The sequence below is a fragment of the Purpureocillium lilacinum genome (genome assembly GCF_023168085.1).
Source record: "Purpureocillium lilacinum CBS 284.36 DNA, scaffold_1, whole genome shotgun sequence".
NCBI lineage: Eukaryota > Fungi > Ascomycota > Sordariomycetes > Hypocreales > Ophiocordycipitaceae > Purpureocillium > Purpureocillium lilacinum.
The window spans coordinates 1,723,603-1,933,319 of record NW_027072111.1 but is presented as its reverse complement, the minus strand read 5'-3'; the positions used below and the strand labels follow the sequence as shown (position 1 = coordinate 1,933,319).

The 209,717-nt window shown below is 57.9% G+C and overlaps 66 protein-coding genes and 1 non-coding gene across 67 annotated transcripts; 34 read left to right on the top strand and 33 right to left on the bottom strand.

Moving 5' to 3' along the window:
* Positions 1-4,835: 4,835 nt before the first annotated feature.
* On the bottom strand, positions 4,836-5,879 carry PLICBS_000303 (uncharacterized protein; the record flags this gene model as incomplete). Its single annotated transcript, XM_018318712.2, has 1 exon — positions 4,836-5,879. One exon carries the CDS (start codon positions 5,877-5,879, stop codon positions 4,836-4,838), a length of 1,044 nt encoding a protein of 347 aa, XP_018184237.2.
* A 3,247-nt stretch (positions 5,880-9,126) lies between these two features.
* On the top strand, positions 9,127-10,233 carry PLICBS_000302 (uncharacterized protein; the record flags this gene model as incomplete). Its single annotated transcript, XM_018318714.2, has 1 exon — positions 9,127-10,233. The coding sequence occupies one exon, from the start codon at positions 9,127-9,129 to the stop codon at positions 10,231-10,233; it is 1,107 nt and encodes a 368-aa protein (XP_018184239.2).
* A 15,877-nt stretch (positions 10,234-26,110) lies between these two features.
* PLICBS_000301 (uncharacterized protein) lies at positions 26,111-29,264 on the bottom strand (the record flags this gene model as incomplete). Its single annotated transcript, XM_065599575.1, has 4 exons — positions 26,111-26,820; positions 28,248-28,523; positions 28,595-29,044; positions 29,111-29,264. 4 exons carry the CDS (start codon positions 29,262-29,264, stop codon positions 26,111-26,113), a joined length of 1,590 nt encoding a protein of 529 aa, XP_065455647.1.
* A 2,688-nt stretch (positions 29,265-31,952) lies between these two features.
* On the top strand, positions 31,953-33,512 carry PLICBS_000300 (uncharacterized protein; the record flags this gene model as incomplete). The annotated part of the gene is made up of 4 exons (XM_018318716.2): positions 31,953-32,054; positions 32,105-32,466; positions 32,520-32,870; positions 32,921-33,512. 4 exons carry the CDS (start codon positions 31,953-31,955, stop codon positions 33,510-33,512), a joined length of 1,407 nt encoding a protein of 468 aa, XP_018184241.2.
* Positions 33,513-34,517: 1,005 nt separating this feature from the next.
* On the top strand, positions 34,518-35,979 carry PLICBS_000299 (uncharacterized protein; the record flags this gene model as incomplete). Its single annotated transcript, XM_018318717.2, has 3 exons — positions 34,518-35,039; positions 35,095-35,387; positions 35,448-35,979. The coding sequence occupies 3 exons, from the start codon at positions 34,518-34,520 to the stop codon at positions 35,977-35,979; spliced, it is 1,347 nt and encodes a 448-aa protein (XP_018184242.2).
* A 482-nt stretch (positions 35,980-36,461) lies between these two features.
* On the top strand, positions 36,462-37,562 carry PLICBS_000298 (uncharacterized protein; the record flags this gene model as incomplete). The annotated part of the gene is made up of 1 exon (XM_018318718.2): positions 36,462-37,562. The coding sequence occupies one exon, from the start codon at positions 36,462-36,464 to the stop codon at positions 37,560-37,562; it is 1,101 nt and encodes a 366-aa protein (XP_018184243.2).
* Positions 37,563-38,044: 482 nt separating this feature from the next.
* PLICBS_000297 (uncharacterized protein) lies at positions 38,045-40,043 on the top strand (the record flags this gene model as incomplete). Its single annotated transcript, XM_018318719.2, has 8 exons — positions 38,045-38,211; positions 38,272-38,307; positions 38,401-38,454; positions 38,505-38,575; positions 38,639-38,850; positions 38,909-39,015; positions 39,081-39,345; positions 39,435-40,043. The coding sequence occupies 8 exons, from the start codon at positions 38,045-38,047 to the stop codon at positions 40,041-40,043; spliced, it is 1,521 nt and encodes a 506-aa protein (XP_018184244.2).
* A 160-nt stretch (positions 40,044-40,203) lies between these two features.
* PLICBS_000296 (uncharacterized protein) lies at positions 40,204-41,241 on the bottom strand (the record flags this gene model as incomplete). The annotated part of the gene is made up of 1 exon (XM_018318720.2): positions 40,204-41,241. The coding sequence occupies one exon, from the start codon at positions 41,239-41,241 to the stop codon at positions 40,204-40,206; it is 1,038 nt and encodes a 345-aa protein (XP_018184245.2).
* A 733-nt stretch (positions 41,242-41,974) lies between these two features.
* On the bottom strand, positions 41,975-43,762 carry PLICBS_000295 (uncharacterized protein; the record flags this gene model as incomplete). Its single annotated transcript, XM_018318721.2, has 3 exons — positions 41,975-42,560; positions 42,618-42,873; positions 42,934-43,762. The coding sequence occupies 3 exons, from the start codon at positions 43,760-43,762 to the stop codon at positions 41,975-41,977; spliced, it is 1,671 nt and encodes a 556-aa protein (XP_018184246.2).
* Positions 43,763-46,479: 2,717 nt separating this feature from the next.
* Positions 46,480-47,979, top strand: PLICBS_000294 (uncharacterized protein; the record flags this gene model as incomplete). The annotated part of the gene is made up of 1 exon (XM_018318722.2): positions 46,480-47,979. The coding sequence occupies one exon, from the start codon at positions 46,480-46,482 to the stop codon at positions 47,977-47,979; it is 1,500 nt and encodes a 499-aa protein (XP_018184247.2).
* Positions 47,980-48,203: 224 nt separating this feature from the next.
* Positions 48,204-49,533, bottom strand: PLICBS_000293 (glycerol-3-phosphate dehydrogenase; the record flags this gene model as incomplete). Its single annotated transcript, XM_018318723.2, has 2 exons — positions 48,204-49,401; positions 49,463-49,533. The coding sequence occupies 2 exons, from the start codon at positions 49,531-49,533 to the stop codon at positions 48,204-48,206; spliced, it is 1,269 nt and encodes a 422-aa protein (XP_018184248.1).
* A 1,511-nt stretch (positions 49,534-51,044) lies between these two features.
* PLICBS_000292 (uncharacterized protein) lies at positions 51,045-52,172 on the bottom strand (the record flags this gene model as incomplete). The annotated part of the gene is made up of 1 exon (XM_018318724.2): positions 51,045-52,172. The coding sequence occupies one exon, from the start codon at positions 52,170-52,172 to the stop codon at positions 51,045-51,047; it is 1,128 nt and encodes a 375-aa protein (XP_018184249.2).
* A 1,288-nt stretch (positions 52,173-53,460) lies between these two features.
* On the top strand, positions 53,461-54,054 carry PLICBS_000291 (uncharacterized protein; the record flags this gene model as incomplete). The annotated part of the gene is made up of 1 exon (XM_065599574.1): positions 53,461-54,054. The coding sequence occupies one exon, from the start codon at positions 53,461-53,463 to the stop codon at positions 54,052-54,054; it is 594 nt and encodes a 197-aa protein (XP_065455646.1).
* Positions 54,055-55,710: 1,656 nt separating this feature from the next.
* On the top strand, positions 55,711-56,182 carry PLICBS_000290 (uncharacterized protein; the record flags this gene model as incomplete). Its single annotated transcript, XM_065599573.1, has 2 exons — positions 55,711-55,797; positions 55,850-56,182. The coding sequence occupies 2 exons, from the start codon at positions 55,711-55,713 to the stop codon at positions 56,180-56,182; spliced, it is 420 nt and encodes a 139-aa protein (XP_065455645.1).
* A 186-nt stretch (positions 56,183-56,368) lies between these two features.
* PLICBS_000289 (uncharacterized protein) lies at positions 56,369-56,944 on the bottom strand (the record flags this gene model as incomplete). The annotated part of the gene is made up of 2 exons (XM_018318725.1): positions 56,369-56,468; positions 56,535-56,944. The coding sequence occupies 2 exons, from the start codon at positions 56,942-56,944 to the stop codon at positions 56,369-56,371; spliced, it is 510 nt and encodes a 169-aa protein (XP_018184250.1).
* Positions 56,945-59,998: 3,054 nt separating this feature from the next.
* PLICBS_000288 (sphingosine N-acyltransferase lag1) lies at positions 59,999-61,523 on the top strand (the record flags this gene model as incomplete). Its single annotated transcript, XM_018318727.2, has 4 exons — positions 59,999-60,143; positions 60,198-60,511; positions 60,583-60,870; positions 60,954-61,523. The coding sequence occupies 4 exons, from the start codon at positions 59,999-60,001 to the stop codon at positions 61,521-61,523; spliced, it is 1,317 nt and encodes a 438-aa protein (XP_018184252.2).
* Positions 61,524-64,593: 3,070 nt separating this feature from the next.
* Positions 64,594-65,404, top strand: PLICBS_000287 (uncharacterized protein; the record flags this gene model as incomplete). The annotated part of the gene is made up of 2 exons (XM_065599572.1): positions 64,594-65,291; positions 65,353-65,404. The coding sequence occupies 2 exons, from the start codon at positions 64,594-64,596 to the stop codon at positions 65,402-65,404; spliced, it is 750 nt and encodes a 249-aa protein (XP_065455644.1).
* Positions 65,405-65,482: 78 nt separating this feature from the next.
* PLICBS_000286 (uncharacterized protein) lies at positions 65,483-66,346 on the top strand (the record flags this gene model as incomplete). Its single annotated transcript, XM_018318728.1, has 1 exon — positions 65,483-66,346. One exon carries the CDS (start codon positions 65,483-65,485, stop codon positions 66,344-66,346), a length of 864 nt encoding a protein of 287 aa, XP_018184253.1.
* A 642-nt stretch (positions 66,347-66,988) lies between these two features.
* Positions 66,989-67,815, bottom strand: PLICBS_000285 (uncharacterized protein; the record flags this gene model as incomplete). The annotated part of the gene is made up of 2 exons (XM_018318729.2): positions 66,989-67,741; positions 67,813-67,815. The coding sequence occupies 2 exons, from the start codon at positions 67,813-67,815 to the stop codon at positions 66,989-66,991; spliced, it is 756 nt and encodes a 251-aa protein (XP_018184254.2).
* A 482-nt stretch (positions 67,816-68,297) lies between these two features.
* Positions 68,298-70,073, top strand: PLICBS_000284 (urmylation protein; the record flags this gene model as incomplete). The annotated part of the gene is made up of 3 exons (XM_018318730.2): positions 68,298-68,577; positions 68,691-68,904; positions 69,008-70,073. The coding sequence occupies 3 exons, from the start codon at positions 68,298-68,300 to the stop codon at positions 70,071-70,073; spliced, it is 1,560 nt and encodes a 519-aa protein (XP_018184255.2).
* A 219-nt stretch (positions 70,074-70,292) lies between these two features.
* Positions 70,293-71,175, bottom strand: PLICBS_000283 (TIM23 complex component; the record flags this gene model as incomplete). Its single annotated transcript, XM_018318731.2, has 2 exons — positions 70,293-70,396; positions 70,446-71,175. 2 exons carry the CDS (start codon positions 71,173-71,175, stop codon positions 70,293-70,295), a joined length of 834 nt encoding a protein of 277 aa, XP_018184256.2.
* A 979-nt stretch (positions 71,176-72,154) lies between these two features.
* Positions 72,155-73,801, top strand: PLICBS_000282 (uncharacterized protein; the record flags this gene model as incomplete). Its single annotated transcript, XM_018318732.2, has 1 exon — positions 72,155-73,801. One exon carries the CDS (start codon positions 72,155-72,157, stop codon positions 73,799-73,801), a length of 1,647 nt encoding a protein of 548 aa, XP_018184257.2.
* Positions 73,802-74,250: 449 nt separating this feature from the next.
* PLICBS_000281 (uncharacterized protein) lies at positions 74,251-76,344 on the bottom strand (the record flags this gene model as incomplete). The annotated part of the gene is made up of 3 exons (XM_065599571.1): positions 74,251-75,066; positions 75,094-76,086; positions 76,210-76,344. The coding sequence occupies 3 exons, from the start codon at positions 76,342-76,344 to the stop codon at positions 74,251-74,253; spliced, it is 1,944 nt and encodes a 647-aa protein (XP_065455643.1).
* Positions 76,345-79,442: 3,098 nt separating this feature from the next.
* Positions 79,443-80,633, top strand: PLICBS_000280 (uncharacterized protein; the record flags this gene model as incomplete). Its single annotated transcript, XM_018318734.2, has 2 exons — positions 79,443-79,700; positions 79,911-80,633. 2 exons carry the CDS (start codon positions 79,443-79,445, stop codon positions 80,631-80,633), a joined length of 981 nt encoding a protein of 326 aa, XP_018184259.2.
* A 972-nt stretch (positions 80,634-81,605) lies between these two features.
* On the top strand, positions 81,606-84,158 carry PLICBS_000279 (uncharacterized protein; the record flags this gene model as incomplete). The annotated part of the gene is made up of 1 exon (XM_018318735.2): positions 81,606-84,158. The coding sequence occupies one exon, from the start codon at positions 81,606-81,608 to the stop codon at positions 84,156-84,158; it is 2,553 nt and encodes an 850-aa protein (XP_018184260.2).
* A 3,387-nt stretch (positions 84,159-87,545) lies between these two features.
* Positions 87,546-88,766, bottom strand: PLICBS_000278 (uncharacterized protein; the record flags this gene model as incomplete). Its single annotated transcript, XM_018318736.2, has 1 exon — positions 87,546-88,766. One exon carries the CDS (start codon positions 88,764-88,766, stop codon positions 87,546-87,548), a length of 1,221 nt encoding a protein of 406 aa, XP_018184261.2.
* Positions 88,767-89,548: 782 nt separating this feature from the next.
* On the bottom strand, positions 89,549-90,427 carry PLICBS_000277 (uncharacterized protein; the record flags this gene model as incomplete). Its single annotated transcript, XM_018318737.2, has 1 exon — positions 89,549-90,427. The coding sequence occupies one exon, from the start codon at positions 90,425-90,427 to the stop codon at positions 89,549-89,551; it is 879 nt and encodes a 292-aa protein (XP_018184262.2).
* A 4,809-nt stretch (positions 90,428-95,236) lies between these two features.
* Positions 95,237-97,978, top strand: PLICBS_000276 (uncharacterized protein; the record flags this gene model as incomplete). Its single annotated transcript, XM_018318738.2, has 1 exon — positions 95,237-97,978. The coding sequence occupies one exon, from the start codon at positions 95,237-95,239 to the stop codon at positions 97,976-97,978; it is 2,742 nt and encodes a 913-aa protein (XP_018184263.1).
* Positions 97,979-106,470: 8,492 nt separating this feature from the next.
* On the top strand, positions 106,471-107,603 carry PLICBS_000275 (uncharacterized protein; the record flags this gene model as incomplete). The annotated part of the gene is made up of 3 exons (XM_018318740.2): positions 106,471-106,894; positions 106,991-107,069; positions 107,195-107,603. The coding sequence occupies 3 exons, from the start codon at positions 106,471-106,473 to the stop codon at positions 107,601-107,603; spliced, it is 912 nt and encodes a 303-aa protein (XP_018184265.2).
* A 2,229-nt stretch (positions 107,604-109,832) lies between these two features.
* Positions 109,833-112,472, top strand: PLICBS_000274 (uncharacterized protein; the record flags this gene model as incomplete). The annotated part of the gene is made up of 3 exons (XM_065599570.1): positions 109,833-110,036; positions 110,099-110,155; positions 110,223-112,472. 3 exons carry the CDS (start codon positions 109,833-109,835, stop codon positions 112,470-112,472), a joined length of 2,511 nt encoding a protein of 836 aa, XP_065455642.1.
* A 404-nt stretch (positions 112,473-112,876) lies between these two features.
* Positions 112,877-114,244, top strand: PLICBS_000273 (uncharacterized protein; the record flags this gene model as incomplete). Its single annotated transcript, XM_018318742.2, has 2 exons — positions 112,877-113,288; positions 113,361-114,244. 2 exons carry the CDS (start codon positions 112,877-112,879, stop codon positions 114,242-114,244), a joined length of 1,296 nt encoding a protein of 431 aa, XP_018184267.2.
* Positions 114,245-114,418: 174 nt separating this feature from the next.
* Positions 114,419-115,543, bottom strand: PLICBS_000272 (uncharacterized protein; the record flags this gene model as incomplete). Its single annotated transcript, XM_018318743.2, has 1 exon — positions 114,419-115,543. The coding sequence occupies one exon, from the start codon at positions 115,541-115,543 to the stop codon at positions 114,419-114,421; it is 1,125 nt and encodes a 374-aa protein (XP_018184268.2).
* Positions 115,544-116,353: 810 nt separating this feature from the next.
* PLICBS_000271 (uncharacterized protein) lies at positions 116,354-117,371 on the bottom strand (the record flags this gene model as incomplete). Its single annotated transcript, XM_065599569.1, has 2 exons — positions 116,354-116,805; positions 117,365-117,371. The coding sequence occupies 2 exons, from the start codon at positions 117,369-117,371 to the stop codon at positions 116,354-116,356; spliced, it is 459 nt and encodes a 152-aa protein (XP_065455641.1).
* A 4,666-nt stretch (positions 117,372-122,037) lies between these two features.
* Positions 122,038-122,929, top strand: PLICBS_000270 (uncharacterized protein; the record flags this gene model as incomplete). Its single annotated transcript, XM_018318745.1, has 4 exons — positions 122,038-122,116; positions 122,169-122,215; positions 122,268-122,305; positions 122,368-122,929. The coding sequence occupies 4 exons, from the start codon at positions 122,038-122,040 to the stop codon at positions 122,927-122,929; spliced, it is 726 nt and encodes a 241-aa protein (XP_018184270.1).
* A 214-nt stretch (positions 122,930-123,143) lies between these two features.
* PLICBS_000269 (uncharacterized protein) lies at positions 123,144-123,791 on the bottom strand (the record flags this gene model as incomplete). The annotated part of the gene is made up of 1 exon (XM_018318746.2): positions 123,144-123,791. The coding sequence occupies one exon, from the start codon at positions 123,789-123,791 to the stop codon at positions 123,144-123,146; it is 648 nt and encodes a 215-aa protein (XP_018184271.2).
* A 1,169-nt stretch (positions 123,792-124,960) lies between these two features.
* On the top strand, positions 124,961-126,882 carry PLICBS_000268 (uncharacterized protein; the record flags this gene model as incomplete). Its single annotated transcript, XM_018318747.2, has 5 exons — positions 124,961-125,148; positions 125,202-125,344; positions 125,413-125,507; positions 125,589-125,832; positions 125,894-126,882. The coding sequence occupies 5 exons, from the start codon at positions 124,961-124,963 to the stop codon at positions 126,880-126,882; spliced, it is 1,659 nt and encodes a 552-aa protein (XP_018184272.2).
* Positions 126,883-130,503: 3,621 nt separating this feature from the next.
* PLICBS_000267 (uncharacterized protein) lies at positions 130,504-132,069 on the top strand (the record flags this gene model as incomplete). Its single annotated transcript, XM_018318749.2, has 1 exon — positions 130,504-132,069. The coding sequence occupies one exon, from the start codon at positions 130,504-130,506 to the stop codon at positions 132,067-132,069; it is 1,566 nt and encodes a 521-aa protein (XP_018184274.2).
* Positions 132,070-132,510: 441 nt separating this feature from the next.
* Positions 132,511-134,345, bottom strand: PLICBS_000266 (uncharacterized protein; the record flags this gene model as incomplete). The annotated part of the gene is made up of 3 exons (XM_018318750.2): positions 132,511-132,695; positions 132,755-133,950; positions 134,020-134,345. 3 exons carry the CDS (start codon positions 134,343-134,345, stop codon positions 132,511-132,513), a joined length of 1,707 nt encoding a protein of 568 aa, XP_018184275.2.
* A 1,086-nt stretch (positions 134,346-135,431) lies between these two features.
* PLICBS_000265 (uncharacterized protein) lies at positions 135,432-135,950 on the top strand (the record flags this gene model as incomplete). The annotated part of the gene is made up of 1 exon (XM_065599568.1): positions 135,432-135,950. One exon carries the CDS (start codon positions 135,432-135,434, stop codon positions 135,948-135,950), a length of 519 nt encoding a protein of 172 aa, XP_065455640.1.
* A 2,634-nt stretch (positions 135,951-138,584) lies between these two features.
* Positions 138,585-140,371, top strand: PLICBS_000264 (uncharacterized protein; the record flags this gene model as incomplete). Its single annotated transcript, XM_018318752.2, has 2 exons — positions 138,585-139,768; positions 139,831-140,371. The coding sequence occupies 2 exons, from the start codon at positions 138,585-138,587 to the stop codon at positions 140,369-140,371; spliced, it is 1,725 nt and encodes a 574-aa protein (XP_018184277.2).
* Positions 140,372-140,631: 260 nt separating this feature from the next.
* On the bottom strand, positions 140,632-142,452 carry PLICBS_000263 (hexose transporter hxt1; the record flags this gene model as incomplete). Its single annotated transcript, XM_018318753.2, has 4 exons — positions 140,632-140,963; positions 141,018-142,048; positions 142,121-142,369; positions 142,439-142,452. The coding sequence occupies 4 exons, from the start codon at positions 142,450-142,452 to the stop codon at positions 140,632-140,634; spliced, it is 1,626 nt and encodes a 541-aa protein (XP_018184278.2).
* A 1,948-nt stretch (positions 142,453-144,400) lies between these two features.
* On the bottom strand, positions 144,401-145,291 carry PLICBS_000262 (uncharacterized protein; the record flags this gene model as incomplete). Its single annotated transcript, XM_018318754.2, has 3 exons — positions 144,401-144,691; positions 144,775-144,991; positions 145,056-145,291. The coding sequence occupies 3 exons, from the start codon at positions 145,289-145,291 to the stop codon at positions 144,401-144,403; spliced, it is 744 nt and encodes a 247-aa protein (XP_018184279.1).
* Positions 145,292-145,764: 473 nt separating this feature from the next.
* Positions 145,765-145,862, bottom strand: PLICBS_000261. The gene has a single exon. It is a non-coding gene; the product is annotated as a tRNA-Phe (tRNA).
* A 587-nt stretch (positions 145,863-146,449) lies between these two features.
* Positions 146,450-148,048, bottom strand: PLICBS_000260 (uncharacterized protein; the record flags this gene model as incomplete). The annotated part of the gene is made up of 6 exons (XM_065599567.1): positions 146,450-146,592; positions 146,647-147,321; positions 147,377-147,474; positions 147,530-147,705; positions 147,768-147,814; positions 147,907-148,048. The coding sequence occupies 6 exons, from the start codon at positions 148,046-148,048 to the stop codon at positions 146,450-146,452; spliced, it is 1,281 nt and encodes a 426-aa protein (XP_065455639.1).
* A 450-nt stretch (positions 148,049-148,498) lies between these two features.
* On the top strand, positions 148,499-149,805 carry PLICBS_000259 (uncharacterized protein; the record flags this gene model as incomplete). The annotated part of the gene is made up of 2 exons (XM_018318756.2): positions 148,499-148,530; positions 148,617-149,805. 2 exons carry the CDS (start codon positions 148,499-148,501, stop codon positions 149,803-149,805), a joined length of 1,221 nt encoding a protein of 406 aa, XP_018184281.2.
* A 99-nt stretch (positions 149,806-149,904) lies between these two features.
* On the bottom strand, positions 149,905-150,729 carry PLICBS_000258 (uncharacterized protein; the record flags this gene model as incomplete). Its single annotated transcript, XM_018318757.2, has 1 exon — positions 149,905-150,729. The coding sequence occupies one exon, from the start codon at positions 150,727-150,729 to the stop codon at positions 149,905-149,907; it is 825 nt and encodes a 274-aa protein (XP_018184282.2).
* Positions 150,730-151,797: 1,068 nt separating this feature from the next.
* PLICBS_000257 (uncharacterized protein) lies at positions 151,798-152,608 on the top strand (the record flags this gene model as incomplete). Its single annotated transcript, XM_065599566.1, has 3 exons — positions 151,798-151,841; positions 151,885-151,955; positions 152,034-152,608. The coding sequence occupies 3 exons, from the start codon at positions 151,798-151,800 to the stop codon at positions 152,606-152,608; spliced, it is 690 nt and encodes a 229-aa protein (XP_065455638.1).
* Positions 152,609-153,063: 455 nt separating this feature from the next.
* PLICBS_000256 (uncharacterized protein) lies at positions 153,064-154,182 on the bottom strand (the record flags this gene model as incomplete). Its single annotated transcript, XM_018318759.2, has 1 exon — positions 153,064-154,182. One exon carries the CDS (start codon positions 154,180-154,182, stop codon positions 153,064-153,066), a length of 1,119 nt encoding a protein of 372 aa, XP_018184284.1.
* An 801-nt stretch (positions 154,183-154,983) lies between these two features.
* Positions 154,984-156,784, top strand: PLICBS_000255 (uncharacterized protein; the record flags this gene model as incomplete). The annotated part of the gene is made up of 5 exons (XM_018318761.2): positions 154,984-155,283; positions 155,348-155,625; positions 155,685-156,200; positions 156,260-156,471; positions 156,543-156,784. 5 exons carry the CDS (start codon positions 154,984-154,986, stop codon positions 156,782-156,784), a joined length of 1,548 nt encoding a protein of 515 aa, XP_018184286.2.
* A 1,109-nt stretch (positions 156,785-157,893) lies between these two features.
* PLICBS_000254 (histidine kinase) lies at positions 157,894-161,408 on the top strand (the record flags this gene model as incomplete). Its single annotated transcript, XM_018318762.2, has 2 exons — positions 157,894-159,688; positions 159,748-161,408. 2 exons carry the CDS (start codon positions 157,894-157,896, stop codon positions 161,406-161,408), a joined length of 3,456 nt encoding a protein of 1,151 aa, XP_018184287.1.
* Positions 161,409-162,104: 696 nt separating this feature from the next.
* On the bottom strand, positions 162,105-164,300 carry PLICBS_000253 (uncharacterized protein; the record flags this gene model as incomplete). The annotated part of the gene is made up of 4 exons (XM_018318763.2): positions 162,105-163,012; positions 163,119-163,453; positions 163,519-163,813; positions 163,871-164,300. The coding sequence occupies 4 exons, from the start codon at positions 164,298-164,300 to the stop codon at positions 162,105-162,107; spliced, it is 1,968 nt and encodes a 655-aa protein (XP_018184288.1).
* A 2,440-nt stretch (positions 164,301-166,740) lies between these two features.
* On the bottom strand, positions 166,741-167,250 carry PLICBS_000252 (uncharacterized protein; the record flags this gene model as incomplete). The annotated part of the gene is made up of 1 exon (XM_065599565.1): positions 166,741-167,250. One exon carries the CDS (start codon positions 167,248-167,250, stop codon positions 166,741-166,743), a length of 510 nt encoding a protein of 169 aa, XP_065455637.1.
* Positions 167,251-168,177: 927 nt separating this feature from the next.
* Positions 168,178-169,061, bottom strand: PLICBS_000251 (uncharacterized protein; the record flags this gene model as incomplete). The annotated part of the gene is made up of 3 exons (XM_018318765.2): positions 168,178-168,426; positions 168,489-168,593; positions 168,672-169,061. 3 exons carry the CDS (start codon positions 169,059-169,061, stop codon positions 168,178-168,180), a joined length of 744 nt encoding a protein of 247 aa, XP_018184290.2.
* A 2,066-nt stretch (positions 169,062-171,127) lies between these two features.
* On the bottom strand, positions 171,128-172,313 carry PLICBS_000250 (uncharacterized protein; the record flags this gene model as incomplete). Its single annotated transcript, XM_065599564.1, has 2 exons — positions 171,128-172,248; positions 172,286-172,313. The coding sequence occupies 2 exons, from the start codon at positions 172,311-172,313 to the stop codon at positions 171,128-171,130; spliced, it is 1,149 nt and encodes a 382-aa protein (XP_065455636.1).
* Positions 172,314-173,544: 1,231 nt separating this feature from the next.
* On the top strand, positions 173,545-175,176 carry PLICBS_000249 (uncharacterized protein; the record flags this gene model as incomplete). The annotated part of the gene is made up of 1 exon (XM_018318768.2): positions 173,545-175,176. The coding sequence occupies one exon, from the start codon at positions 173,545-173,547 to the stop codon at positions 175,174-175,176; it is 1,632 nt and encodes a 543-aa protein (XP_018184293.2).
* A 184-nt stretch (positions 175,177-175,360) lies between these two features.
* PLICBS_000248 (uncharacterized protein) lies at positions 175,361-175,990 on the bottom strand (the record flags this gene model as incomplete). Its single annotated transcript, XM_018318769.1, has 3 exons — positions 175,361-175,524; positions 175,627-175,836; positions 175,975-175,990. The coding sequence occupies 3 exons, from the start codon at positions 175,988-175,990 to the stop codon at positions 175,361-175,363; spliced, it is 390 nt and encodes a 129-aa protein (XP_018184294.1).
* A 964-nt stretch (positions 175,991-176,954) lies between these two features.
* Positions 176,955-177,319, top strand: PLICBS_000247 (uncharacterized protein; the record flags this gene model as incomplete). The annotated part of the gene is given in 2 exon segments (XM_065599563.1): positions 176,955-177,221; positions 177,236-177,319. The coding sequence occupies 2 exon segments, from the start codon at positions 176,955-176,957 to the stop codon at positions 177,317-177,319; spliced, it is 351 nt and encodes a 116-aa protein (XP_065455635.1).
* Positions 177,320-178,568: 1,249 nt separating this feature from the next.
* PLICBS_000246 (uncharacterized protein) lies at positions 178,569-180,089 on the bottom strand (the record flags this gene model as incomplete). The annotated part of the gene is made up of 1 exon (XM_018318770.2): positions 178,569-180,089. The coding sequence occupies one exon, from the start codon at positions 180,087-180,089 to the stop codon at positions 178,569-178,571; it is 1,521 nt and encodes a 506-aa protein (XP_018184295.2).
* A 626-nt stretch (positions 180,090-180,715) lies between these two features.
* Positions 180,716-182,322, top strand: PLICBS_000245 (uncharacterized protein; the record flags this gene model as incomplete). The annotated part of the gene is made up of 5 exons (XM_065599562.1): positions 180,716-180,970; positions 181,068-181,381; positions 181,462-181,942; positions 182,028-182,250; positions 182,318-182,322. 5 exons carry the CDS (start codon positions 180,716-180,718, stop codon positions 182,320-182,322), a joined length of 1,278 nt encoding a protein of 425 aa, XP_065455634.1.
* Positions 182,323-182,599: 277 nt separating this feature from the next.
* PLICBS_000244 (uncharacterized protein) lies at positions 182,600-185,366 on the bottom strand (the record flags this gene model as incomplete). The annotated part of the gene is made up of 4 exons (XM_065599561.1): positions 182,600-182,612; positions 182,672-183,696; positions 183,752-184,028; positions 184,078-185,366. 4 exons carry the CDS (start codon positions 185,364-185,366, stop codon positions 182,600-182,602), a joined length of 2,604 nt encoding a protein of 867 aa, XP_065455633.1.
* Positions 185,367-186,242: 876 nt separating this feature from the next.
* PLICBS_000243 (uncharacterized protein) lies at positions 186,243-186,656 on the bottom strand (the record flags this gene model as incomplete). Its single annotated transcript, XM_018318773.2, has 1 exon — positions 186,243-186,656. One exon carries the CDS (start codon positions 186,654-186,656, stop codon positions 186,243-186,245), a length of 414 nt encoding a protein of 137 aa, XP_018184298.2.
* A 1,168-nt stretch (positions 186,657-187,824) lies between these two features.
* Positions 187,825-190,134, top strand: PLICBS_000242 (uncharacterized protein; the record flags this gene model as incomplete). Its single annotated transcript, XM_018318774.2, has 2 exons — positions 187,825-188,330; positions 188,436-190,134. The coding sequence occupies 2 exons, from the start codon at positions 187,825-187,827 to the stop codon at positions 190,132-190,134; spliced, it is 2,205 nt and encodes a 734-aa protein (XP_018184299.2).
* A 383-nt stretch (positions 190,135-190,517) lies between these two features.
* Positions 190,518-191,444, bottom strand: PLICBS_000241 (uncharacterized protein; the record flags this gene model as incomplete). The annotated part of the gene is made up of 2 exons (XM_018318775.2): positions 190,518-191,010; positions 191,164-191,444. 2 exons carry the CDS (start codon positions 191,442-191,444, stop codon positions 190,518-190,520), a joined length of 774 nt encoding a protein of 257 aa, XP_018184300.2.
* A 2,584-nt stretch (positions 191,445-194,028) lies between these two features.
* Positions 194,029-194,949, top strand: PLICBS_000240 (pyridoxal 5'-phosphate synthase subunit snz1; the record flags this gene model as incomplete). Its single annotated transcript, XM_018318776.2, has 1 exon — positions 194,029-194,949. The coding sequence occupies one exon, from the start codon at positions 194,029-194,031 to the stop codon at positions 194,947-194,949; it is 921 nt and encodes a 306-aa protein (XP_018184301.1).
* An 8,919-nt stretch (positions 194,950-203,868) lies between these two features.
* Positions 203,869-205,338, bottom strand: PLICBS_000239 (uncharacterized protein; the record flags this gene model as incomplete). Its single annotated transcript, XM_018318778.2, has 3 exons — positions 203,869-204,155; positions 204,216-204,747; positions 204,970-205,338. 3 exons carry the CDS (start codon positions 205,336-205,338, stop codon positions 203,869-203,871), a joined length of 1,188 nt encoding a protein of 395 aa, XP_018184303.2.
* A 672-nt stretch (positions 205,339-206,010) lies between these two features.
* Positions 206,011-207,202, top strand: PLICBS_000238 (uncharacterized protein; the record flags this gene model as incomplete). The annotated part of the gene is made up of 3 exons (XM_065599560.1): positions 206,011-206,245; positions 206,502-206,875; positions 206,939-207,202. The coding sequence occupies 3 exons, from the start codon at positions 206,011-206,013 to the stop codon at positions 207,200-207,202; spliced, it is 873 nt and encodes a 290-aa protein (XP_065455632.1).
* A 359-nt stretch (positions 207,203-207,561) lies between these two features.
* On the bottom strand, positions 207,562-208,011 carry PLICBS_000237 (uncharacterized protein; the record flags this gene model as incomplete). The annotated part of the gene is made up of 1 exon (XM_018318780.2): positions 207,562-208,011. The coding sequence occupies one exon, from the start codon at positions 208,009-208,011 to the stop codon at positions 207,562-207,564; it is 450 nt and encodes a 149-aa protein (XP_018184305.2).
* Between the last annotated feature and the right edge of the window lie 1,706 nt (positions 208,012-209,717).

Here is a 209,717-nt window from a genome sequence, read left to right as displayed (position 1 = left end):
CCAAGGCACGGCGATGATGATGGATGGCGTGACGGGTCAGGCACGGCGAGGAGAGGGAGCAAGCCAGGAGAGCGGGCACGGCGGCAGCCACGGGAGCTTTTCTTCCACCCCTCGCGGGCGAGCTGAGGCGCTCCTCAGCCTCAACAATAAATACCGTACCTTTCCTGCCACGAAGGTGCTAGCAGACATTTTTCTCGTCTGGCCCATCACGCGGCGGGCGCATTGGGAGCGAATAGGAAGGCGATGGCCAGCCGTGGTGGCCGCATCTCGCTCGCGATCGCGATCGCACTCACCATCGCCCCGTCCCGCTCCTCCTCACCGCTCGCAACGTACGTGAGTAGCTTATTAGCTTACAAGCCGAACGAGCCAGGCGCCGGGTGCCTGGTCCGCGGTCTCTCTCATCAGCCTTTGTAATGGCAGGGCGGGGGCCAGAGCATGTAGCGTTTCGATGTGGCATGACCCGGCACGACCGGAGGGGAAGCTCCTCACCTCCTTCGCTGTTGAGCGCCGGGTGAGACGGACGGCGCCCGGCGATCTGCATGCCCATTTTGCGCCAATTGTTCATTTTTCCATATCTGATCTATTTACCCATTTCTCTCAATTCGCTCCTGAACAATGCCTCGCTGGCCATGACAAACGTTTTTGGGCTCATTACTCCATCACCCCACTATGCCCAGCTTAAAGAGTGAAAACGACTCGTGACGTCACTGACGCTTTTAATCTCGCACACGGCTGGGAACCGGGCAGTAATGACGAACAACTGGTTGATACGGTCGTAGCTTGGCCAAAGGCTACCTGTTTGCTCCCCCCTGTACGAGGTAGTACCGCCTCGTCAATGGATCGTGGACAGCTAAGGTGCGGGTGTCGTCCACCACGGTACCTGCATGGAATACTATTTTTGCCTGGCTGTTGGTGAGGATTCCCAGGTCCCAACCGTCGCTTGCTGGTGTGTTCGCTGCAAGGTACGATGCGGTGTAGCAGGCCACGTGAACCGTGACTGTCCCGGAGCTGGGCGCGTGTGTACCCTGTGACCGTTCAATCCGTCTCACCGATGCAGCGTCGCCATGTCGCGACACTTCGCTTGCGCGGACCGAGTCGCGCGAAGGTGCCTCAGGGCGTGAGTGAGCTCACGATGTTAACATCTTTGCCAAGTCCCTGCTGACCCCTGACCTGCATGCAGACAAGGCTGCGCCCGGTGTCGTGACATGAGGTCCGCTGCTCAGGCTCATAACAGTCCACGAGATGCGAGCCCAAGAGCCATTTCGTTCTCATGGCGACGGCCCACCGCCCCCGAGCGGCTTTGCGCGAAGCCCACTCGTAGCTAACACGGAGACCTTTGCGCTTGACCCCCACGGTAAATATTGTGAGCACCCGCGAGCCCAATGGCCCCAAGGCTGGGATGAGAGCTTATGGAGAATCATTCTTGTTTGTACCAGGGTACATGGGGCCAACATCGTCGTGGGCAATCTATAGGCGCGTTCTGGCGATTGTCGGGAACCAAATGCCTACCCCGAACTCCCGGAGGCGCCTGTCGATCCCCGGGATCTCGAAACAGTAACTCTCACCTGAATCCAATTAGGGTAAACGAGCAGCCGGGCGTCGACGACCTACGCTCATACGCCTACGCCCTGCTTCTGGTCTCCACAGTCCAACACCACCGCGGATCATTGTGCGAAGTCATCGATCCGGCGTCCTTCCTGGAGCATTTAATAAGGTTGTACACAGATCCGCGAACAGTGGCCAACGAGCAGAGACTTTAGTATGCCTAGTTCCTCTCTGTGATTGCATTCGGTGAGGCATTGATATGCACTGGCTCTCCCAAGTCCGTTCCAGGCATCAAGTACGCCTCCCGCGCCATGTCTCTGATTCTCTGTGGTATACGTGTCGACAATAAGCCAATGGTGGCAGTTGAAGCCCTGTGTCTTGCGGCCTTGTACCTCTAGGCCGTGGACTTGCGCCTGATGGCCTTTCAAATGGGTTGCGTTCCGGTCGGGGCGGAGTCCCCAGCAGCTCGACTGCCGACTGTAGGGATGACCTTTTCCCCTGGGGCCTTCTTGGAGCGCACGGAGGATTCGGCATGTCGCCGACTGCGATACTCACCCTTGCTGAAGACCTTGAAGCGGACGACTTCATGGCCAGCAACTGAGCAGTCTGGCCTGGGCCTACAACGGCACTCACGTATGTAAGAGGCGTGTTCGGCGACATTGGAACTAATATGAAGGTGGTCCCCCGCCTCTGAGGGCGTTGGAACTTCAGAAATTCTCGGACTGCAGAACCCTGAAGGGGTCTTACTGTACTTTGTATCGTTCCCTGGGACCGGTCCATCCGCTACGCCTCAGCCAATCCTCGAAAGAACTAGCGGTAAGACCCAGCTCCACGCTGGATTGCTCCTCTCCTGGATTCAAGGCTCCGTAACAGATCTTATCCGACGGGGCGATAGCGGCCCATTGCATCATTTCGATGGCATCTTCCTTGAATGCTGGGCCAACAAGCGAGGAGCTCAGTTGACCAAACTCCTCGAACGAAATTGGAGAATGAACGGCTGGTCTTCCAGTAACGCGCGTAAAGGTTTCCACCATGCTTTCAGAGGTTGTCCTAGAGCTCAAAGCAAGATAAGTTTTGCCCTTAGTCTTCTCAACGCCCAAACCAAATATCTCTTCAAACAATTGGTCAGCCTTCAACGCTTAAACTAGATTTTCTAAATGTGATGAAAGACTCTTACTTGCGGCAAACGCCCCCATATCCTGCACAGGATCAGTCCATTGAACGTGTTGACCGCTAGGTAGGGGCATGCAAAATTGAACCACGCCATCCTCTTGGCGAAAAGGTACATTAGTCTTTGCATGCCATTAGAAGTTTCATGAAGGAGACAAACCTCGAAGCCGGCAATATTGTGGCCAGAACAAGTTGGTGTAGAAAAAGCCTTGACGTGTCAACCGGGTCGTCAAACCAAAAATACTATACAGCAGCCCCGCTCCTGCGTACTCACCCGGAATTAGAGAGGTGAAACCATCAAGCTCCTTTCTTGCTAATTGCTCAATGGTGGCTTTGTTGTTCATGTGGTATATCTTTTTGAACTGGCCGTCGCTTGCTTTGATGATATCGGGGAGGCTGCTGAACACCAAGTGTTTGACGTAGCGCTTCTTGGCGGCCATGATGATGTTGCGCCCTGCATCAAGCTCATGCTCCATTTCTCTCTCTTCAGTGATGACCTTCCCCGGGTGCCGCTCACTGGTCATGGCGAAGACACCGTATGCGCCCGCAAAGGCGTTTCGCAAGCTTTCTGCATCGTAAACTTGACCAGTAACCAAACTCAGACGATTGTCGCTAGTCTGACACTCTGATAAAAGCTTCTGTGCTTTGTCTGAACTGGGATCTTTGGTTAAAGCCCGGACAAGCCAAGGACTGCCGCCGAATTTGTCGCTCAGCAAGGCCCGAATAACACCAGAGCCCTGTGATCCTGTGGCGCCAACCACGACTATAACGTGATGTGGCTGAGTAGGTGGCATCTTCCTGAGACTCGAAAACGACGACACGAGGGGAACAGAACAGATGTGGTGTATTGGGCTGACCAGATTGGATGCAGTAATATATCGAGGAACCTGGGTCAAACTTGGTTTATCTCGCAAAATACAAGTCCCCTTGCAATGTTCAGATTGAAGGCTTTGCCGATTCGAATGCGGGGATTGCCTGCGAACTAAAGGTCTAAGCTGCCGGAGCGGCGAAAAGAAGTTGCCGTGCAGATCACCATGGTGTAGCACCGCATACAGTCAATGAAGAGGCAGCAGGACATGGTGAGCACTAAAACATTTGTGGACCCGAATGAATCGTTCCCTTGATTATGAAGAAAGGCCTGGTTTCTAATATGTCTCGCTCCTGCTTAGAAAGCGGGAAAAGATCGTGCAGCACCATGTTTTCGGGAGTAGCAGGCGTGCGCTGTATGGCGGAACTGAATTGCTTGCATGTTTACAAAGATGCCCCCGCCCCGAGATAGTCAAGGCCAATGCCTCATTCACTCGCCGGCATCGTTTCGTCGGTTATATGCCGTCAAGCTCTGCACAGTTCAATGTTCTTTGCTCGACATGGCCCCTTGTCTACAAGGCTTGCCTGTTCCGGTCCCAAACTTGATGCCTGCTCCATTGAATAGACCTAGCCAAGGCAATCATAGCTCGCATCATTTGATGTCATGGAACTCGTTTGTGTGCGGCCGTGTACGCCCTGGACAATCGGTGACATTGCGTCCCTACCCGTGCCACTCCAACGCATTTGCGTTGGGCCAAGCCCTTTGCACTACAGCAAAGGCAACACCTACCCCAGGCAGACAAATCGAGCCGAGATTGGATCATTTCTGAGCACAGAGCGTCAAATGGGAGCAGCCAGTTCTCGTCCTCACGCCGTCCGTCGCAATCCTCTAATAGTGGCGCTGATGCAGTCACGCCTCGCGCCCTGCTGAAAGGGCTCCAATTCACAGGAAACCACACCGCCATCATCGAATGGTTCCGACTCGGGACGTGATCCCAACAGAAGAGATACATGTAAGCAAACAGGTCGGTAGGTGGGGCCGACTCTTCGGTCTGGTTCGTGATGACGGCATTGCCCGACTCTCAGGCTTTGCTATATGGTGGGCTGCCACCCTAATGGTTTGGGCGGCTTCTTCCTGGGCGTGATGGAGGATGCCAGGCCCGGTGAACATTCGCTGGCCCTGTTCTGGAAGAATGTTGCCAAAGTGCTCAACTTAGCAAGTTGACATACGTCAAGCACTCAATTAACATAAATTGCTAGGCACAAAATAATATCAGAGTCTTGATTACAATACTCTCCTTCCGAAGCTGCCGCTACCGCAGCAGAAAGCCTGGAAAGAGCATCTCGTCAGGGTCGATGAAGAACTTCATCCTTCCGACCAAGTTGGCCTGACCCTTGACACGCGGGACGCATGCAGGAAAGCCCTCAATGGGACTGATGGCCTCGGAGACAATGTCCGCCTCGAATCGCGACCCGATTATAGAACTATGCAAAAGCTTCGAGCATCCTGGCTGTATTCTTCCCTGCGCAAACAACATGGCTACTCTTGCACATGTCCCAGATCCACAAGGAGAACGATCCACCTGTCCATCTGCAAAGATTGTAACGTTCCTCTGAGAGATGCTATTCGGATTGTCTCGACAGTCGCTCTCCTCGTCGAAGAAAATAACACCATAGCAGTCGTAGGCGTCGTAGTGGGCTTTGGTGCCGAGCGAGGCCTTGATTTCTCTGCCGAGCTGGATAAAGCGGCTGGTGTTCTTGCGCTCGACAGTGAGCCCGACTTGAGCTGCGTCCAACACAGCGTAGACTGCGCCGCCGAAAGCCAAATCGAGGGTAATGTTGATTCCGTTTGAAGACAGCGCCACGGGAACCGACTTTGCCAGCTGAAAGCTAGTCACATTGATGAAGTCGGCATCGACTGGCTTTCCATGCGAGACGGCCACACGGGCAAGTACTCGCCCTGATGGGACATCGACGACTACGTCAACCGTTCCTTCACACTCCGGGACCTTGACGATATCGTGAGACACGGCCCAATATCCCAGAGCAATTGTCCCATGCCCGCAGGCTGTGGAGAACCCGTCTTTGTGCCAGAACAGAACTCCAAAGTGGGCACCCGAATCGTCGGGAGGTGTGATGAAACCGCCATACATGTCGGCGTGACCGCGAGGCTCGTGACATAACGACTTGCGCAGTTCGTCTAAGGGGTGGCCCGGCGTTGCTATGACATGGGACCGCCGCTGAGCGACACTGGGCAAGTCGGGGAGATGTCCTGTAGGAAGCTTGTCGACGATGCGGAAAGGTTCGCCAGCAGTATGCCAGTCTTCCGTCTCAATCCAGAACGCGGACTCAGCCATGTTTCCCATCATCGAAACAGGACTTGGTGTCGAGCACCTTAGATACAGCGATTGCTCGTCCGTGCAGCCAACGGATATTGCCGAGACGAGTATTTGTGATCGCGGGGTCCAGATGTCGGGGTTTCGAGACCCCGCATGGAGGGGTTAAGTATGAGTCTTCGAGTGCATGGACAGACTCCGGGCCTAAAGTCCTGCAAGCCGAGCCGATGTCGGGGACATTTTCTCTTGGCTCCCAAGTGTCTCTTCTTTTGTCGGGCCTGCCGACCCCGTTGTTGGTCTGACTTGGACATCTGGCCGTGAGGGACCTCCGACAGGCGACATGGAGTCTCGTTGGTCATGCCGATTCGGCTGTCGGCCCGATATAACCTTTCACAGACTCAAACTGGACATTGCGTGCCTGTTGGATCTCTGTTTCATTTTGAACAACGCTGATGTGATGGTCCACACGATTTCTTTGTGAGGTTGAGCACTAGGTGAGTCTGGGCTAACCTTCAATTAGATATGTTCTATGTGTCGAACTTGCATGCCACGTCATACCTCGCGAAAACTGTCGTGACCGCATCGGTGGGGCCTTTCGTTTGCGTTATTGCCGTCGTTCACAATCCCATCAGTGATGGCTTGGGACCCCGAGAAAGAGAGTGCCGGTTTCGATGTTGTGGGCATCAACACGGCAATCAATGACCAAACTTCACGTCGAAGCGAGCAGAACCCCAACGACAATGAAGGCCTGCACCAAAAGCTCAACACACGTCACTTGACATTCATCAGTCTGGGTTCAGTCATAGGGTCTGGCATCTTCCTAGGCATTGGCTCTGCCCTCACCACCGCCGGGCCCGTGGGCCTTGCTTTGGCTTTTGCCTTCATTTGCTCCGTCGTGTATTGCGTCATGCTATGTACTGGAGAGATGGTCACCTATCTCCCGGTGGTTGCAGCCCATATGAGACTGTCGGGGCGCTTCGTCGACACGTCTCTGGCTGCGGCCATGTCCTGGAATTACTGGTACTGCTGGTCTCTCATATCGGCTGCCGGGCCCTTCCGCCGTCGCGGTGCTCATCACTTACTGGACTGAAGCGATTCCTTCTGGTGTCTGGATAGCGCTGAGCCCGCTTACTGCTCTCGGAGTAAACTCATGTGGCCCTAGGGTCTACGCTGAAGTCGAGTTTTATATGTCAACGATAAAGGTCTTGACGATTATTGGCCTCATCATTCTGTCCATTGTCCTTGACGCAGGCGGTGGCCCAGACCACACGTAAATTGGATTCAAGTACTGGAGGAACCCCGGCCCCTTTGTGCCATACAGTGGCATCGAAGGACTTTTTGGCCAGTTCCTGGCCTCCTTCTCCAGCTGCGTTTTCTTCAATAGGAGCGGAATTGTTGGCTTTGGTTGCTACAGAGACTCGAAACCCTCGAAAGCTTATTCCCACGGCTCTGAAGGCCACCTGGGTTCGTGTCGTTCTCTTCTACTTTTTGGCAGCCTTCTGCGTCAGCATCATCGTTCCGTCGAACGAGTCCTGCCTTGGCTTGTCTTCAACAGCCGCAGCGAGTCCATATGTCATTGCTATAGAAACGGCTGGCATCAAGGTGCTTCCGAGCCTCATCAATGCCTGCATCGTCCCGTCTGCACTATCGGCAGGTGTGTCAGACAGTTTTATGGCGTCGCGGACTCTGCATGCAATGGCGGGTAGCGGTACAGCTCCCAAGATATTGCAGACCACGAACAAATTGGGCTGCCCATGGATTGCCGTTCTGGCCACTTGGAGTTTGAGCCTGCTTGCCTTCCTCGCCATCGGGTGTAGCTCGGGGAAAGTTTTCAATTACCTAGTTAATCTTACCGCCTTAAGAGGCATCATCACATGGGATTGCATCGCCATCACCTATTTCCGGTTTTGGGCGGGGATGAAAGCGCTGGGGATCAGTCACTCATCCTTACCGTGGAGGAGCAGATTCAGTGTGTTTGGAACGTATTGGATCTTGATCGTCATCAGCACCGTACTGCTAGTCAGCGGCTGGCCGGTGTTCGCCAAAAACAATTGGAATACCGCCACATTCTTCAGCAACTATCTTCCCAGTAGTATATTCACCCTTGTTTACGTTGCATTAAAGATTGGTATCAGCAGCATGATTGTGAAGGCTTCGAATATGGACCTGACTACTGCCTTGCGAGAGATCGAGCAACGAGGTGTGAAGGCAAACGAGCAAGACGAGCTAGCTCGAACGCTATACAGTGGAGGCAAGGTAAAAGCATTCCTCAAGCACAGAGGATAGTGACTTAGAATTTCGTGGCATGTGGTTTCCTACAAACCAAAGCTGACGGAATGCATCGTGCCACTATTCAACTAGTAATACACACTCAATCGCACTTGCGCTGGAACGACTACGCTCTCGGTGCCGGTTGACGGCCGTGGCGCTGACCGCTTCGCTATGTCTGAGTGAGACTGAGAGAAGCTCTGTCGGAGCATGTCGCCCGGGGAAGAGCTCAGCGCCACGTGGCGCAAGCTTCAGCAGCTCCCCCAGTGATATTCCTGACGCGACTAGTATTCTTCCGTCTGAAGTCGAGACTTGCTCCCTACATGTACATCAATTCACTGGGCGACTTTGCGCCCAGTGCGTCCATCTCCAGATGGACACTCTACACGTACAACATATGTACTGGACACTTCCGGTACATTAAGAATCCTTGACTCGCATGCCAGAACACCAGCGCGTGTGCTGCGTAGTGTGCAAGCGCTCCGCGCCGTATGTCTTGGCATGACGTGGTGGTCGAAGCCGGTATTCTCACCTCTGGGCCGCGAATATAAAAAAGGCTAAACAGCGTGGTAAATAAGCCTAATCTAGCAACTGTTTTGGGTTTACGCTTGATCTGTCTGGTGTGAGGCTATCGTTGCATGCTCGAGCAGCCACTGGGCGAGAACACCATGGCTCTCGAACCCGCCACCTCCGAACTGCTGAAATTCCCCGTTTCCATTTTCCAAACTGCTACGTCCATTTGTGGTAACTGACCTCGTTGCAACACTGCGGCTGACTGAAAGTCGTCAGCTGAAGGACGCTCTCTCCACTTCATTCCAGCCTTGGCCCCCAACTCCCTCCCGGCCTCGGGTCGTGAGCCACCACAGCGAAATCAAGATCATCTCATAAATGCAGCTCTAAGTGACCAAGTTTGCTTGGTAGATCTTCTGTTATCTCAGAGACAGTCATATTTACTGCCACTACTCAACCATTCGGCATCCAACGGCACTCGCCAGTCACAATGGCAACACCCCTTACGGTTAACGGAAACGTGCTCTTGACGGCTAGCGAGGCGCCGTCACCAGATGCCAGCGGCACAAAGTACATCTACATCTCGAGCACTGAAACCATCAGTAAGAGCCGGAAAGAGGACCTGGCTGCCAAGGGCGTAACAATCACCGAGTATCTTGGAAACAACACATATCTCTGCCGTTATGTACCCTCCGACCTCGAACCCATCAGACAGCTAGGTGTCCAGGCCAGTGTTTATCCACGCCACGTGAAGACCACTACGGCTCTTAAAGAAGCCGTCCAAGCCGGCGAACAGGGTGACTCGACTCCGCGGAAGTACAAAGTCGACGTCGTGCTTCACAAAGGAGAGAACAACGTAAACGACGTCGTCACGCAAATCACAACAAAGACTGGCCTCACCCCAGACGATATCGACGTGAAACACAACATAATCAGGCTCGATGTTGATGCCGACACAATTTCCAAACTGGAAGAAGTTGATGCAGTTAAGACAATCGAGAAGGTGGTCCCCAAAAAGTTTTTCAACAACACCGCCCGCAACGACATGGGATTCGGTGCAGTAGAACCCCCACACACTACCTACACTGGAAAAGACCAAATCGTGGTCATTGCGGACACGGGTTTTGATGAGGGCCGGAAGGAAGACTGCCATCCAGCATTTACAAACCGCGTGGTCGACCTTGTTTCCGTGGGGCGGAAGAGGAGCGGAAAAACGAACGACTATGACGGTCATGGAACACATGTAGCGGGCTCCGTCCTAGGTAGCCACACCTCTGTGAAGATGGGCGGAGCGATCAAGGGGACTGCCCCTGAGGCATTGATGGTCATGCAGTCTCTCCTTGACACGCGCGGCGGCCTGGACGTTGGCGCTAATTTGTGGGACCTCTTCCAGCCGCCTTATGGAAAAGAATATGACGAACCCTTCAACCAGCACAAGGCCCGTATTGCCACCAACTCTTGGGGCCCGGGATGGATCGGACAGCAAATTGGGTATGACTCGGACGCAAATGCGCTGGACGCCTTTGTCTGGAAGAACCAAGATCGTAAGTCGAGGCCGTTTAACTACGAGACTCCGAAATTGAAGGCTGACGAGTAGCAAAGATGTTATCTTGTTTGCCGCCGGCAACGATGGAATGGAACTGTCGGCAACCAATGCCCACATTGGAAGCACCAGCGGCGCCGCAAACTGCATAAGTGTCGGTGCCACGTACTCTAGCAGGACTGCCAAGGGCTTCAAGTACGACCCAGATGGACGCCCTGGAAAGCCGGATAAGGTGGCTGAGTTCAGCTCACGAGGCCCGACAACCGATGGTCTTATCAAACCCGACGTTGTCGCCCCTGGGGTTCCAATACTCAGTGCCTGCTCACGGGACCCGGCCATCACGGAGGCAGCCCGTCAGCGAGGTGGCCCTACAGAGGATGAATTATGGATGTTTCTCGCCGGCACAAGCATGGCCACTCCGCTGGTGGCGGGATGCTGTGCCGTGTTGCGTGAAGCGCTGTGGGCGGTCGGCGTATCGACGTCAAGCGCCGCCTTGATCAAGGCCCTGTTGGTGAACGGGGCGGACGACCTTGGTCTCCCTCGATCCCATCAAGGATTTGGCCGCGTCAACATCAAGAACTCGCTTCTGAGCGTCGAAGGACGACGCAGTGGTAGCGGTGATTTTGTTGACGTTGGTTTTCCCTCGGGTTCTACAATTGAAGAGGGAAGTGACTGGTCGCATACAATTCCAGCAGAGACTCTCTCTCGACCTGGAACTCTAAAAGTCACGCTGGCATATCCTGACCGTCAGGGTGCAAATCTTCAGAACAATCTGACGCTAGAGGTCAAGATCAAGCCACAGTCAGGGGAGGCGACAACAAAACGGGGGGACGAAGGGTTCGAAGCTGAGAACAACGTCGAGAAGGTATCGTGGGGGCTGTCAGGCCAAGAGCAAAGCGCTACTATAACGGTAAAGGCTGAGAGAATCGCAAGACTGGAATCACAGGCTTTTGCAGTTGTCTGGGCGGTCGTTTAGTTGAATGATGCGCTGTCGGTGGTGGTTCATACGGTGACTGCTGAGGGCACTAGATCAAATTGTTAAAAAATGAGCAGCGAAAAGGAGGCGGAACCTAGGCCCTTGGACCCGTACAGAAAATTCGATCGTTCTCTTGTTCTCGTTTGTTGACTTGCCATGAGATTTTGCTCTGAGCATCCACTTCAATTTGAAACGAGATGTGCTATTTGGACACCACCTTTTGAAACGTCTGTTGTGAAGCATATCAAGCCAGGGGGACTTGAGTCACTTGACAGAGGCGCGGGCTCTGCGACCCGTATCCTGTCAGCGTCACTGGCAGCACGCTATGCCCTGGAGCTTTATAGCGCGCTGGCCGCTAAAATGCCCGCTGTATTGCTTGGCCTAGCGATTGGTAGGCAGTAAATCCAGCAGGCAGTCAATCTATCCGACAGTTAATGACCAAGCAGTCAATAAAGTAAGCAGTCAACCCATCAGCCAATATCGGCTAGTCGGGCAGGTTGTCCAGCGGTTGCTTTCAGTGCCTAGCCCGCTGTGAGCGCTTCAGTTTTAGTGGCAGCCAGCCATACTTACATCTAAGGGACGCGGGGACTCGCGCCCGGATTAAGGCACAGGGGCTCGCGCTCCCACCACATCCCGCAAAGCAAGCTGCTCGGAACTTCGGAAGTGAAGGGCGGGGTAGTGGCAGGAGCGGTCGCCCACAGCCGCTCGACTGTTTAGTCGGCTCTCGGCGGCGCTGAGCCTTTGGGGTTTCTAGAGCCGAAAGGAGACGGCCGAGCCCAGAATCCACGAGACCAGCTCAGACGCCACACGGGAGGGTTATTCCTTGACACTGCGAGTGTTCGATGTGCTCAAACGTTAAGCTGCTTCCCGTGGTGTGGCGCTTTAATCTTGTATTGCGGGGTAGAAGTGTGCCGCATACAGAACGAGCGACAATCCCTAACAGGCGTTTTGGGCAGCCAAAACCTTCACACCATTGAGCTAGGACAAATCCCTCCGAGTGGACTTGCCACGGCTGCGATCGCAACTCTACGCATAAGTATCGACCGCCAGCCTGTTGCATTCGTGAGAGCAGCTTCCCCATGAACAGGGATACAGCAGCAGCCGTGTACGTCACTCAAGGTCTATTTGTCCAGTGTGTGCGGCTGATACAACGTGGCCAGCTGAAAGCTCGAGACGATATCACGGTTCAAGAGACGGCCGCCCGTTATGTTGTTGCTGGTGACGCATGGACCGAAACTCCAGGGAGAATGCCATCCACTACCATAAATGTGGGCAAGGGATGATTGTGCTCCAAGCGAGGACGTACTCTGGTGTGCTTTGGTATACAGTGCTTCAGAAGGCTCTTCAGGCCAGCTCGCCTCCACAGTTGCCATGCAACTGACACGCCACAGCGAAAACATGGGGAATGAGTTTCTCCGCAGCCATGAGATTTGAGCAGCATCACGTGTCCACCAACTAGCATCCATTCAAGTCTCGCCAATGCGGCAGAGCGACCCTGCGTGAACTCTATACCTTAGGCATATGGTCTAAGCCAAGGTCTTCCTCTCAGGCTAAACTTATATCCCACACCTACATCTCTCAGCTGCGTTAACTCACATTCCTTCACATTCTTAGAGCGTTCTAGAACAAGGTACCTCAGGCAATTCTCCTCATGCGACGCGGCAGCTCTGCCAGACACCGCGTAGAGATTTATCTGAATGACGACCAGTTTGACGCTATGTATGCCTCTTTAGTGCCGTTGCAGGAAGCAGTGGCGCTTACCATGACGGCACTTGAGTAGATAGAACGCCTGATTCTATCTCTGGGCCGTGTCAAGATCATTCCGTGCATCGAGCGTTTCATCAATATTCCCGATACACAGTGCGTGTAAAAGCCCAACAGACTGCAGGAAGATTATAAGTACAACGTGGCTCAAAATCTTGAACGACGTAATTTGCGCAGAGTTGTACAACAAACACATTCGACCAATTTTTAACTAGAAGAAGCATCACGCACAATGGCTGAGACCTTGTCCAGAGATACCGCTCAGCCGAGCTCCCACGAAGCCTCTCACGGCCCCTGGGTACCAACCTGGCAAACCGACCAACGCTACAGTGTGGGCGATTGCTGCGAGTTTTGGGACTCGATCTATAAATGCATTCAAGCGCACAAGTCTCAGTCTGACTGGGAGCCTCCGCTTGTCCCAGCACTCTGGACAAGAACTGGTCCGACGCGCCCAGGGCTTCCCGAAGCCAAACGCTGGAGGTCTGATCAGGCCTATGGAATGGGCGACCGAGTCTACTACCATTGGAAGCTTTATGAATGCATCCAGCCCCACAAGTCGCAGCCGGACTGGGTGCCCAATCGATATCCAGCGCTTTGGAAGCTCATCCGGTAGATGTTTCCCACGATCTGTCACTTACACACTCACGGAACCGGATTGAGGAAACCACATCCAAGTATAACTAGTGAGGCAGTATCATGGTTGGTCAGTAGGATAATGCAATCAATCCGGGGCATCTGGACTCCAGGTCTTGCTCAAGTCTCACGGGAAATGATCAATGAGCTTGGGGAGTTTTCTCCCGCAGCCTGTAATTACTGCGATATGAGGGAACGCAAGGTGCCGCATCGTGCTTTATGCTGTGGCTTCGACGTCAGAATCTATGTTGAATCAATCACTCTCTTGAACTAATGACGCGAGAAAACCGAAATGCGTAGTTCTAGGGCCTGTGTTAGGACCGACGAGGTCAATAGTACACGGTCGACCCCATGCGCCTGCAAGCGTAGACATCATTGCGTCTGTGACTGTCTCACAATTATCGACTCCCTGCATGTGGGGTCGATGTCTATCACCGTGAAATCCCTCCCAACATGTACTCAAAAGGCGAAACGTTGTTCTCTCCACAGGCATCTAGCCCCAACAAATGCAGGGCAAGCCACTCCTGAGTCCTGAGGCCCGGAGGGTAAGATCCGAAGAGCAGCGCGTGGGTCATGCCGTGGCATCGGAGCATGTACAGCGGTGTCTGACAGGGGTGTGGAAACGCTATTTCAACGACTCGTCTCGACTCTCAGGAGCAAAGGTCGTGTGACACACGGCTTGCGCCACACATTCCAGTCGAAAAGAACGTCCGAGGTCCTTTTGTCTAGATATTAACGCCATCCGAGTAGTGTGGTCTCATGCCATCATCGTGTGGTTTTCATTCGTCGAACCGGGTGCCTTGTATGGCAATGATGCCCAGCTCCGCCAGTTGTGCGGTGTAGTGGTTTATTCTTGCGAACTGGCACATACTAGATGTTGACGCACTGCCGTGTCCTCTACGTCACACTCCGAGGTGACGGTCAAAGAGCACTTGAGATTACCCACTGCAATGGGCACAATGTTCGGCGAGGCATACGCCCAGCCTCACTGTCGAACATGACACGGAACCCCCTGTTTCTTGGTACCAACCCGTCTCGGCTCGAAGGCTGTAACACAAGGATTGTTTTATTCACTGACCGGCAATTGATCCTACTTAGTTTGGCGCACAACGTGTACCCAACCGCCTCTGGGCAGGATAAATCACGAAGAGCCAACTGTGCCTACCCGACATCATACGTAGGTTGCAGTGTGTCGTTGGGCCGCCTGCTTACGTCCATTCAGCCATTACTACTGCAAGTAGGCTAGATCTAGCTTCAAAAAAGTCAGCCCGCCAAATCTGTGGCCGAGAACCATCTTGTCGCCGGATACGCCAACACTTGTGGGCCTGTAATCTGCAGGAAGCAAAAGAAGATTTCTTCCGTTCAGGGTTATCCAGTTATCGTGGAGCGACAGAGCAGAATTAGTATAGTTGATGTCCGGAATTCCCTGGGATGCCTTCTCTTGCTCCCCAGTCGCTATATCCCAGCTTCGGAGTACTTCATTGTATGAAGTTAGCCAAATTGTCTTGCATTCGGATGAGAAAGCAATCGACTTGACTTCGCCGTTTTGCCCCTCGAACGTCTGCTGGGGCATCCCCGTGGCCACATCCCAGAGCCGAATGGTGCAGTCGCCTGACGCTGATGCTAGCAACCTGCCATTGGGAGAGAAAGCGATGGCTTTGACCTCGCCACTATGGCCTTTAAGGACTTGTTGCAACGAACCTATGGCTGGATCCCAGAGGCGGATAGAACAGTCGCCTGATCCGGAGGCTATTGTATTACCGACGGGTGAGAAAGCGACCGCATGAACCAAGCCGTCATGCCCTACCAACGTTCGCTGGTGCTCTCCCGTAGCAGCTTCCCATAGTTGGACGGTGTCTCCTGATGCCGAGGCGACCTGTTTCCCATCAAGCGAAAAAGTGACAGCTCTGACCTGATTGCTTTGAGTTTCATGCGTCCACTGGCTAAATCCTGTGCCACATTGCGAGTCTCGTCTTCCCTGGTTCGTTTCCGTGGTTACATCCCAAAGCCGAATGGTGCAATCACCGGAGGCGGAGGCGACCATCTTCCCATCAGGCGAGAAGGCAACAGCTTTGACCGAATGATAGCCATGGAGTGTTTGGCATAATCTCCCCCGATTTGGGTCCCAGAGGCGAACCGTGCAGTCGTATGAAGCTGAGGCGAGCACTTTGCCATCAGGAGAGAATGCAACACCGTTGACCCAGCTATCGTGCCCGTTGAGTGTCCGTTGACACACCCCTGTTACGACATCCCATATCCAAACGGTATTATCACCAGAAGCTGAAGCGACAATCTGGCCGTCAGGCGAGAATGAAACTGCGTTGACCGATCGGCTATGGCCTTCAAGCGTTAACCGACACAGTCCCGTATTCGCATCCCAAAGCCTAACGAGGCGGTCACTCGAGGCTGAGGCAATTTCTTTCCCATCGGGTGAGAAGGCGACAGCATTAACTGGTCGTTTGTGTGCTTTGAGTATCAGTAAGCATGCCTTCGTATGTGAAGCTGATACATCCCAGAGTCGGACGGTTCGGTCACCAGATGCGGATGCAATCTTTGTGTCGTCGGGAGAGAAGGTAACGCCATTTATCCATCGGTCATGGCCCTTCAATATTTGCCAACAAGCACCTTTCGCTACCTCAAACAGCCTAACAGTGCTGTCCCCAAAGGCTGCTGCAAGAATCTTGCCGCCATGAGAGAAGGCGACGGAATATGCTTGCTCGCCGCGTCCGGCAAGGGTTTGTCGGCATGCCCCCGTGGATGCATCCCAAAGCCGGACGGTGCCATCAGCAGAGGCCGATGCGAGCATCTCGCTGTCGGGTGAAAATGCGACGCCCTTGACCTCTCCTCCATGGCCCTCCAGAGTCTGCCTATATGCATCCCACTGAGTCCTTGTGCCCGATACTTCCTGGATGAACGGTAGCCGGTCCTTCCAGAGTGCTTTCTTCACTGCACTTGTTGTGGGACTGAATATGAGTGCCGAGCCGTACGTTTGTAGCGGAGCTTGTTCAATCATGGATCCATAGCTGCGAACAAATCTCTCGGCATCTTCCAAAAAGACGACCAAATCGCTGGATGCATTGGACTCCTGAACGCCATTAGTGCCTGCTTGCACAAGGAAGTCAGCCATGAGCATACCTTGGCGGCGTGGAGTAACATTCTCAGAATCGAAACCCCTTCCGAAAGCAATCCAATAAGGCAAAGAGTCTCGATCCAGTGGAGAAAATGCTCCTGCAGGAACCCAAGGATTTCCGCAGCACCCAAGAGCTTTTTGTTAGGCCCCGGGTGTTCCATGTTCAAGAGATGGCTAGCCCAAAAGAGGCAGGAATAGCGTATGGGAGCCAGTGGGTCAGGCTGAGGCAGTCGCATCTCCTGCGGCCTCGCACCGTAGTCGAGATTGTAAATGTTGCGTTGTAGAATCGAGGACATGGCTCCAACTGAGCGCCAACCAAGATCTGTATGGCCGCAGGGATGACGGGTATCTGCGATTAGATTGGAGGACTTGAATGCGTTCTGCAAGTATTCCTTGGCAGACTGATGGATAAAACAGACCGTCTTGCCTTTCTTTATCAGGAAGGAGCCACATTCCTCTATCAAGGTCTGGACATCAATCCCTGGTTCCATACCGGCTAAGACCCCCAGCTCGGCGTTGGAGATTGGGCGGTATGCAAGAGAGACGACCTGCAGTACCTGACGGCAACATCGTCCATCCATGGACCTTTCGTCGATATTCCACATCATTTGCTCGTATAGCTTTGGCAGACTCGGGGGCATTTTCCGCAAAATGGTCGCTGCATTCCACCCGTGTTCCGAGTCAAGCATATTGAACACAAGCGACACCCATAGGAAACTAGTTTCCGCCCTTAGATGAAGCTCATCTCGGATATCGGCCATGACACTGTCGGTGTACCCTTTCCTGCCCTTCAAGGTTGAGAGCTTGTTGCTGATGTATGCGCTAACAGGTCCTTCAAGACGTTGAGAATCCAGCTCAATAACGACACCAGCCATATCTGAGACGTTCATCTCAACCGCGGGCCTGCTGGACACTAGCCACTTCACCTTGTTGGAAAGTGCCAGAGAAGTTGAGACGAGGTTGATGAGGCTTGTGGCACCTTCTTCGCACTCGTCGAGTGCGTCGATGGCAAAAATCGTTGGGGACATGTCGGGGTCCTGAACCATACTCCGAAACACTTCCGACAGAGCGTAGAAGGCGTTTTGGTCGCAAAAGAGGCTGGCACCTGACTCATTGTATCTGTGAAGTAGATGGCCCATAAGGTGGGGTTGTTGAAGGGTCAACAGCCAAATTAAAGACCGTAGCGCCGCTGTACTTGTGTTTAATGTTGAGTCTGTACCCTGACAGAAGAAGTAGGAAAGGCTTGTTGCAAGAACGGCAGGCTGGCGAGATAGTTCCCGAATGATTCCAATCATAAGCATAGTCTTTCCTGTACCAGCGGGACCTTGGATCCGTAAGAGTCGGCAAGGCGGTTCAGATCCGCCGTTGTTCCCAGGCTTTCTATCCATACTCCATACTCCATACAGGCCTGTATGGAATATGGAATATGGAATGGACCTCGTATGGAAGCTTATTCCATACGTATGGAATACGCAAAGTGACGTCATCTAATTAATAATCTTAACATGTAATGACCTTAGTCCTAGGAGGAGCAAGGTGTTGACTGTCGCCACTGTTCCATACCACCCGCTTCCTCGTCGTCCCCCTCCTCAGCCAAGTCAACCGGAATCCCCTGCGTGATGCCGCTCTTGATCCAGCTCTTTATACACTCTCCCCTCTCGATTGTACGACTTCCCAGCCGGCATCGGTCCCACGATATCGTGCGCCGTGCGCCGGAAAAGACGCGCTCTGGCTCAGCTGACATGGCGGGTATTGAGAGGATGTCGATGGCCATTCTAGATAGGCGGGGATATCGTTGCTGCTGCTCCTCTCTCAGCCACCAAGCGAGCGGGGAGCAATCGATGGCGACCGGACTTTCTGCAGTGAAAGCTTTGTACTCGTCGAGGTTGCACATGGCTGGGCTAACGACATCCAGCTCTCGAGCAAGCAGGTCATACTCGTCGAGCGCCTGTAGGCTATCTCGTAACTCGGGCGTTGTGGTTGTAATCGGCAGTCCCTGATAATGATCCTCCCAGTACTTCTTCACGCCGTCAAGGACTGGTTTGTGCCACGCTTTCGGCCAGTTCTTCCTGATGTGGGCCATCCGCCTCGACGGGTGGAGTATCATGGCTGCCCCGTAAGCAGGGCTCTCGTCTGTAAGCTGGTAATACTTGTCAAATACAGCCCACGAGGCTGCAATGCAACTTCGGAGACAGTGATTGTCGGACAGTCTTTGGAACGTTTGTGTGTAATGCTTGTGAAGAACGTCCATGGTGAAGAGCGTCCGGTCTAGAGTGGCATAGCGGCCCTCCGTGAGCAGAGTAATCTTCCAGAAGGGCTGAAGAAAGGCGCGTGTTTCCTGAAGGACTCTCCACTCATTCGGGGTGAGATAGTCGTCCTGCACGTCCTCGTAATATTTTCTCAGGTACCACTCCACGTGCTCCTGGAGATCCAGAGTAACGTCGAGAAGAATGAACCATGAATTCCAGCGCGTATCATTGTCAAGCCCCAAGGACCTTCCTGCGCGCTTCCTAAATAGGTTCCATCGATAGTCATTCTCGCGCATATGCACGGCGATGTTGTGGACTTTGCCAAGCGGCCCTAGTCGACGCCAGCCAAGCGCTTTTTGCGCCCTGACCCTCTCCGCAAAGTCACTGCCAAACGCAACTTCGTCGTCGCTCTCGATCTGTTCCAAAGCTGCCTGTGCGGCCTCTTTGGAGTCCATGAACAGGAATGCTTGCACAGCGAGATTGATGACGTGACCATGGCATCGAATCCTCTGCTTCTTTGCCTCCCAATTGATACCTTTCCTCCGCAGATGCTCGCTGAGCAGACGACAGAGCTTGTCGTTGGAACCATGATTATCGCCGGTGTAGAAGCCGATCTTATTCCAGATGTTGTAGTCATCGAGCACATGCTGAATCAACTTCCACTGCTCAGCTGCGCCGTGGCTGCCGGGCCCATCGATGCCCGGTAGCTCTGACAGGGCAAGTAGCGCCTGCAGTGTCTCTCTGGCATCCGTGTCCACAAATTTGACGCAAATACCAAGGAATGCTTTGTGGTTTGGAGCTGACCAGACATCGGCGGAGAGATGGAGCTTCGAGGGCGAGGATTGGAGCTTTCTCCGCAGGATATCCTTGTGCACACAGTAGGAATTGGAGACCAGCTTTTGAATGGAGCCGTGTGAGAGGCTTACAAGATCCTCCGCAGTGTAGTTGACCGCACAAATAAGCGCGTGTAGTTCTGGCCAAGAGCTACAATTGTAGGAGAGATTGCGGACTGTGACGAGCTGCATCAGGGCTTCGAGCGCTGCCTTGCGATTGACTGCAGCTCGAAGAGTCTCCTCTTGTCTCGCTGATTGCTTCGCAGCATTTACTTCGCCTGCCTTGGCGAAAGCATCCTGTATGAGGTTGTCGCGCTGTTTCTTGATCGGATGATCGGGGGCAAGGAGCTCAATTCCGTGGACCTTGAGCAAGTGGCGGCGAAACGTAGTCGAGACGGTCGTGGAATAGGTGGGATCCCGGCAATGCATACAGTAATAGATCTTCTCGTTCTTCCGGGGGCAGCGCGCTGGCTCTGCGTCCTGTGGCTCGCGGGCGTGCGCCCAAGTGTTGGCTGTTGCCTTCCGTTTTCGAGTCTTACGGACGCTGGCGTCAGAGGGGTTCAGTGGAACAGAAGTTGGAGATGAGCGAGGCTCAATAGTGGACGATGGCGACCCCACATGGCTAGTAAAGCCACCCGAAAGGCGGGAGGACTGCTGGGACATGCCGCGCCGACCGCATCACGATGTGTCGTGTTCATGCTGTTCTCGAACTGGAAACATGATGGAAGCTCCCGGTAATTTCAATACCCCTGAACTGGTTCGGTAGGGTTAACATTTTTCCGGTCTTATTCCATACGTATGGAATACGAACAGCCCGTATGGAATATGGAGTATGGAGTATGGAATATTCCATACTCCATCACTTATTCCATCCGCGTATGGATAGAAAGCCTGGTTGTTCCAGAGGGTAAAGGCTGCATACTCCTTCGTTTGTAAGATCCACTTATACGCGTCGACAACGAGCCCTCCCTTGCTTCGTTCGAGCCTTTCCATATCGTGATGTGGATCAATAACCCGAAGATCTCTCTGGCAAGCCGAGTCCACGTCTTCCCGGCGCACGGCTTTCTGCATTGTCAAAAAATCTTGAAGACTCTGGTGGATATCCCCGAGAGATCCCTCCATCCCTTCAGCGGCGTCAACGAGCTTCCCCAAAGTAATTTTCTGGTGAACCGTGTTGTACTGATCCGAGTCCTTCCGAAGAGTTTCTTCTGCATCTTTAACAGCCTTCAGACCCCCGTCCCAGTCGTCCAAGCTCACGAGGCTGCGGAGGAAGTCAAGACCACGGTTCCTGTAGTAGGACAAGACACTTTTTATCTGATATAACAAGAGCGTTTTATATAGCGCGACAGTCTTTTTCTCCAGCTGAAACCGTATTGCGCCATAGTTCACGTCTTTGGTTTCGATGCTGTCCTCTTGCAAGACATGCTCGGCAAGGGCGCAGTACCAGTCCATTCTAGAAATGGTATACGTAATGCCGGCGAGATTGGCACTTGTTGCCTTTGCTGGATTAAGGAGGATCTATTGAGAATTAGTAGTGAACCGAAAAAAAAAGAGACTTACCCACCTGCAATCCAATGCAGACTCCGGCCCACGGAAGAGCGGCCTGAGGAATGTTCTGAATGGCAATATCGATCATTCCCTTGGCGGAGAGGACAAATTGTGCAACATTACTCACGCCCCTTCTTATTTGAGACGCTGTAGTTATGCGTTTCAGACCTCGTTGTACCAAGTCTCTCATGAGGACTTGCCGCCTGCCCGGATCATCGCATTCGGTAGGAGTGGAAGAGTCGCCTCCGAGGGTCTGGGCCAAAGTCTGGGCATAGGAGTCAACTAGCTTCGAGGTGCTTCTCTCATCTCGGAGGCCATCGTATGCGGCATTCCAAAGTCTCTGAGATGTGGACATGACGACGCTGTGATCGCCATGAGGCTCTGTTGGCGGCGCGATGGATAGAGAGGGCCGATTCGACGCCGCAGGCTCTGAATTGGGTGTCCCCAGATTTGCATCATTGCGAGTTGCGACCCCTTTCTCACCGCTGGCAAGGTGGGTAGGTGAATCCTGCTCCGCTGGGGCCTCTGTCCCGCCGTCTTGGGCAAGTTGTAGTTGCAAGTCTGGAAAACGCAATTAATCCGAGTTCTAGCAAAAGTTTCCACGCTGGCCACACTTGCCTGCCTTCTTGACAATACGTTGCACCATCTCTTTATTTGCAGCTGTGAGCTGTGCCTTCACAAAGCTCATCATGGCGATGTTGCATTGAACCTGGATATTGTTGCATAGGTGCAGCGCATCATTCGGAGTGTCGACTGCCTGGACAGGGCTTTCTTGCGTTACAAACTGTTGTGTAGCCTGTCGTGCTTCTGTAATATAGTACTCGTTGCGCAGGTCGATATCCATGGGCGCATAAACATGCGTTTGCAGACCCCACGGCATATTATGAAAGCAACCCCTAAATGTGATCTTTCCGGAGCCTGGCTTGCCTATCGCCGGCACATACTGGATCCGTTGAACTATCTCGTACCAGTCGTTGAAATACTCATCCGTAGTTGCAGTACGTGGAGCTGGAATGTGCTGGTGGCTGAGTACGAGCGGATTAAGGGTAATGACCTCGTCATGAGCGTGAAGAGAATCGATGGCGAGTTGGCGTGGGACAAATCGCGGGATAGGAGTCTCCACGGTGAAAGACTCTTTTCGGCGCAGCATTGTTACTAACTTTTGACTCCTCTTCTCTTTGCTGATGGTCGATGCAGCAGTCGAGTGTTCAGCCCGCGCCTGGCCTTGTTTGACAAGTATGCGATCACCCTTTGACGACGGGCCGGACACATGCAGGTTCTCAGGCTGACGAATATCTAACCTGGTACGTTGGTGAGGGCATCCAACATGAATTTGCCCCGGGTGCTAGTGGATTATGTTTGGGTTGGAATCAGCTCTGGTAGGCAAAGCAAGAGGAGGCAGGATGCGAGTAATCCTTGGTTCTGAGTTCTTTGTTGTTGTACCGACACCATATTGTGCCTCTAGATTCCTTTCTATGCTTCCGCGGAAGTTGCAGTGACAGTTCATTTGAGCCGTCGGTCTCGGTCATAAACTGTAAGGCCACCATCAGTTCGCGATGCGAAAGAATAATTGGCTCGTTGTGTTCAGCCAAGCCATTTAAGTGATGCTAGCTGTATCCGTATTGTGGCTGGATACCAGACCTGGGGGTCGGAAGATGTGGAGATGGGCTGAGCGGCACGCGATGTCGGGTGTGGCGCGACCACGACCCCGACAACATTGAAGGTTGGCCAGATCTCACCCGAAGTTTGTGAGTGCAATAACAGACCCTTTCAAATGCTTGAGCAAGACGCATGCAAGACTGTCTAAGCTCGCAATGACACGGAAGTTCCCGACCCTGCTGATTACATCATGGAGTAACATCGCTGGAGGCTATGCTAGGGTTGGGCTTGTGACACGGACGGATTGCTGGCCGGGATAATCATTCTCAACCCTTCAACCGCGTAGTCCGTTGCTAGATACTTTAAACTACGATATATAGGGTGGCAGTGATTATGCCCCCTCGCGAGTATTCAGGAGACTGTAGGAGACTGACAACACTGTCCATGATGTGCATGCTACAATATCCACGTTACTCACCCCAGAAGCCTTTTCCTCCCGGAAGGGACCTCACGAGCCATATGATGCGGTGGCATCAAAATGAGTGTATACCAGTATATTGAAGAAGTTGAACAAGAGACAAAACTGCGTCGAATGTTGCTCCTATGCATCCGAGCTAGAGCGAGCAAAATTACACCGGACATATCATGGCAACCGCAGGTATTGAGGGGCCAACGGCTTGACAGGCCTTCAAAATTAGCTACTGACCCACGAGCTGGGAAACAGCGGCTGATATGACGTCCAATTTTCCCGTAACTCAAGCGCTGCCAGTTTGTACAGAATTGTCTTTGTCCAACTCGAGCAAGACATTCTTCGGACACATGATTCTAGACAAACTCCCCGTAAGGCGATATTTCGTCGTTCCACTTTCTTCGTACCGCAGACTCATGGTTTTCTCGGGACGCATTATATATTCCGGTACAAATTGTTGATCATTCCTCGCCCATCTCCACCCTGCACCCGCGGTGGGCTTTTGGAGACTGAGTCCCCGTAGAGACGCTGGTTCATAGTTGAGACTATCGTGCCGTATCCTAGTGATAGGATGGAAGTACTCGTTGGTATCACCATTGGAATTGTTCTCTGCCGCAGGCTGGTATTGTCCAGGTGTTCGATTCTTCGTTCCTAGGGCCTTAAAGAAGGCTCCCCTGAGGCCGATGTAGTTGTCTCCCATCGGCCCGCAGCCCCAGTTGTTCGTGGGTCCAATGGCTTCAAGAGCTCGCCTATGCTCTTCGGTGATAGTGTTGATTGCGGACTCCTCAAATGAGATCATCTGCGAGAGATTGTCCACCTAAAGCAGTAAGGCTTCGGTACGGATTCAACAGTCGTGGGAAGTGCTTACCATCCATGCAAAAGTGTTATATCCAAGCTCCGCAAATCCCAGTGATACATGCGCATCCTCTCCCCCTGTGCCGCCAATATCTCTATGTACCCCAGGAAACCAGCATTGTTGAAGTTCCTTTGCAGGGCCCTCCGAATTCTTGTGCCAGATGGTGGGTGGAAAGGTCAAACGCGTCTCATCGATAGCGAGAGCCTGGAAGGCATAATCCATGTCTTATACAGCGATCAGCTGCCTGGACATCTAGTTAAATTCTCGCTCATTCTTGAGGCGGCACTCACTCTTTGAAACGGTGGTGTTGTGGAAGGCGTATTGCTTGTTGACCGGAAGACCAACCTTCGCCGCCCAGCTTGCGACAGGCCACTCCGGGACACCCTGGGTATGATTAGTAGAGTAGTCACTGTTCTCGTGAATTCGGACCATACCAAAGCCCCGACGGTATCCCAGACGCCTACAACCTTGACCCTGACATCCTGCAGTCCTAGCTTTTCTTTGTTTTCAAGATACCATGTCGAATTCCTGAAGCTCTTGCCGGCCGTATTACTCCGATAGGCAGCCCACATGTCCGCAAAATGCGACATGTGTACTGCAGAGAGTATCCCGACCTCACAAACAAGGTTCGCTGCAGAGCGCACAGTGAAAGCGCCACGTGAGAAGCCGAAGAAGAACAACTCGTCGCCGGGCTCATAGTTGTTAGAGACGAAGTCATATGTTTGACACACGTCGTCGTCAAGGCCCCAGCCGACGCCCCCTGCCATGAATCAGAATTGAACACAGACATCCGGCCTAGAATGGAAGGACGTGGTACCGTATAGAGCCTTCTGCAATGGAAGGTCTCCGCTCCCAAGTCCAGCATGATAGGACACGATTTGTTTCACGACATTTCCTGCATCGTCAACACCACTCGGCGCGATTGCGCGAGCTATTCTCGCAACATTTGAAGGAGCTGATTTGTTTCCAACATCGGACGCCAGCCAAGTGCCGTCCACGCAGAGAATGATGCGCTTGTAGCTTGCCTGTTTTTGTGTCGATGCTTCCATTGCGGGCGTCGTGGCCATTCAAGAATGGAGGCTCTGATAACGCAATCGTGAAGTTGTCGTCGCCCGTCTGGTTCGCATTGCCGAAGCACTTCACCCTCGTTTCAAGTACTCACCCGTGAAACAGCGTTGTGGCAGAGATTTGAGCTGAATCTTTGCTCGTTCAGCCGGACCCTTCTGGAACAATTCAGCTCGCGATTCAGTCTGCGCGTCGAATGCGACGTTGTTCACGGGACGAGTTGAGGCGTCTAACCTGCACCACCAGCCTCGGCCGGAAAAGCGCTCCGAGCCACTCGTTCTGGCATAGTCGACGACAAGCTTTACGTGCGCAAGATACATTCCAATGTCTGCGTCCAAACGCCATCGCGACCAGCGCGCTTGTTAACCTTTTCAGGGTGTACCCCGTGTTCGCGGCGAAGCCGCCTCGCATCGTCACGAGGACAATGCTCTCACGTTTCGCCGATTCCTCGATGTCACTAGGTCAGTGGCACGCTTTCCTGCTACACGTACCTCATCTCATCCGAATCCAGCGATTATACCACAGATTGAAACTTGATTCATATGGCCAACGCGATGAGCGTGCCCATGTTTTGTTGCCGGAAGAAGTGGTGCAACACGATCATGTCATCTTGATGACCTACAACTCCCCAGCCACGCCAGACTTTTTTCTCGCCTCATGTTCATCGGCAATGCCATTCAGCCAAGCCGCAATCCGTAATCCAGCCCGCGCAACTTGCTCCACGACAACGGAGCCAACCTTACTAAAGTATGTGTCACTCAACTCCTTCCCAACAATTGCCTGAGGACCCTGGGGCAAGACTGTTTCCTTCAAGTAAGCGTAATCTTCGGTCGTGACGAGTCTGTGACCTTACCATGCGTGCATATGAGGGCGTTGGCTTCCTTTGACCACGCCATGGCGGACGCGTTGGGCTGTTTGATGTCGAACTTCTCTAACCATGCTTCCTTCTCGCCCTTGAACCGGCCTTGAGTAATCTCGACTGCGAGTCGATTTGCCCAGGCCTGTGCCGCAGGATCTGGTTTCCCATGCACTCCTCCGACCAGCTTCTCAGCAATGGCCGAATCCCAAACAGAGTGCAAGTTCGTATCTTCACCATCCCACTTTACCCGAAGTCCATTCCCTCCCCGAGCGACATCCTCATTGTGGAGCGGCTGGTGGAGGTCGCCGAGGAAGTGAATAATGAACTTTGCCGCCTGAGCATGACGCAGTGCCGGTAGTGAAGGGTCTAAAGACTGCTTTGTATAGTTGGTCAGAGCGCTAATGACGCATCCCGTTTCTTTGCAGTCGCGCATAAAATTGACATTACACGACGAGGGCGGGCTGTCGTGAGCATCGATAAAATGAAAGGTTTCGGTGAAATGCCACTCCTTGGTGCGCTTTATGGTGTCAGCCCATAGAGCAGCATTGGCCAGATAGCCATCGTCATTCTCGTGGATATTCAACAGCTCCTTGAGGTATGCCTGGGTCGAGTTGGAAAGGAAGTGATGTGCAAGGTAAGCGGTCGACATGTGGCCCAAGCCTGTACTGCAACGTCAGGACATCACGGTTGCTGCCTTAATGCCACAAAATGCACCGTCACCAACTCTACTTACTTCCCCAGGCAAGCGTGCCAGGCAAAAATAGAAGGCAAATAGCCACAGCATGAAGTTTCGCCATGATGATTTTTTTATTGACTGGAAGAAGTGGCGTCGGTCGGTTTCAGCCTGCAATCACTCGATGGGCTGTTGCCTTCCCTTTATACGAAAACGATGCATTTGATATGGCTGTATGCCGAAAGAGCACAGCCGCGAGGCGACGGCTGGCACAGATCATGTACGAGGGGCTAAGCATTGGTCCTATCCCAGATAATACGAAGTGGCGCGATCCTAGGAGGCGTGAACTCAGCCAGTCCGCTGAAAACCTTAAAGGGTGATGAACACGCCCGTCGAGGCTGGTGTACATTCGGCAGAGGCCGCTGACTATATCTGCTTCATGTTCAATGATCACATGTTACCACATGTGCATCAGCGTAGACGCCATGAAGGCTGCGACTGGGGCTCCATTTTGTTCATCAGTCAACAGTCAACGGCGGTGTGGCTCACTCTCAACGGGTACCCGCCTGTCGCAAAAGCAGTACGTTGTGCATAACAACCTTGACGGACATCCGGCTTGAGAATGAACAGGACCTATCTTCGACCAGCCAGTCGTGCGAATGCCTCACTGTCTAATTTCTCTACCTGAGCACTATATGCGTTATTGGAGTAGCCGGTCACCGCTTCATTCTGGGTGCCTCTGTCTACAGCTTACACAAGGTGGATATATTTCTGTTCTCGGGGCGCCTTGGGGCACCCCTAAGGCTGGCGCGCAGTGCCATGCTGCCAAGAAGCCGGCTGGCCTGGCCACTGAAAGAGGGTACAGCAATAGCGGTCTGGCAGGCAACCTGAGGCCACCGAGCTGACGGGCAGCAGTAGGGTATCGCTACGGGTTCAAGTCCGACCGGGCGCAAATCCGCTGTAACCCGCTATGGATGGGCGTCTGTTAGCGGCACTTGGAGCCCACGGGGGCACACCACTGGAACAGTCCCGCCAAAAAGCGAAGAGGGGTCGGTGGTGAGGTATTTGTGCCCAGGACTTACCGACTTTATAGCGCTCCTGGCGAGTGTTACAGGGCTCGTCGTAGCCGCACCATGCTGTGGCCCTCATAAATTTTGCGGTTCAACATTGTCTCATATCTTGGGACTGTCTTGTGCCTGTGGCACGCCACCGCCGTCTTCCCTCGAGTACCATGGCTCACCAGGCAGCCCGGTGTTATTGTTTATCTAGTATCGCACTCTCGTACAATAATGGTGCTAGCGACGACTTCCACGATTGTTGCCGCGCCCTGCTAGTAGCGAAAATCACAACGAGCAGAAAAAGGATCGTCAATACTTCGAGCGTCGCCGCCAGCGATAGCCAGGCCCAGTGTTACGCATATAGGTCTGCACCGCGAACACCTCGCCGGTCACGGCCGTAGCGTTTGGACCCGAGAGCATCCGATAAGACATGCCTGTTGCAATATTCTCCACCGTCCGCGTCAAGTTCGGACTGTTGTAGAGGGCTGCGGCGAAGCTGTCGCTGCCAGGGCTCCCAGGATTGTAGACTTCGGAAAGGGCCTTGACCATGACCCGCAGATCAAAGAGGTTGATCTCATAGGTTGTGTTTCCCGGAAACCCTCTTTCAAGGGTCGTGAACGGAATCACCGGCCCTACACCGGTTAGGTTAAGCTGCGACTCCTGGATCGTGCCTGGCACTACCGCCCCATTGGCGACTCTCCACCCCAAAAGTAAGCCTTCGCGCATGCGTCGTAGTTGCACTCATACGCTGTCAGCGTGTCCTGCCACTGTGTTTCCGTCGCGCGCGCGTCGTCCGCGAAGCGGATCATAGCCATTGAGACGAGATGTTGTGGTTGGTTCGGATCGGGTACTTTGACGCTTACGTTCAAGAGCGTGTAGCCGAAGCCGTTGTGAGCGTCACTGCCGGCACTAGCCTGCGGGCTGAACCCTCCGGGCGTCGTGAAGTTGCATGCTTGAATTTGCCATCCTCCCTCGACACTATCACAGCTTTTGGTGGTTTTCGCGGTGACATCGCTGCACTTGCTGCATATTCCAAGAGACGTAAAGTCTGGATACGTGCAGTTGGACCCAGGGCACTTGAATGGCGGCTGGGAGACGAGGTCATAAACGCCGGATACTGCCGCGGCTTGGAACAGGCCGTCCCGTGTAGGCTCTGAGAACGAAGTATCAGCATGTATTGAGAGACCTCTCTTCTCCCGACCATGCAGCAATCACTCACGTAGAACTGCACCAGCACCGCTGACCCCTTTGCCGCCGTTGTCATAGACCTGGGATCTAGTTACCGAAGACTGGGGCCCATCGACCACCGTGGCCCTTTGTTCGAAGCTGAGAATTTGCTGGGTAAAAGGATCTATTGCGATCGCGGCGGTCATGACGAGACATCCGAGGTAGGCTGGAAAGGGCGAGCCCCTAGCATGCCAAAAAAGCTTCAGCGAACCCCAAGGCCCGCGGCTAGCATTATCGAACCATTGTAGGTCCTGGAGACTAGTGGGCGGGCCGCGTTTAGCTCATGTCAACAGTCCGTTTGGAGCCTCACCAAGCTTACCCGGACCCTGTCCGCGTCAATTTAAGCCACTTGAGCTGACTGATGCTCTCCGCCACGGGGAAAATCATTGCAGCCTTGGCAGCGGTAGATAAGATCGCGATGACGGCGTTTGGCAAGATGGCTATCGTCCATGACGAGAGTAACCGACCGTCAGTGCGCGAGAGAATGATGATGATGGCGATGATGCACAAAATGCTAAAAACGACACACGCGATTTCCGCAGCCCACCCATATCTTGGATGGTGTCCTCCTGTTGGACACTGAGCGAGCTCCTGCTCCTTGGTGGGCTCAGGAGACGCTTCTGGAGGGTATAGATGGTCGTCGCGTTGGATGGTGGAGGGCTCGATCGTACTTGGAACCGGTTGGTAGGCATGTCCTTCCCGTTCATTTCTCGACACCGGGGACGGGGCAAAAGGTCTCGGGGGATCGTCATACTCAGCCGTTCCGTCATGGCTAGATTCGTTCGTCCAGAGCTGTGTATCCTGCGAATTCGCAGAATGTAAAGAGGCGGTCAACAACTCTTGAGACCCCAACGGCTGTCGCTGAGTAGCCATCGCGTCAAAAAGAGCTGAAAGAGATGACGACGAAGTCTAGGCAGCATGGACGACCAGCATCCTGGGAGCTGGGAATGATCGTTCTTTATCATCGGAAGGCACCCGCAAGATCGTGCCGTCCCGGCCCGCTCAGCCCCATGTCATTACTGCAGCCCAGTGAGCCGCGTTAATGCACATGGTAAGCGCGATACTCGAAGTAGGTTCCCCCTGGAACCTCATGGCCCCCACAGATGAAAACAGGGAGACTGGACCTTTGGCATGTAGAGGGACAATCTTTTGGAACAACAGAGAAATAGCAATCGATCAATTAGGAAAGCATTTGTGTATTTAGCTACTGAGATATTTCTTGGGGCAAATGGGGCGTAGCTGCCATAGTCGTGTGAGACAGAGTGCGACAATTGATCGCGTCATAGAGCACCAACTGGTTGCGACTTGGGATTTCAGTAGGGCTGTGGTAGACCCAGTCGCTCCCAAACACTGGATTGAACATTTGAGCTCCTCGACTTGCGATGGAAAGTTCGAAACACAACCCGTACGCGAAGAAGAGATGCTTAATGTTTGCTTTTTTTTTTTTTTTCAGGAGTCAGCCCACTGAGCCCATGCGGCTAGCAGAGTAACCATTTCCAGATGCGGGCAGCGTCTAGCACGCTCCAAACCCCGCGGACTGACAACGGTTAAATAGCGGGTGCTGCTGAATTGGGGGCCTAGAATCCGGGCTAGTTCATTAGTTCAGGACCCTGCGCAGCAACGAACCCCAAAATGCACGATGCGCCGCGCCAACACTTCCCTTGAACATGAGCAACGGCCCCGTTTACACGTAGCCTTACCGCACACTGGCTATTAAATGGGATCACCATATTGATGGAGAGAACCCGAGCACACATACGAGCACACATACGTCCCCATCACTCTATTCACCACATGCAGACGTAATGGCCGGATAATCTGACCCACGACGTCGTCGGCTTGTCTCAACCTCGGGTAGTCTTGTTGACAGGCTTGTGTCAAGAACTTTTGCACAGAGCGCCCAGGCAGAAACCCTCAGCAGAGCCCCGATGAAGCGGAGAGAGTACCGTTCTCTGCTGCCTGCAGAAGACAATTCGGACCAGCAATTTTTCCAAACATCGCCGCTGTCAAAGAAGCCTAGGAACTTGCGCATAGCTTGCGACGCATGCCGGGTCAAAAAAGTCGCTGTGAGCCCCCGCCAGGGATCCATGCTCTTTCTTTCTGGCCATATGCTGATATGCATAATGCAGTGCACTGGCGAAAAGCCTACATGTGCGCCATGTTTGAAGCGAGGAACAGCATGCGTCTACAGGGAAGACAAACATCATTCGAGTGGCGAAGTCAACGCCTTGCAACAAGAGCGTGACGACCTCAAGACGCAGCTCAGTGATCACGTCAAGCTACTCGATCAGCTGAAGACCTTGCCAGATGACCAAGCATTCGGCCTGTTTCAACGGCTACGAGCCACCTCCAATTCGCCGGGCGTACTCTCAAATATGAACGGCAGCATGCACAATCGCCGGAGGCCATCGGATATTCTTGCAGCTCGGGGGATGGCCCCGTCGACGGGGTCAAGTCTTGAGCACGAGCTAGCCGCTCGACATGTACTGATATATCCCAAGCTTGAGCCCTTGGATGCTGACCCTCTCAAAAACCTGGTCGAGTCAACGTTGTTCAAGGCCCGTTCATGGCGAGTGGGACAGGCCAACTCACCGGTTTCGGTTCTCACAGTCAACTCGGCAGCTCCCTTGCCGGTGGATGAGAAGTTTATAGTCCACGGACAGGACCAGATTTCCGTCACGTCCACGATGAGCATCCTCGGGCCAGCACCGCCACCGAAGTACTGCGACCCACGACTCAGCCGTTTACGGATTGGCTTCTGGACCAGGGTTGCTATTTCCAATGACCTTGCCGCGGCCCTCATATCATTTTACTTGGAAAATGATCACCCCATAATGGGCATGTTTGATGCAGATCTCTTCTTGGATGACCTCGTTGAGCATCGCCTCACTTACTGCTCCGCAATGCTGGTAACTGCGGTGTTGTACCTCTCATGCGTAAGTGCATCCTTGATATCTTCGGGTCTCACTCTTACATATTGGCACAGCAAGCGTACACGCGATCGGACGTTCGTTCCTCATCCTTCGTCCCCGAGTTTCTGGACGAGGCTAGGACTTTGTGGCTCGCCGAGCAGAACCCTGACCTCGCTGGAACACTCGCTGCAGCAGAGCGCATAACCGATCCCATCACGACAATTGCTGCAGCTGAACTGATGGCTCTTGGCTGCCAAGTAAACGGCCAGAACGACCTTGGATATGACTTTTTGAATGCCGGTCGGCAAATGGCAGAGCGGATAGGTCTCATCAACACTCCGCCAACAAGCCCGAAGCTTCGATACATCGCCAGCAAATCACCCGAATGGATCAGCGCAGCGTCCCACGTCGCTTGGGGAACGTACAACTGGCTCAGGTTAGAATATACCGCGCCGTGCTCATCTCTTCATGCGCTGAATAGCTTTCCAGTGTACATGGGCTTTATTTCCGCGATCCGCCGATTGCGCACCCGCCAAATCTACCGGTCCCGGCCGAGCGATCCAGTACCATCGATCGGCAGCTTGACAGCTCAGAGAGTCATGAAGACTTCCGCCCAGCACCCGCATACATGGGGTCCACCTTCTCTACCATGTGCAGGTTTTGGACAATAGTTCAAGAGGTCGCTGTGGTCTATTTCAAGCATGACAAGCGGTCTCTCTCGCAACGTGTGCCTCTTGCGTTTGCTGAGGCAAAATACCAGAGGCTCTTGGCTTGGACAGACACTTTGGCAATGGGCATGGCTCGAGGCGAATATAGTCCTGCACATGTCCTCATCTTCCAGTAAGTGTTGCGAAACTTGTTGCAAAATGCCACTGCTTACACTGTCACAGCATGAACTTCCACAGCGTGGTCATGCAGCTGTTTCACCCCTTCGTGAGAGAACAGTCATCGTTCTCCAAGCACAGACTGCGATCATTCTCATCGGAAGACAGCTGTCTGGCCAATGTATTCAACGCATCGCTCAATCAGCTTGGCCGACTCATGTTCATCTATCAACGTTCGTGTGTCTCCGCGACGTGGAGCATCTTTGTCAATCCACCCCTTGTTCAACTGGCCGACGCAATGTTGGCCGCCCGATTTTCTCGAACCACGCATGGGCGCCTGTTCTTCTTACTCTGCATCAGCGCATGGCTAGATCTCTACGAGAGTTACTACTTCTTCTGGGACATTGTCAAAGGCTTCCTGGCGCGGGCCATGCGGGATGGCACGATGACCAGCAACGAGGCAAAGTCGCTCATGGCCGAGCTGCGACGTCGCGGGGCGCATCACGGCACACCAAAGCTTGCATCCTCCTCAATCATTATAGATTTCGATCGAGCCGCAGCAAATCCGGATGAGGCAAGAACGAGGGCTATTGCCGAGCAGTTTGATGAGTTGGCTTTACAAGAGGAGCTCACAACTGGTGACTATGAGGAGAAATGATGACAATTGGGGCCATTTTCGCTAGACTCCACGTTAATTCCTTATGCACAGGTTCATATCGGCATCCATGCCCGTGTTCCCTTACGAATCATGCGGAAAGCCGTGAATCGCATCAATGAGTAGCCGACTGGGCGCCCTACCCTATACATCTCTCGTAGCAAGTGTAAGAACGTTGCGAATCGACAGATTCGACAAGCAAGAAAGAAAGCTTTATAATTCGCGTTTATTGACAGAACCTGGGACATTGGTCCTTTGGCAATCAATTTGGCTGTTGCGTTACGAAAGGAGGGTTTACAATTTCCCCAGGGTGGCTCGTGTTGGACCCTTAAAGCACACATCAAGCATGTCATTCGAAGCTGCCACAACAAGCTGGCTTAAAACGTCACCAAGCAAGTCGCCGCGATAGACACCTTCACTGCCAGCTCCAATACCGCAAGAAGTAGGGAACGGAACCCTCTGACTCGCAGCATACCTATTGCAAGATTGAAGACGATCTGCGGCGGCCACGGCGTTTCCACCGCCTGGTCAATGGTGCCCAATTTATAGGTGCTGGAAAGGCTTACATAACCGTGTTTTGCGTTGTAACTGTTGCTCCGAGGAACGCCTCGGAGACCGGCGAGTCCGATTGTGCAGCCACTGACTCAACATAAATCGACAATGGCTTCATTGTGAGCGATGGCCAATGCAATGGACCGCCGCTCTGCCACGCGAGCCTCACTGGCATGCCTGCCTTGCAGAACGCAACATCTCAAATGCGACGGCGCACAGCCCGACTGCTCACGATGCAAGACCCTCTCGAAGGGGTGCTTGTACCCGGAATCACGACGGACTGGACGATATAGGGCCAGGGCCCGGAGCAGAACGCGACAAGTCGCTTCGACGATTGCTGCACGAGTACTTACGCCAGCCTACACGAGTAGTTCTCTCTTCACGGGAGAGGGCGACTCACCTGCTTCCGTCTGTCCTCCGACATCACTTGCCTCGGTCACCGAAGCCGACGGTATCATGGGCGATGCCTCGCTGGATCTGTACTACGAATACTTCCACTGCGGTCACCCTTTTATCTTACCGAAGGTTGCCCTGCTAGCGAAGTTGACGACGGGCCCTCCCAGTCTGCAATCGCTAGTCCGAATCATGCGGCACATCGGTTCGTCATACGGGGAGAGTGCGACGCATAAGAATATCGTACCGGAAGTACAAGATCATGCTGTGGTGGACGGCTTTGTTGTCCAGGCGACGCTGCTGTTCGCCCTGGTGAAGAGCATGTGTGCTGAACGTGCCGCGTCTGACGCGTTGCTGGCCACGACAATCTCACAAGCCAAGCATATTGGCATGCATACGAAGGCGTTCGCAGAGGCTGTTGCAGATTCCGATCCCGCGCTTGCTGAAAGCTGGAGGCGGACGTGGTGGATGCTTTATGTGACCGACCTCAATTTCGCCGTCATTCGCTACGACTTTAAGATGTTGATGTTTGACTCGGTATACGATGTCGACCTCCCATGTGACGACAGCGACTACGCTTCAATGGTATGCCCCAGGTGTAGGACAAAGCTCGTCTCCTTACTGACTTGGTTTCCACTAGGACATACCTCGAATGACTGCTTCTTTCGATGACTTCAAGAACCGGGAGTACGCGCTGGAGAGCCCCAAGTTCTCCTCCTTTGCCTACCTTATCGACGCAACTCGCATTTTTGTCGCATCGCTGCGGGCATCAACACAGTATGAGAGCATTTACAAGGCGGAGATCCTATGCGACGACCTGGAGGCTGCCATTGTTGGCTGGTTCGTCTTGCTCCCGACCGAGAAACGGGAGCTTGCTGTACAACCTGCCATGCTGGACCAGCTCATGTTCCAGGCTCACATGATGATGTATACGTAAGGAACAGTTTTGTATCCATAGCCCCTGATCTCTAGTACTAATTATTTGATATGTAGATCTCTGGCCTATATCCACAGGCCACTGTCAGGCCTCGGATACGATCCCGCTGAAGGCCTGTCGAGCTGCGGCTCGCCTCCGCCACCCCTTGCCTCGGCCACTACGACAAGCAGCGCGTTCAACCACAAGGCGCATTCTCACAAGCTCGTTCAGGCTGTCCGAAAGCAGAACCAGTGTTTGATCCTACTACCCATTGGGACTGCGCAGCTGTCACCCTTCCTCATCTGCATGATCGCCTGCTGCACGATTGCACATCTCGTCGCGTGCAAGTCGGCCTTCACTCCAGAGGAAGCCGAGGTGGCGCGGTCTCGCATCCGAGTGTGCTTGGGAACGCTGAAGCACTACGAAGATGTTTGGCCGAGGGCCAAAAAGATTCTGCGAGAGCTACGCACGATTGCTCAAATCATTATGCGAGGGCATCCGACATCGCCTCCCGTGCCCGCTGCTTCGGACCTACTGGTTGAACAAGACATGGTCTTTGCCAACTTCTTTGATCGAGAATGGCTTCAAGCTCTAGAAGGCGCAAGCTGAACGTGGCACTGCATCCGTCGCCTCTTCATTGAAAGCGTCGTGTTCGAGACGAGGGCGCCATTCCCGCAACTGCCATGTTCTGAGAGACGCGTACCATGCCCTGACAGCACAGCGGCCGTAGAGGATTCGCCACCATGCTGGAGGCACTTGGTTCAGCGGCCGGAATGCCGCCCGAGATAACCGGGCGGTTGCTCCACGTTTCTCGACGGTCGCGCTCCACGCACTTCGTCATTCAGCTCCTCTCCTCCACATTTCCAGACCGCCTTTGCCAATTAATACTGTTTGACTGCGTCACGCAATGTCAGTACACCGGGTCGGCACTACAAGCATCACAAACTGCATAGATTCGCCACGTTTGGGTTGCGCGCCCGAGTACGGCAAAATGACCAGACTTTGCGCCACTGGAGGCCCTCAGTCTTCACCTCTCCCTTGCATACGTGTCCAAATCTTCGAAGGAAAAGACATTCTCGCAACTATACAAGATGACTGGCAGACAGTACACAGTTACGGAAATTGGTGTAGAAGAGGATCGGGTCAACGTGAGCATTCGCTTCAACGGATACATTTTCTCAATCGGAATGTCAGCCGATTGTTTTGTCAACTCACCAGTCGCCCTGGAGCGATTTCGCAGATTCCTCAGAGGCTTGACAGCCAGCATCCGTACGGATAGCCAAGCGCAAGAGGAAAACGACTATTGTGACGATGTCGCCAATGTCTTTCGGCCTGACTTTGAGAGACTGGCGCCGCCAAAGGTCCACACTGGGAAGGTGACCCTCGCAGACATCGCCGCGCGCGGTCACTTCAAATGCGACTATCAGGTCATTGACGAAAAGGACGTGCCAGGCGCCGTCACGGCGCGCGAGAACGACTGGCCAGGCGGAAGGGAGGGCTTCGACATACGCGAGTTCCGATCTCTTTTCCCGCTGTTTGACCCTGCAGAAGTCGAAGTCGAGTTGCCAGGCAGTGGAATGGACGACATCCACAACATTATTCCGCAGAAGATATTCGTGGACGGCAAGGCTGGCTTCTACAAAAAATGCGACCGACCATACGCGTGTAGGGAAGAAGTCGAGAAGTACTACGCCATTCAGGCGTCGGGCCTGTCGACTCAGCAGCTCCGCACCTCGCGGCTCTTTGGCATCGTCGCGGATAGGAATGGACGAATGTCGGGGCTGTTGTACGACTTGATCCAGACCAAGGCCGAAGGCGTCCAAGGAACGCTTGATGCTGCTGCAACGCCGGCCACCCCAATGCCCTTGAGGGAGAAGTGGGCGTCGCAGATCCGCAATACGGTCACCGACCTCCACGACCTAGGTGTCGCTTGGGGCGACGTAAAGGCAGATAACGTCCTCATTGATGCTGATGACAACGCCGTTGTCATCGACTTGGAAGGTGGCTCGACGGACAAGTGGGTTGATCGTTCGATGGGAGGTACGGTTGCGGGCGACTTGCAGGGCCTGGAGAAGCTGGTCGACTTCATTTTGAACGACAATTGCCCCCTACGACGCGTTACTGGTCGTGAAGAAGAGGAATATGATGGCCGAGAGCATTTGGTTCTGAGCCAAGGAGTTCCGATCTCATAGGGATCCATGGTCACTTCTTATTCTTTCACCTGGTTTCGTACAGTTCGCCGTCGCGTGCCCGAGTGCTTACATCCGAGTGCTTACAAGGGGACTGGACGTACATGTATGCTGGCGATTGAACGTCTGGCGGAGATGCCTCTCCATCAGGCACAGTAAACGTCTCTTCGCACTGCGATGCCCAATCACTTGTTATCGACATAAAGTGCGTCTTCCGCTCCATCAACTGTCTTCGCGCCTGTACGCACACGCTCCCTGCCCCGAATAGCCTAAGGGTGGGGGCCCGACACTCGCTTCCGACCGTGGTGATGGCTGGTCTATCCCGAATTGCCTGATGCCCCATGACCTCGGCCAAAAAGCTGTCGTCTCGGAGAATGGAACAAATCCGAGTAAGAACTTGTGTATTTATTTCCAGGGTCTGCAGTTTAATGATTTTGAGTGATCTTTTGCCCTGCGCGTTGCGGAACACTGGACGACGTTCCACCATGGCGCATCTTTTCCGGACTACAGCGCTAGGCACGCTGGCCCGTCTCATAACGGGAGGCAGAGCTCTGGCATTTCCCAGTGCAAAGCAAGGCTTCTCTCCGAGCGAGAACGGTACATCCTCCGAAAGCAGAGAGGGAGATGAGCGAGAATGTGTGTCTGTCGAATGGTACGCTTCGGTCGGGTCCGTTTCCTACACTTTGCGCCTCATTGCTGACGGAGCATGTAGGGACTCGGAAGACGACCCGGAGAATCCCCAGAATTGGTCGACAACGAGAAAGGTGGCTGTATCAGCTCTGATATGGCAAGTTGGGCAGGCTTCCACCTCTACATGGAGACGAGACTAATGACGTGGTAGCATCTACACCTTTACCGTATACTGCGGATCGTCGATCTACGTTCCGAGCACAGAGTGTGTCGCCATTCATCCCAAGAAGTAGAAAAGATACTGATTACTTGCAGGCAGGTAATTAAAGAGTTCGGCGTGTCCGAGGCCGTTGCCTCTCTGGGCCTGGCCCTCTATGTCCTTGGATGTACGTGCCGCCGATTTAAACGAAGACACAAACTCGATGCTGACGTGCCGACGCTGTCGCCAGATGGCATCGGACCACTACTGTTCTCTCCATTGAGCGAGATTCCATCGATCGGCCGCAATCCCATATACATCAGCACTTTTGCCGTCTTCATTGTCCTCTCGGTCGGGGCGGCTGTATGTGAGAACTTCGCCGGGTTCCTTGTGCTGCGCTTCCTTCAGGGCTTCTTCGGCAGTCCGTGCTTGGCGACGGGCGCAGCTTCACTGAGCGACATGGTAGACTTGCCCTACATAAAAAGTCCACCAACTTCTGACGCTGACAATTGATGTACAGTTCTCCGTCATATACATACCCTACAACCTTGCAGCATGGTCGGGCGCAATGTACTGCGGCCCCGCGCTCGGCCCGCTCATCTCTGGCTTTGCCGTACCCGTCAAAGGGTGAGTTCTCCGCCTCGTCACGCCAATGTGAAGTACCTGGCCACGCTGACGTTGCTGCTCGAAAGTTGGCGCTGGTCCATGTGGGAGATTGTCTGGCTGGCGGGCCTGATTCTCGTTCTGCTCGTCGTTTTCCTTCCAGAGACGTCCACGCCTACACTCCTCTTCTACAAAGCGAAACGCCTCCGCCAAGAGACGGGCTCCGAGCGCTTCGTGACCGTCCATGCTCTGCGCTCAAAGAGCATCACTCGCGGCGAATTGGTGCGGCTTGCATTGATCAAGCCATTTGAGATCACCATCAAGGATCCTGCTATCGCTTTCACGAACATCTATGTAAGCCCCCCCCCCCCGTCCAGTTGACTGCCGCGTCAAGTCCGAGACGCACACCAGTTGCTTCGCGAACCATGCACTAATCGGACCAGACTTCCCTCACCTACGGCATCTACTACTCTTTCTTTGAAGTTTTCCCGCTCGTGTATCCAAAGATGTACGGCTTCAATGTCGGGCAAACAGGCGCCGTCTTCGTTTGCGTCCTCATCGCGTGCATTATCGGCGCGATGTGGTATTGCACCTGGTACCGGGTTTTCACGCAGCGCCGCTTCCAGCGCCTCGGCACATTCGACGTCCAAGAGACGTTCCTACGACCGGGTCTTGCGGGCGTGCTGGGCGTGCCGGTGGGCATGTTCCTCTTCGGGTGGGCGGCCCGCGAGTCGGTCCCATGGCCTGTGCCTACGCTCGGCGTGGTCGTGTTCTGCGGATGCTCCTTTGTCGTCGGACTGGGCATCTTCATACATCTCCCATTGAGCTATCCCGAGTACGCAGCCAGTTTGTTCGCGGCCAACGATGCACTGCGAAGCTCCTTCGCCGCTGGGGCGATCCTTTTCGGGAGGCCGCTGTACGTCGATCTGGGAGTGGGAAAGGGATGCAGCTTGTTGGGTGGTTTGAGCGTCCCTCTGGTGCTGGGATTCTGGTATCTTTACAGAAACGGGGCGACGCTGCGCAAGAAGAGCAAGTTTACCGTCCAGGAGTAAAGGAAGCTCGCCGCACTTCAGGGCTGTTTTCTCAAGAGGAAGGGGAAACATTTAACACTCCACTCACGATATCGCCGCAGTCAAGTAGAAAGAAATGGCTTACTCGGGTCAAAAGCCTCAATTAATGCTACACTATTGTCGTTAAATCGTCGATGTCCCTCTATTTGTAAATGTTGACGTCAACCGCCTTTCGCTCAAAGCCACCCTTGACAATGGCAACGGCTCGCTTGGTCGCCTCGTCCAGGTCCTCCTTAGGCAAACCCAAGGCATGGTTTGCAAGACCATGCTTGGCTTCAAAGTTGCCGTCGCCATTGGGGTAAAAGGTCCGCGTGTAGAGGCAGATGCCGAAGCCAAGGTGAGAGCCCTTCTTGAACATTTCCATTCCGCGCGCATAGCGAGCGGCGTGCTCCTCGTGCTCAATCTCCCAGTCGGCGTCGGTCGTGCCCATCACGCGGTTCAAGCTGTCCAGCATGTCTCGCTGGGAGACCAGGAAGCTCGAGATGTAGAGCGGCTTGTTGCGCCAGGTCGATAGTGTGGGGGTCTTGTCATTCTCGTCCTCAGGCAGCTCCTTGAGGCTGAGGAGGGCCTTGATGGCGCGGCCGCACTGCTCCCAGGTGCTCGTGTTGATGCGCGTCTTGCCATCGTCCGTAAATGTGACCTTTTTGTTGGCAAAGTCGAAGCCGTACCAGCCAGGGCCCATTGACAGGGAGAACTCGTACCAGAAGGAGCAGCACATGGCGATCCAAGAGCTGACGCCCTCCTTCTCGATGGCCTCGATGCCGCCCAGGACGGCGGGACCGGTGAGGTTCTCCTCCTTCAGCTTCGCGTTGGCGATGTCAGTGCCGTAGCAGTTGGGCATGACCCAGGCGACGCCTGCCTTTGCAGCGGCCTTGATGATCTTGCTTTGCGAGTCCCGAGGCGCAGTAACAGACATGGAGATGATGAGGAACTGCTGTCCGCGGAGAGCGTCCACGAGGGACTGCTCGTTGTCGTAGTCAACCTTGGCGACAGTGACACCCGCGGGCGGAGGCGAGGACTTGCTGTCGGAACGTGTGATGGCCGTGACGGTGTGCTGGCCTGTGGAGAGAAGTGCGGCGGTGAGGTAGCTGCCGACTTGTCCGCTGGCACCGACGATGGCGACGCGGGTGATGCGGTTCGTGAAGCCCGCAGGCTGGTCTTTGGCATACTTTTGGGCCATATTGATGTCAGGCTCCTTGCTCAAGTAAATAAATCTGTATGTTCAAGGAAAGGTACTATATCGCCAGCAGAAAGTTGTATGTGTCGGAGTCGGGGGCTATTTGAGACTGAAAAGAGGCAAGAGATGTCTGTACATGTATGAGTGCGTGAGTCGATGAGGAACATGATTCGAACTGAGCGGACAAAGACGAGACTTATATACTCTAAGTCCACAATCCCACGACCAGGAATACCGTTGAGGTCCGTCCCTGCGGTGGCCCAACGTTCAATCTTGTTGCCGTCAACGCCATCACGACCGCTAAGCCCGGGCGGCGGCCATCGGGGTCCGGAGACAAAACCTTCCCAATCCGGTAATCCAACCTCCGCAGCAGCTCCGGCGCCATCGAGCGGGTCCGTCGCCGCCGAGCCGCCCAACGGGAAGATCGCAGAATACGAAACAGGGCTTAGCGTCGACTTCGGGACCAGAAGGATTTATCTCCGCCGGGCGGTGGTCTCCAGATGCCATCGTCATGGACAATATCCTGGCTCGGACCTCGCACTTCTCGATGCCCGAGCGTGGAGTCGTCGACGACCTGCCGTAGCTGCTGCTATCAGTTGCGGGCTGAGCAAGATATGCATGTAGGAAATACTGGGTGTGAGACCTTGTGCCACAGGTATTTCGCCCAGATAAGCGTGTTCATGGTGTCATTAAATGCATAAAGTCATTCGCCAAGTCTACGTACTCTCCTAACAATCTACACCTTTTCCGCATCTTTTCGTGTCACATTATCGTCATTCCTTTGGTGAGGTTGCACCTGCACCCTGTCCCCGCTCGTCTCGAGCTCGCTCCTGCCTGCCTCTCCACCGTCCGCATCGCTCTGTTCCAGAGTCTCGGCCTGCGGCTCGTCCTTGGGCGCCAGGCCCCTGTCCTTGACGAAGATGGTCCCGAGGAAGCACAGCCCGATCAGCGGCACCATTACGATGAAGACGGCGTGACTCGCTGCCATGTACGCGTCCAGCACCTCGGGTGGCACGCCTCCGTTGAAGTCGGGCAATGCATACGTCGAATCGGCCAGGTACTTGTACTCTGGAGGTAGGGTCGCACGCAATCGGGCCTGCAGAACAGCTGCCGATATGGCCAAACCGCACGCGCCGCCAGCACAACGGTTGAAGTTGCGGTTGGAAATGATGACGGCGCGACGCGACTTGGCCGAGTGGGCCTGCAACGCAACGAGAGTCGGCTGGAAGACACACCCGACACCGATGCCCATGACGATGAGGGGCACGACAATGACGCCGGGGTCGGTCGTCCGCTTGTACAAGAGAGTCAGGCCGGTGCCTCTGCGCGTTGTCAGCAGTTGCAATCGACGGCAGCGGCATAAATAGAGAAGAACTTACAGCGTCCACATGGCGAATCCGACCTGAATGACAATGCCGTATCGCTTGTACCGACTGATCCACAAGCCCGTGAGCGTCGATACAGTCGCCTGGGTGACAAACATGGGGATGAGAAGGGAGGCGGATATGATTATGGAGAATTGGTGTGCGTTTTGCAGGTACAAGGGTAAGTAGTACACCATGCTCTGGTACACCAGCCCCAGAAGGAAGCTCTGCAAAAGGAGCACGACGACGACCGGGTTGCGATATACGGTCACTGGCGCGAGTTTCAGCAAGTGAGTGCGCATCGCGAAAGGGACCGGCGGCAGAAACTAACCTGGCATCATAGGGAGTTTGGCGAGCTTCCACTCGACCAACACGAACAGGATGAGCGATACGCTACCAATTGCGAGCATGGCGATGACCATGGGTGACGCCCAGGGAAAGTACGCGCCACCGCCAGAGATGGGAATGAGCAGAAAAATCGTTCCCACCGAGGACGTGAGGACGCCCATCCAGTCGACCTTGCGGACGCTCTCCCGAAAGGTAGCCTCGGGCTCCTTGGAAGGCAGGTAGCGGTAGGCGAGTAAGCCGTTGATAGCGCCGAGCGGTGCAAGCAACCAGAAGAAGCCGCGCCAGGTGGAGCGGGCGACAAAGGCAGCGGCGAGGAAGGGCCCCGTCACGCTGCCGAGGCCGACCATGCTGCCGATGATGCCCTGGTACTTGCCGCGCTGCTCGAGGGTAACGACGTCCGAGACGATGATCATGGCGAGGTTGGTGATGCCGCCGCCGCCGATGCCCGCCACGCCGCGGAAGACGTAAAACATGGCGGCGTTGGCGCTCAGGCCGCACAGCAGGTCGGCCAGAGCCAGCAGCAGGATGGCGGAGATGAAGACGGCCTTGCGGCCAAAGATGTCGGAGGCGCGGCCGTAGAGCATCTGAAAGGTGGTGTTGGCGAGGAGCGAGGCGGTGCCGGCCCAGGAGATGGTGGCGCGGGCGTCGAGGTCGGCGGCGATGGTGGGCAGCGCCGTGGAGATGCCGTTCTGGTCGATGAAGGAGATGAGCAGCGCGAGGGACATGATGCCCAGGCAGGAGACGAGCTGCCGCCGCGGGAGGAGGTTGGACTGGTCGTGGAGGGCCTTTTCGGCCTTGGTGAGCTCCGTCATGATGGCGGCGGCAGCGGCGTCGATGGGGGATTGGTGCCCGAGGGTTGCATGGCGGTGCCGCGGGGGCACCGGCAGATGAAGGCGATCCCGGCGTGATCAACAGAGCGCGCGAGGATGAAGCTCAATTACACAAAGTCGTAGAGTCTGTTGCGGTCCGCCACTTGCATCGTGGGTTGGGGTTCACAAAGACTGGAGCACGCGAGCACTACTCCCCCATACACCAACGCAACACCATCCGGAAGGAGCGTCATACGCAGTATTAATAAGAGGTTTTCCTTCCGTCCCTGCACCACCGTCGCCGGCACCGCAATCGGCGAGGGCAGTGTGTGCGGGATGGGATGCAGGGTGCACTAGAGAGGGTAAAATTGGGGATTTTTCTTCCTGGCCCGCTGGGTGATGCGATCGGCACTTATTCCCGATTGCCTGGGCTGGCTGGGCTTGGGCCCTGGTTTGCTTGCTTGCTCTGGTGTCCGAGCCAAAGGGCGATTCCACAAATCCGCACCATGACCAAGGACGTCGTAATCGGCGGGCAGGCATTTACCCAGAACCGGCCCGACGACAGTCAGGCAAACAAGGCCCCAGACGGTGCGGCAAAGGGGGTCCGCTGTAATACTAACGTTAGTTAGGACTCGCCTACTGCCTCCCCCATCCATCCATCCATCGGAGACCGATGGGCTGCGCCGAGCATCGTCGCTCTTACGACGGCGGCCTCGCTCGGATCCGGGATCGTTGAAGAGGATTTGATGTCATGAAGTTCGCGAAGTCGGAGAAGACGAGTTAGTATCCGATCCTTCGTGTAACATTGATCAAGCAGGGGGTTGAGGAAATTGTCTCGCTTTGGACCGTGGCTCGCGGGCCGCCCGTGTGGCTCGCCGCCACCTCCAGTCACAACCACCACATCCTCAGCAAACGCTGACAGCTTTCTTCGCCGCCTCCTGCTGGCTGCAGCCGGGAATAAAAATCCTGCATTTGAGAGTCGCCTTTTTCCCCCCTGTCTTTTACCGCCCAACGGCCGCTGATGAATCGCGGGCTGCATGTGGTGGGGGTGCCTTCAATGGAGCCATTGAGCCATTCGGATGCCCGGCCGGCCGTTTTGCAGCACCGGGGCCGATTTTCGGTCGGCCGTTGCCCCCGCCCAAGCCCGGATTTGTATTCCGCATTTCCGGCCACCCTGTAGCGCCCACTGCCCGCTCATACAGACGGGCTCTCACGGTACGCTTAAGACGCGGGAAAGTGAAAGTGTGTATAAAGTGTAACAAATGCAACTTCAAACTATCTTCTTGTCAAACCTTATGCATTGTTTGTTGTGAGACTGTGTCTCTTTTTATTGGTCTGAGGTGTTGCAACTAATTCGTGCGAGGTTGCTTGCTGTCCGCGTCCTGCAACACGTTCTGCCAGAAAATTGCGGAACAATGGGCGTCGGATAGTTTGAGAGAGAACGAATTATTCGAGAGTTGGGAAATGAGAAGTTTTCGAGGGACTTTACTGTAGTGAAAATACATTAAGGTGACGACGACAAGCCACATAAGATGCGAGGCGAGTTGCTTCCTTCACCGCACGACTCGGGAGTCAAGCGGGCAACAACGCCTCTGACCACGGCGCTCATCCCAAGGACGCATCCCGAATCCTCCACGCTCAACCGCGCCCCAAATCTTCTGCATATACAGTACAAGCCATGTGGAGAACTACGACCAAGTGCTGCAATAGTTCCCGCTCGTCACCCTATATGTGCTACAAGTGGCTTGAGCACGTCCCCGGCGGTGATCCGACACAAGGCTGCATACGAGGAATCCCACTCTTGGCCACGTCCCGCGTGATTGAGCACCGGCTTTTCTTTACTTCTGTAGTGCAGTGCCTGATGCGTGGCATGAAGATTCAGCCGCAGGTACGGCGCAAGTGAAAGGGCATTATGGTCTTGCTTCGGGGCATTGCCCAACCGCACGCACGCACTCATCGCGGAACAGGCCGTGATAGCTTGGTCGCATAGATACGCCTGCATGAACGGCACGCTGGCACCTCATCTAATATGCGCACCTTTGCAATACTTGAACGCCATGCCGCTTCGTTCGTCACATAAGTGCAAGGTATAGAACCCAAAAAGAACCGCCACCAACGTGGCCCTCCCCCAGCCCCCCCTCGCGTCAAAGAACAACATCACGGGCGTAGACTCACTCCCCCGGCCTGTCCACCTCGGACACGTCCCTCCTTCCGCCCAGCCGCAGCGGGACCGCAACGCCACGGCTTGTTGCTTCATTTCGCCGTCGATGAGCACGCGCGGCTCGTATCGTGTCCGTTCCTGGGAGAGGGTAGCTATCGTGCTGCCTGCTCAGATGCCCGTCTCCCTGCGGCTCCCAGACTGTTGCCGCGTGAACATCACGCAGCCACATGGGGGCAATCGGCAAGGGTGTCGACAGGGTGCCGGTGGGGGGGAGGGAGAGCACGCGGATGATGGGCCCTGGATCCGTGTGCTGCGATTCTATGTATAAGTTGGGCGTGATTGGTATGAGGTACGAAGAAGCCATTGTTCGTTGCGAACCCGCTGTGGTACGGGACGCTCCAGATCTTGCTTTCATGCAGTGCCACATGTAGGTATCTGCAATGCAACGCTGTCATACATAGGACTCACCAACCTCTCATTGCATCTCACTTCACTACCCCTCTCCTCATCCACACTCTCATCGAAGCGAGCAGCGTCACTTCTCCCTTTGCTCATAGTCATGCGTCCCCTCGCCGCATACGCGGCACCACCGCTCCTCCTCCTCCTCCCGGTCCTCTCCTCCGCGCAGCTCCTCCTCGCTCCCCAAACCAACACCTTCAACTCCTCCTTTGCCCTCACATTCGCGCAAGTCTCCGCCGCGAACATCAGCTTCCCCACGGCCTCCAACGTCGCCGTCGCCGCCTCCTTCGAGCGCTCCAACTGGGCTCCCTCAGGCTCCGTCTTTGACGACCCCTTCTACACCGACCTCCCCGCCAACGCCTCCTCTGCACCGCCCGGCTCGCTTCTCAAGCTCGAGGCCTTCACAAACACGAGCGGCTATACCATCGCTCCGACGCTCGCCCTCTCTCGCCTCGTCTACCAGTCCCGCCGGCTCGATGGCGTGCTTGTGCCCGTCTCGGCGTACGTCCTGTGGCCGTATCATCCGCGGCGCAAACTTGCCGGCAAGCTCGGTGGCAAGATCCCCCTCGTGAGCTGGGGCCATGGCAATAGCGGCGCGTTCGCAGAGTGCGCGCCCTCGCATATCCGCAACTTGTGGTACCAGTTCTCGGCGCCGTATGAGCTCGCGCTGGCTGGCTACGCCGTCGTTGCGACGGACTACGCCGGTCTCGGCGTGCCGTGGTACCCGCGCAATGAGTCTGATGGCATACACGCCGTCAACATAACGCATCAGTTTGCCGCCTCTCCTGCCGCGGGAAACGACCTCCTGTACGCCGCACAGGCAGCCCAAGCTGCCTTCCCGGATGTCCTGACGCGCGAGTTCGTTGTTGTGGGACACTCGCAGGGCGGTGGTGCCGCGTGGGCCGCAGCGCAGCAGCAGTTGCAGGCGCAAGTTCCGGGATACCTCGGCGTCGTCGCGGCGTCGCCTACTACCAGCGCCCTCGAGATCGTCGAGGCCAACCCGGCGCAGGCCCTGGGGTTCCTTCTCAGCGCCCGGTCCATGGTGTCTGCGTTCCCGCCGGGCGAAATTTCGCTCTCAGACGTCCTTACGCCAGAGGGCATCGCGACGCTGACGCTCCTCGAGGAGTTGCAGGGCTGCAACTCGGTGTTCACGACACTTCTGCAGGGCATCTTCGCCGCGGACCCGACGCGGCAGCTGATCAATCCCCAGCTGTTTACCAACCCATACGTGCAGGAGTTCCAGAACATGAGCATCGCCGGTGGCAAGGACTTTGCTGGCCCCATGCTCGTCCTCCAGGGAGACACTGACCCGGCTATCCCTGAGGAGTTGACGACGAAATACGTCAACGTGACTTGTCAAAATTATGGCAATCGCGGCTTGCACTATGTGCGGGCCAAAGGCGTCGGCCATGTGCCGGTGATGTATGCCACGCGGCAGATCTGGCTCGACTGGCTGGACGACCGTTTTTCTGGAGTCACCCAGCCGCCGTTCTGTTCGTCAGAGGACATTGGAGGTAATGCGCCGCGGCCGCTGACAGAGTACCAAGGAGACTTGAACTATTTTCTCGAGTACTCGCTTTCGTCGTACCAGGTGGCCTGATATGGTCGGAAGTTCAAGGTGCCGCTGAACCATGATACCAATGTACATAAATTTCGTGATAGAGAGATTATATATATGCATGTAACGCACCGCTCTGCACTGTCCATTCCTAACCCGCTCTATGGTGCCGGAGTGCCCGCGGCCCAACGCCAGCTCTGACCGTGTATCCCAGGATATCTTTCGATTTGCTCTCATGCTCGCCTCGCTCGCCTCGCGGCAGCGCCCTACTCGTCATCGACAGCAGCCACCAGCTCGGGAATGTCGTCGACCTTTCTGGTGCCCCGAAGAATGTCGTTGACGGCAGTGAAGAGCGGGTAGTCCTTCTCCAGGCCTCGTGCCTTGAGGAAGCTGTTGACCTCGTATGCCGTCGTCGTTCCCTGGAGCTTCTGGCCGTTGAGGTCCTCCTGCTCCACTTGGTCGACCGTGATGCCCTTCTCGACGGCCTTCTTGGCGCAGCGGAAGTTACGGCCGCCAGAGCACGAAGTGATCAGATCAGCCACGCCGGCAGAGGACTCAGTAAAGGTCGCGCTCTGCACAGTCTCGCCGAAAAACTCCTTGCCGAACCGCACCATCTCCATGAGGCCAATGCGCATGATAGCAGCCTTGGCATTGTCACCCCAGCCGCGGCCGTCGACGAAGCCAGCCGCCAGCGCGACAATGTTCTTGAGCGCACCGCCGAGCGACACGCCGGCCACGTCCGAGACCATCTGAACGTGGAAGTAAGGACGGTGGAAGAGGGCACGGAAGCAGTCGTGGTCCAGGGGCGGGTATTCGGGAGGCACACCGGTCAGCTTCGTCTTAGACGTGCGGCCGCGGGCGTCGCGGTGAACCGAGTCGGGCACCTCGGTGACGGTGAAGAGGGGCTGGGGGCTGCCGGAGCGGGGTGAGGGCGCGCGGCTGTCCATGGCCGGGGGATCGTAGGCGATGGTGGTCTCGGACCACTTCTCGGCGGCGATCTCGTTGGCGATGTTGGCGCCGCTCAGGGCACCGACGTAGATGTCGAGCCCGTCACCGATCCACTCGCTGAAGAGGCTGACGCCGTCGTCGGAGACGTTGACGCCCTTGATGCAGCTGATGCCGCGGGCAAAGGGCAGGATCTGGCCGCGGATCTGGTCGCAGACCTTGCCGATGAACTGGTGCGGCAAGTTGAAGACGAGAATGGTGGAGTCGCGGACGGCGTCGACGAGGGAAGGGTTGGCGACGATGTTGGAGGGCAAGGTGATGCCGGGGAGGTACTTGACGTTCTCGTGGCATGAGTTGATGATGGAGGTGAGCTTCTGGGGCGTGTCGTCGCCCTTGAAGTGCTTGGAGCTGGCGGGGATGGCTACGTCCTCCTCGTACACCCACATCTGGACCTGCTCCTCGAAGACATCCTTGTTTAACCGCGTGTTCTCGGCGATGATTTTGGAAATGGTCGATCCCCTGGGAGTGAAGCAGAGTCAGTGGCCATTGCTCATTCCTCGCGTGCCTCAGTCGGACTGACCAGTTACCAGAACCCACGATGGTGACCTTGTGCTTCTTTGCGTGGCCGCCGAGGTGCGCGGGGCCAGTCATCTTGGCGGCGGTTGCTGCTGCCGTTGCTGCTGCTCGGGAAGACGACGAGGACGAGGACGAGGACGAGGACGGTAATGACGTCGAGTACTGGAGAACGAAGGCTCGCAGGGGCTGGGCGCAGCGGAGAGGCGGGCGGCGGGCGCACAGAAGCAATTGAAGCATACGGGACAGAAGGCAAGGGGAGCTGGTGGCGGCGGCGGGGAGGGGAAGCTCGCGGCTCATATACCTCAGTATCTCACGCCGGCAATTGGGTGTTGGTGGCCGCCACCTGGAACTGGAACTGGACCGCGAGGAAAAAGTCCGACCGGCGGCGGCGTCCACGATGGCCGCCGGCTGGGGGAGCTGGAGCTGCCGCCCCATGTGCCCTCCACTGCCCCTCCACCTCACTCCAACGCGGCACGGACACAGCGGGGCCCACCAGCCAGCGGCTGCTTGCCCCGGCAGAATCAGAGCCTCGGGGGAGTGGAAGGCAGCATGGTGGGCGGCTGGGGCGCCGTGGCACACGACCCCTCGCCTGGAATCCCTTCACCGCCTGCCCGTCACGGTTAACGCGCCCAACGGATCGCCTGTGGTTGGGACCTGGGGCTGGGCTCCCTCGGTGGCTGAAGCGCCCCCACCGCGGCCATGACCGAGCGCTGGAGGGTGGAGGCGGCACGCCGAGATGCGAGGTTTCCATGGATGCCATCCCATCCCGTCCCGGTGTCTGCGTCTGTCAGTCAGGCTGTCGCTGAGATTTGTTGGCTGTCACATGCCAGCCAGGCAACCTCCCTTCCTCGAATCCAGGAACCCTTCCACACCTCACCCGGCCTTTCATTGATCATGAAGCGGCGCCCCCCGCCACGCCTCCAGTCATGAAGGTCCATTCAGCACCCGCAGATCTGGCATTGCACCCCTGGGCGAGCACGGCAGCGGCTCTCATCGGGACGATACCCTCCGGGCCTCGCTCCCCTCCCCCTGCATCCCGCGCCGTCCCTGCCCCTGGCAGCCGCCCGCCCATCCATGCGCCGGGTCGCAGCCCGCCCTGTGAGGGTCCCGCCACCATCACATGCCAGCAAAACCCTGCGGCGAGAATCGAGGCTGCGGCGAGCCCGAGTGACGCAACATTTATTCCTCGCATGGAACGGTTCGTTATCTCGTCCCTGCGTCCATCTCACATCTGCGCCACCCGCCGCCGAGCCGCCTCTAAATCTCCGTACCGAGGGACGCCGCCAGATTTTTGCGCGCACGCGCCCGTCAAAAGGCACGGCTTGTGTTGGCTCCGTCACCTGGAAACGCCGAGGCGCGACAACGAGCGCCGACCACTTTGATGCTGCCAATGGCCGCATCGCAATTGCGTGATTCTACGTGCCACTTGCATTCTCCCCTTCCATACGATTGCAGCCTCATCTTTGCTTTATTATCTAGTATCGCTGCTCTCATTGTCGCACCACGCAGATCTTGTTGCTACATACATACCCACGACTATCGCGAAACGACGTGCACCAGCCCGGCTTGTCGAGTGCGGCCTGCCGCTACCGTCCGTGGCCGTTGGCCAGCAGAGACGTCTTCTCTTCGTCCGGCGAACTCGTCGCATCCCGCTCAGCCTCGGTCCTCTCGCCATCGCCAAATATCTTGCTATACACGGAGTCGTAGCTGATCCACATGAGATTGAACATGGCGGTCACGCCGCCAGCGAGCCATCCCGGGAGCTTGCCCGTCTCATCCGCCATCAGGCCCGTCATGGTTAAGAAGATGATGAGCAGCGGCGCCCATGCGCCCAGGAACAGCACCTGTCCAATCTTCTGCCGTCGGTGCGTAAGCATGTACGGCTCCAATGACGCCAAGTACTTCTGGTATACGTCCGGCAGCTCGTGCTCCCTTGCACCGTCCTTGAGCAGCTTCAAGTAGCGGGCGCTGGCTTGGGCGTACCCCGGGTTCGGACGCTGGCGGCCGTGCGTCAAGCGGTACCACCATGTGCACTTCCGGGGGTCATCATGGCCGCCGTCGGGCATGTAGGACGCGTAGAGCGTCCGCGCGAAGAATGGCTTGGGCAGCCTTGGAAACCCCGGCTTCTCGGGCACGGCGACTTTGGGCTTGATGGGGATGCAGGGCACGACGATTTCCTTGTAGCTCGAGCCCGCGCCTTCTGTGCGCATGATTGTGCGCCAGTCCTTCTTGGTGACTTCGTAGACGACCCCCATAAGATGGCCATCCCACTCGTATCCTGGATCTGAGGGATCCAGCGGTGGCAGCTTTGGCTTGGTTGGGTCGGGAATCGTGGGCTTTTCTGGAAGCTCTCTGAAGCCGACGTTGGCAAAGCACGGCTCCCGATACGGCACGCCGGGCAGATCGAGCGTGAGCCGCAAGATGGGCACTGAGACATTGACCTGCGAAAGCGGGCGGATCTTGCGCATGCCCAGGAAAGTTTCGGCCGACAGGTTGGAGCCGTACGCAAGGTACAGGACGGTGTCTGGTGATTCGTCGTCTACCCCCGGTGCCGTATCCTCCGTGGCCTTGACCAGACGTTCGTGCGACGTGATGGGTATTGACGAGATGGAAGGATATGTGCCGTGGCGCGGATGCGAGTTTGTGAGTTCAGCCTTGTCCAGGGCGGCGGAAGCCACCGAGGGGCCGCCATCCAACGAAGTCTTGTGCGGCATGGCTGTGTTACGGTCCCGTCGCCGATCAGCGTAACAACAAAGAAGATGGTAGTCTAATCAGGCTTGCGATTGATGAGAGCCGGGCTGTCGAGAGCAGTGCGTTGGAGGTCGCAGGCCAGGCTATGTCAATCACGACAGACGTGTAGCTGCGAGCGACAGCCCGAAAGAGAGCGCCGCCGACGCTTTTATCTGCGGATCCTCGGCCATCGGACCAGCAGTCATTCCTGGCGGCCTGCGGAGTGTGTGCGGAGCGCGCGCGCGCCTGTGTACGTCAGCTGGAGCTCTAACAGGTAATAGTACTAACTCCGGTAGCAAAACACTAGCGCGGCTGGCTCGTCGTGCTGAGGCGCTGACCAAGGGAAGGCCGTCTCCTTGCCGCGAAATCCGTGCCTCGCCGGGGCCCCGACATCCAATGCCGGTGCGAAGTAAACACGGCGTGCGCCCCATACGCGATGCGGGCCATCCGCCGTTGTCTCCGTCCGTTTTGTGCCGTCTTTGTCCCGGAGCCTGAGCCCGTTAAACCGCCCGGCGAGCCATGTTCGCCGCCATGCCAGCACTTGGCCACGGCCCGCAGCAAGGTGGCCAAACTGGCCGACAATCGACGCGACCGTGCGTTCCGGGCGAGAGATGCCCCGAAATCCTTTTGACAGGGGCTGACGTTGACACGAAACCTGTCCTTCCCAACGTCAGCGATCGAGCAAGGCCGCACATCAAGCCGCATACGACGAGACCGAAGGCAGATGCGGATGTCGCGGCCCCGGTGGGTCAGCGCCGAGCAGCAAGCGCCGCATGCCACCTTCCCGAGTTCCTGGTCCAGGCGCCGGGGCCGATGTTGTGATTAGCCGTCGACGCTTGCAACCCGCAAACGTGGTAGAATGAAGGAGGCAAGGATGCAATAAGCTGATGATACTCGAGGACCTACGGATGGGGCAGATTGATTTGTTGGATAGTGTAAAGTCAAACTGTGCCGCGCTGCTTGGCGGTACTGGTGAGTTGTGCGTCGTGAACTCGTGACTGGCCCATGCGAAGGACGAGCATGATCGCTCCTTCCCCAGCACAGCGCGCCTCGCGCCTGCGTGCCTTCCAAACGTTTCGTGGAAGTCGACGGCAAAGCAGCGAGCCTCAGGCCGCCACAGCCTGGACGAGAAGCGCCAAGTTTCGCTTCGCACCACCGGCGAGGTCCCGTTTCCTGTCGCGGCGTATTAACGGGTTGCCTCACGCTCACCCCCATTCTCTCGCAAATGATATCCGGGACTTGACTACCCTCTACACCTGCTAGCCACGCACCATGCCGCCTAAATCGCGGCCACTCAGCCGAACTTCAAGCCGTGGTCGGCCGAGACAGGCCAGTCAATTCGGCGAGCTGGAGACAACCCCAACCAGTCGCTGCCACGAGTCACCAAGGCCAGTCTCCAGCCATGCTGCCGGCTCGGAGACTCAGCTTATCGAAGACATCGCCGACTTGATGACCGACATTGACCGCCAAGGCCCGCAGCTGGCTGACGCCGGAGACATCTCTGCCACCGCGCCAGCCGACGTTGGCGTCGGCTGCAGTGCCACCTTCGCGTGGTCCGACACGGGGTCTGTTGCCAGAAGAAGCTCTCCGCTCCGCCCTGGCGACACTCCCGGTGCCCTTTGGCGATTCGACGATGAATCACTCCCACCGCTGTCTAGCGCCAAGTCTGCCAGGACCAATCTACCAGAGACTGCTCCGTTGCCTCTCTTCCCGTCGCCAGATAAGCAGCTTGACGGAGCAGCTACCTCGCAGAAGAACGTCGACTTCTCTGAAACCGCAACCACAGCACGCCGAAGCTCGCCTCTCATTGCCCGCGACGCGGTTGAGCAGGTATTTGACTTCTTTGAGAAGGGCAGCAGTCACTAGAAAGGGCCTGTCGCGCAAAGTGTCGCCCCTGTAGCATCAGGTCGTGCCCCGTCTTCCGCCGAGACTCCATCACGTCTGCCAGAAGACAACATATATGATGCAACGCCGCGCGAAGACGTCAGTGCAAAGTGCGACCGTCCAGATGTCGATCAGCCTCAGCTCCCAGGGGAATCAAGCTCGGTAGCCAACGACCCTGCTGGCCAGGATGACAAGCATCTCTCCGATGAGGCGGCGCCCTCGACGGAAAACCATGACAGCGGCCTTATCATCACCCGAAACATCGCGAACAAAGCTGCCAAACGCCTTGAAAAGGGTAAGAAGAGTGTTCCTATAACAGAAGTACCGGGTTCCTCGGCTGTCATCCCTTCATCAGGCTCGGTACAAGGCGCAGCCTCGAAGAGATACAGCAACAAGCGCAAGCAGCGGGCCAAGCCACCGCTAGAATTCGACGCAGCGAGCCACGACTTCAAGGGGCCTCCTCATTCTGCGGCAATGAAATCCAAGGCTCGCATGCCCATTGTCAACGCGCTACGCGAGTCCGTGCAACTGTCAAGCTCTCCAGCCACACAGGCCAGGAAGCGACAAGAGCCGCCTACGAGTAGTTCGCAGCCCAAAAAGCGCGCCAGGGCTACTCGCAAGAAGGTACAAGCGGCTTCCACGGTGGAAGTCTCAACGGGTGCGAGTTCAGCGCCTACAAATCAGGAGATGCCTATAGCATCCCAGTCAAGTGGCCATGGCATATTAAGGAAAGCTGAACCCCACCCGCCAGCTATCGCAAACGATCCTGTGGTTCTATCAAGTGAACCTGACTCCGACGAGTCTTATGCTCCATCCTCGCCGCCTCACAGCCCTCGTGCACATCCAGCGGATGACTTCCGAGAAGAACCGGTCGCTAAGAAACCGTTGGCCAAGTCGATTGCCAGTGCAACGGTTGCGGTCGTGAAGGAATCCCGGGCGCCATCGAATTCGACCAAGCGACCCCGTGTGCAGCAGAGCGGCGGGACAGTGAAAGTCGATCAACCACAGCCGAATCTGACTGGCAGCTCGCAACCCGCCAAACCCCCGGCATTGAACGCTCGAGGTGGCAACACCAACTTTAGCAGCACAAAGCAGGAATCCCAGCAAGAGGCGCAAACCAGCAGAACGGACTCAGGTCATCTCACTCGGGGCAAGGCGAACTCGCAGGTCCACCACAGAAAGCATGAATGCAAAGCCCCAACGCGCACTTTCAGTGTGAGCGTACATGGAAGTCCTATCCCAGCTCCGCTTGAACCGTCACAGGGGTCGATATCAAGCATACACGGCACCCAGACCTCACTGGCCGATGAGGTTCTCCAGCATCGTCGGACTCTACAACGATCAGATCGGTTCGATCTTTCTGTGCCCAGGCTCTCCTTTGCTCGTCGCAGTGCACGCCTGCGCAAAGTCGATTTAGGCCAGGATTTTGACGATGAAAAGCCAAATATTGACACCGAGGAGCTCGCTGAACCCGTTGTGCAACGGGGGGTAGCACCGCAACTACAAACCGCCCCAGATGACACGTCTCGGACACGCATCTCGGAAGAGGTGCAGGCGCAGATTCTTGCCAGCTTGCGGGACCTGAAAACGCCCAGCGAACAAGAGGGCAGCGACACAGGAACAGACGAGAGCGAGGCGATGGATGGGAGTATAGAGCCGGCGCCAAAGCCGGCTCCTGTCACGGCGAAGGATCAGGTCGCTCAGGAGCTGCATTCGGTCGTCGATGTAAGTTCTGCCTTTTCACACCTCTCAATAGTCTCGCTGACTGTCAATATAGATGATGATGGATACCATAAGCTCAAAGGAAGTCGAGGGTTTTGATGTTGCAAAGACATATCAAGAAAAGATCCTGAATTGCGTTGACAGAATTGAGAGCCAGCAATCACGAGAACGCGACGCTGCATTCTCGCGCGCCGAAGAGGACTTTGGCCTGTTTCGCAGCTTGATTGGAGACGCCAAGACCTTGATCAAGGGCAAGAGACAGGCGCGAGAAAGGACAATGCGAGACCTAGAGGAAACGGTTGCCAAGAGGAAGAAGCAAATTGATCATGCGACGTCAAAGCTGGGGAACTTGGGCCAAGATGATTCTGACGCAGCTGTGGCGCCTTGAGTGGGTTTCGCGGTGATGCAGGACTGTTTACAACCTATCTTATACCGACGGTTAACTACTTATCAAGTTATATGAGCTTACATGGATGAAATAGATCTACCCGATAGCCAAGTTTACCTCATCGTGCCACCGAGTCCGTTGGTTGGTGCATATGATCGATACGGGGAGGCGCCGTCTGGGAATCTTCTAGTCGTCTTTTAACAGCCCAGACTTGTGATCTAGACCTGCCCACTTAGGCTTTCCATCAGGAATGTCAACGACACGCTGCGGGTAGAAGATGTGGCACCTGCTATCGAGTCAGCTGCCATTCTTCTGACCTGATGACTTTCCTTGCACAGCGGCGCCGACTCACTGGACGTCGAACTTGCGACGCTGCTCCTCCGTCTCGAAGCGCAGCAGGGTGGGGAAGAGCAACACCATGTTGCGCCCCTCATCCATGATGAGGCTCCCGCAGTGGTCGCATGCGACCTTGCAGGGCAGGACGTGCTGTGCGCATTTGGAGGGTGAGTTGTAGAAGCGCAGGCCGGCGGCGCCCTTGTCAAAGGCGACGTCGGCCTTGTGGAAGATGGCGGCCCACTGGAAGGGCGCGCCGTGGAGGACCTGGCAGTCGTGGCAATGGCAGTACTTTGAGTCGAGGGGTGAGTCGCGGGTGAGGCGGTAGACGACGCGGCCGCAGTGGCAGGCACCGCGGAGTTTGGCTGCGGAGCGTGAAGAGTCGCCGGTTTGGTATGGGGGCTGGAGCTCCCAGCTTGAGCTGCTCATGAGGGGCGGGCGACGCGGCGGAAGATTGGATCGCAGGTCCAGGATGTCGTCACTGCAAAGGAGGTGTTGTGAGGGACGTGTTTAGGACGTTTCTAATGGTGATGGTGGCATCGGAGGGGGAGAAAGGCGGTTGGAATGGCACGCCTGCGTCATGACGTAACGTGGATGGCAGGCGAGTTGATGTAAACCTGATGTCAAGCGATGGCGGCACAAGTGCCTGGAAGCATCATCTTAGGCAAAACATGCTAACATGTACTTGTATTGCATTGTGCGACCTTGCGTTCATGCCTGCCGCTGTAATTGATTCCCTGTGAGGGGATGTGCTGCCTTCTCCCAAGATAGTGTGTCTGTAGAGTTCTGGCGTAGACAGGTGCGGATATCCATTGGCGCCACCCCTGCGTTGGCCAGCTTCCCAATTGTAGTCTCGTCCGTTGAGGATAGGGCACAATGGGTTGGATGTGCTGCTATATGATGACTCGGCTCGTGGTTATGCACTGCATATTGACTGCCCGGGCGATGCTCGATATACCAGCGCGTCTTGTCGAGGCTTTCTTTCGCGTTGATGGAGAACTGGCATCCCACCGCTCGTGAGCTCCTCTGCCGGCGCCGCCGGGGAACAACCTTGCTGCCTTTGCTTGTATGTGCCCCGGGCCTGCCTGCACGGTCACAGGCATATGTGACTGTGCGTTTCCCCGGTGTCTATGTTGTAACTGTTGTGAAGGCATAGCCTCGAGGCGCGGCCCACGCGTTGATTGATGCGCGCAGTTCCTCGCGGGAGTCGAATTGCCCTTCAGGAGGCAGAACAGTCGGCTGGGAACTACCCAGGCTCATGGGCCGGCTTCGGGGCGCAATTGGCCGGCTCCATGCCGCAATTGGCCGGGCTCGGTTGAGGCCGTCACGATGATGTTGAGTTGGTGATCTATCTAGCTAGCCTCACGCGCTGCAAATTCGTCCGCCGCGGGCTCCCACCCGTCGCGGCGGCACTGTTGCTTACGTGGGCGGCGCGGGATCCGCGTCTGCATCTGCTGCCCACTACAGGCCGTCTTTAGTCTCCGTACGGTCCGAGGCCTTCCTTAAGGTACGTGCGAGGTTCGCGGCGAGAGTCGATCTTAGCTGGCCGACCTGGATGCCACACAGAGCTGCCGCCGTCAAATTCGCCTTGTAAGTGCATGGGGGCGTCCTCAACTCCTCTACTGAGCGCATTGTGAGAAATGTTGAGAGTAGGGGAGTGCGCAGTCGCAGATGCAGGGCGGGATGGCAGAACTCAAGGGTCGGGTACGTGCTGGCCGCTGCAAAAGGAACCCACAGCAAACACAATGGCAGTGTCTGCTTGCCGTGTCGCTGCAATGGACTGCAAACTGTTTGAACAGGCTGGTTTGCTGCGACGCGGGGAGAATTGGTTTCGTGTAGCTCTGGGGCGTGACTTTGCGGCCGCGACACCAAGTTGGTGATCGGTTGTCAGTGAGTTGGCCCATCGGCAGTCGCTCACAGCTCAGGGCAAGGTGTAGCTCGTCCACTTGACGAAAGGTTTGGTGCTGCCGGTTTGGACTGGGCGGGAAATTTTTCTCAATAAGAAAGCACATCTCTGTTCAGCCAGCTATGGCGGTAAAGCATGATAGTAGATGCGTAGGTGTAGTGCCGAAGAACGGGGCGGGATGATGGTAGACGCTCATGCAGTGGCAATCCGTGTTAATGGCTCCGGGCAGTGACTGGAGAACGAGCCGCACCACGGCCCCATCAACTGCAAATTGCTAGCCTGGGCGCGTCTGGCGACAACAAAGAAACTGGGGGTGAGGAAGCTGCCGCCTCGCATCGATTCCCCCTCCAGAGGGGACTCTTCAGGCAGGGAGGGAGTCGATGCTCGACATGGAGCAAGCAAGCTGCAGGTCCTGTGCGACTCGGCCCTGGGGCGCCTGCCGTTGCGCCGTGGCATTCTGTGATTTATCCCGGCCGCCGCTGGATGCTCTGCAGTATCGCAGATGCATCTGGCATCTACTTTACTTAAAGAGCGCATCGCCGTACCTTGGCCTCCCCTCATCTGCAACTCATCCAGTCCCTCTTGGAAACCCTGCGAGATGCTACTCCTCCTCAATTCCGCCCGCGCGCAACAGCCCTAAAGAAAACGCACGGCGTTGCGAGACAAGACAAGACAAGACACCTTTACCCGCCATCACCGCCTGTCCTCGTTTCGCTGCAGAAGCCAACCTACGTCTCCCGCTTCGTCCCGTCTGCGCAAGGCTACCTAGCCGGTTGAGGTACGGATACGGATACATGGCCACGGGGCCCTCGTACTCGTACCGTACCTAGTACTGGCAATCGTCGTACGGTAGCCCTCCCGGAGGGGTTCCACCCCGACAGGCAGTCCAAGCCCCCGAAAGTATCACCACCACAACGCACCACCACCACCCAGGGACACACACCGACAGCGGCAGCGACACCGCACGGCACCACACCCACACACACACACACGGTGCCGGGGCAAACGAACTGCACATCAACCCCTGGATTCACTGCCGGCGAGCCGACAAACACCCGTCCGTCCCCATTAGGCGACGCTCCTCCGTGTTGCCCCATCTCTCAATTTCGATTCATGCGACCTGGGCTGGGGGACTCACCGCGTTTCTTGCGTCAGGCGTGCGTGCCCTCTTTTTATTCTGCGCTGCATCGAATCGTGTCCCGTCGTCTCGCGCGCGCCCGAGCTGCATTGCATTGCTTTTTGTTGGCGCTGCTACAGAAGGTACATACAGTACCCGGACGGACGAGCCGCTTGGGCAGCCCAGGTTAGTAGCGGCCGCAGCATCAGCGCACCGCAGCACTGCAGCAGCGCTGCTGCAAGCCTCGCGCACAGCACGCACGCAACAATCCTGCGCACACAACCTGGAACTCGGCGCCGTCGACAAATATCCTTTTGCGAGTGAGCTGCCCGGGCTCGACTCTCTGCTTTCCCTTTTTAACCCGGGACTCTCCATTCCCTCCCCCTTCAATCCGTCGGACATTCGACTCGGACACGGGCCTCGACTCGCAGAGCGACAGACGGCCAGACAGCGCACCACCATGGACGAGTTCACGGGCATCGTCTCGCAGCCCCTGGCCGAGGCGGCCCGCGTCCTGGTCGCAAAGGGCCGTGCGCGCAGATTCAGCAGCGGCGCCGCCATGAAGCCCGAGGGCCTCGCGACCTGGTTTCTGGAGAACCAGACCCGTAAGAAGGACCTTTGGCCGAGTCCCCAACACACCGCTGACTGTCGGCACGCAGGCATCGCCTTCAACTTGTTGTCGCTGCTGTGCTTATCTCACGTCTGCCTGCCCAGATCCAGGCCGTACACGTCCCAGTTCTTCTCGCTGTCTGGACACAACCCGAGCACCGCCAAGTATGCCACGTCCACCGGGGACCTGTGCTTCGTCGCCTTCTGCGTCGTCCTCCTGACGGGGCTCCGCGCCGGCGCCATTGACTACCTGCTCGAGCCGCTGGGCAGGCGATGGGGCATCTCCAAGAGCAAGGTGGTCACCCGCTTCGCGGAGCAGGCCTGGCTCGTCATCTTCTGCGGCGTCTCTGGGCCGGTTGGGTTTGTACGTCTCGCTCTCCTTTGCCCAATTGACGGCCATGTCACCGTATCCTCGCTGACCGGCCACCGCCGCAGTGGCTCTACCGCGCGTCGCCCTACTACATGAGCATGACGGCGCTCTGGACCGACTGGCCGGACCGCGAGCTGGGCGGGCCGATGAAGGCCTACTTCCTCGCGCAGCTGGCGTTTTGGATCCAGCAGATTGTCGTCGTCAACATCGAGAAGCGGCGATCGGACCACTGGCAGATGGTATGGCATCACGTCGTCACCGTCATGCTCGTGGGCGGGTCGTACGCGTACCATCAGACCAAGGTGGGCAACCTCATCATGGTGCTCATGGACACGGTCGAGCTGTTCCTGCCGGTGAGTCGTTTACCTTTTGCCCCCTAACAAGTCGAGTCCAAGAGAGCCCGCTGACGTGATGGGAAACGGCGGCGCGCGGGCAGCTCGCCAAGTGCCTCAAGTACCTGGAGCGCCGCACGGCGTGCGACGTGACGTTTGTCGTCTTCATGCTCTGGTGGTTCGTGGCGCGGCACGTCATCTTCATGCGCATCTGCTGGAGCATCTACGCAGACATGCCGCGCGGCATACCGCCGGCTTGCTACGCGGGCGGCATGGACGGGCTGCGTGGTCCGCTGGCCGTACCGGACGACTGGTCCCACCTGGTGGAGCCCTTCTACCGGGCCGAGGGCATCGTCTGCTGGTACGACGGCGTGCGGTTCGCCTTCCTCTACTGCCTGCTGTTCCTGCAGGTGCTGCTGATGATGTGGTTCGTGCTCATCGTGCGGGTGGCGGTGCGGGCGCTCAAGGGCAGGGCGGTGGAGGACGACCGCAGCGACGACGAAGACGGCGGCACCGGCGAGGGCGAGGGCGAACGGCACGACGGCAAAGGCAACGGCGGCAAGAACGGCGGCAACGCCAACGGCAGCGCCAACGGACGGGGCGAACACGAGGGCGTCGTGCGCAGGCCGGCCGACATGGCGCGCCAGAGGACCGCGGCGGAGAAGGCAAAGTGACGGGATCGAGGCGCAAGAGCGAAGCGTGTACCAACAGTCGTATGATGTACTCACCTACCCTTAATGCTAATGGACGAAGGGGGAGGTTCGGTCAGGCGAGAGCCGAACGTTTTGGGGGGGATGGGGGGCCGGCGGCGGAGTGGGGGTCGGTCCAGTCGCCCAGCGAGGTCGGCGATCGGAGGTGCTGCTGCTTCGGGCAGCGGACGGGCGTGCGAGGCAGCGACTTGACGGTTACCCTTATTACATGACGTACGAAAAGGATGTACAGTACTGTACCTAGGAATGAATAGTACCTAATGCGAGCGAGTCTGTAATTGTGACGTTAGGGACTGGACGTTGCTGCTGGCATCGAGGAGAGGTGGCTCCCGTCCATAACGGTTACTGCGGTCGGTGACGTCCCTCCCGTCTGTGGCTGGGCCCTTGGAAGCCGTAAAACGTACAAGGCGGCGGTTGATCAAACCACCAAGAGCGAGACCCGATCGGAACGGGGCGCTGCCGAATGACTGGCTGACTAGGTATGTAGTGGGCTGGCCGTCGTCGCTGGAACTCGCCCCAGCCATGGGCCGAACGAGTACAGACTGCTGGTTCATCAGTCACTGGTTTCGCGGTGCTTGCGGCCATTGGGCGAGCGAGCGAGCAGCAGCCATCCCAGACTGCCACCCAGACTTGAGGCAGATCGTGATGCTCGCGCCACCCCTCCAGAGCAGTAGCAGGCAGCCAGCCAGCCAATCTTGCCCATTTGCGTGCGCGCATGCAGGGCCAGCACCCATGCTGTCATTGTGATCGGGGCGGGCGATGGAATCTTGATTTTTCTTGTTTGAGGGTAGCACGTAGCAAGCCAGCCAGTTCAATCTGGGAATAAATATCACGGCGGGCGCGCTGCGGCTGCGGTTGGAAGTGACGTTGATGGATGACCTGAATCGAACGAACGACCGATCGAACGTACAGGCAGCCCGTGAACCGCATCGTGAACTGTGCGCAACGACAGACGACAGACGGACGGCACGTACCCAAACAACTATACGTCGACGCTACATTCCATACATTCCGTTCCGGACATCCGCGCGCCTGACGGACCGCAGGTGACCTGTGCAGCAGCAGCAGCATCATTGCCGACGATTCCGTGCCAACGACCACCTCACCACCCTCTCCGCAGAACTTCACCACCATGGGCCGTTTCCTAGGGGTGCCGAGGTACGTGCTACGAGGGGTTGCATACACCGCATGGCCCTCTTCCCTCTTGTCTATGTGTATCAAGAATTAAGTCCTATGGTGCCTTTACCTCATTCTCTTGAATTTTGGCAGTCGAGTGTGCCCTTAACCCCGTCTCCTTGACCAAGTGGTGACGTGGTTTCATGCCCCAGCCGTGGAGCGAGGCTCTCGGGTGCTGCCGCAGGGTCCTGGGATGCCCTGGGGCCTGCCCTGGAGCCTGGGGGCAAGGGCCCCGATTGTCATTGTCAGCAGGCACCGCGCGGGGGGCTGAGCAGCGCGGGCAGCGTCATCGGGGGACGCCACCCACGACAGGCCGGTGGCCAAGGTGCTGCGGGGCGGGGCCCAATCCCTGCCCGCCTCAAACGGGGAGCCGCTGGAGGCCCTGCCTGCTGGGCTGGAATGCTGGCGCTGGCTTGTGACGAGAGTGTGCAGTGCGAGTGCCCAGTGGCATCCAGCTCGAGCCAGCGATGGCCGCTTCAGGCGAGGGAAGGGATCTTTTACCTCGCCTGAGCAGCTTCAACGGGGCAGCTTGAGGCGCCTCAGCAGGCTGTCACTGGAACTCTCCAAACGGCGGGGATGAATTCGTTGGGCCAGGCCATTCTCAGTGAGCCGCTCGCTATTGTCTATTGTGGCGCGCGCCCTCACAGTCGCCCATCGTGTCAACCGTCATTGTGCCCGCCCGCCTGCCCGCCCGCCGCCCTTCAACACCAGCTGCCTCCGCCCTTCCCGCCCGACTCTTCATCTCAGCCCGCACACGTTTTCTTGCACCTTTCATCCCCCGCACACAGGCATCCTTCATCCATCCGCATCCTCGCTCCCCCACGCAACCTCTTTGCATCCTCACGCTCGCAACGGCATCTTTGCCTTTTCATCTGCTCGTACACAACGTTCTTTTTGCGAACATCACTTCCCTACCCTACCTACGACGGTAGCGTTACTTCCGGCAGCAGCGATCGCGGCTAGCAAAGCTCCCAGCGACGCGGCATCGTCAGAAGCATCATCATCGTCAGCACTCGGCTGCGGCTGCTCGGCGCGGGCCCCTCTTCCTCCTCGCGCCTCGCTTCTGTCAAGCCAACAAGCCCCTCCCCACATCCGGCGTCGTCCACGCGCGCGCCCCCAAGTGGAACGGGGACCTCCCAAGCAAAAAGGCCAAGCAAAAGCCAACGCTGCCAAAGCACGCACAGAGTTTACGCACGCCTCAAGACCCAGTTCCAGATTCCCACCCCGCTTTTCTGCACCGCCTGGCCCAGAGAAGGGTCCCTGCCCCCCCGGCACCTCTCAGTTTTGCCCGTCGCTTTTTCTCACGCTCTGCCTCGCAGTACCGACGACGACGGCAGCCACCGCTTTCACGGTCTGTCCTTCATCCGTAAAAGGCGCCGTCCCGAAAGCTCAGGCTCAGGCTCAGGCTCAGGCTCGCCCTCCAGCTCGGGCTCGGACGACTCGCTCATCTTTCCTGCTGCTGGCCCGGCGCCGTCCTCGGCCACCGAAAACCCCACCAGAGCCCAAGCTCACGACTACGAAGCGGCTGGTGCTCTCGATCACCACCACTCCGCCGGCGGCCTCGATTCGGCCACCACGACAACTACCACCGCCACCACTTCCGACGCCGACGCAGCTAGCGAAAGCACCGGGAAAATGCCCTTCAGACAGCGCATGGCGCGCCATTTTGGCGAATCAGTAGGTTGACCCGCCTTGCACCCGTTTTATTTCTTCTATGCCGCGCCGGACCCCATTCCCGGCCCGAGCTTTTGGCCAGGCCTGCCTCGCACGCGCTCGCAAAACCCGCGCGCTTGCGCATATATTCATCCCCCTGGCGCCTGTGGCTGCCCCGTCTCGTCCCAAATCAATGCGTTCTGCCATGGATCGGCTAACATTTGCCATTCTCCGACAGCTGTCCCCGGAGAAGCAGTACCTTAGTTACTACGACGTGTGCCTGACCGTTGAAGATGTTAAGATGCTCAAAAACGACTGGCTCACCGACAACAACATCGCCTTTTGGGAGGAGTACCTCGAGCGCGAGACCCTTTCTCGCTACCCCCAGGCACACATTGTCCTGCTCCGGCCTAGCATGTCCTTTCTCCTTATGAAGGAGCACGATACCAAGTCGGTCAAGGCGGCGCTGCCCGACTTCAACAAGGTCACGCACGTCTTCATGCCCATCAATGACAACACCAACCCTAGCCTTCCAGAGGGCGGCAGCCACTGGTCGCTTCTGCTCATCTCCGTCCTCGACGGCCTCGCCTTCCACTACGACTCGATGGGTGGTGTGAACGTGCAGGAGGCTCATCTCGCCACTCGCAAGTTTGGCGAGATCATGAACCGTCGCTTCCGCTTCATCAACCTCGACGACACCCCCCAGCAGGAGAACGGCAGCGACTGCGGCGTCTTCGTCTGCCTCCTCATGCGCCACCTGCTGGTTAAGCGCCTTCTCAGCGCCAACGCCCGCGAAAAGGTTTCCATGAGCATGTCCGGCAAGATGGTCGATAGCAGCGGCGGTCGCAAGGAGATGCTGCGAATCATTGAAAACCTTCGCAAGGAAGGCGAGCGCCGGCGATCGTAAGCTTCCCCGGCCTGGTCTCCGGCATTCTGGCAGGCTTCTGATTCTAACCACGTCCAGCCGCAGCGCGAGCCCCTTTACCAACAACAAGACGCCACCTCGGATCGAATAGAAAGCGATCGAGTATGGTCCAGTCACCAATTTCGACCAGTTGTTGAAGAACATTAAGAACGAGCGCCGGGAGGAGAAGATGCAGAAGCGCAAGTCCAAGCTCGAGCAGGCCCAACTGAAGAAGCGCATCTCCCCGACCAAGCGCAAGTGGATCAAGTTCGACCTCTTGAACCAGTCGAGGCGCAATCGAATGGGCATGGTGAGGCTCCATAGTGACAACGGTACTGAGGGCTACTGGAGCATCGGCCGCATTGACCGCGCCACCTGGCACAGGGTTCGAGAGGAGGCGCGCGAGGCGCGTCTCATGGCTTGGCTCGCGGGTAGATGCGTCACGACTCGATCATCGACCAGACAGTCGTCTAGGCTGTCCACGCCAGGGGTGTCGCCACGAGCCACCAGGGCCAGAACCGCCAAGAAGGCTCCAGTCGAGAAGGCTGCTCCTAAGAAAACGGTGGCTAAGAAGTCCACGACTACTGCTCAGGATGCTGAGACCAAGCCGACCACGGCCAAGCAGGCTGCTCCCAAGAAGACTGTCGCTAAGAAAGCGACCACCAAGAAACCCACAGCTGCTACCAAGACAACCGAGGCAAGGCCGGCGGCCACCAAGCAGACGGTTGCAAAGAAGACTATCACCAAAAAGGCCGCAGCTTCTGCTCAGACGGCTGAGGCAGAACAGGAAGCAGCCAACGAGACCGCAGCCGATCAGGCCCACGGAAAGGCTCCCGCAAAGGCTACCGCCCAGCGAAAGGGCGCCACCAGGGCCAACGGCAAGGTGACGGCCAAGACTGCTACAACCGCCAAGGCTTCAGGCTCTGCGACTCAGCAGCCGCTTTGCGACCAAGGCCCGGCTTCTTCGCCCGGCAAGCCTTCCGCTAAGCGCTCCGCGGACTCGGATGACCTGGACGGTCAGGTCCAGAAGCGCGCGAGGCGTTCGACTTACTAGGCCGCCAGCTCTGAGCTTTCGTCTAGTACTCGGCTGAGGCCAACATGGCCGATGACATGCGATGAGTTCCGCTACGACGGCTTACCCTACGAACGAGAACTGGGCACGAGCCCGATACGTGGTGGATTCAAGTTCTTTCCTACTCCCTTGCACGGTGCTTTACCGGCTTTTGTCACGTTTTGCGTTTGTCGTTTTGCTTTTGTGCGCTTGCTGGTGCGAGGCGTTCGTCGTACTACATGTGGGCATGAAGCGAAATCAGTGGAGAGGCGTTGGCGGCATCGGTGAGAGTCGGGGTGGGTTGGAGATAGGCTGGGAGAGGTCACGGTGCCTTGAACGGCCTGATGCATTAGTGTTGCGGCGCGCGCGAGAGCACGGCGTTGGGACGATGATGATACGCATGATGAGCCAAGATTCAGCACAGCTTCGTGAAGAACGATAATGCGATCGATTGATCACGATGCACCAGTAGCTATGTGAATGTGAATTACAGAGCAGATCTCTTTTCCGTACCAAACGCCGCCGACTCCTAGTATGTAGATGCAAGCCAGTGAGGCCATGGGAACAGCCTCGTCGTGCCATGGCCCAGTAAATCCACGTAGTGTCCATCCTCTTCCTCGGGTATCAAATCAACATCTAGCATGCCTACTTCTTGAACGCGGGGTTCTGCTCCATGGTGGAGGAGATGTAGCCTCGCAAGGCCGCCCACCTGTTGCCCGTCTCTGTGGGTTGTTGCGGCTGTTCCTTCGCGCCCTCTGTCATGGCGACGTCGCCAGCCTTGGCCCTCGATTTGCCGGCCTCCTTGACGCCAGACAGGCCAGCTGACGGAGTAGCCGCCGACGTCGAAGCGGCAGCGCCGGCGCCCGTCTCTGCAAGCTTGGCCATGCTGACGCCAAAGCGCTGCATCTCGCCGCGCACGATCCTCTCCTTGCGCTTGAGCGCGCCCTTTGTCATCTTCATGCTGCGGTGACGAATGCGCCCCGCCTTGGCGGCCTCGCCCGCGTCCCTACCGCCGTCCGCATCGTCACCTGACGCGCCGCCGCCGTAGCCCTCGCCTTCGAGGTCGTCGAGGGCGCTGGCCAGGGCGGAGAGGTTGCCGAGGCGGTTCTTGGCCTCGCGGCTCTTTTGGCTCTTGCGGCGCGAGATGCGGCCTGAGGAGGTTGTGGTGCCGCCAGAGGAGGCGCGGGCAGAGGAGGAGGAGTCGGCGACGCGGGAGACGAACACGGAGCGGCGGATGGTACGGCGGTCGCGCTTGGTGGAGAGGAAGGAGTCGGAGACGGCGGCGTCGGGGCGGAAGAGCTTGGTGGGGAGGAGGGGGTGGATGGTGCCGTCGACGCGGGCCTGGCGGAGGGCGCGGGCGGAGGGCTTGGGGGCGGAGGAGCTGGGCGGTCGGGGGGCCTGGTGGTGGGAAGACTGGTCAGTTTCCGTGGTGGTCGTGATGGGATGGGACGGGGGAGGCGGAGACGCACCATGATGGCGGGAGGCTGCGCGACGCGATGCGGCGCAATGTGTGCTCAGAGTCGCTAATGGCACAGTACAATGAACTCAATTGCTGGCGATTGAAGGGACTTGTAGGTAGGGAAGCTGCTGGTCGTGGGCCTGGTGATGCGGTTGTTGGTGTACCTTTTGCGGTCGGTTGCGAAAATGGCTTGGCTTGATGGCTGTCGTCGAAAGTTTCACGGTGAGGGAGGGGCTCACCTCGGTGAGCGGCTCCATCGATCCACGGGATGTCAGTGCAGGTAGGTGCCTGGTGGGGCACGGCGCCTACCGACCAGCTGGTTGTGGAGGGGCAAAGGGACAAACCTCAGGTCACATCCATTCGAGCAGCAGCAGCACTACACTCTAACACACTTTTCATCTTCCTCTTCCTCCTCCTCTCTCCCTCTCTCTCACTTTCTGTTTATTTTACTTCTCATCTTTCATATCTTGCAGGTTATCTGTGTCTCCCTCCGGCATGGCTGAACCACCACCGCCTTGCGAAGCCGCCGAGACGGACATGTGCGGCAACATGCACAAGATCGACCACCTGCGCAGGGAGATTGCCAAGCGCGAGACGGAGCTCGCGGAGCTCAAGTCGCGGCTCGCCGTGGCGGAATCCGAGGAGAGGGCCCAGAAGCAGCAGCACGAGCGAGACGACGACGACGGCGGCGAGACGGCCTGGCGATGGCCGCTTGAGGAGCACGAGTATGAGCGGTATGGAAGGCAGATGATTGTGCCGGGCTTTGGCTTGCAAGGTGCGCTCCTCTCAGTTACATTCTCATGGACTCTATCTCGACAACGTTGTTGTTACGGGGACTGCCCATCACGGAGATGAGATGACGCTGACATGTGAGAATGAACAAAACAGCACAGCTTAGACTCAAGAAAAGCAGGGTACTCATCGTGGGCACGGGCGGCTTGGGGTGTCCCGCCGCGGCGTACCTTGCGGGGGCGGGCGTCGGCACGCTGGGCCTTGTTGATGCGGATGTGGTTGAGGTGTCGAACCTGCATCGTCAAGTCGCGCATGCTACGTCGCGTGTTGGCATGAGCAAGGTGCTGAGCGCCATTACCTACCTGCGCGAGTGAGCCTCTCCGTCTCTCTCCTGCTCCTCCCTCCCTATTCCTATGACAAGGCACAGATGAAGGGACACTCTCAGCTAACACAGCGCGCGCGACGCGCAACAGGCTCAACCCAACCATCACATACCGCAGCCACGAGGAGGCCCTCACGCCGCGCAATGCCCGGTCCATCGTCTCGCAGTACGACCTCGTGCTCGACTGCACCGACCACCCGACGTCGCGGTACCTCGTGTCGGACGCGTGCGTGCTGCTCCGCCGCCCGCTCGTCTCCGCGTCGGCCTTCCAGACGTCGGGCCAGCTCGTCGCCCTCAACAGCCCGCCCGGCCGCGGGCCCTGCTACCGCTGCGTGTTCCCGCGCCCGCCCCCGCCCGAGAGCGTCGTGGGCTGCGGCGAGGGCGGCATCGTGGGGCCCGTGGTGGGCGTCATGGGCGTGCTGCAGGCCCTGGAGGCGATTCGGATCATCTCCTCGGGAGGGCTCGAGCAGGAGGACGAGGAGGAGAAGCACTCCGCTGCTGCTGCTGCGGCTGTGGGAGGAGTCAAGGCGGCAGAGGCGAAGCAGCGGCCTGACAAACCTGCGGAGCATAGGCTGCTCATCTTCAGTGCCATGGGCGGCGATGGGCCGTCATTTCGGTCTGTACGCATGAAAGGCAGGCGGGCCGACTGCTTTGCCTGCTCGGACAAGCCCGGGTTGAGCCTTGAGTTCCTCGAAACGTCAGCCGACTACGTGCAGTTCTGCGGCGTGGCGCAGCCCGTGTCGCTGCTCGCGCCTCACGAGCGCGTCTCGGTCGATGAATACCGCCAGATACGCGCCGCGCAACAGCAGCAGCAGCATCAACACCAGGACCAGCACACCCAACAGCGGCAGCATCTCCTCGTCGACGTTCGGCCCGCGGAGCAGTTCAGCCTCGGCAGCATCCCCGGCGCCGTCAACGTGCCCATCAGCCGCTTCAACCGTGGGGAGCCCATGCCGGAGCTTGACGACGTGGCGCGCGAGGGTGTGCCCGTATACTTTGTGTGCCGCGTGGGCAACGACTCGCAGATTGCGGCGCGCAAGTTCAAGGATCAGCACGGTCTGGAAAAGGATAAGGAGGGCGAGACGTTCATCGGGGACATTGCGGGAGGGCTCAGGGCGTGGAAGGATGCCTTTGACAGCACGATGCCGTTCATATAGCAGTTGCCATGAAAGTCGTAAGCATCAAAAGAAATGGAAAAATTTGGAAATGAGGAATGAAATTCGAGTCGTCTCGACAAGGGGAGTTGGCCGTTGTACATGATTCTGGGGATCCTATATGCTACAATGAGAGTGTGGGCGTCGTGCCCATGGGGAGCTTCGCTTTCCACCCTTCGATTCAACTACCAACCATTCCGTACATGGCCTTCCATTGTTTTTCTACACAAAGTTGGCCGTCTTCTTCTTGTTAAACGCCCGCTGGTCCTTCAGCCACTGCCTATATCCGGACACGCTCTGGATTTTCTCGCCGTAGAAGTCGGGCACTGTGAAAGGTCAGCAACAAGCCGTCCATGCTCGAAGGGGGCATAGTACCTGGGTTGCCGGCGCTCGAGTTGGAGGGATCGACCCGGTTCTTCTTGACGCGGGCGAAAAACTCAACCTCCTTCTGGATCATCTGGGCCTTGTAGCGGTGGTTGAGCAGGTAAAACACCTGGTTGCCGATGCTGGGGCCGACGAGCCAGCCCATGCCGGCGCAGGCGAGCGTCATGAGGCCGAGCGTGACGAAGGGGTCGAGGGGGATCTGCATGACGAGCGGCTCGGCCATGCCCGTGGAGAGGAGGATGGCGCCGGCCGCCCCGCCGAGCAGGCCCGTGCCGACGGAGAAGACGAGCTGGATGCGGCGGCGCTTGAGGCGCAGCTTGAAGAAGGAGTTCCAGTCGAGCTTGGACGGTGTCGCGGAGGAGGAAGACGCGGCGGAGGAGGAGGAGGATGCAGAGGCGGCCGCTGCTTGCGCGGGGGAGGAGGACGAGAAGGATCGGGCGGCGGACGAGACGATGCTGGACGGGCGGCGGGCGGGCGTGGCCATCCGGCCGCTGCACGCAATGGGCAAGCCCTGTGCGGAGCGCACCACGACGGCATGTTGCTGGGGCCTCAGCGACGCCTGCGCGAGGCAGACAGGCCGCGCGGCGGTCGAGAAGGAAGCGGTTTTCGTGGTCGTCGCCGTCTTCGTCGTCGAGGCGGGAGCGGCTTTGGGGCAGCAGCGGGCGAAGCCGTGGGCGGAGCTGGGCCAGCGCGAGGCCATGGCCTTGAGCGACACGGACATGGCGGACGAAGCTTCCGTCTTGTCGCTTGTTCGGTGCGACGGGGATCAATTGAATGGGCGCGTGTATGGACCGGCCGCGGGTCGGATTCGCTGCTGCGCTGTTCGTCGAGCGTCGTGCGTCGAGTTCGCGCGGGTTGCGGGTTGCAGGTTCAGGGCCGGTTGTGGATGGAGGTTTTGACGGGGAGGTTTTGCGGGAAGCTTGGGCGTGCAAAAGGATTGTCAAGGCCAAGGTCCGGGTTGGTTGGCTGCGCCGGCTGGGCTTCCCTGCTCTTGTGACCCGCCCGCCCGTCCGCCCGGGGAAGAAGAACGACGCCGCCTGTGGGGGGGACGAGTCCCCGCTAGCGCTGGGCAGCCGCAGCGGCAGGCGCGCCCGGTGAGAGAGCTGCAGCGCGCCAGGCACGAATCCGCTGGAGCCCGGCTGGTGGCTTGCGGCCCCAGGCATCACCGCCAGCTGAAGGACCGGACCGCCCTATTTTTTCACGCAATATTTCGGCCACTCTATTAGGCCTCGAATTTCTACCTCTAATGCTAAATAAATACTAAATAACTTTTATCCTCTTTATATAGCTAGATTTCTTAATTAAATATACAATATTTATTTTATTTAAGTATTATTATAAAAATAATTTAATTAATAATATAGCTCTTTATATAGATAGACGCTTATATTATAGCTACTACTTAGAGCCTTGCCGCCGAGCTAATTTGTTAATAGCTTACCTAATATATCTGGCGCTGAGCTTAAACGTAAAGGACCAGCCCCCCATCGGGCCCCTCGACGACTTCATCCTCTGTGCCCCCGCGACTTTCTGCGACGCGACTTGAGCAACTCGAATGCATGCCCATCGTCGAACGCGGCGCCGTTGTTGATGCCATGAGCTTCTGAGGGCCTTGGCGCGGTGCTGGTCTGGAGACGTCGCGACATCAACGCTAGATCGCGACCCGCGCCTCGTCCCAGCAACGCCTCCATGATCTCGACATGGAGCTCGGACCGCCACCGATACGGACGGAGGCGAGGCTGCGCGACAGGAAACCGAAGCCCAAGAACCGCATAGTAATCCCGCTGGCCTCGAAGCCGCGCGACTATGTCCCCGGCAGCGGCCCCCCGTTGCAGCGCATCTGCCTGCTCCCGCCCGCCGACTCGACCGCCTACATCGTCGAGCGCATCCTGCTGCCCTCTCCCGGGCTGGCGTCCAACGGAAAGCCGCTCCCGAAGCGAATGACGTACATTGTCGGATGGCGGGACCTCCCGGCTGCGACGCTGCTCGTGCCAGCCATGAAGATCCTCGACTACGTGTCCCCCCGCGCGCTTGAGGAATGGGAGTGGAACCTGGAGATGCAGCTGGAGGAGGACCGCAAGAAGCTGGTCGAGGAGAAGCAGAAGGAGCTGGAGCAGCCGGTCGAGGAACGGAAGAAGGCGGGCAAGAAGAGGGGACGGCCGCCGGCACATACCGCCATCGAGGCCGGCGCCGTCGCCGAGCAGCCTGAGACGGACGCCCAGGCGCGACAAAAGGCGGGTGCCATGAGCCTGTCCACGCCCAAGAAGAACAGATGGGAGGACTTCGAAGGCCTGTCGGATGATGAAGACATGAGTCCGTCGCGGCAACTGGCACGAGAGATCGATTGGGAAACTGGCGAAGAGTCTGGAGCAGCATATCAGGACGCCATGGAGCTGGACTACGAGACAGCCGAAAACGCGGGCTGGGAGCGGCCAACAGGTGTCTTCGATGAGACTGACCGCAGCCGGGTCACATCAGGCAAGTCGGCTCCTGGACGGTCAGATCTGCTTTTTGGGACGAGTTCGGGAACGCAATCGCCATATGAGACACCGCCGTTAACCAGTCTACCTGGGACACGGAATCCGAATCCAGCAACTCCCGCGAACGGGGGATTTGTCTCGTTCAACTCCATGAACGGAACATATAGTTCACAAAAAGCCGTCATCCCTGTCGAGGGAGAAGGAACAACAACCACAACCCCCAAGACCAGGCCAGAACCGAACCCCGCAAAGAGACCGAGGCCGCGGCCGAGTACTTCGTCAAGCAGGAAGCCCGCAAAGACGCCGGCGTCGGAATCGAAGCCAGTCGTGGACGAGAGCGGGGAGACGGCCTGGGTCGTGCGGTACATTCAGGGCATGGAGCTCTATGAGGTCGAGGGCCGCGGCCTGGTACGTTACTTCAAGGTGCTGTGGGAGGGCGATTGGCCGCCGGACCAGAACCCGACCTGGGAGCCCGAAGGCAATCTGCCAGCCAGCCTCGTCCGCAACTACCTTAAGCAGGATAAAAGGCGGAGGCAAGCTGCGGCACGCGTCAAGCCTGGCAGCGAGAAGAAACCTGCGCCGTTGCCCAAGACTACCAAGCCGCGGCCGCTCCCGAAGCCGAAGCTGATGACGGGCAAGCAGTACCGGTCTGTCAGCGACGCGTTCACAGGGGGCGATGAGGTGGAGGATTTGGGATGGCCGAGCTCATATGGGGACAGCACACCGAGCGGCAGAGAGCCGTCTCGGATGGAGGGCGGCGATGGCGCCGACGAAGAGCTGCTGGTGGTGGAAGAAGGAGCCGACGACCCGAAACCAGCAGCATCATGGAAAGGAGCAGGGGGTCCATTGGGAGCATTCTTATTTTGAGGGTATTCGGCAGTGCTTTTGGAGACTTGGGCAGTCTCAAGCTGGGCATCACCAGGAGGCAGGATTTACTTGTGAGGATTCTAGAAAGGCGTTACCCAAGTTGCATTGCTACGATGGTGAGAACCTGGGATGGGACTGGACACTGGCGTGCTGGTACACTTGGTCTGATGACTCGAAGCATGCGGATACCCATCATATCACAGGCGATACAAGGTTATAAATAGCAGGCACCTCGTCGCCTGTTGATTTTCTGCAATCTCTCTGGGCATCCCATCGCCATTCTCTATGCCAGCAAAGCAACTTGCCAATCAATCTGTGTCCCCCAAGTTCATCATCCCCTGAAGCCAGTGCGCGTTCACATCGCAGCCATCCACCAAGAAACATTGCAACTTCGCAAGCCCCAAATCGTCCGCATCGCCGCTCTGCCAGCCACATCACACACCCCTTCTCTACTCCTCGTCGTCCGACTCTCCAAACGGAGCCCGCCTGAACGCCCTCGCCTTCTTGAGGTAGTCCGTCACGACCTTGGCCGTCTTCATCGTGCCGCAGGCCCATTCGCACTCGCCGCCCGCGCAGGGCACGACGCGCCACTCCTCGACGCCCATCTGCGCGGCCCTCTCGCGGCGGTGCCTCGCCAGCGCGCCGTAGCGCTCCCACGTGCGCAGGTTGGGCTCGCCGCGGGCCTCGAAGTGGTCGTCCCAGATGTCCGCCCACTCCGGGTCGTGCAGCGTGTGCGCCATGAGGATCTTGTCGTCGTCCTCGGCGGTCAGGCGCCAGCCCCAGGCGCGGCGGATGAGCTTGGCCGTGCTGCCGATGATGCCGTACGTGATGTCGCCCTTCCAGTTAGCGCGCGACTCGAGGAACGGGGAGAGCTCTTCGGGCTCGAGGTCGAGGAAGCCGGCGATGGTGGCCTTGTCCAGGGGCTTGCTTCGACGGGGGGTCGTGGCGGGCGCGGCGCCGGCGTTGTCGGCGGAGGGGTTGAAGTTGAGGACGCGCTGGTTGTAGGGGTGGCAGTTCCACATGCGGGAGATGTGGTCGGGGTAGACGTGCTCCACGGGACCCGAGCTGTTCAGTCCTCGCGCGAGCACCTCTCCCTGACAAGAGTCGGGCACGAAGCAGATGGTCAGCCACGCGCTGGGGTCCTCGTCGCCGATCCACGAGCGTCGGGCCTGCAGCAGAGCTCGCGCGCGCTCGGCCTCGAAGATGGACGCAAACTCGATGGTGACGGCCTTGTCTGCCAGGCAGTACTGTGCTTCGGTGACGACCTACGCCGCCGGCAGCAAGCTAAGCACCAGCCAGACCGTGTCCTCCGCCACGGGCGCAATCTTGACCGCCCGCGTGGCGCCCCGTTCGAGAAGCTGCCGGTCCGCCGGACGGATGGGGTACGAGTGGGACGGGGCGAGCCAGGCGCGGACCGTGTAAGGCTTGCCGTGAGCGTCCTTGAACGTGACGTGATGGCTGTTCTTGTTGAAGACCTCGACAAAGCCTGCCGCAGACGTCGAGTACACAAACTCAATCATGGCCGTCGCCAACTCGGTCAGTCCCGCTACAGGGGAAGAAGTGCTAGTGAGAATGACAGCGCTGATGACGCCGCCGTAGCAGCGGACGCTGCGAAGAACTTGCGCGGCCGTGGCGTCGGGGGGCAAGTTACCGAGAAGGACACGGCGGCTGCCGCGCGTCAAGGCCTGCGAGTCCGTGGTGAGGTCCGAGGACGTGGGCGAGGACTCGACGATGTAGGCGACTCTGGGCCAGGTCAGCTGAGTTATTTCCGGATGATACGACAGGTTCAGGAAGCTCTCAGACGCGTTCTCGATGTGGTGAACCTCAGGGCCGGAGGTCGGCGTCAGGGCCAAGGTGCTCGCCATGCTGTCATCGTCCAAGTAGGCGGGAGGGGATGGGCTGCCACATAGGGTGGGTAGCGCTGGCGAGGTGTTTCCGTCCACGAAGGGGTCGTCGGCTGCGTTGAAGCCGGAGCGAGTAAACTGGGGATCGGGCTTCCAGTGCGGGGGATAAGACGAAGAAGTCGCTCGGCCGGCGGCTTTGCGAGAAGGAGAGCCGCCTTGATGCTGAGTCGAAGCATTTACACGGCGACGTTCCAGTCTGGCAGTGGTGTAGTCGGCCAGTAGGGTCTCGGGCTCAGGCTCCATCCGCTGCTCGAGGAGGTCCAGCGCAGCCGTAGCCGTGAGCTTCATGGCATTGAGCGAGGAAGCGAGATCCTTCCAGGCCTGTTGCTTGTCGCCGCCGTTACCACGACCGATTCGACGGCCGGAGCGGTCGAGCTGCTCCTGTAGTCGACTCTGGTCAAGATTGTGTTCTTGACTGCAAGGCATCCCAGGGGCGTGCCTCGCTGGACTGCGGTGGGAGAGGAGGGAGTTGGGGCCGGGCTTGGTGCTAGGGGAGAGACTTACAGTGAGGGCTCGCACTTGGGATTCATCCTCGTTGAGGCGCTTGACGAGACTTCCAACGTCCATTTCAGCGTCCATGTTGTCGATTCCGAGCTGACGACGTTGAATGTGGGCTCGTAGATGCGGAGGCAACGCCATGATGGACGTTGAAGGGGGGGCGTTGATGGTGAGAGTAGAGGTTGGGCAGTCGTGAGAGGGATTGTTGCTTTCTTTGGTGTTTATGACGGGAGCTGTAGGGCTGTGATTCTCCCGCTGAACTCTTTCCGCTCTGCAAGCGCCCTGATACGCTGTGTACGCGTGCGATTTCTCAGATTGGGGTTTGTTGACCAGGACTACAACCTGACGGTGCGGTCGAGCCAAGTTCCCCAGTCGATGGAGAGCGAAAGGCACCGAGGCCTAGTAGTAGATTGCAAATGAAGCTCAGTGAAGGCAAAAGCTCTTCTGGTTGTGCATCACTGCCCGGGGGCACGTTGAGCAAGCGGAATAAAGCGCGGCGGTGTGCGGGAGGCAGGCAGCGTAGAGGTTTTGTTGACAGGGCGACGCAGAAATACCTCACGAGGGCCAGGCAGCAAGAAAACGAGAGACTTGAGACGAGAGGGCGAGGCCGTGTGAATGCTCGCCGGGTTCTCTCGGTGGGGAGGTTTTGTCGTGGTGATGTGTGCGGGCGACGGGGTGCCGCCGGAGTACGCCAGGAGTGAAGCCAAACGGGGACGGCCACGCGACGGACACGACAACCAGACCGCAACCCGTTGCAGCACACACAGTCGCTCGACTACATCTTTAAGTATTCTCAACATGGTACAGTAGTAGATCTAGGATATCTTCGTACGGACGTGGTGGTTGAAGCGCGGCCTGATTCCGGCATCTGAGCGTCCATGGGAGGCGCGAGGACGGCGATGGTGTATGAGCGTGAAACATGGCCACTGGAGAGCGAAGGGAGGTGGTGAGAATGGACGAAATGTGTTGTATTTACGTGACTGTGCCTGCTGAGCCCGTGGCGCTCCGCAATTGCATCTACGCAATCGTTGCCAGGGCCGGATACTTGGTCACGTAGCAAACGATCTACTTGCACGTATGTACGCACACTGTTTCCTGGCTGCGATTCTCAATGGCAGGAGGCCAGAAACTACGAGAGCCTTGGGCATGGTTGCTCTGCAGTCAGTACCGTCCGGACTGTTACGTGTATGGCCGGTTGGATGACTGGATACGGGGGGGGGGATGAATGCATCCACTACGTTTAAGCGGCCAGGGCGAATATATCCAGATGCAGAAGGAAGCACGGGTGACTACACGCATTGGCCGAGACACACTGGCCATTGGCGCGTTGGTTGGCGACACGGGCGTTTCCGCGGGATGGTAGACGCGGTCGAAGCCGTCGCCGTGTTAGTGCGCGGCGCTTCATGCGCATCGTGCCGAGCGGCGGAAACCCATTTGAGGGCTCATGGTCGCATCGGTCCCTCCATGGCGGTGCCGCAAACCGAGGAGATGGACGTGTCCGGATTATCGAATGGAGAAGCATTCGATGTCGCGCTCGACGGACGGGCAAGCCTGCTGGCCTGCGATGCTGGCTTGTCAATGCTTCGTACTGTATCAGTTGAATCGTTGCGTCCCCAAGCCGCCCAACCGTCCAACGCGGGCCAACCTTCCCCAGATTCAACTGCCAGCAAGCGGCGCGCCCATGCAGCTAAAAGTGAACACAGGGCTAGCGACCAGTGGCAGCGTCCGGTGGCTTGCGTTGCCGAAGACGCCACCGCGATGGGGAGGGGGAGTGATCCCCTCTTTTTGGCGTCGGGCGACTCCGCACGACGGCCGGCCGGCTGGGAGGAAGAAAAACTGAAGTGACGCCAATGCGGTGGTGCCGGTGGTGTGACGATGATGCAAGCGCCCTGGTCGGCTTGCGCCTTTGATGATTGATTGATGAATGAATCCGGTGAATGGAGATGACGATGTCCCAAGCACCACCACAGTAAGCGACCGCAGCCGTGGGGGTGCGGCAAAGGCCAAGGAAGGGCGCGCGTGCAGAGTGCAGATATTGTGACGCGCCCATTCTTCCGTATTGTTGGACGGCAGCAGCAAGCAGCAGCTCGGCGGCGCGGCTCCCGCACAGGGCGCCATTGACTCTGTCCTCCCCGTCGTCCCGCCCTTCGCACGGCGCATCTCAATATTGGTACAGTACTGTGCTGTATGATAAACGGGGACCGACCGTGTGTTCCGAGGCGGCCGTTGGACAGGGGCGACGCAAATAGAGAGAGAGCGCCAGAGCGACAAGACAAGAATTGCAGCCACTCATGCCGATTTCCGAAACATCGCCGGGGGGGACAGTGGAAGTGGAGTGAGGGGCGGCGACGGCGAGGCGGGAGGGCTGAGAGACGGACGAGGGTGCGGGTGCGGCCCACTGTGCGTGAGGTGCGGCAAACCTAGGGAAGGGACTAGAGGGCCTTGAAGGCATTCCCGGGCGGGCTTGGGGCGATGGGCGGCGCCGCGACGGCGGGTCCGGGTGCTGTCAGAGATCCATCTTGACGTGGGATGGGTCCCGCGTGTAGGCGGTAGGGCGCTGGAAGGGGCCCCGCTAGGCGAGTTCCAAGGTTCCATTTTGACTCGCAACCGCGCTGTGGCCGTGCTGTACTATGTCGGTAAGTCGGTTGGGCAGCAGCTGGAGGCTGTTAGTTAGGTTCAATGGGCGCTTTGCCTCAGAGAGGCCCATGTTCCCATGCTTCCCCCGGGCGGCCGGCATCCACCAAATGGCCCCCCCCTTGCCACTTTCGGCGTTTCTCTTACCAATGCGTGCGCGAACCAACCTGCCTGCTGGAACTCTCGCTCCCGGGCGCCGTTGCCGTCGTACAGGCTCGCTTCGGATGAAGCCTTCCTGGGTCCCCTTGGGCTTTTCCGCGGATTTACCCCCGTTGATCCCCCTCCAGACGGGAGTCTTCATTCTCTCCTTCTCCTCTTCGCCTTTGCTCCATCCCGTCCGTCCCTTATATACGACCCGCGCCGTCGTCGATGGGCTTCGTGAACCTCTCGAGAGACGCATGTGAGGTCACTGCGACGGCTGAGTCTTGCTGAGTCGGAAGCAACCGCCGCGCACCACCACCACCGATCGCGCCCGGTCCGTCCGTCTGTCTGTCGACTCTGCGCGCGCGCTCTCTCTCTCTCGCTGGATTTCGACCTTTGCTTTGCTTCGCTTCGCTTCGCTTGTTCCTGTTGGCGACGGGTCCGACACCCCGCGGCGCCGCACCATGGGCTACCGCACGTGGAACTTCGACATTGACCGGTACCTCAACCCGCTGGTGCCGTCGCCGCCATGGCGACACCTACCCTACCCCGTCGCCTACTGGTTCGGCTACCGCAAGGGCAAGCCGCGCGAGATGGGCAACCTGGTGCCCATCTTCTGGGCCTTCATCGGGGTCTTTGGCGCCATCCTCCTCATCGAGGGCGTGTCGCGGCACGTGCCGTCGTTTGAGCACAAAGGCGTGCCCATGATCGTGGGGTCATTTGTACGTTCCGTTCCTGTCCCTTGCAGCCAGATCTACCCTACCTTTCTGTGATTGTTGTGGGAGGAGGGAGGGGGTGCCAGCGTCGCTGTTGGCTGGCCCGCGGCGTCGGGTGGGAGCGCACGCGCACACACCTGCAGCCGCGATGGGGGATGTGGTGATCGCCAGCCCGAGTACGGACCTGACTAACGTCGTGCGACAATGGTGCTGTAGGGTGCCGCTGCAGTGCTCGAGTTCTATTCGATCGAGGCTCCCCTCGCGCAGCCTCGCAACGCCATCGTCGGCCAGCTCATCGCCGCCGTCATCGGCGTCAGCGTCGGCAAGCTGTTCCAGCTCAGCGACCGCTTCGCCGACATCCAGTGGGTGGGCGGCGCGCTGTCGTGCGCCTCGGCCACGGCCCTCATGGCCCTGACCAAGACGGTGCATCCGCCCGCCGGCGCGACGGCGCTGCTGGCCGTGGTCGACGCCAACCTCATCCGCATCGGCTGGTTCCTCATCCCCGTCATGATGCTCGGCTGCGCTCTTATGCTGGGCGTCGCCCTGCTCGTCAACAACGTCGAGCGCCGCTTCCCCATGTACTGGTGGACGCCCGAGGCCCTGCGGCCGTCGAAGCCCGCGTTGGTGCGCCGCAAGTCGGACGAGGAGATGAACGTGGCCGCCGGCGCGGAAAAGGGGGCGGCCGCCGGGGACGCCAGCCACCGCACGGCCGTGAGCGACGGCGAGGGCGAGGGCAGCAGCACCCAGCAGGACCAGGGCGACATGGACGTCGACGACGACGACTCGGAAGGGAACCGCGTCATGTTTAAGAGAGTGAGCCGGTCGCACCAGCACGCGGGAGAGGTGGTGATCAAGCCGGGCCAGGTGATTGTGCCGGAGCACATGTTTTTGACGCAGGAAGAAGAGCAGCTTCTAGAGACGATGAGCTACAGGTTATGATAAGGACGCCGAGGAGATGTCGGCGCGGCGTGCATGGGTCATGATAAGGCGCATCTGAGATAACTGCCGTGCTGGGATTGGCAGTTGGCCATTGGAGACGGATCTCGAGATAAGGGCGCGCGACTCGCATCTAGAGCTACCCTAGACCTGGCGGAGAAGGGGCCGAGAGAGACGGCAGACGAGTCTAACGACGTTACGGAGTACACAGCAAGGCGCATATAGTACAGCATAATACAGCCAAATGGATTCACCATGTTCCAAATCTGCGTACTCTTTTTGTTGTGCGTGGTGTGTTGGCTGATGCTGTAGAGTAGGTAGGTGGCCGATTGGTGGCAGAGGAAGCATGTTGGAAGTCCACTACCAGTACGTACCTCCCACTGACCTTGACCCAACTCGCCGGTGAGTCAGCCGGAACTTCGCTCGTCGCCTTCCTCTCACCTTCATCGGAGTCCCTGCCGTCAAAGCCATCACGATGCCTGGGCGATGGAGTGTTGCGACCGGCCATCAGGCATCAGGGCCCATCTCTCAGCCTCATCGCCAACCTGTGCGCCTGGCCAGTCAGCGCAACCAGCACCCCATGCACCCTGCCCCGCATAGGTGCCACGCAAGGCGTTCTCGGCTTGGTTCCTAGGCAGCGCTGAGCCACCCGCCGCCAAAACAATATTGTGCAGGGTGACCCATTGGGGACGGAACAACACCTGTACGCATCGAGGCACCTCCGAGGCTCTCAACCGCCATCGGCCTGAGTCACCCTTTGCGGCACAGTCCTGGGGGATGCCATCGCAGTTGGCTGGCTGGCAGGCCCGTTATACGGGCGAACAGTCATGGATCAGCCGGAGCTGGACACATAAAATCAGCTCCTTGCCGCGTCCACACGATGCTCTCCATTCTCTTTATTCCCAACTTGCCCGGGCTTGGTCGACATAGTCGTTGACAAAATCTCTGTCAGGCATTGCAGAGAACCTTGTCATCATGGCTACTTCCAACGAAGGCGACCAGCGCGCCTGGTTCTTGAGATCGACGTATCCCGTCGACTTTCCCACACACGAGGCTCTGACCAAGTCTCGGGCCGACTTTGACGGCTTCCTTGCCAATGAACTGCGGCGGCGGGATGATGCGGCAACACAAGAGGCGCAGCCGGTGACAGGCGACGACGATGCCTTTACCCTAGTCAATGCCACCGAGTCAACCACGGCAGACCTCCAAAGAGACATGGACGCCATGGGCGTAAACGACAAAAAGTCCGATACCAAGGACGAGCCGGAAAGTCGCTTCATGGCCGGCCTCACCCGCCATGGCCAGCCCCCGGACATGGAGAACAAGATGTTGACTGAAAATGCCGACGTCGCGTTCCGCTCCACCAACAACGCCCTGGTTGACCTCTTTGCCGAGCTTGAAGAGGTCATCTCCGGCCCCAGGCTGCGCGAGCTGCTCGAGGCTTCGTGGGCAGCCGACCCGCTCTCGACGCTCAAAATCATCTTCAACGCCCGGTCCATTCACCTCGGCAAGAGCTCTCGGCGGACCTTTTACCGCGCTGCCGGCTGGCTGTACCGGAACCACCCGCTGACGCTCCTGGCCAACCTGCGGTGGCTCAGCCGCCCCGTCATCGAGAAGAAGGTCCCAAAAGACGGCGAGGACGATGTCGTCTTGGTGGATGCCCCCGCGGAGGACGATGAGAGGACACAGTTCGACGTCAAGTATGGGGTGTCGCACGGGTACTGGAAGGACCTGCTCAATATTCTGGCGCTGGCCGCGAACGGGAAGCTGAATGTCTTGGCGAACCCGCGCGATGTGCTCAACGTGGAGAACGAGGCCATTGTACGAAGCATGAAGCGGCGGAGACTGGGATACTCCAAACCGTCGAGGGGGCGACGGCAACAGAGAACCAGAGGACGTGGAGGAGCTGCTCGCGGCGGCCGTCAGGACGCGACTGAAACAGTTGCGGCAGAGAACAAGCAGGAGGAGGCGAAGAAGACTCCACAGGAGATTCAACGCGAGCAACGTCAACAGCGCCACGAGGAACGTCGGCAACGGCACGATGCAGTCGTGGAGCGGTTCAGCACCAAGTCCGAATACCGGGCGCTTTATCTCACAGTGGCTCGACTCTTCGCCGAACAGCTCCAGGCAGACCTGGCTGCGCTACGCAGCAACAACTCCAAGGCCAAGAAGTCGATTTCGCTGTGCGGCAAGTGGGCTCCCTCGCAAGACCGCTTTCACGATAGGCACACGTTTATCATCAGCTCTATCGCGGAAATCATGTACCCACGCGAGTCGCTCGACGACGTGCTCGCGGCGACCGATGACCGCGAGATGTACCTCAAGCATGCTCGGGAGCGCTACCGGCGAGACGTGTCTGCCCTCCGCGCGCACCTGGACATTGTCGAGCGCAAAATTACCGACGGAACCTTTGACAAGATCAAGTACGACCGAGTGCCGTCCCTGGCCATGAACGCCTACACGAAGGTCTTCATAGAGAAGGACCTCGAGCACTTTGAAGAGTATCTCGACCGCGTCACGCGAGGGAAGTCGACGATTTCCGGCGCCACGATGCTGCCATCGACTCTTGTCAAGCAGGCGAAATACCGCGTCCTGACAGCGGAGCAGAAGAAGACCATGCTCCCGCGCGCCCTGACTGAGTATAAGCTGGGCGAGATGAAGGCGCAGGTCGCAAGCGGGCAGTGGAACACGCTGGTCCAGCGTATCAAAGACTCGGGCACCCTGTCGTCTAGCATCGCCGTGTGCGACGTGTCTGGCAGCATGGGGAGCCCGACGTTTGCGGATGGCACGACCCCCATGGACTCTGCCATCGGCCTGTCCCTGCTCGTTGCCGAGGTCACGGAGAAGCCTTTTGGAGGGGCGTTTATCACCTTCAGCCATAATCCAGAGGTGCAGCAGATCGACCTGTCCCTGTCCTTGACGGAGAAGGTTGCCCGCCTGGAAAGTTCACAATGGGGCATGAACACCAACTTCGTCAAGGTATTCGAGGGGCTGATCCTCCCGATGGCGCTCGAGAACAAGCTGAAGCCCGAGGAGATGGTGAAGCGGGTGTTTGTCTTTAGCGACATGCAGTTTGACGAGGCCGAGCAGTCGAAGCGCAAGTCCAGATGGAGCACCTCGTATGAGCGCATCAAGGGCATGTTTGCAGAGGCGGGGTACGAGATGCCGGAGCTGGTCTTTTGGAACCTCGCCGGCGGACGGGCGGGCTACGGTCGCGGCGGTCGCGGCGACACGACGGCGCCCAAGCCCGTCACGGTCACGGACAAGGGCACCAGCCTGGTGAGCGGGTACTCGCAGGGCATGCTCAAGGTGTTTATGGAGGGCGGGTCATTTGAGGACCCCGAGGAAGAGGAAGAGGAAGCGGCTGAGGAAGACGAGGAGGCCGACGAGGATGAGGTTGTGGTTGCCATGCCCGGGGACGAGAAGCCTGCTGAGGCGCCGAAGAAGAAGGCCAAGGTGGATCCCCTTGCGACGGTGAGGAAGGCCATCGGACACAAGGCGTACGAGATGCTTCGAGTGTTGGACTAGCATGAGGTTGCGATGATGTTGCACGGGCCATTGCTGCATATCGAGATTTCTCAATAAATACCCATAATATTTGATGATCCCCGAGACCTGCTCTGGCGATATTCCTTGATCCCCCTACTTTAAATGACGGTATTTGAGTGTACGTATTCTCGCTTATGGATACAAGGTCAGGGGCAGTGACATACACTGCCTTGCTGTGCGACGTGGCGAAAGACGGTATCCATGCCAGACCTGTCTCTGGCTCTCTGAGAAAGCGCGCCTGTGCCGCTGCCCGATCCCGTTCTTTGACGAATTGCATCGCTGATTATCGCGGGATCGACCTCCATATCGAGGAATCGGCTTCGCCCCGTCAGGTCGCTACCCGTGATCCTCAAGCATGGCGTCACTGGAACTACTCATGACTGTCACCATCCGCGATCTTCAAGCATGGCGTCACTCGGCCTTACCATGACTTACATCGCTTGGTGTGACAGAGCTGCCGTACGTCTACGACCGCACGTGGCTTCTCCCCCCTTGATGACTCTTTGCCATCACTGCTGCACCACCACATCCTCCTCCGCCACCACCACCACCAGCAGCAGCGTCACCGTCACCACCACCAGAACTCTCTACGAGCACACCACTCGCTCGCCCCTTCACGGCGCGCGCCGGGTATAACACGTTTTCTCATTTACCGCACCGGGCATTATCCCCGTCCGCTCCGTCCGGACCGGGTGCGTCCGCTCAACGGGTAGGACCGACCAGACCAGACGGCCGTGCACCTCCCTCCTCTATGTCCTCAAGCCCTTCACCCAAACCCCTCCGTCAAGCCCGCCCTCACTCAAACCCAAGCTCCCCACCCGCGAGAAAAAAGGTCCCCTGACTCGTCACTTTTCTTGTTTAAACCCGGTGACAAGAAAAAGAAGAGGGATGGGGATGGTGCCATGCTGCCTGTCCCTATTTCGTTGGGATGATGATGGTGGATGCTACGTGCCACCGATGGCTGGCACGCAGAGTGTCTTGGAGTAACTTGGGGTGTTTGGGCGAGTGAAGAGGTGTGCGAGATGAGATGATGTTGAGTGAGTGAGTCTTTGTGGTTCGCACGCTGAGACGGAGGGAAGGGCAAGGTGGGAGGGGGGTTGAAGCAGCGAGGCGCGCGAGGCGGAGCGGAGGTTCGGATTGGACGGCGAGGGGGGGAAATGGGGAAAGGAGACGGATCGGATGGGACATGAAGGAGGGGAGTGCGCGTCGATGGAGGTGCAGTGGAAGAATTGCAGATATGTTCGTGGATAAGGTAGCTTGGGTTGGGTAGGTGGTGTTGGTGGGTGTCAGTGCTGGTAGTGGTCTCGTCCAGCCACAAGGTGGGATTCTGCCAACGGCCGTGTGTGTGCGTTCGCGCGCGCGCGCGTGTAAGTCGACAGGACGCAACGCAACATTCGAGCTCCGCGTCCCCCTTGCACCCACAGCAGCGCAACGCTTTCCCTCTCCTAGGCACAGCCGGGCCCGCCAGGCACCGACGCCGAAGGAAAATGTCAAAACCAACTGCCGAGCCCTCCCTCCGTACGAGTAACTTGCCGCACCTGCGTGCCAAAGCGCACGGCAGCATCCGCGCGCGCCTTCCTTCCTTGAACTCTATCAGTCATGCCGTCTGCCCTCTTTGGCCTAATCGGGAGGGCTTCGTCAACTGCCGGCCTGCCTTATTGAGATGAACACGTAGCTCAAGGGTGGCGTGCCGGGGACTTTTTTTTCTTTTCTCTCTGTCGTCCTCTTCGTTTCTTCATGTCATTTATTGAGACTCGTCTTTTTTTTTTTTTTTTTTTCTCTGCTTGAAGTTTGCATTCCAGGGCGTGGCGCGGGGCGGAAGCTCGGAAAGCTCTCGTAGCTGTTTGTCTTACCCGCACCACCAATGGAAGGTCCCGTGGAGGGCGGGATCTGGAGGGGTGTGGTGGGGGGAGAGCTTTTGTGTCTTGGACTTGGGACTTGGGTTTGAGGGTTGGGGTTTGGGACTTGGAGCTCTGGTGCTGTGGTGCGGGGGGGAGAGAGAGTGGGAGAGAGCTTGGGGGAGCTTGGGGAGAGCTTGTGAGACATTGTCTGGCGCTCTTGGTGAGCACAGATCGGGGTCTCTTCTTCAACGTCTTAGATCGCACTCACGCGCACGCCCCCTCCCCCTCTCCTCTCCTCTGTGCTGCCAGCTATCCCGTCATCAATGATATCAAGCCTGCCCCTTTCCTGCCTGGCTAATCTAGTCCTCTTTTGACAACACTTGTGTAGGAACTAGTACCGGATTCTTTGCAATATACAACCTAACTTAGGACTTGCGGACTCGCCGGTGCCGACTATGCTTGGCAGCTGGCGGTGGGCCCCTCGTTGAGGAGCAGAGCAGCCAGGCGGCCCAAACAGGCAGGCCCTGATTTAAACCTCACTCTTGCTCACGGCATGTTTTGCAAAAGCTCTCATCTGGCTAGGATGGGTCGTGGCCAAGAAGCGGCTGAGCAAACTAAAAAGGCCGCGAGACCCAGCCGTAGGGGCCGGTCGGTCGGTCGATGGGCGGAAAGACTTTGTTTGGCAATGTCTCTCCGATGGACGCAGTACGTAACATGTCCCCTCCGAGGCATGCGCCATCTAGCGCCCTTCGTATCGGTGTTATAGATCCAGGCACACACAAGTCCAGCCAAGCCTTGACATGAAAGAAAGAAAGAAAAGAAGGGAAAATCTCTGCTCGGCCGCGTGACGCGGCATAGGTACGGGTCCGCGACGAACGCCCATCCATCCATCCATCGCGCGATGACAGAGAGAGAGTGTGTGTATGTGTCAGCCAGAGACACTCGCACTCCACTCCATGCACTCCCCCCCTTCACGATCCTCAACGCGATGGGTGCCTTGTGCCTTGCAGCCCTTTTGCCCTGCTCCTGCTCCTGCTCCTGCATACGTAGTAATTAGCACCTACGTACGTACCTATCTGCGCAGGATGCACGGTCCAACAAGACTTGAGACATGCGACGTTCGTAAAGGTGACGTGCGGTGGAGTCGCGCGGCCCATGCTTGCACTTACACGGCGGCAGCGGCAGCGCCGGGGCGGGACCGGATCCGCGCCAGTGCACGCATTGTGATTGATAACGGGCCGGTGAGCTGTGAAAAGCAACTACCCAACTACCGGCATGGACGGCGGGACGAGCTATCTGATCATTAGGATTCACGTAGCTTATCTCGTAGTACAGTAGTAGCACAGAACAGTTGAGCGCGCACGGCAGATGCCCAATCGTGCGTCTGGTATCACAAATGCTGCCCAAGCATGAGCCGACTCCCCGCCCATCGTGCCAGGCGCATAGACATCCCCTGGTTAAATAATGACTCTGCCTCTGCAGCGCGCGCCGACCCTCCCATGCCCCTCTTCCCGCTCTCCACCGGTCATGGCGATGATGAGGGTCCTCCGTTGCCTCCGCCGGCGGATCCGTCGCCCCCCTCGCCCGCTGCCGAAACGAGATTGTCGACCATGGAGAGGAAGCGGGTCCGGTACTCGTCCGGGCGGGCCGTGATGCTCATGGGCCCCTTGTTCGCGACGAGGTTGAAGGCGGAGACGAGGCCCGTCATGGCCTGCGCGTGAAACTTGTGCTTGGCCCAGAAGAAGTCGAGCACGATGGCGCGGTACGCCCAGCGCCCGTCTGACGATGGTACGCCCGCGCGCCAGGCGTCCTCGGAGGCGGAGGGCGATGGTGAGACAGGCGCGGCCGTCGAGGGCCTTGTTGCCGCCGGGCCGGGGCAGCGCACGAGAAAGAGCGAGTAGTCGACGGCGTTAGCGTCGGCCAGCAACCTCGTGTCGGCGTCGAGGGTGTCGAGCAGCTGGCGCTTCATGGCGGCGTCGACGCGCACGCCGCCGCCGGGAAAGTCGTCGACTAGGCGGTCCTTGACGCTCTGCGGGGCCAGCCGGCCGTCGGCAATGTCACGTTCGGGGAAAAAGTAGTCGTCAGGCTTGAGGTCGTACGTCTCCCAGCTGTCCGGGTCGCTCGCCTCCTCCTTGCCGTGCAGCAGGTTCTCCATGACGATGTGGTGCGTGGGCGCCATGCCGAGGATGCCGCCGAGGGTCGCCTGCGGGGTGTAGGGCATATCCGTGATGCGCACGAGCAGACTGCCCGGGTGGCGCTTCATGTGGGTGACGTAGGGCCCGAACAGATCATGGGTGAAGAAGCGGTGCTCGAAGCGCCGCGGCAGCGACTTGACGAGGTAGCGGCCGTCGGGGGTGGTGAAGAAGGTGGAGCCGCTGTACCCGAGGTCGCCCACGGGGACGAGCTCGCCGTCGCCGTTGGAGTCGGAGCGGGAGTCGAGGCCCCTTGCGTCGTCGTCGTGGCTGGTGGTGGTGTCGCGGCGCTGGAATGAGGCTGCGTACTCGTCCTCGTCCACGTGCCAGACCTCATGGCGGAGGGTGAGGAAGTCGGCGGGGCGGTAGCGCGCGAGGGCCAGGTGGTAGAGAGAGAAGAAGGCGATGAAGGGGCGGATCAGGCTGCTGGCACAGGAGGGCGACGGCTTCCTGCCATGGGCGGGGCGACCATCATCATCATCTTCGTCGTAGCCGTAGTCGGCGAGGATGGCATCTGAAATGGAGGCGGAGATCCGCGAGGAGCGAATCTTCATGCTGTTGATTCGCCCCGGCTATGTCCCGCGCGACACTTGAAGAAAAAAACGGCAGATGCTGACTCTCTATCCGTTGTCCTTGATTGACAAGGCTGATGGGGTTGTCATGGTGGTGGTGATGCTGGTGGTGCCTCGGAAGAGACGTGGTTCCAAAGTTGTCTAAACGTGCATCTGGGGGCAGGAGCGCCTGGTCCGGCGCTTGCCAGACTGACGTCACGGGCGAACCCGTCCACCAGCAGCAGCGGCGCCATCCACCATCGCGATCCCGCTGCATCGTCTCATCACGATTCGGCATATGATCGCTCAGCGTCTGGCTTTCTGCGCCGTATGGACGCAAACGCGAGGGAGATTCGCAGCCCTTTAGAGACGGCATCGCGCGACCAAGGTGGCCTTGGCTTATGGAGCAGGAAGCCTTTCTCGTCATTGCGGCCGGCACGACTACTTCGCAATGCCGCCAGCCCCCACGACCCCCAACATGCTGCCGGCAGTCAAGAAATCTGCATCTGGAGTTGCGCCCAGTCACATTGGTCAAGGCAACACGTCTCTGTGGTTCTCCATGCGTGTGCGCGTGCACGCGTGCCGACAGGGATGCCGGAAAGTTGGGAAGCCGTGGAGGCGTCACAGTGTCTCACAACCCCATGCTCTGCATGGCCTGCACGCCGCAATGCCGACCGCGCCGTCGGCGGTGAATGAGGCAGGCGTCATTCTTATTGAGATTCGTGCTAATGAGCGACATCCAATTCTCTTTGCACCCAGTTGCGTGGCCTTCCAGGCCGCTGCCTTCACAGACGGCCCCCCAGACGCGTCTTCCAGGCCAGGAAGCTGCCGTAGCCCAGGCAGCCCACGAGACAGACCCTGCCGAGCGTGTTGACGAGGTTCGTGTTGGCGCGCTGCACGGCCTCGGAGCTCATGCGCTTGGACGAGACGGCAAAGGAGGCGCGGTCGTTGGCGTGCGGGAACGGCGCCTCGACGAGCTGGCCCGTCTTGCCGTCGCGAACCTGCGGCACCGGCACGCCGAGGTGCTCGCACAGCGGCGCCCACCCGTCCTTGACGGAGAACTCGATGCGGCGCTCGGCGGGGATCCCGGCGCGGAACTCGGCGTAGCGGTCGTTGAACCACGCGATGGCCTTGTCGTGCTCGGTGACGTGGTCGTAGGGCATGCCGAGCGACGCCATGACCTTGGTGAAGCGGATCCAGTTGCGCATTCCCGGGTCCAGCAGGAAGATGTAGATGCGCTGCAGCACGTTGAAGAAGCCCGTGGGGCGGACCGCCCCCTGGACCGTCTCGAGCACGCTCTCGTACCACTTCTCCGGCTCGCGGTTGAGAATCACCACCTTTGCGTCCGGGTACAGCTGGGCCAGCTCGCAGCTGAAGAGGGCGACGGGCATGTCGCAGCATGCCTGCGAGTAGCCCAGCAGGCGGTCCCAGTCGCCCTTGTCAAAGGACCCCTTGCCAAGATACTTGGCCTCGTAGGCACGCACCCACTGCTGCGGGTCGTCGTATATGTTCTCGAAGACGGTGGCCATGTGGTAGCAGTCGTGGAAGCCCAGCTGCCGGAGGGCCAGGCGCATGCTCATGGTGCCCGTCCGGTGGAGGCCGCAGACGATGACGCGCATGGGAACCACGCGCCCAGGCGTGTTGGGGCCCTCCAGCTTGACCATGATGGCGGCAGATGCTGTGCGCGCAAGATTATGATGCGGTGCGGTGACGTCGCGACAAAGAGGCGAGACAGTCACTGGCTACGAAAAAGGGGGAGGAGGCCAGAACAATGACCAGCCGGGATCGATCCAGGCACTACTACAGCCTGCTTGACGCGGATGCTCGTACATATACCGACGCCGGGCCATTGTGCGAGCTCCAGCTCGGAGATTTGGTCTAGTCGCGACGCCATCCGGGACTAGACCTGGGGTAGCATGCATGGCGCCGCCCATTACACATATTAAACGGCGCCTGGTCGGCTCGTCGGGGGTCGGGGCAGGCGACAGTCCGAGCACTCGCAACGAGCTGCTTGTCCTTTGATTATTATCATCAGCAGCACTCACGACGCTGTTGCACAACACGGCGTGCCCTTGGGCCTGCTGCAGACCAGTTGAGGAATGGACATCGGGCGCGCCAGACGATGCCGGAGCACGCTGGATCAGGACGAGCGGCAGGCGTTGGGCTGCGTCACTGACAACGCCGCGAGGCGCACGCCGCTCCTTGGTGAGAGGGCGAGTCCTCAGCTGCGACAGGAGAGGCACTAGACACAAGATGCCGGCCCGCAAGCTCGCGTTAGCTGCGACATATGACACCACGCGGGACCAGAGACGGGTTTAGAGGCGTCGATCCGTCGCCTTCCCGCGGGCACTGTACTTGGCAGAAGGATGGATAATGTTGCAGCAGGCCACTTCGCAGTCGCACGTCGGCCTTGACCAGCTCCGAGCTCCGAGCTCCGTGTTGCTGTCGATGCAACGGCAATATGGCCGTGAAGCGAGCATGTCCCGTGTCTTGGCGACCAGGTGGGAGGGGTCCCCAATCGACGGAACAGGCGGGCGGCAAAGGAGCATCGTGGACCAACGCCAAAGCCAAAGGGTCTTCAGATGGCTGAATGGTGGCGCGAAGAGCTGAGCTGGTGGCACCCGCTGGAGATTTCCTCTAGGGACACCGTGACGGTGTCGCGGCGGGGGTTGCGGTGGCTGGCAGTAGCCCGACCGTGTGCGATGTCGTGCAGCGTCGAAAGCCGGAGCGACGGGCCGGAGCTGTGCGACTTTGACGGCATGGCGATTGAGAAAACTCGGACGGCGGAAACCAACAGATTTCGTTGGCTGCACGTTGATGTCCGGCGTCGATGGGAGCTGCCAGCGTTATCATTGGTGATGCCAGCACGGTGTTGGAGGGGCATGGATGAATCAGTGGTAGTGGTGCGAGGGCGACGGGAGAAACTAGCAGCGCCATGGCCACCAGCCACAGCCCACACCACCACTGTCATCACGGGCCACAGGCGGGCCACAGGTGAGCCACAGGGCTGATTACTAACTTTGGTACAGGGCAGAATATCACATCAACCACCGAGGCGGGCCGAGGGCAGGCCAGGGCAGGCGGGCAGGACAGCCGCACGAATTGCATCCTCAACCACGCCCAGGGACAAGGCAGCCGAAAGCAGCAAGCAACGAGCGCAATCAAGCTCCCGCCCGATTCATCTTACGAGCTCTTACTTCGTACGGGCGCTTGCAGAAGACCCTGGTACTCTTTTCGCTTCGTGGACCGCCACCGCCATTAGGCTCTGCCGCAACTTTAAACGCTCCCACAGTCATTGTTCGAGAACAATTCCGTCCAAATTAAATGTTTGCGACAACTCGCCGTACCTGGCACGTACGACGACGGAGCCTCCGCTGCGCCTCCGGTCGCAGTTTGCCGACGCCGTTTCAGGACCGCCTGTGCCGGCTCGAGTCGCACATGTGAGCGCAGTTGTGCCGTCTCGGCCGATGCGCAGCGTCCATCCGCCCATCCATGCGTAGTCCCTAATGCATGCATGTATGCATGTTTGCTTGCCCGGCGCCGCCGTCGGTGCCGCACGCGCGTGGCCCAGCTCCTCCGGCCACGATCCATCTTGAATACGGGCGACAGCTTCGGACGGCGTCGCGCCTACCACTAGGTGCTTGGTAGGCGTACGGCGCCGGCCCTTGCGATCCCCGCACGCACGTCCGTCCAGGCCGGCCCAGAAGACTGACGGCGCTGCTTGGCGCGAGGCAGGCAGATGGGGAGCGATGGGGAGACGGGTCGATGGTCTGATCCCGGATTACCCGATGCGGCCTGCCAGCGATGGAGCAGCGCAAGCGCAAGCAGAGCAATCACCTGCACCGCATGATTTGCACGGGGGTGGGAACACGGCTGGCCGAGCGCGCGCGCACAAGCTCCGCCAGCTTCTCAGCGGTCACCAAAAACGGGGGGGTTCCAAGGTTTGGGACGGACGGACGTATTTTCGTGCGACTGGCTGTGCATGCATAGACACGCCAGGCACGAAGCAGAAGTGCCGGCCGGGCTGACCCTGTCCGCCGTTCACGTGCCACGGGCCCTGATGCGTGGCGTCTTCTGCGGTGCTTCCAGATGCTGCCCAACGCGGCTCATCATGCACGACCCATACTGGGGGGGGACCCATGCAGAACCCAGAAACGTCCGTGGATGGACCCCGCCACCGGGCGTCGTAAGATCGTTGATGCTACGCAGATGGAGCAGATTTCTTTTTGGGAACGACACAGCAGTCAGCCCGTTTTGAGTAGCACCTCGAGAGCCCCAGACCGGAATGGGGCAGGCTGGAGCTCTCGTTCGAGCCGACGCAGGGCCAAGTTCGTGACTTTCAGTGGAGTTCTTGTAGGGCTCTTCAGGGGCTGTCAGTCGGTGCGTGCCCCAACGCCCCAGCGGGGCACCACTAGATACTGCTCGGGCACTCACCAACTCAACCCAACTGAACGGAACCGCGCTTGCTCGCCCAGCGGGCGCCACAGGGGGATGGATGGACCTGGCGGCTGCTCGGCAGCGGCGGGGCCGCGCCGTTATTAGGCGCCGGGCCAGTTGGTAGGTGCCTCCCTAGGGTCAGGGTTTGCACGCCGGGGACAGCTTCCAGCTTCCCGCCCCAGGGTCTTCCATTGCTTTGGGTTACGGGGGCCGCGCCATGTGCCTGAGCTCTCCAGGGCGTGTCGTGCAGATCCTTGGCCCTTAGGTTCACTGGAACCTGGATGGTTGCTGACAGCAGTAACGGCAGCGGCAGCGCTGGAAGATCAAGGCCCGTGCAACTGGCCGGCCAGATTGGAATTGAAACCATGCAGGTTGGGGCCTGCAACCCGAGGCATCAACTTCCAACCTTCGCACCCCAGCCGGGGCCTTGCCAACTTTCAACTGGCTGCGACAAACTTTGCCCCAGCAGCGCTTCGTCGGGAAGCAAGCTTGGTGACTCCGACTCCTGTCTCGACGCCCGCCGCGGTACTCGTACACGTACACACGCAGGGCAGGCATCGCAGCAAGCGCACACTGCCGGAGCCCCGTCCCTCCCGCCCGCGCATTCCGACCGCGCTTCATTCCCTGCCCACGCAGGCACGGCAGTGCATCGCCATCGGTCGCAGGCCCACCTCTGGACCGACGCCCGTCTAACCCAACCCCCATCCGGTACGCACCTCAGTACCCGTTATCGCTCCGGGTCCCTGTCGCGCTGGATTCCTCGCCCATAGGCTCACAAGATACAGCGCGGTACCAAGTACGTGTACGTACGTTCACTTGAAGATTGCAACACGGGCACTCAACCGACCTTGACGCTGCATGACCCACCGGCGACGACGACCCAGGGGACCCAACAGGCCCCGACGACGCCGCCACGGTCAGCCACCAAGCATCAAGCGCCGTGCAGGCACGCCCCTACGACGCGTGCTCGGGAGAGCACCGCGCCGCAGCCTAGCCAGCGTTTGATAAGGGCTATGCATGCTTCGTCGCCAGCGAAGCCCGGATCGGCGGCGGGCGTCAAGGCGGGCTCGGCTCACCCCCGACAGGACAGGATGGCCCTGGTCAGCGGCATTGCGTCCTGCCAGGCACAAGGCACGCCGGGAGCGGCGGCATGAACGGTTACGACGCCGCCATAGCAGACCGACTGACGTCGCGCGTGCAACCACTCCGGCCGCGAGGTGGTGGCCTCGCAAGCCTCCCCCTTGGTTGACGGCGATCGAGGGCGGCGATCACAACGGGCATGGCGGTGGAGCCATGAGCCACCACGGACGCACGTCGGGGGTCGAGCGGACGAGGCGATAAAAAAAGAAGGGTTCAAGCTTGCAAAGCTAGATGGCCTCCACCAGACACGACACGGGAGCAGAGGAGGACCCGAAAAAGCTTGCCGTGGCATGGCTTGCATGGCATTGCGAGATGGCGGCGCCGGCCTGCTTCCCACAAAAAAAATCGACGGCCTCGCGCCCAGCAGCCTATCGACGGGCCACCCGCAGGCATGTCGTCCGCCGCGGCCCACAAAAGCCCGATTTATCTGACATTTCGCCATCGCCGCCTGGGACTCTCCCGGGCCACAGCGGCCCCGACTGACGGACCCTCCTTTGAGTTTGCTTCCTCGACCCAGGCCAGCCCAGTTCTGCTACAGCAGTTGCAACGCAACGCTCCCCACCGATGCTGGCGGCTGCTCTATCTATGCTTTTCTGCGGCCCCGTCGTCCCCGTGGCCATGGCGGACGGCGGAGCTGCGAAAGATGGGCCCTCTTATCCTTGTGCTCCGTCGCCACAGCCAAACTCGAGGAGTCATGCAATTCCTCGCCATATCAGTCGCCTCTGCTCGCCTCCCTTGGCCTTCTTCTCTCCCCAAACTGTCTCGCTGCATGTCCGTCTTCTCCGAAACCTGCACGACTTCCAACTCGTGCCCTGGGGTGTGAACGTCCCTCTGAGACCTGTCTCAGGGCGACAACCACCATCACCACCACAGACTTCTTCACCACCGCTCACGCCATGGCCGCCGAACCAACCAACGACAGCGGCCCGGCGAGCGACGTGCCTACGCCCAACCCCAAGCCCAAGAAGCGAGTAGGGTGGCATTCGAGCAGTGGCAGCGCCGGCGGCCATTCCGCCGACGGCCTCGATCCTCACCCCAACCATGCCGACCCCTTCCGCTCCCCCATGGCCTCTCCCCGGCTCTCCCCCGCCGTCCTCACGCCCCCCGGGGCTCCGGACGCTCGGGAGCTCAGGATGGCCTTGACCAAGGTCCTGTCGGACGAGCAGGAGCAGAGGGAGCATCAGGAGCGGATCCAGCCCGTTCCTGCCATCTTGGAGCCCTCCCCTCCCGCTGCGGCCACCCCCAGGACGCCCAGGCCGGCTCTGAGACGCAACACAAGCTACGACGCTCCGGAGGAACGCGAAAAGGCGGACTGGGCGGAGCAACGGACCAGCAAGAGGCAGCTCCACGCCCTGGACGACGCACGCCAGCGTGCGAACCGCTTGGCCCTGTCGGTGGGGAGTGCCTCTGCCCCGGGATCGAGACGTAACTCGGACGAGCTCGAGGCTTCATTCCAGCAGCCGCTGATCGGCAATGCTGGTGACCACACCAGGTCGCCGGCAGATGACGGCATCGTGGCGTCCCAGGACCAACTGGACTATCTGGACCACCTGCATCGCCGCACCCCCTACAGTCACAGGCGTGGCCGCGTCGTCGACGACCAGACGACCGCAGAGACGCTTGTCCGGTCCCACACGCGCCGGGACAGGAGCAGAGACCTCTTCCATCGTGAACCAGCTTCGTCCGGCACGAGCACCCCGGTTCTCACCCAGGCTTATACACAAGACTACGTCCCTCGCCCCGAAAAGTATCGTGGCGGCATCCTCTCCTCGCTGCTCAGGCTCTACCACGACCATGATCGAGGGGCCGGCAGCAACAACAGCAGCGGATACACAACGCCCGTTCAGTCGTCGACTCCTCTCATGTCGCCTCGCTCGTCACCTCCCTCGTCCAGGTCTCCTTCGAGGCCCCCTTCCACAGCTGGGGGCACCCGCTCACGGACCAGCAGTGGCTTGTTCAGCAACCGCAGGGCACGCCACTCAACGACGTCCCTGACCGAGCTCATCAAGTCGTCTTCCATGTTCGCCGCCCCCGGGGCGAGCGAGATCCATGATCAATGGGCCGACAGGCTGAAGAAGGAGAAGCTTCACAAGCCCAAGAAGGAGCAGATCCGTGTCACCGTCCACATCGCCGGCATCATCTCGCGCCACCGCTATCTCTTGAAGCTATGTCGTGCCCTCATGCTGTACGGTGCCCCGACGCACCGACTCGAGGAGTACATGACCATGTCATCCCGGGTCCTCGAGATAGAAGGGCAGTTCCTCTACATGCCATCGTGCATGATCATCAGCTTCGATGACAGCACCACGCATACCACCGAGGTCAAGGTCATCCGAGAGCCCCAGGGCATCGACCTCGGAAAGCTAAGAGACGTCCATAACATCTACAAGGAAGTTGTTCACGACAAGCTCGGCGTGGAGGAGGCGACGGAGCGGCTTGACGAGGTCATGAAGCGCCGACCCAAGTTTCGTACCTGGTTTCGAGTGCCCATGTATGGCATTGCGTCGGCGTGTGTGGCACCATTCGCCTTTGAGGGCCGATTCATCGACCTCCCCATCGCCTTTCTTCTCGGCTGCATCGTCGGTCTGTTGCAGCTTGTCTTTGCACCGAGCAACGAGCTGTACGCCCACGTCTTCGAAGTGTCGGCCGCCGTCATCACCTCCTTCCTCGCCCGCGGTTTCGGCTCCATCAATAATGGACAGCTGTTCTGTTTCAGCACACTGGCGCAAAGCAGCATTGCTCTGATCTTGCCTGGGTACATGGTGCTGTGCAGCTCGCTTGAGCTCCAGAGCCACAACATCGTCTCTGGCAGCGTCCGCATGGTCTACGCCATGATCTATACGTTATTCCTCGGATATGGCATCACTATCGGGGCCTCCCTCTACGGAATGATGGACAAGAACGCTACCAGCGCCACACACTGCCAGAATCCGCTCAACCGCGGCTGGTATTTCCTGTTTGTGCCCGGCTTCACGCTCTGCCTCTGCATCATCAACCAGGCAAAATGGAAACAGACCCCCATCATGACCTTCATGGCCTTGGCTGGCTTCTGCGTCAACAGCTACTGCAGCACGTACTTTGAGGGGAACAGCCAAATCTCCAACATGCTCGGAGCATTGACGATTGGCATCCTCGCCAACCTCTACTCGCGACTGGGACGACACGCGGAGAACCTCTGGCTGGACTTTGTTGAGTGGTGGGAGTACAAGATGAGGCCGCGATTCACTCGCAGGAAGCGGCCGACTGCCGACACGTGGTCCCTCCCGTCCATGTCCGATGTCGAGTCGCGTCCCGGATCGCCCGAGAAGCCGCACCGCCACCAGCGCAAGGTGGGCTACAGTCTTGCAGCGGCGGCCATGCTGCCGGCCATCTTCGTGCAAGTCCCCTCTGGTCTCGCAGCAGGCGGCTCGCTCCTCGCCGGCATCACATCTGCGGACCAAATCACTCGGAACGGAACACAGGGCGGCAACAGCACCGTGGACACGAGCGCCAAGACCATGGGTAGCCTGGACGGTACGGCCTTCAACGTCCTGTTCAGCGTCATCCAGGTGGCCATTGGAATCAGCGTGGGCCTCTTCATGAGCGCCCTCATCGTCTATCCGCTGGGCAAGCGGAGGAGCGGCCTTTTCAGTTTTTAAAGCGACGCCGACATATCTCGAATCATCCGTTAAAACTACCAGCACTGACGGCCGCGCGATAGCGTCGACCCGACAACACTTTTACCAACAGAGCGAGGAGCTGGCCTCGTCGCAACACAACATGAACACGACTTAATTCATCTTTAGCCTACGACCGGCATCACTAATTGCCGCACATCAGTCGGCGGACGTTTCATCAACGACTCCCATCCTCTTTGCAGCGGATAGCAATATCGTACGTGAGATTGACAGCGACTGGCGCACGGGATCTGGGATTTTTTTTCTTGTATCTTGTCTTTTTGGGAATCAGCGCGGGTGCATGGGGTGCTTCTGGCGGTCCTGTTGAGGGCCATTATAAAAGAGGTGCTTGGATGGAGTTCTTACTACGGAGACTTTAGCATGTGAGCATATCGCTCGCGACATAAACGCCGCATAGGCGACAATTTAGAAGATTTGAAGGATCCTCTACTTGCATGTGATTTGGAACATGTGACGTGTGACGTCTGGCGTGTAAGGAGTCGGCGGGACAAAGCCAAGTCTGATGCCTGGCGTCACCGTGCCGCCCGTGTTACAGCTGGGAATGGCCGGGGCTCCGTCATTTTCGGCTTTTGATGGTTGAACGGTTCGCACCTGGATGCGGAGGCCTGCGATGGGGTTTCAATGTTGGATGTTGGCAACGTGCACTCCTCGCCAGCTCCTTCGCGGCACCAGGCCTCCGCATGTCTGTTAATGGAGATTGGCCACGCGCTCCAGTCAGCGGGGGTACCATGTGATCCCTCGGATGCGAACGTCGAGTTAGGCCAGGTGGCACATTGGAGTCGTGTTAACATCCATCCAACGCGCATTGCCCCGGCAGATCAGGCTCCAACGTAAGTCATCCATGGCGTTTGCCGTCAGTGGCATGAAGACGACGATACTTGATGGAATAGCATCATGTAACCGGTCTGAAACCCAAGGTGGAATTGAGTAATCTCTTAAGTAGTTTGTGCTCAGTCCGAAAGTGATTCCAGTCGCCTTTCACGCCCGTTCGGGCCCTCGAAGACTAACGTCTACATCGCCCCAGTGCCGCCCGTGCCAACTTGCACGTAAGAGCCCCCAGCCAGAAGTCGCTTAGGTTTGATGTCGCAGAATATATTGCTTTGAGAGTTGTCTTGATTCATGCCCGCCTACATTGTACGCCATCTCCGCTTGGCATCACAAACCGCTGAAGAGACTTGGAAACGCCATATGTTACTATGCTAATGCTCGACTTAGCTTGCGGCAAGTCATTTGAATGTCTTTCTGCTCCTGGACACGTATCCGTGTTGCTATCCGGCTGCGGGCCATCGGCTGATACATTGGGCGACGGATCCCCCGGCCACTCGCGGCGTTTCTTCGTCACACACCCTTTAATGCATAGAGGCTCTGTAGTATGATATCATTTGAAAATTTGGGTTTTTGGCAGTTGGCGAGGAAATGGCTAATGGGTGTCTCGATTTGAGGCTGATTGCTCATAAGTACGCGCGGGATGGCAGTAAGGCGCGAGCAAGAAGAAGCATTTCACATTCGTCACGATGCAGACGCGGGCACTTGGAAACAGCCCGGGAGCGGTTTTGCTGTCATTGGCATGGTTCTGCCTACATTTAGGGCATGCAGCCTGGAGCAGCCATGCAACCGAGCCGCCGCCAATTGAGAAGGGGCACACGGGGGAGGCGGGCACCAGGAACGAGAGATGATGTTTCATCACGGCATGAGTGGTCCCGATGTTGCCTACCATATTGCATTGCACGGAGACGCTCGACAAACGCAGACATCAACGCTCATTCCTGCCGTGGCCTACTTGCGGGGCGGAATTGCACATCATGACGCTCGTGGGATGCCCGACTTCCTCAATGCTAGTACAGACCTCGCCGAAATTCATCGTCAGGGCACGGGGCACCAAGGTACATGGATCTACCAAGTGGCCACGGGACCCCATATGGTGAATGTGCCTCCTGGCGCCAACGAGGAAACAAGGCGCTACTGGGCGATTGGAGCCATATTTTGGTCGCAGGTCATGGCTTTCGCTGTAACAACCGGCGCAGATACAGCGGAAGACCTGGTGTGGCAGCCCAATCCCGGCTACGATGCGACTTGGACAGAGTTTGGCGCCAGTCCATGGCAGCCGATGTTCGGGAGATCTTCAACGGAACACGAACGACGAGCACAGGCTGCTGTTTTCTACCGGCTTGCGAGCGACACAGCTAACCCGCACGGCGAGTTTATCAACGAGTTAACGAGCGATTCTAACCCTACTTTGAACCACGCACAACGTCAGACCCTTCGCACTCTGCTCCACTGGTATCCGCCATGGAACCACGACCGCAGCTTTCCCATACTGGCTGCCCAAAGCGGTACGTATATGCAACCCCGTCTTACAAGCTAAGGCGTGGTAATACCTTTTGCTGCCTGGGACGGCACGAGCAGCCGAGGTTGCTAACAAAAGCATGACTATTGAAGACATTTCCACAGTCACAGCGGCAGCGTTAGGAACCGACTGGGCTGCCTTGAATACGCCATTACGGCTTCGGCTGATACTGCAGGGTGGCCTTCCGGACGAAACTCATGTCGGCGAGGCAATGAGACGACTCGTAGGGTCGCAATACTCAGATACCAGACTCGGGGCAAGCCTGGGCGGCGTCAGCGTCCAATGGCAAGGTAAGTCGTCATTGCGACCGTGCGTACATGGAAAGCAGGTACAAGTTGCAGCAGGGTCGCTAATGGGTGGCGACAGTTCCTGGAGGAAGCCCGGGTACCGTGCCGGTTGTCGTCCACGAGACCGGGAAGCCGCCGTCGGAATGCGAAGCCGAGGTGGACCGTCTGGTGCAGGAGTTGATGGACTTGGAGGATGAACTCGAAGCGGGGTCTGGGCAGGCAAGGGGTCACTCGAACGACCGCATGGTTCCCGAAATAGAGGCCCATGCACAGTCTGGCCTCTGCGCGGCGCCATCGGCGGGCGATTCCGGTACGCTGCCTTGTAACCACGCCCTAGGGACTGCCGCCACTTGACCTGCCCTATGACTGACAGCTTACTGACGACAAACCGCCCTTCAGAAGCCTGCATGAGTCTAGTAAGACAGGAACTTGGAGCCTTTCAAGCGGCCCCTCCTACGTCATTACAGCCGGCCCCGGGATCGAGGCACGGGCGGCGGCTACGCTTTCTCCGGGGCAGGGAGCGGAGTCGCAGATGCCGCCAACGTCAGGGCGACGTGGCGCACGGAGACGGTCCGATGGGTTCGATTGCCGCTTTGGAGCAAGAAATCATGTCCAGGACTTACACCAGTGAGCAGCGGCAAAACCAATGGACCGAATTTGTGCAAATATGCTGGACCGAACTCAACGAGCATCAGTTGCTGTTCGAACTGAACGAGGGCATCCTTTACTTCCGCAGCAGGCATCCGTATCTCTACGACTTGATGCTGCGTCGCACTCCCGCAGTGTACAACATGCTGGTCCGTTCGGCCTCTGCCGGCGCGACCGTCCGTGCTTGCCTCAACCGTATGGTGCAAGCACAGAGTCCATTGAAGCGGTCCGAGGAGGCTGGGGCTCTGGAACCGCGGGACGCACGAATGACTGATGGCGACATGTGCAATTCACTGCTCTCCATGGTACAGGAAAACCCTGCAGCCTATTTCTGCAATGATGAGAACTTGGGCGAACCATGTACCAGTGTTCCGACACCACGATACATGTGCGGTACGTACCCGTACTCGACGTCACGTTGTCTCCCGCAGTATATTGCCACGAGTTACGGGTCGATAACAGCGTGGTTATCTAGTCATCATACCCAAGCCATTCTCACGAAACGTATCTTCCTTTGGAGTAAATGCGGCGGCAGGCTCTTGCAAGATCTACGAGTATGGAAACATTAACCCCTGCCACTCTCTGCCCCCTCCGATCCACCTAGTCTCCAGCCGCTACCTGGTCGACGATCTTACGGTGTCACCAGATTCGTAAGTACGGCGTGAAGCTGACTGTTCTCTCTTCAGACGGCGTCGGTGCGCTGGACGGGCACTTGACGCTCTGGGCGGTATGGCCTATTTCAGGCTAGACGGGGCCCTGGGCTGGAACGACCAAGCTAAATCGATCCTCTGCAAAGGGGTCGTTGTGCCCGCTAAAGGTCCAGCAGTCCCTTTGCCCTCCCGTGGGTGTTGGAACATTGAACAATTGACCGTCTCCTTCACCATGGGGGACACTGGAACGGATGATACAGTAGATGCTGTGATCAACGGCGTGGCCTTTGAGCTCGCAAAGGCCCCCACCGCATATCAGGAAATCTTGAAATCGGTGGACATGAAAGCGGCCTTCGGCACTGCGGCATTGCCACTTGAGGTTGTTTCACGCATTGGAATACAGTCTAAAGCTCTAGCAGAGGCTTCGCGCTTTGGAACGAGCGGTAAGTCGCCCCATTCAGAGAGGAAAGTGAAGCCGCAATCTCCTCAACTGACAGGGCACTGCTCTTAGGTATCGCATTGTCTGCAAAATGTGTCAACTCAGGTGACGAGATCGTCTGGGACAAATATGGTAAGTTTCGCTCGTGGTTCTTCCGAGCGACTAGCCATGGCGTCGAAGAGGTCTGGAATACGGTTATCCGCCCCGAGGACTGGCACACACGTGAAAACCGAAGCCACGACGACAACGCAGGCGGTACTACGCACAGGCATGACGAGCTGAGGTTTAGCTAGGCCCGCTTTCTGACCACCGGCATGCATCACTGCAGACAACCAAGGGCTAGATATTTCCGGGGAAGGTACGTTGTATGGCGTGGCAATAGGCCACACTTTGTCTGCGGATCGGCCGACTTGTTCAGGCAGTAGCTCACCGGTGTTGCGAAATACAAAGGCGCACTGTGGGGCCCGGCGGCGTCTGGGGATGCATCGTAGACTAGACAGGATGAAGAACCGGCCCCTGCCTCGTTTCTGTTCTTTGCCTGTGACTCCTCTTAACCTTCTTGCTCCGCCGAGATCTTGCGGGATTCTTGTACAAGGGGGTTTGAAGGCATGACGACTGGCAACCCGTGATGGATAGGTGCACTGGACAGAGCTATCCCGGGGCTGCGAGGTTCATAGTCGACAACTTCCGAGGCTCAAAAGCGAGCACTGAAGGCCGCGACACATACAAGATCACGCAGCGGTGATTACGTAGCCTCTGTTTCTCGCTGTGGAACTTGAATGTTGTAATTGAAGTCCCCAAGTCTTGTGCCAGTGCGGTGCCTAAGATGTCCGGACCAGACGATGGGCCATTCGTTTCCCATGTCTGGCACTCGGCTGTACAATGTAATTTTCATGGTTGAAACGTTTAGTATTACAGTGAGAAGCTGAAAACGAGCAAGGGTCTCGGACTACCGGTAGTGGATCTGTGTCAGATCAACGAACCTGGGCGATGGCCGCCTTGATGGTTGTTGGCAATACGAACGCAACCTTCCCCAATGCATGGGCATCTCTCGTTGACCGTTGTTATTATTGCTATTATAGGCGGTCATTTTTAATTCACGAGCGCCAGCCATCCCGACCCCTAGTAGTGAGTTCAGGCCTGTCAACGTGAAGCGCATGCAGTCCAGCAGCGACCACAGTGGAGCTACATGTAGATCTCGGCAACGTACCCACTCTATCAGGTCCCATTGCGGTCCTAAGCCAATTCGTGCCTGCGGGTGGAGGAGAGTAAGGGGACGGATGAGTTGTCAGAGGAAAGCTCCGTCCGTGGCGAGCGTCTGTTCTGACGCGGATTCTAGGTGGCCGACAATGCATGTGCCTTGATACATGAAGGTTGCCCACTCATGTGTCCCTTGGGCTGTCACGCGTTCAAGGGGGCACCATGTGATCATCCAAGGACATTGGCCAGGTCAGCGCGAGGGGAAGCCGAGTATCTAGGCGGATGCCAATATCGCCTTGATTGAGGTGGCACAGGAACTTGTGCTACACGGGCATAGGAGGCCCACGTCTGGCATCCAACGATCGTTTCGCACGCGGATCACGCTTCGAGTCAGCCGCGGTGTTGCTGCCCATCGCATGAAGCCAGCGATACTTCACGAAATGGTATCATATGTTGAGATCGAAACCTACTTTGAATTGAGTGCTCTCATTGATATCGTCGTCAATGGATGCAGGGTAACGACTCACACTCGTTCAGCCCCGTCCAACACTCAGCTGTAGAGGTTCGTTACCTAGGCTAGCAGCTGAAGTACCTACGGGGATCTAAGGCCAAGAGAGCAACACGCACTTGCGAGCCGCTCAAGCCCATTAGCTTCGCTGGCGCAGCATATATTGCTTCGGGAGTTGCCTTGGATCAATGATGCCCAAATGAATGCTGTCAGCGCATTGCGCTTACAATTGTGTCGACTAATTAAATCTGTATGGTAAACGTCTTTCACGAACAACCGAGGCACCAGAAAAATAATTTGGGCTTGCTAAATGTTCGTGCTGGCTTACGGCGTGTCGATTACATGACTTGTTGTTTCTGGGCACATGTCGCTATGCGCTCAATGTTCGCGACTGACTAACATAGACATATTTGGTGACAGGCTCAGGTCTACCCAAATCGTTTTTTTCTAATGGCTTTAATAATGCATAGCAGCGCTATGGGATGCCATCTTAATGGACTTTGAGTTTGGCAAGCACATAGCATGGAGATTGATGCCTCGACTCCAGACGGAATCTCTATAAGTAGGCCTGCGAGCCGACGAGGAGGACGAGACATCTTTCACGTAACAAAGGCGCACATCAGGCTCGCTCAGAAGTGTCCTCAGTTTCTCACTTATACAAATTTCGTCGACTCTAAAGTATCCGTGGCATAACGTCCTGCTCGTCACGATGCGGATGCGGATGCTCGGTAGCTGCTTAGGCACGGTACTGCTATCGCTAACGGGGCTCTGCCTACAAGTAGGGCTATTCGCGTGCCATATCTATGCAACGACTGAGATACCGCCACTCGAGACGGCCGCGGTATCGAGGGAAGGGATCTTAGACCCGCCCTTCATGTTCTTCCACGGCATGAGCAGTCCTGATTTTGTTTACCATATAGCACTATACGAAGGCGCCCAAGACACGCAGACACCGACGCACATGATGAGTCCCATCCAGGTCTACCGTCGCGGTGGGATAGACCACCTTGATAGTCGCGGGCTGCCTCAGTTCCTCAATGTGAGCAGCAGCCTTGCCGAGGTGCATCGTCGGGGCGCGGGGCATGAAGGTGCCTGGATCTACCAAGTGGCCACGGGACCTCACATGATGCACGGGCCGCCGTTGTTCAACCAGGCGCGGAGGCACTATTGGACGGTCGGCGCTCTCTTTTGGTCCCAGATCGTTGCCTTTGCCGTCACCACCGGCGGAGACAGACCGGAAGATCTGGTCTGGCAGCGAAATACTCAGTACAACAGGACTTGGGAGAGGTTTGGAGCCAGTCCGTGGCAACCGTTATTTGGAAGTTTTGGGCCGGAAAGAGCGGAACAGGAGCGTGTGTTCAGAGAGTTTGCGAGGGATGCCAGCAACCCGTTGGGCGAGTTTCTGAGGGAACTGACGGACGACTCTAACCCAACCTTTAGCGACGCGCAACGCCACGATCTTCGCGAATTGCTTGGCTGGGGTCTAGGCCGGCTACCCGGCCACGGATTCTCCTTGCTTCACGCTCCGCATATGGGTATGTCTGCGCAACCTTCTCTTGCAGTTCAGAGCGGCACCGGCGGCTGAGCTAGGCAATGCTGACAGAAACCTCAAGCCATTTCTAGCATCACGGAAGCGGCGTTGGGAACGGACTGGATTGCCTTGAACGCCCCTTTACGCCTCCGACTGATGATGGAAGGGGGTCTTCCGGGCGAGAGTCAGATTGGCGAGGCAATGAGGCTACTCGTGGGCGACCGATTCTCGGAGGCCAGACTGCAAAGGAGGTTGGACCGCGTGGAAAGAGTAGGCAAGTTCACGTTGCCATCGCACGCACCTAAAGCAACCACAAGCTAGGGGGACTGACAATCTGGCGCAGGTCAAGGCGCAAATCTGGAAATTATGCTTGAGGAAGTCGCGGCCAGGCGGCTGGCGGAATGCCATGATGAAGTTGACCGTCTACTGGACCATTTGCTCGACTTACACGGGGTACCAGGGCCATCTGGCCTGGCCGGAGACCGAACGGTGCCACAGATAGAAGAGCTTGCGCGGACGGGACTCTGCTCAGCGCCATCTGCTGGTGATTCCGGTGCGCCCCCTTTCCCACAAACCTCCCGATCTCCGGGAACCTTACCCATCCTTACCTGAGTTGCCATGATCGACAGCTGATATGTACCCGCTCCTGGTGCTCTAGAAGCCTGCATGGGTCTTGTGAGTCACGCTCTTCGGACTGTTCCGGGTGTCCCTCCGACTCCTGCATCACAACCGGCCAGCGGGAGGTGGGCCCATCCCGCCTGGCTGGCGGAGCTCCAGGAGCAGGAGCGAATGCGCCGATGCAACGATAACGAGGGTGCCACTGGCCTGAGATCTGACGGGAGAATGAACTACACCGACGAGGATCGCCGGATCCAATGGACGGAGTTCGCGCAGATTGCGAGTGTCGAAATCCACGAGACGGAGCTGCTGCTGCAGCTGGAGAAGCTCGGCCTCGATTATATGCGGGAACGGCATCCGCAACTCTTCTCAATAATGCGGCAACGCTTCCCTGCCGTGTATGACACGCTGTCCAATGCGGGTTCCTTGGGCGTCACGCGCCTTTTTTGCATTGCGTTGAACCAGCAGCGAGCGAGCAGCTTCAAGCGATCCGTCGACGATGCCCTCTTGCCGCAGGCCCCATCTGCGAAGCAGAAAGCATGCGCCGCGCTCATATCGATGGTTGAGGCGGACCCCAGGATCTACGTATGCCTTCATGTCGACTTCATCGACCCGTGCCAGAGGCTCGAGGTACCGCAAGAGCAATGTGGTATGTACACGTCAAGAGTCGTTGTTGTGTTAACTCTTCATCATCCGACGTTGCAGCGAAGGCGACAAGGACGCTGACATGACCCTTCTTATTTAGTCGACATCCCCCAGGGATACGCACACGCATCATCTTCCTTCTTAGCTAACCCGGCGGCTGGCTTCTGCCGGATCTTTGAGTAAGCCGTCATTGCCCCATCACGCATCCTCTCTGCCCGAGGCCCAATGACTGGCCTTGCACGCGTCATTCGATTGTCACCAATGCCGCTGTATTGGCCGGAAAAGCTGACCATTTTCACTTTAGCCAACCCAAGTGCAAAGGGGATGCCCTGTACATTGCCAGCGGTACACGGCGCTTTATTCCAAAGTTTGATGTGGACTGGAATGACCGAGCCGCCTCAATCATGTGCACGGACTTCGATCCGAATGCGAATCATCAGCCTACCACACTCGACTGCGACGAAATTGACGAGCTGACCATCATATTCAAGCTAGGTTCCAAGGGAACGTCGGATAAACTGGACTTCGTGGTCGGCACCGCGCAAATTTTCCTTGTGTCTGATCCAAAGCCATATCAACAGATCGTGAAACCAGTGGACGTGAAGAAGACATTCAACGCCCTGACATTGCCATTCAAGACACTTTCCTGGATTGGCATTGCTTCCACGGGTCAAACTTTCCTGCCTCCAAACTTTAAGATGGGCGGTATGTAATAAACCCCGTCCACCCTCAAACCCCCCAGAGAGAGGACGGGAATAAGAAGCGCAAGTCTTTGTGGGCATATTCAAGGTTCTGACAGGGCTCTCGTTGGCATTAGGTATCGCACTGACTGCAAGATGTGCTTCCTCAAAACAGAAGATCGTCTGGGACAAATTTATAAATTATGACCCTGGCTGGCTGAGCCGAAGCGAAGACCTCAGCAGCGAAGTGGTCTGGTATACCAACCCTCGTCCCGCGGACTGGCGCAAGCGTCGAAACTCAGACGCCGAGCTCGAGTCTGGAGGGACAAAAGACGGGACAAAAGGCGGGCATGACGAGCACAGATACGGCTGAGCCAGGGAGCCAGGCACTTGCATGCGACGCTGAAGGCAAGAAGGGGCTATGCGTGGTTGGGGGGTTCATCAGGGATGGCTTGGCAAAGGGTTTCATCTTTGTTGAGAGGGTAGGTGCCTCGATGGAGCGAGCGACGCCTCAAAGCGTTGCGAAGCGGTGCATGAGCGCTTGCACGAGGCTGGTGACGCAAGTGCCAGGGGGTGTATTTCCATATACGTGCTGTGAAGGTGCAAGTGAAATACACAGTATGGGCGATGCGCGGGCAATTCTTCGTATTGATACTGAGTGACCACCTACAACTTGAAGCGACAGCCTACGGAAATCTCTGTCGAAGCACAGGTGTTGTGGCCGTCACCGTTGCGTATGCTCACAGCCTTTGCCTCGATCCCGTTGTTCGTCTTCCCACGCCCTGTGCTGTGCCTCGGACTGCCACGTGTTCTTCCAGGGCGACACATGTAATCTAGTCTGGCCGCGGGTCTGCAACACGAGATGATTCCATTAGGCTTCAGCGCGAGGACTTGAAATCCCGAGGACAACATCGTCGACATGCACTAGACGCAAGCACTGGGCGGCAAGGGCAGTGTTCCACTTCATGAACAGTCCCGAATAGGCATATCTGTGGCACATCGGCTAACCATATCTCGGCAATCAGCTCGGCCTCACATGAAGCATGGGGCGGTTGTACATGCGCAGCTTTGGCCTGTTATTCTGCGCCCCCATTTCACCCTTTATCTAGATCGCAAGAGTCTGACTTGCTGCAAACTCATCGTGTGGCTCCTCTGTTCTCCGACATGATCTCACCGCAGGCCCGTAGTAGAAGGTGAGTTGAACACACTGTGACGCGCGGTTCATGACGCGGTAACGAGGGCAACTACCCTGCGGCCGTGGTGTCCGTATTCGGCAAATCCCGACTGTCAAGAGCCAAGGCAGCGGTACATGTCGGACGGCGCAATTGCGAGGAATTAGCCCTGTCTCTGTGCTCGTTGGGGAGTCTGGATGTTGTCGCGGAGCCTGGTAGCGCCGCTGCGGTGCCAAGATGCCCTGACATACGAAATGTACCAGGTGGTTTCTCACACTGACTGGCACTCTGCTTGCCCATGTACAGTATGAGAGTTGAACCACTGATGACAGTGGGAACTTGGGAAGCCCAACAGCGAACAGGGGTCTCGGTACTAGTGGATCCATGTCGATCAACGGCTCTTGGTGATGTGGGTACCACGAGATGGTGCGTTGGCTACCGGGGCCTACCTCAGCGGCTGTGTGACGCGAATCTTGGCGAAGGTCGAGGCTCTGTGGCTGGTCCGGACTCCGGTGACAATTGATGCTCGAGATCGGAGTGTCCCAGCCAAGGCGTGCTCCTTGATGATGCCGCAGCAAGTAGGGCGCGGAGCCTGCGGAGATTGTACCCGCATCCTTGGCTACATCTGGAGTCATTGACTGCCGGTCCAGGGCGCGTGCAGTTCTGTTGCTCCAACGGAACATGGCCGGCGTGTGGCCTCGTGTTGACGCTGACGGCCCAGTCGCGCCTCGTCACGGGTCCCCGGGCAGCACACTGCCCCGAAGCAGGGGTCAAGACTTTGCATCTCAATCACCAGTGGCACCATGTAATTGCACAGCAGCGCGAAAAAGGGCAGGGCGCAGTCGTTCCACGGCAAAAGCAGTCATCCTCACCACGTCGTTTTCGCTGCAAGTGCCCATCAGCGACGCGGACTAGCCACCCACTGTCATCTTAGGCAGCTGCCGCCTTGGTGCAAGGGTCGGATAGGCAGCAACCCTGTCAGTCGCTGTGCCCGTCTGCCTTGCAGCATAAAAGCACCCAAGGGCCCAAACATCGCGGTTCTGCTCGTCGATGCGCCGCGAAGCCGCCAGTCCCATCTGGCTCGCCCATCATGGACAACAAATCCCCACGCCCTCACAATGCGCTGCTTGAGGTGCTCCAAATTGCCTGCCCCGCTGCCATTGCAATGGTATTCGCGACGCTGCCCACGGTCAGGCTACTGTTCACAACCAAGAGCAAGCGACGGAGCTACAGCACGACCAAGGCAGCGCGCGCCAGGCTTGAATGGGCGTCCCCCGCTGTGTGCATAACCTTTGTGAGTGCCAACAGTCTGTCGCGGCACGGCGAGCCGAGGTCTGTGCTGATGGTTTGAGGTAGATTGCCGAAGCGGTGTTGCACGCGGTCAGGACTCAACTCGGGCCAGAAGAGTCACTGGTCAAAGGCAGTCCGGTACGGCGATATTTCTCACCGATTTCATTGCTGCAGCGAGCTGACCGGACAGATATATGCCCTGACGTCCATCCTTGTCTGGGCAAGCATCAGCGTTCTGCTGCTCGAGAGCACGGCACCATGTTGGCCCGCCCATCTACTTGCCTGGACAGCCGGGATTGCGGTAGACGCTGCATTGTTCGGCCTCACGGCGAGAGCCCTGTCGCTCGATAGCCCCTGGGACATCGCGACTCTGTGTGTTCACGCGACTCGGGTCTTCATCCTGCTTGCTGCCTTCATCTATGGGTGCTGCTGCGTTCGAAGTAGCACAACAGGCGAGTCGGGGACCACGGAGGAGACTCGCGGTTTGTTAAGCGGCAATACCACCGTACATGACTCTGACTCAAGCTCTGCGACGGCATATGGCTCTATTCCGGACGCCGAGAGGGGCGAAAACGAAGACACGAACGAGGACGCATCGGGCGATGAGGACGACGACGGCGAGCAAGAGATGAAAGACATGCAGCAGAAGCGACTCGAGGAAAGCGGTGGCTGGCTCGGTTATTTGCGAAGCTTCCTCATCTTTGTTCCCTACATCATCCCTTACCGCCACCGCCCGACGCAATTATGGCTCGTCGTCTCCGGGTTATGCATGCTGATCGACCGCGCCCTCACCCTCATGATTCCGCGCCAGCTCGGGATCTTGACTGAATCGCTTGGCGAAATGGCTGGCAGTGGTCGTGTCCCGTGGCAAGCGCTTGCTGTCTGGTGTGCCCTGCAATTTCCTGTCTCGAGCACAACTGGGACTCTTCGATCCATGGCCTCGACACGCATCTCGCAATTTTCGTACCGAAGACTCACCGAGAGGGCTTTTGCACATGTTATGAGCCTTTCTATGGATTACCACACAGGCAAGAGCTCGGGTCGCGTCGCCAAGGCTATCGAGCAGGGAAGCAACTTGAGCAGCGTTCTCAACAGTGCCTTTGGCATTGCGCCAATCGTCATTGACTTCTTCGTCGCCATCGTGTACCTCACGTCGGTGTTTGACGCAACCATGGGGTTCATCATAATCGCGACGGCCATGACGCACACTTACTTCGCGTACAAGGGCAATTCGATGGTCATGAAACGCGAGCGAGGGCTCAATGAAGCCTCTCGCGCCGAGAGCGAGACACTTTACGACGCCATCACCAATTGGCAGACGGTGGCGTACCACAACAGGGCCGCGTTCGAGCTGGACCGCTTCTCGCAGGCAATAGCGAACCAGACCACGGCGTTGCGAAAGCTACTCGACGGGTTCGAGTTCGTGGGTCTCGGCGAGGGGTTCATCATGACGCTCGGCGAGCTCGCGGCCGCTTCGGTTGTTGCAATGCGCGTCGCCAAAGGGACGACCAGTCTGGGCAGCTTCGTGTTCCTCATCTCATACTGGGACGCCGTTCGGTCTCCAATGACGTCCTTGTCTTGGTCGGTCAGAGAAGCGGCATCGCACATAATCGACGCGGAGTGGTTGTACCAGCTCCTCCAAACGAAACCTTCGGTGCGGGATCGGCCAGGGGCCCAGCCGCTCCATTGGAAAGGCGGCCGTGTCGAGTTCAGGGACGTCAACTTCTCGTATGGGCCGGATCGACCCATAATCCAGGACATGTCTTTTACCGCGGAGGCGGGTCAGTCCATTGCGCTGGTCGGTGAGACTGGCGGGGGAAAGTCGACGACGCTCAAGCTCCTGTATCGTTTCTACGACGTTACAAGCGGCAGCATCGTCATCGACGGGCAAGACGTGCGCGACGTGACGCTCGACAGCCTCCGCGAGAGCCTGGGCGCCGTGCCGCAAGATCCGTCGGTGTTTGACCAGACCATTATGGAGAACGTCATCTACGCCCGCCCTGGGGCCACCGAGGCCGATGTCGTCGAGGCGTGCAAGGCGGCGCGTATCCACCATCAGATTATGAAGTTCCCTGAGGGGTACAACACGCGACTCGGAGAGCGTGGCGTTCGGTTATCCGGAGGCGAGCTGCAGCGATTGGCCATTGCGCGGGTGATGCTCCGACGGCCGCAGATTGTGGTCCTGGACGAGGCGACGAGCTCGGTGGATTCGGACACCGAGGTGGCGGTACAGGCAGCTATCCGCGAACTGAGCAGAGACCGCACGGTCTTCACAATAGCCCATCGTCTGAGCACGATTGTGAACGCAGATGTGATTCTCGTGGTGGATGGAGGGAGGATCATCGAACGGGGAAGTCACAGGGAGCTGCTGGAGTGGGGTGGAAAGTACTCGCGCCTGTGGGCGATGCAGACGGTCGTGCAGGATGATTCGAGTTCCTGAATCCTGATGGAGAATAGACTGAAACGAACCAGCATGGTGCTGACAGCGACTTCGGTGTTGGTGCGCCGCCGCCAGTCGCATCGGAAAAGCCGTGCAAGTCGGCTAAAGGCGGCGGGAATTACGGCGGCCGGGCTCCACCTTTTGTCCCGGGGAGCCGGACGGCGCCGAGGGACCCTGCCGGGTGGCGCCCCAGGAACGTTACATGGCTCCGGGATTGACGTCGTTTGGACTCCAATCGGACAAGCGGTTTGCGGGGAATATTGGGGATTTCTCCGGACGTAAGCAGGAGCCCCGGAAGCTCTGGGGTCTCCGCGAAAAGGATATACAGCAGCCAGTGTCCCGCTAGAGCTTGACCCGTTGGATCTGCACCTTGAGCTGCAACACCGCAACGAGGAGCAAGCAACATGAAGACTCTCGGGATTTTCGCCCTCGCGGCGGCCGCGGTCACGGCGACCAAGCCTGTCGTCAAGACGGGTCTCGACGTGCTCATCGACTCCAACTACAAGCAGTTGTCCGGACGCAAGGTGCTCATCCTCAGCAACCCCACGGGCGTTACGCCCGAGCTCGACCTCGGCGTGGACGTCATGTTTGAGTCCAAGAAGGTCGACATTGCCGGCGTCATGGGCCCGGAGCACGGCTTCCGAGGCACGTCCCAGAACGGCGGCGGCGAGGCCACGTTCAAGGACCCCAAGACGGGCCTCACCGTGTACGACGCGTACAACGTGAATGTCTCCACGCTCGTGGGATATATCCACGAGTCTGGGGCGGACACGATTGTGTACGACATCCAGGATGTGGGCGCGCGTTTCTACACCTGTATGTTGACAACAACCCAACTCGAGGCAGCGCTGGGTTTATGTTGAGTCGAATGCTGACTGACCGCGACAGACATCTGGGCCATGTACGACACCATGGTTGCCGCGGCGTCGACGAACATCAGTTTCGTTGTCATCGACCGCCCGAACCCCATCACGGGTCTCGATGCTCACGGCCCCGTTCTCAACGACAGCTTCATCACGTCGTACGTAGGACGACGACCCATCGCGCAGGCTCACGGCATGACCGTTGGTGAGCTTGCCCGCATGTTCGTGGGCGAGGGTTGGATCAAGCAGGCGGCCAACGGATCGGACCTCAAGGACCTCTCTGTCGTGAAGATGCGCGGATGGAAGCGCGGCATGACCTTTGCTGAGACGGGCCTCCCGTGGGTGTTCCCGTCACCCAATATGCCGACGCCCGACACGGCGATGCTGTACCCGGGAACATGCATGTTCGAGGGCACGAGCTTGTCCGAGGGCCGCGGCACCACCCGGCCGTTTGAGCTCCTGGGCGCGCCCTGGGCCAACGAGTCGTGGGTCACGGAGATGCGCTCCCTCAAGGTCCCGCACACGGACTACCGCTTCCAGTGCTTCGTCCCGACAACGAGCAAGTACGACACCCAGACGGCGTGCGGGCTGCAAACGTACATGACGGACCTGCGCAACGACCGCGACTACGCCGAGTTCGACGCGCCGTTCATCGGCGTAAACCTGCTGTACGCGGCCAGGAAGCTGTTCACGGTCAGCAACACCACGGGCGATGCGCCGACGACGGGAGCGTTCCACTGGATCTTCAGCGGCAGCTCCAAGACTCTCTACGACATTGACGTCTTGACCGGGTCGCCGCTGGTGAGGGAGGGTCTCGAGAAGGGGTGGACGCCGGATCAGGTCCGCAAGGCTTGGACGCCCAGACTCGAGCAGTTCCGGGAGAAGCGCAAGAAGTACCTGCTGTATTAGTACTGAACTGGCATCATAGAGGAGACTCCGGAGAGGCAACGCCACAAAATAGACAATTGCGTTGTACAGCGCTGCATGAGAGCATATCGTGGACAACATAAGAGGGCATTCGCCGTCAATTCTTACGTTCTATACCAAAGCAGATGATGAATGAACACGCAGAAGCCTTATCGCTTAAGCCATATGCAGGGTCCGGAAGCGGTCAGGCTGCGCAGGATCCCGATCGACAACCTCGATGGGGGGCCAGGCCCACTGCCAGACACTGATGCCGGGAATGCGCGAGAAGCTAATGTGCCCCCGAGATCCGTCAACAGCGATATCTGACCAAGCAGGAGGATTGTCTGTCCGATCCGTGCCGTGGGTACGAAGCAACTCGGCGAGAACAAGAATTGTATCGTAGCCTTCGAAAGCGACAAAAGACGGAGCCTCGGTCAGCTTCTCACGAAGAGCGGCCTCGACGCGTGCTCCGCGATGGCCAAGGCTTTCAGGCATATAGCGAAGGAACGGCGTCGCAGTGCCATCGTGTTTGCCAAAGGCCATCGCCCAATCGGCCAGCTCGGGCTGTCCGGCGGGAGCACCCATGAAGGTGCCGGTGAGGCGCTCATCGCCACTGACAGCCTCAACAATCTCAGACGCAGTGCTTGACTGGCTGACCAGAAGGAGTACAGCGGTCGCCCGATTCTCTCCCCGGGTCAGCTCATCGCACATGGCCTTCGGTGTGAGTTCGCGAACATTCAGCACGATGACCGTGCCGCCGCGAGATGTGAGGCGTTCCCGCAAGATGCGCGTCCCCGATGCCCAATAGACGCTCGTTGGGTCAGCGGCAATGGCGACGGTGCTATGGCCCGCGCTCAGGAGGTAATCGGCGTACACACTCCAACAGTGGCTTTGCGCGGGAGCGAGACGCGCGACCCAGTTTGTCGGCTGCTCAGTGAGTTGATCGAGGACGGCAGACGAGCAGAGATATGGCAGGCCGATGGCATCAGCCCTTGCCGCGACTGCGCGCGCGACGACGCTGTGATACTCGCCGGCGAGGGCGACCACACCTAGACCGGCCAATTCGTCTACGGCCGCAGCAGCCTTCGTCGCGTCGGCGGCCGTATCTCTGACTAGGAGCTCGAGCGGCTTCCCTGAGACACCGCCGGAATTGTTGACCTCTTCCACCGCCAATTCGAGTCCCGCTAGAAGATGCCTGCCGGCGTCGATCCAGCCCGGTCGGCTGAGAGGGGCGAGGGCTCCGATCCGGATGCCCAGCGTTGAGCTTTGCCCCGTTTCGGGCGGCTGACGAAGCGAACTCATGAGATCGGAGGTACTGTAGCCGAGAACCAAGAATATGGAGCTGGTAGCAGGGTGGTGTTGCAGAAACAGTCGCCTTTGGTCCGGTGATAGATCCGGTTGCAACTAAGATCGCAAAGCTTTGATGTGTTTCTGTTTACATCTTGACTCATTGCCAGGACGTATTTCGTTCCCTGGCATCGACAGCGCTCACGCCCTTTGAGCGGGGACAGGCGGGCTCCGACACCTGGATTGGGGCGCCTGTATTTGCTCCGTGTTGCTGCCCACCGAAGCTGCCCCACCTCCCCACTCAAGCAATCAGCTCATAGAGCACTGAGACTATTCCGATGAAGCCTTTATCACGGTTCATTAGTGCTAGCACACCAAGGTGGTTTACTTCAAGACTTCGTATATCTAAGTGGCAATAGCCGTATGTAAACTCTCGTATGTGTCCATCTAATGATGCGAAATAATGCAAGTAGCCACTACTCGTTGCAAGCCAGCTCCGCAAGCGTCACATCTCTGCATAGCCCTGCCGGATTCCCTAGCTGGTAGTCGCACAGGGTATTACAGGGAGTATTCTGCGGGACAAATACCAAGTATCCATACCCAGGATACTCGACCCGATACGAGTTTGAAGGTCCGTCCTTGTAACCTGGCCGGCATGCACAGCGATACTTATCACCCAGGATAATGCACGAAGTGGTGACGTCGCAGTGGTTTTGGCCCTGCTGAGGGTTGCAAGTCGGACAATCCGGCAAAGGACTCGATGTTGAGGTTGACGATGTGACGGAAGTGGTCAAGGTTGTACTCGTCATGGACGTCGTTGTCATGCTAGTCGTTGGCGACGTTGTGGACGACGTTGAGGTCGGTGACGACGAGGTCGTGGAGGAGGTCGAGGAAGTTGTTGATGTCGAGGAGGTTGTTGACGTCGACGACGTTGTTGATGTAGACGACGTTGTAGAGGAGGTTGAGGAGGTTGACGATGATGAGGTTGTGGTAGACGACGGTGTTGGGATTACGGCCTGTGATGACGTTGTCGGCGATGTAGTCGTCGACGATGAGCTTGTCGACGACGAAGTTGTGGATGACGTCGTGGGCGATGTGGTTGTGGATGAGGTTGTGGGAGATGTTGTGGAAGATGAAGTTGTAGACGATGAGGTCGAAGACGATGAGGTCGAAGACGATGAGCTTGTGGATGACGAGCTCGTGGACGACGAAGTCGTGGATGACGATGTTGGAACGATTGCCTCTGAAGTCGTAGGTGACTGGGTCGTCTGCGAGGTCTGCGAAGTCTGAGATGTTTGAGATGTTTGAGATGTCTCAGAGCTCTGCGAAGTCGGCGACGTCTGCGATGTTGACGATGATGTTGACGTCTGCGTGTTGGTGGTTGAGGGCGTCGTTGCGGACGAGGACGATGTTGGAACAATCGCTTCAGAAGTTGTAGGCGAAGTTGTACGTGATTGAGTTGTCTGCGAAGTCGGCGAGGTCTCCGAAGTCTGCGACTTTTGCGAAGTTGGCGCAGTGGGCTCAGTTGGTGATGTGGGCGCCGTAGGCTCAGTTGGCGAAGTCGGCGAAGTCGGCGAAACTGGGGGCACCACACCTGACGATGTGGGCGGGTGCCAGGTTTCCGACGATGGCCAACTCTGGGACGTTGGAGGAACCGGTTCCGATGATGTGGATGAATGGATGGCCTCTGACGTCTGCGAGGTCACCGACTCGTGCCAAGTGTTTGACGTTGGGCATGGCGACTCAGTATCCTCCGCTGTCGACGTCGAGGCCGGGATATCATCCGTGCATGTGGTTGTAGAGATCAAAGTTGTAGCGGTTACAGTTTCGGTAGACCAAGCATGCGAATGGTCATGGTGGTCCCCGTCATCATGGGGGTTATGGCGTACTTGGTTCCCTCGCGGTGACCCTAGGGTGGGGGCGAGAGAAAGAGCCAGGACGAGGAGGCTGAGCTGGAGCGCGAGAGGCGTCATTTCGAAGTCGTCGATGTTACCTGACAAAATTGCACCCCAATGGGAATTGTCAAGCAGAAAACAGTCCACCCACAAAATTATTCTGGGCGTGGGCGACCGTCTTATAACCCGTGCAGCTCAGTGGATTTGGTACACTTAACACTCGCGGCGGACACCGGCCGCTTCGGCCATGGAGAAGTTTGTTTGATAAGATTTGGAACGTTGGTATCCTTTCTACTATCCCGATACAGTAGGTTCCGAATTAACTGTCCAGTCCGCTTGGTCAGTGAATACCATGTTCCAACAGCACCCGTTGTGGTGGACAGCGGGACTGACCCACTTCATGTCATGGCTGAAGCAATCACGTACCTGGAGAACCGGCTGGACGGGTTGACGGGACGGGAAGGGACTTCAACCGAAAACCTTACATGTTTAGGACGACGCTAGAGTCTGGCACGATTTCCATGGCCGGAGTTTTGAGCCGGGCTTTGCTGTCATAGCAGGGCTCTCAAGGCTTGGGATAGCAGGAGGCTTCTGGCTACAGGCGCATTGGGGTTAGCGACTCGACACTTGAAAAGCTGCCAAGAGCGAGTCTGCTACAAGCGCCTCTTTAAGTTTCAAGCAGACGGCACAGAGGCCCAGTTTCGACGAGGTGCGGCGTCTTCATTGACTATCAGGGACGTCAACGAACCAAGCCTCAACGTGCTCGTTTACGTCTATCAGGATCCTTTTTTGTGCAGTTGGTCTACTGGCGCGGCAAGCATAGACGGCCACTGCGCCCGTTTCGTTTTGCAGGAATGCCGGATGAGTTGGGTGCTGTCAGTGGTTCACAGCCGCCGTATTTCACAAGGAGTGCTGCTGTGGTCCTGGTCCCCACTTGCACTCCGCTGTCTCAAAGCCGTCTCAAGGCAGTGTGAGTTTTTTCTGCAATTACTGAACATTCCATCACAGCTATGGACTTCGCCGAGCTTTCCGTTCAGGGTTCAGCATGTTGTGTCGCAACCCGGAGCTCTCCCGAGTGCCGTGAAAGGCATCAATCTTTGTTTCTAGCGCTAGGGTCGAACTAGCCGAACAAGATTTGACCGTTCGTCGCAACAACGTTTAGTTCGGCTCCTACCGAGCTCGGCAGCGCGCCTTCTCGCCCAATTGAGTTCATGCTTAATAAGTTCTGTCCGCTTTCAATGCCCATTCATGACGCCGTGCAAAAGACGGGGCCGCAATATGTCGGGCTTCCAAGACACGGCCGGGTGGCAGGGATCAGATTAAGGTTCCGGATTTGACCCAAGTAGGCATCGAACGCGAAATAGAAGGAACAGGCCTTCACCTCCCTCGAAGAGTTACACGGTCGTGCAAACAATAGCGCTAGAATAGTCAGACTGCGAAGCTGCGTGGTGTGATGCAAAAGATGAGCGACTGTGAAGAGATCATCGTCGTGGTTTGGCAACAGCCCCCGCATCAAGGGTGCAGCTCGATTGCGCGAAACGTTTGACAAGCCACACGAGAGATGAAGGCGGTGGCACGTCAAGTATTCCGCTTACTTTCATCAGTCTGCGACCGTGGCCCTTGGTATATATGATTGGGTCAAAGGCGACTCCCGCCAGGATGTCATGGACCTTGACGGGCTCTATGATGTAAGGTGTGGAAGGGAGCCATGCACATCTAGATAGTCGTTTGAAGACTGGTCGACGGGCGGTCTGACAAATTGTTTGACTTTTGCCCAGGAGACTAGGCGCATGGCGTGTATTTGGTCCGCTTTATCTCCGACGAGCTCTCAGCCTCTGAGCGGTCAATCTGGGTTTCCGTGTCACAACCATGCTAGATGCGTCAGGACAGAGTCCGTTACGTTCCACACAACCGTCATAACATTGAGACTGGAGGTAGCCAGTGCAGTGGCTGTATGACTTGAGCATGTAGTGGACTAAAATCACCCATGTTAAACGGCGCGCAAGCCCCTGGTAGCGATTTACGTCTGTGGAGAGCCGATCGAGGTGAGAAACGGCATCCAAGGGGCATTCATCTAAAACGCGATTATATACACTGCTCACGCTCCCGGTCATCCAACAGATTATTGAGCCGAAAAATATGGCTAGCCCTGAGCCATCATTCCCCACACAAGAAGCCCCATTGCGATCAAGGCCATGCGCAGTGCCGAAACAGCCTCCAGTCTAGATGATCCGCTGTGTACCACCGAAGGACTCGGAGAGCTAGTGGTGTTCGCCGTGCCGCTCGCTGTCGCAACGCTCGACACAGCCGAACTAACTGCACTTGCTGTAGTGGTGTCGACTGCAGACGATGGTCCGGCCGATGTTGCTGTCGCGCGATTGTTGTCGGTCGCAGTGGCTGCCGTCGTTGAAGAAGCTGCGTCGGTAGAGGTTCCTGTGGCGCTACCTGGCATGCTGGTACTGCTCTGGCTCGTGTTGTTGTTTGACGCTGAGTTGTACCTGTCGACAACATATTTAATCACTTTGTCGCCATATAGTTTGATGTAGGACGTATGGACGCTCGGGATGTCGCCGCTGTCGCAGAATGTGTCACCCGTGTCGCAATAGCTGATAAGACGAGAGGAGTACCGCTCGCAAGTTTCGATTGAGGCATTCGACCTCTCAAAGAACTGAGTGAACAATTAGCTGCGCATGCGCGTCTGTCTCCAGCTGAGTGGCAACGGACCCCAGAATTAATGCTGCTTCCCGTGTTGTATGTCACGTTAGGTGTGTGAGTGGGATCTCCAAAGACAACCATAGCAACGACTTTGTTCCAGTTAGACGATGTAACAGAGTGAAGTTGCGATTGAGGCAAACTTACTAGATTTCTTGACAATTTCCTCTGGGATCGGAGGTACCTTGTCGAAGACGCCGCCGCTACCTCCGCAGACCGAGTCCATGGTAACGTGGGCTCCCTGGGAATAACCCAGCAGTGCCATCTTGCCATCCGGACAGTCTTTAGCGTATTGGAGAATACCTTCTTGCATGTTTTTTACGCCGTCGGCGACAGAATCCTGGTACGGAGGAGCGGTAAAGGTAGCTGGGTAGACGACCGGCACCACTTTTGAGCCAGGAATCCGCTTCGCAATGTCCACAGAGATGCCGTGCGTCATGCCTGTGTCTTGGGGCTCACCCGTTCCACGGGCATATAAGATGTAGAGTCCTTTGGCGCATTCTGCCCTGCGATTGAAGGAGAAAAAGGCGTTGGCCGTGGCTAGTTGTGCAATGCACACAACTAGGCCAAGGGTGTGTTTCATGATGGGTGTCTTGAGCGTAACGCCCAACTAGCCAGGGCAAAAGAGGGTTGGTTCTCTGGGCTGCGGTCCTCCTTTAAAATCCGTCCAATTGGGATGAAGCGTATAGTAACGTGAGGACGAAACACTGGAGCGAACTTCCTCCTTGAGTCGAGAGCGGCGGAAGCATTGAGATATCCAAACTCTCAAGGCGTGCTCTCCACCATGTGGACTATATATAGAGGCAGCTTGCCAGGCCTCGGCTCACCGTTCCGCTAGTAAAGATCATGGTTCGCATTGTGTCAACGGGCCGCTTCTGGGGAACATGTCGTTGCGGTTTGTTGATTGGGCAGTAGTGGCTCTAAAGCAAGGGACTAGATGAGGGGTGCATACGATTCAAGGAATAGTGGTGGTTAAAACGGCAGCGTAGTGTCTAGCGAATCTCGCTTAGCACGTTTGTTTGCATACCAAGCCATCGCAAAGGCGCTACGTGTGACCCCCAATTTCGGGCATATACAGGCCCGACCTTGCGTCTCAACTTGCGAACATTTCCACTACTTCGCCGGGAAACATCTTTCCAATCGTTAGCAAACCGACCGTCTGGGCAAATTGACGTGACGAAATGCAACCTCGACATTCTTGCATGTGAACACTCGTCATCCCCACGGTTAGTTGCGCGTGGAGCAGACAGGCGGACCTTCCGTGCTCACTCGCCTTTCTACCTTGCGTGAAGAGGACCTTGAAGAGAGTTCCGAAACGAACTGCGCTGACGAGCTCAGCCCTACGTCGATTTGAACGACATCGGAAACCCGGTCGGAGCTGCATCCACGCCGCACCATGAGTCTATGACTGACTCGGCCTTCACTTCGTGCTGGCGTTGTACCCACATGAATCTGGAATTTGGGATCTTAACCCCGGACCCACGGGGGAACGCAATGCGCGGGGGTACCCTGGAAGTTGGTCGAACGCCGCGGGGGCCAAGAGCGGAAGAGGCCGATGGGTTGCACTAAAACGAATCCTGCGCCCCATTCCGCGGTCAAACACATCCAGAACTGTGCAGCTCCGAACCAGCTTGTGACCGCCAGTCTGGCCCACCAATAAGCCCAATCTCAACCCCACGAGGGCCGATGACGACCTACCATACTGGGACAACTTGAGTGATTTGTCCGTATCTTGCGGCTGACTAATTCGTCGATTTCTTCTTCTCCATCGGGAGGCCGTGAGCGGGATCGTTTTCACTTTCTTTATGCACGTAAGCCCGGTTCCCTTCTCCCCTCACCTTTGCTCCGACGTAATCTCGTTGGGCCTTGTTGACAGAAACCCAAGGTCTGCCACTCGGCAATATGTCGTCGGGTACTTACACGCTATTCGACATCCCTACCAAGGCGCCGCGAAGGTGCTGGTCGATGAACACCTGGAGGAGTAAGTTAACCTTTTGCCGAGTTTTAGTTCCGGGGCACTGAAAATTATACAGCAAGATTGCTCCTCAATTACAAGGGTCTTGACTACAAGACAGAATGGGTAGGCAAATTGGCATATGCTGGGTGTTCAGGTCTAATGGAGACTTGGGCAGGTTGAATACCCAAACATCCGGCCTCGCCTGAACCAGCAGTAAGTGAGCGTTTGAATCCAACACAAGATACAAGACAGGGGTGATTGAACACCAATACCAGTGTCTCCCCAAATGAACAAGGTGTTCAGTTCACGCTTCCGGCTATACAAATGCCGGACGGCTCCTACGTGATGGACTCATACAAGATCGCCGAGATTATTGAGGAAAAGCATCCAGAGCCGAGCTTACCTCTGGACCAGCCGCTGCTGCTCAAATTCCGAAAGATCCTCATAGAATTCATGGGTGCGCTCACGCCAATCTACGTCCCCGGGGTAGCGCAGCGCATCCTCGGCGATGAGAGCATTGACTACTTCCTCAAGACCCGCCAAGAGGATGTAGGGATGCCTCTGTACGAATACGGAAAGCTTCGCGGCCCTGGATCGTTTGACAGAGCTGAGCCGTTTGCGCGCCAGATGACGGAACTTCTGAAGGAGACTCGCTCAGGACCATATTTCTTGGGCGATCGACTCACATACGTTGACTTCATCTGGGCCGGCATTTTGTTGTTCTTCAAGTGCCTGGGTGATGACGAGTACCAGGAAATACTGAAACGAAGCGGGGATGCTGAGGCACACACTAGCTTCTTGGAATCACTCAGCGCGTGGACGGAACGAGATGACTAGGTATCATCGACGGCAGAATCGCGTACAGACTGCGGGTTGAGGCCGCTGGAAGCACATTGTTGCTGTGCCTAGGATGGAGTTGTAGTTCAAAATACGCATTGGTATAACGCGGGCGCGATTCTTATGGCACCACTCTACGTGCTGTAGTACAACCTCCCTTGCATTCTTTTGGCCCGAACAGCCTTCACTGGAAATCATCGCAGCAAGAAGCCTTTCAAACCCTGTCCGCCACGCCATGTTCCAGCCACCTGTCCAGATAATCGTCGTCTTCCATCTTACGCAGCAGCAACGCGTACCTCTCGCCTCTCAGACGTCCTTCCTCGAGGGTATTTGGAATGTCCTCGCACTCCTTGACTTCTTCATAGAATCTGGCACCAAATGACTTAAGCACGTCGCACCTCTCATCGGCCGTGACTGCCATGTTGATCCGTCCGTACCAATCATCCGGCATGTATTCCAGTGAAGGCTTGATGGGCTCCTCGTCATTGAGCATCATCCTGTCTTCTGAGAACTTGAACACCCAGACTCCACTGCCGGAGGATGGGTACCCAACATTGATGCGTGGTGGAAAGTGAAAGTCATACGGTACAAGCTTGTCGGTGAGGCAGTCGTAGTGGCGCTGGTACAGGTCCCAAGTCGGCCACCAATGTGCTCCCTGTCGCATCATGGAAAGGGCAAGGTTGTCCTCCTCGGTATCGTTATGCGAACGCGGCGTCGGCACCATGTTGGAAAGGCCAAGCTCCTTGAGCTGGACAGCAGTGAAGAAGCCAAGGACGACCCCACCCATGGACGGGTAGGCCTTGACCTGGCAATACTGCGGAAAGAACTCGGTGCGCTGCTCAGTATCCCCATTGCTTGGCATCGTGAGGCGACAAATGTCGTCAGGCTGCCGTTCCATGACTATTTGCAAAGCTTGTGATGACGTATGAGGATCAAGTATTGCGATTGAGGGGTTTTGTAGCTTGCCAAGCAGGAATGCGGGCAAAGAAGAAAGTAGAAAGCGCATCCAGGGTACAATTATGAGTGGTCAGGATGTGCCAGGAGCAATGATGGATAAGGTGAACGACAGAGAAAAAGGCTGAACGTCGTTTTGGAATTTGCACAATTAAGCGTGACTGTTCTTCGAAACAGGGCGGCCTTTTCAGTCCTTTCTTGCTCGGTTCTTCGGCAAGCAATGGATGTGGTGCATTGTTGGGGGTGCAGGCTGTGGAGCCTTCTGCCGTCCCGTGTCGGCGGGGGCTGAAGGTGCCTGTTGGGGGCTGTAGGAAGTGAATTTGTGAAACGTTCTCGCCTCCTCTTGGGGGCGTTGGAGAGTAGATATACTTGAGTTTTTCGTCGAATCCAGCCGACCCTTGGTGTACTGAGTGCCCCCCCAATATGCACATGAACCAACCGCTCATATGACCGCACGGGTCTAATAATAGATCAATTGAACCAACTTGCATCTACGGACTTCGGTTCTGTCTGGCGCAACCGTTCCAAGCGGAAGGGGCCGGACAGGGCAGGACACTTCAAGCATGTAGGACCTCTGGGTGTTGACAATGTCGCGGCTAATACGCGACCTTATCATGCAAATGCCGACCGACATCTCTACAGATCATTGTATCATCGCTCCGTAGGCTTTACAACCCATGCACATGTCGTCAACCATTCGGCACGCCGCCCCCAGATGCAACCTGTACCACGAACGATGAGAATACGTGCCATCCAGCTGTTTCAGGTAACGATTGAGAAGTAAAAATGGCATCAAAGGTCAACGAGCACCTTGCGCTGAACCTGTACTTAACAGTGATCCCTCGGAAATCACTCTTTCGGTTCAAGTTACCATGGGGGCCGGCTCAACGTTGCGCACCGGCCATGGGCGACATGATGAGGAGTTGAGCAAAGGCTATTGGAAGGAATTTCTTTATATATTCCCATATGCATTGCTCATACTCATGAAAAGAAGTCCTGATTATCGGATCTTGTTCAAGTTGAGGAGAAATCAGCACAAGCACTGCGTACCTAGCCGTGAGCAGTATTCGCGACAAAATGTCTCTCCTTCTCGTTGCTGTCTTCGGGCTTTTGACATGTCCGCAGCTTTGCGTTCATGCGTCTCCCGTCCCCGATGGTTCTGTTGGTGATACAGGCATCACGGCTGAGCAGATGAAGGATGCGTTTCCGGCGCGAGATCCTTTCAACTCCACGAACTGGTGGGGAACGAGCTTATATGGCTATGAGTACGGGATGCACCATGTTTAGACAGGAGCCGTCATGGCTAACGTTTCTTCAGCAAATGCGGCGACATTAGTAGTCACATCAAGGGCTGGATCAACGAAGCCTATACCGATGCCAACAAACTAGTCAACTTGGAGGGCGTCAAAGAGAACATCGATTGGAATTCTGCCGCGAGCCTTGAATATCTTGGGCCACCCGGTGCGTTAATACTTCTTCCACAAGAGTCCGCAAGTATTCGAAGCTGACTTTGGGCCTTATTAACGTAGCTCTGAACAAGGATCAGCAGAAACAGATCCAGGCCGTCTTCAAGAATGTCGCCACGGTTTCCCCTGGCTATGCACCATTTCCAAACTGGATTCGGGTGAGTTGAATCCAAGATGCCCTTCGATTTCCAGGTGAAATATCATCAGCACACTAGACTAACATAGCTCCTGCCCTTCAGGTCCGCTGCGATGACCCTGCTCAAGTCTGCTCTTATAAATGTCCTACGACCCAAGAAGACGAGAGTGAGGGCCAAGTGATAGCATATGCTCGCAATCCAGACGTGGCTGCAGGCCGAAAGTGGCCAGACATCAGCTTCTGTCCCGTCTGGTATGGGATGAGAAACCTAGACAACGCTATCGCCTGGGGTTCCGGACGGAGCAACCCCAAGAATAGCCAGGACATCTCCAACTACGTAAGCCGAGGTGCGTTCTTCCCAACCCCCTTTCCATCGAACTACTTCTGATGCGTTCTGGCTCGCTTTAGCAAGCGCTTTCCTCCACGAGCTTTTCCACCTTGATGTCGCCGCAAACTCGGTCAACAATAATCCCAATCCTCAGATAAGGGACATAAAAATCCGCTATACCAAGAAGGATGGCAAGGACTCAACCTGGGTGACGGCCTATGGGCCCAAGCACGCCAAAATCCTTGCCCGATTCTTACCTATCTCTCCCTCCTCGAAGCAGACCGGCTACTTCGTCCAGCGCAACGATGACAACTTTGTATACTTCGCCCTGGCCAACTACATTATGAGCAAGACCAAATGGTACCCGTTCCTTCCGGTTGTTGCCGAGCACAGCGTGCAGATTCCGATTGTTCCCCGGCCGCGTTCAGCAGACCCCTTCGTCATATACCAGGACAATGGCGACAAGCCGGCTACTTTGATTGACTTTTCCCCCGAGACTGTGGGCAATACCAGCCAAATCTCCGGCTCGGGCGATTGCCCCACGGCGAATGTTCAGGCGAACGACCCAAACAGTTTCCAGATGGGAAAGGCCATCCCGTCAGATTCATATCCCGAAGCTTACTGGAAGGAACGCGAGGGCTGGATCAAGTCACTCGGAGACGGCGATAACGCGGGCAAATGTAAGATGACGATCAAAGAAATATGGACGTGCGAGAATCCCGACTCGAATCTATATGCATCCATGTCGATCAGCAATCCCAACGGGGTAAATCTCTACACGACACCCGGTTCTGCCCACTCTCCTGGACAGCCCATCAACGACAAGGCGCCGCTGAAGATCACGGTGCCTGGAATGCAGGAGACCCTTACGATCGTTGGCGAGCACACAAATGACTACATCCAGTTTTACTATGGCAGTAAGGCTTGGAGATCGGGAGACACCACTGGAGATGCCAAGTGTAATTTGAAAGGCGACGATTGGGGCAAGGGCCCGACGGGATGTCCGAATGCTATGGCCGCGGTAAGAACCCAAAGTCCCAAGCGTCAACAGGTATTGGAGGCCTGCTAATATCTGGCTTGACAGTCTCGCACTTTCGAGTGCCAATTCCCGTGTTGAAGGGTTTCAAGGGGACTCAAGCGGCGTTCACCACAAACTGGTTTGTCCCAGTCAAATGCATGGACGAGGAAGATGTTGTGCATATAGGAACCTTCCGTCAGCTCGTGTAACATACATTTACTTTGGTGCTGAGCCTCACCTACACTATCAAGGCCACGAAAAGCGGCGGCACTTCACTACTGGTTAGGCAGGCTGGACAGCACTCTCGATCAATGACCTAGATTACCTCGACCCCGTAGCTCACAGGAACATGGACCCATTGCACGAAACGCCTGGCTGTGAATGCCAAGGAACGCCAACGACGGCCGTGTGAAGTCAAAGTGACGATTCAGCGGCGAGCGCCGTCGGCCGTATTGAACACAGTCATGCCCGATAGTTCTATGTTTGATGTAGCTTTCAGGGAATGGGGCCCCGTATGACGAACCATGCTGCTTTGCCGCGATGCGCTAAACATCGATCGACGCCTTAAGAGTCATCGTGAGTGTTCCTGGTCTACCAATTCCACCTTTAAGACGGAGGTTGCCGCACTTGTACAGCTGAATGATCGCAAATGCAGCACAGGGGTACGCGGTGCTTGTAAGTGGATCCGACGCCAGGCTGCAGATCTCAGGGACGGCGCAGTACGTAATGGCGAAGGCGTAGTGCTAGTACAAAGCAGACGTCTTTTCCACGACTTGTTGATCTATCGTGCAATCATTTATCTGTGCTATGTTCCAGGCAATAAGAAATGTCGCTCAGTGGCTTCTTGGGCCTCGCTTGCGCCAGTCACTTGGGGATGGAGGGCCAGAAAAGCGCTCTTGGCCCGGACAAGGATCGCGATGCTCGGTTCATCCGTGTCATTTTCTGCATCCCGCCGTTCACCACCTGGGAATACTGGCCTGGACACATTTGCACGGCGAAGGCTCGAACCTCTGCGTCCGCACCACAGTGCCTTTAGGTGCACGAGACCAAAGGCAGGTTACGAGGGGCGCATAACGAGCACATGGATGCGTTCCTCGCGTGCTATCTGACACTCGAGACGAACGCCAGGCTGCCTTTGAAGTCTTGAAAGTGATTACCAAGCTCGCGGCTCTGACGGGCGATCCTCGTACAATGTCCAGTCGGGAAGCGGGAACTAATGCCCCATATATGCACGCCTTGATGTTTTATCCCCAGCATCACAGGGAACAGCAAGCCCTTGGGGCCAATAATGAGCAGACAAGGCGGCAAGGGCTGACCTGTTGGAGATAAACCCCCTGTTCATCACTTCCCCGTTATTTCCTTGAGTGGGTTTGCGCATGCACTCCGCTGATCCTTCGGGTACGTCGGCCACGGACCTGGATGTGAAATTGTATATGTAATCGCAAACACCAGGAGGCGTCGTCGCGCTGCGCATCTTCTTACGCTTCTCGCATCGGCCGATGCCTTGGGCTGGTGTTGAACGTCCTTGGTCACTCAGCAGGCCATGGAGTTGACGACGTTGCTCACGACACTTTCCCTCGTGTCGGGAGCGGTCGCCCAGACATGCTACTGGCCAAACGGTAGCGAAGCCGACAATCTTCTCCCTTGTTCACATGGACCCGACCCAGAGTACTCGACATGCTGCTTCAAAGGGCATTACGGCCTGTCCAACGGGCTCTGCTTTGAACCGCTGGGCATGACCATGTATCGGGCTGGTTGCACCGACAGAACCTTCAACTCGCAATCATGCGCATCGTTTTGCTATGGCGACAAATACGAAATATCAGGTGAGAAGCCGCTCTGCATTTAGGTGAGGATGGAACGTGGGTGCTGATGGACGTTTCGACACGCAGTGGGTGCCTCACAGTCTGGGGTCTGGACTTGCGGCGACAATAAGTTCGCCTGTACGCCATTCTCATGCAGCGCGAACAACTTCACCGTGCCCGCATCGAAAATGCTGCAAAATGCTGCGCTGCTTTCGGATATCGGGCAGCTTTCCGCCACGGCGACGGCAACGACGGCGGGGTCTGCGACTGCGACCGGATCTGTGGTGACACACACGGTGACAAGCCCAGCGAACTCTACATCAGAACAGTGCGACACGACGGGTGGCGTATCGACGGGAGGCGCCGTGGGCATCGGTGTGGGTATCGGCGCCCCTTTGGCGCTTGCGACGGCGGGGCTGCTGGTGATATATTTGCGGGAGAGGCGCAGGAGGCAGGCGTTCGAGTCCGGGACATGGCCGTCCCCGCACAGTAAGGGTGTCCATGGAGAAGTGAGCGGTGACTCGACGGTTAGAAGCGAGATGATGGCCAGCCATCACCAGAGACACGAGTTGGGCACATGAGTCCCCTGCCGCCGAAACGGCCGTTGTCGCGGCCTGATTTCGTCTTTTAGCAAGCGATTTGCGGCATAAACCGTTCTCCAACCCATTGGAAAGCTCCCCGGAAGTTCAAAACAATGGCGGGTGGCAGCGAGACCCTCGGCCGGCTTGCGTGCATGCACGCGCTGTCGGCCACGGACAATGCGCACGCCATCCCTAGAAGAGAATTGTTTCCCCCTCTCAAATGAACTTGCTCTTTTGCCGGAAATTCGTGCCTACGCCATCAATGCCAACTGGCCAAGAACAATTCGGCGTCTGGTGCCTCGAACAGCACCGTTCAAATCGGGCGTTTAGTCCCCAAATCTACCCATACCACCAGGCTTGCCAAGTCACAGCGAGGTCAGCATTAAGAAGGCGATTGGTAGTCGCCCAGTCACATGAAGGCTTGTCGGCGCGGGGACACAGCAGCGAGAGCGGGAAGGTTCAGGTGCGAGTCACAGTGGATGCGGCTCTGCATCGCGCCAAGTCATGCACGGGACCACCCCATGCAAGCAACAACACCAAATCAGCCGGACCCGGAGCCCAATCCACACAGCAAACAACGCAAAGGGCTCAGTCAGCACATGAGCTTCAGACAGGCTTCCAGCATCGCAGCCAGGAAAGGAGAGAGCAGAGCAGCGAGTGAGTCAATCGGCCAAGGCAAAAGGATCCAACAAGCTTCGGAAGCAGCCGACATGGTTTGTTATTCGTGCGTTGGCCGGTTCACCGCGTCGACTCCAACCGTCGTTGTTTCGCTGGCACCCGCCGCGATGAAGCATCCATGGAAAGTCGCTGCAAAAACTCTTCCGGTTGAATTGGTCCCACCATTTGACCCCTTCCGCATGGACAGCTGGTGTTTTTGGCGTTGAGAGGCTTGCCGTGCCACAGGCTTGGGGAAATAAGACAGCAAGCCCCTCGGCGCGATTTTGGACCGCGCGCAGGGGTCCAATTGGTGCATCTCACAATGCGGCTGACAAGACGGAAGACGGCGGGCTGGCCTTGGCAAGCCCCTGGCCCTCCACTTGCAGCGAGCGAGGCTATTTTGGGTCTGGGCAAAGGTCAAGGGGCATTTGAGTCAAAAAGACTGTTTAAATGAGTGAGTTCCGGCAGAGGCGTTGGGCGTTTTTGGTCTGCCGTGCGCCGCCGCTTCTTCAGATCACAGTCTGCCGACTCGCAGACGCGACCGACGGGTCGACAAGAAGAGCAGATTTTCTGCGACGGCCGACAACAACTCACTCGTTAACGGATTTCCCACAGGGGCGGGTAGAGAGATGCAGTTCTCAACCTCCCGGGCGGCCATACTGGCCCTTGCCCTCCAAGCGGCACCGGCTCTCGCGACGTACTGGACCGCGTCCCAATACTACATCCTGGACATGACCACGTCTCGCTACGGCAGTGAGGACCAGTACGCCATCACATACTCCACGACGCTCACCGTGAAGCCCGGCGTCACACCCACGGGCGGCTCCACCATCTCGACTAGCACCTACATCCAGACGTACAATGATCTCAAGATCGTCTCCGTCTATCTCGCCCCCGGGGCCGTGCCCTCGAGCGACATTCAGTACACTCGGCCCCCGTACACGAGAGACAACATCAACACCGTCTACGTGCAGCCCATTGCCTACACTGCGCCCTCATCCTGCCCTACACCCTTCACCGTCAGCACCCAGACGGTGCTCCAGATCCCGACGCAGGTCACGGACCAAATTACAGCTATCTCGCGGGCTACGTCGACTCCCACGAGGGTCGGTGGGTACACATACGTCACGGCGTACCTTCCTCCCAGCGCCATCACGACGGTGGTGCCCCAAACCACCGACTTTGTCTACAGCTATTACGTTCGCAGCTGCCGCAACCCGACGGCCACTGGGAAGGCGTATTTCGGTCCCAACAGCGGTGGCGGGAACAGCGGCGGGAGCGGGAATAGCGGAGGCAGCGGCAGCGACGACCTGGACCGATGGGGCGTCTGTTCCGCCCTCACGGGTTGCACGACGCTCAAGGTCTGGATCATTGTCGTCGCCACCATCATCCCGAGCCTGTTCCTCTTCGGCTTCCTCGAGAACTGGATCTGGTTCCGCCGCCTCATGGTGGGCAAGAGCGCTCTTCGCTTCGGCACAGTCTGCTGGGTTCTCATTTCGCTATGGGTCCTCTGCTTCACCCGCAAGCAGGCTGCTAGGACCCCCGAGGATCAGGCTCGTCTGAAGGCGCAGTGGAAGGCCCTTGGCGCAGGCACAAAGTGGAAGCTCTGGTGGAAATGGGGCTTCCGACACGCGTATCCCGTCGAGCTTCTCGGAGACCCCGCCGTGCCTGGAGCAGTCGGCATGATGCCCGACATGTCCCAGCAGCAGCCGGGGCCATACACGCGCCCGCCGCCACCGTTCGATCCAAAGGATCCTGCCTCCGCCACCGTGCAGTCGTATCTGGCACAGGGCCAGCAGCAGCCGGTGTATTACCACGTCCAGCAGCCTGACGGAACATGGACGTATCAAGTACAATATCCCGCGCCTGCACCACCCGGCGCTGTTTACCAAGGACAACAGCCGCCGCTTCAGCAACAAACCCCGCCGATCTACTACCAGCCATCGACAGCAAGCGACGTGCGCAGCCCCTCGACGTTGACGCCCCAGCCCCCGTCCGAGGCATATGGCACGCCGGTTACCGCACCGCAGGAGCTCTACTCGCCGCAGAGCCCGCCCCCTCAGGCCGCGACCCCGAACACAGTGCAGGGATCGTCACCACCACAGGGGACGCAGGCAGAAGGGCAGAATCCACAGAACCCGCCTGCGGCGCACGACGGCTCCAAGGGTCAGGGACAACCTCCGGCGTCTGGATGAGGAGGATGGACGAAACGTTACCATTTGATCGATTGAGCGTTGGCGATAATATGTAGATACCCTCCGCCGCATGTCACATCGCCTATTCTTTTTGTCACTTATGCGATGTCCCTGCTATTACGAATTTGGAAGCTGGGCGTGAAATGTATTGCCCCTTTAGCTAATATGGCACACTTGCCTCGTGTTCAATTTCGAGTACATAAGTGAAGCGACATAATGGTGCAACGCCACGCCTCGGACATTGAAGATGAACGCGGCCTGTGAACATGAAAAGCTGACGCCATCGACACCAGCTTCGTAGCGACTCATAAGTCATGTTACAACTACACCAGTTCAACGGTACATTCGTGCCTCGATTACATACACCGATCCTCTTCCACCTCAACTTCCAGATATCCATTTGATGTCAATGTCTGGCCGCACACCAAGTCGAGCAAACAATTAGAGCTCTGAAGGTGAGAAGGTGCGCTCCCCATCAATCGGGGCCTGGAAGTTGCGGATGAGGTTGTAGTAGAACTTGACCATCTCGATGTGGCCCGTCATCTTGATGCGCTCATCCACCGTATGCAAGCCCTCAAATTCACCAAGGCGGATGGGAGTCCACCGATAAATGTTCTTTGTGAGATCTGGTACACGCAGTTGGTCAGCTCAGCCTTCCTGGGCGGTGCTCCAAGGATCAACTTACTGAGATAGTGCCGGGTGTCAGTGTTGCCCGTCATGGTCTCGCCTGCAGGTACAATGGTCTGGCCCTTGGCGGCAAAGGTGTGGCGGATCGTGCCCGCAAATACATCCCAGACGGGTCCCTCAGTCGGAGAGATGGGTGTCGCCTCCGAGCCGTCCTTCTTGCGGTACAGCGTGAGGGTGCCGTTGTACTCGACGTCGTACTTGGGCTTGATGTCGCGCACCGCCGAGGGGTCAACCTTGGCCACGTATTTCTGGTAACCCTCATCATCTTCAAAAGCCTTGATCTTGATGCCGTACGGCGCAAAGACCTCCTTGGCCCACTTGTAGGCGTTGTGCTGGACCGTCAGGGGGCTGTCCTGGGGCGCGATACGATAATTGACTCCAAGCGTCGTGACTTCGGGCAGAGCGTTGATCTTTTGTCCACCGTTGATGATATCGACGGCCTGCGACGTCGTGATGAGATAGTGCGTGTCTACGCGAGCGTCGGCAAAGATCTTGGCGACAGTCGCGAGGTCGCCCTGCTCCAGAAGGTGGCCCAGCCCGGGGAAAGCGTCGGGCGAATACTTGGCGGTGCACTGCAAATGCTTGTGGATGGGGCCATCCTCAATGATCTTGGGCTGGAAGGGGTTGGCCTCGAGCTCGTTGACGAATTGGGACATCATGCCGATGCCCGAGTGCGGCGTGGGAATGGAGCTATGGCCGCCAACGATGTTGAGCTCTGCCCAGACGTCCACGTAGCCCTTCTCGTACACGGCTGGCAGCGCATAGGTGACGTCCCCGAGCGTTTGCAGGCCGAGTCCGCCTTCATCGTGTACAATGGCTATTCCGTTCTCGCCGTACCGCTGGATGAGGCGGTCAGCGATATGAGCCGCTCCACGCCAGCCGGAGCACTCTTCGTCGAAGCCAAAGGCCAGGAGGATGGTTCGCCTGGGGCGGAAGCTGTCGTCAGAGAGAAGCTCCTCCATGGATGACATGATGGCCGTCAGGGCGTCCTTGTCGTCAAAGGAACCTCGGCCCCAAAGCCACTCGCCATCGTAGTGGGCAGAGAACGGCGGATAAGTCCATGTGCTTTCGTCGGCCACCGGCACGACATCCTGGTGGGCCGCAAGAAGGATTGGCTTCAATTCCGGGTCGCTGCCGTGGATGGTGTAAAGCAGACCAAAAGTGTTGATGGGTTCGAGCTTGGCGCGCTCGTGACTTCATGTTGGCCGGTCAGCAACTTCTATATTCACACCGTAAGCTGGGCTATCACCTGGGGCTACTCACACGGTTGGATACGTCTCGCGCAGCGCATCATGCAGGTCAAAGAACGGAAGCCAGCGGTCATCCTCGTCGAAGGGGCCAAGATCATCGTAGCAGACACTGTCTATCTTGACAATGGCCGAGTGTCGCTCGACCTGTCTGATGAGCGCCTCCTCGGACGAGAAGAGCTCGTCGGCGGATGGCAGGCCATCCGACGACGGGTCCAGAGCCGGAGGCAATTCGCACTGGAAGTCGGAAGCAAGTGGGCGTTGGGCAGCCCTTGACGGGACCCGAGCTTGGACGCTGCTGGCAAGGAGGCCAGCGAGCAGGGAGATCTTGGCGAGAGCCATAGCGAACGAATTGCGTCAATTGAGCACCGATTGCACCAGGTCGACGCAGTCACAAATGACTAGAGGGGGGGGGGGGGGGAAGCAGCGGCAAGAACGCCTTCCCACATGCAATATATAAGCAGGACTGGCGAGGAGGGGGCATAAAAATGCTGTGAAACGAGAATAAAAGTCAAGACAGACTGTTCGACGACGAAAGGAGTTGCACCTCGACGCTGCAGAGTTACGTGATTGATGGCGGGCGACCGGCTACCGGAGCCGGGGCCGGCCCACCGGGGAGCGCCGGTCCCAATCAGGCAGGCGATTCGTTCTCCCATACGGGATTCAATTGAGAAGCTATTGTAGCTAAAGGTGCAGTGCTGAGAAGTAATTATTGTGTGATGGCATGAACGGCCTCGTACGGTAGCATGAACGGCACCGTATGTGCTTGACACGGCACGGCTCGAGACGCAACGCCGTCGTGACACTGCCTACCTCGTATGAGCCTGTCATGCCGCCAGCGCATCGCGGGAGGAGGCGGAGACACGGATTTCGTGCCACCGTCTCGCAACAAACATGCGGGGTTCCGGCGCTGGTGTCATTGACCGGGTGAAAGCAGGTCCACGCAACAAACGATTTCTCGAGCTAGCAGGGGCCGGGGGGGGGGGGGGGGGGGGGGGGGGGAAGAAGTGCCTCGGTCCGCTGAACAGGCGAGGGTGCTCAGCCTCAACTTGAGCCTTATTGATGTTGTTTTCTCTCAGAGTTGATGGGCATTTGTCGTCATCACGTTCGGCGCACCGGTCAAGGCTGTTGTGTTGAGAGGGAGCGCCTGAGACAAGAGCCAGCTCAGGTGGTTGTTGGCGGTGCTGTAGAACCCAGGCGGGTCATCAACCTCGCCGCGATGAGTCAATCATCGTCTGCTTGTCGTGGTACGAGATCAATGCAGCCGGTGCAAGATTGACACCGCAGTGTCTCTCCGCAGTGACACTTGACGCGATAATTTCTCTGAGAGAACGGCTTGCAACGTACGAGCCCCTCACGACGAAACCTTTTGCTCCTGCAGTTCCACGTCGCACGAAAAGCCAGGTGCAGCAAGCAGTCCAGCAAACAATGGCCACCATCCGACCAGCCACTGCCGCCGACGCGCCGCTACTCCCCGCCATCGAGCGGTCCGCCGGCCAGGCATTCGCGCAAATCCCGTCCCTCGCGTGGATAGCCAGCGACGAGCCGCAGTCGGAGCAGCGCCATCTGGACCTCATCCGCCGCGGCGTCTCCTGGGTCGCGGTCGACGATGGCGACGCCCCAATCGGCTTTCTCAACGGCGAGGTGCTCGACGGCAACCTGCATATATGGGAAATGTCGGTCCACGAGAAGCACCAGGCAAAGGGCGTGGGGCGCGCGCTCATGGCCCAGGCGAGGGAATGGACGGAACGCAGAGGGCTTCTTGCAATGACTTTGACGACGTTTCGCGACGTGCCGTGGAACGAGCGATTCTACAAGTCAGCGGGGTTTGTGACGCTCGGGGTGACGGACGTAACGCCAGCGCTGCAGGAGATATTGGAAGAAGAGGTGAAGAACGGATTGCCGCGAGATAGGCGATGCGCCATGCGCTGGGAGTCAAGCAAGTAATACATTGTGACGCGGCCGAGATGACCTTTTGGAGGGCAGCATCACCCCCACTACGCATGAATGTTGGTGAACCTCACTTGGTTTGGTACACTGAAGATGGGGGACGACAGGGTGGTCTCTACAAGCGACCCGGCCACTGGGCCATTTTCGCCACATGCAACATACCCATCTTGCTCAAGAGCCAGCATCATATGCTCCAATCCGGGAGTCGCTCGATGAGATTGCCGCGGTGCGAATGGCAAAATGGGGACACAAATGCCACGTCGTATATGCGTCGAAAGGGAGTCACCGACGGCTGATCATTCGAGATTGAAGCTCCGCCTCATCGCAAGGGCCAAGAGATGACGCGGCTACAGATTCTCAAAGCGATTAACAGTCCTTGAGAGTCACGGCCGGAGTCACACATGGGCCCGGACCCGTATTCAGAAGATGGGGAGCCACTTCTCGGTCGGAGATCCGAGTGTCAGCCAACCCGTCCCGTCCGCTCCGGGACCAGGCGATGCACTAAACACGGGCCGATCTTATCAGATGTGAATCATAACATGAGCCCACAAAAAGGTGCTGACAGGCTTACTGCCGGACGGCCGGTTAACACCGGCGAGACCATCTTACATATGTGCTTGGAAGGAAAAGACCCAGCCTGGTTGTGTCTTGCCCAGATCAAATGGCGCGGCCAAAGGTCCATCGGTCTAGCTCCTTGGGGTGTAAAGGCTTTTAGTCCGTTCACTCGTCTCAGTCAAGGCATTCACCAACAAATCGTTTCACAAAAGAAGCAAGCGTTTTGTCCCAATATACCGAAAGCCAGCTGCCAAAAAGGCTTATAAATGCTTCACATGGACGCATGGCGCCCTGTCAGCTCGATATACAGCTGACCCGTGCTCCCGCGCCCGAAACCTGGGGATGGGTGTCGGCACCGGAAGGTCCGCGGATGCGGGCAAGTGGGGACGGCGGCCGGCGGCCATTCAGGGCGAATCCTTCAGCAGCAGGGCCCAGGGCCAGCCGGTGGCACGGCGTCGTAATTCCCGATCTATGTCCCGACTCCCGAGCATTCCGGCCGGCACCACGGCGAGCCAGGGTCTCTCGGCCGGAAGCGGCTGCACCACGAAGCAAAACAAGGCGCGCTCCGTCCTGCGAGTGCCTGTTACAGCCGAACAATTGTATTCGAGCTTCAGGTGATGTTTCAAGTATGTAGCTCTCACGAAGAAGCCATATCGTGTAAAAAAAAAAAAAAAAAAAAAAAAAAAAAAAAAAAAAAAAAAAAAAAAAATAAAATTAGGCATCAACACTCAACAGGCATGCTGAGCAACGAGTTGTAGAGGTGGCTCTGTCAATGCACCAAGCACACATGTATGGGATGCTTCTCACGGAGACTTTTTGCAACACTCAACAGACAAACCTCGCTGTGACTGGATCCACGGACGAAGCCAGCACGGTGTGCTTATAAATGCGACTGGGACTGTGGCAGCACGTCGGCGCGCGAGTCGGCACCGGTTGCCGAAGCGGCGCTGAAACCAAACATGTGGATTTGCTGCGGCTGCCAATTTTCCCGGAAGCAGTCTGCCAGAGGCCTGTGTGTGTGTGTCTGTGTGTGCCAGCCGCACACGCAAGCTCGACGTTCCCATGCGAACCAGCGAAAGAAACAGAACCGCACGAAAGGGCAGTGGCGTCCCTCCCGTCCAAGGAGGGGTCTCTGGTCACTGGTCTGCCGCTCCAAGTGCTCCTCACTGCTCAGTTGAGTCCTCACGTCGACTCGCCCCCCGTTATCCCCGATTATTAAATCCAAAGCGGTTAAATGTCCCAGATACGGTGGGTTGAGGGTCTGTCACTGCTACCAGACTGCCCCTTGCCAATCACACTCTGACGTCAAGGACTCCAAGTGGGTGACGGATGGTGCCACGCGCTAGCAGTTGGGGAACGGCGGCGGCCATCGCACACACTTGGGACCCGGCGCCCACTGCCCAAGCAACCACTCTGCCCTGCCAGCCGCCCGTGCCCCTCTGCTTGTGCGCGCAGTGGTTGGTAGGAAGGGAGAGGGAAGCAAAGAGCCGAAGCGCGACGGTTGGAGTGGACTTTTGGCCTACGTACCTAGTTAGTTAGCCCTCCGGCCGCTTATCCCCGAGGCGATCGTAGACGCGAAGCGCCGATGGGGCGCTCCTCCATGGAGTCACGGCCGGCACCAGACCCTTGATGCAACCCGTAGGGCGCAGAGGCTGCCGATCGAGCCGATTTTTCAATTTTATTTATTATTCCGCGTCGCGCCTCTCGGCAGCTTCTGTGCGATTTTCGAGACCCTGTCAGAACTGTCAATGGTTTCGCGTTCTTAGGGTGTCAACCGTCATCGGGGTGTAGCCACATTGAAGCACACTTACACGCCGACTTGACGACCCCAGGCTCGCTTCGTGGTTCTTGCTTCATTCTGCGACTGACATGATACGTCATTGCGCCGACTGCCGTTGTATCACATTTACAGAAACACGGAGCTGCCTCTCTGGCTAACTGTCTCTCGCTTCACACCAACGCCAGGCTCCTCGAAAGGGAGCCACCATCCCACCAAGCTCTGGCTCAACATCACCGCAGTTCCATCACCATACCATCACATTGCAGCGGGCGACCACTCGCAGCCAGCTCGCCACAATGGGCGTCATAACGCGAATCCTGTCGCGGCCCGTCAACAAGCCCTACCGCACCAAACACCTCCACCAGTCCGACAAAGATGAGCCCCCCTACCTCAACGCCAACGGCAACCTCGACTTCCGCCCCGGCGACATCGAAAACCCGCACAACTGGTCCACGCCGCGCCGCTGGGGCGTCACCATCAGCGCCGTCATGCTCGTCATGAACGCCACCTTTGCGTCCAGCTCCCCCAGCGGCTGCCTGGGCAGCATCACAAAGGAGTTTGGCATCTCCACCGAGGCCGCCGGCCTGACCATCACCGTCTTCCTGCTCGGCTACTGCGCGGGGCCGCTGCTCTTCGCGCCCCTGAGCGAGCTGTATGGTCGACGTTGGATCTTCTACATCAGCTTCACCATGTACCTTGCGTTCAACTTCCTCTGCGCCTTCGCGCCCAACTTTGGGAGCTTGCTCGTCGGGCGCTTCCTCACGGGGACGCTCGTCTCGGCGCCGCTGAGCAATGCGCCTGGTGTGCTCGCTGACTTGTGGGATCCTGTTGAGCGTGGCAACGCCATGGCGGGCTTCTCTGCCATGGTATGGATTGGCCCTGCCCTCGGCCCTGTCATCTCTGGCTTCCTCGAGCTCAAGAAGAACTGGCGCTGGAGCTTCTACGTCTTGCTATGGCTCGGCGCCGCCACGTGGGTGCTTATGCTCACCATCCCCGAGACGCACGGCCCGACCATCCTGCGACACAAGGCGGAGCGTCTTCGCAAGGCCAAGATCCCTGGCTTCGAGAACGTCAAGGCTCCGTGCGAGGAGACGGACCGCTCCCTCAAGACTGTCTACAAGATCGCCCTGACGCGACCGTGGATCATCCTCTTCGACCCCATCTCGCTTCTCTGTGCCATCTACCTGGCGGTTGTGTACACGTTGCTGTACATGCTCTTCAGCATCTACCCGATCGTGTTCCAGGAGAAGCGTGGCTGGAATGCGGGCGTCGGCGAGCTGCCCCTCATCGGGACCGTCGTCGGCGCTGTGCTGGGCGGCTTTGTTGTCATGTACGACACTCGCCGTCGCGCAAAGCGCATTGAGCAGGGCAAGATCAAGATGGAGGACATGGAGCCCGAAGACCGACTCCCGCTGGCCATGGTTGGCGGCATAGGCTTTGCCGTGACCATGTTCTGGCTGGCCTGGTCCGCCGAGTACAAGTAAGCCGCCCCTGTCCATCCTTTGCCGAAAGATATTGGAACAGGAAGACTGACCGTCGCAGCTCTGTCCACTGGATCGTCCCAACCCTCGCCGGCTGCTTCCTCGCCACCTCCCTACTCCTCATCTTCGTCGCATACCTCAACTACCTCGTCGACACGTACCTCATGTACGCCGCCTCCGCCATCGCCGCCAACACCATCGCCCGCTCCGCCTGCGGCGCCGCGGCGCCCCTCTTCACCAACCAGATGTTCGCCGCCATGGGCATCGGCGGTGGCGGGAGCCTCATCGGCGGCGTCGCAACCGTCCTCGCCATAATCCCCTTTGCGTTCTACAAGTACGGCAAGCAGATTCGTGTCCGGAGCAAGTTTGCGCCCACGAACCTCAAGAAGGAGGAGCGTGTCGCGGACGAAGAGGCGGCTGATCCGACAAATTACGATCTCGAGAGCGTGGACAGCGAAACTGCCAGCGAGTCCCCCGACAGCGATAGTACTGTCGCCGCGACTGAGAAGAGCGAGCATCCAAACGCTGCAGCACAAAACGGAGTCTTGAGCGGCTCTGGTCATATGCACTCGACGAATGAGAAGGCAAAAGAGGAAGTGTAAAACTTGAACACCCAGACTCACTACTCTGTGCTGCTGGAGTCAGGCATATGGCGCGAGAGGCGGATGCCCTCGAGGCTCCCAAGCGTACACTTATACTATAGACAGCGACAGCATAATATCATATTTCTTAGCCAACGATGACTAGAGCGCTAGTAAGGGGCCATCACCTTCCTCTTACCCCTGTGCAGTATTCATACACTATAATTACACAAATTCTCGCACTGTAGGCAGCTCCACGGGCTCGCGCTTGATCCCACAACCTATGCAATCTCTCGTCGGTCCTCCGTTATAGCGTCGTTAGAGTCACTCGCGTCTTTCTCGTTAGCCTGGTGTTGCACAGTCTTCTGCCCGAAAAAGTTGTCGTCTCGCTGCTTTCTCGTGATGTAGCCCGGCGGCACCCACTTGGAGCTGTTCCACGGCTTGAGACCCTCCTGGCTGTACATGAGATCGACATTCTCAAGACTAAGTGTCCGGGACTCGTAAAGGAAGAACCAGACGAGGAGGGCGGCGGCGAAGTTGGTGCCGACAAAGACGAAGCCGTAGGCGTATTTGATCTTTTCGGTAGCGAGGGGGGTGAGGAAGCCAATCATGACTGCCGTCAAGTCAGTACGATGCGCTGTTGAAATGGAATCCATGGCAAACTTACAGTTTCCAAGCCAATTGCCTGCCGTAGCCAAAGAAGCCTGCTTCTCCCTTGTGCGCATGGGGAACGTCTCTCCTATCACGACCCAGGCCATGGGGCCCCAGGTTCCAGCGAACGATGCGATGAACATACAAGCCGATACAATCATGACGATGCCACTCTCCTTGTTCGTCTCCGTGCCTGGAGGCTTTGCCGTGCCTATCGTGGCGAACACCAATAGCCACACGGCCTGCCACAGAGCGCCGATGAACAGAGGCCACCGGCGGCCATACTTCTCCACAACGTACAGGCCGTAAAAGGTCATCGCAACGTTGACGGCGCCAAGGATAATCTGCGTTTGGATCGGGTCACTAATGCCCGCCGATTCGAAAATGGTGGCGCCGTAGTAGAAGAAGTAATTGACGCCTGTCCACTGCTGCAAGAAGTGGATGCCCATGCCGAGAAAGGTTCGGTAGACGAGCTTGGGGATGCCACTGCGAGGGGTGAAGCATTCCAGCCAGGTGCCATGGCCAGCCTGTCGCTCTTTGTCCAAGATCTCTCGCATCTCCTTGATGTCGTTTTCCACCAGGGCGTTGTGGGCGTCATGCTTCAGACCGCGAAGTCGCGCCATCGATGTTCGCGCGCCGTCCCAGTCCCCACGACTAGCGAGCCATCGAGGAGACTCAGGCACAAGAAGGATGCCAAGGCCAAGGGGAAGAGAGAAGAGAATGCCGAGACCGATGACGATACGCCACGAGGCATCCTGCTCTTCGACGTTTCGGACACCAAAGTTGATGATGTTGGAGACGAGGATGCCGAAGGTGATCATGAGCTGGTACGAGGCGACTACAGCTCCGCGAATTTCTCGAGGGGACGACTCGGACTGGAACATGGGGACACCGACGGATAAATTGCCAACACCGAGACCAGCAACGAAGCGGCCCATCATCATATGGACCCAGCTGTACATGGACGTGATCTGGATGACGTTGCCAATGATGAAGATGGCTACGCCAAACGACAGGCTCTTGCGCCGACCCCACCAACCAGCGGTGCTGTGACAGACCAAACCGTCAGTAACGACATCCACGCACTTAGCATTCCTGGAAAGGATGATGTAGACGTACTAGGCGCCTGACAATGAGCCTATGAGGCATCCGATGCTCATGAGCGACACGAGAAGCGATTTGTTTATGGAGTTCCACTCGTACTCTCCGTTTCCTACCGGCTCTGCGAATCGCCTTATGAAGTCCTTGAAGAGGAGCATTCCCGAGATCTGACCGGTGTCATATCCAAAAAGGAATCCGCCGAGAGAGGTCGTGGCCCCGAGGATGATGGCCTCGAAGCCGCAGTCGGCGCCATTGACTTTGATGGATCTGTTGCATTGCCAAATTAGACACTTGTTCCCACGGCACAGAGGAGCAGCAAGGAGGAAGGTGGCTCACTTTTTGCCAAACATGATGGCCTGGGACTCCTCCCGAGTCACGGCTTGGACTTGACAGTGGTTTGTGGGATAGTGATACACGCGAACTCTCGACACCCCAGATTTCAGACTTTGGTCAGGGCTCGACAACAAGCAGAGCTGGAGAGAAACTGGGGTGCGGAGGGAGGGTTATTAGTACCATGCGGGAGGTGGTCCGCCCCAACATTGACGGGGAGTGCCAAGGGGAGAATGCGGAGGGGTGAAGAAAGGATGCTATTTCTGCACCCAAGCCGAAGGCATGGGGGATGCGGTTCACGTCAAGGGGCGTGAGAGTAGACAAGGCCCTGGGACGCTCGACGGTCATGTTGTGGGTTTTGACTCGGGATGTCGCCTGGGGAGGGTGTGGCAGCAGCAGTCCACGACGCCTCATGCCTTGGCCGTCGTCATGTACACGCTGGCAAACGGCGAGGAAGCGCCGCCGCGAGTACCTGCTACTTGCCGACACCTTGGCATGTCCATCCGTTCATGCGCCATCAACGCAGCTCCGGGTGTGCTTCCATCCTGCCGAACAAGGAGACGGGTTCCTGCCAGGCGGGTCAGACCGCCACGGTTGGCGGACATGGCCCGAACGGAACCAGCATGGCGAGTGGGACAAGATCCACGGCTTCTGGAGCCCAGCGTCTGGTCGTTGACCCGTGTTTGGACGGCTGATAGTACAGAGCGCATGCGCGAGGGTGGGTTCATTGGTGAGCCAGCGTCGGGCGGATGTTCCTTGGCGGGAGAGAGTGAGGTGAGGCTTGAGATTGGCTTCAGGGGGGCATGGCGCTGGAGCCGCCCGGGCGTCTCTACAGGCGGCACTTCCGGTTGGCTGCGAGCGCTGGGCGTGACATCAGCTGGCCTTTAAGCTTAAATGACAGCACTGAAGCACCTGTACATCCCACGACTGATCCTCCCGCAATTGAGGACATCGTCAGCGACCTGCATACATGCGTCTTCGGAGCCATGTTCAAGGCTCACTCAGCTAGGCATGTTATTGCCCCTTCTGCGTCCTCGACAATCACTGCCTCATCGTACAACGGCATCGGTCCGTTTGCCGGCACGAACAACAAAGAAAAGTGGTCGAGCTGGAGAACACTCATCCACCGGCTTCCTGGAGCGAGGCATCGGCCGCCCCGCCAAGGCAGATCGAAGCCCATGGCCCCAATCTGTCTTCGGCTGCCCAGCTTGGCGCGTCTTGTGCTCCACGGGTCGGTCTCCCGTAGCAAAAAGTTGGATCGGGCTGGCGGCGGGCCATCGGCCACTCTGCGCAGTCCGAACCATTGCTCGCGACCTCACTGTGGGAGAGACCAGCTTGGCCTGTCCTCCTCATCTTGCTTGACGAGCAGCCAAGGGCAGTCAGACGGACTCGAGTCAAACAACGTCAACGACGCTCGCGAAGCTAAGATGTGTTGTGTGGAGTCGTGGGTCGGAACCAGGCACCGCGCCGCAGGAAGCTCCATCTACAGCGGCACTGCAGGCCATGGCACCCATGGCCTGCATGGCCTGGCAGTTGAAGGGACCCATACATCGGCCGTTTGCTCGGTGTCTCTCCCATGCAGTCTGACGCGTATTTACAGCTGCCGGAGACGATCGCGCACCAGAGCCCGCTCGGTCGGTCCGACAGTTACGATGCTGCTCATCTCTTCCGGAACATTTCCTCATCGGGCCTCGGGCAATCCAAGCCTGTCATCTCATGGTCATATACTTGAGAAAATAGAGGGCCTGAGGTATAAGACGAGGCTCTGTCCTGGAAATCCACGGCAGACGAAACCGCTCAGATGCGATTGTCCACGCAGCATCGTGGCGATGCGACTGATCCCTCCGCATGCCAAGTCGCGCAGACTGCCCCCCATCGCATCGATCCTCCCCCGACCATTCATCAGCCAAGCATATTAGACTGTCCAAGGCGCGAAAGCTTCGCGCATCAGCCTACGTACTGGCCCTCCTAGTCCTTGGCCTTCTCTCCATCCAGCAGCCTCTGGCCAATACGAGCCAAGTCCTCGTTGAGCAGCGTGTCCTTCTCCAGCCCGTTGAGCGCCTGATCCAGGAGCGCGGCCGAGATCACGCGCACATCAATCAGCGGCAGGCCAATAAAGGCGCGCCCAATGCCAACTGCAAACTTCATGGCCGCGCCCATCTTGCCCGGCGCGTCGATGAGCCCGGGCTTCGCGATGCCGGCCTCCACCGAGCCGTTCGACTGCTTTGCGAGGTCGAGGATGCGCGACTCAGCGTCGCCCTATGGTAATACCAAGATGCAAATATCAGTGTTGAGTGATCATGGCACGTGAGGCAATGGTAAAGTCAAAGGGAGGTTCGCACCCTCATGACGCAGTAGTCGCCCAGGATCCATGGCTTCTTGGCCGGATCCCGCACCGCGCTGGACCCGCTCATGTAGATGAAGCGCAGGGGAGTGCCGGCCTCGCCGCGAGGCAGGCTGGCCATGGTGCCGACGCAGGCGACGGCATAGTCGCGGCTGATCTTGGTCGCCTGCTCAAACGACATTTCCTTCATGTGCGACGGCGTCACGCCGATTGTCCTAGAAGCTTGTCAGCTGTCGAAGTGCGCCAGCATGGGAGAGCCATCATGTCGGCGCAGCTCACCAGATGCAGGCATCCGCGCCGGCCAGTTCCTTCTTCACATCGTCGGAGTAATTCTCAAAGTCCTTGCACACGACCGATTTGAGCTTGGACGCGTCCGCGCCGGGGGCGACATTCGACGGGACCGACGTCTCGCGACGGCCGAGCGCGACCACGGAGGTGACGCGCTTGTGCGCAATGGCCTGTCGGATGAGCTCCGTGGCGACGAAGCCCGTGGAGCCTGCAATGACGAGCTTCATTGATGGGATATACCTGCATTCAGTTCTGCGTGATCATGGGCAGAGGTTGTTGCTTGACGGATTGAAGCCAGCAGCAGAGGCAATTGATGGCGACTACACCGGGACTAACAAACTGTCCGAGACATGCACCTTGCATGGCGGCGCGACGGACCCTTTCAGCCCGTCTCGCACAGCGACAACGCCTGCGCGCTCAATTCCTAGATTGGCAAGCACCGTTGTTGTCTGTCCCGCCAGCGGAGATGCGGAGTTTAGAACACGCGGCGAGATGGCCGGCAGTCGGCACCGACCATACCTGGCCTGGCATCCTGGGTAGCTGCTGGCGGCCCCAGCTTGCATTTATCGATCTCTTCACCGCGCGGCTGTCTCAGATTGCAAAAAGTAAGTGACTTGTCTGTCCCAGGCAATTCTGCCCAGAAACAGCTCTGTTGTTTTTCTAAAAAGAATGAGTGCAGAAAAGGGCAAAAAAAATTAGATGCGGCCAGTGTGACTCGAACACACGACCTTCAGATAGGCATCCGTAGGATTGAAGTTTTACTTCAGTCTGACGATCTCCCAGCTAATCTATGGCCGCAACTGGTTGTTGAAAACTGCTGCGTTATTTTTTCTTATGCAGGCCACTGTGTCCGCCACGGCATGGCGCTAGCCTCTGCCCCCCACATCGCCGGAAAGTGTTTGTCGCCAGCACGCCGACACAGCTCGAAGGATGCTTCGGAAGTGATGAGGCCTTCTGAACAATACCAATGTCTGTATGACACTTCCTTGACCTTGGCACCCCAATTCTTTTGCCTACGAGGCCTGCTAGGCCATAGTGGTACTCTTGTTTGGCCCCTTGCTGCCAAATCATGAAGTTGTGGCGATAGTTCCCGCCTACCCTAGATTGAAGCTGCCGTCTCCTCGATCTCGCTTGCTTCTGCCAAACATATCCATCGACTGTGCATCTAGTCTTCGGCAACGGCAGTCTTTTGGCTTGCTATGTCCTGGCTTTTTTTCTAGACCATTGCGGTCGTAGGCAGCCGTTCTGTCTCAACGTCGTCAGGCGATAAGCCGGTAGCTACTGTCGCAGTCTCTAAACTGCCCCAATAGCGACGAGAAACTTAGGTCGCAAGCTTCTTATGACCTCGCCGATTTCTCATTCAACATGAACTCCGCTTTCTGATTCTATACGACCTGCTCACGCCTCAGCTGTGCAATACCATCGGCGTCAAACCCAATTTCCCACAGCACATCATCCGTGTGCTCACCGAGTCGGGGTGCCCGGGATCGAACGGACGGCTTGTCCTGACTGAACTTGACCGGGATGCCTGCGGACTCCCTTTAGCCTCATGCACCACAAATCAGGGAGAGATGTCGCTCACCGAGGACTTTAACCTCTCCAGAGACGGTCGACTCATCGCTGACCGTCTCCACCATATCCCGCGCCAAGGTCTGTGGATGCTCAAACACCTTTTCCATGGTGTTGATGGGTCCGTACGGCATGCCGCTTCCCTCAAACGCGGCTAGCCACTCGCTCGTTGACTTTTCCGCAAAAAGTTCGTCCAGCAGTCGATTCAGCTCATGGCGGTTGCGAACCCTGGCATCGTTCGTCAGATACCTCTCATCCTCACCTAAATCAGCTCTACCTAGCAATCCGCAGAGCTTCCGGAACTGGCGATCGTTGACGGCCCCGACGACGAACCACGAGTCGGCCGTGCGAAAGCAGTCGTACGGCACGATGCTGGGATGTCCCGTGCCCCAGCGGCGCGCCTCTTGTCCGCAGTTGAGCCACGACATGGCCACGTTGGCGAGCAGCGACACTTGCGTCTCGAAAAGGGACGTGTCGACCTGCTGGCCCTTGCCGGTGACCTCTCGGGAGCGCAGCGCGGCGAGGATGGCACCGTGCATGTAGAGGCCGGTGCACATGTCCGTCAGACCCACGCCGGGCTTCATCGGCCGGCCCGAAGGTTCGCCAGTGATGTGCAAGAGCCCGCCTTCTGCAGCGGCAATGACGTCGTAGCCGGCGCGCTTAGCATACGGACCCGTTTGTCCATATCCTGTCAGGCTGTGAGCATGTGGAGTGAGTTGATGCCGGGAAAGTAACAGGCGTACCTGATATGCTGGCATGAATGACAGTGGGATTGGCCTGCCGGAGGCGCTCGTAGCCAATGTTCAGCTCATCCAGCTTGCCCGGCACGAAATTGTCAATGCTGAATCCGATTAGACTCGAGCCTCTCCGATGTCCAACGGGGTACGCCGACTGACACAACATCGGCTCGCTTGACGAGCTCGAGCAAAACCTGTTGGCCCTTTTCGCTCTTCAGATCCAACGTGACGGAGCGCTTGTTGCGATTAATGGTGGAAAAATATGCCGAAAGCTCCTTGTTGGCTCCTTTCCACAACTTCTGTTCGCCATCGGTCCGCCAGGACCTTGTGTCGTCCTGTCAAACACGAATTAGTCTGTGCTTGCCTCCCCGAAACACAGCTCGAGGGCGCGACTTACACCAATTGACCGTTGCTCGATCTTGATGACGTCTGCACCGTAGTCGGCTAGTATCTGCGTGCAAAACGGACCCTGTGACGGTAAGACGTCCGCCTCGCTGGCAAAGGGCAATCGGTTCGTGGGTTGGTTCGACACTCACAGCCAACACTCTCGAGAGATCCAGAACCCTCACCCCCCTCAATGGACCCGTTGCCTTGGCGCCGGAGTGCGAGAATCGTAGTGCGGTAAAAGTGAGAGGCAGTAGTCTGCGTGACAGCAACGGTCTTAATCGCGACGCACATTGCCGGAGCTCAAGAGAGGGGCAAAGAGCCATGGCTATTATCAGGACACACAGCGTGAAGCAATTGCAGTTGAACAAGGTTTAATGCTTCTCCGGATTGCTGACGGTTGCTTATACTTAGGAAAAGCTGTAGCAAAATGTAACAACAAATGCAGACCGACATCGCTCGGTTAATGCACGCTGTCGGACTCTGCCCGTCGCCTGGACGGTGAGATGCGGGGAGTCGGGGCGTCTTGACAGCTACCCTCCGATCGGAACTGCGGGGGCCGAGGCTCGCCTCCAACAGGTGAGATTTTGGGGAGCTTCGCGGTTCTGAGACGAATTGAACTTCCCAATGTTATGCCTTGGCGGACTGGCATGGAATTCGCGCCATGTTGAGCTCGAAGATATTGTGGACGGGGCGGCGAGCCTTCTTACTGGTAAACTCGGCCGAACAATCACGAAGCGAAATATGGACATGTATCTGACCGCGAGCAGGAAGGCGTAATCCCATCCTTTTGCCGCCATAAAGTACCCAGACAAGCTGTATACTCACAGCTACAATCACGGAGACGACAGTCCACTGCTAGAGCAACAGAGTTCCTCCAGTCTCAGGACCCAGACCTGACTGACTCCCAGCGCACCGTCCGTGAGGCCATCGCCAAGATATGCCAGCGCTTCCCCGACGAGTACTGGCTCGAGACAGACCGCTCCAAAACGTTTCCTCTCGAACTCCATGCCGCTCTCGCGCGCGACGGCTGGCTCGGCATCTGCATGCCCGAGGCGTACGGTGGCTCCGGGCTGGGTATCGCCGAGGCGGCGGTCATGATGCAGACCATCGCCGAGTCTGGTGGAGGTATGACCGCCGCGTCGGCTGTGCACATCAACATCTTTGGGCTTGAGCCAGTGGTCAGGTTTGGAACCGAAGAGCAGCGGCGGCGGTTTCTCCGGCCCATGATTGACGGCAAGGAGAGGGCATGCTTCGCCGTTACGGAGCCGAACACGGGGCTCGACACGCTGAAGCTGCAGTCGCTGGCCCGGCGCAAGGGAGACGACTACATTCTTTCGGGCCAGAAGATCTGGATATCGACAGCACAGAATGCCCACAAAATCCTCATCCTTGTGCGCACCACCCCGCTGGAGCAAGTCAAGAAGCCATCCGAGGGCCTCACGCTGTTCTACACGGACCTCAATCGCGACGCCGTCGAGATCACAGAGATTGACAAGATGGGCCGCGCCGCTGTCGACACGAACCAGCTATTCTTTGACGGCTGGAAGGTCCCCGCCGCAGATCGCATCGGCGAGGAAGGCCACGGCTTCAAAATGATTATGCACGGCATGAACGCCGAGCGGATACTAATCGGCATGGAGGCTCTTGGGCTGGGCTTCGCCGCTCTGCGACGTGCAGCCACCTACGCCGGCGAGCGTGTCGTCTTCGGACGGCCCATCGGGCAGAACCAGGCGGTGCAGCACCCCCTCGCAGACAGCTGGATGAACCTCGAGGCGGCGCGCCTGTTGTTGATGCAGGCGGCGCGCATGTACGACCAGGGACACACGTCGGGCGAGTATGCCAACGCCGGCAAGTACCTGGCGGCCGAGGCGGCGTTTCGCGCGTGCGAGCGGGCCGTCATGGTGCACGGCGGCATGGGCTACGCGAAGGAGTACCACGTTGAGCGGTATCTGAGGGAGGTGTTTGTGCCGCGCATCGCGCCGGTGAGCCGTGAGATGATCCTCAATTACATTGGGCAGCGGGTGCTGGGGCTTCCCAAGTCGTACTGAGGATGATACTTGGAGAGCAATAGACAGATTGATAAGAGAGCGAGTCTATCTTGTCTCTGTCGTGATCGGAAACGCCATACGTTGGTCACTCATCCCCGTCTAAGACAAAAGTCCCGTTCGCATGAAAATGTTGGACGGCAGGCCACGGTCGGCGAACTCTGCGTCCACATCATACACAATCTCCGGTCCTTCCTGCCGAAAGCCCAGCTTCTCATACACCCGCCTCCCCATGACAGACGCCTCCGTGACGGCCTCGATGCCGCCCCTAGCCCTTGCCTCATCGACCCCCCACTTCGCGAGGGCCTTGCCGACGCCTCTCCCTTGGAACTTGGGGTTCACGCAGCAGATATCCAGCACCATAATGGCAGGAGGCGAGGCGTTGGTCTCGGCCTTATGCTTGATCACCTGGATCCGCTGGCGGTGCAGAGAGGCGTCGATCTGGCAGGCGTATCGTTGCGAAGGCTCGTCGCCTGGGTACATAGCTTCCAGATCCATCACCTGCCGCAGATCCTCGGCGGGCGCGTCGCCGTAGCCGGGGACCGCCGACGCCTGCAGCCAGATGGCGAAGCCGGCGAGCACGCGCGTTGACTCCGACTGGTGTTGCTGAGATTCATCGGGGAGGGTCGCTTTGAGAAACACGGTGTTGGCTCGCCCGCGGGCATCGGTCGTCGTGCTGCGCCAGCGCTTCTCCAAAAGGTCCACGGCTTTCTGTCTCCCCTCGGGCGTCTCCCACCCAGGGTTCAGGTGCGTCCATATGCCGTCCTTTGTCTGGCGGCCAAATGCCTCGCAAGTGCAGTCAAAGGCGCGGGCCAAGTCCCTGATGTCGGTGATCAGCTCAATCTTGAGGCCGTCCGCTGTAGGGCTGGCCTGCTGTGTAGTCGCGGGCTTGGCATCGTGCGATGAGGCCCCGTCGTTGCCGGTCATGATTGAGTGAGAGGCGGCGGCGGCGGATGGAAGTCGAGACGCTTCTCCAGGTCCTGGGACATCCCAAACTCGTCAAGTTGCCGGCGAGGGGTCTTGACTTGGTGCTGAAGCGAGTGGGGTAGTGACCAGGTAGCGTGTTGCGATCTCGGCATACTGGGGCTGAGCCAAGGGACAGCGATGGAGTCGAAGGTCAGAGGTACTGAGGGGCTCCGGGGGCGAACCACAAAATCGTGCCACATCCTGGTGTTTGTCCAGCAAAAAAGTCAGGAGATGTCTGTCTGCAGTACTGGCCTCAGTCACTGATGATTGCGGTGACAAATGCACGTCCAAAGGTGTCTCGCGGGGCGGCAGCACTTGCGAGGCTTGCCGAGGTAAACCTGGAGAGGGATTCGCGACTCACCCATATCGTTTAGACCGCGTCAACAGTCTTGGCGATTTATTGCAGAAAAGCCCCTCAGCACATTGAGAGGTGACTGGGGTACTCATATGTTTGGCTTCATTGCGCGTACAAGACGTCTGGTATTAGACTTCAACGATGCCAGGTCCCTTGCAAGGCTGCACCCAAGTTTAACTACACACAATGTGGTCGACAATTCGCAACAGGGCAAGGCCCAGAACTCGCAACAGGACGAAATCATGCGCCTTATACAAGTGGCACTATCATAGTTAGGGCTCGGAAGCTTCATGTCCTGCAATGACCTGGGTATCCTTGATGCCACTGCCATCGATGGCTGGAAACTGTCAAGTTGCGGACACCACATGATGTAGGTTCAGCGTACGCCGAGAGCACTCGTGATCCCATGGCCGATAAGGATCTCGGGGACATGAGATTGCCTGGCCCTTAAATACCACATGCATGAATGGCACCCAAATTGAACATGCCTGCAATCAATGCGAGGCGGGGAGCGCACTTGGCATGACCGCGACATTCATGTTAGCATCAAATGAGGTTGCTGTAGACCGTCCCTCAATGTGACCTGCCTACACCTCTAGCCATGAATGAATGTGTGGTCGGCCAAAACGTCCGCTATATAGCGATTGGAGCCTGCATGCCGACAAACGTCCGCGATGCGAGTCATCCAATTGACAAACGAAGTCATGAACACGCAAATGTAAAGTACCTCTCGGAGCCCATATTGACCATACCGTGCTCAGCCCTGCTCCGTCCGAGTTTCACGTTCTTTCCTTTTCTAGAAACGATGAGAGTACGCTCACTTCGACCCTGTGTACGTCAAACACATACAACTCTTGTCGAAATCACGGATGAGGCCATCTCCTTTGCGGAGGCTAACGGGGTCATGCAGTCCTATCGGGCATCTCGTGCGCCCTCAAGGTCACAATCGTTGGTGATACTAACCGCGATGGAATCGTCGACACCACCGGAGACGCCGACCTGAAGGGAAGAGACACATGGACAGACCAAGCCGGCGCCATCTTCCTGGCCAACATTGGAGATACGAACCGTCGTTGCTCTTCCAAGGTACGCGGCGTCAAGTCGCTGATCGCTATGCTGGATACTTGCAACGATGCCTCGGGGAATGAGCAGCGAAACCCAAAGTACCTGGCGCCGCCCAGAACGCTCCCAGTCCAAGGCCTGAGCGTCGAGGCCGTCGGATCTATCCGAGTCACGGATGAGGCGGTAGCGCAAAATGAGCGCATCTTCCACCGCGTGGGCCAAGGCTGGATATACGCATCGCCTAATCACATATTTACGAGCGAGGACCTCAGGAAGGGCCTCAAGCTGGGCGTCGACGCCCGCGATGTGCGTCGCCTTGGAGGATGGGACGGGAGGGCGACGGAGACATCACTAAGGCGGATGGTAGACTTGGCCAGCCCCGACTGCTCAGCGCTAGAGGCGATGACGGAGAGTCGTATCTAGATGACTGGCCTGGGGTTGTGGCCTTCTACCCAGCGGCAATCAACGGCGTGGTGCTCAGCAACACAGCATATCTAGCCCCGAATCCATGGTGCCCGGTGATCAACGGCCGGGACATCTTGGCGGAGAGCGTCACGGCCGCATACGCGGCGGGGGGTTTCGACGTCCTATATGTGGACGACTACTTCTTGGCCCATGCACACTCTGGGGATGTGCATTGTCTGACAAACACCATTCGCAAGGTGTCAGGCAAGTGGTGGCAACGCGGCGACCCCGGAGCTCGGAAGGTCTGACAGTCCCCTGCATGCTCAGTCGCAGTTGAGGCCCATGCGGGCCAAGCGGGATAGTCGAACATCCTTGTATATGTGATCATATTATTGTGTAATGGCTGGCCACACGGAAGAGGCAATGAGATCATGACTTTTTGGGAAACTGATTTGTTATGACAGTGCTCCGGTCTATATGTACGCTCTCAGCATCTCGACCAGCGCCATGATAGCCATGGCCTGTCCGTACGGCATAGACGTGATGGGGATCTTCTTGTAAAACGCCAAGTCCCGTCCCATGGCCGTGCCAAACGACGTATTCAACAGCTCACCCTCGTCGCTCACGTTGTCCAGCACGGCGCGCACGGCGCGAACCGCCGTCTCCTCGTAGCCCTTGTCCACGTACCGCCGCCGCTGCGCCTTGAGCATGCCAAAGGCGAAGCCCGCGGTAGCACTGGCCTCGACGTATGATCCCTCCTCCTCAGACACGTCGAGCAGCGTGCGCCAGAGCCCGCTCTGGGCCTGCAGCTTTTGGAGCGCCTCGCACTGCGCGGCGAGGGTATGCTCGAGGTGCGCGCGGAGCGGGTCCTCGGGCGCGAGGTCGAGCAGCTCGATGAACTCGGGGATGGCGATGGTCAGCCAGCTGTTGCCGCGTGCCCAGCGCGCGTTGGCAAAGTTGTGGCCGCCGTCGTTGAAGGTCCAGCCGTGGAAGAAGAGTCCCGTCCGCGAGTCGAAGAGGTATTGCACGTGCAGGAGGAACTGCCGCTTCGCTTCGGCAACGTAGTGTGGACGGCCGAGCACGAGGCCAATCTTGGCGAGCGGCAGGACGGTCATCATGAGAGTGTCGTCCCAGAGCTGCTGGTCATTCTCCTCCAAGTACGTGATGTGCTGCATGCCGCCGTACTTCGTGCGTTCGAGGTCGTGGTAGGCCCATTCGGCCCAGGAATCGAGCCAGGGGAGGTATGTTGGTTCGCGAGTGTGTTCGTAGACGTACGCGAGGGTGAGGAAGACAGCCATGGTGTTGATGTTCTTGGAGGTGCCGCCAGCGTCGAACCGCGCCCGGAACCAGTCCTCGATGATGCGTAGGTACTGGGTATCACCGGTGGCTTGAAAGTACTGCCATATTCCGTAGAGCCCTATGCCGTGCGTCCATTCCCAGTCGTTCCAGCCTTTTGTGTCGATTACGCGGCCGTCGGGTAGCGTGAGGAGGAACTCGCCAGTCGTGTCTTGGATGTTGACGAGCGCGTGGATGAGGAGCTTGATCTTGTCGTGGAGCTCGCTCGAGGCGATGCCGTGGACGGTGGAGGGCATGTTGGCTGGCGGTAAAAGCTCACCGTGATTCGAAAAGGCTTGCTCGGTGGGAAAGAGTGATGTTGGCAGTGATGGACGAGCCGCGAGCCAGTTATTGAGGCTCTCGTGACTCCGTGACCGGAAGACGCCCAACAGCTCCAACAGCTCCCTTGCTGGCCGCCCCTTCGGGCCATGATCGGCCGACCGTTGGAGAGCCATCTCCCCGCATTCTTTCTCGGGCCAAACTGGCACGAGCCGGCGACGGCCTGGGATTCGGGACAGAAGACGGCGGCCCAACTGATGGCACCCTTACCCCAGTGTGCTGGGGCGGGACTTGCTCCACCAGTGAAGCGGGATTGCGGAGGCTCACGAAGCGCCCTTTTAGCCGGCAGGCGAGCGCTGGAGAAACCCCGCAACCCCAGACTCGCGTCGCGGTTAAAGGTGGTGTCGACGACGGGGGCGCTATTGACGAGGGCCAACGGAGATCCGGGGTCGCAGCCTGTTGTGTGGCCTCTGGCGAAGCGCAGGCGATTGCCGGGAGCAGTCAATGCGGCAAACCGGCCACGGCTGGGGTGAGCGAGACACTGATTTGTGACACCACGAGAAGTCGGGCAGACCCATCCCCTTCGCCTTCGGGTCAATGTTGGCCGGGCTCGCAGTGCCGTGGCCCCCAAAGACGAGACTCGTCACGATCATATATGTCCTTGGTTGACGAAGATCAGCAGCACCGCTCATGACTCTATGCTTAGAGGTGTTCATCGACTTGCCATCAACTGTGGCGACGACCGACGCGGAGCCAAGACAAACTGAAGCCAGAACAGCATGGCCGTCGAAGCCAAGGACGAGGGTTCCGCCATCGAGAGGGAGCGACAGCTCTCTGTCGATGTCGATGCCAAGGACCATACCGACTACGACCGCGTCGACAAAGAACTCGCCAAGTATGTCGCGTCGTCACGGATTGAGATCTCGCCCGAGAAGAACGATGAGTTGAGGCGCAAGATTGACAAGCGGGTGCTCGCCATCATGATCGCAACCTACTTCCTGCAAGCCATCGACAAAGGCACCATGTCGTTTGCGTCCATCATGGGCATCCGAGAGGACACGAACCTGACGGGTCAGGATGTACGCTTCCCCAGCATGCTGCGACTCTCTCCAGTGGCAGCTCGACCGTGCTAACAGCGAGTAGTACAACTGGCTGACGACGTGCATCTACATCACAATCCTCATTGTCGAGTACCCGCAAAACTTCACCATCGCCCGAGTGCCCATCGGCAAGTATCTGAGCTTCAACATCGTTGCTTGGGGTACGGTCCTCGCCTGCACGGCAGCGTGCACGACGTTTGCACACCTCGTGACTGTCCGCACGCTGCTCGGTCTGTTTGAGTCTGTGTGCCAGCCGGCATTTGTCGTCATGTCGTCCATGTGGTACCGGCGAGAGGAGCAGGCGGCCAGAGTAACATACTGGTAAGTCGCCGGTGTGCACAAAGAGACTTGGGTTTGGCTCTGTGCTAATGCGCTCTCAGGTACATGATGAACGGGGCGCAGCAGATTGTCGGCGGCCTCCTTGCATATTGCTTCAGCCTCATCACCTCAGGGCCGCTCAAGTCGTGGCAGTGGATCTTCCTCGTGTACGGCGTCATTTCCGTGGTCTTTGGCCTCTTCGTGGGGTGGTGGCTGCCCGACTCTCCGATGAGGGCCAAGTGCTTCTCCGAAGAGGACAAGCACCTCATGGTGGAGCGTGTCCGTGACAACCAGACGGGCATCCAGAATCGCGAGTGGAAGAAGCACCAGTTCTGGGAGGGCCTGACGGACCCGCAGGTCTGGGGCTATGCGTTGGTGCAGCTATGCACGACGCTGCCCACGTCTGGGTTGGGGGCGTTCCAGGGCATCATCATCAAGAGCTTCGGCTTCACGACGCTGCAGACGCAGCTGCTGGCCATGGTGCTGGGCTTCTACATCATCATCGTGCTGCTTGGGTCGGTGTGGCTGGTCAAGAAGACGAACCAGAACCTCCTGGTGATGCTTGGCTTCGTGGTGCCGTATGTTGATCCCCTGTCTCGTCCTCCTCGGTGGTGGTGCGCTAACGTAGCATCGTCAGCTCCTTTGTCGGCACAATCTGCCTCATGACGGTGCCGCTGGATACAAAGAGCCAGAAGATCGGCCTCGTGATATGCTACTACATCACGCTGTCGTTTTGGTCGGCGCAGACGCTCGCACTGTCCATGGTGTCGCGCAACGTCGCCGGACAGACGAAGAAGAGCGTCGCAGTCGCCGTCAACTTTATCGTCTGGGCGACGGGCAACGCAATCGGTAGGTGACAGACATGTGCTTGCGTGATGCATGCAGTATGTGGGCGCGTGCTAACGATGCGGACGGCGCAGGGCCCCAAGTCTTCCTCGACCGGGACAAGCCGCGATACTTTATCGCCTTTGCGACGCACCTGGGTTGCTACAGCCTCCTCGTCGTGGTCATTGTCGCGCTGCGGTGGTACCTCGTGCGGCAGAACAAGTTGCGGGATAGGATGGCCGAGGCGGGCGTGCGGGAGGCGCGCGACGAGCAGATGCTGCACGCGTTTGAGGACCTGACGGACCGGGAGAACCCCAACTTCCGCTATGTGTATTGAAGCGAATATGTACGGGGTACTTTTGACGTATGTATGTGCTTGGTGTCTGCGAGGTAATTCGTGATGAGCTCGCGGGTCTGGATAGGCACCGATGCCATTGAAGCAATTCGTCTCTGATGGCGCCACCTCCCACTTCGGTTGATTTGAACGGTTGCGGGCGGCAAAGGGGGCCGTCGTTCCCTGTACGGAGTCGAGAGATCCATGAGATGTCGCCGCATCGTACGAGATGGTGTCTGTCGGGCTGTCTGTCTGGCTCTCGCTGATGCAGGGCTGGGGCATGGGCGACGAAGATCGTCGATGAGACACGGGCGTGGCTTGGGCCGAGTTGTGCGAGTATTGGATGGCGAGATTGGCTCCAGGGCCTGGACCGCTCTCGCCTGTCGGCCCCAGACCCCATCGGGGCAAGGGTGCTTCGGGACGAACAGTCCGCCCCTCCCACCTCGGCGACAGGCGAGCCCTGTGCCAGGCAAGCCTGCCCTGGAGTGGTGCTCCGGCGCCCCAGCGGCTGGCAGCTGAGCCCCACGAGTCCCTCCAACGGCCGCCAGCTCAGGCACAGGCGCTGGGCCACCGCTGGGCCACAGTACCCACATCCGCTGGAATCTCCAGTGTGCCCCCACGTGAAGACCGCCCCCAGGAGCCATTCCCGCTTCTCCCGTAACTTACAAGCGGCCGTTTGGCTAGGTCTGACAGCGGCGCCCGCTGCGACAGCGCCTTAAGGTAGGTCGTGTCGATCGCTAGCAGCTGCGCACTTCGAACCGTCTCGCGCTTCTCTTCTCACTTCCTCCACCCTCCTCCTCGCCGACGACCGACCGACGCCAGCGTACGGCTGCAGCACGCCGTGCTTCAATCCATCGCCGCGCCGCGCCCGGACTGACGACGCCGGCCCTGCCAATCGTCCGGTGTCGCGACGTTTCGTCGCCGTGACGGTTCAACACCAGCCAGCCAGGCCGCCGCCGGCTCCGTCCCGTCGTCGTGACCACGCCTCGCCTCGCCTCGGCTGTACGACGCCCGAGAATGTCGCGCCAACGACAGTAGAAGCGATTCGTCCTTGCTTTCGGCCGGCCAATAATGCCTGCAGCGCGCCGCTCGGTCGCCCGGTCTGACCTGCGATGAAGCTGCGAGTCGCCATCCGCGAGCAGCTCGCCGCGCTCGTCGTCTTGGCCGTCCTCGTCGCCCTCGCCATCGTCTCCATTCCGACATGGATTTACGTCCACAACTTCGTCGTCGACGTCGAGTCTAATGGCCTGTCTCTCACGGCGTCGCTCAAGGCCTCGCGCATCGCCTCCGAGATCGATCTGATACAGACGCTATGCCAGACCGTCGCAACCCGAGTTCTGCTCCAGCAGGCCTTTGTCGATTTCTACAACGGCAACGCCACCAATCCCTTTGCCAATGCTCGGGTCGATCTTCACAGTGCCATGAGCACCAGTCGCGTCACCAATTTGCTCCAGGCGCGATTGTATTCGAGGAACGTGACGGGCAGCCGCTTCGGCCTCCTCAACGTTACCGGGGCGCAGACTGGCGACATCGACCTTCCTTACACCACGCCCAACGGCACCAGAGCCAAGCTCAGCGACACCCCATATGGCTATCCGCCGTCGCTCTATCCCAACATCACCTACGAAGCGCTCGGCTACCCTAATCCCTATGATCCCTCCACGCCAGCCTTCGGCGCCAACGCCTTTCCTGGCGTTCGGATCAGCGACAAGGGCGGGCTGCTTCTTGGCCCACTGGTCCTCAACGAAACCTACGCCTTGATGTCGCTCACTGTGCCCGTCCGGTCTCTGAACACCACCAACTTCATCCTAGGCTATATGACCTTGGTCGCCTCCGCCGAATCGCTTATCGAAGTCCAGACGTCCCGTGAGGGCCTCGGGTCGAGCGGCATAGTCCTCTTCGTCGGTCCAGCCAACCCTTCGAATCATTTCATCAGCCCGCTCTCTCCTACGAATCGTACCTACTCACCACCCAAGGGCGACTTTGCTCGATCGCCCGCCCGTTATGTCCTACCTCCGATTCACATGCCCGGAGAGGTTCAGCGGCATGCCAATCGAGACTACGTGGACGGCCAATATGATGCCGACTTTAGCCTTTCCAGCTATCCTGCCGTCTTCGATGCGTACTACAAAAACATATCCGGCCCCAACAATGCCACTGCTTTCCTATCCACCACCAACGAACAGGACGTCCGCGTCGCAGTCGGTGTCGCCAGGCCACAGTCCACCCTGGTTGACTGGGCTGTCGTCGTGGAGAAGGCCGAGGCCGAGGCCTATGTACCAATCAGCACCCTGCGAAAGATTCTTCTAGGCTGCGTCTTTGGCACCGCCGGCTTGATCATCATCTTCATTGTTCCTACGGCCCATTGGAGTGTCATGCCTATTCGCCGGCTCAAGGCTGCGACTGAAAACTCAATCAACCCGCCCGGCTACGAAGATGAATATGACGATTTTGACGAGGACCCGAGCTCTGGGGGCACCTCTCAGGGCTCCAGGAAGGGTGTTTTTGCCACGATCCGGCGAAAACTCAAGAAGAGGAAACGAGCCATGACGCAAGCCGAGGTTGATTCTCATCGACGTGTATTCAAGATCCCCGGACGGGTCGAGGACCGCAAGCATTTCGTCACCGACGAGCTGACAGAGCTCACGCAAACCTTCAACGAGATGACCGACGAGTTGGTCAAACAGTATACCTCTCTCGACGAGAAGGTTGCTGAAAGGACGAAAGAGCTCGAAATCAGCAAAAGAGCGGCAGAGGCAGCCAATGAGAGCAAGACCCTTTTCATCGCCAACATATCTCACGAACTCAAAACGCCGCTCAACGGCATCATGGGCATGTGCGCGGTTTGCATGGAAGAAGATGACATACTCCGCATCAAGCAGTCTCTCAAGACTTTGTATAGATCTGGTATGTGCCACGTGTTCCAGAGACTACTCGAGTGGCTCTTGACCCTAACCCGCTTGCAGGCGACCTGTTACTGCACCTTCTCGAAGATCTCCTTAGCTTTTCCAAAAACCAGATTGGGCAACACGTCAGTCTCGAAGAGCGCGAATTCCGCCTAGGCGAGATTAGGTCGCAGATGTTATCTATTTTCGATAAACAAGTCCGCGAGAGCAAGGTTGCCTTCACAGCGTCCTTTCTCGGCTCCGAGTCGGCTGAGTCTAGCACAAGCCCCGACCGGGCCGACGTGGATCAGAGGCTTCCTGCTCTGGGGCCCTTGGGCATGGGCCGGCTGAAAGACGCTTACCTCTGGGGCGACCAGCACAGAATCCTGCAGGTCATCATCAACTTGGTCAGCAACAGCTTAAAATTCACACCTGCAGGAGGCAAAGTTGAGCTGCGGATGCGATGTCTTGGTGAAGTGCCGCAAGGGAGCGGAGAAGACAGCCGCAAATCGTCCTTCTCAAAGACGGGATCTGGGCGAGTGGGACGCAGCCGGCACCGTGGTGGTGGCGGCTCCGGATCGACACATTCGGCAAGCTCCAGGGCGACGACAGCACCCGCTTCGCCGCTCAAAGGGGGAACAGCATTGTCCATCAACCCCATGGACCCGGCGGCCACGCCGCATGTCTATATCAGAGAGCGCTCGCCGACCCCTCCGCCACCAAACGCAAAGCCATTCATGTTTGAGTTTGAAGTCGAGGACACGGGCCGAGGCATTCCCGAGCACATGCTTGAGAAGGTGTTTGAGCCGTTTGTACAGGGAGACCTGGGTCTCAGTAAGAAGTTCGGTGGCACGGGTCTGGGCCTGAGCATCTGCGCTCAGCTGGCAAAGCTGATGGGCGGATCCATCACGGTCAAGAGCACGATTGGTGTCGGCTCGACATTTACCATGCAAATCCCGCTCAAGTACGTCAAGGACCGCGTGCCGAGCACAGCGTCGAGCAGTACCAAGTCGCGACCACCAAGCGTCGGGTCAAACACTGCCGCGGCTGGCGACACACATCGCAATTCGCTTGGTAGCGTCACCAGCACCTCCGAACAGAAAGCCACAACCACGAACGGCAAGTCAAGTGTCCTCGAAGACAAGCAGCCTCGACTCATCGGGCTGAGCGCTCCTTTTTTCGCATCCAACCCAAACCCCAAGACGCCTAGCACACAAGACCAGCATGCCGCCATCGACAAGGCCATGGCAAATAAGGCAGGCCAAGGCAAGCTGCGCGTGCTGGTGGCCGATGACAACTCTACCAACATCGAGGTGGTGAGTAGGATGCTGAAGCTCGAGGACGTTTACGACGTCACCATCGCAAAGGATGGACAAGAGGCATATGAGCTGGTCAAGGCCAACATGGAGAAGAACCAGCACTTTGACGTCATCTTCATGGACATCCAAATGCCGAATCTCGACGGTCTGCAATCGACACGTCTAATTCGCAAGATGGGCTACCTGGCACCCATTGTCGCGTTGACGGCGTTCTCCGAAGAGAGCAACGTAAAAGAGTGCATGGAATCGGGTATGGACGAGTTCCTTGCCAAGCCGATTCGCAGACCGGCACTCAAGAAGGTCCTGACCAAGTTTGCCACGATACCCGAAGAGCCGGAGACTGCCGGTCCAGCGAAGAAGATCGAGCCGGAGGTGAAGGTTTCTCCTATAAATGGGAGCACTGGTCCAGACAGCGACTCATGACATCAAGACGAAGCTCAAAATGGTGGCGAATGGAATTTATAACTAATTATCTCTATCGAATACTGTCACATAAAACTGTACATAGGAAGGCGTGGCACCGGTGGAACAGGCACGGAATCGCTGCGGGAATCACAGGGCACGTTGAAAAGGCGAAGGCGACCATCATGGGGCGCATCGGCCAGAGGCGCATACATTTTCTATACCAAACAAGGTTGCTTGGTCGGTCAATACGTGGTCAAGTTAGGCGGAGCCACCTTTATATAGCGGATTAACAAACGCATCTTAAAATGTCCTAGTTCAAGCACCGCACCCGGCAGTTCCAGGATCTCGCACCGTGAAAGGGACATGTCAACACAGCAGCTTGTGGCGCGGCGTCACAGAGCAGGAATGTGGAAACGCTTGCTCGTTGCATCATTCAGGACCAGGGACTGGGCATGCGGAGAGCTTACAGCACCGGTGGCAACCCATCAGGTCTTGACAACATTACCCCATTAATAAAGCGAGTTACTCCATGCTTAGCGGTCATGATACAAGGAAAGAGCAACGGGTGATCCCACGAGTTGTCCCGTGATAAGAAATATTAAGTACATCCAAAGAAGAAGAAGAAAGGGCCGCTCGAGACTTGAGCCAGTCCACCTTGACTGATCTCCCCTTGCCGACAAGCCAGCGGTCACTTCATGCGAGCATCCATGATGCTTACATGAGCGCAACAGCGAGGACAGCGGCAACTACGCCGGCGGCGGAGAGGCCGACCGTCTTGGCAGCGCCAGCGGTGACCGGCGCGCTCTGGGTGGGCGCGCTGCAGGTGGTGCACGGCTTGGTGACGGTGGAGATGCCGGGCGCAGTGCCGGCGGGCGTCGTCGCCGTGTAAGTGACGGCCGGGGTGGTGACGTCGGTGGGCGCCGGGCCGCAGCTGTGGCAGCCGGGCACGGTGACGGTGACGGAGTGGGTCGTGATGGGCACGACGGTGACGACGGCAGGCGCCGACTGCGAGGCACAGGGAGACTTGGTGCACGGCGGGGCGGGGATGGTGAAGGTGCCCGTGATCTCGGGGCAGCTGGCCGTCTCCGTCACGGTGGGCTTGGCCGTCTCGCCGGGGCACCACGTCGTCAGCGAGGTGATGGTCTCGGTCGTGACGTGGCCGACGGGGCAGTTGGTCACCGTGGGGGCGCACGACGTGATGGTGTAGGTGCGCGTGGTGCGGACCGTCGACGTGTAAGTCGGGGCCGCCGTCGTCGTGCCGTTGTGCCAGCCGGTGGTGGAGCTGACGGTGCCGTGGCTGGAGGTCGAGCCGCTAGGGGTGGACGTCACGGAGCCAGAAGAGCTCGAGCCGGTCTTGGTAGGCTTGGACGTGGTCGTCGTGTCGGTCTTGGTGTGGGACGACGTCTTGGTCTCGGACGTGGTCTTGGAGTGCGAGGTCGTCGACGAAGTGGTGGGACGGCCGCACTCGCCAACCAGCTCGGGGACGGAGTCGGCGCCCTTACCGATGGGGATGATGTGGCTGCCGCAGTCATCGCCCTGAGCAACGTACGCGTTCTGGTTGTCCCAGTCGAAGACGGTGTACACAGAGCGGAGGAAGGTGTCACCGAGAATGAACTGGTTTCCTGTTGAAGCGGACAAAGCACGTCAGTCAACCGTTTCCTCCAATGTTCACGTCTGACACGGTCCGGCGATCGGCATCAAGATGACTTTCACGTTGAGGGGACTCACCAGCATCGGGAACAAAGCCAAGCACGCAGACCTTGTAGTCGGGCTGCTGCCAGATGAAGTCGCGGAAGGGGGCCTTGATGACAACGTTTCCGAACTTGAAGCTGACGAAGCCCTTGCTGTTGACCAGCGAGCAGTCGACGTACCACTGGTTGTAGCGGGTGTCCTTGCGGGCTCCAGGGAAGAGCTTGAGCACCTCGTTGAACATGGCAGGCGGCAGCTGGCTCACGGTGGTGCCGCTGTCGAGGTAAGCAGTCAGGCCGGCCGTCTTGTCGAAGATGGTATGGGCGTTGCCGTCAGCAGTGGTAATGGCAATTCCATCAACGTTGACCCAGTAGCTATCGGACATTGAGGTTAACTACAGCCACTTCTGAAGGGAGAGGTGCTAGTTTCGGGAACATACCGAGTGTACTTGTCGGGAGACTGGCTCGCGGGAACGATGGGCAGCTTGTGGAGAGGACCAGTGAACTTCTTGGTGTCGATACCGCCGAAGATGACGGAACCGCGCTCATCGCCAACGGGCCGAAGATCCATGCTGAAAGCACGGCTCTTGATGAAGTTCTGCTGAGCCAGCTGGTCGAGCACCAGGGGGTAGGGGCTCTTCCAACCGGTGAGGTCGGGGCTGGTACCCAGTATACCCGCCGACAGCTGCGTGCTGGCGGTGCCAACACCGAAGATTTGCTGGTTGATCCTCGAGTCTAGACGTTGAATGTTAGTATCAGTGAGAGTGTTGTCCTTTACTCGAAGACACTTACTGCCAATGTTGACGTAGTCGTACACCCACTCAACGTTGACTCGGCCGATGTTGTACCTCAGCTGTCCGCTCTGCTTGAGGTCGACCAGAGTCGTGGAGTGGGTGAACTGGCCAAACTTGGTGCACAGCTCCTTGTTGGGAGCCGTGCTGCACTGAGGGTTGACCCAAAGGTTGGGAGAGCCCGTGTCGAACTGCACGCTGACCTTTTGGCCAGGAGTACCGATCGTGACGTCGATGGTGTACATCAGGCCAGTCTTCTGGTCCGCCAGGCCGACATCATCCTGCCGACTCCTCAGAGCCTTGCCGGGAATCAGGGTGGTGCTGACGGGGAAGCGCAGAATGCCAGGCGCCTGGGTGAACTGGTTGTCGTCGCGGAAGACGAGGGCCTCGGCGGCGAGCGGCAGGGCCGCGGACAAGAGAAGAGAACGCATAGTGCGGCTTGTCTTCTAGTACCGGCGTAACGAGTGACCGGTATCTATTCTAATGGGTATGTCAGAATGAGCGACAGAGGTTGGGCGTAAAGAGAGACGAGGAGACCTAGACCGCCACCATTCAGGGGAAGTGGCCGGGCACATTACTTATATTCACACTACTACGGACTTACAAAAACGGCATCATCCAAGGCTGACTTTCGACGAGGCGCGGCCAGCCGATTCCGACGCATGCGTGTCAATGTCGCCAGTCTCTAGGCGGCACAAGCCCCGGGGGCCGCCCCGCGCGGAATGGGTTCCAAAAGGGACTGGACTGTGTCTGTGGGATCGAACGGGCCTGCCGCGATGCTGAGCTGTGGAAATGAGGTCGGCTGCCAGTCTCCCCGGTCTTACTCTTTGAGCCTCTCTGTTCCTGGCTAAACCGGCTCTGGCGACATGGAGCTTCGTTGGCAAGTAGGGCTGAATTTCGATCCCACACTCGGCTGGAAGCGGATTGGCGGAACATGGACAAGTCAATGCCGTTCTTCCGACCCCGGTCAAACGCGGGTGGCCAAGCAAGCGAGGCATGGGACTGGGACGTTGACGCTGTTCCCAAGAGCCGCATGCCCAAGGGCCTGCCAAGACATTCTAGCAAGGCATAGGGGACCAAACGGCGCTCTTGTCTCTAACGTTCATTGAGCTCAACGTCGATACTGAGTCTAGATGTTACACTGTCTTGACTGGGTTAACTTGACTTTCCTTCGTGGCACGGACACTGGCCGAAGAGTGCAGCCGTGTCAGACGGCTCGGGGCGAGTCAGCGAGGCGCACGCGTGCCTGGGCCCTCAAGTTGGCGACAGCCGCCGCCCGCCGTTTCGGTCACAGATCTGCAATTGCTGGAAGGTGCTGCAGACGTCTGCGCGGCACTTATGCAGGGGCCGTCGCTGTCCGCCTCGTGGGCTAAGTCGATTGGTGATGCTGGTGGCACAACACTTTTCGGTTTGGCCAATAATAGGCAGCAAACGTGCTGCGCTACCCATCAGCCTCATCCTGCCTTGGCTCTCTTCAGCGTTAACCCCTGGCAAACAGGCGGCACAGCAAGGAGCCTGCAGCATGGAGAGAGGCATGGTCGTCACCACATGAATAACTGGTTTCCATTTTTTCTCCATGCCAGCGCCAGGACGCAATTGTCTTGACGGGCGGCTAGATGGTAGTCTTCTACCTGATGCCGTGAGTGTGGTGTAACAATAGCATCAAGGCATCGGAGCCTTTTTTGCCTGCAGTCGCGGCGTATTTCGCGCGCATTTTTGCTGTCAAAATGTCGCGGAGCCGCACCAACTCGATCCGCTGATAGTGAGCTTGGTCACAATACGACATACGACGATACGGCTTGCCGCGAGCACCACTCTCCGCGCCAACCCCGTTTGGTATAACATCCTCCTGAGTTCATTCGCCCGCGAAAGACTTTGCTGGTGATCTCAGCAGATGATCAACGAGCAACCGAATTTCATGAATTGCACCGTGTGTTCGATCTTGTCAGTACCTGTTGAGTGCGCACTGGCGCTGTGAACCTTCACAAATGCCGCGAGGTCTATGCTCCAGGTTTCGTACTCTACCGTCCCCCACAGCATTAGCGCAGGGTCTGGTGTGCCGATCCTGAGAACCTTGGACCCAAGACTCCTTGCCGCCCAGCGCATCTTGCATCCTATTAAAGCTAGCTCGGCTCTCTCCGAGAAGTTGCGGCACAGCCCTGATGGGGATTGCTGTCGGGTCATCAGGACTGCCGAGTCGATCAGGAATCAGCCTGGACTATATGCTGCGGGTTTCACGATGGCGTTGCCAGGAAACTTGCCGCGGAACGTCTGAGGAAGTGTCCAGGAGCGAGGGCTGTTCTTGGGCCTGAACTCGGTGACTTTTGTGCCTCGGCCGATTTTGACTTCTAAGGCCCGCCTCCCGAAAACCCCTTCTCAAAACATGATTCAGCCTTGTAGGCGTTAGGCCTGAACGTACCACGGAAAGAATGGCAGGGACCGAACGGCAACTCCCAGCTCATCACGATCGCACCAGACCGAACCCTCCTCAAAGACGGGATGCCAATACGGCTACGTTGTATAACGACCAATGCAAGGTTGTTCTTTCTTTTTGAGCAACATGAGCTTTGAGAGCTTCGACAGAAATAGCCGTCAATTATGGATACACAACCAGATCAACACCAGAGCCAGACATCCGAACGGCCACTTCCCGCCCCCCAGTGCTTCTCGCGCTGACAGACAACACCACCGCCGTGCGACTCCTTGAAACCACGGACACATCCCTAGAAAATAAATGAAACGCCGCCCGAATCATCGACGCTCCATATATATTACAAGTGATCTGGAGAAGGCCAGTCTTGAGGGTGACGCACCGAGAGCACGCACCGAGAGCACCGTCCTGTTCCAAACACCTTCAACAGCCAGACTTGATCATTCTTTTGCGATACGACTGAACCTCAGGCGTTGCAACTCTTTCACTTCGGCGTCTAGACCTGCGACAGGACCCTCCACCGGGATGTTTGGTGCCACAGCGTTGATCGGAAGGGGGCTGACCGTGTTGCGCTCGATGCCCAGTTCTTTCATCCACTCCACCAGCTGGGCCGATGATGAGACGTAGACTATCCTGCCGAGACCAGCATAGGCATGCGCAGCGGAACACATTGGGCAATGTTCACCCGACGTGTAGACTGTGGCGGTCGCGCGCTGCGCAGGGGACATGTGGAACTGCGACCAGCGCGCGAGCACGAACTCGGGATGCAATGTTGCATCAGCCTTGAAGTCGCCCTTCTCGCCCGTCACCGTGCGATTGCGCTCCTGCTTGAGGATGGTGCCATCGTCTGCAACCAGCACCGACCCGAATGGCGCGTCTCCAGCCTCCAGTGCGTCGCGTGCCAATTTGATGCAGAGCCTGAGGGCATCGAGCTCCTGGTGCTTGACCATGTTTGCAAATGTGGCGTTGCTTGTCCCGAAACTTGGCTGCTGTTGGCCTCGCGAGAGCGGGCGTGAGGTGAAGAGATACAGGTCTGTTGTTTGACGACTGGACAGAACAATGAAAGCATCAGAAGTCAGGATGAGGTTACGGGAAGAAGTGCGGGGTTACAGGCTGGTGTTTGTCAGCCTCAGCGTCGAACACAAACGAAGGAATGCGGCTACCGGAGGATCCCGAAACCTCACGGCCACGACGGGTGGCGCCACACTTGGCAGCTGCTCTGCTGGCCTGTGGCTGCTTGTTGCGTCGCTTGCCGTCAGATCAATTCGGCAAGACGCAGCAATCACAAACGGCCTCATCATCTCGACAAGACAGGGATCGGTGGTCATTCGACTCAACTCAACATCCATGGCTCAAGTTGAACCGCGTGCGCTGATCGCCACCTTGTCCCGGCTTCAATGCTTGGTCTTGGATGCATCCTTTGACTCCGCAGCGTGGTCACATATTCGGCCATCCTCCAGAGTGTCGTTGCCAGCTGAGCATGGCAATTTCTGAGCCGAAACTCGGCGGCCGAAAGCCTGTAAGAGCAACATGTACGGACTTGACGTGTGCACACGACCCGCATTTATAGGATTGATGAAGATCCTGCCAGCGTTAACGCCAAGCCGTGGTGCGAGTGCTAAATTGTGCGACTCTTCGAACCCATATGATGGCGAGCTCGCGGGGGGCCTCTCGGAATTTGCATGCATGTAGGACCACTCCAATTGCCAACATGAAGCGGTCGTGCTCATAATGCTGCGTTGCTGCCGACATCATCGAGCTGGGACTCTGAGGGTTTGATTGCATGGCATCGATTCAATCGGCAAACTAACATTGCGAGTTCATCATGTCCATAAAGCAAGAGAAGTGGGAAACGCGTTCTCTGGGTGTAGCTCTCCCTAGGCCCTACCGAAGCCCCCATTCTCGACTACCAGCTTCTCGTAAAACGGACCAAAGGCTACACGGGCTCTCCGCCCCCAGACAATGAGCGGAATGAAGAGCAAGGACAAGGCAATTGCCACACACCCGCCGGCGACAAACATCTTGGTTAGACCGGCCGACTTCATCCACGGAACAATACCAAAGGGGATTCCAATGCATGCTGCGTTTCGAATGAAAATAATAAACACAAACGCCTCAGCGGTGGCCTGTTGCGCTTGTTAGTCAAGGCTGCGTCTGGCCGCGTGTCCTGCAAGCTCTCAGCACTCACGCTCTGATATGTGTCAATGACGACTGTGCATGCCACGTCCATGATGGAGCCCATGCCAAAGGAGAACATCGCGGCGCCAATGCTGGGATAAATCCAGTGGAGACCCTGAGAAGCATTAGTTTGCGAAGGGAGCACGCAAGCAACGCCGAACCGATTCCGCGTCGAGAAGTTATGGGTACTTACACGGTGGGCCGCGACTCCAAACACCATTAGCCCTGCGCCCACCAGAATGGCTGGCAGGATGAGGATGTAAAGTCGCATCTCCGGCTCAAACACGCCATTGTTTTTGCGCGCCAAGCGCACCACGACCATATCACCCAGCAAGCCTCCATACACGCTGCCAATCATGTTACCTATAAAAGGCCCAACAAACATCAAGCCCACGCCCGCAGTGGAGAAGTTGTAAGGAGCCCCCGAGAACACAATCGAGTTGACGCTGGCAAGGTACACAAGAAACGTGATGACATTGGCACACTGCACTGCCGCGAAGAGGACGTGTGGAAAGACGGCCATCTTGAACGGTGTGAGATAGTTCCGCCACAGCGATTCCGACGATGGGGTGATGAATCGCATGCGTTGCCGGTACGAGTTTGGTGGAGGCGGTGGCCGAGATGTAGCAGTGTACGTCGGGGAGGTTGTCAAACTGCAGACTTGTTCCTGTCTCTTGTCATCGGAGGGGGAATGGGACGCAAAGTCAGGCGTCCCTGGGGTTTCCGAACCGGGATCGGCAAGACCGCTCATCGCAGCGCAGCCCGTAGTGGCGGGGACATATTTCGTCTCCTCGTAGAAGAACAGAAACAAGATGAAGAGTGCCGTCAACGCAATGCCGACTGTGTAGTATGCCCATCGCCATCCAAAAGTCGCTGCTTGGATCCCGGCGATTGTCGGACATATGAAGTTGCCGAGCATGACGGCGATGATATAAAAACCGTTTGCCGTGCCGCGTTGGTTAACAAAGAAGAGATCTGCAATCTGGTAGCCGCCACATTAATCATGTTAGTACTGCGATGATGATGGTTGGGGCTGCGTCCATATCTCTTGGGGCCGGCGTACAGTCATCTCAGATATTGCCTCATTCGTTGAACCAGCCAGACCAAATAGCAGATTGGTGAGGTACATCTCAGAAAGGGTACTCATTCGAGCACTCCACCATGAGACACCAGCCAGCACTCCAGTGGATATCACGTACGTCAGTCGGCGACCGTACTTTTTCGTCAGTGGGATAAACAGTAGACTGCCAACAGCGAGGCCAGCCACATTGAAGGACAGGCCGGCATTCAGCTGAGAGAACGTGACATTTAGGTCAGTGGTCATTTGCTGCCAAAAGACTGTTTGCATCATCATTCTGCCATGGCCTGTCAGCTCATGTAGGCGCCTCCAGCGCGTTTCGGTTGTATCAAACTCACGCGGCGAACACTGCAACAGTGACAGCCAACACAAAGCTAGCATTCACCAATTTGCGCGGAATACTCCAATTCTTGACGCAGTCATTAGCCCCATAATCGCGGCAAAACGTTTTGCTCCATGACTGCTCACCAAGGGGTCGTTTGGGTCATCTGTTGGCTGCGGGATCTTCACCACGGACTCTCCTGGTTACTTAGCCAATTGGTGCTCGGACAGTGCTTCTATAACAGCGGAAAACCCAACACACCTTCTACTAGCAATACAGTTCCGGGAGGCAGCCTCTCTCGCTCGTACGGCTGTTCCATGGCGTTTGTTGAAAGTGCCATGCTGCCTGCTCTTTCCGCGGTGTTGGAGGCCGTCCCGTTTGGCTGTTTGCTAATGTCAAAGAGTTTCCGGTAACGATTCGAGTCGAGAGGTGCAGCCGAAGAATTCAAGAACCAACGACATGATGAGTCTGGGACCGAAATACTTATATGATTTGGCAGGGTTACAGTTGAGTTTGTGTGACAGGCGAAGGGGTTGGAAGGAGAGATACGACACAATGAGCTGGTGATACAGGGTAAAGGACGTATCCGCTCCCGTATCAGGAACTCTGGGGTACTCAACGGCCCACCCCCGTGCAGGGAGCAACATGGCTGATGGCGCCCCGATAACTGCAGCGATCCCATTGGCGTGTCGACCATCCTCTTCGGGTTAGAGAAGCCTGCCGCTCAGACATCCGCGGCTCAGCTCCCCGGCGGTCTCGACGTTATCTGGGGTCTGGGGAATCAACAAGAACATGTCCGATCCAGTGCCCAAGGCAAGGCGAATGTACCTGTTGTGCCCCTTTGTCGACGTGCAAGCCGCATAATGTCGATCTTTGGTATTGATCTGTGCCGCAGGACAGAGCACCAGACCAGATCCGCCGCCGAGAGGCTGGCTACCCCACTACCCTTTCTGCTCCTACCTTGACACGCGACAGTGTATCCACGGTGACCAGTAATTAGCTGTGCGATGCTGCGTGTATCCGCTGTTCAAGCAGCTTATGGTGAAAAAGAGCATTGAATCAATGATTCCCCCGGCCAAGTGGGGAGATATCATCAATGCTAAGCAGCGGGTCTGCATTATTGATATATACCTTGGCTCGCCGAAAATTTCTCCACGGTTCGAGGTATTCCGCGATAGTGTAACAAAGGAAAATTGATCCATGAGATGGAGACAGTAGGCTGGCGCTGCCCGTGGCATACAATGCTTCGTCAGAGCAGGGAGATCTCCACACCCCGCCTCCTCGCCTCGTCATCAATGTCAAAACTGTCATCCCCACTGTCCAGCGCATCCTCTAGCATCTTGTCTACCGTCTTGGCGTTTGCCGTTTTGCCGTATGGCTCGCACAGCCTCAAGATGCGGCGGAGTTGATCAACCCAGTCTGGCCTCCTTCGCATCGCCGCGATCTCTTGCCGGGCCGCCGTGCAGGGATACAGCGTGGCGTTGAGCGCCAGGAGGTGGCTGTACTCCGGCCGAAGGCGCGTGTCGCAAAGCGCATCTAGAGCAGCTATGAGGCGCGCTAGGAGGACGTCGACCGTTGGAGATGGCGGATCGCGAAGCTTTCCGCCGCGTTGTTTTCGCCGCAGGCGCCGACCAACCAGCACGCCTGCCAGACGGTAGGCTTCCCATAAATGGCAGTGCGGCACCTCGCCTACCTCGCCTGGCCAGCTCAGGAAAGCCGCTTCGGCGGACTCGTCCTCGATCGTCGCAAATATGTCGAGTAAGCTACGGGGAATACCGGAGACGACCTCCACGCCGAGAGCCTTTCCGCCGAGCAGTGCGCGCTGGGCCTCTCGAAACCTGGACCAAATGCCTAGTGTCGTAGTATGGCGGCCTCGCACAAATGTTGGCAAGTCCATGATCGCCATTACTTCAACCGGGAATTGGAGCTTCAGATCCGCAAAGCGGCTGAGCTCGCCTCCGCTTACGTCAAACCCATATACTTGCAGCATATGCTTGAGATGCACAGACCAGGGATTGGCCTGGAAAAGCTGATGGTGGGAAGGGGGCGAGACGGTCAGTTCAGTGTAAGGGCCGCGGTCAAGCACAGAAGTGCCACTTACGTTCAGGGTGCAGATGAAGATTCCCGCGCTCATGAGGCCCTCATCAAGAGTCCCATCGTAGCGAGCTAGCTGGTCCCGAAACATTCTCAAGCTGCGGTCGTAGTACTCTTCGAACTGCGGGGGCGGGCTTTCCGGGTTTGAAGTGTACAGATGTATCGCAATGAACACATTGTACAAAGGCTCCGACTGCTGTGCCAGATGGTAGAGATGAGACCGGACCGAGTCGCGTGTGCTGGTGGAATAAAGAAGATATACTGTAGTCTTGCTGACTATATTGGCATCGTTAGTATTGGAGTGACACCAGACCACGCGGGTTGTTGAACAAGATGAGCATGGAGGTGGGATGCCGATCTAAAACCAGCTCCAAGGGGAAATGATTGAGAAGATAGAATCTCACATTCATTGAGCAGACGTTGCCCTTCACTGGCATGGGCCGCATCAATGAGCTCCGGTGACAGCGGCGTGTTGTCTGGACTGGCGGTGTTGAAGGCCTGCTCACGGAAATGTGATGACGGATCCCTCGGCAAAAAGCTTGCCCAAGAAGACCTGTGCTCACGATCACGGAGTGACGAGCGTGGTTGGTCGGTTGGTTGTGGTCGGGTGTTCGGGCGATCCATGGTCGAGACCAAGCGCCGTGGACCGAGTGGTCGTGATGGCTGCTGCTCTGTCCGAGGAGGGCGCGCCGCGGACTTCATTTTGCTGACATCTCCGGCGGTCCGGGATCGGATTTGCACTGGCAGTGCCGCTCCGCGAAGGCGCCCGCGGGATGCGACGCCGACATCCCAGCTGAGGACCTTCTGGTAGCCTGCGCACTCCAGGCCGCTCGCCTGGCATTGGCGGCAGCTCGGCCTCGTCTCGTCGCATTTCCGGTGGCGCTTCTTGCAGGTTCCGCACCCGCCGCGTGAACGAGCCATAGTAGGCGGTGGTGTGTAGGACGGATATCGGAGGTTTGCCCGGCCGTTAGCACACGATGGAGCAGGGAGACCATATGACGATGGCCATGTTTGCAGATGTCCCCGCTGGCCCAGGCACTAAAAGTGTCCGCGGCTGGCATTGCCCTCTGCTGCGTTTTCATGGGTAGGGTATCTTGGGGGAGGCGGAACACCCCGGACGGCGTTGCGGGAGTGGGTTTTCCGTCCGTTCCAGGTATGAGTCCTTGCTCGCCGGAATTCGCGACGCCACCTTGGACTCGCGTGTGCGTGCTCCCGTTGCCTATGACTGCCGTGGTTTGTCTCCGACTAAGACACGATTTACACTTTAGCCACTAGGGCGAGAACCATAGGCGTCTGGCAACGGGTTTGGGACCGACATTGCAGGTGGATTGAACGCTAGACATGGACTAATTCGCCCAGCTAGCGATGATTTATGGCTCTTGTGGGACTGGACGACCATCTCCTGTTTGGGAAGGTCGACCCGCGCCAAAGTCGGGATATTCCCGCCTCAGTTGTCTGGTAGAAAACAGCCTGTTATTGCTGTCTTAACCTCGCTGCATCCTCTTTTCAATAGCCGCAGTATGAACTCCCACTGCCCAGTTGAACTCACTTGCGAACTGAGTTGTGTACGACATGGCGCCTCAGACCATCTTTGTGAATGCGCGTTTCCTCGACACCGAGGGCGCTGCGGGCCCCAGTCTTGTCAACGAAGAGCGCGACTGCATGGTCGTTTCCGGATCGAACATATCTCACCTTGGCAGAGCTTCTGATGGGGTTGTGCACCTTGCCAGAGAATCTGGGGCAAACACCATCGACCTGCGGGGTCGTGTTGTGGCGCCGGGTTTCATTGACAGCCATGTCCATCTCCTCATGTTTGGCGCCTCTGCCCAGAAGTTGGATCTGTCAAGCTGCACATCTCTGGCTGAGATCCGGGAAACTATTTCGAAATTCTGTGCCCAGAATGAAGATCTTCCAAGGATTCTCTGCAAAGGATGGCTGCAATCGATGACCGACGGACTGGCATTGGCGAGCATGCTCGACGATTTAGACCCTCGTCCCATCTTCGTCGACGCCATGGATCTACACTCCGTATGGTGCAACACAGCAGCGTTGGATCTGCTCCCTCTTGCAAAGATGCAAGAGGCTTGTGGCGAGTTTGTTACTAGCGATGCCAACGGCAAACCAACGGGCCTGATCGCAGAGAAAGCGGTGACGGCGTTTGTATGGCCCATGCTGGCCAGCCTCTCCACAATGGAGGAAAACCACGCCTGTCTCGACGAAGCCATCGACCAGTATGTGGCAGCAGGTTACACAGGAGTCATCGACATGGCGATGGACTCGAACTCTTGGACGGCCCTGGAAACATACCGAGACTCCAAGGGCATCCCCTTTCATGTCGCCGCGCACTGGTTTATCCCGTACGAAGAAGACAGAAAGGCCTTGCTTGACCACGTGGACGAAGCCATCGAGATGCACCGAAGGTGGCATCCATCCAGGTTCCCAGAGTTTTGCGTCATTGGTGTAAAGCTCATGTGTGACGGCACTGTCGACGGTTGCACCGCTGCGCTGAGCTACCCTTACGGCAATGACCCCGATTTCGTCAAGCCTATATGGCCCGCCGACGCCATGGAGCTCGTCGTCAAACGAGCGTCAGATGCTGGACTCCAGATTGCCATCCACGCCATCGGCGACGCCGCCGTCACACAGGCCATCGAAGCCATTGCAAAGGCAGATGCTCCCCAAGGCCGACATCGCATCGAACATTTGGAGCTTGCGTCTGTGGAGGATGCCAAGCGGCTGGGCAGACTGGGAATCACAGCATCCATCCAGCCAGTGCATAGCGATCCTGCCATCCTCAAAGGATATGCAAACCTTATTGATCCGTCGACGTTTGACGCGGCATTTCCGTATCGCGAAATGGCCAAAGGCAATGCATGTGTTGCCATCGGAACAGATGCCCCGACGGCGAGGCATCTGCCATTTCCGAACCTCTACAATGCTTGCACCAGAAGGTCGGCCCTCGATCCGTCCTTGAAGACGCAGACTAATCCCAAAAGTGCCCTGAGCTTGGGGCAGGCTCTCTCGGGTGCCACTGCCGGTGCCGCTTATTCTCGGTTCGCGGAGAAATGGACAGGAAGTCTCAAGACGGGCCTCCAGGCGGACTTTATCGTCATTGATGAGGTCCACGCGCCAGACCAGCTCCAGCAAACGAGAATTTGCGAGACGTGGGCTCGGGGAAAGCTTGTTTATGCAGCGAAGCAATGAGTTGGCTGGATCTTTTGTAAAACGCCGCCCCATCCAGCTTTAGACATGGAGTCATTAGTGGTTCTTGAACCATAGGACGGGTGCTAGCGAATGCAAAAACGCAGCTGCTGCTACCCAGTATGGAAGCAGTGGCAGATTTCTAGGCATTAATTGAGGCTTCTGTATTCGCTCCTTGCTTGCTACCTTACAGCTTTGCCTTGGTCTGGACAGTTTGCAGTACTGGCTGCAACTTGAGGGCCTTCATAATGTCTCCCTTGAGCTTCAACTTGCCAGACATAAACAGTCGCTGAGGATTGGCCTGGCCCAGCACAAGGTTACCAAAGTCCTCGTCGGAGAGGTGGAGCGTAACTAGGCCATAGAGTCAGAATGAGAGAAATGTGGTCTGGTGACTGATCCCTGTTACGCCGCTGGATCAATCGTCCTGGGATCGCTCTACGCAACGAAACTCACCATTGGGTTTCACGCCGTCAAGACCCTTGCCAACCCGACCGGTCTCCTTCAAGTCAACGTGCCAGCTCTGCGTCTGCCCCTCCTTGTTCTTCAGAACGAAGCCAAAAATGGCGTTGGCTTGCTTGATGGCTTTCGCGAGATCTTCCTTGTTTTCGCTGTCCCCAATGGCTCCATTGATGGCATCAAACAGGCCAGAAGAAGGAAACTTCTCTGTAATCGAAGCACAGTGTCAGCAGAGACACATATGCAAGCTCCATACCCCGGGCGGAACCGTGCACGACTCAAAGTAAAGCATTTTGCAAGTAACAGCTTGCTGAAGAGGTGGGTGTACGCCAGGGCAGGTCTTACCATCAGCGACGGTCATGGTGATTCTGATGATGATGGCGAGTTAAATAGAAGTTATCTTATCGCGATGCGAGGATCTGGGGTCGTATCTTTAAGGGTTGATTGAATGAAATTGCGAGCACAGGAGAAGATGTCGAAGCATGCAGACGGAAAAGACATCCGCGAGGAGGCAACCGGGGGCGTTCATTGGATATATCCCAGGCGGTGATCCCGAACGGGTCACCAAAGTCGCCCCGACTCCTTTCCCCAGAGTGCATGTGCCTGATACCCCGCAATCGACCATCCAACACCAAAGATCTCCTCGATCCCGCCTTCCGACAACCGAGCGCCAAATGCAAGTCATGAGGCTGGTGGGTTTCGCAGCGACGGCCAAGTGGACGGTACAGAGTGTTCTCGAATGCCCAAACGGCCGGGCCCTCGCCGTCAGTGATGGGCGCTTTTATCTCCCCGGATTAATATATCACTATTTCACTCCGATGAGCAATGACTGATAGACCATGCCCCAGCTTCGATTCCACGTCTGGTAGTTGGGCGGTTGCGCTGGCCTGGAACCTGGAGTTGGGTGTAACCTACATGCAGCTTTGCTGGTGAGTCTGACAATTTGCTCCAACACCGCACTACAGCCGGCAACGGTGGCCGGTTACGGTGACTACGGCGTCACCGAGCGCTCAGAAAACTGTACTGCCGACCGTGTAGCGTATTTGACGGTGGCCGGCTCTGAGGCCGCTCGCACGGGCGCCAATATTGAGCAATAATGTGCCTTGCGCCTCCACGAGTGAGGCTGACCGATGGCCCCCACGAACGGCGAAGCAAGGGCGACATCTTCAGGCGCAGCTGTGCATGAACTTGGGCCCGTTGGCTGCCGCCGAAATACCATTCCCACGCAGCCGACAGACCGACCATCAGACGCACAAAGAACTGTTCTCCTTGCTGTCTCTCGAGCGCAAGACACCAGACGACCTCCGGCTCTACACATGCCCCGAATGTGGACAACGAAGCTACTGTCCAAGCGCAGCGTCAGGGCATCCGCTCTGTCCACGGCGACGGTCGCAACAGCGGCTGCGTCAGCGCCAAGCGTGCCAACCACGCCGTTCAGCGACAACTCGCGGGCGTCGATTGCCGCCGTGTCTGAGCTGGCCGACTGCCTGGATTTCATGTTTGAAAAGATCAACTATGAAGGCAAGTTCGCTTCCGATCCTCCTCTGCGCGCGTCGTCGGATCTTTACTCACACACGCACCAGAGGAACCCGGTGACTTGCTGCAGCTGCACCTGGAGCGGCTCAGCGAAGAAGCGGCCAAGTACAGCAACTCGCGATTCGTCGCCAACGACGGGGAAGAGTGGAACTAGTTAGTCGCCGCAATGTATATCGGTCCTGACGTCTCAACGCTAAGTGTTGCAAAAGCGACTCAGATACGGCGCAGCTCGTGCATGCGGCGTGCCAATGCTCGTGTCTGGTGTACGGTCCTCTCGCCAGATCTGACCCGGACTTGGTCCCCGTCATCAGCCGCACTCCTTCTATCACCGGAACGACAAAGGCAGTTTCCATCTGGACACTGTCGTCGCGAAAGGCCTTGATAGTCTCGATCAGAGGAACGGCGAGCGCAACGGATCACATGGTGAACATGAATGCAGACGCTGTCAATGCCACAAGTGCTCTGGTTCGTCTGCGAGATAATGCTGTTGTTCGATAGACGCTGATGCTGTCCGCTTAGGGTCTCTCAAGGAACCTCAGCGCACACAAGGGGTTCCTCCATTGTGCGCAAGCCCTGCTTCCATATCTCAAGCAACAAATCGACCGGCAGCTCGAGCTAGATCCTAGCATAGAGCAAGTCATCTTCACTGGCCATTCCGCAGGAGGCTCGGTGGCCTCTCTGCTCTTTCTGCACTTTGCCCACAGCAATCACTTCAAGACCTCATGTTAGTTCAAGCGCAGCTTTACCCTCGAACCCTGACATTGACTGGCATTGCAGCATCACGGCCGATATTATCGCTGGTAACATTTGGTGCGGCACCCACTGTTGCGCAAGACGTCACCGAGGCGACCAAGGCACTGCCAAACGTTGGCTGGATGCTATCATTCGTGAACGAATTTGACATGGTCCCGAGAGCGGACCAGCTGTACATTCGATCCATTATCGACATGTACAGAGCGAGATATGGCCTGCCGTGCTGCTCGGCACAACCCAGTCGGCAAGGCACCGACACAGCAGGCCAGATCGTCGCCCCTCGTGTACTTCGATGGGCCTTACCGCTGCCCTGCTACCAGCTTGTGGGAGACATAATCCTCTCGCGAAGAGCTGCACGCGTACCCGTTCCGCATGATGGAGCGTGCGAAGCGACTGCGGCCAGTTTCCAACCAACGCAGTTTTACAAGGTCCATCCAAGCGACTTTTGCGAACTCGTTTTTTGCGACATCGGAGTCCACAAGAGAAGGATATACCTGGAGAGGATGGGGAACCTTCAAGCGGGTAGCGCCCCTGACATGGAGGCTTTCTCTGACTCTGACACTTTGTACACGATGGGCAGCCGCGCAACAACGCAGGCCGGGGAGGCGAGCGAGGTCGCCAAGGCACAGTAGACTAGATTTCTGAAGAACCTATGTAGATACCCGAATCGGCAGAGGCTTTCTCGTCCGTATCGCCACCTCGACCGCTCTGTAATACGTAACTTCCTCCTGCGCCCGGCTCGCCACCGTCTCCATGTCGACATCCTCCCGCCCAGCCCGCACCGCCTCATCCAGCGCACTCTGCAGCGCCTCGCAGTCCCAGCACCCACACACGCGATACTGCGTCCCGTAGTGCACCTGCCACAGCTTCAGCGTGTCATCAAACCCCGTGTCGAGCTTCCCCTCCGCTATTGAGTCGTCGTGGTTGATGAAGCGCCCGACAATGGCCTTCATGCCGCGCGCGTAGAAGACGGCCGCGCACTGGTGCGTGTGCCAGACGAGGTCGATGTCTAGCGTCGGCACGACCATGACCTGCGGGTATCGGCGCATGATGTCGAGGAACTTGCCGTAGCGGGCGACGGCGCGCGTGAGAGTCCCGGCGAGGGCTGGGCTGCGGATCCACATGTGCTTGTTCATCTTGTCGACAAAGGCAGTCTGGCGATCGACGGCGTCGCGGAGCTTCTTGGCTAGGTCGGTGTCTGTTGCTTCGAACAGTTTCTTGTACTGGAGGTCTGTTTCCGTCCATGTTACTGGCGGTGATGGTGCGGGCGGCGGCAGTCCTAAGATCGTTGACGTCGTGGGACCTGCACGATCGAGGGAAAACTCTCCGAGTTTGGGACGATTCGGCCCCGGGGGCAGCGCTGGCTTGGCCGGCAGCGTCGTTGTGAATAGGCCCAGCTTTATCACTGTGGGCTTCTCTGGCGCAGGGGTCCATGCGGTGAACTGTCCAAACAGGTCGCTCGTCAAGCCGGTGACGCGCTCAAACTCTGACTTTTCCGTCGCGGTCAACTCCAAGACCCAGTTCCGATTGTCGATGCGCTCATGGACAGACTTCCACGGCATGCGGATCTTGTAGAGGACCTCGTCTTTGCACATCTGGGCGAAGAGCCGTGGATTCAACGTGAAGGCGTGCCAGACCATGAGGACGTCAACCGGCGGCAGGTTCAGAAGGACATGAGTGCCGTCGTCGTGCGCGAACACCATGCCGCTGGCATCACGTTGTAGTGCAGCGCACCAGACCAAGAACCGCACGGCGGCAAACTCCAAGAAGATGGTCCATTTCCGTGCCCGCCTTTTCCAGAGCGTCGGGTCGCGGAGCGTCTTGGTGTCGCCCCTCGCGCCGGTCTTGGTCTCGCGGATCGGCTTGATGTCGCACGCTCGGTCAATGTCCTCGGACGCCAGGATCTTTTGGCGCAGAAGGTAAAACACTTCCAGCAGCTCGAGGTGGGCTGCACAGGATGCGACAATGGGCAGCCTGTGCGCGTCGCCGCGTCTGCTGCTCGTCTCTTTCGCAAAGTCGAAGACTGTCGGCGATGGGATAATGGGCTCTTCCTCGGGTGTCTTGGCGGTCTGGAATTGATGGGTCAAAGTGTTGCCGTGGGAAAGGTCGCGGATCGTGTTTTGGCCCAGCTTGTGCAGCGAGGACTTGCACGGCAGCGAGTCGAGGACCATGGCGACGGACGCCGCAGGTACGGCAAAACAACTTCTCCAGAGGCTTAGGGTCAAGGACACAAAAGCTACCTTGAATTGCTATGACGCAGAAGAGTTGTGTGTCGCTGGTATTCCCAGTGCCGGAATATCTTGGCGTGTTCGAATGGCGACGCTCCGTGTAAGTGGGAACAGCAAGCCGCCCATCAATCCCAACAGAGAGAGCACACAGGTGATCACGCGGGCAAAACACCGTGTCACCACGCGAAACTGGACAAAGGCTCCCTGTTGCTCGCGCCACCTATAGCTTCGGAGCCCTCCCTGTCCTGTCACCCAAGGCTGACTCCAGTCAATAGCGCCACCGACTGCATGCATCCTGTCGGCATGCGGTTGGGCGGGCATATGCAGCGACATGGAGGCGCAGCTGCAGGCCGAGCGGCGGCATTCCGCGTCCTGCCCAGGCACAAGTTACAACCCCAACGACAGCCTCACTTTTTGGCTAGTTCGGTCTCCAGATCCCGATCCCCAAAAGATTACCATACTCGGAGCCGTAGAGTCCAGCCATGAACGCATAGTAGTTTCAGTTTTTTGTTTTGGCGACAAGAGCCGAGTGCTGCTGTTTGCTTTGCTTCCCAGGGCATCCATCCAGAATGGACGTCTCCACGAGAAACGGAGCCGTCGCCGCCACGGCCGTCTTCACGGCGCTGCAGGTCGCCGCCACGGGCCTCTGCGTCTACCTGAAGTCCTCCCGCGCGGCCGGCTACCTGCGCTTCTACGCCGTCATCCCGTTTGGCATCTACGGCGGGTTCTCGATACAAATGTCGTTTAAGAAGAGGTATGGCCCCGACGGGGCGACGTCTCGGATTGGGCCCGTTTGGGTGAGCCAGGGCATTCATGGACTTGTGGTATGCCAATGCCCCAGGGCACATGCATCCTGGACGTGGAATGCCAGTGTGAGAAAGCGTCGTTGCGTGGATGAGAGGAACTGACAGAAGTTTACAGGGCATATTCCTCATACCGTGGGCTTTCATCGGCTTCTACGTCGTCAGAAGGTTGAGAAGGTGGGTGGTGTACAAATCGGCGTGGGACTGGGACGAGCGCATGCAATGGAGCGCCAACTTTTACCTCGCGTTGCTGGACGCCTGCTACGCCGCCTGCATCATCACCGCCATCGTCCTTGGCTCCCGCTTCACGCCATGGAACTATAGCCGCTGCGACGAATACCGCGTTTACGATTCATGGCCGATCGAGAGAGACGGCGGGAACGATGACTGCCGCCAGATGTTGACGTCTCAGATCGTGGCCGTCCTGGTCTTGTAAGCCGCATGATCCCCCCCGGGTGCATCCCCATGCCCGACTGCGTGACGATAGTAACTGGGACTGACTTTGCTTGCAGGCTCGTTCTCTGCGCCCAATTCACCCTCATCATCCCCGTCGCCTCCCTCCCCAGCACCCTCCGCGCCCCCCTATTCTACTTCTACCGCTTCCTCCGCCTCCGTCGCCCCGCGGCTGCACATCATCATCCTCCCCCATCACACGCATGGCAACACGACGCCGTCTCCGAAAAGGCGCCCCTGCTTCTCCCCGAAAGGCCATCGCTGGAGACGGCGTTTCGACACGACGCCATCGCCGCGTCGCTCGCCAGGTACATGCACTTTGACGACGTGGCCAACGTCTCCCGCACGTCCAAGGCCATGAGCCGCGCCGTCTTCGCGCCTTCTGTGGCCAACGCCGCCGACGACGACGACAGCTGCCGCCGCGGCCGTGATGCTGCGGCTGTGGCGCGTCTCGATATGCTCTGCGAGGCGACGTGCAGTGATAGCGGCGGCGGATCGTTGAAGAGCGAGTGCTGGGCTTGCGCCAAGGTCATATGCGAGGTACGTCTAGTCTTTGCTCCAACTCCGGGCATGGTGAGCGCAACCGTCCCCCCGAGCCACTTGGTAACATATATATAAAAACCAGGGCTGCCACTCGCAACGCACACACCTCACCGAACCGCGCACAACCGCCCACCTAACAAAATGCCACGCTCTCTGCACACGCTGCTACATCCGCCGGCCCGGCGCCCGCCCCGCCCCGTTCCTCGGCTCGTGGAACCCAGACGACCTGGCAGCGCAGCACGGCATCGCGTGCAAGAGGCTCATCCTCAAGGCCAAGACGCCGCTGGTGGGGCCCGTGTTTGTGTGTCCGTCGTGTGCGAAGCTCACGGTCGAAGAGGTGGTGCGCGTGAGGGAGGAGCGGGATGTGGCGAGCATGAGGATGGCGTTGGGGAGGAGGGTGCGGTGCTTGAGGTGCGAGAGGGCGTTGCCCAAGGGGCGGCGGAGGTGGTGGGTTTGTGGCATCGAGTATCATGAGTGCCACTGGGCAGGGCATGAAGCGTACTGAACTTTCTCGGCTCATGTGCTCTTGGTAGATGATTGCTTGTACATAATAAACAGAGTCATCAAGTCTACTTCAACAACAGGTACGCCGCCGTTCGTCTTCACCCTCCGCAACCTCCACAACCTCCGCCGCAACCTCCGCAGCCACTGCAACTACTCACGCATCCTGAACCGCACGAGTCCTGCCCGGTCGCTTGACATCCCGCCGCGCAGCCATGCGCATACGCCCCGCAGGCAAACCAGCCGCACCCGCCGCACCCGCCGCTCGAGTCGTCGCCGGCGTCCCTGGCCCCAACGTCTGCTCTCGTCGCGCGCCAGTCGCGCAGCGTCTCGTAGGCACGCAGGCGCAAAGGCCGCGCGAGAGACGTCCACTCAGCCACAAAGTACTGGTGGTACACGCCGCGCTCGAAGTGGTGGCTGAACGGCTGCGCGCGGTGGATGCCGCCAAGCTTGAGCCGGTCCTGTGTCTCGTCGTCCTGACTGTGTAGCCAGAGCGTCGACTCGCGGAAGGCGCCACAGCGCGCCATCGCGGCGGCCGTCGTGAGCAGCGTATCCTGGGCGAGAAGCACCGTCATGCGGTTTTGGAACCATGCCATGTCGGACATGTGGCCGGGAGCCAGATGGTTGACCGTCTGTGCGTCAGATTCGAGCGCCCCGTCACTGACCATGTTCGGCCCTTGGGGATCCCGCGGATACAACTCCCTTCCCCTGGATAGGTGGAGTGAGATAATGGACCACGAGTCAAATGGGAAAGCCAACACGTGTTTCGAGATATTGCACTCGCCGCACTTGACGGGAAACCGGCAGTACGCCTCGGTGCAGTCCCACGGGAAGATATCCTGGTAGCGGTACATGGGCCCCTCAAAGTTACCCCAGTCGTACCAATACTCGGCCAGCGTGTCGATGAGGTCGGACTCGTCGTGTCTTCCATAGCGAAACTTGAGAAGATACTCTTCTGTGAGTCCGTTGGGAACGTCAAACTTGGACTTGGCCTTGTGCTGGACGTATGCCCCTGGCCGGCAGACGAAGCTCATGAGGTACAATGGCGTCGTCGCTTGGTCGTCTTCTTCCCCTGTGACCTCGTGCGGAGCAAACAGAGAGCCAAACACGTCTCTATCGATCATGTTGTCGCAAAAGGCTTGACAGTTGTTGGTCTGGAAGTTCCATCTCAAGTCCACCTTGGGGTCGAGCAGCCGCGATATGATGGAGGAGATGTACGCAGTCACCCTCGGTTCCAGGTACGACTTGAGCTGTTGCAAAAGGCGCTCGACGCTCTCGGCCAGCAAGATTGCTTTTTTCGCTGACGCTGATGCCTTCGTCAACGAGGTCACGGCTCTCCTGTATTAGTGCCTCGATGATGTCGTTTTCGGCAGCTTCATCGAGCAAAGTGGAAAACGCGCCACCCGCAATTTGCTTCATGACGGCCTTGTAGCGCTTTGTGGTGCGTGGACGGTGTTGGAAGTATAGCTTCCGCTCCGCGCGTCCCGTAATGAGCAAGCTGTAGTCTTCTTCGGACGCTGGGTCGCGAAGAACTTGGAGCTGGGGCGGGCTGCGGGTCGTGATGAGCACGCCGCCGTAGGTGCTGTGAAGAAGTCAACACGAGTTCGAGAGAGGAGGCTGAGCTTGCATACTTTTCAACACCATTCTCAATGATCAAGGGGCCGAAGCGCAGGCCCATGTGTACGTTCCCGTATGGATACCGCTCCGCAATGGAGCGCACGTAAAAGGGGACATCCTCGGGCGTGTTGGTTGTGATGCCGTACGATGATCCAAACTCGGGGGCGGAAGACGTGTTGATGTTTTTGAGCTTCTCTGGGCCCTTCAGCTCCATGATCTCGCGCATCAACACCGAGTCTTCTCTCCTGGCTTCCTCCAGCGTCGTGTCGCGCTCAGCTTTGATGCGCGTGGCGGCGTACTTGGCCTCGGCCACCATGTCAGCAAGCTCAAACAGGCCGCAATTGAGCTTGCCGATACCACCCTTTACATGCGGCGCACCCGACTCGTCCTTGAGCGGCCACAGCTCGGCCAGCTTTCCGGTGCCGTCTCTGCGCGGTACAGCACTGCAGTGGCACACGTGCCGGGTCACGTCGCGGGTCATGGCCTTGGGAAGACAGCACGTCTTGTACTCCTTTGTGAAGTCTCCGCGCCCATAGTGATCCCGTCGATAGCACTTTTCGCAGACGGCGATGTTCTCGTCGTGGACGTTTCTGAACAGCGATCCTCGGATGGCGCCGTGGCAGCTCGTGCACCGAAGAGGACGAAACACGGGCATTTTGGTGTCGTCAAAGGAGGAGACGGCAACCTGGGGCGGTGCGGGTCGCTTCCAGAACGTCAGCAGCTTCTCGGGCTCGCGATACTCGATGACCTTGTCGATGTCGAGAAACTGCGCTGCCTGGAGGAGCATGCGAGCCCGGCGCTGGATGAAGTCGTCGATGGGCCGATTCTCAAGCCGCTCGCGCACTTCCTCCCGTATCCTGTTGCTCTTCATCTCGGCAAACATGTCCCAGCCGCGATTCTTCAGGGCCTCTTCGTAGGTGGGCAGCTCGCTGGTCGCGGGCGTGTTAGTCGCGCCTTGCCGCTCCCGCAGCTTCGTGTGACGCTGGCCGAAGCGTCGCGAGCTGTGGCTGACCTGGTCCAAGAAGGTGTCGTAGCCGTAGATGAGTAGCTCCCGCTCGTCGCGCAGCGTAGCGTCGGCAAATTTGGCTTGCAGCTGCCACTTCCGCAGGGTAAGTATGAGATGCGGAAGCTCCTTTTGCACGCCGGCCCAGTACAGTTGGAGCATCTGCGACTCGAGATGCTCGGCGGCCGGGCCGATGAAGGTTCGGGGTATGGGCGGCGCGTCGGTGACATGGCTGCCGCTCGACGAAGACGAGCTGCTGATCTTGGAGCCCGGGAGGGCAAAGGAGAGGAGCGACTTCATCCCGGAGGCCGGTTATGGAGCTGGATAGAGCTGGAGCGGAGGTGCTGCTGCCTTCAGTCGACGGCCATCATGGCTCTTGTCCGACTGGCACTCCGGCGCGATGTCGCGATACCAAAGATCAAAGACTGTTGCGGTTCGTTGTGTGCACTGTACAGTGGTGAGGTTGCGGTGTGAGCCTCACGGGCCCGAGCACCCGAGAGCGCCATGATTCCGCGCTGGCTCGATGCGTCACCGATGGGTATGCCGCAGTCAACAGCCGTGCGCGCCTCGACGGTGGCGGTCGCAGCGGCTGGGACAGGAGACAGGGAGGGTCATGGGACGCGAACGTGCAGCTGGAGGGAGCCGAAGAGTGTGCCTGAGCTGGAGGAGGTGGAAGCGGGAGGCGGAATTGCCCTGTCACTTCTGTTGGTGGGCTGCGGCTCTAGCTGCAGCGACAGTGGAGGCACCCATACATAATAGTAGCTCCGACAGCCCTGCCACGGGCTGCCATCCGCCCCGTTGGCCCATGCGCTCGCTTCTGTGCGCCAACGGGAGCAGCCGCCGCTGCCGATTGCAGGCGCCCAAGGCAGAGTAAGACTAATACAAGGTCCTAGCCGCCCGGGCGCTCTCGACTGTTTGTTTGCTAGCGCTCAACCAGACATCGGCGCAGCTCGCCCAAGAGCACAGAACACAATTCTGCACTTTGTAAACTAACACTTTGCAACAGTGACTTGAATGCCTCCAACAGCATCTCGCCGGGCCACTGGCCAAGGCTGGGTTGCAGGATGGCTTTTCCCACCCAAGGGACGAGACTGCGTCACATAGACCAGGGACGGGGCAAGTAGTCGGAGCAGTTTGTAAATCCAGAGATGCATACTTTGTACATGACGCTGGGTGTCAGAAGATCCCCCCAGCGAACTTGGCTACAGTTTTGGCCATGTTCCTTATGCTCCCTCCCACCGTTTTAGCCTTGTCCTTGTTGTCCCCTTCCGCTGGCCGCTCCTCCGCCTTGAACCCTTCCGCCTGCAGCTCCTCCCTGACACACCTCAGGAACAGGACGCCCTTCCACTCGTCGAAATTCCCCGGCATGAACGCCTTCTTGCAATATTCGTATACGTCCAGGCACACCGGGTGATACTCGGCTTTATCTTCGTAGCGGCATGCCTTTGGCAGAACTTTCTCGGGGGCCACGTCCTCGACCGAGAGGTTCTTTATCTCGAAGGGGTCTCGCTGCCTGGTAATGGCGGGTCGCTTGCTGCCGGCAAGGGCCGCCGGCAATGCAAAGGCGACGGCGACGAGTGAGGCCTTCATGATATGTGTACCAGGTATGTGTTTAGATGGCGATTCGCTTAGTGCTAGTATGTTGTACGAAGTAGTGGCTTCTTGGCGAACGAGACTCTATGATGGCATCCGTGGAGCAGTCTGGATTGTGTTTTATATAGAGACTCTGTCTCCGTGAAGCAGCAAGTCACTGATGGGACATGTGCATCCGCTGGTGTCGGTTCGAGATTGTCGGTTTATGCGGCGGGGGGCCAGCTTTGCGCAGCCAGAGCATGTAGCATGACCACCAGACACCACCTGCCACGCGCGATTCAGCGCAGAAAGGGTATCGCCTCGGCGTTGCCGATCATGTCGATGTACAGAAACCACGGCGGACGTTGCTCCTTGAATGGTACGGTCAAGTTGTTTGGGGAGACCGTGACATTGACCAAGCAGGTGCTGCTACGGCGCGCTTCCATCACTCCACCTACGCTTCCTCAAGCTCGACGACGCAAGGCACGACATTGGAAGAAGAAACCCATACGAGTCCAGAGCACGCATGGAATTGAAGAAGTGGGATGATAATAAAATCTTATCCGCGCAGCTCGCGGTAGAAGCCTAGGGGCCCAAGGCGCCGGTTCCATCTCGACATCTGATTATGGTCCCAATCTCCTCCGTACCCTATACTTGCCTATTTTGTACAACAGATTGGACTCTTGGAGGGACATGACGTCTGCCCGTCTTCACCAGCCGCAACCCCGCCAGTCAGCATCCGTCGCCCACCACGGCCCGTCGGGTACAGCATCAGCATCCACCATCAGCTTCAGCCCTGGCGCCGGGCACGCCAGTTACGCAACCCAAGGCCCGCTAGTCCAGGGACCGCGTCAGCCGCCACGACATCCGTCCATCCATCGATCCATCCGTCGCCATCGTTCGCACGTCAGCCATCCCCGCGGACGCCTCGATGACGCCTCACAATGCATTTATAACGAAGCGCCGCGCTGGCAATCGAGAAAATACGCACGGCTGATTCATGACTTGATTGCTCGTCAATGCTGCACCCATCCTGCAGCTCGCGATTCCCAACGCGAAGTCGTACGAGCAGCAGCAGCAGCAGGTCTCAGTCCCGACGACGAGTCAGTTACGCACTGCAATAAGCACACAAACACGGCCACCCACGGGAACGAGCCCGCGCTCACGGACCACCGCAACCGCCGCCATGGACGGCTTCTCCGTCACGTCCCTCACCACGCGCTGCGCGTCCATCGCCGCGCGCACCGGCCACGCCGCCAGCGAGCTCGACCTCGCCATCAAGCGCATCGACAGGGGCACAGAAGCGGCGGATGCCCACCAACCCCCGCCACAGCCGCCGCAGGCACCGCATCGCCCAGACCTGTGCCGCAGTTTGACCGTAGGCCGTCTCCAGGCGCTCCAGCAGGCGTCCGGGCGGGCACACGAGCGAGCCGCCGCGCTGGAGCGCACGCTGAGCGGCGGCGGCGGCGTGGGACCGTCCGGTGCTGGTGCTGTCATGTCGGAGACGCTGCGGAGCGCCCTGGGCGACGTGCTGGCGCGTGGTGACGAGGCGACGGGCACGCTGCACAAGCAGGCGATGAGGGTGCAGGCGGAGAATGTGGAGGCCGTGGACGAGGCGTATCTGCTCGTGCTTGTGGACTTTCTGGGGTCGCTGGCGGTGGCCATGGGATACCTGGATAGGCTGCTTCGGCTGTAAGTGAGCTCCTCTTCATTGCTGTTGGCATGATTGTGTCTTGATGGGCAACCTCGTGGTTGTCAAGTGGGCGAGTGTCTGAGTTGGCTGACCGCATATCGCAGGAGCACGAGAGACGAGCAGGATGCGCATCTTCGCTCCTCAGAGGGCCAGGGCGTGCTCGACCAGGTGTCGAGGGCCTTTGGTCCTGCCTCGCAGGCCACCAGCATCATCCTCGATGAAGGCGCCGTGAGCTCAATCCCGCCGCCCAGCAACCTCCCCATCCGCTCCAGGGTCCCCTTCGAGCCCGCCGAGGCGCCTCCCCCCTACGCCGCAGAGGACCCAACCTCCTCGTCGACGGCGTCCTCCTCGGCTCCTCAAGCAGGCCCCTACTTCTCATCCTCCTCCGCCGCGGCCGGGCCCTCATCCGCCGGCGCCCCCGGCAACGCCTTCGGCGGCTTCGCCAAGTCCATCAAGGCCCTCGCATCCGGCCTCATCTCCTCCAAGCCCGACCCCTTCGTCTCGGCGCTGTGCCAGGCCATCCTGCGCGGCGACGTCCCGCAGGCCAGCGGCCTCATCGCCCAGGGCGCCAGCATCACGGGCCGCGACGAGGCCGGCCGCACGCCCATGCAGTGCGCCGTCGAGGCCGACAGCCCCGACGCCGCGCTCCTGCTCCTCGCCGCCGGCGTGCCCCTCGACAAGCCCGGCCCCGGCTGGATCAATGCCGACCTGCCGCCGCTCTTCCAGGCCGCGAGCGCGGGCGCCCTCGCCGTCGCCGAGGCGCTGCTCGGCCGCGGCGCCAGCGTCTCCGCGCAGAGCGCCTCCGGCCAGCGCTACTTTGTCGACGTGTGCTCCGCCGCGGCCGCCGGCCCCTCAGACGCCGGCAAGGACTGCGAGAAGCACCTCGCCGGTGTGGAGCTCCTGCTGCGGAACGGCGCCAAAGCCACCTGGGAGAGCATCTCCGGGCGGCCCGTCCTCGTGCAGGCCGTGAAGCGCGGCAACGTCGACCTCGCGCGTCTGTTGCTCCGTCACGGCGCCAAAGCAACCTGCAGCGACATCACCGGCGCGTCTGTGCTGGCCATCGCCGTCGAGGCCAAGGACACGACCATGGCAAGCCTGCTCCTCGACGCCGGGGCCAAGCCCGACTCCAAAACCATCTACGGCACTACGGTGCTCGCCGACGCCCTCTCGCGCGGCCGTCTCGACGTGGCGCGGCTGCTGCTCGACCGCGGCGCCAAGGGCAACAAGTCGGACATCTACGGCCAGCCGCTCGTCATCTGCGTCATCAAGGACGCGCGCCTGTCCGTCGGCGACAAGGAGGACCTATGCCGGCGGCTGCTCGTCAACGGGGCCAGCGCCAACGCCAAGGACATGACGTGGGACGTGGCGGCGCCGTGCCACGCGCTCGAGGCGGGCCTGCCGGGCGTGCTGGCCGCGCTGCTGGAGCACGGCGCCAAGACGAAGCATAAGCTGCGCGGCGGCGAGCCGATGCTGCTGTGGGCGGTGGACAGGGGAAACGCGGAGGCGGCGCGGGCGCTGCTGGACCATGGCGCGGACCCGGACGCGGCGGACGCGCAGGGCCGCACGCCGCTGATGCAGGCCCTCGTGCGCCAGGACTGGGACTTGGTCCGCCTGCTCAGGGAAAGGGGTGCTGATCCGAAAGCACGTGGGTCGACGGCCGTGGCCGACATGGCGCGGGCGCTGAACCGGCCCGATGTGATGGAGATGCTGGGCCTCGGAGGAGGGAGCGCGTCACGGACGTCGCATCCCGGGCGGCCGGAGTCGCCGCCGCCAAGTTATAGTCCAGTGGCAGAGAAGTCGTAGATGGGGGGGAATACGGACGACAAAGATACCCGTGCTGTATGTATATAAGGTAGTGTGACACTATGGGCTCATGTATAAGTGTGCAACGATACAGTATCTGCGTGGTTATGTCGCAGAAATCATGATCATACAGAGTGATATATGTATCAAAGGTACCCCTGCTGTGTGTATGTATTTCTAGGGACTATAGGCAGTATACTTGGTCCTTTGATCTCGTCTATAGAAAGGCTGCTATGCATGCGCGTGCTCTCTGTGTGTGATGCCATCAACGTAAATTCATCATCATCCAACACCGTTCAACGCCAGCCAACGCCGCAAACGCAGTTCAAAAAGTGCATGAACTGCCAATGATCTCACAACCTGGGCAGCGTCCACCAGGCTCTCTACCTCAGCGGCACCTCGGCGCGCTGCCGCAGAATCTCCTGCAGCCACCACACGTGGATGCGCGGATCGGGCGTCAGCTCCGGGTGGAAGCTCGTGCCCAGCACGTTCCCCTGCCGCACGGCGATGATGTCGCCCGACCCGTCCGTGGGGTTCGCCTGCGACACGCCGGCCTTCATGCGGTCGACGCGGCCCGGCAGCGTGGCCAGCACGCTCACGCCGTTGTTCTTCTGGCCGTCTCCTCCGGCGGGCTGCAGCACCTCCTCGACGACGGGCGCGCGGATAAAGACACCCGGGAAGGGAGCTGCGCCCTCGCCGAGGAACGGCAGCGTCAGCCCCGCCTCGAAGCTCTCAATCTGCCGGCCAAAGTGGTTGCGGTGGACGCGCACCGCCAGCCCGCCGATGAGCTCCTGGCCGCCCTTCTTCGCGGCGTTGGCCTGCTCGGAGAGGAGGATGAGGCCCGCGCAGGTACCCCAGACGGGCTTCTTGAGGATCCTGGACACACACAGTCACACGCGTTAGCAAAATCAGCAACAACACGCGGGGGTGCATCATCAGTGAACTACGAGGGCGCGCCATCTATTCCATGCAGGCAGCCCCGAGTTCGCTCGCGCGCGCGCGCGCTACGGCGGTTTTTGCAAAACGTACTTGACAAACTCGCGCAGGGGCTCGAGCAGGCCCGACTGCGCAGCGACAAAGGATATGGTGGTGCTCTCGCCGCCGGGGATGATGAGCCCGTCGCAGCGCGCCAGCTCGGCGGGCGTGCGCACCTCGATGGCGTGGATGACGGCGCCCGAGGCGGCCGCGGCGGCGAGGCGCTCGGCGGCGGCGCGGACGAGGTTGATGTGCTCGATGAAGCCGCCCTGGAGGGCGAGGACGCCGATGGTGAGGGGCCCGGGGGTGGCGGCGAGGCGCGACTGGGCCGTCATGTTGTGGTGGTCGTTCGCTCGGCGGATCTTCGACAAGGGGGGTTTCGATCGTAGGGTAGAAGAGCTGCGATGCCTGTTCGGAGGCTGTTTGAGGGTGAAGCTGACGAGACGGCGACGCGGTTGTAGGTGCAGAGTCGCGGGGGTGCGAGATAAGGGTCCTCGTGTCGGCGTCGCGGGGCAAAAACCGTGGATTCCAGAAAAAAAAAGAGAGCGCCGCCAACCGCCGCCGGCGAGCATCGGTATGCGGCGGCGGCGGCTCCGGCGCTCGGAGGCTTGTCTGCGGCCAGCCAGCGACGAGAGAGAGTCACCCGACACCTCGACTGCCCTCCTGGGCTGTCGGGTCTGGCGCCGCCAGGAGCATGGTGGAGCCCATGGGGCCCATGGATCTCACGCGGGCTCGCACTCGGGGAGCGCCCTCCACTGAGGCGTGCTCCACTCCACTGTCCGGTGCCCTGCAGGGCGTCCGCCGTCGGTCTGCAGCGCCGCCTGCACTTGGCAGCGGAATGGCCGCTTTTGCGCCCCTCGCTCATGCAGGCGCCTCGCGTGGCACCAAGACCCGAGGACGGCCAACAGACCACCGCCAAGGCCCACCGCGAGATGGATGCAACTGAGCCAGCCGATGCGGTACTGCAGATCTACGAAAGGAGGCCGTTTGGTGCAGCATCGCGGCGGGGGCCATCTGCGGCTCCGTGGACGCTTGTCCATCGGACGCGCGCATGGCGATTGCCCGTCAAATCTGCAGCTTCGGTATTAGGTAGTGGGTTCAGTGGCAAGACGCACCTCGCGGGAGACGCTGGATCGCTGAGGTCCTTGAACTTTCAAGGTACCTCCTCTGTCTGTGCCGGGGATTGGATTCCAGGGCTGCGCACTGCGCACCGATGACGCGCCCAACAGCGGCGGACGCAACACAATCAATTGCGTGCCGCTGCCATGCGCATCATCGTCGCGCTTCCCGGGACATTTTTTTGTTTTGGCCTGTTGGACGATGGCACGGACGTCGTCGAGGAAGCAGAGCTCACGCTCATGCGCACACCGGCAGTGTGGCGCTCGCTTCCCCTTTCGGACCGGCCTTCTCTCTTGCCTCTTCGGGACATTGGCCAGAGGCGGCGGGCGCGCGCCCTTCGGACGTACATCGAGATAGAGAGGTATGCGTTGGTGACGGTGACACGGTGGTGTCGCGACGCCCTGCGCTTGACATGACTTGGCGACGGCAGATGCAGCGCGGTGCTGTGTTGTGCGTTGTTGTGTTGGTTCCTCCCGCCCCGTGCCATCACCATCCGTGGATTCCCGCAGGATTGATTCGATAGGGAACGCATGCTCTTCATGACCATGCGCATCCTGTCTCGTCACACCAAAATCCCATGTGCCGGACGTGGGCGGACCGACGGGCTGATGTGAGCCAGGCGCATACTGTATCACAGTGCCGCACAAGCCTGTAGGTAATTGCCATGAAGGAGCCTCTCTGGGCGCGAGACGGCGGGTCGCTGGCAGCTTCACCGCTGCAGGGCGTAGGGACGAGTATCCACCAGCAGCAGGTCGCACAGCACTGACTCCAGTGATCCGACTCCCGAGTTCACCTCAGGGCGCAAGCGCGCCTTCTAGGAACCGCGCCGCCTCGGTCTCGCATCGCGTGGTCGGCCGTGCGTGGATCTTTGTGTGTGTGTGTGCTCGCTCGCAATTGCCCTCTGCAGCGTTCCTGGTTGTGTGCGACCACCACCAACTGAACCGCCTCATCGAGCGAGACCGGGTGCTGGTGATGGCCGCTGGCGCCGCCGCCTGCATTGCCGCCGTCCTGCAGCAGCAAGGCCCGACGCTTGCCGCCGCAGGACCGCCCACACCCGCCCGCCAAATCCATCACGCCACCCGGTGCGCCGCCGCGGAACAGCCCAGGTCGGCTGTAGGTCGTCGTCGGTCGCTTTCGGCTGCCCGTGGAGCCCGCCCGTTCGATTGGGAATCCTATCGCTGACGTGCGTCGCCTGGTTGGTGCGTGCGTGGCCGCTGGATTTCACCGTGGGCGGGTTCGCGTTTGTCATGAGATTGGCGAGGGGCCGAACTAGCCCGGGCCAGAAGGGTTCGACGCTTTTCCAATGGCCCTGCTGCGGGTTAGCTGGCGGCCAGCGCAGCCCAGTCGAGTCGAGCCCCGCGGCGGCGCCTGGAGCCCACCTGGGCGGGCACCAGCCAAAGGAGGGGTGAGGGGTGAGGGATGGGAGGATGGAGGGGGAGGGGGACCTCCACTACCACCACAAGCGGCGGCAGCAGCAGCAGAGCAGCAGCAGTAGGTCAGCGGCAGCAGCCAGGGAAGCACCGCACCGCACCGCAACGAGCGCGAGAGAAAAAAAATCTCCCCTCCGTTCTCGCAACCCGCTCGCCGCTCCCCTCCTCCACTCCCGCCATCCCCCGTGTCTTGACTCATCCAGTTGACGAAGCGACAACCCGGTGCGACACTCTCTCCATCGTCGTATAAGATCAATCGGACGAGCCATCCGCAGACCGACACCGACCGCCCGACCACCTGCAATTCGTCGTCGTCAACGTTCCCTCTCTTCCTCTTTCTTCACATCCCCCCCACCCCCCAATTCACAAAATGGCCAACGACTCTTCCAACGGCGGCGAGGCCAAGTCCTCCTTCGCCGTCAAGGCCGGCCTCGCCCAGATGCTCAAGGGCGGCGTCATCATGGACGTGACGACGGCCGAGCAGGCCCGCATCGCCGAGGAGGCCGGCGCCTGCGCCGTCATGGCCCTCGAGCGCGTCCCCGCCGACATCCGCAAGGACGGCGGCGTCGCCCGCATGTCGGACCCCTCGGTCATCAAGGAGATCCAGGCCGCCGTCACCATCCCCGTCATGGCCAAGGCCCGCATCGGCCACTTTGTCGAGTGCCAGATCCTTGAGGCCCTCGGCGTCGACTACATCGACGAGAGCGAGGTCCTGACGCCCGCCGACGACGAGAGCCACGTCGAGAAGAGCCACTTCAACGCCCCCTTTGTCTGCGGCTGCCGCAACCTCGGCGAGGCCCTGCGCCGCATCGCCGAGGGCGCTGCCATGATCCGCACAAAGGGCGAGGCCGGCACTGGTGACGTCGTCGAGGCCGTCCGCCACATGAAGACGGTCAACAAGCAGATTGCCCAGGCCAAGGCGGCCCTCGCCGAGGGTGGCATCATCCGCATCCGCGAGCTTGCCCGCGAGCTCGAGGTCGATGCCGAGCTGCTGCGCCAGACGGCCGAGCTGGGCCGCCTGCCCGTCGTCAACTTTGCCGCCGGCGGTGTCGCCACCCCGGCCGACGCCGCCCTCATGATGCAGCTCGGCTGCGACGGCGTCTTCGTCGGCAGCGGCATCTTCAAGTCGGGCGACCCGGCCAAGCGCGCCAAGGCCATCGTCCAGGCCACCACCCACTTCAAGGACCCCAAGGTGCTGGCCGAGTGCAGCACCGGCCTCGGCGAGGCCATGGTCGGCATCAACTGCGACAGCATGAAGCCCGAGGAGAAGCTCGCCGGCCGGGGATGGTAATGTCGTTTGGCGGGAAGCGGGTGTTGGTGATGGCTGCTGGTTCGGTCGCCTGTCGTCGAGACCGCCCGCCTCCCACACGAGTCGGACACACAACTACCCCTCTATGTCCTTTGTCGGAATCTGGCGTTTTTGTCCCATGGCATCTGGAGAGAGTCGTGTAAATCGGGCAGAGAGGGCCATTCAACATGTAAAAACGAAAGGGAGCCACGGCTGGCAGTGGGCCAGGCCGAGGCGGGCCTCGAGTCGTCAGGGCGGCAGGACAGTCATCCGCCGGGCCACGGGCCTGGGTCCCAGCCGTACCTTGGGTAGCATTTCAATGAGAAACGAGTAAACCACAACCTGGACGAAGCGAGGAGCAGGCAAAGAGTGCGAGTGACTGTTCGTCGACGAACTGGCTGGCTGCCCGTTTTAATACGCAGGGCCCGGCCGAGACGCCCAACCCGTGGGGAGGGGCCAAGTTGCCGGCCGGCAAAAAAGCGCGCCCTGAGCCCCCTGTCGCCCTGCCTTAGTTGCCGGACCGCGCACACTCTTTCCGGCAACTCCCCACCGCAGCTTTCTCCTCCATCCATGTGCTGCTCTTGGCTACGTACCATTGTCTCGCTGCCTGTTTTCTTTTTGCCGAACATGGTCCACAGGTGGGCTGCAATAATGGTGCGTGTAAGTCTGTGCCCATCGCGTGCTTTCCGCGTCCCGCCCCGATTGTCCGGGCCGCTCGGGGGTTCCGGGCGGAGGTCGGCGCCGGCGGGGGAAGAGGCAGCGCTCCGCGGTCTTTCACTCGTCTCCGGTTTGTGACGACGTTGGATGGATTGCTTGTCTCCCACGGTGTGTGTTCGTGGCGTGGCCCTGGACAAGTACATCGCGGCCATGTCCGTTGGTTTGTGTAGCACTGGAGACGGACATCGACGGGCCCCCGTTTGCAGCAATCAACGATGATAGACCCCAAGGCTCGCCTCGCCGCACTTCAAAGCATGCGTGCATGGCACATTCATTTCAACACATCAGGACCATGTCCGCTGGTCTTTGAAACGTTGGAAATAGGGACCAACAGGCTCCCGTTTGCAGCGTAGCCAGCCTGGTCCAGGACACGCTCATGGAGCAGCAACAGATGAATAAGGAGAGCGGACGCAAACAATGTCGGTCGACGTGATGCACGGAACTGAAGCCCTACTTGGCCAAACAGATAAGCCCACCGAGCCTTCATCTATACTCCCGCCGAGCCTTCACCTATACTCCTCTCTCCAGCGCAAGACCATGCGAGCGTCTGGGAACAAGACCGCCCACAGCATCCAGTCGATGGCCTTTCGGAAGGGCCCGACTAGGCGTATCGCGAGACGTCGTAGCAATCAGCGGTGGTCGATCCCTGACCGTTGTGGCGACAGAATCCGAATCCGTTTGCGGTGGAAGGGCACTGGGTAACCGCGCGGTATTCCACCCAGGTCAGAGCTGTGGTGCGCAGCAAGAGAGAGAGGGGGGCGGGGGGGGGGGGGGGGGGGCTGCGGAAAGAAACAAGACAAAAGGAACGGGGAGGGGGTATAGCCCGACCTGGTTCTACTTACCGGCATAGCATTCGCGCATTTCCTCTCAAATGTGAGTTTCTCGATGAGCCAGCGGGGCGAGCGCGGCTCCATGCCCTCAATGCGCGTGGACCGGTAGACCTGATACAGGCACTTGTTTGTGGCGTGGGAGCAGATCTAATGGCCAAACGCCAAGGCAGGGCGACGTTAGTATCGAGCAGCAAGCTCGCGCAGTAGATTGTTCGGTCGGGTCTCTTTTACACCGCCCGGCTGTTGAGCTACAACCATTCGTGCTACCGCGGCAACTGCCGGGGTACGGGTTGGTGTTACTCACGCCTTCCCGAATGGCGTCGGTTAGCTGTCTCGCGTATACGTCCGCCTCGGCTTTCGTATGGAACCGTCGTTCGAGTTCGGACATTGTCGATTGTCGCCTCTTTGTGCCAGTACGCCGCAGCGGAAGGAGAGGGGTCTGGTGTCGTTCAGCCCAAGGGGGTCAGCACTTCCACAGACTGGGCTTTTATACATCCGTGACGAGGTGGCACTGGGACAGCACATGGACGAGGCGACGCTATTTACCTCATAGTTTGTAAATGGTTTTCCGTTGCAATTGAACACGCTCTCAGATTGACAATTAATATGTTGCTGTGGACTTCGACATCGCCCGGCTTGCGTGTCGTTGTGGCACCTGGTGCGCGGTCCATTGGCTGGCTCTAGCGATCACGCACGCAATTCGGCACCACGGTGTGCGTCTTCCAGGCTGACGGTACATGCCTGGCAGAGCTCGGCGAGAGCTGCCATGTTCGCTACCCACTCCGGCATTTTTCAACGAGCCACCCTCAACTGGTAATGGCAAGAACAGCCTCTCAGTGTTCAATGCACTCCGCGTAACATCATTCCTAGCCAGGAGAGCCCCAGTTACCCAAATAGAGCGGACTTGTAGCACTCTGCAGTCCGCATTCTTTTTTCGAGAAGACAGGACCCAAATCCGTTAGCGGCGTCGGGGCACTATGCATTGCAGGATCTTTTACGTCAGTCGGTGCAACTTGTTACGCCGCTGCAGGCAACAGCAGAAAAGGCAAGCGCAGAACTGGAGGCCGTGGGGCCGCGGTCTGGTCGGGTAAGGGGAGAGGAGAAGAGTGAAGGACAGAGAACTGAGAAGCGTGCTCGGTCCTGCTGAAGAATGGGGTGTGAGTACTCACGGGCGATTGGCCAGCACACCTGATTGTCTCCGTGATAAGCGCAACAGACCAGAATGGTTTGTGTAGAGGGTGCTTCCTGACATACTGCGGCCGGTAGATCTGTCGCATGCACTCCTGTCTGGCGTGGGAGCAGACCTGTCGGTCAAAGGAAGCCGTACCGCATTAGCTCCGAGAACATAGCGGTAAATACGCAACTATTAATATGGCGAGGTCGGATGTGGCTTCTTCTTCAAGCCGCCCAGAACAGAGTACTCACCCCTTCTCGGATGATTTCGTTCAATTCATTGGCGTATCTAGTCGCCTCCACGCTGGTTTCAAACATCGGGTGCTCATTGCGAATTTTCGTATCGATCATATGAACGGTTCGCGACATTGTTGGGACGAGAGTCGCAACGGACACAGGGCCCGTGGAGATGGGATGGATGTGAGAGTTGACGATTTCGTCACCAGGGCGGCGCTTGTCATTTTATATGCGTAAAGGGCCGGGGGGTGTTCAACTCTGAGACCACGCGTGGCCACATGTCTTGACGTCAGCCTGCTTGCGCGCCTGGCTGTCAACTGCGACTCGCGACGGCCGTGCGAGATTTCATGTTTGCGCCAGAAAGCCCGACGCTGGGCTCTTCATGACTCGCTCGCCATGTCGGCTGTCCACAGGCCCTGGAGGAGACTCCCGCGACGTTTGTGATGTTTGCGATGTGCATTGTACGGCTCCGCTGTCTCTCACTCATGGCCAGGTCGATGACGCACCCTGTTGTGGTAACGCCGAAGGTTTCCTCCACGACCTTTTGCGCGGCGCAAAGGGGATTTTGGCGATTGAACTTCATCATAGCCATGCCGGCCAGCCTTGATTTCGAGCATTACTGGAGCTCTGTCGGCAGTCTATTCAGCGAAAGTTGCGACATGGTGCTGAGACACGAAACAGTGGCAACGGGAAAGAGCAATGAGGGCGCACATCCAGGGCACTTATTGCTATATAGCCTCTCCACCAAGCGACATCGCGGGGGCCGCGTCTGGATCACTCGGGCCCTGCCGCAAAGAACGGGTTGAAATTACAGAGAAGCCACGAAACACACTACCAGCAGCCAGGGGGCCCGTTGGCCAACAAGCCGGACTGTTGGCCAACCCGCCCGCTTGCGCGGAGAAGACACGCCCAAGACCTGACTGAGCCTTTCCTCAGCCCTCCCAAGCAAAAGACATCAAAATCGAGAGTTCTCATAGCAGTCGGCGTACCGAAGGCCTTTCTTACAAAAGCCGAACCCGCTTGCAGTATTGGGACACTGAGGATCCGGTTGCACCAGGTCAGCATGCGTGTCTGGTAGTAGATAACAAACAAGACTCTCGCAAAAGCGCTGCGTCTTGTGGCACCAGTCGGCTCTGAGAGCCAGCCACTCACCGGGAACGAGGCTTCGCAGCGGAGCCGGCGTGTCTTGAGTCGTACGGTCCAGGACGGCGTCTTGGTGCGGCGGTACTCGTACACCTGGTAATTCTGCAGCATACACGTTTGACTGTCGTGGGAGCAGACCTAACGGTCCAAACAGTCTCGTGTTAGTAGGAAGGATGTTGCGTCGTTCGTGTGGAAGGGCTGGTTTGTCCTGGTCCGGACATTTCATGGCCACAGCGGCCGTGCACATTGGTAGTACGTACGCCTTCTTCGATGACAGCGTTCAGTCTTGCGCCGTATTCTTCCGCCTCAATCTTCGTTTGGAATCTTGGGTGCATGCAGTTGTCGGATGCACCAGGGACGTGATGGGACGTGATGTCGTAACCGTTTCGAGCCATGGTTGCAAAGGAGGGATGGCACTGGGGACATGCTTTGTTTGAGACAAGGCAGGTTGGCATCGGGGTGCGTACCTCACGCGTAGCTTTATAAATTTTATCGACGGAGACATGGCCATCGGCTGTTGACAATATTTACCTAATGAGCCATGGGATCTGCCGGAGAACGGGCCGTTTTTGTGTTTCCAATCGACACATTGCTGTGACTGGTGCCGACACGGGCCCGGTAGCATGCAGGGTTTCGGGACATGCACGGCTTAAACGATGGCGACGGGCGCCCGGTGGAAGAGCCGCTCCGTTGGCATGGCTTTACGCCATATTGCGCGCCATCGGGCGTCATGACGATGGTACAAACACAGTTCAAGACTGTGCCATTTCACCCGAGCTCTACTGCCTACGTGCACATCATTAGTGTAAGGTGCCATAGCGTCATGTAAGTCCTTCGAGCCGAGATGGAAATCGGAGTGTCTTGTGTTTGTGTTGGTGCTCCTCTCCGGCGCTTGCAAGACTGGGAGTCACTGCAAATGCGCCACCTTTGGGAACGGTGAATTTTCCGCTCACTCAACTTTAACCCAGCATGGAGGCGTACTTCGTATATCAGTGATCGAGGCTGCACGGGCATTAAAGTGTCTTTTTACACTTTTTGGTGTCAGTGAAAACAACTGCCTCTTTAGATACGCCATCTTGGGTAGACGGTCAATTCTCGCCTGCTCAACATTGGACCCAACCCTATAGCACCCCGTAAGTGCTCACGGTTCGACGAGCATGGAAGCGTGTTTGTGTACTTTGCAGTCTACGACACTGAGCATCGCTTTAAATAAGTTGCCTTGGGCAGGCGGCAGCCTCTTGTCTCGTTAAATTTGCCACACCGTTAAGCCAAAGACCAAGCGCGAAGTTAAAGACCAGCAGCGATGCAGGGAAGCCTTACGTTGGCCCTCTGCCTACGTTCATCAGCAACCTTCCAGCCATCGACAAGGCCGGCGATTAAGATTCGATGCCAGCGACGATGCGTAGCAAAGCACAACATATAAAACAAGGGCGAACGCCGAGGGAACGGTGGTCCTGCAACCTCCGAGCAATAAACACCCGACCTCACCCCCGGACTACAACGACCTCAGCTTCAATTTCCACGTCCAACTACAGGAACCACTCTCAACGTCTACCAACAAATTCAGCATGGCCCGCCGTACGCGTCGTCAGGAACAGAGTCGCGCCCGAAAGCAACAAAAAGGGCCTGATGCCACAGCTGCGCAGGCACGAAACAATATGGCGGCCACCCCACGAGTGGCCCCGTCCCACGTCCCTGGCGATGGCATCCTCGGACTCCCCGTCGAACTGATCTTGGACATCTGCGACCGGCTCCCTCCGCACAGCCGTTACGTTCTCCAACACGTCTGTCGCGCATTTCGTGCCGCCCTTGGGCGTGCAAAGTGCCCCCAACAATACATCTCCGCCATGGAGTACGTCCACTATCTGGCTGCCATCTGCCATGACATGCCCAGGTGGTGGGTCTGCGATCGATGTCTGCAGCTTCACGAGTTGAACGTCTGCAACACCGCGCTTTACGATGTTCCGTCCAACTCCGTGTCGGCATGTCCAAAGCCACCGTGCAGTCCCGCGCAATCCGCGGCCAGCCCAGGAACCAACGGGCTCTTAGTGCACCACCGACACGTGCAGGCGTGCCTCAAGTACTTCCGGTTGCGCCCAAAGGACCAGCTTTTGCAAGAGTACGTACGAGCAGTACTGGCCCCGTTCACTCAAAGGTACCCCAACGAGAAGCACCCACGCGGCCAAATCACCTACTCGGCATATCCCAAAATCGTGGACGGACGCTTCCTCGTCTATTCTAAATGGGTGTACGAAGGCGACAGAATGGGTTTCAGAGGATCCCCGGCCAGCTATGGGGCTTTCGACATCTGCCAGCATGACTGCTGGATCCGCAACTTGAGTGGCCGCGCCAGCCTCACAGACAACAATAACGTTTTCCCCCTCGCATCGGATAACTCGCGTCGCGTCAGGCACCCGATCACCAGGCGTGCCACATATCGATTCCTGCCCCCCGGGCAGCGCAGAGGATCCATGTGCGAGGGAAGCTGCTGGAAGTGCGCCACGGACTGCTGCATCGGGATCGATGGCCGCACCGTGATTGTCATGGCGTGGTACGATCTTGGGCCGGAGAGGTCCTGCACGGAGCCCGGATGGATGGCATTGGTTAGCAGGGGTGCTCGTTTCCGCGATCAGCCGCACGGGCGTACCGTGAGCTGTCGAAGTTCGTTCGTGGCTGGCAACGTTCGCAGACTGTACGAAAGGGGTGGTGTGGGGAGCAGGAGCTAGGGTGATGGAGACGACGAGCCTGGAGTGTGACGGTTGGGAGGTATCGAAGGGCTTGAAGACAGCGACTACGTCTCCCGGCGTGCTGAGTCCATTGCACATAGCTGGACGAGCAAGGATATCTTAGTGGCTAAGATGATGGAGGCGGCGAGCCTCAACTGGAGCGCGACGGCTGGGAGGTGTCGAAGGGATTGGAGACGAGCGACTACGGTTCTGAGCATGCATAGGCCATTGCACATAGCGGGCCGAGCCCAAAGGTCTTATATTTATTAACTTTCGCAGTCGAGTCCAATTCCCCAACGTCGGATTGGGCCCGAGCCCTGCTTGCGGCGTGTCCTGGTCTGTGGCAACATCGTGATATCGCCTTGGCTTCAGCAACACCCACTTCCCCAACGGCGGAACGTCCACGTGCATGGATCCCCGAACGCCCTCTATCTGACGCATCAGGCTCGTAACTTCACATCCCAATCTTCCTGCTTGTCCTCCACCACCAAGTACCGGCGTGGCGTGTCCGTAGAAAGATCAAGTTCCCAAACGAAGAAGGCCTCTGCGGCGAAGCACCTCCGAGTGCTACCCGGCACGTAAGGAGTTGGCCTCACCACCGCGCTGAGATGCCCATGGCCGCCATACAGCCTGTGGTGCACCTTGCATCGTCGCCTGCGGCAGGTTCTTGGGATGAAGTGCCTCCAGTATGGATCCGTGCTGGCCATCTCAGGCCGAGATCTGTCCAGGCCATGATGACAGTGGTGTCGGGGGTAAATGAGATCGTGAAGTCGGCGGAACAGCGGTCACAGTAGCCGTCTGCCGTGCCACTAGGCTTGAGCATTGCTGTTGCGCGTGTGTTTCTGATCCCAATGGCTGGCTCTTGTACTTCAACGCCTTCGCACTGGAGTCGTTGAAGCTCGTTGAAGCGGTCTCACCAGTGGCAAGCCGAATGGCAAACGTGCAAATGGCCCCTGGCGTCGACGCCATGGTTCCATTCGCCGTTATCGTAGATCCAGGCAGTAAGCATGAGGAACCGCCCTTGTCCTATACTCGGGACGGTCACAAAGTGGGTACTCAAGGCCGGTTCCAGGATATGGGCGTAGAGGAATACGCAGACCTTGATTGAGGGGGCCATTCTTCCTTTGACGTGCCGTAGGTGCCTCTCGCTGACCGAGCCTAGGCGGCTGTGCTTCAGAGCCATCTGAACATGGCGATGGTGTGGCGCAAAGCACTGACTTCGAAGAAATGCGGTGCCTTCGGCTAGCCGCCTCCACCTCCGAGGGCACGATGTTTGCCAGGGAGTGCGAGGGCCATCGTCTGTAGCAAAGTCGTGGAGTTTCACACACTCCTCGCATACCCATTTCGTGGGTAGATCGTGGGAAAGATGAATCAAGTACTTGATGTGCTCATTGTAACTGAGGCACCGCGAGGCAACCAGACGCCCAGCAAGGGTTCTAGTTTCTTGCAGCAGCGGGAAAAGAGGATCGTAGAGTGAGGTGGGAGATACTCGTCGATCATGAACAGCAGTTCGCATGGGAGGTTCAGGATCGAGATCGGCTTGGACTTGGGCTTGGGCTTCAGCCAGAACCCGAAGCTGCACAACCGAGCGAGGGGTTTTGACAGTGCCCTTCGAGCACACCGGTCAGCGAACAAAACCCATGTCTTGGTCAGCAGCTGGACGTTTTGCAGTAGTGTCGCCATGTGGTGTGGTCCCGGGGCTGCTGTGATCGTCTAAACGGTGCTTCTCCTCCCAACATGAGGTCCCAGTCCCGGGCTTGCTGTGCGAGCCGATGCATGTTATTGTCCTGGTTTCGTTCATGGGGCGTTTCTTGCAAATATCTCCGACTGGAACCATTCATTGATGTATATTTAAGACGTAAAAGATTGCGGCAAAGGCTCTAGCCAGGAGTTAAGCTGATGCGAAGCCCAGCGCCGTCGCATATGTCGCGTCCAAGCCAAACATGAAGGGGTGGTTGCTGGACCTTGACAGCCACCAACCCAGCGATAATCGAGCAAGATGAGATGAGTATCGCCAACCCGTCTGTTGAACGTAGCCGGGACCATGGGAAATCTCGCTGGGGTTCTGTGTCAAGCCGCCTCGTGCAAGGTCTGTGCTAGAGGCGACCGGTTGCCAGAGCCAGTGGCCACATCATGTACTTTTCGTAGCCCACGGGTAGGCTGGACGCCATGTTGGCGATCCAAACCTTGCTCACCTTCTTGCAAAAGGTGAACTGGCTGCTTCCCGTGGCCTCGAGAAAGTGCATCTCCAACGCGCGGTCGAGCATGAGGAAGTGGGCCAGCAGGACCTGGGCGGCGTGGTTCGACGGGTGGGTGAAGTCGGTAAACTCGTCCTCGGTCATTTTGTTCGTCAGGGCCCAGCAGGGTGCCATCTGGAGCAACGCTTCACGGGGTGTCAGCCAAGGGTCTACAGTATACGGTAATGCGGCAGCGCCACACGTACCATCCAGGGGCGACGTGCGAGCCAGGACGCCCAACTTTTCCAGCGCCGACAAGTATCTCCTCTCCATCATGCTCCCGCAAAGCGGCCGCAAGATTTCCAGGGAGGCGAGAAAGCCATCAATGACGCCGGCTCTGTCTGAGCTTTGCGCAGCGTTGCCCGTGTCGACAGCCTCGGCGCCGACGTGATGCCTCATGCTGCCAACAAACGCCTCGCGAGTGAAGTCTCGAAACAGCGACTTGTCGGGCTCGGGCGTCATGGTGGTGGCCACGACCATCCAGCCTCGCATGGTGACGAGAAACTCGCGCAGGGAGCCGGGGGCGCTCATGTATGACGACTGCCATGTGAGGGCGATGGCGGCGGCGCAGCGCGCGTCGCCATCTGCGGCGGTCAGACAGGGTCGGGAGAATGCAGAGTTGAGGCCCTGCAGGGCAGAGATACGCAGGTCCAGAGCCTGAACGGAGTAGTCGGACGAGGTGAAGAGAGTTAGGTGCTGTGCCGCGAGGGCGAGCAGGGCGTGTGCCAGAAAGTCGTACTGTCCAGGCGGGTTAGTGACGGATCTTGATAAACAAACGAGTGGTAAAACAAGGTGACTTGCGCTGTGGGACAGAGCAGCCACATCTTGCCACACGGCCGATAAGCCATATGGATGTGGAGGATAAGCTTCGACGAGAAAGTGTTGAAAGAATCGCAGATGATCCAGGTTAACAACGGGCTTGCAGGGCGACGCCGCCAGAGCACTGCGAAGCGGCTTTACCAGCGCCGTCGTGGTGGGATAGACGCAGTCCAGTCTCATGCGGCGACAGCTCTGGCAGCCTGGTCGCGTCTCACAGCATTTGACGCGGCGACGTTTGCAGTTGAAGCATCCGGCCCTCGACTTGCGGAAGCCCTTGCCAGGAATAGGCTTGCGGCGGACCTTTTTGGGCCGCTCTTCATCCGCGTCTGGTGTTGTCGCCGTTGTGGTCGTCTCCCTCTCTTGAGCTGATCCGGGCGTGTCGCCGCCATTTGTGTCCACTCGATCCGGCGAGCTGCTGGGCGTGTCGTTGGTGAGGCTCTCCGCCTCGGCGATGCGGGTGCTGCGCTCTGCCGTGCCGGCTTGGCTGTCTGGGGTGGTACGGACAGCCATTTGCAGGGCGGAAGGGTGCGAGATGGAGGTCTGGAGGTCGTAGGGCTGGACACGCGAGAGATGCAGAGGGAGAAATGTCTGGGCAAGAAAGCTTGTAGAAGAGCAGGAGAAGCTTCGCCCTCAGGAGGTGCTCCCGAAATAGAGACGATGATGATGATCAGATCCGAGTACGCAATCGCTGCGCCCCAAACGGGAATCAGCCCGCTGGCTCCAGCGTGTGGGAAAGCGACAAAAACGACGACGCGACCAATCGGGAGGGGCCTGCTCCATGGGCTGCTAGGGGTCTGGAACTCTAAACCCATCGGTGGGCAGCGACGCCTCAGCCGCACGCTTGACCCTCTTTCCCATTCCCCGTCCTTAAACCGACCTCCCCCTTCGGCCCGCCTCGCGAGACGCGCAACAAGACGTCGTTTTCGCCTCGTGGAAAGCGACACTGTTTCCTTCCAATCGTCAACATGGCAACTAGAAAACGAGAAGCGGGCTTTCGACACGCGCCATGGCCGCGCAATCGTCGCATCGATGTGCCGCCTGGCATCGTATAAGACGAGCCTCTCAGGCTCGTAGCAATTTCCACGGAGCACTTGGACGAGCACCTTGTTTTGCATGACACATTCAAGCATCTGGCGAGAATAGAAGATACCAAAAAGTCCAATCTCCAAGCGTTCCGCCATCATGGTCGTCCTCCCTGCTACGCCGACAATACTGCTCGCTGCATCCACAACGGCACTGACGGCGAGCCCAACATGCACCACGGCAATTCCAGACAAGAACGGCTACGTGCCACCTGACTCTTGCAACGCCAACTACGGCTTCTACCCGCGGTGGGAAGACAATGTTGCGTTTGCCATTGCGTTTGGGCTCGCCACTGCTGCCCACCTGGCCCAATCCATTATCCTCAAAAAGGTGCGTCTACTGATGTTCCCCTTGGTCATTCCAGATGCAGCACAAACTTACTGGCGCCTCGCAGCCTTTTTGCTGGGTCATCATTATGGGTGCTCTGTGGGAGTGCATTTGCTTCGTGTTGCGTGCCTTGGGGGCCAAAGACCAGCAAGAATCGATCTACGTCACTCTTTCGACGCTCTTGTTCCTCCTCGCGCCGCTTTGTAGGCCTACCAGACTCTCCAATCCTCCCTGCCAGCTTCGTTAACCGCTGACTCGTGCAGGGATAAATGCATTCGGATACATGGTCGTTGCCCGCCTCATCTACTTCCTCCAGCCGGAGCGGAAAGCAGCCGGCATCCCTGCTCGCTGGCTGGCCAAGGGCTTCGTCACCGCGGACGTGATATGCTTCATCATCCAAGCCGCTGGTGGCGCCATGATGGCCGACCAACACAACACAGACACGGCAAAGACCGGCCGCAACATCTACATGGTCGGCGTGGGCATTCAACTAGCCTTTGTGATGATATTCCTGATTGTCACCGTATTCTTCCACCGAGATCTGCTGCGGAACATGCGCATTGGCAAGATCAAGACCCGAGACTGCTGGACCGGGGCATTGGTCTGGGTAATCTACATTGTTCTCATCCTCATCATTGTTTGTCTCTCACTCCTCGCTATCAAGCATGTGACAAAGCCCCAAAACTAAAGGTATTTTCAGGAGCGGATCATATTCCGTTTGATCGAGTTCAGCCAAGGAGTCTCCTCGTCCAACGCCATCCTTCGACACGAGGCGTTTCAGCTATACCTCGACGCGTTGCCCATGCTTCTCGCCATTGCTTCCTTGAACATTGTTCATCCCGGCATGGTGCTGAAGGGGCCTGAGAGCAGCTTTCCGTCATCCAAGATTAGGTGGTGGCGTGGCAGGTCAGCAGCCTTTGAGCCTCTCGCGTTGCAGTCTCTCGAAAGACAGCCGCTGAACTGAGACTCTACAGGCATGATGCGCGAGAAAGGCATGACACTTCGAGTGGGCCAACGATCGAGCTTTCGCAATCAGTATCAAAGAGACGGAGCAGGAACAGATGAGGGTTGCTGCGTTTCGTTGCGGAACACGATCTGCAGTAGATACGCACTATCTCTAGATTTCTACATGTTTGGTAGGGAACGAGAGGCACATCTCATGTACTTTATAGAGATTTCGGGATATTTTGGTTTGATCATGTTGGCTTCTGTGGCATTCATAGACTACGGTGATGGTACTCAAAGGCTCGTGTCCACATCGTAGCCCATGCGTACGATCTACTACCTCCACCGTCAGACAACCCAAGCAGCCTCAACGGCGCATCACTTCTCCTCACCCTGTGGCAGCATGGTATTGGCCTCCCAGATATGCCCGTCGACGTCCTCAAAGCTCCGGCAGTACATCCCAAACCCCGCTCCATTGTCAGGCATCGTGAAGGGGTCCGGCTTCCCGCCAGCAGCGACGGCCTTCTCGACCATCGTATCGACGTCGACCTTGGTCTTGCAAGCAAAGGTGAAGATGACCTCGGTGACCTTGTTGGCGTCGCTGATCTCGGTGCCGGGTCGGATAAATGTCTTGTAGCGGTCCTTGTCGCTCAGCATGAGGGCGACGTTGGCGTTGGGAGCGGGAAAGAAGAACGACACAGTCTGCTTGTCGCTCCACTCGGTGTTGTGGAAGAAGCCGAGGGCTTTGAAGAACTTTGTTGCAGCCTCAACATTCGAGATGCTGAGGTTGACGTACAGCGAAGGTGGGTTCTCAACGGACTGAGGCATGGTGTTCCGGAGATCAATTGATGTCAACAGTTGTGTCGTGGTGGAGTTTAGGCTTGGGTCTGTATTAGCTGGGCAAGCCACTCTCCAACGCACAGAAGCTCGGGATTTAAATACCTTTGCTGGCTTGCAATGTTCTATGTTGTATAGTAATCCGAAAAAGAATCCCAGAGACTTTCGAGGCTGCCGTCTCTTCGTATTGGTGGAGTGGCAATCCTGGGGCAGCTCACGGCGGATGTGAATTATCGCTCGGTCTGCCAGCCATGTGCTCTTCTTCAGCGTTCGACAGGTTCACGGCACTGACCATTTGTCGCTGCGCAATGTGGAGCGCCAAGGGCAGCTATTGAGCTGTGCCTGCGCAATGCCCAGACGGCTGCCTGTGTGGCGTCCAACCAACTCCGCACCTGTCAGCCAACCCACGTAACCTTAAGCAGACGTCAGGGATGGCCGTTGGCTGCCCGCCGGTGCGTTTTTGGTCCGCTTACTCCAACTTCTGAGCGCTCTGCAAGTACTGCGTGTCGCCCCAAGCGAAGCGGGCTTCATGCCGAACAGCATCTCTATCGTGGCACGTCACTCAAGTTGGATGCAAGTCGAATGGTATTGCGGAAGGATACTCACACAACGGGGCTGAGTGTCACTCTCCCTCCTGTCCAGACCAGCGCCTTGCGCTATTCTTTTCCATTCCCAAGACACAAACGGTATGGTATATATCGGTCGGTCGGTCGATTGCCAATGTATTTTTCGTCGTATTGAGCATCGGTGGCGCAGGATAGCTTCGTATTGGCGTGGGATCAATTCGTCCAGAGATCTGCCAGGGCCGTCACCTGCATGATCGCATCTGGTGGTCTGCAAAGAGGTAGGTCAGTCCAGAGCTCTGCAAACGGTGCGCCCGAGCTCTCCCATGATCTTCGAGAAATTCAGGTGGCTCAAGGAGGCGAGCTGTTGTGGCAGCCTTCCTGCCCGGGCTTCGAATCCCCGGGGATGTGCCAAGTCCAAACCCCTGATTCTTGGACACCCGGACCAGAAGCGAGCTTATATCGCTCGCTGCTCTGGTTTGGCACTGAGAGCGAGTGTGCCTGAGTGTGTTATGACTGTCGCGACACGGTTTGGTCCTGCAGATGATGTGCCGAGCCCCTGTCGTTTGCGGGCTGTGGCTTGAGCGGGGACGGACACGGATCCCCCCCCGTTTTGTTGGCGCCAGAACGCCGCCGCAAGAAGAGGACAATAATTCAGTGGCAATTATCGGATCTTTGCCTCTTCTGCAGTATTCATCTGGGCGGTCGTCGTATTGGAGGAAGGTTGACCAGCGGGACAGAAGCAGTTTGCGGAGGGGAGAACTAACGTCTGAACTGGCAGCTGGGAGGCCAGCCCACATGTGCATACTGGTGGCAAGGCGGCTACGTGCATCCACATTCATGTTTCCTTGGCTTCCTGAGTAGCATTCACCACGGTAAAGTGTCCAGAATGAGCCGTTCTCCCAGCTTGAGCACGAGCACAGGTTCCCAGTGAATTGCTGTCTCATGCCTTTGCCCCTTTTCCAGCGTCACTGTCGGATTTTGTTCTCCCGGGGCTGCCGGCGTGCAATGAATTATGTTAGTCCTGTGACAATTTCTCCTGCATGTTTCTGACCCTCCCTCCGGTCGGTACTTACAGATTGCATCTGCGTGATTTGCTGGCCTCCCTGCAGAGAGCTTGGCACAGGTGCCAGC